This window comes from Simochromis diagramma, unplaced genomic scaffold (assembly GCF_900408965.1).
Source record: "Simochromis diagramma unplaced genomic scaffold, fSimDia1.1 OVJJ01000334.1, whole genome shotgun sequence".
NCBI lineage: Eukaryota > Metazoa > Chordata > Actinopteri > Cichliformes > Cichlidae > Simochromis > Simochromis diagramma.
The window spans coordinates 4781643-5070000 of record NW_024386764.1 but is presented as its reverse complement, the minus strand read 5'-3'; the positions used below and the strand labels follow the sequence as shown (position 1 = coordinate 5070000).

The window sequence follows — 288358 nt, the reverse complement described above, 5'->3', positions numbered from 1 at the left end:
TTAACACTTATTGAGCCTACACAGTGTGTGCAGTCAAAGTCAAACGTAAGCTTTGAACTCTGATTTATATGTAATGTAGTCAGTGGCTGGGTGACCTTTTATGTTGGGCAGATGGCTAATGTTCGTTTTGTTTTCTTTATATTCCCATTGTGCAGTACCTCTTTGTGGCTCTGCGGAATAGAGAGTCGTGTTTTCAGCTGCTGCGTTCAGTCTGTCCTCAGCTAGAGGTGAGTGGCTGAGGTCACAAAAGAAATCTAAATTTCTGCAATGGATCACAATATTGTAAAACTATACCATGTCACTGTTGGCTTCTTGGAAGTCTTGCAACGAATGTGCTTTTCCAGCCATGCTTTTGCATCTACAAGTTTAAATAAACCTTTTCAGAGCGTGCAGAATATAAACTCCATGAATGACAACTTAATAGTTTGTTTGTTTGTTTTAATGCCTCTGTTTCAGGATGTCAGTGCAAACAGTAGCCCTCTCTTCTCCTCAGCTGAAAACAGCTTTGATAAGAACAAACTTGTGGTGAGTAACTCTTTTCTGCATTTTAAAACCATAATTGTTTCTTTTTGTTTTTTCTCCCGCTCTGTTTTTTTTGTACTGATGGTTTTTGTTCTGTGTTCATCTTACTGACAGAACTCCAGCCAGTCAAGTCTGGACGATAGCTTCGACCAATTCAATGGCTCCAAGTCTCAGACTCTACAAGAGGACCGCCCTCTGCATAGACTGCATACAGGTGAAAATTCAGCACCACCTCTAAGCATTGAGCTGTCTTTTGTTTTTGGTTTTTTTTTGTTTTTTAATGCATTATTTTTGTTACTTGTTAGTAACTTGTAGCGTTTCTTAAAAGATAACTTGAAACTGCTGCAAGACCTCAGCTGACAGTGCTACGTGTTGATAGCGTCATCTACTCTTCTCCTATCAGACCTTGAACTTTGCACGTTTACCATCTCGATCAGAAACAAGTCTAACTTTCCCCCTTCTCTTGCTTCTCCTGCTTACAGAGGCAGTGCCTAATATAAATGGTTCCTCTCTGAAGAGCCTACATATGCAGCAGAGTGAAAGTTCATCTACAGAAGAGCTGTCTGTGTCAGGTAACCAACACATGGCCAGTTAGCACTAGTTACTGGCATTAGTTTTGCTTATGCTGGTAGGATATGGAAAACTGTGCATAATTATCGAAGGCCTGAAATTATAATATCACAACTGCTTGCAACGGACCTTAAAACCTTGGTGTTGTTATTGGTGTTAAATTATTATATTATGTTTTAGGTGGATCATGGGTGTGGAATGTGACTGAAAAAGCCAAGTCCTTGGTGGTTCAGAGAGAGGCCAGCAACCTCAACACTCTGCTCTTCATTTACTTGATTTTGTGAGTAGATCCTTCTCCCCCAGCTGTCTTTATCCTTATGACTTTATCTGAACTTGCATTTCACTCCAAAATTCTCAATTTGAGGGGCTAAAAAGTGGTTCTAAAGCAGATAATCTTGTAGAATATACCAACAAAAGTAACTTGTCAACTATTTATGTGATTTATTAGTTTGTTAAATGGGACAATTGTTAAGAAAGAATTTTCAGTCTGTTTTTAATAATATTACATATTTTATAAAAATGCATTAGCTCTAGCATCACTTTGGAATTGGTCTTTAGTTTTTAGATTTAGTCTGTTTTGTTTGAGCAGCTGTTGGTTGAATCTATAGAAAGGTCTGCATTTGATTCTTTGACACCCAGGCAGTGAATCTGACTTATATTATATGTTGTAGGGTGGTGCTGCTGCTGCTGTCTTCGGGCTACATCGGTTTACGTATCGTGGCCCTGGAGGAACAGCTGACGTCCCTGGGCGCTCTGCCTGAATTCAACTTGCAGAGCAGGTAAAATGTCCTTGGTTTTTTTTTTTTTTTTTTTTTTAAATATTGTGTGCTGGCATGTTTGCAGAGAGAAGAGGGCTGCAGCTTGACACAGGAGATGAGAGAGAGAAAAATTTGCATAGTTTTTTCCTGCTCATTTGGCTCCGATCCTGTAGACGAGGGGAAGAAAGGGTGGAAACATGTATTATAATCTAGGAAAATCTGGATTATCCTGGGCCACTGCCTGTTTAGTCAGATGTTGTGAGTGTCTTTATGTATAGAAATTTGTGTGTGATCTTCAGCCAAGCGTTTGCAAAAGTACAGATCATGACTGAAAACCTTAGTACATCAGGTCAGAATAGGTGTTTTATCAGAGGTGATCACTCAGAAGCGCGGTTTCCACTGACTGTTTCTTTTGAGGGGACCAGTGGACCCGAACCCGTATAAAGTAGTTGCATTCAATTACCCTGAAACATGCTGCTGATCTGCTTGAAGGACAATAATGCTCCCATCTTTACATTTATCAATAATTCCAAACTGTTTGCAGAGGGAGTGTTGGGAATTCAGTCATCTACATTTTGATCACGAGTTTGCTCGAAGGAAGACAAAGTTAATATTGCAGCCGAGCAAACAAATGTAATTCCAGGAGTAGGTGTAGCTTAACGCACTGTTTCTCTTTCTTTTCACAGGTACCAACAAGACACATAACAATCAGCAACTTAAGGAGAGATTGGTTGACTCATGATCGGAAGATAATTTCTGCCTCTTCCCAGCAGAACCAGCCAGGGAACTTTAACGTACTCAGACTTTGGTCTCGATGTGGCCTGCGCAAAAGAAGAGTGGCCAACATGTGCAATTTCAGACACAACTTGTTGACTTGAAGGGCTATATTTCCTCCAAGTGCAGTAAACAACACAGCAAAACAAAAGGACATGCTGCGACCCAGTCACATAGAGCCGAGCCAAAAACATGTACACGCACTGCCTGGTTGCAGTGTCTGTTTGAACCAAAGCCAAACGACTCTTAGTGAGGTGCCACATTAGTCAAGTCGATAGGCACGCTTCTGGCACGCAACTGTTCCACATCTGTGAATTTACGTTGTCCTCTTCTTTCTGAGCATGCATTCTTGAGCAGGGCTTAAAGCATTAGCCTGCTGTAGTGCCGATGATTGCACCTCACCTCTCTCGACGTAGTGCTATGCATAGCCAAAGATGCACACGTCTTTTGCATGAGTGATGATGGAATGATGTTTTTGACTGTTATTTAGCCCTCAATCAGCAGTGGTGTCTATCCGCCTTTTAAATCCAGTCACTTTCGGGTACTTCTCTTCAAATGGTTCTTATATTCCGAATCAGCGGTGGGTTGAAATGATGATGGCTAAGATCCAAACTTCAGATCAGCCCGCAGAGGCTCGATACTTTCCTGATGGTCTTGTCCTCTCTCTCTCTCTCTCTCTCTCTGTCTCTCTGTCTCTCTCTCTGTCTCTCTCTCTGTCTCTCTCTCTGTCCAAGCAGAAATGACTGCAGTATTACTTCTTGAGTTTGGCAGGATTTAAACCTGTTTAATGATCTTTGCTCAGAGGTGAGTTTGTTTTTTTTCCCCTCCCAGTCTCTACTGGATGAATGCATCAACAATGCACAAAATACACAAGAATATTAGGAAGCTGTATTAGCTAAAGAAATGTTTTTGAGTACAGCTTTTCGCTGACTTTGGTCTTCAAGAGTAGCAATCAAACCTGTCTTTTTGATGTCAACTGCAAACCTCTCTCTATGACAGGCCTGTTGGGGACCAAGGTGGCATTTCTTCAGGTTATTTAAAGTAGCACCAATAACATATTTCTAATGTAGGTGTCTGGGGGGAAAACGGGCACTTGACTGATTCTGTGTACTCTTTGTCACCTGAAGAGGATTTTTATTTTTTTTTCTTAAATAACCACACTTGCTGCAAGGTCCGAGATTATCATAAGTAAAACAAGTGGTCCCAAAAAGAAATTTCAATATGCAACGAATTGTTTTGCATGACAAAATGTAATTTCTGTGAGCAGTTTGTTTGTTTTGTCTTTTAAATGGAACTTGATGTTCGTGGAAATTGAGTGAAAGAATCGTCTCGAGGGAGCAAGCGCACTTTAAAAACTTGTGGTGTGCCTGTCACAATCCAAGACGCTGTTTGGATTGAGAAGAAATGGCAAAAGCGGTGTTCTGTGGTAACTAAAGGTGCTTAGACCTTATTTTAAACAACAAAAAAGATTTCACTCAGGGGTGGTGGGGCACTACCCACCATGTGGTTTTAGGTTGTCAACTTTTCCGCTCATTTCAAAGTCTTGTTCTCATGGTGGGGTTCACATGCTATACATCCTCTGTGGTTCCTCCAGTGTTCCTTAAAGAAAGAACACTGTTTCATTGAGTTTGCTCAACTTTACCAATTGATAAAACTGTTTGTTTTCTGGTTGTTGGTTGTTTGTTTGTTTGTCCCCCCCCTTTGTACGACCTGTTTAAACTAACAATGCATATCCATCTCAGTGATTTAGCATCACCTTTATGGAAGCTCTCAGGAGAGTCCTTTTGTGATGTTCAGTTAAGGTTATTCTCATAATGCCACATACAGTACTGTCAGTTCTTACACCCCCCCCCCCCCCCCCCCCCCCCCCCCACCTGGGGGCAGCACACACGCAAGTACTGTCCTCAAAAAGACTCCTTTAATTCAGTGAGGAGGGTAGTAGTTGTGAGGTTTTGCACTATTACAAGTGTTGTAAATAATTTTGTATCATTTGTTAACGCCCTTAATTCTATTATTGTCCCATATATTTATTTGCATTCTGTGTAATTCAAAGTAGTCTCTGTGAGATGACTTTGCTATTGTTCAAAATAAATCAAATGTTTCAGTAAATAATATCCTGTGCTCTGTTCTTTATATTTTTCCTTTTTATTTTGATAAATCGGACGTGGTAAACGGATGGAAAACATGAAGTCTGGGAGTGGCAGGTAACTTGGATACCATCCAATCTAAATAACTACACACCTTTTAAACCCATTTCCAATTCATGCCAGTGTTTGCTGAGACATTTCTAAACCCACGGCCGCCTCCTTGGGATTTACTAGCACGCACACACAGGCATTGAAAATCAGGTATGAGTTGTAACTGGAAGTCATGGGAAAAACACATTCTTCAGTGTTGTATGCAGGAAATTCATGGTTGAGTCTTTAGCGTTTAATGTGCACTAAGACTTACAATAATTATTGTCTCTTGGTATTACCTGATCCTGATATAAAGGTATTCCCAGCAGTATCAACAATTAACTCTTACTTTATATGTTGATGACTTGTATCTATATAGTTGGTAAATATTAATAGAGTCAGATGAACAGGCAGAATCAAGACTTAATGAAACCTCATGGATGATTTAAAGCCCGAGTTGCATAACTTAAGGAAAAAGACTCCTCTTGAGCAGAGCGCTTACATACCTCCTGTCTGTGGCATTAGAACACCATCTAGTGGACAATCCGTCACATAACCTTTAAACGACATTCATTTTAAGAGTTTGACTTTCTGGTTAAATAAAGTGTTAAAAACCAACTGGAATATTATTTTTCAATTGGTTTTAAATCAATAATTCACAGTTACAGTTTATGTATCTACATTAAAGTAAAAGCAGTGGTGTACTAGCACGCGGTGTCAAATATGTATTGCAGGGAAACCAGAAAGAAAGGAATCTATATTTATTTATTCCATCCTAGGTACTCAAAAGCAGCAACAGTCTGCAAGCGGAGCAGTGCGTTAGTGCTGTTCAGCTCTCCGGGTTATTGGAGGGAGCAGGTTCTGCAGTGGTCCGCTGGTAGGCACAGAGTTGGAACACGCCTAAAGGGAAATGATATGTAGATAAGGATTAAAATACCTTCTTAAAAACTATGGCTCTCAAACAATGAAAGCTCATTAGAAGGACAGAGTAGCCATGAGTAATTGTTACTAAGGTAGGAAATGCCAAGAAGCTGCTTAGTCCACCTAAATGTGTCCAGAAAATGCCTTTTTGTCATTTTATCATCAAGTTTGATATTTGACAAAAGCCTCATACTGAGGCTCTGGTTTTATTACTTATTAGAAAAATAATAAGTAATAATAAAATATTTAAAAAATAATAAAAAAGCATGTTGCCTGTGATTCACTCACATTAAACATGACTCCTAAAATAAGAAATACAATTCAAACCTGCTGCAAAGGCCAAAATAATGGCAACCCAGCCTATGATGTAGGACCAGGAAAAGCGCCAGTCCAAGAAGCGTTTGCCAAAGAAGGTAACAGTCACACCAGTGTAAATTGCCAAAGCCAGCAGAGCGAGAAAACCTGAGAACAGAGGAGACAGAAAAAATCCACTGGGTAAAACACGAAGACATATTTCTTTGAGACCTGTATGTTGCCCCCAAAATATGAAAAAAAAAAATCAACACAAGACATTTAGTTAATTAGTTTGCATTCAGGACTTGAATCTTTTACATGATGGGAAGAGTTCCAAAAATAAAACCCAAGACAGAGGGCTGGGATCAGGCTATCACCCCCAACTGGTCGTGTGACTGTTGTTGTGATTATTGAGTGTAAATAAAACTGTATTGAAATTTGTATTTTCTGATCTGATCACTCTTGGTTTACCTGACAGGACCAGGGCGATGCCACCTGTGCGCACTCTCCTGTTCTTGGTGCCGTTAGTGAAAGCGCTCAGTCCAAGCACCACGCCAGCAAAACAGCTCAGCACTGCCAGCAGCATGAAGGCCCGTGTGGCATCCCAGAAGGCTGGAAACAAAAAGGTCAGAACCATGTCCACATGCTGAATATACACTTACACATACACTTACATTTGCACTGATTGTGCAGCTCGTGTTGCCTCACCAAGAAGTCACAAAACCTGCCATGAATTTGATTATTTGTGTAAAACACGTAAGAATCATCTGCTTAAAATATTTAACTGTAAATAAGAATTGTAGCCAGTTAACTTTTAGAGAAAGCACACAGTTGCAGTGTAGAGGTAGGTGGACAGAATCGCTAGCAACACTGATATTGATATTATCTTCTAAGTTCAGTATGTAGCCCTTTAAACGTGCTAAACATTATTTTTTGAATAACTGAGGTACTGCAGTCTTTAAGCCTACATATAAACCATGTGCACTTGCTTTAGCTTTCTATGCTGTACTAATTTTTCTACTCACAACATAGTCTGCATGAATTCAGATACTTTTGTTACAGTTAAATTTATGAGTTTGTTACAAAAAATCTTGAGGTGGACCACTCACCTACAGTGATGGTGTGGGCGTGACATTTGTGGTTGATGCAGAATCTCCAAAGCCCCTGATTGGCCGAGCTGCCAGAGTATCGATACTGCATCCAGAAGTCCGTCGCTGTAGAAACTATGAGAAGCACAAGGGCGGCCACGCCGCAGAGGGTGCCTCCTCCTGCTAAAGTATACAGCATTGTGGAGACGCCTGGCAAGAGACTGTCCTCCTAAACATTCAACAGCTGCTCGGGGAAGAGAGGACAGAGTTGGGGAAAAATACAGAATTAAGAGTTTGTGCACAACACTTACATATTCATTTCCTGAAAGATCAGTTGCACACAGTCTTTGGATTTGTTTTTTCTCCTGTCGACCCTCGAGTCTTTTAGATGATCACATAAAAATGCACAAAGCTAAGCTCCTCATTAATTACAGAAATCCATTACCAAATCTACATCTAGTAAGACAGCAAAGAGCAAGTCCCTGCCACACATGCACGTGGCTTAGTTCTTATAACTGCAATAAAGGCAATCCAAAACTTGTTGCGAGTCTGAGGAGCTACCTCTTTCTGCTTAAAGCACGTTTTCCTTTTTAAATCTCGAGACATTATCTTGATGCATTTTGATGGAAAAGTTACATCTCGTATCACCACATCAGATAAATGTGCTTTTAATTTAATTCTAGAATTGGATATAGTCAGAAAAACACTTGACTCAAACTGCTGTATGACAAAAAGCTTGCCTAACAGGCAGTTCAGAGCCATTGTTCATCACTAATTCCTCTCCGTGCTCCACAAACTAATCTTCCATCACTGAGTAACTGAACCGTCAGCACTGCTGCTCTCTGTCAGCCAGCCAGTAAACCAGCAACTTCATGCACTCACTTTTCCCGTACTTCTCGCCAAAAAATTTCCAAACATCCAAAGAAATTTTATACCTGAGTCCCATATGTTTCTATCAAGTAACATGAACCAACACTGGGGTCACAGGTCCAGTTTTTAAGCTGTACAGATCCTTTCTCAGTTAAAATAAATAAATATATAAATAAAAATCACCAATCTTGACACGTCATGTCTTCTATATCTTTGTAGGTTTTCCTCTTCAAAAGCAAATTTGTCCGTTTCCCTTTAAGGCCTCAAAGACTCTAATATTTTCCTGGCAAATACACTCAGTTACGTTCTTTTACACTTGTACATTTTTAAACTGATACCTCTGGTTTTGGCTGGTCGCTCTCCAGGTTTGTTGGCTGTGACAGTGCGCGTATCCTTTTTAAGCCCCCGTACCTCTGGCCCTCATTGTCCACTGCACAAAAGAGGGAATGATCGAGCGCAGCATGTGAGTGATGCTAAATCCCCCTCTTGCTCTCTTCTCTGCAGTTACCTCCATCCTTTTATCACCCCAGTGCATCTCTAAACTCTTGCACTTGATTTTTCTCCATGTCCTGTATGACTTCCTATCACTTTTTTTCAAACTTTTTCCTAGAAAATACTGGCTCAGACTTGGCAAGCTGTGAAAATTTATAAATTGCTTTTCTGTCAAAGGCCAAAAACTGTATTACTGCCATGTAGCAATGGGAGTATGCTGGGATAGGCAGTAGCAGACTTATGTTGGCAATTGCACAGAGGAAAAGGTGAACCTATGTGCGTCCTGCACTTGCACATAACTATGTTTGCTTTGCACCTACCTGTGTGCGCAGGCTCTAAGATCATTTAAATCAGTGATGTACACTCACCAGTCAGTTTATTAGGTATAAGCTGACATGTCTAGACCCAACCCAGTATTAACAAGCTGTGCTAAACGAGCAGCCAATGGGTGTGTGTGTGATTGATACAAAAAAAAAAGATGAAACACATCAATTACTTCACTCGATATCTTTATTTTGTCAGTTTGTTTCAAAGTATTCCTTAAAAGAAGGTGTGTTAGACAGCCACTACTTTATTTTTTTAACAGTTTGAACCCTAATGACCCCTTGGCACTTGTCTTACTTGTGACACATTTGTGCATGTAACTATTACAGGTGGACAGTGACACGGAATATGCCATCAAGAGTCACAGATAAGGTAAAATGTAAAGCACAATACGATAATCCCACAAAGGTCAGTCGTTTTCTCAGCCTGTACCCTCGTCTCTGTCTCACACTTGCACCAGGCTGCTCAAAAAAGTGAAGCTAAAAGTTAAACAAGCCAACGACACTGGTGTTTCACACTGTGCAGTCCTGAAGCATCTCTTTAAAGTGCATCATTACCACTGTTTTGACATTAGCCTGCTGATCCAAAATACAGAGACTCTCATGGTTGTCTGCATTTAGTGGATTCTATTGTAAAGTTCACTATAAATCCCTAAACCTTCACTGGGACACGGGTTCTCGTGAATCCACATCTCTGATTTAAGACTTTTTTTTTTCTTGTCAAATTTATCGACCGACTGCAGGTAAACACTTCCATGCGCTCGAACCAGAGTTCCCAAGAAGAGGTTCCCCAAAGCTTAACTCGACTTGTTCGGGTGCTGCCTGTAACTCACACCCAGTGGTACTCTTTTTTTTGAGCTTTCATGTAAGTGAATAAACTGTTGTATGCATATAAGTGATGCTGATGGGTGCAGTAACCTTGTTTGAACTTGCAGCTGACAAAAGGCATGTGATAAAATACCAAAATAAAGCTGCAAATTAAAAAAACAAATCTATCAATCCAGACATCCAAAAAACTACACAACAGTTACAAAAAAGGCACGTTATGATATGCATAACCAAATGTGGCTTCTCTCCAGAACATTAAATTCTGTCGCTCCTTCCTGCAGAAATTATCAAAAGAGTTGCTGTGTTAAGATGCTAAATGTCACATTACACCAACCCTACTTCTTTGTTTATCTCCATGTTTTGAGTGTACTTGCTTGGGCAGTGTGACAGATGAGCTAAAATATAAGATAAGTATGCTCGCAGTCAAAGTAAAGTAAAGTGCTTTTTAAGATGGGCATTAGCGACCATCTTTATACTCTGTATCACATTTGCCATTTAATCTTTGCTGAAATTATAAAAGTCACAAGCTGAAAGGTATCAAGCGAACACACAGACATGTTCTATGTATATTTAGAAATTCAACCTCACAATTTTCCCTTAAATTTGACTCAAACTGCAAAGCCATATACACTCAGATTTCCAGAAATTCATGGTTGCTTGAGCACACATTGGCACATACCCAAAGACATATATGGACATTCATATACACACATACGTAGAAAGTGTCCTCCTTAAAGTGACTGGCTTTTCTGGCTCAAAAGTGCACCTGTCACCCTACTGTACGCACACGTGCACTTATCTTTAAACATATAAACAACTTGACGTTTACGATATGCATGTTTTGCACACCAATACACCTCGGAGCTGGGGTGTATGTGGAAACTGTGCTCTTGTGCTCTTTCTCTAAATCTCACGGGCCTGGAGCCCAGAGGATGACTGTTCGATCCGCAGACGAGGAGACAAAGGTCCGATCGTGTGGGTGCCACCTACACTGGATCACCTTGTCCCAGTGCTCCCCTGCCACCGTCTGAGGGAGGGGCTTGGTTAGGTCACCTGGGGTCAGAGAAGGGGGAAATATCACACAGGAGGAGCTTACAAACACAATTTTAAGCGCTTCAAAATTTGATTTTTCACTTCAAACAGTGACTTATTTCAAGCTACCTTGAAGGTCGCTGATTATGATCCTGTTGTCATAGGAACCAGTGAGGAGATGATGGGCTCCCGGTGAGAAGCGCACAGAGCGTATGTCACTGCTGTGGGGGCGGTACGTCTGCACTATGCGGCCTCCTCTAATGTCGTACAGCATGCAGGTGCTGTCCTCCTGACCGGTGGCGAGCAGGCGGCCGCTGGGATCCACTGCCACTGAAGCAACTGCACTTCCTGAGTGACGTACAGTGTGAAAAACGTCATGTTGTTAGATGCAGCTTAAAAAGTATTTTGCTGACAGGAGCAGTTTCTGACACTCAAAACCTTAAATGTTATCCAGGCATTTTGCATTTGCAAAGGGAAACTGTGACAAAATGTTTTACAGTTGTCATCAGCGAATACTACACCACAGTGATAAACACTTGTTTTATTATTTCAATTTACTGGAGTGCAGCGCTTGATTATGGTTTCATCAGCTGTCCATGTTAAGAGTTTCATAAGAGACAGGCTGCTGACAAACTACAAACATGCAGGCAGCAGATATGCTCCTACTTTAGGTGTCCTTCATGTCGCTATCAGACAGGTAGGTGTTTGATAATGCGATATCAGTGGATTAATGTTATCACAAATAACCCAGACAGCAAACAAGATTTTATTGAACTGTTAATCATCATTTAAATGATTTTTTGCTGTAACTGGGTAGAACAGATAGCTGAGGTAATGCTAATGCTAGGAGAGCAAACAGGACAAAGAGAGGGCCGCAGCCTGGAAATAACAGCAATAACTGGATTTGCCACATTTAAGAGTAAAGGGCCATCGATAATGCATCTTTGCGGCTAACTTTGTCATCTTTTTGCTTAGACTTTAAACAACAAAATATTACAAAACGAATGCAGACTCAGCTGAAAATACTACAAAGAAGGTAAAATTTAACACTACCTGCAGCTAACATTTTTAAACATTTATTTTTAAATATAAACTGTATATTTTGCTGCAAAACTGGATGCATATTTAAATATATTTTTAAAAGTTACAGCGTTTAAAATATCATCCTAGCTACAGTGGCTGCTGTAGGGGAATGCACATTTATGCATGTTTCCGTGTGTTAGAGCTCTCACTTCAGTTCATGACGAGGCCATAGATGAGGAGGAAGAGGATAAAGTGGAAATAGCAAATATATAGTGTGAAAGAGCTATTTGCGATTAACAAAAAACCAAGACCAGGCAGAGCAACAATGTCCATCTCATCCACTGTGTTCAAGATAGCTGGGCAACATGGCCAACATTTCAAAAAACTGGTGCCTCCTCCCCATATTTCTATTTTATTTACTGGATTAGTTCTAAGTTTCTGAGAATGTAATAAATGTATACTGATGTAATTACATACAAAATCATGTATATCTTAGTATATTATTTTTTTATATTAAATAACCTCAGAAAATAACTAACTGTAGCTTTCAAATATTTTTTGACTTGCCCTGAAGCGTCAGTTGATTTCTGTCTTTAATTTCTCTTTTTTCCTTTCTAATTTATGGAAGTCGTGCTCTTCATAAAAGTGTAAGTGTCTTCCTGTAGCAGTGTGGTAAAAACCATTTCCAATCAAACAAAGTAGCAAGTTTCAGTATGACTCACCTGTGCCATGCAAAGTTGTGCCCACCACCCGAACACAGCTGGGCACCCGCAGGTCCCAGAAGCGGACAGTTTTGTCCTGTGAGCCTGAAGCAATCATCCACCCTCCCCATGTGTACAGAGTCAGAATGTGACCTGTTCACAACAGCTCGGTTTATGTCTTTTCAACAACTTTGCAATAAATGCGATAAATGTTGGTACTCATGCTAAATTTGTGTTTCAAAGAACCTACAGTGGATGAATGACAATACCATAAAACGCTACTGAGGACCACACTTTGAAAACCCCTATCCAGAGTTTGCTTAGACCAATCTGTCAGCTGCAGGTAAACAGGGACATACCGGTGTGTCCGCTCAGGGCATGAAGGCCCTGTCCTCTCTGACAGTCAGTAGTGTAGATGTTGCAGTCCCCGGCTCCAGCACTGATCAAAATAGATCCTCCACTTTCAGGACCTTCCATAAAAGCCAAATCTCTAATAGTGCCGTCATGCATGCTAAACTCCAGGTCTGGGCCTGAATCACAAGAGTACAGATGTTTCCAAGCAGTTTAGCAACAGAAGAAACATGAGTTTCTGCATCAGCTTAAACTTATTTTTCTAATATTTTCCTTATTGTGTGTACCTGTGGCATTGCAGGTGTCTGCATTGAAAGGCAAGACTTTGACATATTTATCATTGGAGCCAGTGGCCAAAAGCTGTCCACAGTGGCTCCAGGCGACGCAGTAGATTGAGCCCTTGTGATGTTTGTTCCGCCTGAAGCGCACAGCCGGCTGCTTCACTCCACCAGAACCACTAAAGAAGCAAACAAACATGGACACAGACAGAAAAAAAAAATGATGAAGGCATGACTTCTACCTTTAAGAAAAAAATTAAAAAGGTTCCTTGAATCCACATATTTTGGATTTTTTCCATGAGTGAATTTTATTTTTCATTTTGATGAAACCGGTTGCAGCAGATGGCTGCTCTTCCCTGAGGTTTCTTCCTCTTAAAAGGGAGTTTTTCCTTCCCACTGTCGCCAAATGCTTGCTCATATTGGGTCGTTGTCTTTTTTCAAAGTAAGAAAAGGAAGTAAGCTGTTCAAGTCATCAAAATTGCTCTAGAGATACAAAAATTACATGTATCTCTGTGGCTTTCAATTACAAATTAAATATCTCACAGTGTGGATTTGTAGGTCCCTGTAAGCCGCTCCCACCTGGCAGTTAGTGTTTCCGGGTAGGCACACACTCTCAGGGTTTTTGAGTTGGAGCCGACGGCATACAGCGCACCGGCGGGATGGAAGGCCACTGCGCGCACTGCCTGTGTGTCCTCGAGCTGGCTCACCTTAACAAACTGTGTTTTGCACTTTGCGGGCTTCACAGGAAGATAAAAAAAAATAAACCAAACATTGTCATGAAGTTTGCAGCTGCGTTTAAGCATTCACAGTGGTATGCAAACGTTTGGGCACCCCTGATAATTTTCATGATTTTCCTTCATAAATTCATTGGTTGTTCGGATCAGCAATTTCATTTAAATATATCATATAGCAGATGAACACAATGATATTTGAGAAGTGAAATGAAGTTTTTAGGATATACAGAAAGTGTGCAATAGTAACTTAAACTAAATTAGGCAGGTGCATAAATTTGGGAACCCTTGTCGTTTTATTGATTTGAATACCTTTAGCACTAATTATTGGAACATAAAATTTGTTTGGTAAGCTCATTGACCCTTGACCTACATACGCAGGTGAATCCAGTCATGAGAAAGGGCATTTAAGGTGGCCAGTTGCATGTTTTTCTCCTCTTTGCATCTTCTTTCAAGAGTGGCTACATGGGAGCCTCAAAACAACTCTCAAATGACCTGAAAACAAAGATTGTTCAACATCATGGTTTAGGGAAGTATACAAAAAGCTATCTCAGATATTTCAGCTGTCAGTTTCCGCTTTGAGCAACATAGTGAGGAAATGGAAGACCACAGGCACAGTTCAAGTTAAGGCTGGAAGTGACAGGTCAAGAAAAATCTTAGATAAGCCGAGGTGAAGGATGCCACAAACACATGCCATAAACAGTGTCTCTTGAGGTTGAAGTTGCGCTGGGGCTGGATACTTCAACAAGACAACGACCGTAAACACTGCTCAAAATCCACTAAGGCATTCATGCAGAGGAACAAGTACAAGGTACTGGATTGGCCATCTCAGTCCCCAGACCTGAATATTATTAAAAATCTATGGTGTGACTTAAAGTGGGCTGTCCATGCTCGGAAACCATCATACCTGACTGAACTGGAGATGTTTTGTAAAGACGAAAGGTCCAAAATACCTTCAACCAGAATCCAGACTCTCATTGGAAGCTATAGGAAGTGTTCAGGTTTGGAGGCTGTTATTCCTGCAAAAGGAGGATCTTCTAAATATTGATGGAAGATTTCTGTTGGGGTGCCCAAATTTATGCACCTGCCCAATTTAGTTTAAGTAACTATTGCACACTTTCTGTAAATCCTATAAACTTCATTTCAAATATCATTGTGTTCATCTGCTATATGATATATTTACATAAAATTGCTGATCCAAACAACCAATGAATTTATGAAGAGAAATCATGAAAATTATCAGCGGTGTCCAAACTTTTGCATACCACTGTATGTGGAATGTATGGAAGTTAAATATCAACAGAGCGTGCTTACATACCTCGTGTGTGCTACGTGTTGCAGAGCTTGTGGAGTCATCCTGGACTGTAGGACCAGAGCCAGTGATTCTTTGAGCACAAAAAAGAACAATGCATAAACAAGTCATAAACATTGGGCTTTTTTTGGTTCCCATCAATAAGAGCTCGGAGTGACATGTTTCAAATATTTGATAATAATTAGCAAATGCTTGCTATGAGGAAAGCTGCATTACAAATAGCAAACATAGCCTTTTGAAATCTGATTCTTCTTTTTGATACATGTTCTATTTCAATTAATTAGCAGCTGAACAGTCACTAGAAGCATTCCCTACACACCAGCAAAATGTGAGCCTAACTTCTAACAAGTTAAGATGTTTCGGTGGAGACCAATAGCAGGAGGCTCTTACCTTTTATTGGGAGGAACTGGGGACTCACTGAGCAACGGCAAGCTGTGGCTCCCGGTGCTTACTGGCGTGCTGCTGCTCACCCCACCTGGCTTGTCCCTCGGCGGTCCTTTATCTGGGGTGTGACGGGTGTCAGGCACCCTGGGGCTAGATGTGCTGTTGTTCCCCGTCAGCCCGTTCCACTGTTGGCCCAGCTGCGCCATCATGTCCTCTCCACGGTGGTCGATGCCCACATTCATCTCTTCCAACTTCTGGATGGATCTAGACAAAGACAATCTCTGTCGTAGCACCCGGCTTGCGTTTCATTCCTCGCTGACATCAAATCCTGTAGGAATGACATCCTCACCTGCTGAGGAAGGTTTCTGTGAGGTTGTGCTGGGCTCCATCCTGGGGCTTCACTCCCCCCTCCAGCAGCATCTGCTGGTAAAGCTGCTTCTGCTGCTGCTTCTGTTCCAGATGTTGCTGCACGCGGAGCCGCTGTCTGTAATACTCCTGGATGTGCTCAGTGGAGTCACGACGCTAGACACAGACAAGGACACAAGCCACCAAAATGAGTCCCCCCCCCAAAAAAAACCAAACAGTTGAATTGTTTCTGCAGAAAATGTAGAAATCCCTGAAACTGTATTTTCTATTTTACCAAAGCAGGCCCTGTAGGCTGAATAATTCATAGTGCCTTTCACTGTTCTGTGCTTCAAAGCTTGGAAGTGTCCAGACACACACAAAACACACACACACACCAGATTATAAAAGGCAAACTCGTTCCCAGAGCCACTGCTGACAACTCTTCAACTCCCAAGGCCTTGTCCTCCATCATCCACCCCATAAAAAAAGTTTTCAAGGAACTCATTGCATTGAGTCAACAGTATATTATCCTTCAGGCCTCTCACCACTTTTCATGCACACACACACACACACACACACACGTGGTGATATAATCTTAAAGTACTATGCTCTTCTAGATGGGACCTGAAATGTATAAAGATGAGTGATGATGAAAGCAGGAGGCCATCTTTGGATGTGGCTGCATATCAAAGCAGATTATGTGTTTCCAGTGTCCATGAGCTCCACCTCGCTACACTGGGACAGGGGGCAGCAAGGTGCAAGTGCCCTATGTGGACGTGTAGTATAGAATTCAGGCAGGATTTATAATGCAATAAAGGCGTTAAGACCACACAGTTCAGGGGGGATTCATTCTGTGTCTTTAACTCCAGACTGAAAATCTTTCACTGACTTTGACTCAAGTGACCAGACAGCTAACTGTTGCTTTTTCTTCATAACAGTCGAGAAACAACTTTGTTCTGAGAACCCGGAGGTGAAGCCTGGCATTCATTCACTTTCACCTTTAAACAACAGATGACACTGGCTGATTTCAGGCTTAAACCATGCACACAAGTCTGCTGCTTACGGCCTGCAGTTCATACCTCATGTGTTTCTGTGCTGCACGGTGGCCCACCATCTTTTCCAGGAGTCAGAGGTGTGCGTGTGGTGTTTGGTCCATCCAGCCCTTGTGGGTGCTTCCTATAGTTAGGAAGACGTATCAATCAGTTTATCTGATTTTATATCTCAAGTCAAAAACATTTTATCTATAAGGGTTATGCAAACAATAATAGCAAAGTCAAATTAAAAAGCTCTTAATTAACCTGTGATTGAAGATTAGTCTAGATTTGTGTCAGCTACAATAATATTTCTGCTGTTTTGCATAAAATCCATTAACTATGATCTCATATATGTGCATATCACATCAACACTGATGCATTTTTGCGCCTAGTTGTACAGCTTGACTACATCCAACAGGTGGGGCCAACATCCTGTCTCAACCTTAGAATTGTGACATTTTATTTGCAGTCACCTTGTAAAACAAACTAGCAACAGTCTGGCAGACATCTATCCTAAATATATAAATATTTTTAAAAAGTATAATAACATACATTAGAGGGATTTTAAATAAAGAAAAGGTTTTACATAATAGCCTGCGTGGTTAGTTGTTTGTAGGCAGGATTTAAATAATGAATCTTTGCATGGACAGGTCAAGCAGCATTTTTATTCTGGGGTTTATAAGTTTGATTCGACTGCATAGTTCTAATTAGAATGCTGAATGAGTGCAATTTGTTTTCCTGACACCAGGGAAAGTTCAGTGTTTATTTTGCAAAATAACATTTATATTTACTCCCAACAAGATGTACGAAATATCCCTTTCCAGTTTCTTTGACTTTACCTCTCAGGTGAATCGTCCTGCTGATGCACGTTATTCTCCACGAGGCTCCGGCTAAGAGCGAACTTCATGTTTGTCTCCAGGCCTCTCTTGTCCTGAGCCGCCAAACCGTGAGACAGGCCGTCCAGAGCTGGGTTGAGGGATCTCGACATGTAGGTGTCGGCCGAATGAGGTCTTTGATGAAAGGGTGAGGTAGGGCACGGGGACAGACGGTTGATTAATGGAGTAAGGAGGTCGGCGTGGCCAGCTTTGCTGGGCTTCACCAGCCGGTCCACGTGGATGTTGAGGGTCTTCTGCTGGAAGGCGCAGGTGAAGGCACCCGGGGAAAGATTCTGCAGCCAGGAGAGCAGCGACAAATCCAGCTCATCACAGCCGTTCCCACACAGCAAATCCACGCCAAGCAGCACCTCGCCCTCTGTGATCTCCTCTCCTGTTGCTTTACTCTACAAAACAGAAAAGCTTCTTAAAACCTATTCTATTTTTTCGGAGACACAAATGTGCGAAAACCAGACAGTTTGTTTTTTTAAACAAAAAAAGTAATAGGTCACTTTGCAATAAAACCCTTTTTTAGTAGTTTTGAACACCTCTGCAGGTTTGAGCCTTTTATCAGCCACTTAACCCTAACTGTAACCCTTTTCACTAATAGCGCATCAGATTACCTGACAGAACTCTACACAGCACTCATAAAGGATCCCTTTGATTAGCAGCTGGAAGAGGCGGTTCCCGCTAGCCCTGAAGCCCGCCTCACTCAGCTTTCTGTCCGCAGGGATGAACTCGGCTACCATCGCGCAGGCCTCTTCGAAGCAATGCACTCGTGCCGTGCTCGGATTCCAGTCTTTGAACTCTGCGTGATGGGTGAGGCGTGGCAGTGTGAGGAGGAGACACAGCTTGCTGTAGTCCTCCTTGGTCGGGCAGAACTCCTCCAGACTGTGCAGGCACTTTACTGCCTCTTGCATGGTGATCTCTAGCTGTAAAAGCAGAAAAATTCAGGCGGGCAAGACAGTGATTATATTTTGGGGTGCTCAATACAGAAGCCCACTGGTGTTTTGACAGATAAAGGATGACATTAGCTGTTCCTTACAAACACAGATTATCACACAATAGGATGGGAGTGAGTAAAGCCTGCTGTGAAACTGGCTTTTTACCAGCTTAAGGAGATACCAACCCACCTGTCAATTTTACTTCTCTGTGCTCAAGTAGAGAGCTTATGTGGCCCGTAACAGACTGTTTTTTTTAACACTGGTTCGCTCTAAAAAAGTAGGCATCATCCAAAAAAAATAATGTGAATCATAGAAAGAAACTGTTGCTAAACTAGTATCTCAGAGATTATACTTGCTATACTTTAACAAGTACTATAATGTGTAATTTCTTTTTAGTCAAGATTAAAATTCTCTTTACTGCAGAGAATTTACATTAACGTAGCTTTATAATCACAGGCTGCTATACTGAGCAACGAGCAGCTGCTAGGAAACATGCATCTAGTTCATAATACATTTCAAAGACATACGTATATATAAAAGTACACATACATTTAGAGGGTCTTCAGCAGCCGACATGGCATTATTAACACACAAGGCTTCCAGAAACTTCTGCTTAAATATGATGTAGCGAAACCTGGAAACACAAGTGCAAACGTGCTTACAAACAAGTACGCTTAAAAATGTTCTTTGTTGTGTGAAGACCGGTACGAAACAGCCACATATAGCTTCTCTCACCTTTTCTTGTCAAACTTGTCCATTCCTTCTAACGGTTGAATGAACTGCATCACCTCCTCCCACTGGCCATCCAGAATGAGTTGCCTGATTAAAAACAACAAATGAACAATTTAAGAATCCTGTGAAAAACTTCTCTCTATCCCGCTTGCGCCATATGAGTGTGTGTACCTGAGGAAAAGCATATCATCAGAGTATAGTCCATTGATAACACCGCTTTCCTTCTCCAGAGCCAGCATGCTAATGTGCAGCTTCCTGGAGTTGAGAAAGTCCAGGATCAGCTTGATCACCTCAGCCTCCTTTATGTTGATCGTCTCCTCTGCTGTCATGTTGCAGATCTTTTGGGGGCAGCTTATAGCTGGCTGCACAAAAAACAAAACAAAACAAAAAAACAGAGAGAGAAGGTAGAAGCCTGTTAATGGAAAGGTCACAGCAAAAGAAGAAAGACTTATCCTGATGTTCCCAATCTTAAGGAAATTATTCTAATTGTAATATTACTACTGTAGTAAGTGAAAAGAAATGGAAAAATAATCTGTCAGCATGACTCTTTGGCCTTAAATTGTAAGAAACAAATGTGTAAAATTACAGAAATTCTGGTGGCTCATAACCCAAACTGTCCTCTAATTATAAAACAAAGTTTTTGTTTATTCATAGAAAATGTCTGTTTTTCCTGTAGATCCATTTAAAGAAAGACATTTCTTTATTCAAGTGTTAACTTATTACTTTATTTGCTTTGCTGTAGTGTAATTTGCTAAGGAGGAGTTCTTTTTCTGTGAGAAAAGCTGTAAAACATATAAAAATACAGTTAAAAGTCCAAAATGTATTCCATCTTTCACATTTTCCAAAACCAATCTAACCTTTGGGCCCTTATATTTGACATTTTGGTTTATGCATTCCCAAATTTTTCACACCTGTTTGCAAAAAATACATGACAAACAAAAACGGAGGTGAATTCCAGTTTTTATAATTTTTTATAATTCTCGATCTGTACACCAACACAACACATTGTTTTCATATCCAATTGAAAATTTAACTGGAAAACAATCACTTAATCATAAACCATGTTTTAAATTATTTCTATTTTCACAAGCTTTACTGCAGCTCTAATCAGCCGTTGTTTGTTCATGTGTCTTTCTCCCTTAGGGTTTGCTTACACCAAGTGAAATTCATACTTGACAGAATACAGACCAGCTGGTTAAACTGGCCACTGCAGAATATTCTACTTCTCTTCGCTTTTCCAGCATAATTTAGGCCACTGTCCGTCAGCACAATGAAACTGTCCCTACATTGCAACTTATCTACACTTCAGAATTCATCTCTCTGCTTACGTCCTCTCTCACATCACTGGACTCTGTGAGACTCATCACACTGTCTGTACTATGGCTAACAGATAATGCTACATGCTTTTCCCTTGTGTCACTCCAATTTCCAGATCAGTATACTGTTCGAGGTTATTAGGTGTTTTCTTTCTTAACGCCTAGAGAACGTTAACCTTCCCATTGATGATTCTGGTGTCTAATTTTGCAAAATGCTAATTTTTGCACTTTAATTAAATTCTTACTCTAGTCTATTATGATGGTTCAAGTAAGTTCATAGTACTCCTTTGCACTTTTAAACTCGGTCACTAAACTGTATTTTTCTGTGATGTCCCTTTTGCTGGAGGCTTGCTTTATGCTTCAAAGGGCATCTGTGGTGTTTCTGCACATATGCATAATGTCCCTAAATGGCTCATAGTTTAAATACTGGAACATATCAAAGATGCAGTTCCAAGGTTGGGTCTTTAAATGGTTAGTCACTGCAACATCACCCAGGCAGCTACAGCAAAGACATGGAGGGGTCTTCATTATGTATGGTGCACTCGCCCTGTATGTTTAAGGAAGCGCATAGAGAGGCTGGGAGAGCAGCTTATGACGCCGCCCTGTTCCCTCCACACACAGACAGAACATCCACCCAGCTCCGGGCCGGGATGTGAGAGCAGGTCTGCGGCCCAAACCTGACAGCCTCAGCACTTTATCTGTCCTCGGACACACCTTGTTTATTCGAGCACGGCAGCCAGTGACGACTATTAACACCACTGGACACAAATGCAGGGCAAAAAATGATAAGCATGCCAATCATTGTCTCCCTTACTGGGGACACACCGTGCTAGACTACAGCGCAGTGCTAAACACCGCCTTGAAACAGTGCCAGCATCTCACCTGTCAGTCAGTCTGCGCCTACAGCCCGCCGCATTAAAGCCCGCGGTCTCCAGATGTAGCGACGTCCACGAAGAAGACGGCAGGGAAGATGTATTTGACTGCTGAAAGGCTTTACTGCGTTGCCAGAAAGCTCCTTTCTCCTGCCTGGTTTCTTGTACACAGCTCGCGGTTGCCATGCGGACGTAGCCGCAAACCACCAATCAACTGTAGCAACGACGCCCAGCGGTCACACCTACAGCACGGACGCGACAACTTTCAAAGGAAATTCAGGGAGATAAAAAAGGATAGGATTTATTTTATTTTATTTTAAGAAATAAGATAAATAACAAAGAAAGACGATAAAAATGCTATTTTCTTTGAACATCTCTAAGACGAGTTGTTAAATTGCTGTCAAGCTAATATAAACATTTTTTTATCAGAAAGTTGGGCATCTAATTAGAATATAGAAAATGGTTTATATATATATTCACTCAAAATGATGAAAAAAGTGTCTGAATCCTTTTAAAATTAGCCTTTGAGTTCCCTTGTTTAATGGCAAATTTTCATTACTGTAGTCATTAACTACATTTTATTGGCCATGGCTAAAATAATTTGTTAAGCAAAACAACAATGTGTGTTCTTTTTAGTCAAATAATCACAGTTTTATTAACAGCCTTAGTAGCGACACTGGACTGATTCATAAACTAAGTTAAAATTATTTTATGCTCCCATTTACAGTGGAGCCTTTGGCCACTGAGGTACTCGGGGTCAGATAAAGTTGCTCCTAGAAATCCAGCCTTGTTACTTTAGCTAAATATATAGCTTTCACTGGAAACAAGTTAATCTAAACACATTAACTTTGCCGTTATCTAAGGTACTCCATCTAATTATAATTGTAGAACATTTTCTGATGAACCACCTCTTGAAAATGTTATGATTTCAAATCTGGACTAGACTACCTATTGATCTATTTGTGTTTACGTGGCACAATTTAGACTATTTGTTCAATGCAGCATGAATTCTTCATTTTTCTGTTAAAAAGTATTTTTCATGTTTCACTTTGCATTTCTGTGAAATGCAACTATAGCATTCCAAAAGTGTCACCAGTTCTGTTTTGCAATGGAAACGTTTGGTATTTATGTCTGCTCAAATATGGAGCCATTTTTTTTAATGTATTTGTCCCAAAAATACAGACATTCATGTTTATGTTAGGGAAGACCAGTGAACATTTCAGTCTTTTATCTTTAATAGGTTTGGAAATATTCATGTTCCAACATTGCCTCAGATTTCAAAGTGTGAAAACACAAACCAAAGAATTTGGACCATAACATTTTATGCAAATGGCCCATAATGATTTCAGATGGAATGACCCTAATTAACCAGGTTGGGCTTTGAAACCCTTCGAAAACACCAATAGTCCAGTGCCATATCTTAGAAATATATATATAAAAAAGAAAGAACCCTACGACTAATATTTCCAAAACTGTTTCATGGTTAAATATTATCCTTCCATGAAAAGAGTTTGCTTCTATTAACAACCCCCTCTTTGCATATCCTTTTAAAAATACCCTCATTTGGAATCAACACCACAGACATGCTGATGTCATGCTTTATTTTATTTGATGCAAAATGAAAAAGAAAAATGACACTACATGTTCAGCCACATGTTGAATGAGGGCACAGCGTCTGACGAAACAAAAACAAAGTCATAGTGAATAAGTTGCTCACATGAACACACTGTACAATATCATTACAGTTTAAATAATAATCTTCTTTTCAACCTTGGCCTTAAAACAGCCAAATGCAGGCAGACCGAGCTTTCTGCTGACACATCCTTCCAGTAAAGAACATTGAAACACTTCTTCCCCCAGTCGTACTAGATTACAATTTCAAAAACACGTACATGTCTCTTTTGGTCATAAATACCCCCCACCCGTCCCACGCCCCAGTTAAAAACAAAGCACCACGTTGGCAGATTTATTTCTGGGGGGGGAATCATACCTGCAAATGGTGTTGGATTTGACATTCAGTGGCAAAAGTAACACAACGCTGACGCCGGTTAAACCAAATGGCGAGACTCTACCCGTATGCAGCAACAAGGATCTACCTGCCCTATTCTGCCTTGCATTATTGTGTGAATCTCATCCTAGTGTTAATAGAAAAAAATAAATCTAGCAAAATAACAATGTTACTATAAATTCACAACGTGCTGCATTTAGATGATGGACAAAAATGCTGCTAACACACACGTTTTAGTTGTTCAGGTTGAACCCGTTTCTGTGGTGAAAAAGACGCATAGACATGTTGAAAATGACACAAACACTTCATAATGTGGCCTTTTTAATAAACTGGGAGAAACTACTTATTTTAATGCATCACTTACCTTGTAAATAACAGAACATATCTTTTGCAACTATGAGAAATCTAGCATGTGCTATATTCTAGCTATTCTTACTTAATTTTGGTGGGCCAAAAGTGGCTTATAGCTGGGTGCAGATATGATAATAAAGAGTCTGAGTGTGCATCTTGAATTTAATGTTAATATTTCATCGTTACATAAAGAGAAATACTTTGTAGGTGTCATTATAGCCTGGATATCAGTCCTGATCCCAGTGGCCAGGAGTGTGATTGTACAATATCTTGGTACACTGCAAAGAACCCTACAAGTTGTAGTCGGCAGCATTTCATAATAAAAAATAAATAATACTGAGGAGTTTCATTTGTTCACAAACCTGCTGTGAACCAGCAGCGAGGTGATCTACAACACTGGTTCCCGATCTTTTGGGCTGAAGCAATGCAAATAAACCAGAAAACTGACATTGTACTCGACAGCACAAACTGTCTGCACGTGTCCTGACCTACAGGTTGAGAACCAGTGATCTACAGTAACGTCCTGCATTCATTAAAATCACTTCCTCAAAAACAGGGGTTCTGAAAAAGCTGGAACCGCTTTGCTTTGTTGAGCTGAACACATGTATCCTGTGTGGCTAACGCTAGCTGTATGCAATCAGGTTTTTTTTGGCCCTTTGGAGTTTACGTACTTTAATGTACAAACTTTTACTCACACAGGTGAGAAAAGAAAAAAGAGGTTTCTTCCAAATACAAAAGAGGCTGTCGCTTTACACTCACTCTTACACTAAAACAAAACGTGCGTAAGGCCACACTTCAACAGGGTAGAGCGAACAAAAGTCAATCTATACATGAATTGAAAACATTCAGAGCTTCAGTGTACGGAGTAAAATGTCCCGGCATTCATACTGTCTCCTTTTTTTTTCTTTTAATGTTTGGCACATAACATCAGTCACACGCGCTCTCACACAATGTCTCAAATCTCTTTTTCAAACACAGACATGATTACGTTTACATCATTCCTCGACAGTGTCGTACATTCCAGCTGTTCGTGATCTTTAAAGTCTTATCACTTCTGGTCCGAATATGAAGGATAAACAAGGACGGGAATGCAATGAGGAGAACAAACAAAACAAAAGATAAATACGCATTCATCTAACTGGCATTGCAGGTGTTTGAATCTTCATGGATATGTACAGTGAAGTGCTAACCGAGACTGGTTATGTTCAAAGAAGGAAAATGAAATGTTCGGGGTATCAAGTCCCATTAGGACTGGGCAGGCACTACTTTTTTAGGGGTGGCTGGCTTCTTGGTTTGCCAGAGGTGGTTGTGGATTGTCACTGCGTCCACGCTGGCTGACATGGTCTTAGCTGGTATCTGGCTGAACTGCTTCTTGTCTGAGTTGTACTTGTAGAGGCCATCGATCATCTTGCGTGTGATGCTCTTGGGGCCGATGCCCGTCAGCTTGTTGATCTCTTCGGTCTCGGGGCAATAAGTGTAGAGAGCGCGAAACTGGCATCCGGCATCTCGGAACAAAACCAAGAAGTTGTTGGCTTCTGATTTCTCCATTTCCTGTCAAGATCAGGGGAGTAAATGTGGTTAGATAAGCAGGTGACATATGCTTAAGGACACTTGATGTGCTATGTAGATATTTTTTTTCCTATTTATAAATCTGTGACTTAAAATATCAACAGGATATACAGCTTACAAAACACTCATGATACATGAATTGTGAAGTGGCTATGATCTCTGCAGAGATTATGCCAAATGCTGCATAACTAATCAGATAGTGCCTTACAGTGCGAATGGATAATGAAACATACTGCAAAGGCAAGCCAAGAGTTACTCAAGGCAAAGAAGTGGGATAGTCTTCAAAAGGTTTGCACTACAATCACATCTTGATTGTTTCAAATCCACTGTGATGGTGTACAGAGGCAAATCTACAAAAACTCGGTGTCTCTGAATTTAAAGACCACTTTATATGAAAATGTACACTAAACATACACCTCAAAGAGAGTCAAAGGTCCCATGTCAGTTTTAGTGCAACTGTAAGTATAGTTATGAAGGACATGTACCTCCAAAATCTTGTTCTTTTGCCCCTCGTTGACCTTCCCTGCAAGGCAGCAGTGTGCCAGAGCATTTTGGATGATGTGCTTGTTAGATTTGGCGCTGGGCTCCTTGTACAGCCTCGGTCCTGAAAGAAAAACGGAGGCAGGGAGATCAGGATGGGACTGTTGCCATAGCAACCACTCCAGTGATGTCAAAGGAAAGACTTGTTTGCTTGGTTTTACTCTTTCTGCTGCTGAATCGTGTATGACGATAGCTAAGGGTAGGGTTACCAGTTAGTCTGACAGAGGAATGTGAGCTATTTGAATCAGAAACAACTGTTTATATCATTACTTTGAACTGCAATCAGTACAAAAGGAAACCCTGCTTCAGACAATGAGATCAAGATAAAAAATTAAAAAAACTAAAAAACAAATCTCCAATGGATAGAACAAAGATCTAATTTAACAACTCTATGTTGTGAATATTTGCCACTTTTGATATGTGTCTATAAACTAAGACGTGTATTGAGTTAACCTACCAGTGTACTCTGTATTTGATGTAACAGAAGAGGTGGTGGATCCATTTTCCCAGTCCTTTTCTCCATTCCTGCTGCTGGAGCGACTGGGGGACAGGAAACCATCAGCAGAGTCAGGCCTAGAAAACACACACACACACACGCACACACACACACACACACACACACACACACACACACACACACACACACACACACACACACACACACACACACAGAGCGTTAGTTTACCTCTCTGGATGTGTGCTGATCCTGAACACTCAGCACAGCATACTGCAGGCACTGCTATTCAGTTCAGTTTGGTCATCAAAAGAAAGGACTTGGTTTGGGTTTTAGCTGTGTGACAAAGTCACGATAACCAGGGCAGCAGCAAAGCTTGCAAGCGCAGGCAGTGAATACAGTTTGGTGCATTAAGCTCAGTAAAAAAGGTCAGATACATTTTTGTGCAGGATTTGGCATTTACTTGCTCTCACTGTAAGACTCTTTGCATTTGGAGTATTTTAACTTCACAATATTAAATCAAATTCTGCTTTTTACATGGACACCACCAAATTACATGATCTGTGCCATGCATTTGTAAATATAAGCAAAGAAAATGCAAAGTAAGAGCAATTAGGCCAACTTGTGCAACTAAACTGACCATATTAACAAGTCATTTCAGCTTTCTTTGAATAAAAAAATGTGTTTATGACTTGATAAGATGGATGCTCTACCTCGGGTGTGCATTGAGTTTGTCAAGCAGTGGTTCTGAATAAATCACCTGGTGTTTTATCAGACGTAAATAACCAAAGCAGGTGTGGACATTGGCGAGAACAGCACAGCAGAAGGGTAAGCAGGAAAGAAAAAAGTGATTGCTTTGTGATGGTGATACTGAAGGAAGCATAGCGGACCTGCTTTGAAGTTAGTTATGAGTGTCTTAACAAAAAAACATTTGCTTTTGCTTAAAGTGCTTACTCAATCCCTAACAAAACCCATTGTGGTCTAAAGGGTTTTCAGTGCAGGATTGGGCTCAGGACAGCATGAATTGCCTTTAAGATTTCACCGTCAACCAGAAAAACTAACCTTCTCCTTCTCAGTTTAGGAGAGCCCAGAAAGTAGAAGAGACCGCTAGAGGCTAAACTAGAACTTCTGACGTGTCAAACAACATGAAAGGAAAGCGTTAAAAGGGAAGACTGAGAGAAAACAGGAAAAATGTTAGATCTGAGAGTTAGAGTTAGTCTGCTGGTCCAATTAAATGCACATCACGGCAGGTGTGAAGGATAAAACTCCTACTGTAACACCGGAGAGCACTTCAGCACGTGCTCTGCCTGAGAAGGCAGTGCGAGTTTACTCTGTACTATATATCCGGCATGGATTTAAGGCTCTTACAGCAAGTAGAAAAGGTTAAACCAGTAAAATTATTTACTGCTGAATGGAACACAAAAATCGAAACCAAGTGTTAAACCTTTGTTTCATTTTGGGGGAAAAAGAACCCAGTAACATCTCACCTTGCTGCTCTCTTCTCAGAGTGAACGCTGTCGTTGTCTCCCAGGTTGAGTGAAGCAAGGGACAAGGTGGAGACTGAAAAGACACGCTGGCGTGAACCTGCATGTGAGATAATCACACGTGGCACGACACAACACGACACGATTACACCACAGCACGAATGAAAACACCACCGGACTGTCCACGGTGTTTTGTGCCACCTGCGACAGCATTAGAGCCTCAGTGCTGCGACTGAAATGTCTCACAACCACAAATACATGCAAAACTGACTAATATGATGCATAATTAAACACATATTCAGTAAAATCAGATCATATAATGCTTTTTTAAAAATATACACATATCACACATGCATACACTGATGCTGCACTGCTTTCTTCAACGTGAGGTTTTAATTTATTTTAGAATAATTTTTCAGTATACTAATTATTATTATTATTGCATTAATATCAATGCCATATATTAGCTTGATATTTTTACTACATAAAACAGCATTTAAGGAAACATCAGGAACAAGGCAGCGCTCAGCTGGTTGCTTAACACAGTCTAAGGTGGCACAATGCACTGCAGCAGCGAGACACTGATGTGACAGACGAGATGGCATTGACCTCTCTAAGAGAGGGGGTCATCTCCATGGTTACCTGTGGCAGCCCTCACGGGGGTTTTGGGTGAGTCCATGCTGTCGCGATGGATAGACTTCGGTCGCCCTCGCCTCTGTTTGGCCCCTGCCGTGGGTCGAGGTTTAATGACGGTGTCCATGTCCTCCATCAGCTTCAGCTGCTTCCTCCGGAGGTACTCCTGCTTGATGAACTCCTTCCTGGCCTTGTCCTCCTCCTTCCTGACACGCTCCTCTTCGGCTTTCAGTCTGAACAGATGCAGGGATGGAAGGAGAGTTAGCAATAAGATACTTTGAAATGCTAAATTCACCATACAAGAGACAGCTGATCGATTGGTAAATATTGTACTGCACTGCTATTAAAAAGAGACTAGTTATTTGGCAAGATGTTGAACGTTAATCAGGTCTATAAGTCTTAGATATATTAAGCAAATATTGGGACATAATGGGCTTTAGAAAGCTGTGACGTTACTATTACTATCTTGTGATGTTTCATAAATGGACAGAATGAAGAAAATACATGGAAGATAATACAAAATGGAAACAAAAAATATGAGGAAAAAGTAGGAAAAAGATTCTAGTAAAGCATCAAATAAAATCTCAACAAACAAGTTAAATTTTTTCTCAGACGGACACACCGAGCTTCCTCTTTCTTCTGCTCCAGCTCAGCTTCCAGCTGCATCTTCTTCTGCTGGGTCTCCTTTTCCCTTCGCATCCTTTTCTCCAGCAGTGCAGCCCTCTTCTGCGCCATGTTCTCCTCTGCTTTTCCATCCTCCTGTAGGAACACAAGGCAGCTGGGTTAAAGTGTGTGTGTGAGGTAATGCAAGCTGCTGTGTCAATTTATGAATATTATACATTTAGCTGTTTATCTGTTTTTCATCAAGCAAAGTTGACCTTCTGTGATTGTGATGCAAATCCAGAGCTGGCAGAACCGAGTGTCATTTTGATACCCAGTAAATCCTTTTTATTGTTGTTTTGTTCAATCTAATCTGATATAATGAAGAGATGACTCTAAACCTGGATTGCGGAAAGGTCAACGTGCTTTTGTAATATTAAATGAAGCATTCAAAAGGGCTTGCAGAAGCCACAGAACAGAGGAATTTCTCAGGGCCAGAAAGAGCACATTCATTTGAAGGCTTTCTAAACACTTTATTATGCAACTTTGTTTCATGTCCCTGTGGTTAACGCTGTAATATCTAGTTCAGACTATAAATATAAACACATGTGATGAAATGAATTTGAATTCAGCTGTTTCTAATGGTAGCACAGCAAACTTCTAATGCAACTCAACTACAAATCTGATTCCTGTAGAGGTTAATTCATGTGACCGCTAATTGCTCATCCCTCTGTATCCACCCTCGTTTTCTAGCCGACCCATCTTCAGCCCCGTGTTTCCACAGCTGCGCCTGAATTATTCACAGCAGCCCCAGTTTTGTGACCCACATTGAAGCCCAGACAGCAGTTAGCAGCAGCCTTAGAAGCTATAAAGGGGAAGATGATACTATCCTCAAACAGCATATATCCTGTGCTACTTATCATCTTCACCTAGGAACAAAAACTGTTTCCCTATGAAAACAATCATTTCTGCCCAATTACAAATATGTCTGTAGGTTTTTTAAATTTGTTTTCAACTCAGCGACATGTTTAAATGCCACTCGGGTTGTGCGTGTGTTAATTTTTGTGATTTAGCCTACCTTGAAAAAGAAACCACGGCACAGCTTCTGTTCATCATCTAGGCTTTCCGCATCCCCCTGCTGCATCTCCAGGCTTTCATCCAGAGTTGGATCCTCTAGCGGTTTCACCACTGACAGAGGAACTTCAATCAAACTGCTTTTGGCTTGGCCAGACAATTCTGACTGGAAAGGGATCTCTGTTGGCATCACCGTGAAGGTCTCTACCACAGGGTGGGCTAGAACTTCAGGGAATGTTGACTCTAAAGTAGGTTTGAGCTCTATATCTGACTTCTGAGCTTTCTGGTAATCTGTTTCCATGTCAGTGGTCTTGGATTGGTGGGGAGTTTCTGTTTCCTGGGTTTGGGCATTAGTACCTACTTCACTTTGCTCTTTTTTGTTCTGCAGTTTTGGGGAGCTACAGGGGGAGCTGGCTATACCCACAAGCTCTCGCTCTGGGGAAAGGAGGGAATGTGTTTCCTTGTTTTTATCTGCAACTGGAGCGACCGTCTCCAAATTGGCGGTTGCGGGTTTCTCCCCCATGTAAACGAAGGAACTTGCCAGGGGCTGGCAGGGTGAAAATCGCCGTAGCCTTGGGATGCTATCGACAGACTGCGGCGCGGTTAGGACGCGACTGTAGGGGGCCAGCTTGAGCTCGCTGGGTCGAGGGGTGCGAGGATTACGTGAGTGGAAGGATGCAGATTTCCGTTTGATGCTGGTTGGAGAGCGATGGGTGGAACGAGGGGAGTCAGCTGGAGAAGAGGGTCCCGAGGATCGAGTGACGGCTCCGGCTCGACCGTGCTTCTGTGGCGAGGGGTTTGTATGTGGAGGAGGGATGACCCACGCCTGCTGCTGTTTTTGCTCCCTCATGGCCATGATTACTTCTTGCTGCTGAGCCAATCGCTGCATCTCAGTTTGGAGGAAGGCCAAAGAGTGGTTGAGTTTCTCAATTGAACGTGTATACTCTGTGAGATCCACTTCTGTCAGCTGAGCGTGGCTTTGTCCGCCTTCCTCACCTGCACCGGGAGATTTTTGCCAACAGGAAGCCGTGCTGCTTTGCTCTGCCCCGTCAGGTGTGTCTGCCTTGTTCCTCCCAAATTTAAAGGTAGGACTTGTACTTGCTGACTTTCCTTCGCCCTCAGTTTTTCCTCCCTCTTCTCCACTTGCTGCACCGTCACCTTTTCTCTTTACCACGTTTAGGAATGCTGAGTGGCCCATCTTTTGCCGATGCCTTGTAAAAGCTGCCTCCACTTTCTTCTTCTGCGCCTCAATAGCTTTCCGTTTCTCCTCGAGCCTCATCCGCAGCTGCACCATCTCTGTAGCCATGACCTGAGCGGGGTCATTGGGTGGAAGCTGGACAGGTGTGGGTGACGGCTGTGAAATAGGGGGCGGTGTGCTTTGTTGGCGGACCGGGCTGTGCTCCGGGGTCGGGGCCCATGAGACAGATAATGGGAGCCCAAATTCAGAGCCCTCCGGAGTGGTCTTCAGCGAGCTGCAGCTGCCCCTTCCTGAGTCTGGTGCTGATGGATTAAGCTTCTTCATCTTCTGCTCAGCAAAGCTAGTCATCTTTACTGCTGAAGGGGATTTGCTTTGACTGCTCGGGCAGGGGCTCGGCGTGTCCATGTCCAGCTCCATGTTCACAGAGCAGTCTTTCAGAGAGGAATCTTCATCCAGCATGTCCTCTGTTTGGATATGGATGCCAGTGTCCACTTCTGTGGTGTCCGTTGTGCTCAAAGGTCCTTTGGAGTCCACCTCTGACACTGGATCTAAAGCACCAACGCCGGCACCATGTTCCTGACTATGCAGAAAGAAACCATTGTTGATGCCCTCCACTGGTGGCCTGGTTGGGCTTTGGATAATCTGGAGGGCTTCCTCCGTGGACGGAGTTGTTTCTGTAACTCCTCTGTGTCCGTTGGAGTACCCTTGTTTGCTCGGCTCCATGCCAGCAAGGCTGTCTGGGCAGCCTTCCTCTTCAATGCCGACACTCTGACCATTCACTGGCTGGAAGGACAGGTTGCGCTTCATTCCACGGGGCATGTGAAGGACCTTGAAACCAGAACCATCATCCGTGCTGACAGACCTGACCATGCCACGTGTGGAGGGAACAGTGGCAGGCGCAGACTCCTCTTTATCAAAGGGGATGTCAAAGGACACACCGTAAGGCCCAGATCTTAACACAAAAAACAAAACAAAAAACAACAAGAAATTGTAATTTAATTTAGCAGATTTGGTTAACAAATGACAAAAGGTTAGACATAAAGAGGGCAATGATAACACTCACCTCTTCTCTTTTGGCCAGGTACCGAGATTGCCATCAACAAAGGACATCGAGGTTGACCTCTTGATCTCTCCTGTAAGACGCATATGATGAGTAACAATCACAACAGAATGCTTTTGTATATACTTTGTATGTATTTCCATAAATAAATATAATCACCTGAGTTTCGGGGCTGGGGCCGCAGGGGTAAACTTGAGAACGAGAGAGACAAACATGATGATGGGAACTGAGAATTTTCTGCCACCTGATTTCTTGTCATTGTAACTTGGTGCTAACATACCTGGGTCTTTCAGGGCTTGGGGGCCTTTCCATAAAACTCTTCTTAGTTGCCTTGGAGATGGAGATTACAGGGAAATTCTTCAAGAAGGATGAGGGCTCTGACGTGATAAGACAAATAAAAATGATCGCACTGTGGTTTTTCAATAGACACAATGTAATATTGCATGATCCTTATCTGATTAATTTGTGTATGATTCAGAGAAAAAACATTACCATACTTAGTTACTGCTGCTTCGCTACAAATCGTGACACTAGCATGACTATAGCTACTTTAAATTTAATTGAAACGACATTACATTTTAGGTTAGCTTTCCCCTTCATCCATAATTTACAATGATTTGTGTTTATTGGAATTGTGTATGTTGGAATGAACGTCTGACCATATGGTTGATTAGGCATTTATGTTCGATCATGTACGCTTTAATGTCTGAATTTTATTCAAAACTGTGAAGCAATTTGTGTCTCTTTGAAAAATGCTATACAAATAAAGTTGCAGGGTTAGAATTTCACACTTGCCTGTGCCTTCGGTATCAAGCTTTCTTGGTTCCACAAATGACGGTTTGACCACCTCAAACCACCAAAACAGCTCTGCCATGAACGCCAGGTAGTTATTCTGGGGAGGAAAACAAGAGCAAGATTGAAACCATTCAAAAACACGTAAATGTTACAGCACAGAGAATAAAATCCGGATGAGTCCAAAACAGCTTCATTCAACTGCATTGTCTGATTTGTCCAGCAGGTGTCTCTGTTAAGCTGAGGTATCATAAACTTGTATTGTACCCTGTGTATATATGACTAATTAGTTGATAGAATATCCTCTTTAAGAGAAACATGCCTCACAGTTCAAACGACTGTAGAGTCATTTACAGGGAAATTATATTTTCTCTGTGTTGGCTCAGGCAATGTAAATGATGCTAAAGCAAATAGTAACAGTGCTAGTCGAGAAGCGATTAAGACATTAACCTCATTTACAAAATAGAGGTCACCTGCATCCAACCTGAATGAGACTGAGAGTCAGAGCTCAAAGGGATTTAACACTGCTGTGCCAGGTCATGTCCACGTTTGAATTGGGTCAACATACACGAGGAGGTGAAACTGCTGGAGGAGAGTGCACTGCGCTGCAAAAAAACATCAATCTTACAAAGTCCCTGACTCAGTATTTCATTCTCCCAAAGCACTGTTGTTTGTTTCCTTATAATAATGGGAAAAAAGCTTATTCTCTAGAAACATTGCCTTTCTTCTGCTCCCTCTTTCTAAATTCTTTCAACCTGTCACTGTCTTGAAACAAAGAAATGACCAAATAACATGTCTCCAATCCAAACAGATGAGATTCATTTACAGTAATCAATTTATGCTGAATGATCAGGCCAAATTGTACAGTTTTTCTTTATTCACTCACAGACACACACAAATGCAAATGAGTGGAGTAAAGCACGACCTTGAGGAATCCCACCCTCTACCAGCTCTCAGTCCACGGTCTCCAGACAAAGACAATGGTGCGTGCTCCAGCTCTAAAGAAGCCTGACTCAAGTCATGAGCAGCATCTTTCTGTACCAGTCAAACACCAGAGCGCACGTGTCAACTGAAGCACAAAAGCACACCAGGAAGGACGGAGGCAATTAACACCAGCACCCTGGTTGGCTGGAGGGGGGGGTGTTACTGCAGCATTTCACATGGTTTTGTTTCCCGTCTAATTCACATGCGAGCGTGCAGGGCTGCAAGAAGACGAAAAGGTGTGTCTGCTGCAGAATGCTGCTCCGCTGGTGTGAGAAGCAGTGGAGCACATGGTTAACAAAGTCGTTAGAGTTGAGTAAGCAAAGAATTACTAATGAACTCCAAATCAAATAGTGCTGGTTACCTTTTAGGTGTGTTCAGCATGTGAAGCACTCCTCAGAAGAAAGAAAAAGCAGGAAAAAAAATGACTGAATGAGAAAGAGACAAAGATCTCCTGTCATCCGCCCTTCCCAGATTGGTGCCACCAGCTTACTTGTTCTCTCCTCCCATCTGTTCGCCCGACTACTACTGACACACCAGGTGTGAGTGTTTTTGCTTAATACCCCCAGCCTCAGCACTCACACACACACACACACTCAGTCTGATCCCTTAAACCAACCACTGCACCACCACCACACCTATCTCCCCAGTGAATGGCATTACTGCCTCGTGGGTTGCCAGGTCTGCAGCATTGCCAAGTTCCCTGTCTGCAGATTTGAGTGTGTGCCGCTCAGAATGAAGTCAGATTGGTGATTACTAGAAGACTAGAAGATCAGAGCTGAGAGTGGTGGGGTGGGGGAAGCTAATCCACTTTGCGGGTATAGGAATAAACACCCTCCCCCTCCTCCCCTGTATGTGCCACACACATACACAACAGTGAAACATTCAAATGCATAGGAAAATATATACCAACAAAGCCCCTAGAAATGATGTTGAAGATGCGGCCTATAGCCACACAGTGAGCATTCAGAGGGAATTAATCTTAACAGTCACTGGGCCAGAGGGTTGATTAAAGGATCTACGTCCAGCAGCCAGCCAGACAGATTCACTCCAATCTGGAAAAACCACCCTTTGGTCTATCGCCAAGTTTATCAGACAGCTGCCAGACGCCTATTGAAAGACGGTAGGAGAAAACATTTGGATTTTTAGAAGCGATTGCTCAGAGACACGTAGTATCGAACAGAGAAATTATACTAGACTGCAATGTGTGTTGACTACAGCCACGGCTATTATATGTAATCCTGTGTGCCACTTTAGGTCAAAGGAGTAAAAGTGCCATCCTTCACTGCTGACAGTCAGACCATAAACAAACGACTAATTGAGAATCACGTTGAAGAGGGAGATTATGAATTATTGTAAGTGTGTTAACTGCCTCCTCAGGGCAACCGCAGCATGTTTGCGAGGAACCTCGTGGTACAAAAGGAGCTGGTGAATTTCATTTATCTTCCTTGAGTCCACAGATAGCCACTATGATGTGTGAGGAATTAATTAAACATAGAGCCAGTAAATGGGAGCGGGTTGGGTGATTTAGTGGTCTGGTGTCCATTAGCAAAGAATGGCCTTAGGTAATGTATGTGATATATGGCTTTTGGGTTCCTTACAGAAAGGAAGAAAGTGTTTTGCTTCTTACTAAGGTATACTGAACAAAATGTCAAGTCAACCTGTCATCACCATACATGCAAATTTTGTGTACCTTGAGAGGAAAGAGTGCAGACTCTTAATCTTGGAGAGGGCTACATATTTACCAGAAAGAGACCTGGTGTCTGACATGAAGATATCAGGCAGACTAGTTTGGGGGTGTGTGGGCAATAAATGTTCCCACTGTAACGCTTCATGCTCTTTTCCAATTTTCTGCATCTGATTTCTTAGGAAGACTGATAACATCTATTAAATGATCTTCTCCACACCAGCTAGAGTTGATCATTTAAGCTAAACTGTGGCATCTTCCAGGTTCTCTCTTTACTGCAATCCTATATTCTGATGCACTTTATTGTCACGTGTTATATCTTATGAATTATGACTATTTTAATGTCAATCAATTGAGAAGTGTGTTTTTAACTGTGTTTGGAAACCACCAGCTCTAATCTCCGCTAACCACATCTGGCAGCAGCATTAGCAGAGGGACACTTTCACAGAGGCGAAGTATGAGTCTATTGTGTGTGTTACTGTAACACGTGTGCCCAATCTTGTCATCACTTTCTCAAAGATACTGTCCCATTTACTCTGTTTCCTCGCTCCTTCTCCTTCCTAATTGTTTCAGACTGTGTTATCACACCTTCTTGTCGCTTCTCTCCCGTTTCCACTTTTTTCCACATCAACACCTCGTGCACCTCCCCTCCCCTCTAAGTGGAGGCTCATTCTCTGTAATATGGTCTCCATCAGCGTGCCGAGCAACAACATACAACCACCGAGGGTGTGACTCCCTGCAATCTGGGTCAAGGTTACTGAATCTAACTAGTTCTGTGTGCACTCGTGTCTGCCGCGCTGCTTCTCTCAGGCAATTACTGTGCCTGCTGAGACTGCTCTACCCCTCCTGAAATCAGTGTCAGCAAAATGCTGCTAATGGCTGGTTCACAAAGCCTGGTGATTATTTTTTTGACACCATGTTGAAAAGAATGCATGTGCTTTGGGCTGAAATTGATATGTTTCTTTTTGCTCTTTTTTTTTTTTTTTTTTTTGAAATTTTGTGCAAAATAAAGCATGTAAAGGGCACTTTCCTCTAAATATGAATACATTTCATTACTTTAAGCATATAATAATACTTTCAATACTTTCTACCTTCATCATTTTGCTGGATTTCAGCTTCAAAACTGCTTTTTTCAGCGTGTTTCCTTTAGATATTAGACATATTTTAGTCAGTTTGGACAGTCCCCTGAGGTTTGTCCTTTCAATGACCTGTATTGTGTGTGTGCTCAGAGCTCTCCTACATCTGAGGACATGCTGAGGTGACAGTCAGGGAAAGTCAAACTTATCCAGACACATCAACTTATTTTTCCCCTGCCCGTGCAGCTCTCGGGCAAAACACACTGAGACCGACACACTAAAAACAAACTCATGAGCATGAGAGAGGGAACGTTAGATCAAACCACTGAGCAAACACAAGTGCACTGTGATTGTGGCAACCACTGGCTATAATGGCAATTTGATGAAAAATTAGTAGGTATGCAACAGAAATATATATATATGTATATGCAGTATGGACACCAGCTGACCAAGTAAACATACTGAAATGTTGTGGATTCAAAGAGAGAGTGGGACATTAGTGAGAGGGTAAAATAAGCTCTTTCCTGTGTGTCTCGAGTGACCTATATATGTTTTTATGGTAACGGCAGAAAAGCAGGGCTGAGCTTAATGTAAAATGCGGACTGTCTCCATGGCACTCCAGCTGCAATACACATTCATACACCAAGAAACCACACACACACAGAGAAACAACAGTGTTATAGACGAGAGAGGACTGAAGGATTTATAAATCAGAAAGGTCTCTGTCAAGAGAAACTAATACTGTCTGAGAAAGGTCAGCAAACATGAGGAGAAACATCATTAGTAAAATTCCTTAAAAGCAGTGGCAACTTTTTAAATGAAATAAACGAGCAAAAGAAAAAGGATGGTTGGAGAAGAAGAAAGAGTAACTAGAGAAGGAAATTAGGAAATGAAGATGAAAAGAAAACAAACAATGGAAAGCAAGTTACAGGGCAGAAAAATGAACGCATGCATAGACTGTTTGGAGGAAAAGGCTGAGTGGAGCTCTCCAAGCTTGTGGCTGGTGAAGACGGATAGTTTGGACTGAAAGTTTCTTTTCCACAGCGTGACTCACCACACCGGCCTACACTGCTGCACACTTCTCTTGTTTCATTTAGCCTGAATCTAACACCGCACAGGGTTCTAATCTGTGTCGGTACAACGCTTACGAATAATTTTAAAGTGTTTTGAAAAAAAGTCATCAAGTCTGACTGGGACTGACATCGCAAACTAGTGTTTTAAATAGAGCAGGCGGCACTGCGGACAGGGTTTGGATTTTCTGCTAACAGACATTTTTTACTGGGTACCATTCTAACGTCTTAGCAGCTAAAATTCTATTTTTACAACACTGTAATGACTGAGAGTGAAGAATCTGTTTACAGTGAGAACCATGAGACCGCCAAGCAACCAGTAAACCAACAAACCAAAATCAGCATCACAATGCAAGCCTCAGATCACACCACAAACGCAAATGCAGTGCCTAAAAATGTATTCTTACAATCTTATATATTAACTTAAGCAAGTATTTCATTAGACAGTAGTACCTTGACGGTGGAGGAGGCGTAGAGCATGTCTTCCAGGCTGAAGTGACAGCAGCTGTTCAGGTTGTCTTTGCAGAAGTCTTGTATTAGCTGCAGGTTGTACAGTCGATCAGCCAGACTCATATTCTCCTTCAGGCAAACATCTGGGAGGGCAGAGAGATCCATCAGGTGTCACTGTGACGGAGTACGAATTTGATGATTGAAGTCGGTCTGGTTATAATGCAGACGTCAGTGTTTTCCTTTTTACTGTGCTGACAGTAATATTTAAGATCAGTGATGGAGCGCGTTCAGAACAATGCTGTGTCTCTTTTTTAGGAACTGCTGAGGCATTTAAAGCGTAAAGTTTTGAGAACGTCTGCCTGACCAATCAAAACACTCCACAGTAGGCATCAACTGGTGGTTGGACGTAAGGTAATTACATCACATTGCTGATGAAGTGTGTGTAATAGCTGACCAAACACACACAAACACACCCCCACACTACATACATACACAGTCATTTATCCAAGCTGAAACAATCACAGGAACAAAAGATCAATCAGGAAACACTGTTCATTTAAACATGGTAAACAACGGTCCCTGATTGATTTTTGTTCCCCTCATTGTTGTCTGTGCGTTTGCATATTTGTCCTGATATTAACTCGGCTCTTTGGCAACATAATGTGATTATCTTGAGTCTATTTTGATGTTTGATCTATTGAATAAACCATTAGCTCTTTCCCTCATAAAGACAACATTTGACGACCTCCCCCTGTACTCTGAATTATGAATTTTGACACCTCAATATGTACCAAAAAGATGCATTTTGGGTTTAGTTGTTTGGTCAAATAAGCAATTAACTGCTGGTAGATACATTACTGTCATGTTGTACTTTATTATCAAGCCTCCTTTAACTGCAAATTCCACTGACCCACCCACGCTCCTCATGCTTGTTTCTTACCATCCAGTGGCAGCAGCTGAGGACAGTAAAAGTGCAGCAGTGCACCCAGGGCCGAGCCATCTGTGCTGTCTTTTAGCAGGTTGTCCACTGGGGGGATCCAAGGAACTGGCTGGGTCGAGGCCTGCTCCTTCCTGTAGCGAGCCTGCAGAATGTAAAGTACTATAAACCCAGGCGCTTGAGCAAAATTACCAAGCCTACACCTACAGCAGGTATTAAGCCAAATTCCTCCTGCTGTTTCTTACCGTTTCACTAATGACAGCAGCAAAATTAGGGAAGTATAATGAAGCTTTAAAGCAGCAACAAGCGCTGAAAGGCCTCATTGAATTCACTCATGTATTAAAGTAAGTGAACGGCTCTGGAGCCTTGTTGGAACTGAAAGGGAAAAAGAACTGGCACGAGAATGAAGAGAGCTGCATGACTGAAGTAAGTATCACTGATTATTATTCCAGATGTCATGACGTGACCTTAATTATTTTCTCCTTGTATTACAATGAGCTCTTGTTTATGTGGACCATCTTCATCTTCATACGGATTGAGGAAGGAAAAACATTGAAATATTGCCATTTCCTTATCAATTTGATATTTATAGTAACTGTGGGAGCTTCTAGATTTCTAAAAGCCAATAATAATCAGTGATTTCCCAAGATTTTATAGTTCAACCTTCCAGTTAGCAATACAAGGAAGCACGTTAGAGACACAAATAATGGCTATATTGACTTTTGTAAACTCAGGCTCATATACAGAACATGGTTAATGATGGACACTCAGATATTAACTGTCATTTACAGCCTACTTTGTCTGCTTTAAATTAAGAAAAGCAATAATCACATGCATACAGCACTTGTAAATCAAAACAGGAGAAGAGAGAAAATATCTGGTTTATATCACAGTGACTGAGTGATGCACACATGACAAAACGATGGCGATCGGACAGAAAGAGCAATGAAAGACAGTCACTCTGGACACAGATGAAAGAGCAGCGCACTGATTAGTTCACTTACAGGCACAAGCTTCATGTACCACTTGGTTGGAGACTGCAGATGCACAGCAAAGGGAAAAGACAAACAGCAACAAAGAAATACCCGTTAGTCAGATTAGTTAGTAATGGGATTAGTATTACAAGCAAAGACATGACAAACCTGCACTTTTTTCAGAGTGTACAAAAAGACTGTATACAGCAGGCTGTTACTGATTACACATATATTACAGCTGCTTTGGGTCACAGAGTTACCGTGTACTTTCCTCACATCAGCTCGGAGGCTCATTCTTTAAAGATACATGGAAACACTACACCACGACTATTTTCCACCAGCTGACAGTCGATGTGTTAAACCTCGAATGGAACTTTAGACTTAAGCATCAAATTCCCCTCAAAAAAGATCACATTGTATCCTGAAACATTTAACTGAAATTTTAATTGCTCACTTTTACCTCACGTTACCTCAGTGGCAAAAAATGTATTACTGTAACCAAACTGTCAGCTATCCAGTGTCACTGTAAGCTGATTCCAAAAAGGAGAGGATTGCCTCAGTTAACAGCTAATTCCCACGCTACGGAGAAGCATCAAAGACCTAAAATGTAAGTGCCACTCAAGAGGTCTGCAAGCCCTCGACTTCAAAGGCACGCAGTGACTCGTGAGAAGATACAGCTGCTTTGTTCTGAAACCCTCAAAAGTAAATATTAATGTCAGCCAGAGGAAAAATAAATATTAAAGACAGCAAAGAGGATGAAAGGATCAATAGTAGCTTTCGAAGATTCTTCTGATTTTATTGGTGCCACAGCTCTCTGAATGATAATTTGATTTGGCTTCTAACCTTCGATAATTCTACTTCCCCTAAGCTCACTGAACCGGAACGATTCTCGACCTCAATAAAAGTATCGTAAACCCTGCAGTCACGTCACCTCTCCAGGCTGAGCGACATCAACAAAAACAACAACAGCAACAAAAAGCTGTACCCAATCCATGACCTCACAGAGTCAGTGCAGGCCAGCAGGCCAACTTCAACATTTGGCTGTCAGTTGGGGAACACAGCAAACACAGAGATCAGGATTTGATCACTTCTCAGGCTCTCATCAACATTCTGTCTCTTTTGGAAAAATTTACTCACAAATCACAAATGTTTGAACTTTTATTTTCTCATTTTAACCCGAGTGTAAGGTTGTGTTTATGAAGAACAAACACAATGACATTTTGCAGCAAGGTAACCAAAACTACTCCAAACCCTGCTGTCCCAGTTTGAGAACAAGACACAGGAAATGGATGCTGTCTGTATCTAATGATGATTTAACCTCCTAGGACCTGGCGTCCACATATGTGGACATCACATTTTGGGTTATTTAGACCAAAATACTCAGTTTTGCTCTACAAGGGCCTGATATCCACTTACGAGGACATTATACTGCTACCGTTCTATCAAAATTTTCAACGAATATCCTCATATGTGGCTCTGATTTTTCATAAAAACAAAAATAAGGTAAAAAAAAAAAATCTGGTAATTCTTTGTTTTTACATTCATTGGGCCCCAATCAGCCCAAATATCAAAGAGAAATTAAAAATGCAGAACATTAAATAGTTCGGATCTTAGGCGGTTAAGGCTGGTTAGAGAGTAAAATCTCCACCAATCAAACCCCTGGGGAGAGGTACAGTAATGCCCTCTTTTATCATCTTACAGCAAAGCACACACATGCAAGCACCCTTTATTTCTGTATTTAAACACACACACACCCCACCCAAATTCACCCCAGTCATTCCCCTACTCTCTCTCTCTGTGTTACTAGCAAAGTTCATCCTCTCATACAGAGGACGATGTCCGGTTGAGCTGCAGCTCAGCTTTGGCAACTTTAAAGGATTAGTCCTTCCTTCTCTGTCCGGACGTGCCTTTGCAGCTCCCTCCTCTTATTCTCCACCCACCATCACCTCTGAACATAATGCAGTAGGTTGAAATAAAAACACCGTTGCCCTGGTGAGCGTCAGTCTGTGTCTCTCTATGCCTGACTGAGACAGAGGCTGTGTGCGTGACTCACACTGCAGTAATACTGCAAAGACTAAAGGGGGGGAAGTATTTGGAGGTGGGGAGTGATGGAGGTACAGGGAGAGAATAGATGAATGTGCTAGACATAGACACCCAAAAAATTAGTAGCTATAAATTTTGCATGTAATTGTATTTTTTTTCCTTTTGCTCTTCTGGGTGTTTTTAACTCTTACTTAAAAATAATAATAATAAAGAAGTAAACAAACAAACACAAAAAACCCAAACACTTTTTTAGGCTGAAGGCTGCAAGTGAGAAATACATAGTGCTAAAATGCTCTAACTTTCTGAGTCTTTGACAATCAAAGAAACATGTTTGTATAGATAAAAGAAAAAAGAGGATGAAGAGAGCTTCATACATGGCTTCATCTGCATTTCATGAAATACTAAGAGGCAGAAAGAAATGGCTGGAATGACAAAGTGAGCTTAAACCTATTCCATCAAGTCTCCTGCTGGCTCAAATTTCACATCTCCTACAATGCAGTTCAATTCAATTCAATTAGTTTTATTTATAAAACTGAATCACAACAACACCAAGACATTTTATATTGTAAGCTGAAGACCGTACAATAATAGAGAGAAAACCCAAACAACCAAATCACTTGGTGACAGTGAGAATGAAAAACTGCCCTTTAACAGGAAGAAACCTCGGGCAGAACCAGGCTCAGAGAGGAGCAGCCATCTGCTGTTACTGGTTGGGCCTGATGTGGGGAAGACAGGACATAAGACATGATATGGAAGAGAGCCAAAGATTAACAATAACTAACAATTAAACACAGAGATGTGTATAACTTTATAGAGAGTGAAAAACAGGAGGGGAAGAAGAACCACAGCCTATTGTGGCATAACTAACAGATGATTCAGGGCCACCTGATCCAGCCCTAAATATATGCTTGTTGTAAGCATAATCCTAAAAGAATCAAAGGTGTCTGACTCCAGAATCCAAACTGGGAGGGCCTTCCTCCCATTCTAATTTTAAATACCCTAGGAACAACAAGTAAGCCAGCACTCTGACAGCAAGTGACTTTGGGCACTATGAGAGATTATGGGAGAAATATGCTCTCTGATACAAGTCCATCAGTACGCTTGCTGCAGTTTCCAGTATTTATCTTTCTCATATCCATATAATAAGTGAAACTTTAACCATAGAAAAACTCTTTTTAAGAAGTTAAATGCAAACATAATGACTGATAAATGTGGACTTCAATTCATCCAAAGGTGTAAAACGGCAGCATCCAATGACTGTGACTTTCTGCGGTGGTTGGACAATGTCATAAGCAGCCATAAGCAAACACAAACACACAACAATCCGCCAAAGCCGCCCAGAGGTGACAAATGATGTTACCAAAAAGCCAGCTCTCCAGCTCGGGGGCCAAACACGCAGACTGTGATGACACTCACATTGACAGAGCAAGTTAAAGCTATTCCGCTTTAAAAAGGGATTTTCTTATACAATAAGCATGACAAAAATCCGATGATGAAATGATGATGTGATGGCACTTTTTCCTTCAACTTCACCAATTAAAGTGTGTGTCATCCTGTGTGTTTGTGGGGGGCTAGCTGAGGCATGCAGTGCTGTGTCTGCATACTGACTGGTCAGATCAGGATCAAACACTGTGGAAGTTTTCCCCAGCCCTGGGACTGGGACAGAAAATGCACACACACACTAAAACACATTGGACAGGGTTACAATTTTTACCCTTAGGTGAACTTTCTCACTCTCTAAACATCTCTAGGAAAAAGCACCACTGACAGTGTTAGTGCATGGAGTTTTTGCCTGATTTAACTCGGGCAGAAAGGCAGTTTGAAAAACCTGGAAGGCCAGAGGAGCAAGGGTCAAGAAAGGTTATTGGGTGGGATGATAGAGAGAGTCTGGAGAGGGAGGAATGGAGTAACTAAAAAGAAAGAAAAGAACAAACTGCTGATAAATGTCAGCTGAAGTTTATTAATTTTTTTATGGTTATTAAGGATGAGTTAACTTTCAGGGGTCAGCGGTACCCTCCGCATCATTAAAAAACTCACAGCAGGGTGACTTCATAGTAAAAAAAGTAAAAATAATGAATGATCTGGAGTCTAGAAACAGGCGCACAGCATGAAGGATAAGGATAAAGGTGAATACACAGATGACATCATGCATCTCCTCCTCCTCTCCCCCCTCCTCTGTTATCATTCTGCTTTGTCAGGTTGACAGAAAGTGGCTGCCATACCAACTTTGCCCCTTGCTGCTGCACCATAATACTAAATGTAGCTTGACTGTTAGCACACAATGAAGTCATAACAACAGTAAATCCACACACGCACAGATGTTTCATCTGAAAAATATATCAGGATTTTATTGCTATTGTTATATGAGTTTCCACAATAATAAAGTCATAAATGACAAAGATGTGATTCCGGAAGTCGGGAGCATTTGCTGCACCCCCTGCTATTACTGGAGCCCAACTTATTCCTCCTTCTCAAATAACCTGTGTGACAAAGAAAGCAAGGCAAAAGGGACAAATATAAGATTTAGGGCAGACTGGAATGTAGGCCATTTCTTTTTGTGCATACTTGATTCGTACAGCTGCTTCATAGGAAAACCCCCGGTTGCTTTAAATCTGATAACACTGTGGCGGTTAACTGAATTAGCCCGAAATGCTAGTAATGCTTGATAAAACAATAGATAAGCAACATCATTACCACAAACTCTTACATCCATATTAACACTATTATATATAATGGACAGACAGTCCTTATGCAGACCCACATAATTTGTGTATCATTTAAAATACAAACATAAAGGTGACAAAATTAATATTACCTATTGACATATTATATCATAACGTAATATGGCATGCCATCGACTATATGACACCAGTATAAATAAAACTTCAGATATTTGTTTATCTCTGGCTCTCTTGTCCTGTCACCCTCCCCTCACCACCCCTCCCTGAGCCTGCTTCTGTTGGAGGTTTCTTCCTGTTAAAAGGGAGTTTTTCCTTCCCACTGTCGCCAAAGTGCTTGCTCATAGGCGGTTGTCTGATTATTGGGGTTTTCTCTCTACTACTCATTACTTGAAGTGACTGTTCTTGTGATTTGGAGCTATACACATAAAATTGAATTGAATTAATGAAATAATTTACATTTCCATATATATATTTAATAGTATTGATGACTAAACAGCACACAAGGTGATGCATATCAGTGGCAAAATGCAGTCAATAAAGCCTATTCTGTCTCACATTATTTGTTAAATAGTACATCACATATGTTATTTACTCTCAGTACTAAGTAGTCCTGTTGTAGGTATACTGTATCTGTGAACATATGCACTGGTATAGACCTGCTTAAGAGATTTATGAGGTATTTGAATTTAAAGAAGGACTTTATGAGATTTCAGTTAATTCATTTCCACCCATGAGAGGCATTATTCAGTGAATCACTAAATTATTTACTGCAAATGCAGTGTCAAACTACAGAATCCAGCATGGATTACTTAAATACAATAAACAGACACACACACAGGCCACACCAGCCTGTCTCATTGCATTCTAAATTACTGCTGATAGTAGAGTCGGTTATATAACTGGTTTGGACTGTGGGCTGGACCCTGAACTTGGGTCACCCCTGATTACCTCATTAGACTGCAGAGGGCTGATGTTCTGGTTAAGACAAAGATGAAGTGATTGAAGCATGCAGAGTTGTCAGAGCAGATAAACTCATTATGGTGTTGAAGAAGTAACCTGGTCTTATCTCTTCCTCTCTCTGTGTGATTTAATTAAGACAGATTGAGCGTAATCTAAAGCTCAGACATCTGTGAGTCAGATTTTCTTTGATGGCATCAGGATTTTAACAGCTTAACTTCTGTCCAGGAAGCTGTTCACAGACATAAAGTGACATAGAGGTCTGGGACAAATATCTGTCAGTCAAAAGGCGAATGTGGCGATAATTCTATTAAGCAGAGCCAAGAGTTTTACTTTGCTTCTGTTTACTGTCCGACAAACATTTGTGTTTTTATGCCTAGTTTGTGAAGGGCTAAAGATGAGAAATTGAAGGGGAAAAAAAATCACCTACCCGAGGACTCCCAGCAGGCTCGGTGCCCTGCGTTTCCTTCTTCCTTTGCTCCTGCGCCACAATCTCTTTCAGGTATTCATTTACCTGAAAGAGAAGAGCACAAACAAGTTTAAAATGACCCGAGCCACAAAAGCATCAAGAAGCAAATGATAAGGAGCAGTGTATGACTCAAATTGCTCTCTTAGAAAGTGTAATAGCCAAATTAGTTTTGTTATTTTAAGTTAGTCTCCATAGTTTATTTTCAAATTGGTAACCTTAATACTGAAATTTTAGTTTCCACATTATTGTCCTGCCAGTAATTAAAGTAACATATATAAAATATTCAAAAACAGTGACACCATGGTCATCTTTTTATTTCTTATTAAGAGCTGATTCAAAGGAAAAAAGCAGTCCTGGTCCATTTTTGTGACTTTGTTCTGATTTCTACCAATGACTGTAGAAAACAGTCATTTCTACAGTCATTGATTTCTACAGTAAACCACAACACCAGTCTGTGGATTATACACATTTTACATTAAATTTACTTTATTAACAATGCATTTAAGTGGAGCTGAATTGATTTTATTTAAATCTAGCATCTAGCATGAGTTAAAAATGAGAAATCAGTAAAACACAAGTGGAACCCAACAGAGAGCCGTATGTCAGATCAGTGGGACACCAAGACCACACCTCCTGTTTGCTGTTGTAAGTGTGTGCATGTGCGTGTGTAGCTGAAAGCTGACAGCAGCTCCTTGTCTCTATTAGAGGAATGCAAACAGACTGTTGTAGATTCTGTAGTACTGTATGGAGGAGCAGCCATATGTGTCTGCAGATGATGACCACAACCACTTACACGCTTAGAAAGTCTGATTTGCTGTGATAGTATAAGTAACACTTTTGTAGGGCATGTTTCAAAGGTCATATATAGCCTGATGTAACATGGTTTAAGCCTATATATTAAATGTGAGTTTGCGGATCTAAGAATGTTTTGTGCCTGAACCAACACACAGACTGAACACTGACTTATCTCCTGCAGATGTGACTGTAAAAAAATGTGTTTATTGTGACACAATAGAGCTAAATTTAGTGAATTTTCTATAGGTATCAGGATAATAAACAATAACAGGATAATAACAAATAACAAACACATTTTGCTTTTCCAACATCAGCTCTACAAATTCTGTTTATTTCTTCATTTCTATTTGTCTTTTTTGAGTTAATACATTATATGTAGTACACAGTATGACAATGTCTAAGGCAGGAGAAAAAAAAGGGGGGGGGGGGAGGATAGAGTACAAATAGACATGCATAATGTATCGCTAACTGCCTCACCTGTAAGGAAGAACAAACATACAACACCTGGAACACAAAAATTAGAAAATTCAAAAGTACATAAATCAGAAATCTTCTTGTGGGGTGTGTTTGTCTTTGTCATAAGCTACAACAACCCCTCCCAGGAGCCCGACGCATTCAGAGATGGATCCAGGAGAACTGGGCCAGCCGCAGCCTCCAAGAGTACTGAAGACTCGAGGCCACACATCTCAGCAATATCTGCCTGCCCATCCTAGCAGGAGAAGTGGGAGGCTCTAAATAGAATACCCACGGCCAAGGGGTGGGAGTCTCAAAGGACCAGAGACGACGGGCAGCTCACCCCGCTAGAGGCTGCCCTAGAGGCTGTGAGCTAAGATCAGGGTCCCAGGGCTCCAGGGGCCACACCAGAACATCCAGCCACGTGCCCCAGAACCAACAAGTACCCCAGCGGGGGGTAGCAGCGCCCAGCGAGGAGCGGTGGGGAGGTGAAGTCTTAGGGTTCACCTGCAGACTGAGTCACAACAGTGTGCAGGTATTTTTTTCTCATTTGTAGTGAATCTACCTGTATGCATCATATGGCAGAACCTCAGGGCATGAAGGCAACATGGTGTATCTAGATCAGATTTCATGGTATTTAGGTCAGTGTTTTCGCTGGACTTCACTGTGCAATGTGAATTTCAGAGGTCAAGCTTCATGAAACCGACGTTGGTGAAACGCCCCTGTGTGAGACTTTTGAAAGAGCTCCTTAAAAAGACACTGAACACAATGAAAGGGGACACTTATGAAATGGCAAAATCTCAAAGGGCATTACTTTTGATCAGTCCTTGATGTTACAAAATATTATTTGTTCTTTAGAAAAAAGATTTTTATAGAGGTTCGCCTGTGAGGAGGACAAATTGACCTGTGCTGCACAGCTGAGAGATGACTGATGAGAAACGTTGTTTTGATGTCAGAATGACCTATGCTTCTGCAGGTTTGGATTTCTTGTGACAAAACAAAATGTTTAATCATACGTCGACTCATGGGATGGCTTACAGAAAGCAATACAACAACACCTGTAATCTTAAGACACTAGTCTTGTGGCCCAAACACTTTTTTTGCCAGGTACAAAATACCAGGCACAAACACAGTCATTTCTATCTCTCTATAACATGTCTTAAGAAAACATCGTGTACCATAACTGACCTTGTTGATCCAGGTGGTCACTGCATCCTCAGTGTCATAAGGTGTTTCCACCTCAGGGTAGCAGGATGGATATTGACAAATGCAGGCCATCACCTTCTCCACGCTCACAGCCTCCACTGTGTATGCCATCATCAGAGTGTCAATCATTGCCAGATGGGCGCTCTGAAAGGGAAAACAGTAACAAGATTAAAGGCTGAAAATTAAAATCTCCCAGCTAGCTCACTGTAGTAAAAGAAAAGCAGTCCATCTTGTTTCTTTGCCATAAAATAACAAAACAGTCCTTGTATTATTTGATCATATGCTTTAAGTAGCGAGCAAAGGGAATGAAAAAGCCGTCATTAGTTTCCTCAGTGCTGTACAAATGAAACTTTTTCTGAGGTTAAATTTTCCCATGTGGCTGTTGCCCTGGAAACAAATGTGTCCAAGACCCAGTTTGCTCACAGTGGCTGCTGGGCTGTGATGGGCCTGAAGAAAACTTCTTCCTGACAACACTACTGGCATCCGTTCTCTGTTGATTGGCTCATGGTTATTGCTGAAAGCAGGGTGTGTGCTTTTAATTAGATAAAGCCATGTCTGGTGACAGCTTGTGTTATCAGACTGTTATCTTGTGAAGAAAAAACCCACCATACTCTGTACTGTATCGCTTGGCTGCATTTTGGCATATCTACTTTTTCGCTTATTCGGCTCCGTTTTATAACAAAAACAAATAAGAATTATAAAAGAAACAATGACTATAACAAGGTGTTAAGTAGCAGCCTGTTCTATTTGGAAACATGCAAATATACACAATAATGTAACGTGCAATGTTAATGTTAAGAGTGGGTTTCAAGTAGTTCTCTTATACATCATCTTGAAATCATCTCATCTGCTGACTCTTAGCATTTCCGCTCAGCCACCTCCAGCTCAGCCTCCTGTCTTTTTCTTAGTGGTACTGTCTCCAAGCATCATAGCAGGGCTCACTACCTTCTTGTAAACTTTCCCTTTCACTCTTGTTGCTATCCTTCTGTCACAAATCACCCCTGACACTTGTCTCCATCCACTTCAGCCTGTCTGCACTCTTTTCTTTTCCTCTCAGGGCACCATCCTTTGCTCTCAGCGGTTGACTCCAGGTATTTAAACTCCTCTACCTTCACTACCCCTGCTCCTTACAGCTTCCTTGTTACACTGGCTCCTTCTCATCACAAACAAATAGGGGCTATGTAACCTGATGTAATCCCACTCCCAACTTGAATCCATTTGTCACTGCTACTGCACACCTCACCACTGCCTTACTGTCCTCATACAGTATCATAATTCCTATCTTCCTAATTCCTATCATATGCTTTCTCTAGATCCACAAAGACACAGTGCCACTCCTTCAGATCTGCTCACTATCCTTTTCCATCAACACTCTCAAAGCAACCCTCACATCTACCGCTGCTCACTGATCGGTAGTTCACTTCTTAATCTAGCTTCAACAAATTTTTCCCACAGCTTCATGTTATGGCTCATTGACTTTATCCCTCTGTTGTTACCAAACATCACCTAGTTCTTGAAAACATGTACCAGTACACTTCTTCTTTATCCCTCAGCCATCCTCTCACTTCCCAAGATTTTGTTAAGCAAAAAAATCTGCTGCCCTCACATCTGCATACCTCCACGGGTATGTCATCTGGACCAACTGTGTTTCCACTCTTCATCCTCTTCACAGCTGCTCTCACTTCCTCCTTACTAATCCTCTGGACTTCCCGAGTCACCAACTTTCCCCAATCCATCCTCCTCTCTCTCATTTTCTTCATTCACAAGCTCCTCAAAATACTTCCTCCATCTTCTAAATACACGCTCTATATTCATTAGCAGACTTCCATCTCTTAACCTCCCTCACCTGCTGCACATCCTTTCAAGCCTGAGCTCTCTGCATAGCCAGACTGCACAACAGAAAGTATTTACAATAATTTGAGACTATACTTGAGAACTACAATAGCTAAAGCCTTTGCTTACTACAGTGTTTTGTTTTTATGATGTTAGCAAACATCTGCATCAATGACCAGTCTGTTTTCTTTCATCATGACTAAAAAATATTAATTTGATTGGTTCTTCTATATTTTTATGTCCACTTTTCTAGTTTCTTTTTGAACAACGCACCATTAGTCATGCTCAATAACCATATCAAGCCAAAGCCAGAGCGATATGACCAAAAATATTTATCACGATATACATTTGAAAATTTGCGATAACGATATAACTGACAAAATACTTTACAACTCCACAACTTTGTTAGTGCTGTTTTTTTATGTGCATTAAAGTTATATAAAAATTTAACAGTGCAAATGCAAATTCCTTGCTGACAGTTTAACCAAAAGGCATTTCCAGTGGAAACTGGCCGACATATCCTCAGCATAACCATGTATAATATCCACAAAACTTAAAAAGGGGTTATACACACACAATACGGTAATATTATGTTGAAGCACAGTACGTATCACTCCGCGAGGCTCCTGCCTACGATAGCCGTAATGCTCCGACAATCCATCAAGCGGTGCGGGTTCGTAGCTTAGCAAAGTCGTACTAAAACATTTGACAGATTTTCGAGCGCCATGTACCACATAAAATTGTTTCGAGGTCAGTAAACGTTTTTCAAAAAACACGGTAATAACGACGGCCCGCTAGCATGCTCTACCAAAAATAGTGCTTTGTTGTGTATCTGACGGACGAAAGCTAAACCAGTTCCACACCATTAAAGTTGCAGCATTTTTACAAACCAATTCTGGTTCATCTGTTTCATTCAACGATCCGCTTTTGCCCTTCTCATTCTCTTCTTTTTCCGTCATGTGCGTATGAAAACAAAGGCACTGCGCATGCGCGTTTTACCCATATTCTATCGTGATATTTCATTTTCTTATCGTTGCCCAACATTATACCGGTATTACCGTGAAAGGTATGATATGGCCCAGCCCTAATTTGTATGATGACATTACTTCTCAAGGACAAAGCAAGGGAATCCTATTCTCTCATGTTTGCAAACTGAGCATATTTTATTGTTTCTTTGCATGCACAGAAATGATATGATCTATGATCTTCTATGATTTTCTACTTTGCAAATGACTTTTTTTTTTTCAGTTCCTTCCTTTAAATCACTCTGTTAGTGAGTGATACCACGTGTGTCCTCCACACATAAAAGGAATCAAACTGCTTTCCATGAGCTAACCAAGTTAATCAGGCTGAAACTTTGAATGTCCTTGTGAAGATTCACAATTATGCAGTGGACCAAAGTTAGACAAAAAGAGCCAACGTTACGAAAGGTATTTCTGGAGGCTTTATTGCGAAAGATATTCGTGAGCCATTTATAAGGTGAAAGAGGGCAGAGCAGTAAGAGTCCACGATTACTTATTTACGTGGAGGAAAAAGGCTGACTTGGTCAACAAAGGTTGGTAACTTGTACTAAAAATGACCTGCTAAGACAGCCAGAACCCCCACACAGTCCAAATGTAAGTGACGATAAATATGACACAAATGTATTATTTGTATCTCTGAAAAGAATTTTCTATCTGCCGTCTCATTATTCCAATGCCTAATTTCCACTATCTGGCAACCAGGCGGCAAAGCGAACCCATTTAATAATACACTGCCGAGATGCTTCCAGTTGGCCTTCATTTAGCCTGTCCAAACAGTGTCCCAAAGACATACAAACAACAGAAAGTGTGCGCACACATATCCATAATCTGCCCTTTATTTCCACAACAAAATAAACAACTCCAGGCAACATCAATTTTAAAGGCCAAGGGACCAGCGTAAATCCTCTGAGGGCTCCTTTTCTCTCTCACATCTCCTCCCCCTCTGCCGAGTAATGTGAGAATATCGATTTGGATCGGCTGCGGTCTGACGAGATAAAATGACAACAGTGAGAGTAAGTGTTGTTTACTCGACCGCAGACCTGAAGCCTCTAATTGGACTGAATGAAAACACACTACTGTGTGGGTGAAAGAGGTTAGCGTAGGACTGCGCGTTCATTCGGCTGTTAGTGGAACTTGAATCAAGCATACTTTAGAAAATGACACCTTCTGTCTGCGCTTAAATGTGAAAAAATGCAGTTTTGATTATTTGTGTAAACATTCGTGACATGAGAATTAAAGATGCCGATTTTTGTGTTGTGTTGCCGTGGAGATGGTTGACCCAATACTGAGACTGTAAAGGACGATGCTGAAGTAGGAGAACGGCTTACGTGAGCTCAGATGAGTCAGTAAGCATTCAGTTATTTTCACCTAAATCCCTAAACAACGTGTTTGAAGTATTATTAATAAAAAGCTTAAAATAAAAAGCTTTAGTACTGTGAATTGCATGAAATCAAGTGGGAAACTGTCAAGAGTTAGGAAGCGAAACAAAAGCACACTGTCAGAGCAACATTTCACAGTATTTGTGCTACACTAAACTTCCCCACTTTGAAAGGATTAGATTATTAGCTTCTGTGTTTCCATGTTTCAAAATAAAAAAAAACAAAACAAATGTAACTGTCTTGTTATATTTGAATAAAGCTGAAAATGCCTCTTTAAAGGTCCTAGCTTTCATCGAGCTAAATGCATGCTTGGGGTGTTCCACTTCTTCGGGAGAGTCGCTGCTCCGTGTAACGGTCAAACAAATGGACTGTGAAGAATCAGCTGACCATGTGTGAATGTCAAATGAAATTTAGGAGACGAGAGAAAGCCTTTGGTGACTGGATGGATGCAAAGGAAAGAGTAAGGAAAGAGGAGAAGAGGCAGATAGGTTGCTGCCAGAGGAAAGGGTCAGCCTTCCTCATTAACTGCAGACCTCCCTGTTGTTTAAAGTAAGGCTTGTTTCCTCTGTTTTATCCCGTGATGTCATGTTTCCTAACCTTTTGGTTTGTGGAACACATATGCTTCCCCTCAACGATGCTCTACCTCATATTCATGCATTTGCACATATTAAACCTTGCAGCAGCTCTGGCTAGAAGTAGCTCCACTGGGGTATTCAGAGATCAAATGCCCTGCTGGAGGGTATCTAAATGGCTGAAAGAGGGGGAAATGTCACTTATCCATGCCCTTTGATGGAGACTTTTTAATCATAAGGCTGCTTCTCTGTCCCTTAATTCGACTTATCCCCAAGATATCACTTTTATCTCATGGCGATTACAAAAACTGTACAAATAATTAAATGCTAAATCATTCTGATTTAATGAATAAACAGGTTACAGACACAAACACACATACACACACACTATTTTGCTTTCTCATCTAAGCTGATTGTGTCTATAAATCTTGTTTAGATTTCTCAGGAGGTGAGAAGATGCTGCTTCACGGTCAATATCCTGTTTTTATTGTGCTGCTGTATTGCTGGCTTTCTGTATTTCCACCCGGGCAAACACAAAGAAGGCAAACACGGCTCATCCTTAATATGGCTTCATGGTTGAAAAAAAAAGGAAGAAGGGGGGAAAATAGCAAAGATGGAAATCCACCACAGAAGCCTGATTTAACACAGCACAAAAGAATTGCAAATATGAACCGCAGTGACCTACAAAAGACAGCGCGTGTGACGATTTTTTTCAACCTCGCAATCTGTTGTAAATAAACCGAAATCTCAATGTCAGAGCTCTGAGCTGCTTGCTGATCCCTGACACAGGTATTCACAGAAAGATGCTTCTATAGACTGAGTTTATTTCGACGGGAAAATGATCTGGACAGAGTTAATGACTAAACAATACTCGCTTACAATAAAAGCTTGTAGGACTGCACTGAGTCATCATGGATAATGATCCGCTTGTGTCTGTTTTTCTGGTTGTTCGAGGCTTCACTGATCCTCCCAAACTTCTGCACAATGGTCTCCTGTGCGACCACATGGCCATGGTAGCACACATACTCAGGGGTGATGTAATATTGAAAAGCAGTCTGCTTTTACAATTAAAGCTCTCCTGACCTGGCACTGAGTCTCGATGCTGGGGCAGATGTCTAAAAACTGAAACTGTCTAGCTTCAGGTAAATTCACGCCAACTCAGCTGGACATGGAAAACCACTCAGCTGTACCTCTCTTTTTGAAGGTCAACACAAGTACCAAAGGAAAGGCAAAAAGCTGGACCGAGAGAGCTTCACTTTCTATTACATGGAGTGAAAATAGGAGAAAAAACACCCAACAAGGTTTAAGATTTTATCTTTTTTTAGAGTTTATTCCACTGTGAAGGAGCTGAAATGAGTAGGATTTGCTATAGTCCCAGTTACCAGGTGCTTTTGTTAGGATGCCTGGGTCGTTGACCCAGGGTTTTTGAGTTTATTATATTATTTATAATTTCTAGTCTTTGGGTTTTTGTTAGAATCATGTCTTATGGTTTGTCTCTGTGTAATCCTTAGTTGCTGTCTTCCCTGTCCGCTATATCCCCGTGTCCAGTCAGTGTCTGTCTGCCCTGGTCCCACGTCTCTGTTCCCTCTGTTGTAGTGCCTGCATGTGAGTCTGTGTCTTTTGTTCAGTCTGTGTTATGTGTTTCCTGTTTTACTTTGAAGGTCTCTGTCTTATCTCAGTGTGTTCAGTTTACGCTTCCTTGTCTCGTCAGTTCTGATTTGCCCCAGCTGTGTTTCCCTCCTGTTGTCCATTCCCTGATTGCTCCCTCTGTGTATTTAAGCCCTGTGTTTCAGTTTGTCATTGTTGTGATCTACCCTTATCTAGCTGTGTGGTTTGTCTGCCTGTGTAAGTTATTTGGAGTCTTACTTTTGTTCTGTTTGAGTTCAGCATTAAAGCTGTTTCAGTTTACGTTTGTCTCTGGAGTCTGCACCTTGGGTCCTTTTCCTGCCTGCACACAGCCGTCACATAACAGCTTTAGACAATCATAGGAAGATTATTTTTTATACAAAGAGCACTACAGGAACTAACTCGACAAGAACAATCTAACAACCACACAGTGAGACTTCAAATGAAAATTAATGAATTGGCACTAAAGGAAACCAATAAAATGCGAAGTTCATCAACAAAGTTATTACAATTAATCCTGCATAGAATAGTCAAAGGAGCTTGCAAAGAAAAGCATCTGGACTTCTTTAAGTTGCTTGAAGACGTTTCACCTCTCATCCGAGAAGCTTCTTCAGTTCTAAGGTCAAATGGCGGGGAGTCCCAGATTTAAACCTAGTGGGAGTAACCCCCCACAGAGGGACAAAAGGACCCCCTGATGATCCTCTAATCGCCTGAGGCAAGGTGTGAAACTGGGTGTGGGTCCCAATCAGCCAGGGTTTCGGGTGAGCTCATTGTGAAACCTGGCCCCACCTTATCATGCGAATTCCTGAGATCAGATGGCCCAGGATGTGAGTGGGCGTTAAGGCGTCTGGGGAGGGATCTCAAAACTGGATTATAGATGGCAGACAGTTGGTGTCGTAAACCACCGCCTCTGTTCAAAGATGGTCGCTCACAGTGGACATAGATGGCTTCTTTCACTCCTCTTTCAAACCATCTGTCCTCTCTGTCCAAAATGTGAACATTGGCATCCTCGAAAGTCTTTAAGTTGCTTGAAGAAATGTCTTCAAGCAACTTAAAGAAGTCCAGCCGCTTTTCTTTGCAAGCTCCAATGACCTGAATGACTGAGAACCTTCACAGACACCTGCATAGAATATTTATATCTTTACTTTTTTCACACCAATGTCAGTCAAGACCAAAATGGTGGCCTGACCAACACAAATACATGACAGTTTAATTAACTTTAAGCCTTTTCCCAGTAATTCTGCCTGATCTGTCACAAGTTAATGTTGCATTTTCCCTGAAAAAGCTTCTGGTGTGACACAGAATTGCAGGTTTAAGAGAATAAATGTTTTTATGAAGATCATTGCTATAAACCTAAAATTTAAAACCTTCCAGTTTTCTGTGCCTTTAATTACCTTTTCTTTACAAAATGCACAAAACACCAACTGAGAACGCTGGCATCAGTTGTGGGAATTCAGCATTTAACCAGCATGCCTTCCATATGCTCCAAACCCGAAGCTAGCAATTATTTAGAAACCTCAAAGCTACCCTTGGAACTTGACTGAGGGACAGTACCATGGCTTCCATCCAGTGTTGACCTACTCTGTTGAAATGCATGCACTCCGAGTCCTCCCATCATCTTTGAAAACTCCCTCTGTGTTGACATATTTTCATGTGTGGATCGTCTCTATTTCACAGGCTAAATGGATCAGCAAAAACAGGAAATACTGCTGCAGATTTTCTGCAGAGCACTGACTGATTTTACCAGTTATCGGGAATTCTGGATTTCTGCTAGCCAAGCACTGTGGCTTGCTCCACATGTTTGACTTTGCAGATTTTTACCCCAGATCTCCACTAGCATAATAGCATTTATTTACTATAGAAAGACGCAGTTCTCAGGCCATCACGTGACATTGTGTAATGTGGTTCGCTGCTTATCCATCCATACTGTACTGCCCTGAGTCACTGCTGGCATTAAGCATAACTTCCTGCCTGTGACTCCGCTGAGGCCAGCAAAGACAGAAAGAACTTGGATGTGCCTCCCTTCAACCCTGCTGCTTCAGCTCGTCTTTGTTCACAAGATCAGTTGCAATACGAGAAGAAAAAGATTCTGAGGAAGCCGGTCTGATGTTGACAAGTGTGTTGTTACATGCTTGGCACATAATTTTCTGAATTCATCTTCTGTGTGTGCCTCTTTGCACACGAAGCAGCGTGACAGCGTTGCCGTGTGCTTCTATCAATCCTGCATTTCGGCGTCTCTCCTGGAGTCCATCTCCTCTACTATAACAGCCACTACACACACAGAGCACACAGCTGCACATACAAGTTCATATCGCAAATAACGACATATGCAGCATAAGCACCCCCACTCTTGCGCCCACCTACACACAAACGCAACACCCGGCCAACTGGTGTGTAACCATGGAAACGGAGTGCCTGCCCAATAGGAGGAGTGATGGAGGCAGCAAAGGAGAGGGAGAATAACAGGAGGAAGTGTACGCTCCTCCATCCATCCATGGTATATATATGTCTTGATGAATCAGTCTGTCACAGTAAAACTAATATTTGGTACACACAGTGTGTATATGGCTGTTGCAATCATTTTTCATCACTCCAAGCTGACGAAAATCCAACTGGGATGGAAATGTACTTAAAATGGTTGATATGGTGTCCATGTGCAGGCCTTTCATCACATTATCAGTAGCAGCTTTATTTAAATAAATAAAGTATTAATGTAGGACAAGTCCTATCATACAGAACAGCAATAAAAACAGTTGTATTATCAGCTGCTAGAGGGAACTGTTGTCCTGCAGAGGTAATGCATGTATGACACAGTTATGTTTCTTGATGCTTCAAAGCTAGCATTTTGCAAGATGACATTCCTCGTCCAGTTTGTTCCAGACCAAATGGGCTCAAATTAAGAAGCTTGAATATAATGTGAAAGTCTAACTTGTGCAATAAATGTGTTATATAATTGGCAGGCAGCTAAACAGAGGGCCAGAACTAGGTTGAATGTAATTAAGTTCGCATACATGTAACGAGCACAGCTGCCAATAAGGTAAACCTCTGAAAGAATATGACTATAGTGACTATAACCCTGTTTTGTTTTATGGTTCGTCTTATATACAGTCACAGAGACACATAAAGCCAGTAAATAACCCAGAAAAAAGGACGTGGTGCTTCTGACTACCAGCAGAAGCACCAGTTCACAAAGCATACAGTTCACAAAATAAACGCATTATCATCTAATATACAATAAAAATCTCATAGCGGCATCATGAACTATTTACTGCTGCTTTATTAAATTAAATAGTTATGACATCCACTGTTCAGTTGTGAGATTTTTTAAAGAAACATACATATTCTTGGAATCTATTGTTTCCAATTACTATACTGTAACTAGGCTGTTCTGCATGTCATCACAAAATTCAGAAGTCAATCTCTTAAATCTGACTTTAATCTTATAAATCTCTCTTAAATCTCACAAGTCTGATTTTAATCTTATTTTGACTTTAATCTCAAAAGTCTGACTTTAATCTCAAAAGTCTGACTTTAATCTTAAAAGTCTAAGCTTCGTAGCTTCATAACATGACTCAAAAAGTCATGACCCCAAATTATAGACTTTTACTGGCTCTAATCCTCTTCCGTAGGTTACACACACACACACACACAGAGTTTGTCCTTTGGCTACATTCTCACCCCAGCCAATATAATTTAATTTCACCATGGCAACAGAGTGACTTTCTCCAGGATTCATTTTTCAAGTGAAGACATTGCTTGATATTTGATAAGGATTATCTGTTGATTATTGTCTCAAACTTCCTTTTTTGTCACATGCCACATGTACAGTGAAACAACACAAACATGATATTCCTGCTGCAGTACACACCTTTGTGTTTTAAATAAATCCTCCATCATTCCAGAGGACTCACTCAAAGAAGGCCACTGCACTTCCACAAATGAGCACAAGCTTAGCAATTAAAGCTTTTCTCAGCAGGTAATTGTGTTCGCTGTAGTGCTGCATGGGAGCGACAATGTTTAACGCTAACAATATTTCAGTATTGCCCACCTTGACATCCCTCTTTATTCTTTGAGAGCACTACAGGTGGGGAGAGTCAGCGATACAGAATGTGTGTAGGCGACCGAGTGGGAGGAAACTGCGATTTGGATTCTGCATCTTCACGTGTAGAAATGTGTCACATGGCAGAAGAGAGAAGGCTGAGTGGGCAGAATAGTGGCAGAAACGAGAGGGACAGAAAAATACGACTATAAAGCAACATCGGGTCGGCAACCTAACGAAATGTCAGCAGTGTGCTCGGTCCTGACACGTGTCAGACGAGACGTCAGCAGCATCTGATTCTGTAGCTGCCTGACCTACTAAAGCTGCCTTCAACATCCTCTAAAGTTGCTTATTCTGAATATTCTTATTCTTCATGCAAACTGCTGAGTCAAAAAAGATGCTAAGCCAAAATGCCACGCAGCATTATTTAACGACACTGCTGGTGCTCTTATCCCGAGCAGCTTACATATACAGCTGCAGGCAGGTGCTCGGTCTCTGCTTCTGGAGTAAAAGCAGTGATGTTTTTCTTTCACTAAAACCTCTCAACACAAAAAACCACCTTGTCTGATTCTTCCAGAAGAAATGCCTTTTTCTCTATCACATGAGTTCACTTCAGACACCTAACAGCCAAGGTAGACACTCAAACAGTCTCTTAATAATTAATAAAGCTCTTCTTGAGCTGCAGTGTGCAGCCAGCTGATCAATATTAATACTGTCTCGCAGTGCTTATCAAACTGCAATCATTCCACTAGTGGAAACACTTGCTAGGTTTGGGTCAGGTTGCTGCCCCAGCAGAGTGTTCATGAAGACAGTGCACTAGCTGTCAGTTCAGTGGATTATTATTTATTCTCACATCAACGTAATTTAGACACTGCACAGATTTTGTACACTTTGTGTGAGTTATATAGAATCTGTCTGCACTGGATGTTTAGTTTGTATGTCGACTTGTTGGGTAACATTTATAAAACTGAGAAAAATCACATCTTCGTGTCTCATTTAATGTCCAGTCTTGGAAATACCAAGGATTTAATGACAACTTTTAACAGACAAAGACCAATGGTGGTGCAGACAAAGAGCCAAGAACAAAGCAACGGGATACAGCAAAACAGGAGGTGGGAGGAATAAGGAGCAAGGAAAAAGACAAGTGAACACAGAGAGGGAAGTGATTGGATTTAATGGGAATGATTAAAAAAGGGGAAAGATTTGGAAATAAAGTAAAAGAGGGGATTTGAAAGTGTCAGGAAGGTAACTAGGGAGTAAGGAAAAAGCACAGAAAGAAAGAAGATAAGAAGAGATGATTAAAGCAGAAGAAAAAGGCCAGGACAGAGCATGGAAAAGGAAAGTAATTTCACACTCTTCTAACAGCTCATTTTCACATTCACAAAAACCTGCTCTGTCACACAAACACAAATGCTGACACCCTCTAGCACAACATTCAGCCATGAACCGCAGTGAATTACAATCAAATAAAGAATCCTTGCATTGGGGCAATTGTGGCTCAAGAGTTGGCAGTTCGTCTTGTAACCGGAAGGTTGCCGGTTTGAGCCCCGGCTCGGACAGTCTCAGTCGTTGTGTCCTTGGGCAAGACACTTCACCTACCGCCCACTGGTGATGGCCAGAGGGGCCGATGGCGCGATATGGCAGCCTCGCTTCTGTCAGTCTGCCCCAGGACAGCTGTGGCTACAACTGTAGCTGCCTCCACCAGTGTGTGAATGTGAGAGTGAATGAATAGTGGAATTGTAAAGCACTTTGGGTGCCTTGAAAAGTGCTATATAAATGCAATCCATTATTATTATTATTATTAGTGAGACTAGCCAAATAACACTCACACGTGCAACATTTCCCTTACCTTTAAAAACCCATTAAAATTTAAACCTGGGAGAAATGGTTGCACTGAAACACTTGTTGTAATCTGGAAACTAAGTGCTTTAAACGTAACCGCAAACAAAACTTAAATAACTTTTACATTAGCATTGGAGGGAAATTAAAACCAGCAAGACTCTACAAGCAGACTGCAGGCATACTGTGTGCTAATTGTGTTGCAATTGCAAATTCACTGAAGCAATAAAGCCTCCTATTGGGATTTTGCCCCAAAATAATGAGGATACCTCAATCTCGCGCAGTATGCTTCCTGCAAAGTCATCTCATCTCTGACACTGACAGACTGAGAGGAGCTGCGAGTGTACAGTAAATCCCACCCTACAGCATGCTTTCATGAAGAAAATACCAACCTGCACAGAGCAGTAAAAGCCTTGAGGTGTGAATCGGCTTGAGAAATGACAAATTCAAGACAAAAATCTGTATGAGAGATGTGTGTAAGTGACACTCTCCATCTTGTTGTATTCTCTTGTTACACTTTGGTCGTCTTGCATTGTTATTCTAATGCAATGTGTAGAAGCTGTTGGTGTCCAGCTATAGTCCATTAAGAGACTATGTGATTTCCACAAAGTAGTTTAATCACAGTTTAGTATGAGCCAAACTGTATATATATGAACATGAATAAGAACTACTGTGGTTTGTCATGTTTACCTGAATTACCATAGAGAAATGTTTTACAAATAATGGGAGGAAAAAAATGTCCTGATCAGTAAGCAATAAAGGTTTGCACATAAGTTTAAATAAGGGAATACATTTAGTACCTTAGCAAACAATATTAAACTTGGCTTGATCAAGCTAATAAGTAAAATGCATTTATTTACTCTAATATTCTAAAGGAACAGCATACTCTATGGAAACCGTGAAATGTGAATATACGATGTAGCTGGGAGAGAAAAAGCTGCAGGGTGATCTTGTATTTGAGTGCATGAAGGCGTAAAAATATGCGTTTCTGCACCTCGACAGACCAGAATGTCTGCTTAAGTAAAGTTTCAGCAACAGCAAGATCAAATAATCGGAAGAGGAAGGAGACTGTATGCGTGATAGATGTCTGAGTTACTGCGAAAGCAAAGCAAAGGTTTACTACCACTGTATTACCACCAACAGCTGGGTGCACGCCCAATACATTACTAAATTCACGCACATAAGAAAGAATCTTTACTGTGTACAGTTTATCAGCTTTCACACAGCTCCCCTACCATTTGCAGAGGCCTCTTTCGCAGGTCTCTCTCAGTCACCAGTCTCTCCTGGTCGGTGACGTACAGACCGCGTTGAGCTAGCGCCTGGATGACAGCATCGTGACCCAGCAGCGGCTTGGCAGCGTCACTCTTTAGGATAAGGCTGCCGGCCCTGCAGTAGAGGTCTGCAGATAGCAGGAGGCTGGCCACAGGAGGCTTCAGGTGCTCCTGCTCATACTGGTCTGTGTAGAAAGGGTCCTTCAAGTCTGCTGGGATGCTGTCTGCGTGATAGAGCAGAGGAAGCAGAATCAGCTGACAAGCAGAGATTAATAGCAACATGGCGCCAAATCATTTAAATAACAATTTATGAATCAATTCATATTAGACATTAAAATGCTGGCAAACATCAGCATGTTTCTAAATTGCTTGCCTTGCCACATCATTGAGGATCATATACGAGAAGGTAAACAAGTATATAATTAAAAGCGCTGATGTAAACAGTGGAAAACAGCTGAAAGCATTCTGGAGCATTAGTTTTCTACCTTTCTAATGAATAGTCATTTAAATTTTCTAATACGATTAAAAAAAAATAGGATAAACTCAGATGAGCTAATATCAAGTTTGGGCCGTGTTATTCTAAATCTGTCTTCACTGAGGATTTTTCCCTCTGTGGACAGATTGTCTAGCAATACTTTGGCACAACTACTTGTTTTCGTTGCCATGCTTTGACAATAACATCACATGGATATGTGTGGATAGACCTTGGCGTTGCTATAGCAACTGCAGGATGAGCGGTAACCTGATCGATTCATCGAGTGTGTATCTCTGCAGCTTCCAGCTCCCTGGGAACACCCTTCTCACTGCCTGCCTCATCAAAGAGAGAGGCTGCACGTGAGCGTGTGTGCATGTGTGTTCATTACCTCAGGCAAGTCCACTGCACGGGGGATAGCGTACAAATAATTTGAGCAATTCTGGCCCACACCTTTCTATCAAGTGTTTTCACAAATCCACGTCTGGGAACATAAAGTATGTTATGCACAGTTTGTTAGTAAAGCTACTGCAAACCCTTCTTTCCCTGGTGCAGATTAAGGAAGCCACGATTAAGCGTTTTCAAATGAGACTATTTGAAAACATTAAATTATGTCTGCAAGCAAAACAGACGCAGGGCTCGTCCCTGTCTCCTTGGCACGGAGAATGGATCTTAATTAGGATAAAAGCCTGTGTGTGTGTGTGCGAGTGGTGATCCACACACTGACAGCTTTATGCTGCCCATCCTCCAGCACATGCACACGGAGGTCAATGAATCACCTGCTTTGACTGACCGCTATCAGCAAGGTCATCTGTACACAGTGTTATTACAGAACAGAATCGCAGGCAGAAGTAGCAACTATCCAGGTTACAGGGTTTCCTGTCAGCACTATATTCATATTAAGGATCCTAACAAACAACAAAAAATACACTGTCTTTATATTAACCCCCCGCACCGCCTTCATCATCCACAGGGAGGGGTCAGAGGTCAGGCTGAGCTCACGGAACACCACCTCTGGAGCTGCTTAGGAGACGATTTTTTATGTTATCTTTCAACATTTTGTGTTCCTGGTTTATATTCTGTAATTCTCCTAATCGTTTTAAGGACAAAGAAAACGTTGAGCATGAAGAAGACGGTTTTATCTTTTAATATTTCATTAGCTTGGTAGTATTTGAGCTTTTACTCATGCAGACTCACAATCTTCCATTCAGTCATTGTTACAACTTAATACTTTAAACAAGGACATCTGGAAAAACGTCTTGTTAAGTGAATACAGAGGGAATTACACTCATTGTCTGTCAGCCTCTGGTTTTTACCTGGTATTAAATGGCGCTGCTGTTCTGAGTTCTGAATCAGGACACTGTAAATGTTGGGGGATAGCATTTGACAGCGACTCCTGACAGCAGATGATCTGCTGTACAGCTCACATCTCGCATGTACTCGACTGCATATTCTTGATGTACTCTCGCCTCAATCTAATGAGGCGGATGCATGTAAAGCTTTCACAGCAGCGTAGGCTGGGATCTGGAGATGATTTCGCTCCCTTTCTCTTTCTTGCCCTTCCCCTCCCTCTCTGGGGGGCTGTATTTTTGGAATCAGCCCATTTCATTCAGTTCTGACTGAAAATACACAAGAGAATCAGCAAGGGATCTCATGTTTGCTGAGATATAAGCAACACAGAAACAAGGAATGACGCTCTCAAATAAACTGAGAGGATGTGTATGAATCAGGAATATAATACAATAACAACAAAAAAAGAGATAAAGATGAACGAGTTGATAAAATGGGAAAAGGATAGCACAGAAGCATCTTGCACTGCATTTATTAAGACACATTTTTATAAAATTGAAAAAACATCTTTTTCCCGCTGTTGTTCATTTTACCTCGTGCATCCAAAAAAGATGTGGATACTCCACCAAAACAGATGTTTGTGCTGTAGTTTTCTATTATAGATGCTCAAATGCAAGCCAGATAATCACACTGATTTGCCACTTTATTATCACTGCATTGCTGGATATGCATCCATGCATCCCCTATATCAGTTAAAGCATTTAATACTAATTCCACTGAAACTGTGGGATTACATCCACTACGTTAGGTGTCACAGGATGTCAGGCCATACTTACTTTGCAGTTCTGACATGGATGCAGCACCCTGGAGGTGACATCATTTGAAACAGGTACTTTAATATCTCTATAAGTATTCTCCATTAAATACCCCCCCCCCCCACCCACCCCATTGATTAGGGACCACAGGAAGTGTTTTTTTTTTTTAACCTTTCTTTCGTTTGGTATAACACGTATTGCTTTCCTCATAAGAAATGAATGCAAACGATGGCAGTTTCCATGTGAACCAGCCCATATGGGAATTGACTGATAATAAATCATAAATCTCCATTACACATTTGTTGCTTTGGGTTTATTTGGATTCTGACAAGCATGCATTAAAAACAAACAATCAAAAGAAAAGCATTAAAATCATAAACAGACTCGTGCTGCGTCCGGTTAACTGTTGCAGTCGGTGCGGTGATGAACCTACCTGTCCCGTATGCTTTGGCCACCAACCATGTGAGGCTGCAACACATTTTGGCTCGGGAGAAGTCATAGTGCTCAAAAGACTTTATTGCAGGAGCAACGAACGTCTTCTTAACATCCCTGACGTCCTGAACTTCACCCATATTTCACCCCTTGATTGTTCCCTCAAACCCTACGAAGCGAAAGCATCCCGGTACTGGAATGTGGTGGAAAACTATAAACAGCTGGAAACTGAAGAGATGGTCTGTCTTTCCGCAGATTATTCACAGATATGTATGTCCTTCCAGTAATAAAATTATCTTGGGGCTAGGTTTGTTTTGTTTTTTTCGGTCTCGTTCACACAATAGGTCGCTACTCCTGGTGTTTTTCATCCATTCTGTTTTCTACCAGTTGAAAGGCTCTCCGTCTGAACAAGCTAGGTTTCCTTGAAAATCAGAGAGGAGGGAAAAATGCTCGTCGACTGGAATGAAAACAACAATATTTCCATTATTTGAGTTGTTTGGCAGCAGACGGCTTCTTCCTTTCATGGCCATGTGTCATTGTATGAATAACCTGTGTGTTTTGCATTCGGTCCTCTATTCGGTGCCGTGATGCGGTTTTCCTGCCGCACTGAGGCTTTCTCTAGCTCTGCACGTTTTGTTGTCCAACGCGCATGTGTGAACGGTGCTTTCAAACTCCACTGGGAATTTTAACACTTTTATCTTAATTCTTTGGAATCAACCGCCCACAAACATATTGTACCGCAATATAGTCGGTAAAACGGCATTAACTTGCTACACTGCAAAATGTCCAACCCGGATTCGTTTTATGGGCTGCATTTTTATTACTTTTACTCATACTCTGTTACCCTGAACGCACCCTTAACGTAAAATATGACATATTAAAAAAAATGAAATGAATAAGAAGAGGTCAGTATACAAAGATACACATTTTTAAAACGTCATGTTTTAAATACAATTTTGCTAAAGACAGCGATGTAAATAACAGGGGGGGAAGCGACTCAGCTCTACGAACTACAATTCCCAACGTGCAAAGGAAGTAATGTTGCGGCATCAGTGTGCGTCGGGAACTGTTTGCGCCTGTCGGAGGATTTGACGCGAAGAGGTAATGTTGTTTTTGTAAGTAACAACCAAATGGTGGCTCAGAAGTGTAATTTCAAAATACTCAAAAACTTGGTTTCTTCGCAGCAGGAGTTATTTAAAACTTTCATTTGGAAAAAGTCAATTTAGCCCTTTTAAAAAAAGTGAGCTATGGAGGTTCTTCATACTCAATTTATTTGCAGCTGCTGCCATAACATGTCACCTAAATCTTTTGGCGTAACTGAGCGTTTACATCTGCTTTGTTGTGGTTACAGGTAGTATTTAAACATGTTTCTGCCACGAGCCCTGAAGGTGAAGAGACCTGCCGAGGGATCGGCTCAAGTTGTGGTTAAGAAAAGCAAAGTTGTTCAAGAGGAGGATAGCAAAAGTAGCTCCGAGACACCTGCTCAGAGCGAGGAAGCATGTGAAGACACCCAAACACGAGATGCGACAACACACGCAGCTGCAGAGAGCTTAGCACCCGAAGATGGACACAGCTCCCTCTCAGATGACAGTGATGTTGATGATGATGATGAGGAGGAGGAGGAACCAGTGAAATCATTTAAAAAGAACCAGAGATGGCCTGGGCCAGGAGAACCTGTCTGTGTGATGTGTGGTCGCTATGGAGAGTACATCTGTGATGCTACAGATAATGATGTTTGCAGTCTCGAATGCAAAGCCAGCCATTTAGTGCAAATGGGCATGGGGACTGGGGCAGATGCATTTATGCAAAAGGACCAAAATAGACATGAAAGTACTGTTCAAAGTCAACAGCCAGCTGCTGACCCTGGTAGGGTGGTTGAAAGTGAACCAGGCTACTCCTACAGGGAAGATCGGTTCATATCAGGCCTAACAGAGGAGCAAGTGCAACGAATTAAACAGGAGCTGGGCATAGAAACCCAGGGGAGAGATGTCGCAAGACCTGTTGTTGAATTTGAGCACTGCAGCTTCCCTCCCACATTAAGTGGTAACCTGAAAAAGGCGGGGTATGACACACCTACCCCAGTCCAGATGCAGATGGTCCCTGTTGGCCTCACAGGCAGGGATGTGATTGCGAGCGCTGACACAGGATCGGGGAAGACTGTAGCCTTTCTGCTGCCAGTGGTCGTGAGGGCACTCGAGGTACAGTATTGAAGCTAATATGTCACATGCAAATGCCATCAAGTTAAATTATATTTGAGGAGGCAGACATTTCTACAGCCTGGATAAATAGCACCACAGCCCAGATCTAAATATGTAAATCTGGACTGAATCTGCTTTTGTATCAAGCATTTGCCCTCCTGAGCTACCCCTTAGGAAGACACTAGACTCCAGTATCTGACAGAAAAGCTGCTCCGTAGCTGCCAGTGACCTCTGCAGATAAAAGAGTCGAATTGAATAAATGTATTCTCAAAAAGACACAAACAATTTTACATTTAAAAATTCACAAATGCTCTCTTGGTGACATGCAGTGTGCAACATTGCTTCTGCTTTCAGAAATCAGCACACAGTGTGGGCAGCCCTGTGGCTTTGATCCTGACCCCCACCAGGGAGTTGGCCATTCAGATAGAGAGACAGGCCAAGGAGCTTGTGATGGGACTCCCCAACATGAGAACTGCCCTGCTGGTCGGAGGCATGCCGCTTCCCCCACAGCTCCACCGCCTGAAGAGCAGCATCAAAGTACAGTCTCTGTTTTGTTTTGTTTTTCTTAAACAATAATTTCCTCCTGCTGCAGTCAAAGCTTGAGGCTGTACATTTGTCCCATGCCATGGTTTTGTTCATTTCTCAATCTCCTTTAGATTGTCATCGCTACTCCTGGGCGGCTCATTGAAATCTTGAAGCAGAAAGAGCTGAAGCTTGACAAAGTGAAGATTGTGGTGGTTGACGAGGTAGGACAAACATATTGAAATTCACAATTGACAAAAACTGTGCACTTTAAGACAAAGTAATTCAGTTCAATTCAATTTATATAGCTTTAAGGATTAGTAATGTAAAAGTTGTGTCTTTTAGAAGAGACAACATAATGACAGCTTTTGAAAGTATTCATCTATGCATTCTGTAGAAATCATTCAAATCAGTTTTGAGAGTCCTGCAACATGAAAGTTGTGCTGCATCCTGTAGGTGGACACTATGTTGAAGATGGGCTTCCAGCAGCAGGTTCTGGAGGTTCTTGAGCAAGTCCCAGAAGAACATCAGACTCTTCTGGCGTCGGCCACCATCCCCACCGGGACGGAGGAGCTGGCTGCCCGGTTGGTCCGTGACCCTGTACGTATCACTATTGGGGAGAAGAACCAGCCGTGCGCCAACGTCCGACAGATCCTGCTTTGGGTAGAGGAACCTTCCAAAAAGAAGAAGCTGTTTGAGATTCTCAACGTAGGTCATAGATGAGATGTTTTTCAATCTTAACTTTGAGTTTTTAGATTAAAAATCATGAAGTCTTAAAAGGTTTATTATAAGTGGAGTATTTCTGGACACACCTCCACTGCCAGCATATGGTTTCTTTTACTGGTCAGTAGATATTTTTAGTTTTTGAATTCAAAAAAGGTCTAATTGGTCATTGCACTCAAAGAAAGTACTTTAGAAGAAAAACACAAAGTTTTTCATTAGATCAGTTTTAGGTTACAGTTTATTTACTGCTCAGTCTTGACACGCACTGATACCAGCTTGGTATTTTAACAGCTGGCTATTGTTGGTGGGAATATTATAAAGTCCAATAAAGAACCAGCCTCCCCTTCTGCCATATTTAGACTGCCACTGTGGACACTCTGGCCTCTATCTGAAGGAAACGGGTGGGCACAGAGCCACGGCACCACTCCAGGAATCCCAGCAATAGTTTGCACTGTTTATATAAAACAGAAATGGTCGACTTTAATTAACTTGAAGTAGAAAAGTGCTCTTAGGTCGTAGTTTGAGTAACATAAGACTCTTTTCTTATAACTCAGTAACTCATAGTGTAAAGCTATTGTCTCACGAGCGGTGAGTGAATTGTGGAATTGCAGAGGTACAAAACTGGGATTTGGACAAGTCACAACAAGAAAACCAACTATCTGGACTATCATGACTCAAAAACTAATCAAAGCAGTTGCTTCATATATTACAGGTCTTACAGCATAGTGCATAATAGTTGGCTCAAGATTACAGAATGTTCTCCTAAAGAACAGTGAAATTAAGAAGGTATGATTGGGAGTATGCATTTCTTCCTTCCTGTCTTGTCAAGTTACAGTTACCTGTTGGAGTGCTGGAACGTATCCAGATATGTAGATGCCTCTACAGGCACATAGTATACATAATGTATTAGTTGTATAGCTTTTTTGGCAATATTTTTGTATAGAAAATATGTAAAATGTTAAAAAAAAAAAAAAATTATTTTGTCACTTTTCAGGATGGTAAGCTGTACCAGCCTCCAGTGGTAGTGTTTGTAGAGAGTAAACTCGGCGCTGATCTGCTCTGCGAGGCGGTCGCCAAGGTGACGGGCCTCACTGCTGTGGCAATCCACTCTGACAAGAGCCAGTGGGAGCGCAACCGCATCCTCCGGGTGAGACCAGTGGGAAAACATGCACAGGGAAGAAAAACCAAACAATGCTTCCATGTTTGGTGTCCTAAAGTGTTTATCTTCAACAGCACAGACAGATACCCACAGCTGAGGCTTGCCCCAAGAATCCAGCTTTAGTCTGCATGTCCAATGCAAAGAGACACAATGCAGAAAAAAAACACTGTTTTTCCATTTACGTGCTTTTCTTCTTAAATACTGACAATTTTTTTCTTTTCCAAGATCACAACTTCTATAGGTGAACAGGTGACTAAAGAGGTGTGACTTTATTGAAACAGTTAGACGAGGCCTGAAATAATCCAGAATAAATCTAAATTATTAGGAGTCAAAATGATTTATGATCCCAGAGTCCCACTTTTAGAGTATGTAATTTTACTGGCTGATTGTATCAGACATAAATATGCTGAATTATTTTATGGACACCTTGCTTTGTTATCTGCTGTGTGTAAAATATAATTATGGGAACAACCTGCTAATAAAAACAGGCTTGCCAGTAAATGCAGTTCATTATTAATGTCTGCTGTATGTGGTACATACAGACTTCTAATTGTGGTTTTCTCTTCAGGGTCTTCTGGATGGTGACTTTGAGGTAGTGATCAGTACAGGTGTTCTGGGCAGAGGGCTGGACCTGGTCAATGTCAGACTGGTGGTTAACTTTGATATGCCAAACACAATGGATGAGTATGTCCACCAGGTTAGTCAGCACTGCTTAGTATCACTTTGATGTAGTTTCATTAGGAAAACCTTTCAATTACAACAGCTAATCTAATATTACCTTTTTTTCCCCATCTAGGTGGGAAGAGCAGGTCGGCTGGGACACAGAGGAACAGCCATCACTCTTCTCAACAACAACAACAAACGGCTGTTCCTGGAGGTGGTGAGTCGAGTCAAACCCACTGGCTCCATTTTGCCCCCTCAGCTCTTAAACTCACCGCACCTCCAGGAACAGCAAAGGAGGGAAAAGCAGAGAAACAAGAAGGACCACGAGGATTCACTGGTTACCACAAATAACCTCCTGGACATCATAAAGAAACATGACCGTCGCAAGAAGTAGCAACTTCTTCCAATCTTTCATGGAATGGTGCTTATTTATTGAGTAACCTGTAAATGTTTAGTTTGTATATTTTGTTTATAAATAAATACATGTGTTTTCTGTATCTGTTTTTTTTTTTTAGATCTGTGTTTTGTATGATTAATGCAAAGTGACTTAATCAAAAAGCTCCACACAATCTTCCACATTTTTCCGGGCTTGGAACTGGCACTAGTGGCACACGGTGATAGAGGAGTATGAAAGGGGCACTGAAAGAAGAATAAGAATCCTCATTAATCCAGACTTGAACTAAGGTCCAGATGCTTTTGAGCAAGGCACTGAACCCACCCTGCCATTTGTACAAACTTTAATCAGTCTGATTTTATTCTCATATATTATTCCAACTAAAAGGTAAGTTTTTCTCAAAGTTTCTCTGGAGGTTTTATTTATCTCACTGTCTTCCACAGTAGATGTTAGGGAGTTTGAGACATTTCGTTTATTTTAACGGTAAAGGACTAAATTTAGATGGGAGCTTATGACTAGCACATTTTTTCCACTGGTACGCAATCTCAGAGATGACTATCGTTCACAGTTTACTTATTGTGGCTCGGTATTGTGCTGCCATCTAGCGGTATCATAAAGTGCCTACAGGTCGCGACCATGACGTGACGTAGCACTTTCTGAGAATCCAGCCAATCAGCTGCCAGTGACGGGGACGATTTGAAATTGAAGCGGGTAGAGGCGGAAGCGAGCAGGAGAACATAAACAAAAGAAGTTTTTTTTCGCAAGTGCAAGTAATAATTTATTCGAATGGATTTTTATTTTCCTTTAACTAACATATGGAGTCATACTTACGTCCAATTTACGTGGTTTTTAAATGTAGTTGTTCGTGTAAAGTGCATCTGCCGTTAACTCGCCTGTCTCGTAATTACACCGTTTAGGTTTCTAACAGTCCACAGCCATGTCGATATTTAGCGTACAAGGGCGGAAACACACCGCTTATTACGACAATCTGCTGTCAACATCAACGTCCAGGACACCCGGCCGAGAGCGAAAGATAGCCGACTCGACACTGGGCAAAAGTGTGACCGCATCAGGGGAGTCTGCATGTGAAGACAGCAGGTCATCAGATAAAAGCCGTCCGGTGAACAGGACGTATGTCGTCTCTGCTCTGTCAAAGAGTGGCAGCGGGCAGCAGACCCCTTACCGAGCCCGGCTCACCCTACAAAGACGGTCAAAGAGGAAGACCGGGGCCGAAACGGCTGAACAAACGATGACAGACAGCAGCCAAAGCACCACAGCAGCTCCGGAGAAGAGACTGACTCTGCAGCGCAGGACCAGGACTCCCTCCATGGACAAGAGCGGACGTGGGCAGCCTGGTGGCCTGCAGTCAACGCCCAAAGTTCTCGGTGAACCAAACGGGAGGACACCTGGTTTATTCAGGTCAATGAGCTTAAGAGAAACTGCGACTCATGTGCAAACACAAGGGAGGTTTGCGCAGAACAAAACCTCCTCCTCCTCTTCTTCATCTTCAAGTAGAAACACAGACGAGACCCATACCTTTAAAACGCCGACCAGAAAGACCCCGTTTGAGAGAATCGCTGCCAAACGAGACGTGTTTGAGAGACTGGCAGGGAAAGAAGCTCCCAAGCCAGTGTTGGTCAAATCTGCCAGTCTGGAAAGGCCCAAACCCCGAGCACAGCAAGCCGAAAACACTAAACCCTTCCCGGCTCCTCGGATCAGCAAGACGACCTCAGGTGTGCGAAGACCTGACACAACGCTGCAGGTGATAAAGACAAAGACCTCGAACCAAAAGGGAGACGTGACCCAGGTCAGGACATCCGATCCTGCTCCTCCTGAACAGATCCTGCCCAGTACCAGTGAGGGTCTGAAGCAGCAGGACTTACTTAAAATGGAAAACAGTGCTGTTACGGTGGCTGTGCGTGTCCGCCCCTTCAGTGCCAGGTTAGTGTTTAACTGCTGGGTGACTGAGAAGCAGGCCCCCCTGTCAGTATATTAAAGTCTGGTTCTGGAAAATCTGTGTATAAAACACTGGCATGCTACTTGTTTAAAGAAAGACAAACAACACATCTCTGAAGTTTTTTTGTTCTGCTCTATTACAGGGAGAAAGCTGAGAAGTCCTCACAGGTCATCTTCATGAATGGCCAGGAGACTGTGGTCCAGCATCCAGAGTCCAGACAGAGCTACTCCTTCACCTACGACTTCTCTTTCTGCTCAGTGGATGCCAGTGACTCCAACTTTGCCTGCCAGCAGACCGTGTATGAGACGCTGGCCAAACCTCTGCTGCTGAGGGCCTTTGAAGGATTTAACACCTGCTTGTTTGCCTATGGCCAGACAGGTTCTGGTAAATCATACACGTGAGTGGACTCACTTTTCATTTACATCAGTGTTCTCACTTATGTGGTCATGTGTTTTGTTTTGTTTTTTACTTTTGTACTGTAATCTGTCACTTTGATGTGTTAAGACTGATTGTTTTGCAGGATGATGGGTTTTGAGGAGGAGGTAGGGGTGATCCCAAAATTCTGCCACGAGCTTTTTTCTAAACTGGCCTCAATAAAAAGTGAAGAGGTAAGCGCTCTCTTTGTTTTTTTTACATTTCTATTCCAACTTCATTTTTATCTGAAAAAGAATTAAATGATCTGTTTTGGTCCCTTTTGAATCTCAGGTCAAATGTCATGTAGAGATGAGCTACTTTGAAGTGTACAATGAGAAGATCCATGACCTGCTGGTGACCAGAGAAGAACCAAACCAGAGGACGATGCCCGTGAGTAGTTTGCTGTTGAGTGACACTCATCCCTGGCACATGTTTTTATCGCTAACTTGCCACTGTGGTTGACTTACCACGGGGGGGAAAATGTAGAAAACCTTTGTTTGGATTTGTTTTCCAGCTGAGGGTGAGAGAGCATCCAGTCCACGGGCCTTATGTCGCTGAGCTCTCAGCGTAAGAAAATCTCGTCTTTCTCTCTTTATTCGCTGAAAGCTTGAACATTCTTGGATGGTACCTTTTTCAGAATTGCTCAGCTTGCTGTTTCTTCACAGGAATGTGGTGCGCTCTTACAATGATGTTCAGGTAAGATGAACCAGTTGTCTTTTTATACTCTCATGTTAGTGGGTGCTTTCAAGAACAAGCTAGGTCTTCAGTGTCAAGCAGACAAAAAGCCTGTTAACCGAATCTGAAAGGCTTGTCATGGAAATGAATATCTTCAAGTGAGATTTCACACAGAGAATCAATAATAATTTAAAGTACTTTTTTCTTCTTCTTTAGGGCTGGCTGGAGCTCGGCAATAAGCAGAGAGCCACAGCGGCCACAGGAATGAATGACAAGAGCTCCAGATCTCACTCTGTCTTCACCTTGGTCATGACCCAGACTAAGGTACTGTCTTCACTGTGTATTTACACCTCTTTTCCCTCTTTGAGTTTTTATGTAAAAAAATACGTTCACACAGGGGAGCGGATGAATCGTGCTTACATTAAGTGCCTGTGAGTCCATTTGTGTTTGTGTGTGCAGACTGAGCTTGTGGAAGGAGAGGAACATGACCACAGTATCACCAGCAGGATCAACTTGATCGATCTGGCAGGCAGCGAACGCTGCCACTCTGCCCAGACCAGTGGAGACCGACTCAGGGTGAGCACATGTTAACTACCATCTGTGGTTAAGTCATTAAGCAGTTAATCATTGCTTGTTGGAGATTGGAGATGGAGACTTTTAGGTGAACCACGGTATATCATTTTATCATTCACAAATCAGAGTACAGTCTCTTGTCTCAGAAGGCTCTGGTTTCTTTGCATTGTTGGCCTGTTCATTAATTTTTCTATGCTTATTTTATTCAAAACGATGTCTTTATAGGAGGGCGCCAGCATCAACAAATCACTGCTGACGCTCGGAAAGGTCATCTCTTCCTTATCAGAACAAGCGCTGACCAAGAAGAAAGTCTTCATACCGTACAGAGACTCTGTCCTTACGTGGTGAGGGAACGGTGTGCTTGTGCACAATTTCTTTATTTGTATTTGTTTGTTTGTCAGCAATCACAGTGACGGTTCTCCTCTAATTGTCACCTGCAGGCTGTTGAAGGAGAGCCTCGGCGGTAACTCTAAGACGGCCATGATCGCTACGCTGAGCCCGGCGGGCAGCAACGTGGAGGAGAGCCTGAGCACTCTACGCTATGCCCAGCAAGCCCGCACAATCATAAATGTGGCCAAGGTCAATGAGGACACCAATGCCAAGCTCATCAGAGGTCAGACATCCATAACGTGCTTAAAAATTTGTATACTGTAGACAAAAGGTATCTATTTATAAGCCTTATGTCTAAAGCAGGGTTTCAGCACACTTACTGTGTTGGTTTGACATGTGAGCCTGGACAAATCCTTGGTCACCTTATAAACTAAAAAAAGAGAGGGAGGGAAAATCATTTTTATATGAGAGATTCTTTTTCCTTTTTTCCCCTGTAGTTCTTTGTAAACCTGAACATCTGCCTTTCAACACACAAAGCCACACCTGTATTTCCTTTTTTACAACCAAAACCACAGAGTAGCTTCACAGGTGTAGTCAGTATTTTTGGACTGGATGAACACTCTCTCTCACACACACACACACACACACACACACATATATATATATATATATATATATATATATATATATATATATATATATATAAATATTTTCATGTCTGTCCTTCAGCTCCTCCTTCATCAGCCTTTTTCCTCTCTCTCTTTTGTTCATCCCTGTGTTTTTCTTTATATGCGAACGTGTTCCTGTTAGGCACTCGCTCCCGATCGCTTTCGCTCTCCTCCTTTACCACTCACCCTCCCGTCTGTCGGCCCGTTTATCCATCACCAGCTCTTGCGCTATCCAGTTGAAATTAAAGCCTGGCCCTAACCTTGCCTCCAGGCCATATTTATGCACTGTCAGTTGCACATGGCGGCTAACTGTCATGCAAGTATTATTTTTCATAAGATGATAGCGCTGCTGTTTGACGTTTTTAGCACTAAGGGGAGCTCTTGCTGTGGATTTCATTCACGATGCCTGTCAGCGGGAGACGCTCAAAGTGAATGTGACTCAGACAGACAAACCAGTCAACTTCAGTGAGGGACAGTATCGAGCAGTTCGCTGACCAAATCTGAATATTCCTCTCTAAAGTGGCATCGTATCTGCACATTTACATAATCTTGCTGCAACAGTTTTCTCAGTAGGAAACAATCTGGATGAATTTTGTGTGTTTCAGAGCTAAAGGCAGAGGTGGAGAAGCTGCGAGCGGCCCAGATGAGCTCCCAGGGCGTCGAACCAGAGAGAGTGAGGCTCTTTCAGCAGGAGATCTCCACCTTGAAGAATAAACTCTGTCAGCAAGAGAGGGAAATGATTGAGGCCAATCGGTCAGCATTACTGCTATAATCCTACTGAATCCTCAAATGAACAGTTCTTTTTGCAGTGGAGGGGGTCAAATGAAAGCTAGTTTCAAAGTTATTCTTCACACTCACACAAAGTAATAGTATATTTACAGTGATCTATATGTTTCTGTGTATTTGCGCAGTCTTGATACGTACAGTTTGTTATTGAGTTCTAATAACAGAAAGATTTACTTCTTTCCAGTGTATATTTTTATTAGGCTAAAACATTCAACATTCTGATATTAGAAATAAAAATCAGACATTTTTAGCATGACAAAGACGTTAAGTAGAGCCCGACTAATACAGAATTTTTAAATAAAATATTTGTTATGTGTGGTTATTTAGATATTATGACAATGCTCTTTCAATATAATCAGGATTTATTACCACAGCAAGTTGTGCGCTACTCATTTATCAGAATCAGAAATACTTTATTAATCCTGAAGGAAATGAGGGAAATGATGCTCTGCTTTGATCAGCTGGTTATTTTTGCTGCTTTCTAAACACTTGTGTTCTCAAGTGGAAAGCTGCAGAGTGCCCTCTGGTGGATGAACTATGCAACGTCAACCCTCTTAACTTGGTTGAAGGGTGTTTCTCCCATCTCTTCTTTAAAACTTTTTATTTATCTGCCATTATAAATGCTGATATCAATATATGACTTGGGGTTTACTTAGCAGTGGGTGATGTTAGTGGTAGAATTTGTTCTTATGTCATTTTTGCTTTTGGTTATAAATTTTTTTTTTTTTTTTTTTCAAATTTTCCGGCAGGGCGTGGAGGGAGAAACTTGAGCAAGCAGAAATTCGCAAGCGTGAAGAGACCAAAGAGTTGCAGGTAATTTCTTTTTTCGGTGTAACCTTCATTTTATTAGTCTACTCTCTCTATCATCCTGCACCCACCATGCTTGTGTTCAAACACTAATGTTGTTAAAGAAGAAGCTGAAAACAAAGGAGATGAACCCCCCCTCTATGAATAATTTTTGGTCTGTGTGATCAGAAAGCAGGAGTGACCTTCAAAGTGGACAACCGTCTTCCCAACCTCGTGAATCTGAATGAGGACCCTCAGCTGTCCGAGATGCTTCTCTACATGATCAAAGAGGGTCGCACCACGGTGGGCAAGCTCAAGTCCAACTCCAGCCACGATATCCAGTTGACTGGAGCCCTCATTGCTGACCAGCACTGGTGAGACCAACTCCTCAGAGGGGGGTGAAAACGGTAGCATATTGTTCAGTCAGGTGGAATAGCTGTATCAAGATGGATATAACCAAGGAATATGTAGCCCTACGAAGCTATTTGGCCACTTTCTTTGCATTTCACTTAAAATAGTTTATATTTTCTTTATATATATTTTTTTTTCAGTGTTATATCCAACATACATGATACTGTCAGCATCATTCCGATGGAAAACGCTAAGACTTTTGTTAATGGGAACCTCATCTCTGAATCCACAGTCCTACACCATGTAAGTAAAGCAGCAAGTCCTAACTTTTTTGTCCGTCTATCGGTTCATTCTGTTACTCGCTGTAAATCAAACGCAATGGTCTGTCCACGCAAGGCCCAAAGCGTTTCATAAATGATTTCTCTCTGGATCTGTGTCTCTTGTCCGGCTTCTAGGGCGACAGGGTGATTCTTGGAGGAGATCACTACTTCCGCTTTAATCACCCAGCAGAGGTGCAGTCTGGGAAGAGAGCGTCATGCTGGACAGGCGAAGGCGACGGTCATAAAGATTTCGAATTTGCTAAAAACGAGCTCCTTGCAGCTCAAAGAGCGCTGTGAGTGGAGGGAAAACCGGCCAGACGGAGGCTTTTCTTATAAAATGTAATTCCATACTATCAAAATCTGAATTCCCATTTTTGTGTTTCTCAGGCTCGAGGCAGAAATTGAAGAAGCCCATCTTAAAGCAAAGCAGGAGATGATGCAAGGAATCCAGATGGCAAAAGAAGTGGCTCAGAAAGAGCTTTCTGACCAGAAGGTGCTCTATGAAGAAAAGATCCGAGCCTTGGAGAGAGAGCTGGTATACGAGACTTTCTCTTCTTCTTTTTTTCTTTTTTTTAAAATCTAGAAATAGGCCAGTTGGATGATATCATCAGTCATTTGTTATTGTAACCCAGTATTAGATTATTGACAGTCTGTAATTTTTATTTACTGTAATATTGTAAACTAAAACCTCAAATTGAAATTGTTAGGTGTATTTTCTTAACACTTGTGCATTTTTAAAGAACCTTTTAAGCATAGTAGAGTTTTGCACACTCTCATACCCTGTCAGATTATGCAAACTACAGATAAATGCCAGCATTTCGTTCCTTCAGAATGAGGAGAATGAGCAAAAGCGCCAACAGGAGTTGGAGAAGCAGAGGGTTGCCAGCCAGATGGCAGAGCTCAAAACTGCCAAGCTGGAGTTGGAGCAGGAGGTGGATGTCCAGAGGAAACGTCTCCGTATCCACATGGAGACCCAGGTTAGGATTTTTGATTAAATTAAGGAAACGGCAAAAAAAGGATGGGCTTGATTATTTTGATTTGTGCACGTTTAAAAAAAAAAAAAAAAAAAAGAATACCCAATTTATATTTGGCCAGTCGGCCTTTATGGGGAGCCTCCTGTGTGAAGGTTTTGTGTGTTTGCAACCCTTTGGATCTCAGGTGCTACATTATGAGGTACAGGTGGAGACGGCCTTGCAGGGGAATTGGGCAAAATTAAACAGGACTTTGAACAATCACTTTTTGAGGGCATTTTTTTTTTATGGATAAAAGTGAAAATAGCTCAGGAATGTGACCGCCGTACCATCAGTTTTTCCAGAAAGAGACTGTTGCCTTTTCTTTTATTTCCCCTATGACTGTAGGCGGGTGGGTAGGTGGGCGAAATGTGTGATATTTTCAAGCAGTCATCTTCTCGCTTTTCTGGAAGTAGGCATACAGGAAATCTATATTCATTAATTATATCACCTCTTTCGTTTGCTCATCCTCATGTTTTCTGATGTTATGAATGAGCATTAGCAAATATGCTGACTCTGGGCTTTATGTTTAACCATTTGGGATGCGTTTCGAGCCACCGTGGAGCTTGGCTTCAGGCGGAATGTTTTACCCTGATGGTTTTTAATGTTGTTTACATTACCATGACTCACTCAAGGCTATGGAAGAACATCGTGTGCGCCAAGCGAGGATTGTCGAGGCCCTGGAGGCGGAAAAGAAAAAGATCGGCAAGGAGCTGGAGGAGATTCAGAAGAAAAGAGCTTTAAGGGAAAACCATACGCCCCAACATGGTAAGAGTTAAGTCAACACTGAACGTGTTTGGGAGTAAGGATCACATCGTGTAAGCAGAGTTGTCCTGAGCAGCAGAAGCATTAGAGAAAAGCTGTTTGCCACTATATCAACGTACACTGAAGGCATATAATCCTTAGTAAATATGTAAAGCACTAATGGGCCTCCATATTATCAGAGATGCAGGCTTTTGAACTAGGCGGCGATGACTAGCCAGATGGTCCGTCTCCTCTTTAGACTGGTTTAGAAATGGTTTCCACATTTATCTAAAAGAACTTCAAATTTCAATTTGTCTAACCACAGAACAGTTTTCCACTTTGCCTCGGACCTTTTTAGAAGAGCTTTGGCCCAGTGCCGTTAGCTTCTTCTTTGACACAGCATACAGTGTTTACAGACAATGATTTCCATGACTGAATCGTGCCTGTTTTTAATGCAGTGCTGCCTGAAGACCTGACGATCACAGGTGTTCAGGATTAATCTTTGGCCTTGTCCCTTGTGCACATATTTCTTCAGGTTCCTGGAGTCTTATAATAATAGTATATTTGTTTGTTTTTCTTTTTTACAAACATTAGACACAGGAGCAGATAGTTGAACCTCTGCCCATCTTATTTTCTGAGAAACCGCCCCTCTAAGATGCTCCTTTTATATCCAATGGTTTTATTTGACTCGAGACAATGTTGCGTTAAAATGACTTTTTGGTAAGGTAAGGAGTGTTGGGGAGTCTGACCATTATGCTGCCCTCTTATTCTGTTCATTTGTTTGTACAAGGATCATATTAGATGAATGGATGCAATGTCAGAGTTTATGAGCCTCTCAACCCTAATCGGTAGAATGTGGAGCACAGCGATCTGCATCTTACTGTAATTCCTTATAAGGTCTTTGAGAATTGTTGGTGGAAATGAGTGCAATAGCCAGTGAGTAGCTTATTTCAACTGTTCCTTTTTACAGTGAATCCCTGCTGTGTACTGTCTTGTACTGCTAAGTAAAGATCATCTGAGCCAAATGATATTTAACTCTGGGCTATTAGTTGAAGGTAGGACTGGGCGATATGACCAAAAATTCATATCTCGATATTCTTTAGCTGGATGGCGATATACGATATATATCTCGATATTTTTTTAAAGCCATAAAGTAACAACAAAAAGAGAGTTCTTAGTCACACTGTGTCCCAGATCTCACACTGGCACTTTTATTAACATACAGCGTAGATGTACATGAAAAAATTACTCAGAAATAAATTATCAGCATTTATTAAATAATAATGCTCCATAAATAAAATAAAACGATGTTGTTTTTGTGCATAACAAAAAGCTCACAATTGTGCAGTCAAAATGTAAACTAACAGACCCTGAGCATAATAACAAGCAGCTGCTCTGTTCCCAAGTTCTACTGCGTGACTGACAGCCTGGAGTTTGAAATCCTTGTTGTAACCACGTCTATGAACAGGTGCCATTTGTGGTCCTTAAACACACACAATACGGTAATATTACGTTGAAGTACAGTACGTAGTACTTCACGAGGCTCCTGACTACGGTAGCCGTAATGTAACACATAAAAGCGGTTCACGATCTGTAAGCACAACCAGAACTCATACATAAGGTGCACTGTCGAGTTTTGAGAAAATGAAAGAATTTTAGGCCGCGCAGCCCCCGTGCATGGGGCTGCACGGCGTCAACGCGTGACAGCTGTTAGCTCGTTAGCTCGTTAACGCGTTGATGCCATGCAGCCCCATGCACGGGGCGATCCGCGGTAACTCATTAACGGAGATTTGCCGCATTAATGCAGTTATGGCGTTAACGTCATTCTAACGAGATTACTGCTACCAGCAGTAAAATAGTAATCTCCAAATGTTTTCTTTTTACCGACCAGCTCCTCTTTGATAGCTGATCTTGTTGTTGCCCGCAGGTGAAGCGATAGGGGAGGGGGAGTTGTGTTCAGTGAAGTAGAGAGAGGCAGAGTAACGTTGCGTGGAGACAAGTGGACGAAAGAGAACCAAACTTGCGGCTCCACAAGTATAATTATAACATAGACTATATCGATATAAACAATATTGTCACATCTCATATATCATATAAAAATATATCAATATATTTAAAAACTCGATATATATCGCCCAGTCCTAGTTGAAGGTAATGCTTCATTTCTCTGTCGCAGTCTCTCCACAGTGGGATGCCATGAAGTTGTCCTTGATGATTGAGGAAGCCAATAAAATCAGTGCTAAACTGAAGAAACACACAGTGTTCAGCAGGTAGGAAAGAAAGGATGGGCAAAAGTCGCATATATTTTTTTTTATTATGCATCATGTAAACACAAAAATGATGAAGAAACCAGTGGCATTAAAAAAAAAAAGTAAAAGCATGTAAACCTATATCTAGTCTTTGTATTTAGCTACTCCCAAAAATACAGCTGTAAATGAACACGTGGCTGCTGTGAACCGCTGACCTTATTAATTTTTATTGACTTTACTCTCCTGTTTTAGACATGAGAGCTCGGAGAATGAGAAGTGCAGTGGTGTGCTACAGGTGCGAGTTCAAAACACAAAGCTGGGAATTGCCACTTTCTGGTGTCTGGAAAAGTTCCAAAATAACATTGCTGCCATGAGGGAGCTCGAACGGGTAAGTCTGGGATCAATTCTGCGTTCAAATTCATAACCTTTTTTGCTATCATGTCTTTCTCACATTAACCTGTGTCCTAGTAAGACAAAGCACACCTGTTCAGCCTGCACGACTCTCTTCCTTGTTTTGCAAATTCAGAGCCTGACATCAGCTCCAGTCACTTGCAAATTTCCTAAGTGTTTGACCTCATTTATAGTCCAGAATGGATTGTTTTATGCCCGACAGAGGGATGCTGCCTCACTTTGCGATGCTTTTCTCATTAAGCTGAGTAAATGAGAGTGGACATGTCATCAGGAGTTTATTCACCACAGGGGGATTCCAGCTCTAAAGATGACAATGTGTTTTACGACCCCGATGATGAGTGGGAGCAAGATATATCAGCCTCTTCTTCCTCCGCCGCCTCCTTTTCTCGACGAAGGTAATTATCCAGCTCCTCCTATCCATAAATCCTTCTTCCTAGCATCTTACATTTACATAAGATTAAATATGGAGGTGGGAAAGTTTTCAAAAACACTGCTTGTCCCTTAGGGAAGTGTGTGTGTGTGTGTGTGTGTGTGTGTGTCCATGTACCTTAAATTTCATCTTCATCAGAGCTTTTAGGAAGGAAAAAATAGAAGTGAGCATTTTTGCACTGATTTGCATTGACCCTCTCTCTGTAAGGGAACAAGTGGACACAAAGCGTGCCACAAAAACAGTTCCCTTTTTTAAAAAAAAATGTTTTACTTTTCGTTTGTGGAAAGTTGAGTGATGGTAAATACTTCAAGTAAATTTGGAATACTTGAGTTATTTTCACAGCCCTCCCAGTTTCCAACATTGTGATTTACAACCTGGCACATATTTCTTGATAGTTAAACAGTCCTGTTTTCTCTCTTTTCCTGAAAACTTTCTGCCCAAAGAATATTCCCCTCTTTGGTGTATTTCTTGTGTTTATTAATTTTCACATGCATGCAGGTCAGGCCAAGGTGTTTGTTTGGGAGCGGTATGGAGGGGACACACACACACACACACACACACACACACACACACACACACACACACACACACACACACACACCACCTGCTGTACATGCAGAACATTTTCCCCCTCACATTGTGGTTATTCTTGTCAAGCAGTCCTGGTGTTCCCAAACTACCACTAGGCACAGCCAAATGAAACACTGCACAGGCTCTGGGGCTCCACCATATTGCTCTTTTACTCCAATAAACCTTTGCCTAAACAATCATCTCTATTTACTGACCTTTCCACCTCTGGGTTTCTCTTACAAGTAAAGTTTATTCTCCTGTGTCTAAAGAAAAAGTCAGTATAAATGTTGAACGTTGGCAGCAGTACCAAGTGGGTTTCTGGTTGGTTTGGCTTTAGAAGCAGGAGTTTGCTGAAGAGCAGAAGGATCTCAGGGCGTCTCTACGAGATCCGGGTGCATCCCATTCAGAGCCTCCACAGTGGCTCCTCACAGTCTGCTGGTAAGAAACACAAGTAAATATGCATAAAATATTAAATGTCGTGTTCTTAAAAGGCAAATGTCGGTGGAATTGAGTGGCGAAAAGCTGCCTCTTGTTGTCTTTCTAAAATGCGACATTGTTACATGAATATAAATTTTCAGACCTGCATGCAGCATTCAGTGCTACAGCTGTTAAACACTCAATTACATTTGCTTTTTGTGACAAATGATCATCACCCACTCTTCTCTGTGTCTGACCCAGGGTTAATGGGTGTGACCAAATCCCCCTCCCTCCATTCCAGCATCTCAGACCCTGGGATGCCTGGCATCTGCAAGGAGCTAGTTGGCCAATCACTGGCCCGTCTGCGTAGTTCTACAGGGTCGGAGGAGAGCATGGCAGATCGGTTAATCTCAGATCTAAACCTGGTCTACATGGCTGTCCAAACTATATCTGACCTATATGACAGTCTGGATGATGACAGCCAGGATAGTGGTGAGTTCCAGTCAACTTCATAGACATTAGTAAATCAATAGCTACTGATGGATAGGTAATGATTAGAAGAATAATTTGTGGATATTCGTCCTCTGCCAAGGTAAAAGCTGAGCCAAAAGGCATGTATGACCAGGCCACATTCATAAAAGTGGCCTGGTGTTTATTGGGCACAAACTTTTATTGTGGTGCTTTTTGGTGGTTTTCTTTTTTGCAGTGTTTGTGGGTAATTTGGTGGCACAAACTGAGTTGGTGAAGGCCACGACAGCCATAGAGAATGCAGTGTTTGTTACCATGCAGTGGTTGGCCAGTGTTAAACCCTCCTCCGGTCTGCTCTACACGATTGCCGAGGAACTTAAAAGCCAAGTCAAGAAGATGGGAGGGTTCTTCCAGATGTTGATTCAGGTGAGGAAAAAAATACCCAAAGGTATCACACGTTAAAGTGACAGTACACAAAGTTTCAAACTGAGGTTTCTGCTTGGTGACGATAAAAGGCTAAGCCAGCCTACATGCAGATTGTATCATTATTCTCTAATCATTACACTCCGCCCATTTTGAGTTCAGGCAAATCAAGCCTTTTTTTTTTTTTTTTTTTTTTTTTTTTTTTGTTAAAGGCTATGCATTGACATGATGTCTGGGTTTTCTGGCATTTGCAGTATATGAATGAGTCAAAAAGAGTGCAAAATCTAAGCTGACAAATGATTTTCAATTTTGCGTAGTTTGGAGACGGGTGGCTAATCAAAATGCAGAGCATTGATTGACGGGTCTTAGCTCTGAGCTGTTTGAGCTCTGTCTATGGAAATGGCAAAGCTGAGGGAATTCTCAACCTTGAAGCCCCAAACAGAACATGAATATATGGAAACTAAATCTAAATTCCTTACCAGTCTCAACACCTAAACACACAATTTTCCCCTCTCGATCCTTACTTTTAATTTTTTCTAGCATTTTAATTTATTTACTGCCCCTTCAGACTTTGTTGGCTGTTGTGCTCTCTTGCTTGCATTGATTCACTATTAAATAAATGTGAACTGAACCTGTGTATCAGTTTGTTTGTGCCGACTCGATGCTGAGTGAAACATTCCTTTCCCGCCCTCACATCCAGGGTTGCGAATCTGAGATCACATCGATGGTGAAAGAAGCCCGAAGGAAAACTAGTCAGTGCCTGGATACAACTTTACTTGCGCTTGGACACATGGCAGTAGTGACAGGCATGTCATTGAATGTCACGGGACTGGGCGCCCAGGCTATGGGCAAGGTAAGACCACCAATAATTGAGCTGGGAGGTCTCTGTTTGGGCACTGTGGTCCACTCTACTCATGCCCCCTCATCACAACTATTAACTGTATGAATGTGAGTGTAAGGTACAGCCATGGTAACACGGTGCACCAATGCTAAGGTTTTATGTATTGGGATGTAATTAATTATCTGGTCCTTAACAGGTCATAAACCTGATATGAATAATAAAACATGATACCACACACTGTCATTATTTATTTAACAAAAATTAAGCCGAAATGTAGAAGCTGTGAGTGGGTAAAACCAAGTCCACCCTTACTGCTTCCACTGGAATTGTTGCTGCCCATTAATCTTGGAAGGGTGAAAGTTTGTTTGAAAATTAATCTGAAATCTGTCATTCTTTGTAGCTCTGGTAACTGACTGGAATAATGTGGTCATAAAAAGTCATTTGTGTCCCTTTGTTTTGTGGTTTTTTTTTTTTTTAATCGTTAGCCTTCAGTGGTCACGTGTCTAATGAAGGGAACTGGTAAGGGTGTCCGATCTCTCTTGGAGGAGAGCCTCACCATCACGAGGGAAATGCTGAGAGAGGCTCAACTGTCCTATCCCAGAAGCTCAGTAAGAGATCACGCACTTATTTAAAATGTCGTGCCTTTTTGTGCTCATTTATATCACAGAAATGCTATATCTGGTGTGTTTTTAAAGTGCTTGTTGAGTTGCTACCCATGATTCCTGTCATCTTTACACACAGGTCCTCCAGAGCCTTAAATCAAAGACTCTTGATTTAGCTCGTGCTCTGGAGAGCTACATGTACTGCCATATTTCGGTAAGTTTCATCAACAGAATCCATTAAAAATCACAATCTGTAGCCTCTAAACCAGGGAAGTCAAACTCCTTTTCATTGCACAGACTGTCCTGTAATTATAAATGTTTATGTTTTTTAATTTACTGCAAGCGCACCAAAAGTGGAAAAACTGTAATTTTCCCGTCATTTAATTGTTTATCTCTTAACTAATGACTTTATGGCAGTAGGAGTGGATAGGAAAAGCTGTAAAACCTAAGAAAATGCTGTTAGAAGTTGAACATTTACATACTCCTTCATATTTTTTTCTAAAGCTCTCTACTGGGCCAGTTTCAGGTCTTCGCTGGGCCGATTCTTGCCCCCAGGCCTTATGTTTGACACCCCTTCTCTAAACCCTTTAGTTTTGTTTTTTCACAATCAGATCTACAACATAATGCAGCTTAATTTCTTTTTTTTAGCCTCTATTGTTTCATTATGTTCATTTTTTTTGTTTTTTTTTTATTAAGAATGTAATCATAGACTTAAAAAAAATATGTTTCAAACTTGGGGGAGGGAATAAATGGCATTAGTTATCTGCTTTAAGGAGCTTCATTACAAAAGTCCTGGCACTTGTTTTGGTTTAACCAGAGCAAAAAGACAACAGTGCACGCTCAGCTGAGCATCCTGTAGGTAAAGGTTAAAAACGATCCTCCGTCTTGACACAGGCTTAAATGTTACAGATTAAGACTCGCTGCCACAACAGCCCCGTTAAAGATGCCACTCAGCCTTTATTGCTCCTGTAAAGCTTAGTGTGCCGTAAGCTTATCTCTCTGCGGTCATCCCTCGGTGATCGTTCACATAATGAATGTGTTGAATGAAGGGGCATAAGTCACAGCTAACAGGCTTGTTTGTCCTTATCTTAGCCACACAAAGTAGCAGGTTTTGTTTTGGCCTTTTTACCTTTTCAAACCAATACATGACACATGTAGGCAGCTGGGCTTTATGCTGTCCAGTGTTATTGTAGTCAAATAAAACTGAGTTATATCCTCCAAAAGCTATTTTCAGGGTGTTTTTCTCACTATTGGTAAATGTAACAGAGGCTTGAACCCAAAATATTTTCAACTTGTAGTGATTCAGACACTGGCTGCAATTCTTTTATTTCACTTTTTGTGTAAAATCTATTCTGCTCACCCGTTAAAATATAACTTAAGCAAAATACAGGAGTCAAAACTGGTTGCGTTTAGTTAATAGTAAATTTATACACATTATAGTAGGATCTTTGTTGTGTTTTGTATGTAATTTAACAGATGAAGTTACAAGCATGTCCTGTTTGTTTGCAGTCTTGTTGTCATTATGTGTAAGTGCTAATGTCTGCAAACAGGAGAGGGAATCGGAACCACAGGAGGCAGAGGAAGGGGAGGAGGACGCTTTGGCTTCACTTTTGCAGAAACTGAGGACGACATCAACCAAACTGTTCCAGCTGAACCAAGCCATTAGACAGTTGCATTCATCTCTGTCTACAGCCTTACGAGGTAAAGCTTTTGATTCACAGTGTCAGACACTTACACTAATGTACTTCCTTGATGGGCAAAGGCCACACTAGCTCTTACAGATTATTTTCTGATAGTTCAGTGGCGGCAGTGTTGGTAGATTTAAGGATGGTTGACCAGTCTGTCCCTGGTGCCCTCCTCCTAGGAAAAGACTTCAAAAGCTGCAGAGATACGATCTCCTCTTCTGCCAAGGCTGTTGACGAGCTGATCACCGGCCTTTCCAAGGATGGAATTGGGGCCCCAACCCTGCAGCTTCCCTGTCTTCAGACCGTAATGTCTGCACGAGATGAGCTCCACTCGACCCTGGAGTCCTTGTCCTCTCTCTGGAACCAGCAGGAGGAGGGAGAGAGCAGAAGTTCAGCTAGTTTTGAAAAGGATACAGAAGAAGAAAGCTCAGCCAAAGAGAGAGCTGCCACTCACAGTACTGTAAGACATCGAGTTGTGAGCAAGATTGTGTACGCCCTCGCTCCAGGTGTGCAGTCTAACAGCAGCCCGCACTGGGTATAGTCTTTATTTGTCGTATCACATGCTGTTTTACAGACTGGTAACAGGAAAACTGCAGTATAGCATCTACAAGCTGTATTTACACAACCATCTGCACACCAGAGCAGTAGTTCCTCTAATTTGTCTTACTTCTAATGTTCTGTAAAGGCAGCTGTTGTTAAAATATTCAAACTGATTTCCCTAGCTTAGTAAAAATGTTGCTTTTCAGCACTTCACATTTATTTTAATAAAAATCAAGTGTTTTGTTAAACATTTAAGCCACCAGAATGTGTATAGCGTTACAATTAGCAGATTAACAGCATTAGGAGTAACTAGCTGTAAAGATGTGCTGTGCCAGGTTTTTGCTCCTTTACTTTATATATTTTTTTTCAGAAGCATTTAATAATTCTACTGCTGGTTTTTCTTATTAATTCCAACATGCAGATTCAATAGTCAGCACCTTAGGTACAACATTTTGTTAAAGGTCTTGATTACCCACATGTTTTCTTTCTTGCATGAAGTCATTTTGTTGTCATGTTTGGATCAATATTGCTTTTGTACATTGAATAACTCGTACTGTAAAATTTGCACTCAGGAGAGACTTGTATATTTGGGGTTTCTTCTCAATACACATACTTTAACAGGGCACAGTTTTTAATCTTGTTGGTTATTTTTGTTTGTTTTTTTTATTTAGTGCTTTATATGACTTGGTTTAAAAAAAAAAAAAAAAAAAATGCTACTTGTACTTCAAAAATATATGCACATGGTTTGATTTTGCAAAGATCCAAACCTTTTATCTTGAAGGATGCTGCTCAATAAACCATGGAGCTGTGGTTAAGACTGCACTCATAATAAAATAAGACTTTGTTGAATTAAAATCAGACCTAGTTTTATTCTTCTGCTGGTCTAACAGCACAGGTATACACGGATGCTTAAAAACTAGTCTTGCCCAGCATCATTGCTCCAGTTCAACATCCAAATCTGCGTGAGATTAATATCCTTTTTTTTTCCATGTTTAAACTGAAATATCATTATGCAACATTATGCCTTTGGACCACTTTTCTAAGGGTAATCATCATACTGTAAAGATTTTATGTATGTGTGTTCCTTATTTCCTCCTGGATGAAAAGAGTGATCTTGATAAAACTTTGCATAAAAGATTAAATATGTAAATCACATATCGAATTTTATACAAATTCCACAGTCATATTTGTACATTTGACAGGTCAGCTGAGTATAGAATGAAATGTCAGATTAGAATGTGGTGTTATAATTTAAACATAAAGATATTTGCATGTTCCATAGCCCAGTGAGGAGAGAGGCCAGGGTTAAAAAAAGCTATAAAAACACTGCTTGAATATATATATGAAGTTGATAATTGTTCAAATGAAAGAGAACATTTTAATCAATTTCTTGTTTGCTCCCAAACCTATGACATGACTATACAGAGAAAAGCTTGACAGGGTGTGTAAGGAAAAAATAAACAAATGCACAAAAAGTTTTATGACTCAGTTTTGGAGAATTTCGAAATTCTCCAAAACTAACATTTTCTTTAATTCACTCATATTAAACTCATTAGGGTCAAATTTAGTGTGAACAATATTACACAAGTGCACATCCACACACATTGGAATGCCTTTGATTCTTTGTGTCATTGTGGTGGATCATAAATTTGATTAGTTTTTGAGTTGCACATCTCTGTTCCTTATATTTCATGTCATGCTTTTATTATTGTTTTATTTGTTGTTTTGCAGCCAGCAGCACATGCGCGCCTCCTCCTTCACTCAATACAGACGCGTGAGAGTGAGAGCTGTCTGTCCGTGCCATTCTTTCACCTCTCCTCACTATTTCCCGTGTTTAAGGTCACAACATCATCACAACCTTGCTTTGATCTTTGATGCCACTAAACACTTAAATAGGAGCTTTAAACTGTTAAACTTTCCTGCTTAACTGACGATGACCTGACAGCAACCAAAACCCTTTTGAAAAGTTTTGCGAGAGTTTTGCAACATAAACCAAAAAATTTTGAAACGTTTCTCACCAATTCACCGAGCAAACAAACACATTTCACCATGTCAGCCAACTCGTCCTTAAACTCAGATGACCTTGAAATATCTAAAGGGACCATTTTGGGAGATTACTATGAGGTAGAGGGTTTCCTCGGAGAAGGGAGCTTTGGTATTGTAACCAAATGTCGCAATACACAACCCAACAAACTTGTTGCTATTAACCTCCTAAGACCCGAACTCTTCCATGGCATGTATTTTTAATTTCTTTTTGATATTTGGGCATATTGGGACCTGATGAATGTAAAAACAAAGAATTACAAGATTTTTTTTTTACCTGATTTTTGTTTCTAAGAAAAATGAGAGCCACATATGAGGTTTAAAATTTTGATAGAAGAGTAGCGGTATAATGTCCTCATAAGTGGATATCAGGCCCTTGCAGAGCAAAATTGAGTATTTTAGTCTAAATAACCCAAAATGTGATGTCCACATATGTGGATGCCAGGTCCTAGGAGGTTAAAGTCAACAAGAGCAACCATGAAATTCTGCAACAGGCAAAAATGGAAACTTTCATCCTGGAGCAGCTGCAAGGCTTGGATGTAGATAGATGCAATATTGTGGAATGGAACGGCTTTTTCCTCGACCACCAGCGGATCTGCTTAGATTTTGAACTCCTCGATCAAAGCCTGCGGGAGTACAGGCGGGACTGGAATAACCAGGGTCTCGCAATAAGTGAATTGAGGCCAGTGTTACATCAGCTCACAAATACTCTGTCCCACCTGGGTTCTTTGGGAATAGTGCATGCTGACCTCAAACTTGGAAACATAATGGTTGTGGACCGCGATGAGTGTCCCATCAAAGTCAAACTTGTTCATGTTTTAGACTCTGGCTTCTACACCAATTACTATTTCATAAAAGACAATGATAATGGACAGTGCTGGACATTTAAGACTGAAAGGCAATTTCAAGATGAGACAGATTATCAATCCAAGGATATTCGATACATAAAACTAGTGTCTTGATGACCTTGAAGAACTAGTACTGGAAGATAGCGAAGAACCTGAAAATAGCCAACATTTATTTGTCAGCCTAATCAAACAGATGTTGGCCCTGGATCCAAACCAGCGGATAACACCCTCGGAGGTTCTCCACCATCCCTTTTTCAACCCAGGCCTGCACTGGCATGGTCTCTCAGCAGCCTTCAAGTTGGAAAAGAGAAAGATCACACTGAATCAATCTCCAGCATTGCTTCAACCCTGGACAAAAGTAACAAAAGAACATATACAGGGATTGGAAAAGGCCATTAACAGCAAATTACACTGCAAGAATTAATTAAGCGGCTCCAATAATTATCACTTTGGCTTTTCTCTTTTTCTTTGAAATTTTCACTCCCCCCACCCCAACCAGTCATGGCAGATGGCTGTCTCTTTCTGAGCCTGGTTCTGTCGAGGTTTCTTCCTTTTAGAAGGGAGTTTTTCCTTCCCACTGTCGCTAATTGCTTGCTCATAGGGAATCACCTGATTGTTAGGGTGGCCAAAACTCTAGGGGAACTACCAATTCTTGTGAAAATTTAAAAGAAAAAAAAAGGCCTAAAAAAATAAAAACAACTGATGAATATGTTCTTAAACTTAGGCACAATTTTGCTTAAAATCCATTAAGTAATCTCTGTGTCAAGTTCTTACCAATATTCAAAGCGGAGCAGCGGACAACTTACCATCATATCAGTCCTTCAATCGGACCTAATTTGATACAAATTGGATGTTAATTAAATGAACCAGCTTTAAGCATCAGCTAATTGTTAGTATTTTTTTTTTTTAAATATAGTGCTACCCTTTAGCCTCCTAGTACAGCGGTCCCCAACCCACGGGCCTCAGACCGGTACCGGTCCGTGAGTCGTTTGGTGCCGGGCCGCGAGAGTTGAGGCTCAGGTGTGAAATGTATAGTTTTCAGGGTTTTTATCGGTTTTCAGCGTTATTTTGTTATCGTTTTTATTGTTTACTCGGTTTTCCTTGGTCTTTTCACGTGTGTTATGAATAAATTTTCTTTTTTTCGGTACCGGTACTAGTTTTATTTTGTTGTATTTATCCGCGACACCTTAAAGGCCGGTCCATGAAAATATTGTCGGGCAAAAACCGGTCCGTGGCGCAAAAAAGGTTGGAGACCGCTGTCCTAGTAGACATGCCTGCGATATAAATGTGAAAATCCTCTTTTCTTTAGAAAAGTTGAGCTCTGAAATTGAAGTCAAGGTCCCTGAGATTTAAGCCTTACAGAGATTTTCAGTAGATACAACCATGGTATTGATTTGAAAATTCTGTGTTACCTCATTTACCTCATTCTTGAGTTATTGCATTCACAAACCTGGGGTCCACAGCAACCCGTCATATAGCAAACTCAAAAGATTAAGAAGTGAAACATGTTGTGGACTACATTTACAGTGGGAAATGTGCACATTCTCTAAGTACCTTGAACTTATTATTTTATTAGAAGAGTCTTATACTGTGTGAGATGTTTGTGCCTATTCTGGGTCAGTTCCAGAGGAGATGCTCGACAAAATCGGGCAGCCAACTGTGACAGCTTGCTTCAAGCATAAACAACCTTTCTTAATCCACATCACAAACTGGCATGGATAATATCTATAAACACACAGTACATTTATAAAAAATTTACAAGTTTCAAGTGCTTTGGAGAGAGCCTCATGAGCTAATAAGTAGCCTACTTCCCAAGGTCTGAACTGCATAGGTCCATTAGTGTTCTCCTCAGTCATGATTCTACAATTGGTCGCGATGCCCAAAGTGTGGGTTGCAAAGGTACTGTGGGTACATCAGAAATCCAGTTTGAAATTACTCACAAGTATGTACTACTGGTAAATATTTAGAAATTAATGTATTTATTTATATGAAAAGTTAATTGAAACATATAAGGTGGCTCGTTTGTGATATAGCAGGTAGGTCACACATTTGTCTTACCTCTTTGCATATAACCGGGTAGCAATGGCAACAGCCAACAGCCTGTGTTGTTTATGGGTTTTAATAACATTTTCAAGTAAATGCATAACTTTCTGATAGATTTTGTTTAGAGTGATAATTTAAGATCTGGTGTGGCCCATGGGATTTTCAGAAAGAAGTTAGCCACAGTACTCCTGACCTGACTTTGGGAATGGGGTGCTTCAAGCTGCTATTGACCAAATAATGACACAGGCTTGGTTGGTCCTATAGTTTGGAACAGAGAAATGTGTGAATTTATAGGATTTTATTTATTTATTTATTTATTTATTGTCAGCAGTGTTGGGCTTAATTACTTTGAAAAAGTAATTAATTATAGTTACTAGTTACTACTTTAAAAAAGTAACTGAATTAGTAACTGAGTTACAAGATTCTAAAAGTAATTAATTACTTGAAAAGTAACTATTGTGTCACTTTAAAAAAAAATGTTTTTAACCTTCTGGGGTCCAGGGTATAATTGGCTATTTTTAACTACTTTTGATTTTACATCTACATTTCACCTTTAAAAACTATTTATTTTGCCTTGTTTGGTATCGTCCTTTTCAGCACAACCTCACTCGTCTGAATTTACAGTTATGTTTTCATTTTGACATACTGTATTAACACAATTGATCTCAAATCAGACAAAAAACTTAAAATCTGAGTAGAAAAAGTTATATTTTTACTGTAACAACCACAAACATGTTTAATGAAACATATTTCATAACTTTAAATGTAAATATAAATAGTCAATTTTAAAAATCATATGCACAAGTTTTGCAAACAACAAAGCTATTTGCAGCCATTTACCTTTTACCCCTCTTTTTTTTTTTTTTTTTTTTACAACTATTTTAAACTATTTACATATCAATCAGGTTTTCTAGATTCAATAAGATGCCACACAAATTATTTGTGCCACTCCAAAAATTTCTGTCCACTATAAAGAAGAACATCACAGCCTGATACCTGCAGGCCTGACAGCAGGTGTATCACTCCTGTTTTCTACCTGGAGACAGCAGTCACAAGACAACACATTAACTACACACTCCAAACACGCTAAACGTCACAAATCTGTCAGATCTCAAAACTCTCTCTCTCTCTTTTTCTCCTGTCTTTCTTTCTCTCTCTCTCTTTCTGTCTCGCCGTCACTCCTAAAACTTCCCCCTCTATCTAAACAACCAAATGTCATGATGCCTTATCATCTTTGATTAGTTGACATGGTGCATTTTTCCACCAACACGAAAGGGCAGGTTTTTGGGGCGGTTTTTTTTTTTTTTTTGGCCATAATCAGAGAGCGCTTGCTAGCGCTGTCCTTAGACAGTAAACGTGACAAAACTATTCAGGAAAAAACATGCGTATATATATTATTTATCATGACTCTGGTTTTACGTGGCCTATCAACACAATTTAAAAACTTGTATATATCACCTTGTTGCTTTGTCACCTTGAAGTGGTCATGTGATTGGCTTACCACAACTACTTTGATCTTCCTCAGTTAAACAGTAGCACTCATGCAATTGTTTTGCCTCCTAGCTACAGGTGTTGTGCCGAAAAGCGATCGTCTGCCAGAAAGTGATTGCCGCCCGCGAGAGTGCGCGCAGCTGCTTAAAGCTGTAGCGCCCAGATTACTTACAGCTACTTCCCTGCCACTGATATAGGATGCGGTAAGCTGAAGACAGCTTCAAAATAGTAAAATAGTAATGCGACCGCACCGCATTTTCTTGTTAGTAATGGTAACGGCGTTGCAACGATAGAAATAGTAATTAGTTAGATTACTCGTTACTGAAAAAAGTAACCCCGTTAGTAATGCGGTTACTTGTAACGCCGTTATTCCCATCACTGATTGTTAGCTCATAATTTTTTTTAAAGATGTCCCTGCACTACACTCACTTCACAGTAATTACAAAGCAGCCAGTCTTCTAGTTTCAGCTCCAACAGCACCAGTTATGCATACAGGGACGTAATTTCCAGGGGGGTTGGGGGGGGTGGTTATGATCCCCCCAATAATCAGACCCAACCAATATAACTCCCACCCCCCCAATAAAATTATGAATTATCTTGCATAAATAGGCTGTTGATTTTCTTTAGTCAATTTCAGGTATTACCAGCAAAACAGTTGCATGTTTAATCATCTGGGAATTTACCCAGATTTATTTATTTATTTAGACAGAGATCTTGACCCCCCAAAGTTCAACACAAAGTTATGCTGATGTATGTATATAAGGTTTTCCTTATCCTCATAATAAATTTTGACAACCTATAGATTGTCCAGTCCAGTTAACTTGGACTGCTAGATAGATTTACATTTGCTGATAAGTGGAAGCCTAATATTTAAACCTTTAAAACCGGTCAGAGCGGGCACGCTCCGTTTTGCGTAACTATTTTTAAATCCCGTTAGCACTGCAACCACGTAAGCTAGCGCAATAATTATTTTTTGCATATGAAACCGGAGGAGTTGTACTTACATCTTATGCCATCAGCTTGTCCTAACTCACAGTTTCCTTCCACATATAGCTTTGCAAAAATTGCATAAAAGCACTTGCAGCAACAAAAACATAATATTCCAGAAACACGCTTTGCCGCTCCAATCAGCTGTTCATAACACTTCCTACGTCCATCAGCACGAACTATCGCATGTCCACCATGACCTGCCCGAAACCGGAAGTGACGTCATTTTCGCAGAAATGTAGTTTTTTTTTTTTTTTTTTTTTTTACCATCAAGGCCTCATGAGCTTATACTGGTGTTTTTAAAAGTTATGTTTGAGTTTATGACTTTCTGTGTCGTTTCTGGGATGCTTAGGACTAATATTGCACTGCTGGAAAAAGTTTATTTTGATGCATATGCTGCTTTTTTGCAAATTTGCATTATAATATTTATTTTCGTTTTTCCTGCAGTGTATAGAAATTGGTGTATTTCAAAAATAAAACTATGAAGACACTCAAAATAAATTTCCTGTGGTGGGAAACTATTTTGTGCAACTTTTTTGGATTTACAGTTTTGAGGGATTACGGCCTCTTAATTTCTCTAACTAGAAATATATGTTAAAAGGCAAAAGGATGTTCAATTTTTTTGTAGGTTTATTCACTTTTTTGCAATTTAGTAATTACTATGCACTTAAGCCATGCATATATTAAAATTTAGGCTGTAATGGTTTTGTCTGATGTATAGCAACTTGAAATGCTCCCAAAAATGGCTCCACAGCAGGTAAAAATATAATATAAGCTCTGGCGGACTTGGTTCTATGCTAGGTCTTAAAGCAGGGGTGTCAAACTCAAAAACACAGTGGGCCAAAATTCAAAACTGGAACAAAGTCGCGGGCTAACATTAATATTTAGTGAAAAAAAATCTTCCTCCAGATATAAGAATGATCTTTTCTTATGGACTCAAAAAAGTTTGCTGGAAAACTGAATATGGAACAAGCAAGCTTAATACTAAACAATATATATATTAGCTGTATAATACCAGTAGGCCATCTCTAATAGTAATTTGGTATGGCTTCGCGGGCCAAATGTAATTAGGCTGCGGGCCAGAGTTTGACACCTATGTCTTAAAGGGTTAAAGAGACCAGTCGGGAAAAGCTGTAAGGCCTCCGGAGGTCCCCGAACCTTACTTTTATAACCCCGCTCTGCCGACTTCAATAACACCCACGCCTCTCTGCTGCTGCCTGCCTCTGCATCCTCCTTGCATACTCTCGGGAGTCTGCTGCGGCTGGTAGTCTTCTTGTACTTTAGTAAGCGGCTGTGAGCACACAGCAGAGAAGAAAACTTGGGTAAACTCTACAACTTGAGATGTGAAGACGCACAAAAAGGAGCGAATAGTTCAGGTAAAAACAGCTGCTTTGCTTAACTGAAACAAGGACTCGTAGGAGCAGGAAATCGAATTGGATTCCCTGCTAATGTGCATATATTTAATTTCAGGATGCAAAGGATATTGTTCTGCAGTCTGGGCCTGCTTGTGAGTAGCTGGCACATGTTTGTGTTTTTATGTTTTTCTCTTATTACATTTTTTGTCATCTTTTAAATGAGCTCATTTCTCCTCAAACAAACTGGCGCAAAAAAGGTTTTATACCTGAAGCGGTTCACTTGTTTCGAGAAGGTAAAGCAAATCAGAAACCTTTTGTTAGTCTATTTTGGTCGCTGTCACTTTTTCTCACTTGTCATTTTTTTGTAAACATGTCTTGTGAACAGTGTGAGTTTTCCCAAGAAACTATCATAATTTTAGAGAAATACAATGAACGGACGTATGTGAAAGTAGCACAGATGGATGGTCAACAGTTTTATTAATGTCTACTTTATATGAAATAGTCTTTTAAAGGAATACTTTACAAAAAACACGAGGAGGCTAGGCTGGCAGTGATATTATGGAGGACCACGAGTGCCATAATTATTTAACCAAACAAGTAGTTAAATTAAAAAAAAGTAAATATAATTAAATAGTTGAAAGATAAATGCATCATTAATTATGGCGAATTAATCAAATGGGACAATCATTAATTGATTAAAATTCAAAGTAAGTAAAATATGCATCAAACATTTTAAATGAAGTGAATTACTACTTAATCATTATTAATGTATTGAATTTATTAATTACTTCAAACTTTAATTAATTCCCAGCCCAATTAATTATTTAATGATGTGTTGTTTAATTCATTTTGGCACTCGCTGCACTCCTTAGTGAACAGGTGCCCAGTTATCTTTATTATTTTATACCTTTAAAAATTAGCTACATAAACACCTGTGCTTGTCTTACAGGTTTGCTTTCACAGCTATAAAGCAGGTGAGGCTCTCTCTCTCTCTTTCTTCACTCATGATTTAACTAAACTAGGAACTGCAGTCATTTATGATACATATGATTAAAATGTGTGTTTGTGTGTGTGTGTTTGTGTGTGGGGGGTTATTTTGTTTTGTTTCACCCCAATGATGAATGATCATGAATCAACTGCTTTGTTTGTCTGAAACTGCTTGCCAGTTAATTTTGAGCCTCTGATAATGTGCAACTGCAAAACCACTTGAATTAAAGGTCTCCATTTGCACTTCAGTCCTAGGTACTATAGTTTTTTTTGTGTTTTTGTTTTCGGGAAAACGAACAACTAAAATAACTAAACTAAATATAAAATAAATATAAGAATAACAAGCCAGAGTGAGATGCAGGACAGTAGTACAGGTGGGTTTTTTGTTTGTATGTTTATACTATTTTCTGGCTGATGGTTAGTTGTAAATAGCATAAAAACCAAAGTTGAGAACTGGCAGGTGCTTTAAACCCTAACCCTCCTCTGCATGAACCGAGAGGTTTGGAAAATGGACTCGTTCAAATGTTGAATGAAAAATTTCATTAGATGTCATTTGTATGATAAACAAGCATGTCTGGCCTGTTCTCACAAATATAATTGGTCGTGTTGGCACTGCTGATATTGTAACCATAATAATAATAATAACAACAAAGCCCTGGTCAGGATATGGGCAGGATTAAAACTTCACTTGAATCTCAGTAAGTTTTCGTCTGTATTTTACCACTTCAGTTTGGCCACACCTCCTTACCTGTCTTCTCACGTTTCTTCTTTTTTTGAGCAGCCTTTCTCCTGGAAACCATCACCCAGGCTTGTGATGTATCCTACTATGCCTATGTTCCTGACAGCCTGCAGTGGAACAGGGCTGGAGAAATGTGTAAGCAGCGCTCTGGGGCGTTAGCTACTGTCTCCAACGCAGAAGAAAACCGGGAGCTTACCAAATTTTTAAAATCCTTGAACATCTCTCAGTCTGTGTGGATTGCCAAGAAAGTCATAACACGCATCACAAGTAGGTTTAGTAGGTTTTTTAAAACTTTGCATTGACATTAGTGCTGGTCCTTTTATAAATTGTTTTCTTTTTGCTTTTCTTGTCCAGACAAATTCCTGCTTACTTAATCATTTAAATGTTTTCCAGCTGTTTACAGTAAAAATAAGATTGCAAAGTGATTTCTTATAATTAGCTCCTATCTTTTCCAATATTTGTGACAGCATTTTTTCTTAATAGTCTTTTTTTCCCTCTCTCTCTCTCTGTGGTGACACCAAAGTGTCCTCCAAGACCCTCATTCTAAATTTCACTGGGCGCTCGAACAGGACGCATGCTCGTCTTCGGTACAGCTTCCCCTCCATGGGATCATTGACTGTTTGCACCCTTCTGCGCTTCAATCCGCACTGCTCTGGCCGTTCCACAGTCTTTTCATATTCCATTCCGTCATATATTAATGAGTTCCAGCTCCGTGCAAACCTGAACCAGGGCAAGCCTGTGCAGTTGGCTCTGCTCGTCCATGGCATTCACGGGCCTTACCATGACGCCTTCAACTATGATGACTCCTGGCACTCTGTCTGCGTTTCTTGGAGCCAGAATGGTGGACGCTGGGCAATATATGCTCATGGTCACGCTGTGTCTGCGGCTGAAGGCCTAAACAGTACGGACAGCATTGGACCTGGTGGCTTTTTCATTATCGGGCAGGAGCAGGACACCTTTGGGGGGTCATTTAAGAGTGACGAATCATTCTCGGGGAGCATAACAGAACTCCACATTTGGAATCGGGTACTGAACAGCAGCGAAATTTCCAGCATGGAAAAGAAGTGCTCACTCGTTTCCTCTGGGCTGGTGTTCAAGTGGAGCGAAGCAGCAATGGAAATAGAGACCTCCCTTACAAAGCAGTGGAGTGACAGCCCATGTCAAGGTACATTAATCAGGATGCAATCAGACGACATGGTCAAAAGCTGAAGGGTTTTTAAAGGCTATGTATTATTATAGCAAATTTATTCACCAACTAGAGGAAAGTATGGTGTTATTTAGACTATAAAAGACAAAAGAGACTCAATCTATCCACAAGCTCCAGCGGTAGAATTACTTATACTTGGTGTTTGCAGTTTAAGTAGGTTGGCACTGGGCCTGGGTGGAGCTGCTGTACAGAAAAACGATTACAGAGAGTCCATTTGAAAGTCATTTTTGACTGCAATCATTTCAGTAACGTCAGACATAACAAAAGATCTAAGCTGGCCTGTTGTAGTTAACTCCACCTATATTACTGATATAACCCTCAGTCTCTGTCCCATCATCTTCTACACCCACATTATTACCCAGTCATAATGTGATCACATCTAAAAAGTCTAAAAATGCTTTGACTTCTAGAACCAAAAGCTGCTGTCAAGTGATGTCATGAAATAGTGAAACTGTTTAACTGCACAGAAGCAGTTTAATCATAAATGACATCTCTTAGTATTAAAAAAAATGTAACTGAAACTGTTAAATGTCATTCATTTTATTTTTATTGGCTCTTTTACAAAATCAGATCATTTACAGATTTAAAAAAAACAACTAGATGTGTAAATATCCTATGATCACATGTTATGTCGTGTTTGCTATAGTGGCAATCAATGACAACCATTTATTAATCAAGTTTTAAACATTAGTAAACAAACACAGGCACACTCTCAGCATCTGTCTCCCTCCCTCCCTCCCTTCCTTCCTCCCTAAAATGAATAAGGGAGCTAGTGACCAAGTTGTAATTGGCAGCTGGTGGGGCTGCTGATGTTTCTGGTAAATGCTTTTTGACTCATATCACCCCGAGTCCCACCCTTCAAAACAGACGTCTCCCCTTCTGACATCATGGTCTCTAATGAGCAGTGAAATTCCAAAAATCTCCCTTTCCCTGCTGGAGCCGAGCGTGTAGAAAGGCAGCGTGTTGGAATTTAATGGATTTAATTGCAGGTCTTTTAAAGATTATCTCTGTGTGTTTGTGTGTATTTAATGTGATCAGTGTAATGTTTGTAGGGTGACTGTTGCCTTCCTTCAGTTACTGGACTTGAAAGATCTTGGCACTGCCTGCTACTCTGTCAGGCGGGTTCATTTTTCCCTCTCTCTCTCTTCCTCATCAAACCATCTCAGACATACACAGTCCAGCATCAACATTAAAAACTCCTGCCAAATACTGGCTAGATCACCATTTGTACATCCAGAGCAATTATGGCTTGGCGTGGACTTCACAAGGCCCTGAAAAGCATTGTGTGTTATCTGGGACAGAGGCGTTAGTGGCCGATCCAGTCCTGTGAGCTGGAAAGCGGAGCCTTCAAGAGTTTACACATGTTTTTCCAGTGCATACCACATATGTTCAGTCATATTGAAACCTGGAGAATATATGGGTCAAGCCAGCACCTTATAAACTCTTGCTTCTAATGTTGTGGCAACAAGGTATAACATGGAAAAGTCCTCTATGGATACAAATTATTATTATTAGAAATAATATCAGCTTTACACTTAGAAGTTGAACATTGTTTCATACTAAATAACATCATCTAGCAGTTTATAACCATGACTGTGCTTTAGCATATATAAAAGCAGTAACTTTGATCTACAGCTCCACTCCTGCTCAGTTTGAATCGAATGCCAGCACATGCCAAGACCAGTTTCATTCAGCTTAGCAGTCAGACTTTTCTTTTACTGGAGAGCTATGCTGAATGCGGTTTGGTATTGTATTGCTGCAACAAACAGGTCGTCCTGGGTGTGATCAATTCACTAAAAAGTCCAAATACATTAGAGCAGCGGTCCCCAACCCCCGGGCCTCGGACCGGTACCGGTCCGTGAGTCGTTTGGTACCGGGCCGCGAGAGTTGAGGCTCAGGTGTGAAATGTATGGTTTTCTGGGTTTTTATCGGTTTTCAGCGTTATTTTGTTATCGTTTTTATCGTTAACTCGGTTTTCCTGGGTCTTTTCACGTGTGTTATGAATAACTCTTCTTTTTTTTCAGTACCGGTACTAGTTTTATTTTGTTGTATTTTTCCACGACACCTTAAAGGCCGGTCCGTGAAAATATTGTCGGGCATAAACCGTGGCGCAAAAAAGGTTGGGGACCGCTGCATTAGAGAATATCGGTGGTCACAGTTACTTTTAATATTAAATCCCAGCAAAAAGATGCTTTTGAGCCGTGATATTCCTTAGTGTACCGTAAGTCATCAGTATGGCTGCCTGTGGTGCTCCAAAACCTCTATTTGTCTTTCATTGTCAATGGGGCTTTTAGTAATCCCCCAAACCATCACAGTTGTTGGCTTTTGAGTTGTATATTAAGTATTAATTGTATACTCTTATCTTTAGCTAGAACAGGACAGTGTCCCACTTTACCCCAGTCTATTTTAAAGGAGCTCAGCCCCAGGAAAGACATGTTTCTGGATTATATTTGTTTCCATAGTATAGTTTTAAATAAAGCAAAGTCTTTGAGCTACAACATAACATGCTGGAGTATCCTCATGTATTAACCAGAAATTTTAAAACGCACCCTCCCAATTTGATGGCCTCCATAATGTTGCTGCTGCCCTACATCATTTCCCGTTATGTTGACCCCTCAGCCACCCCAGCATCCACCTGTAGGCTCCTGGGGATGGTTAACTTTTACTCCCTAGTTTCTACTATGTGTGCCTGTAAGATCATGGATCAAATCATGTTAAGCCTAATCATTTGTAAGATGTCCTTTAGTAAAGCGCTATACAAATACAGACCATTTACCATTTTACCATTTAATTATTAATATTTTTTATTAATTAGTTTAGTTTAGTACACAACTTCCCTAGCCATTTGCTTCCACTGTCTTAGTTTTTTTTTCTTCTGATCCTGGCATCAAATTCATAACAATCATAAATTCTTCCTCAGAAAAACTACATTTGATTAATGTATTTTCTGCTATTTTTAATCAAATATAGGCTTCAAAAGATTTGCTGATCATTGCATTCTGCTTTTATGTACATTTATTTACATTCAATAAAACAGATTTAGTATGATGCGTTGCAGACCAAAATAAAAGCTTACGATATGTGTCCAGATTCTGCTAGCAGTGAATAAAAACTAAGATATACATAAACATATATATATATATGCATACAGTGTTTTAGTATACAAGTAAAATATTTTAATATGAATAAAGCAAAACAGATTTTAAAATGCTACAATGGACAAATAGATGCCTAGAGTGATAGAATAGAATAGAATAGAATTCAACTTTATTGTCATTGCACATGTCACAAGTACAAGGCAGCGAAATGCAGTTTACATCCATAAGTGCTTTAGCCATAATAGATATATTACCAAATATATATTGGCAATAATATAGATATATAGATATATTATAGAAATAGGTTTGTTAGGTATGAGGGTACAAAATATGGGTCTATTATGGGTATGCATGTTGAGTAAAATATCCAGAAGCATTTGCTAACTACAAATGAGTAATTTGAAACCATGTTTAATTTACTATTAGTGCAATATTTATACTTAGCCAAGTTAACAAACTTACTCCATTTCTAACGGGGAGAGCAGGTCAGGTTATGCCTATCTGGGTCAATTTGAATTCACCCAGTTACACCTTATTATATTGTATTTGTAGACTTGTTGATTAGTTTAAGCACTGCTGTGTATTGTTAGTTTCCTGTATGAAATGTCTCACATTTGCAACATTTCTCTATTTTGTATTATCCAAACTACTGTCTATCAGCATAATATCAATATTGATATTTCCCTATGCGATTTTCAACAGCTTAATAATATGTATAAGCCTCACTATTCCCTTCACCATGTTTGCAGAGAGCCAGAGAACCGATGAAGAGTGCGGCATTTTTGACCCCGTCACGGAGCATTCCCGGCTAGCCAAATGCAACTCCTCCAGAGGAGCTGTCTGTCAGTGTAGGCGAGGTACAGATAATAATTATTGTGCATCAACAAATGTGATTGAATTATGCAATTCAGTTTTCTTGCTTTTAAATTATTTTTAAATAGGTTTTTAGGGTGCTGTGTGTGCTTTTGTGTGCTAATGGATTATATTATATTATATTATATTATATTATATTATATTATATTATATTATATTATATTTGTCCGTCTCTGCAGAGAAGCTGGGTGTTTTCAGTTTACCAAAGACACCATTCTTCAGGAGGCTGAACAAGGATCTCATCAATAAACCTGTGAGTCAGCCTGTTGAGCTTTGAGGTGGTTATTAGGTAGTGCAGTGGTGGTACAGTCTGATAAACTACCAAGTATTCATGTTAGTGAGCAGATCACCAAGTTAACACGTGCTAAAAAAATCCCCCAAAAAGAATATTCTTTGATTATTTACGTTTCATTTCACTCGCTGGGCCCACGTCCTCATTTTGGGGTTGACAGTGTTTTAGTAGGTAAAGGTGAATGGCTTGGACATGAATTGAGCTGCGGTTTGGGGAAGGCCTCAAAGGGGACTGGCTCCCAGGCCTGGCAGATCCCCATGTACTAAATAGAAGTGAAGAAGTTAAAGAATTGAAAAGGAGAGGGAGGGTGGGGCACGTAAACGAGAATGACAGCTTGTTGAACTGGGGGCACATATATAGATAAGAACCAGAAGGAGCGTGTCTGGAGGCGTGGTCCCACTCCTGAAATTCCGATACTTTATCTCCAATTAAGCTGTTTTGTGGAAGATGTATCCAAGACAAAATTGACACACTATCTGATCCAATTTTAGGAGAGTCATCATCTCAACTTTGTACATTTGTTAGGATCAAAATCCCAGAGAATCACCTAAGAATGCTTGGTGAATAGAAGTGATTGAAGTATAAAAGGACCAGTGAATCAGCAGTTAAGTGTATGCAGTTAAGTTAATGTTATAACTTTGTTCTATTCTGTTTATTCAGGTAACAGGAGGGGTGGGTGCTAACAGCTCCTGGGACAAATTGACCTTGCTGCAGCAGCTGACCCAAGCTGTCCTACATAAAATAGAGGCAAGTGGCCCGCTCCTCCTGACCGCCAACGATGTTTTCTACCTCTCTCAGATGATGGACGTAACTCCACCAGCTAGATTTCACTCCGCCGGAGATAATGCCACAGAGGTCATGGTGTCCATTGCCACCAACTATCTAAATATTGCGAGTCTGATCCTGGAGCCACGCATGGCTTCACAGTGGATGGGTCTGACGGATGATGGGGTGAGGCGTAATGTTTCTGTGATGATATCTCTGTGAAATCCTCCAATTTTTTTACTTAATTAAAATTGTGTGTTTAATAACATTTTACCTCCTTAAATTATTAAAAGCATTGTAGCAAATTAGTGTACCCTGGGATTTAAGCGCATACGGACTATGAGAACCTTATTTAATCCATCAGAAAAGAATTTAAAGTTGTTTCTTAACTATACATAAGAAACCTGTTTGCATCACTTAACAGTCTGTGTTTCTATCCTTTATTTATAATGCGGATTTAGATTTAATTACTTGCTGGGTACACCCTGGATATGTCACCATCTATATCTATCACAGGGCCAACACACAGAGACAACTATTCATGCTTATGTTGCACAAACAGGCAATTACATAGGACATGCAGGCCCCAGCCAGCTGGTGCATACATAACCCAGGACTCTGTTGCTTTGAGGCGCCCTGCTTACTTACTTAAATATAATCTACTCTCCAAAGATAGCTCTTCACCTCCATTAACCTGTATTTGATCGATTTGTTCAGGTCAACATTGGCCCATTTACGCTTGTCAAGACCATTGATAAGTTCACTGAAGCCTTTGCAGAGATGCTTTGTACTAAGGGAAGAAGCTTGAGTCTTTCTACCAAGAATATAGGTGAAAGGACACACACACACGCGTGCAATGATCGAAACATTTGGTGGCTCTTGGCTTTCTAACTTATGGTTTCTGTTAATATTGTCATTGCATCTGCTTGGCTGTCAGATGTGTACATGAAGTGGCAGAAGCTGTCCCAGGAGAGCTGTAATCAAGTCTACAAGCCATCTGCGTTTGGCTCTCACAAGCCCAGCAGCAGTAGCTACGATGAGTTGCTCATTCCTGAGACCGAGCTCCAGAGGATACACACACTAGGTAGTAAACACACACACACACGGAAATGCACTTGTTCTAGAGGCTAACCGTAACCGTTAGTTTACACTACAAATGCTATAGACACATATTACATTGTTAGATACTCACCTAGATGAACCACTGACCCACACAGTGTTTTTGTCCACTATCTCTAAACAGGATATGAGGAGGTGATATTTATTCATACCCATTACAACCAGTTCAGTGACATTGTATCAGGAACAAAGGAGTCTGCACTGAGTGACCAAGAGAAAGTGAAAAGGTTTCCTGTTGTTTGTTTCTCTGTTTTTAATGAACTGTAATTTCTTATCTTATCTTTGTGGTCTGGTTTCAGCCACTTTTACTCTAAAACATGGGGATTAATCTGATGGTTGTAGTTTGAATTGATTATGTAAGATGTATCTCAGTGATAACCATTGCCTGTTTTCCCAGAACTCTCCCAGGAGATCTAGCATCGGCTATCATATCAGCCACGGTCCGCCATGCCTCGAACCCCGAAACCATACCTGTTGCTGTCAAGTACACCCTTTCATCATCACAGGTGGCGCAGCCTATTGTGCAAAGGATGCCACACAGCATGATATTAGCAGCTATGCAATTTTCGTTTATTAAAAATAAGTTGCAGCATTTTATTTTACAGTAATTTTCATCACTTAGCAAGCAGCACATGGAATAGAAAGAAATAGTCATTTAAAATAAGCCAAAGTTTGATGACCAACCACAGATAAATTAAAACGAGGATAAAGATTAAAACAAATGCAAACATTATTCTGTTTCTAGGTGGAGTATTCAAAGAGAGTTATTCCTGTTTGTGCCTTCTGGAATTTCAGTCTGACGTAAGTTTGACCAACAGCACAGTCACATGAATATGCCTGAAAATTGTATTATTTCAATTAATTCGATAAATGATGTAGGAAGTAGCCTATTGTTTGATGTTTTATAAGACATGTCACTATCCCTGCAGGATGTCTCAGTCCTAAATATGAGTGTGATTCTTTACCAGTGAGTGTGTTTGTGCTTGTGTATAGGCACACGAATACCAGTAGCTGGTCCAGTGAAGGCTGCACAGTGATCCTTGATGGCTCTAGTGTCACGTCCTGTTTGTGTAACCATACAACAAACTTTGCAGTGCTGATGAATTACCTCGAATCACAGGTAACTTGAGCTCGATTGTGATGCCCCCGTTTAAATCACACACATCAAGTTTTAGGTTATTTAAGGTAAACTGTGAACAATCTTGTAAAGGTATGAGTTATGTGGTGCATTTTTTTTACAACATGTATATTATGATACATTTCATATTCATGGTAAAAATGGCGTCGCATATCCGGAATAATAAAAATAATCAGGGTTTAAAATGAGGTACCGTAAGTACAGTCTCAGACGTGTTACATTACACCACATCTTTATTAATTTATCAAATATTAGGCCAAAATGCGAAAGCAGTGTATGATAAACTAAGTGCACTGTTACTTCTTCCATACATATTAAATGGTAAATGGCCTGTATTTATATAGCGCTTTACTAGTCCCTAAGGACCCCAAAGCGCTTTACATATCCAGTCATCCACCCATTCACACACACATTCACACACTGTGATGGTAAGTGGCTGCTAAGCAAATAGAAGTGAATAAATGGTCATTGATAAGTGTGCCCACCTCTATAAAAGCAGATGTTTTAGCAGTTGGCTGGTCTGGAGCATTCAGGTCTGCTTTCAAATTCAGATAATGTTCAGAGAAAACCCCAAAGCTACACTTCAGGCCTCAGTTATGATGCTAAAGTTCATGAAAGTACATTTCATGAACATTTCATGCATTTCATGCAATTTTGCATTTGCAAAATCACAGTTGTGCAAGCCATGAGACCCAAGTGGAGATGTTTGGCCAGAATGCACAGAACCGCCTGTGCATTGCACAGAACCGCCGCTAAACACAGCATGTCGGCACCAACACCTCATACCAACTGTCAAGTACAGTGGTGGAGAGGTGATGATTTGTGCACCTAGCAGCCGTTGGTAAATGACAAATGTAGCACTTTTCTACTCTACCTGAGCACTCAAAGCACTTTGTACAACTTACCTTATTAGCCCATTTGCACCTATTCATAAAGGAACTTTTTTTCTATGCTTTTTCTAGGTAAGGGCTTTCTGTCTATCTCACCTTCATACTCTGATAGATGCAAATGAGAACAACTTGGGCTCAGTAGCTTGCCCAAAATGAGAAAAATGTGAGAAACAATTAAAGTTACTTCAAGTTATTGCAGATCAAGGTGGTTCTACAAGCTGCTGGGCCTTAAGTTGCACTTAGTTTTTCACATACTGCTTCTGCATTTTGCTCTAGTTTGTGTTAAATAAATAGTGATGTGATATAGTAGGTCTTTTATTGTTCATCTAAGACCTGGTAAGGAATACATTTTGAATAAATGTCCTAATATGGTATAGTATTATAGCTGATGGAGGATGTACTTAATTCTTTATTATTGTATGGTTTTTAACTTACAATACAAAGCACTTTAAGGTGACTGTTGTTGTGATTTAATGCTATATAAATAAAACCGAATTAAATGTATTTGAATTACTTTTTACCGTGACTGCTTGTCTAAATCAAGATCCAGTTTAATATTTGATCTTGGGGATAGGATTTGCAGTACATGATGTCTGCCAGCAGGTGTCACTCATACTGCGCCTGTTGTGTTGAAGGATGTAGAATGTAGTACAGCTATTCTCTCTGTTTACCTAAAGAACATAAAAGTTTGTAAGTTCATCAAAGAACAATACCATCAGCAAGATTTTGAGTTTATAAAAATGCAACCATTTATGTATAGCGATGACGTAAGAAATCACTTTCTTTCAGATCAAATGAGGGATTTTTCAGATATGGGACGGCTGCTCGTCAACCTCTAGGACTCTCTGACAACATTCTCCCCTCTTTTGTCTTTCTCCCACAACTTGCCTTTCCTTTTTGTCCCAGTGGAGTCCAGAGGAAGAGCTTATTTTGACCAAGCTGACATTCATTGGCTGTGGCGCATCTCTGTGTGCTCTGGTGGTGACCTTGATGCTGTTCACTGTGCTGGAGTAAGTAACTGATTTTTCCTGACCTGCTTGCCTATGATGCGAAAATAGCTGCCTGTTTTCTGTCTGCCTGAGCCACGAGACGCAAAGCAGCCTCACCTTTTTCTGTGCTGCTAAACACAGCAGTCACTTTTTACACATGGTGTCAAGCAGATGCAGTGGTTCTGCTATACATATTTTATGTTGTATACTGTATTGTGTTGCTCAAATACCTACATAATTTTGAAAACAGGATAATCATTATTTCCAAAGTCAAAATAGCAAAAAACTCTCTTTATTATAGTGGTCTTGAAAATGCTAAAAGCTTATAATTTGGACTCATTATATGGAATTTATGTAGCACAAATATCATTTAAGTATTTTTTTGTGTATTTCTTACACCTATTTGGGCATTGCCATGTTATAAGAAAGACACGCTGAGATAACTGATCAGTAGTATCGTTGCTGCTCTGTTCCTAAAGCTATGATAGTATTGACTTGCGCTAATCCAGTAATTACTGTTGTCTACATGTGAGTCCACCCTGAAGGTTTATGGTGGCATTCTCTAGCTGTTAATTAACATTACGGTCATTGAGGGATCGCGATCAGCTGGAGAGGAGCTGCCTCTGCAATTTACGACTGCCCTAAAAACAGAGAGCGCAGGCTCGCGTTTCACGCACGCTGATGTATGATGTACATGTGTTTGTGCGCTTAAATTCACTCGCAACCAGAGACAAAGCTGAGGCTCACAAAGCCGAGGACGCTTGTATTCATGCGGCGGGGTTACAGTGGTCTCAAGCAGTGATGCAGACATGAAATGAGCCTGATGGGCAGATAATGAGAGGCTCTCTAGCTAATTTACCTCTCAGCCAGTTTCAGCTGTCTCTTGTTTTTCTGTTTTTTGTTTGATATTTCAGTCTGAGATGGAAATATTCAATGTATTGAAGTCATGTAAAGATAATACGAGTAGTTGTTTTGATCTTTTTGGGTGTTTGAAGAAACAGTGACATATATGGTTTCCTTATTGTAGTGCCAGTGACATTTTCAGTTAGTTATGCAAACAGGTGGGGGGGTAGAAGGCACAAAGCACGTTGTCAGTATTTTACGTCACATCTCAGAACCAAGTCAATCTGTGAATTAGTGAGATTCTGCACAATTCTTAGTTCTGCTCCTTTATTCTGTATGAAAAGCATTTCTTTTATCTAATCCCTGCAGCCGCCTGAAGGCAGCATTCCAGTTAACTGTTGATCAATCTGCAGCTATTTTTGAGAAGTGTAGCACCGGAGCATAGTGATATTATGTACCAGCTTCCCTTCTTGTTTACCTTAATATAATCATGTAAAACACGCAAGTGCAAGATCACTACACATACCATAGTGTCTGTTACAGCTATCTGTTTCTTATGACCAGATATTTGGCTCATTTATGACTGGTGGCTCCTCTGTCTTACATTTCAATTGATGTTATTGGTGACATGTGTTAAACAGCAATGTTGCAAAACCAGAGAAATAGGGTAACAGTTTTGTGTAGTGCCGACATGGGATAGCTTCCAATTTTGTTGTACTATTGTACTAGGTATGACTGCACAATGACAATAAAATTTATCTTATCTTATCTTATCTTATCTTATCTTATCTTATCTTAGCAGTATAACTGAGATAGCATTTGATTGGTGCAATGCTGTGTAAGCAGGCTCCATAGCATATATCTTCCTTTGGATGAGGTTTTGTTATCCCCCTCTGTATCCACAGTATCCCCAAATCCGACAGGACGTCCATTCACAAGAACCTGTTCGTTGCCCTTATCTGTGCCCAGGTGATTCTGCTGTGCAGCGGCTCAGCCATTCACAACAAGGTAAATGTTATGTTGATTTTTAAAAGTAGGTTTGCAGATTTCATAACCTTTATAGAGGGTATCATTAAATATTGTTAGAGTTGCACCTATTTGCAGTATTTTTACAGTGAAACAAGCAAGTGATTTAAATCTAGATTTAAGAAAATACAGAGCATTTATAACACCTACATATGAATTGTGCAGTATTTAGCTGAAGCTTAGAAATATTTGAAATGACTGTCTAAATGAAAAAAACATGTCTTTAGTTGGTTTTTAATTCCTATTGCAAATAAATCATAATCATTCATTTACACAAACTAACATTTGCTGAATAGAGGCTACAAAAGCATGCATACAGTTATCTGTGATCGTGGGATTGATAATGATGTCAATGGGATATTTCGTCTTAAACATACAGTTTAAACATTTTTCATTTGTGTGTGTAGTTAAGGCTTGTAGCCATTCTTGACTTTTATTACTTAGTATCACTAATGCAACTTTCATCTCATAATGACAAATCTTATGTTTATGCCTGTGCTTGTGTGTTTTAAGGTGGCTTGTACGCTCGTGGCGGCGCTGCTCCATCTCTTCTTCATGGCGGCATTTAGCTGGATGCTGGTGGAGGGTCTGCTGCTCTGGAGCAAGGTGGTTGCAGTCAACCTAAGCGAAGAGCAACATATGAAATATTACTATCTCATCGGCTGGGGTACAGTTACATGACCAAACCAAATTGTTCCTTATCGTTACACATGCAGACGGGCTGCCAGGTTTTTGTTGTGGAAGTAGTTGATTTGTTGCACTGTGTAATGTGCAGTGCTCTAACTGACTCTCTATATGTGCGATTCAACAAAACATCAGTGCTTTTACCTCCTCTGTGTGTATTTTTTAAAACCTCTCAATCTAACCAGGTCTGCCTGTGCTGATAGTCACCATCACACTAGCGTCAGCCCCGAGCAAGTACTCGGCTGATGACTACTGCTGGCTCAGTCTGCAGAATGGCATTATCTGGGGTTTTGCTGGGCCTGTCATCTTCATCATCATGGTCAGCAAATTGAATTATAATTAGCTGAACTGATGTTGTTAAAATAGAGCATAACAGGGATAATAGTTTTGGACTATAAAACCTAATGTTACTACCTCTCCTTAGATATTTGTATTTACTTTCTTTTATGACGGTCTCTGTGGAATCTTTGCTTCTTCCTCATTTCTGTACTCTCCTGATTTTATTTTGAAGGTGAACATATTGGTATTAACCAGGGTTGTGGTCATCACAATCTCCACAGCCAAGAGAAGGTCCATCATGTTGGCCATGGGAGCCAGTCCGGTGGAGCGAGCGTATGAACAGATCAGGTACCAACCACAAGGAGGCACCATTTGTCCTCTTTTTAATGTGTATTGGCCTCGGCCAGAGGCCTTGAAACGGACAAGCTGTAGTCGTTAAGTGATTTTGTACTGCATTTTGTCATTTTAAATCAGTGGCTTTTGTTTATCAGGCGAGAGAGAGGAATACTTTTGAGTGGATTTTATTAGTGATAGCCATATAAAGGACTTAACTGATTGCAATGTTATACTCTCAGTGTTTAATATCGTTTAAGTCATGCCAAATTGTATATATTGTCTTGCAACAGTATATTTAACTTGTGCTTATGTCATAGAAATAATTCAAACTATGGTGTTGTTTGGAATTGAAAGATTATGTTACTAACTGACAAATTTATATTCTTTCAATTTAAAAGAAAAATATATAAATACATATGATATGTTTGTTAACTTATTTTAGTTTGGATTAATTTAGTGTTAATTTGAAATGTAGCATGCGTGCAAATCACTAACTCAAGTCCCGGAGTTTTGTACAGTTAACTTTTCTTGTTCCATACCATCTACCATTGCTAAACCTGCCTTGGTACGCTGACGTCTCCGTTGCTGTTGCACTGTGATGTCCGTACAAAAGCACCATCCCAGGCTGCGTCCCTGCTGTCTTTTCACTTCAGTGGGATTGGAGTAAAATCCTGCAAGCTTCTATGTAATCCTAGCAGATGAAATCATGATTGTGGGCGTGTTTGAACCTACCTTAGTCCACTGGGGCTCACAGTAGGTGCTTTATGAAGGTTTTCAAAACAGGCCTTGAACTATTTGCCTGGGTGGCAGCCATCTCGGAAACTCAAACACATTCCTCCGCTGAATAAACTAGGGCCCGTCGCATGCCATGTCACACACACGAGAACACACAGACAGCTGTTGCGGTTTGGCGGTCACCTAAGCGGAACGCTAATTCCACTCTAAACAGAATTAAGGTGGATTTAAGGTGGGAAGTTTTCACCCCGTGAGCCTTCCAGCTGTATAGGCTTGTATATGGAACAACTGGCTCACCGGAGCTTCTCAGTTTTGACAAAAAAAAATAAAAAGTTGGGAAAGTTGGAAATTGAATAGATGATCAGAAGGAGAACCTGAAGGAAATAATTAAATACATTTTACATGGTTTGCTCAGCTCAATCAGCTACTTTAGATTGGTGTGATTGGTTGTTGTGTTTGTGGGTACAGGGCTGCAGTGAAAGCAGTGTTGGTGTTGCTGCCCATCCTTGGACTGACGTGGCTGTGCGGTGTTTTGGTTCCTCTATCCATTGTAATGGCCTACGTCTTCATCCTCCTAAACTCCCTACAGGTACACACACACACACACACACACACACTCAGCTCACAGATGTTGTGTTCAGTGTGTGAAAGTCTCGAAACCTAAACAATATTCGGGAAAATAATATCAGTCGTGACTGCAATACGTTTACGCATGCAAAAGCTCGCCTGGCGATCTGTATTGATTATAGCGTATAGAAATAATACGCTTGTTATTTACACTATAATTACAATGAGACGTCTTTTGAAATAAACAAATCCAAGCATGCATAATTCTCTCAGTTGTAATATCTCCAATGAGAGAAGTACCTTCATATCGCACGTATTTTTGAAAAACTTGTCATAAAGAAAAAAAATGGAATAAGGCTGTGGCGAAAACTTTTGAACAACTTGAAAAAAAGTTCAGACTTTTAACAGCTTTTTTTCATCAGTGAGAAACAGAAAGGTTTTCCATTATACATTGTAATTCTGCCCTTCTCACATGGTGAGGGTACACAGACTGTCAAGGTTTTTATTTGTCAGTGACAAGGCTGAGGCAGAAAGGGGGAAAAAAGAGCTCCGGTCTGGCTTGTGTTAAGGAGGTGCTTCATTTTAACAAGGAAAGTGGGTTTGTATTGTTTGTTTGATTATTTGTGTTTTATGTATTCAGAGGTCAGCATTACTCTTGTTTTTTTGTGCCTTATCAACGTTGGTTTTTAGGCTTTTAGTGCTGAAAGTTAGCAGTTTGACTGCCACAAACTTTGAACAAAGATATATATATATATATATTTTTTATTGGCACTGTTTAAAATAATACAGCAAAATTCATGAGGTGTGTCTGTGGCCATTACGGCTCCATTTTAAAATGGTCACAATATGAAACAAAAAAAAAAAAAGAGTATTCTGAAGCCTTACTTTCCTCAGCAGTGATTGCGGGGAAGCCTCGGATATGAAATCATGTAATTCTCTCACTGCAGCGGGCGGCCCCGGGTCAGCCAGCCTCGGCAGCGTCTCCAGATCTGCTGCTGCGATTTGTAGTTGTCTTTTAATCAGCTGTATCTTTAATTGAGTTGTATATTTAAAGGGAAAATCAATAGAGGTTTCAGCTGCGGTCTGATCATTATGTCCGGCTCCTTGGTTACCATAAATAGTTTCTGTTTCTTCCTCATATCTCATTATATTTTTTTCTGTGTCGACAGTAATTAATGAAGAAGGTTTTCTTTCTGGGCTCTTATTATACAAATGCACTGCTTTGCATGCTAATGCATAACATGGATTTCTATTGTTTTCCATGCAGCGGCGTGTCTGCCGCTGTCCAGCCTCTGTTATTCTCTTGGATCTCTGGTTTTCTTTCCAGCAATGTATTGTGGGTATATTGCAAAATGGCAAAGTTTGGGATCAAAATGTAAAATAAGCAGCCTCAGAGACGGCTCGCCTCAGGCCTTAGGTTTAAATAAAGAAATGAAATATTTGCAGTTACACTTTTGACATCACAGATTACAAATACAATTTCTTAATATTAAATACTTTCTTTGTCTTACTACATACTTTCAAAGGTAATGGACAGACCATGCATAGTTCCTTTGTGTGTTTGTGTGTGTGTGTCTTGGTGCTGTTGGGACTTTTGGGCAGCTATAAGAGGCCTGTGGTAATACCCAGCTGCTCTGTGATAAAAGAGCTACATAGTGGCTCTTTGAGGAACCCTACCAGGCTGCACTCTGCTCTTTTGACCCCGCTGTTCTCACTGTGACAATTAAAGATGGAGAATTTTTACTTCACCTATGAAACGAGCTACCAGACAACATGCTAAAAACAACGAAAATGAAATAATTAAAAAGGTTTAAGAGGGTTGTTGGTGTAAATGTGCTCCAACATGCTCATGTTTGTGCTTTAATTTTCTTTACTGACAAAAGTCAGATAACCTGGGGAGGAAGGGGAGTCAGCATGGTATTTTTACTTTTCCTATTCGCTAAAAGTAACTCTAAGTTGTTCTATCAGTGTCTGCTTGTGGGTGTTGGTCAAACTTTTGTCCATACTGAAATATCTTGACAGCTGCCGAATAAACTCTCATGACTCTTTGTACAGAAATTCATTGTCTGCAGAAGATTTTTGATTTTGGCCCCACGTTGTTCAGCCGAGTTTGGATATTTTTCTCTTGCACAACCGTGAAAAATCTGGTACCATGATTCGTTCTCCAGTGACTGAATTGATGAACTGATCCTGTAATCAGGACAGTCATCATTAATAATTCCTCCTCAGCCATCTCTGCTTGCAGGTGCCACTATAAACCATTTAACTGTTATCCCTACACCTTTGAGTGACTTCTGTTCTAGGTTAGGTTCTGTGTGAGCATCTGTTTTAAACAAATTCAACAGATGAGGTCCATATATGTTTGACTAAACAATTTTAACTTGCAGAAAACACTGAAAGATTCATATGATTTTTTTTTGGTCAGCTGCAGTTTATAGAATGTAAAAAAAATAATGACAGAAATAAAATAAAAACATAAAAAAATGAAAGTGCAAAGGCTAAAATGATACAAATTTTCTTTGCAAATTTTTATGATTTGAAGGTTTAGGCTTAAAGATTTCCTTGTGTTTAATTGAGCCTGTTTTTATATTTTAATTTTGTTTAATGACCCTCTTAATATGTTAATTAAACCTTGCGTTATAGTGTCATTACGGTCGTGTAGATGCTATTGCCTTCTATAGTGTCATGGATCCCTTTGGTGTGGGAGAGTCCAGCAAAATATGGTCCCTCTGTAATGATGCTCGTAAAGATGATGAAATGTGTAAAACCTTAACAACGATGCATGCACAACCTGAGCTAGTGAGTGGGCGATGGGAATAAGATTTAAAAAAAAAAAAAGCAAATAAATAAATAAGAACGTTCAGGTTTTTTAGGAAATCGTTTTTTATTTGCAGCTGTTGTATTTTCAATGGGCCAGCCAAAGCAACATAAAGCTTAAGCGGCAAGCCTTTACTGTTAAATCAATAAAACAGATAATGTTGACAAGCCTTTTTCATTGCTCTCCCTCGTGCCCTCCTCGCTCGTCTTCTTCCTGCTCCCTTCTTCCTGAAGTATGTCTACCCTTACTGTTATTTCTCAGTGCAAACCAGCTGCAGCGGGCCATTACGAGCAAACATACTGAAGACCGGGCACACAGATGCACTGTACGTCTGCTTCTCTGTGCAGCGAGGGCTCTGAATCTCAGCCCTCGCTGCTGCTTCGTTTTGGGTGAAAGTATCCGACATGTGCGTGTCATCTGTGCAGAAGTTATTTGAGTTGTTTAATAATTCTGTTTGGCAAAACAAGAAGGCAGAAATGTTGATATTTTTCTTGATTGGTCCGATGGCTCGTGTGTAGTGCTTTCTTGTAAAGCTATAGAGAAATATTTTTATTTTAGGGAGTATTGGTTAATGCGGCACTATTGTAAACACTTCTAATGCTCAGTAGATGTAAAAACCCACAGCAACAGCTGCAAGTCACATTTCATGTCAAACCAAACACATCAGAAATGAAAAACTAATATATGGGATTTTACCGTAGTTTTTAAAGAGAACCATGTGGAGTTTGGAGCAGATATGATGTTCCCCCGACTCAATTCTAACTTCCTGCTCTGAGCCGGTAGTTTTTATGAACATCTTCACCATAAATGCAGACATGCCTCATCTGCCTCCTTATCAAGCTAGAGATAAATAGCAGCGAATAGCGTGTGCGCGCGTGTCAGCGAGAGAGAAAAGGGGAACAGGGGCTCTTTGGGGAGGCCATAAATTGCTCCATCCTCCGTCATCCAATCTCTTGGCAATGTCATTCAAAATCCCCTCACTATCCATTACCTGGGTATAATAGGCTCCTGGCCATGCAGTGTCCATCTTATTATTAGCCCATAACTTTAAACTATCAATAACTTTGAGGTGCCGAGAGAGACATTGGGCGGGCGGGGGGATGAAAAGAGGCAAGGGAGAAAACAAAGTAGAGAGGAAGGAAGTTACGGAGTTGGAAAGAAAATGTTAGGGTAACGATCGTTCTCAGTAAGTCGTGGAGAGCGCAACGAGTCCCTGTGGTTTGTTTTCAGTTTTTTGGGTTTTTTTCAAGAATGCATCCTTTTATTTCTGTTATGGCCATTCGCTTCCTGCGGAGGGCAGCCCTGTGCCTTGTCGTTACACTGCAAATATATAGAGAAATCAATGAGAGAATTTATCTGAGCCGTTTCATTCATATCACATTAAGTTCTTTTATATCATAGGAATTGATGACAACAACATTTTCTTTTTTTTTTAATGACATGAACACGGCGGCGAGTCTACAGGTGTTCTGTCCCTGTGGGATAAAGATGACTTTAGAAGAGATATTTGTACACGCCAAGGAAGAATGAGGCAGTTGTATGCTGGTTTGGTTTTGCCAAAAAGTTGGTCCATGTAACTGTCCCCTCCCCCCGCCTCCGCTCCTTCCCATTGCATTGCACTCCAGTTACTTCACTTTAGATGCTCACAAAGTAAATAAAACACTCCTGATAATCCAAAGGAAGACTGAGGTGTAATTTTAAAGCAGCTAAAGGTTTCAAAAAAATATTGTTTGCATTGTAATGAACTCCTCTACCCAGTCCACTTACATCAACACACATTTACACGTGCTTGGCTGGTGGACGTCAGTATGCATCCATGATACAGATATGATCAATAGAGTCTCGCACCGCTTATTGATTTTTACCATATGGGAGATTTGCTGTATAAGTGAGCCATGCTTTTAGAGCATCTGAAGCGATTGTTTGAGAAGAGGTGATTTCTCCTCTTTGGTCAGTAGGTCAGAGACTACAAAACATCAGAGATTACTTCTGTAAAAAAATTGAGATTAAATTTGATGTTAACAGATTTAGTGTAACTGGATGTTACTGCATTGACCGGACTTTATAATATGCTAATATCTGACCTCTGCTCACTCTAACTGACCAAGTGGAAATGAAAAACCACAGCAAATGCTTTTAAAGATTAAAGTTTTTTTGTTAGCTCAACCTTCCTCGTCACTTAACGAGTTCTCAGCTGAAAAGTACTTAATGTTGCCCCAAAATACAAACCGACAGCTTTAACACAGAATCACCGATCTGTATCCAGTTTTGCCTGCCAACACTTTATCCCTTTCAGGTAAAAATGTCTCAAACCAGCAACATGTATGTATTTAAAAGACCTCAGTTCAGTTTTAATTCCACTTCCTGTCTGAATGTGAGATGAGGTTTTCAGTGGTTCGTCATTTTTAACATCTTTGCACAGTGTATTTTTTTATGCTTTCATTTAAATTTACCAGCTCAGTTAGATATTTGCTGATAGATCAAGCAATGCGCTGCCTGTGCAAAAGTGTAATTTTGCTAATGGTCCTCAGCTTTGCCATGCAAACATCAAGTAAAAAAAAAATCAAAAATTTAAAAAAAGATTTTCATGTTCTTAAATGCAATGCTCTGGCTTGTAAATATTTCAGAGCTCAAATAAATTTTCCGTTTCTCATGTTGCTTGTTTTTTGTGCAAACAAAGCAAATATTGTTATTTATTATATACATTTTACCTCAATTCAAAATAATCTCACAACAAAAATTTAAAAGAAGAAGGAAAGTGTATGCAAAGAACTGGCACATAGTGGTACATGTGTGATCCTGCATTTCGATTTCTTGTGTAAAGTCTGGCTTTTTATTTTTTTATTTTTTGCTGAACATAACAGCCCGTTAAGCATTGTGAATGTCTGTGTGCATGTGTATCTGGACAATGTGTGTGATCGCTTGTCACCGCTACCATCAACGCCCTACAAACCTAGGAGTTAGAAGTTATTTTAATTTCTCATTTGGCAGAAGAAACCAAAACAGCAGGACCTGGATCCAGTTTCACAGTCAGGCATCTCCGGCCCATTCATCTGGACCTGCACAACTGGCCCATTCACAGCCACAGCATTCCCCTCCTGTACTCCTTCTTATATTTTCCTACTGTACCATTTATAACTGCAGCTTGCCACGTTTTTTTTTTATTTTTAGGAATGCTACTTTTAAATGTATATATACACTAAGATTTTTGTAGAAGTTATGCTCGTGGAATTTCCGTTCAATGTAATCAAACAAAGATTCAATGAAACACGTGCAAAATATCAGTCAGCAAACGTTGAAGTGGTCCAAACTGTGTTGTAACACAGTTTTACTGCCTATAAACTCACTCTGCAAACTAATGCAGTGACACAGTCGAGAGTGTCGATGTGCACACATGGCAGAGCTCTCACTGGCCAGATTACAGAGGGAAATGTTTTTCATTTTGGACTGTTTGAGAAAACAGGAACCATATTCCCCTCAATTCCCCTGACATCCTTATTCATTGTCTGCCGTAGCGCTGATCACACGCAATTTAAAGCAGCAGCCATCTCTCCCAGTACAGTGGAATTTACTGGTTGCACAGAGATAGCAAGTGATTGTGAATATTTCATCATTTCTTGTATTAGTTAATATGCTTTCACTAATTATTTTTTTCTAATTATTGAATTTAATTTTAATTCCTTATCTACTGAAATAAACTAAAATACTGCAAATGCAACTTTGTAACATAAATATTTTGCGTACAAATTATTATTATACAGCAGTGGGTGATGAAATGTTTAAATTAATGTAGTCATAGGTAAAATCATGGAGATTTATTTATAAATCCATATTTTAATGAGTCTGTTGGATAATTATGAACAAACAAATAAATACACTTCTTTCATTGTTTGCATTCCCACTGCCTGGGAAAATAACTTTCCCTTTGAAAAAGAGTCCACTGTTTGCGTTGCATTCTCAATTACCAGACGCGGCATTAAAACAATATTCAAACGGGATACCAAGGTCAGCACCGATTCCCACCATGCCCGTCTGAGATGGCACTTATAATGAGGATGTAGCTCAGCTGTTTTTTTTTAAAGTAGTATATTTATAGTGTGTTTTGTCTCAACTTGTACTTTTATTTCTTTCCCCTGTTGCCTCTTTTCATCTTTTTTTTGTTATATTTTTTTAATGTTTATTTTAGTTTAAATAAACAACATTAAAATTAGAGCTGTGCTGCAATATTTCATACAAGCGCTTGTTCACCTGTTTGAAGGGAGGATTTCTTACAGATGGAGAGGCTTATTTCACAACCTTAGCATCAAGGTTTGTGTACAGAAAATACTTTACTAAAATGTTCACCCAAGTACCCTTGAAATTAACTGAAGGGTAGACAAAAAAAATCAGCCTTCATTCTCATAGAATGTAAATATTAAGTCTAGGGAGTAAAGACACAGACCAGCAGAACCAAAGAACCAGCTGCAGTGGTTCAGATGGGGAAGGACTGATTGTTAGGGCGGGGAGTTCTCTTGGAGAGATCAGTTTTAAAAACTAGCCTGGGAAAATAAAGCGGCGAGAATAATAGGCTTCCTGTCAAAAGAGGCCAAAGAATTTCTGTCATTGCTCTTGCCGCCACCCCAAAGACCTCTCCTTGTGTTAAACCTGCTGGCATTTATTTGCCTTAGAATTACCTGCCAGCTCAATTTAGTAATAGACTGTGTCATAAGAAAGCAAACCATCCCCTTTGCCCCCTGCCCAATGATAACTATGTGTGTGTGTGTGTGTGTGTGTGTGTGTGTGTGTGTGTGTGTGTGTGTGTGTGTGTGAGAGAGAGAGAGAGAGGGAAGGCGTAAAAGAGAAAAAAAGAGTGCAATTATGCTCAATGGCCTTAATGCATGTTATAGTTTGTATTTGATTCCATGCTTTGATGCTATTAGTAATATTTATTTCTCTGTTTCTGTGTGTATATGCATGTTATCCCATCAGCTGACTCTAGACTTCATGACCTCACTCATCCATCACCTCTGCCGCCTTCCCCCTCGGCTAAGCCACACAGCTGACAGTGTCAGGAACAATTCCGACACCCGAAATTACCCATGTCGAAACAATGACCGTTCTATTTATAAGTTCACCGTCTTGCCTTTTGTATCGGCTGACACCACTTCGCACGCATGCACAAAAATACAGACAAACTCACGCGGCTGTATCGGTAACAGCTCAGGGTGACTAGGTTGGGGATAGTCCTGTTTTTTCTTACTCTGCCTGGTTGTCGCAGATCTGTAGATTTTCCCGGCTTTGATGTATACTTTGCGGGTAATTAGTGGGAACTGGGTCAGTGCAGGGCAAGAAAGCAAAACCCTGTTGTTCTTTTAGTGGGTGGGTGGTAAGGAGCTGCCGAGGCGGGGGCATGAAGGGTGGACAAAAGTGTCGGAAGGTTAAAAGGCTGTCAAACGTCAGATCCAGTTTGCATGTGATAATTTAAAAAAAAAATCCTCATTTTTAAAAATGTATTTAAAATAGATAAAAAAATATTTGGTAACTTTTGAAGCTGTCAAACGGATAGATAAAATATATGTTAATTATAGTTGAATTTATATTGATTACACCTTAGCGATTACACTGAGTGACAAACCAATGGGTCACACACTTGCCACACAACGTGCTCATCTGGAGCGACTTTGTGTTAAATTATGAGGCAGATAAAATGAAATGATTTGATCTAGGTTACCCAAAGCTGCGCTGTGCTTTTTGCTTGAAAAGTAGCATGTGAATTCTCTCCTCATTTTGGCTAATGTATGTGTGCTGCCACTATTTCTGTTAAGTAGCTGTAATCAAGAATGTGAAGTACAAATTACAAATTAAACCTACAGAATATTCTGTCAAAATTTTTAATATCTGGCAACTCAGTTTCACTGAGTAATACAGTAAATTATAATTTCACAATTTAAACATGACAAGTTCCCATTCTAACTGTACACAAAGGCAGGTCATTAAGAGACCGTTTAGCAGAGATGATTTATGAGCACTATGTGGATGTGTCTGGGAAGAATTGCAGCTACCTGAGTATTTTACTACTAGTACAGTGTAGCATTGTGTAAAAGCAAACAAAACAGTGCGATAGGAGCTGGAGAACAACAGCTCTGGCAGCAGGACACTGATTGGGATGTTGATGTCCCCACTGGCCTCTTGCCCTTCCTGCCGTGGCCCATAGCCAGTCCTCCACAGATACCCCGGGTCATTTCCTATGCATGTCAACGCACATAGATATACACTCTTCCCGTCGAGTGTTTACAGCCACATGCTGATTCATATTAATCTGCTTCTCGTCGGGACGGCGTGTAGGGAGGGTCCTGGAGGGTTTATGTAGGACTGGGGGGCCGCTGAAGGTGGGTAAGGCATTCACACACACAACCTGAAAGCCCTGTCTGACAGATTGCACCAGGCCTGGACTTCTTTTTACACTGAGCAGATGTGCTCTCCCACTTGTTTTCCTTAGTAATTATCCCTCATTAAGTGAAAGCATGTGCCAATCAAACAGCTTAGAGAGCAAGAGCAGAGCCTGGGACAGAGTGCAGAGAGTGAGAGAGGGAGAGGCGAGGAGGTCTATACCAGGATCTTTAGTTTTTTGTTTTTTTTTTAAGCATACTGTCATTTCAGAGTCATTACTAGATTAAAAGCTACCCTTGCCTGCGCTGAAGCAGTTAGAGAGTTGGCATTATTGTGTCTCAGTTGACTTTTTAGCAGTTACAAATCTAACAAGTTTAATACTTGCCATTGTTCACATTAACTTTCAAACTGATATATTGCTGTCATTCTCTGCATTTTCATCAAGGCTTCATTGGGATGGAAGCATGCATGATGCATCTTCTTTGTAAATTTTCTCCCTTTGGATGCTTGTTACATTGAAACGAACAAACAGAGCCCAGTTTTGCAAAAGCAGCATCATTGCTTCAGCTTGTGAGAACTTGTGAGAACTTGTGAGAACGTGAGTTAAAAGCCACGTCCCCCAGTGGCGTGGTCTCTAAAATAACCTCCTCTGGAGTTGCAAAGGTCAAGGGTTTGAATCCCCAGAGTGCAGCAATTCATGCATGGGTTATGTTTTCAAGTGCTCACTGAGGTTAACAAATACTGATAGTTTAAAAGCTGTATCTGTATTTTTATGCTTTGCTTCTCTTGAAACACTGTTTTTACTATTAGTAATCAGTAACTTAGATTACTGTTACCTGATAAATGGTGGCTGCTTGGTTAATAGCCAAACATAAATGATTAAACAAGTCAGGGATGCAGACACTTTCTTTGATGCTCATGTTGGCAAGGTAGGATTATGTTTATCGATATGTCAGCAGGGCTTGATAAAGTAATATTGGTATGTTCACAGGGGAAACACCAAGTGCAGGACATTGGGATCATGTACAGGATCGACTGCAGAGAAGTAAATAAAATTACAAGAGGTGATAACAAAGGAAATCAAGAAGGAGTCCAAGTAGATAACCAAAAAATAAGGAAGCAAAAGTAATGAGGGCACAGGGGAAGGCACACAGCAAGATAAACAACTGGGAAGCACCAGTAATCTGCCAGATACGTGCATTAAGCAGCGTAGGGTAAGGATGGGGTTACCTGCTTGCAAAAATGCAAATGGACAGCAGCCGACACCACTGGTGTAGTTGTTCTTAATGCGTTATTTTCTAGTCTGCTTGTAGTTGGCTTATAGATCCTTGCTTGTAATGTCCATGTGGAAAAATGTCAGTCAAAACAAGTTGGAGGGCATGCTGATCCCAGCAGTCACACTTTGATGGCAAAATGTATTCAACTCAGACCAACACAAAAGAGCAAAGAAGAGTAACAATGGTGTAATGATGATGTCAAAAAGACAAACCAAACCAAAAATTGAATAAAAAAGAAAAAAATCAACACGCAAGACATAAAAGGAAGGTGACATGTTCCTAACAAAACAGGAAATAACACAGAATAAGAAAAAGAAAGAAATAAAAGAACTCGTTAACCCAATTAACATCACGATAAACAGAATGCACTGGTGAGGTACTCTTGGAGCCCCCTGGTGGCCATACAACGCCTATTGCAGCTTTAAGTCTGTTACAGCTTTACTCACACTTTACATGAATGCATTTTGTGGGACAAGCAAACTTTGAATTTATTTCTGAAAATCTGTGTTACTCATTTAGATTCTCTTACAAACTGAGGTGGCAGAATGTATTTTTTTATTATTTATTTTTAACTTGTGTGTCCAGCCATGGACAAAAACGATTAGCCTCACAACGAAGGGGGGCTGGGAGAAAAGATACAAGTCTCTTCCCAAAAATAAAAGACAGAAAAGAGCAAGAAAAAAAAAACGAAGATATATGAAGTCTTCATGTCGATGAGCTATCATTCATTTTCACTTTGAAGTCCTGTGAACCGTAGTGAAGTGTGATTGCATGTGACAGTCGCCGAGTCTCCCGGTTTATCATGATGGATGCACCCTGCCACCGCGGTGGTGTTGTACCGCATGTGTATGCGCGTGCACAAACACAGACAGGCGGATGAATACAGAAAGACACAGAAGTGGGATTATGTTGGGTAGGTGTACGCAGAAACAGAACTACAAACCCAGCGGTTACACTCATGCACTCACATGTAGATACACATTATTTTAGACCCTCTTTCTTATTGTCCTTTTCTCTCTATTTTTTATTTTTTTATTTTTGGGGTGTTACTAACTCTTAGTGGTTTAATAATTAATTTCTATGAGCTTTTTATTTATGTATGTATTAATTTAGGCAAATAAATAAATAAAAAAACACTATAAAACCAATATTTTGCATCCTAAAAAATGAAATTATTTCCACTTTTATCAGATGTGTGACAGATTGACAGCAGATTGATGGAAATGCAGTAGGTATGTGAAGCTCCTGCTGCTTTGTAAGGACACTACATTATAAGTTAGATGTATTACTTTTATTTTATTGCTCTGTTTCTTTATTTACAAAACATGACAGTTAGAGTCTCGGGAATAGAAAACGACTTATTAGTTAAAAATAATTTATAGGTTTTTAGAGCACATTATTTTTTCATATGCTGCTAATGTGTCTTTAGTCACTTACGTCCTTTACAAATACAAGGTCACAGATTCGGCATAATAATAGATAATAAAGCAAGCAAGACACCAATCGGCAATTCACATGTCTAAACGAGTGAAAGAAGGTCCGTCTTTCTGTCTCGCTCCCTCTGATTTCTCTCGACAGACATCACTCACCTACACTTCTCAATCTTAACACGTGCCATTAACCTCGGCTGGGCTCACCTTAGTTGAGAAACAGCATAGCAAACGCATCCCATAATGGTACCCGGAGCAACGTTTTTCCTATTTTGCACCCAAAAGCAACTTGTTCAGACTTTGCATATTGCATCCATTTGTCATTGTTAGTCAAGGGCACTGCAACACGGTCTTGTCAGTGGTGCAATTTGCACAAAGTGTTCTGCTCAAATGTTACTGTGCATGCGTAAGAGTTGTTTGTTTGCAGGTTCCAATGTACCTTTCAGGTGCTTTAAAACTGTTTTCATGCCCGCGAATGTATGCATATGAATAAGTCGAACGCGCACCGGCACAAGAACAATAGACCAAGGGCAAATGTGTCATAGTTCTCTAGGCAAAGCGTACACTCTTTATAGAAAAATAAATAATACAAACAAACAAACAAAAACATAATGGTACGTATTTTGGCCCATTAGGGTTGGCACACTTTTTTGGAAAAATGGTAAGTTGAGGCTCAGGTGGTGTTCAACTTCCAGACACTTGACTTTGATTCTGAGCTTGCTTGTACTTACATAAGAGTGCAATTACTGTTTGGAAGCCACTAAGAGTGCCTGTGCTTGTGGTGGTATATTGGAAGTGTGTGTGTGTTTGTGTGTGTTATGCCTTTCCAGCTCCTCATTGCCACACGAAAATAAGTGGCTGGCAGTACATGATTATGTTGCAGCTGTCTGTTAATGTGAACTCCTTCTGACTTGAAAAATTAAAAAGACATCACATTAAAGACGTCACCTATTTGTCCTTCCCCCAAATATTCTACAATAAAACAGTATATATCATAAATTATATAATTTAACTTGCAAATCTCTGCAAAATATCTGGTACCTTCTATATTCTGAAGGCAGTTTAAATGGAAGAAGCTTACATGTAGTGATCCAACCTCAATTTGGTGGTAATTCTAATGGTATTTTAATACCAGGTGCAACATATTACTGTGTCTAATTCTGTATAAGTATACGGTTTAAGAGTATATACAATAATATGGTATTATGTCTGTTACTGCAACCGAGTGTGCATATATGCAAGTGCATAAAATCAGATTTATATTTGTGAGTGGCCTTTTCTCTAAATTTACCCAGGATCCAGCTGCTGTTTTTAGGAGAACTTGTTCCCATCTGACCCCCCCCCCGTCAGCGGAAAACTGTGAAATTAAAAAAAAGATTGACAGCAGGCTCACATACAATTTGACAAGAGGGCGCCCCAAAAAGGCCTGTTGAATACCTAAGTATTTTTAATTAAACAGCTTTCTGCACTGGCGGCCGGCTTTCCCTCGGCAGTTCAAAGACTCCCGCTTTGACCCATGTGCTAAAAGTTTGTATCAGTTTTCCGTGGCTGTGTTTTTCTTGGCGCCCAAGACACGCAACTCGAAATTGTCTTGTTTAAAAGCTAGTTTGTTTACAGTTCACTCTCGTTCTCGTGCTCTCTGTACCGCTCCTCCATTACATTCCCACATGTGTTCCGTGTGATCAGGTTCAGGGTGTAGTTGCCAACTCCCGCTGATCTCGCGGCAGGCTTGGTTTCCGCAAATGCTTCGAAATTTGGTTTATATTAAAGAAAAATTGTCGGAAAAGCAAAAGGAGAGATCTGCCATGTGACAATTACTGTCTTAATTTGCTGTCATCCTGGTTTATTTAAACGCTAAAAAAACAACTCAAATGGGGCGGTCATCTGTTTTTCTGGAACTTCATCAATAACGTTCGTCTATCTGATGTAAAATCAATATGACACACACTGACACAATGCCAGAGCAATGGCAAATGTGCCGTCATTTGTCATCGAGTGGTAATAAAGATATGTCACAATTGATTTTTGCCCATTTTCTCCCCCTTTCTCTTTATCTCTCGCTCTCCCCATCTCTTCCTTGCTCTTTTTCCCAGTAGCGGTGATGGAAAAAATAAATGAACATTATTAGGATTAAGTGTGGCCAGACTTGCCAAACTCAATTAATACTTGAGCAAAGGCGCTGTAATAATATGAAGACCTGTGTTTTCACTAAGACGCCTTACCAGACGTTCTTAAAAGAAAAGACAAGGGATTCATAGATGGATGGATGGATTGTTGGGTGGGTCTCTTGTCTAGGAAGAAAGATTTTGTTTTGGCCTCTGCTCCATTTTTTCTTGATTTGTTCTCTTTAAATATATTTAAACTGTAGTTGCCAATCTGTAGAAAAGTGATGAAAGAAAAAAGAGAGTATAGACACTAAAAATAAACGTACAAATCGCTCCTCGTTGCTGTCCTTGTAGACATCTGCTGCTGCTGATGTTTTCCTTTGTAAATTTTGTTCCTCCACAGTTTCATGTGGCTCTGTGGTGTAAGCGTGTGCGCTCCACTCTGTGTCCGTTGTGTGTATGTTTGTGTGTCAGTTTTGCCATCGCGGTTTGTTGCCGCTGGGTTGTGTGTACCCAAGTTGCACTGGTGGTAGCGAGCAACATCTGTTTCGGGCTTGTTGTTCCTCTTGGCTGCTTTTCAATTGGATTTCCTCAAGCAGGGCCAAAAGCTGTCACCTCTGCCAGGCTCTGTTAGCGATCACCGCCGGCCCCTATATTAAGTAGGTGGTTCAGGGCTAAGCTAATAACTCTCCCTCCTCTCCTGAGCCATCGCACACCAGCACTGGTGTTGCTGCTGGCTTCAGTGTGTGCCTGTTTGTGTGCGAACACTGACAGTTTTCCTCTGCAGCTACACACCCCGTGGAGGCAGGCTGGCTTGGGGGGTCCCCTCCTCAACGTGACAGCCCGACTGACTGGATGTGTGTATGGGGAAAGAAACAGGGAGTCCTAAGGGCTCTTTTTTTAATAGAATAACTTATCCACTTTCTCTAATAATGTGCAGTGAGAAAGAAACAGGAAGAAAACTTTGGCACATACCCAAATCAAAATTTAGGTTATTCCAGTTGTCAGGACTGGATGTATTTGGTTGCATTTTGCGCCTAACAATCTTTTTCAATTGTACAAATTCTCTATAAATGGTTGATGTCATGCTTTTGTGCACAACAGTGGCCAACTTTAAGATGATTGAGAGTGTGATGATTTATTTTCACAGCCATCTTTACAGTAGGGTGGACTGAGTTTGCACCATAATGAATACAGTGCTCACTTGCTGCAAAGGCGAGCAATTTCAGCTTGAAAGATGTGATGCCACCCAAATCTTAAAAACCTGTTTGGTTTGACTTTTATTTTTCCACTGCAAGCATCTTCTCTCATTCATATCTTGAGCAGTTCTGGGTGCTACAAAGCATTTATTGGGCGGTGTTTACCTCAAACTGACAGAGTGGCAGGCTGCCCGTCTACCTGCCCTGTCTGCCTGCCTTCACTTCTTCTTGCCAGCATCTCTTTCCAGCTGGAGCAGTTGGGTGGAGCTGGATTCAAACCGAGGGCCTGCAAAGTATCAACTCCCTGTTTCACAGCTTTGACAGACACTTTGATTTGACATGCCATGAACAGTTAAAGTGAAAGTTATGTATACATGTTAATTAAACTGTTTATGTGTGGAGGGGTCAGAGACATTAGCAAGTCCCAGCGCAGAAGTGTGAATTTCTTTTCTTTTTCCCCCCATCACGGTGTTTTAACCTCTTCTGTCTCTCATTTCTTTAATGATTACCAGGTGTGAGGGCAGAATTTTTCCTCCCCTTTTTTTGCCAAGTGGAGATGCGGATAGCTCTATTTGTGAAAAGTGTCTCTGTGTGTTTGAATTTAGGCGAGGATATTTGACATCGGGCCCAGCTTGTTCAAAAGGCTCTCCTTTCTGGCAGAGAGTGACTCTGGAATTCACTGAGGGGATGTGGAGGTGGTGGTCTTCAGTTGCTTAAGAAAAGGCTGTTGGTCTGTTTGAAATTGTAATTTATGAAAACTGTATCTATTTTGATTTGTGATTTTCAGTTAGACAGCATAGACAGAGTTAGTATAAATCACTTCTGACATTAAGCAATTTCCGGGCCTAAAGCTCTCCTTTAAACTGTGTGGAGCATGTGCTTCTCGATTTTTCTAAAGCAAGAAACAAAGTGCGGGTAGTTCATGGACTAATTCTACATGTTTGTTTCTAATACTGGGATCGAAACTTTGAACTAGAAGTTTTTTTCTTTATGCATCTCTATTGCAAAAATAGAGATACAGAAATATTCACAAAGGAGAATCAAATGCTTAAAGTAAAAAAAAAACCTGTTACTTGTCTTATAAATTGACATATTCAATTTTGTATACAGTAGTGTGCATAAGACTAAGCTTCTTATTTTTTATAATTTGCTATGAAAATGGGAAATACTGTACAGTTTGCAAGGCAGATACTACAATTGTAACAAGCACATCCTGAATACTCATAGGCAAGCTTTCTTTCCTGTCAAAATGTCACATTTGGCATTTTCTATAGATGCGACACAAGAAATGGGAGCAAGGTTCAAGGTTCAAGGTTCTTTATTTGTCACATGCATAGTTATACAAGTATAACACACAGTGAAATGTAGCCTGACACGCTCCTCGACATGTGCAAAAATTGGGGGGGGAGTGGGGGGGGGTGTAGAGGAAGAACATTATATATATATATACAGACATATAGTATATACACTGGGTGAATGTGCAGTAGTAGCAGCAATCAGGTGAGCAAATGTGTTTTTGTGACATGTTGAGAGTAGCAAAATCCCTAAAGATACAATTTTAAATTGGTTCTTTCCTAAATTGTCTTTATGTCTAGACAGAACATTGGTTCATCCTTTGAGTTAGGTGCCCTTTTTATGCTTTATTAATTCACAGGTCAGTGTTAAGTGGCTTAACTAAAAAGAAAAACTACAGCTGGAAGTTATCAGGTACAATGACTGGATTGAAAATAAGTGAAAAAGCAGCCAATGTCCAAAGAAAAACTGCTATAGAAATCATAGAAACTATTGCTCAAGACCACGGTTATAAAAATATTTTTAAAAAGGGGTTGGCTGAAAATTTACACATCTATTGTATATAGATCTGTTTTACTGCAAGTCATTTGTACCACTAAGTAAAAATAATAAGGAGGATGACAAAATTGCAGCCATACTGGTTCTTTTTTCAATCTAACAAGCAGACAGAACAGCAGACTTCCCTGTCATTATATCTCATGTTAACGTTTAAGCTCCTTCTCATACTACAGGGAGCGTTGGGCTGACTGAGACAATACATTCCAGCGAGAAAGAAAAAGCTGCCCTGCCACTCCCTCTCCCCTTGCCAAGACACTGCCCTTCCACCTTAATCATAGTTTTCATATCTGTACATTGAAAATTTGTTTCCCAAGGACGGTGCCATAAAACTACTGCTTTTTGAGATTTTTACCTGCCAGCTCTCTGCTTCCTTTCTCTACACACGTGGCGAGGTTGATGGAAGTGGGAAATAGGGGCGCTGATAGTAAGTGAGGGGAGAAATGTAGAGGGATTATTCTCTGGGAATTCTTTGAGAGGTTGAAGGGTTCAACATTGCATATGCCATAAACAAATAGTATAATTATTATTATTTTTTGTTATAAGAGAAAGTGGCTTTTTTAAAACACCCTCCCCCTGCAGTAGGCTTACTGTCAAAATGAGGACAGCGTATGTGCTTGGGAAACTTGGAGCTGTTGTAGGGAATTTAAAAGTGGTCAGTGTTTGTATTCAGGTTGGAGATTTGTGTCACTGCTGAACGTATGCAGGGATGAATTCTCAGTGTTAAAGACTGAAAATACCTGAAAATGTGAAAATTGTGTTGAATTGATCATGTTGATCAATTAAACACAATCAAGTTAAAAGAATAGGAGAATTTGTGTGCACAAGTTGTAGCAGCCTTTAGTGGTCAGCCAGTGTGTAAGTTATGTTTTAAATAATTGTCTTGTGTTATCTTGCTGAACTATTGTCGTACCGCACTGTACAATGTCCATCAGCAAACCTTGTATTCTGTAGAAAATATTATTGAGCTAAACGATCAGTTGCTACCAGCTCATTCATTTTGTCTTGTCATAAAATCAAATGACTGTGAAACGTGAAAAAACCTAGAATCAGATCTGTTCTCTGGCACCTGAATCTGTTATCTGAAATTCGAACTGCTTTATTATCTAATGACGCAGGAGTTGCCCGTCTTAATTCATGCAGATAGGCAAAAACGATGTCTGTATTTGTCAAAGATCTGTAGGTTTTTTTTGTTTTTTTTTACATTTGAGGGAGTTAAGCTTCATTTAATATATTCTCTTACAAAGCAGACACTTAAACACAGGAATAAAGCTTTTATTACAAGTATAACCAGCGGTTAATGGCTCACCTTAAATATTTAATGCACTCAGCTGATGCTTTTACGAAGAGTGAGTTGCAAGGACAACAGAGGTAAATTTCCAAAGGAGGTTGTCGACATCACAAACAGCCAGTAGTAAACAATATCAGGGCTAGCCGCTTTAAATGGCTTGACTCAGAGTTCTTGAAAGTAAATCGATGTCTGACTTTCATTTGTTCTTTCTGTTTTCCAGACAAAACTCTCAGTATCTCTGATAAGTAGGAGCGCGCATGCACGTTTACACAAATGCACTTTCCTGCCCGGCACTGCGGCAGAGCGCATCTCTGTGAGGCAATGGTGTTTTTGGTCAAACACAGTAACTTTTTAAACACACAATTGTTCCATAATTAGTGAGATGCTAATTAATTTATGCTCCCCTGTTTGATGTACAGTATGGCAATACTTTGAAAGCAACTGTGTTCGTTCTTTGCATAAATTTGTAGCGTTTTCTGCAGAGTTCAAAAGAAATGCGGCAGAGTTTAGAAAGGCACGCTTGCATTTAAATAATGCGCCCCATTTTCCCGTCTGTTTGTTTTTAGGGATAATATTAATGAATTAACATTTTAAACAATCCGTCATTATTGTTGCGCTGCCACTTATTTTTAACTCAATTAGATTTTAATAGATCATTTTTTCCTAATGTGCACACTATGTTCTCCCCACTTTGTTCACTGCACAACAAAAGATTAATTACAAATGAGAGGAATGATCAAAAACATGATAATCAAATTGCAACAATAAGTTGGGAATTGCAATTCTAATGCAATACAATAGAGTATGTGTTGCAAATTAACCACCCACTGTCTGTTAGTGTGTGTGTGTGCTTGCTAACTTGTGTGCATGTGTCTGTGTGTGCAAACAGTATGGAGCCACGCTGGGTTTACATACATGATAAACACTTTGCTTGTGCTTTTAAATAATTCTCAATGGACATCAGAGATTTTAACATTTTACCTTATAGAGGTCTAATTATTATATATTTATCAGCAGAAGACCAGACACCCCAAATACAGCCCTATAGTAACAATCTATAGTACCACATTGCGAGTGATGTGCATTTAGAGTCAGTCCATCCATCCATCCATTCGCTACCGCTTATCCTTTTCAGGGTCGCGGGGGGTGCTGGAGCCAATCCCAGCTGTCATAGGTCTCCAGTCTGTCGCAGGGCTAACACACAAGGACAGACAACCATTCATACTCACATTCACACCTAGTGGCAATTTGGATTATCCAATTAACCTATCCCCACAAACTGCATGTCTTTGGACGGTGGGAGGAAGCCGGAGTACCCGGAGGGAACCCACGCAAACACGGGGAGAACATGCAAACTCCACACAGAAAGACCCCAGCCTGATGGTGGAATTGAACTCAGGACCTTCTTGCTGTGCGGCAACAGTGCTAACCACCGTGCCACCGTGCTGCCCATATCATTTTTAAAAAAATGACAAAAAAACATATCTCTTTACTTTTCAAAAGCCTTTTACTAGCCGACATTAAATAATAAACCCTCACTTCATCACGCACATCTAAGGTTAAACTGCTTCTTACCACAAACTCTGTGCATTTAGGCATGCAGACACGCTCATGATCCCCTGCTGAAGTTCAGAACGAGCATTTTCCCCAAAGAACTATATCTTTGAGCTGATAGAAAGGAAATGATAACTATATATAAATAACCATTTATTACAACCAAGGTATGCAGAACAGCATCTCTGAGCACCCCATCCCTGAAACAGAGGGGCTAAAGCAGCTTCCACTCATGTCGACCTGAAAACAGGAATTGATACAGTTCACACAGGCTAAACAAAAGACTAGAAGACAGGAAGACTGGTCTGATAAATGGTCATTTCTCCTGCAACATTCAGATTTTAGGGTCAAACTTTGGCATATACAACGCTGAAAGTGTGGATCCATCCTGCCTTGTATCAACAGTTCACACCGGTGGTAGTGTCGAAATGGTGTGTGGGATATTTTCTTGGCACACTTTTGGGTCCCTTTAGTACCTAACAATATGACCAGTAAGTGTATAGATTCAATTGACTGCTAAGAAAAACTGCTGAAAAACGTCCAGGCTTGGCATATATCTAGAGTAGCCTTTCACCTTTGCAGTCCAGTCTCTTTGAGCTCGATGGCTGAGTGTCATCTAATGCTCGTAAATTGGAGCAGAGATGATAACAGATGAAAAGATGATCTTGCCGTCACACTTGGAAAACAACACAGTCTCATCCTTCATTCGTTGATTCATTTATTTATTTAACGTGAAGACAAGGTTTTGTGGGCGCTGGTCTTTTTTTTTAACATTCTTTCATTGAACATTTGAAACTGAATACTCCAATTACTCCTGTGTATCGGGTAGTTAAAGTATAAGCTATGGGATGCACTTTGAAAACCAGAAACCTCAGCTCACCCACTGTTATTAGGTCACCAACCTCACCTATGCTCTCATGGTCACACTGTGCTATGGAAATATTTTTGTTTTTGTTTTTTTTTGTATCTATTTTTTGGCCACTTCACATGCGTATGTAGCAGACGGATCTCGGTGTGCGATTCCTTGTTGCGTCTTCAGAATGGCAGAGACAAGAGAAATTGTCAGTTGTACGCAAGGTGTCACCAGCCTGCGCGACAGACGGGGCAATTCAGTCCCCGGAGGACAATGCGGCCAGGTGAATTTGTAGTAGCTTGGCCTAGAGGTCATCATCGTCAGCCACTGTCGCCCTGTCACTCCGAATGGGCCCCCAAATCATGTTGTCAATGGTGATGCATCGAGATCTTCCTCGGGCAAAAATTGGATGCTCCAAACTCAGCTTGATTGATGCATTGGGCAGGTTGTGCCTGCCTGTCTTCGGGATGTGTCCTTACCCTGGTTTAAAGATGAAGCAACAGAGACGTACTTGGTTGCGGTGAAAGCAGAGAGATGTACTTTTAAAAGTTTTTTTTTTTTTTTGTGCTAGCGGTTTTCTTATCAAAGAATCTACCATATCTATCAGCCTTGAAATTTATAGGATTTTAACTGCCTTTTCATTTTTCTCGGTACATCTTTTGTGGCACGGTTCAATCAGTGTTCTGAGAATGTTGTTCTCACTGTTTTCATTGAGGCATCAGGATTACATTATGGCTCGAAGGCGAATGCACAGCTTGTACATTCAGTGGATGCCACAATGAAACGGAATGAAAAATAGCTGTTTTTCTGTGACCAAAAGTGCAGCCTTTATGCATCCAAGGGCATGGCATTCTTGGGCCCTGGGTACTAGCCGTGGAGTGTTGTGAACATGAAATATCTTCTTTTATGTGCCATTTTTTTCATTATGCTCCCTCTGTCTCTTTCTTTCTCCGCTTTCCTCCAATGGTTTTTCCTTGATGGTCTCGTCTGGCCCGGGTTGCTCTCTTTCTGTGTGTGTGAGTGTGGGGCTGTGTACATGTGAGTGTGTTTTAATAGACGCCACTGTTAATGCTGTCTTTATTGCCTCGTTTCTTGCTATTTGCGTAGATTTATGAGCACAGATTTTCTGTTTCTTTACATAATGCGTGTGCTCTGTGTGTATTTGTTAGTACTCAATCATATAATTGTGTTTTTTTTATGTCAGAGAACACAGTATGAATATAGGCACTTGAGATTTTCTATTTCAATAAAACTGTGTGGAACCTTGGGTTGAAGCCTTTGATGGCTTAGCGCAGCCTGCAACGAGGAAGAAGTCTTGCAGACGAAACAAATGCAAGCTGAGCTTTATACAGAGGTGGCCCACTTTGGAGAAGTTGTCCTACTTCTTTCCTCATTACTTCCGACTAAAGTCTAATTCAGCTCTGTGCGACTAGAATAGACTTCAAATCAACCTTACCTGCATTAGTTTTGATCTTTTTTCTTCTTCTTCTTGTTTTATTTTTATAAAAATATAAGAGAGAAAACAGGTGTAACAACTTTGTCCTCCTCTTCTTTCTTTCTCCCTTTCTCTCTTTCTTTGTCTGTGTTTACAGGGCCTGTTCATCTTTCTGATATATGGGGTGTACAACACAGAGGTAAGTCTGCATTGTGTCTCAAGGCTGTTGGAGTGAATGAGAGAAATGACAAGTTTCTGATGGGCTCCTTGCTTAAAATCAGCGTGGGTGGGGTGCGCCAGAGTGTGTGTGTGTGTGTGGATGGGTAGAGGGATGAGAAGGAGGGGAGGGGACATCGTTTCCATGCGAGCGTCCCACTGCCCTTCATGCTTGGACTAACTTATATGCATCTGAGTCCAACCATTTAACACTGACACGCTGCAGTTCTCAGCCACTCATTCCTCACCCACATTGGCTAATATTTCACTGCCTCTTTAAGTTTTTAAACTCACAGCCCTCCATTTAGCATCCTGACAAAGCTGCTGGCCAGGGCTTTGCAGGGTTCCAAGCAGTACCCGTAATTGAACCGAAAAAAAAAAAAGGTAGTGGTGGTGGTGGGGGGACAATATGCAACAAACAATATAGAGTGAAGGGTGATAAAATGCAATCTTACTGCCTTATTACCATTTACCAAACCATAGCTGTGCGGGGGTGGAGAATGGTTGAGCGTCTAGACGGAGAGTTGTGATTTAATGGATGAGTCGCATGTCACAAAAAATCACTCTTGGTCAACTGTGGCTCTTTGTAAAGTCTGCATAGGTGATGCTGCGTTTAAACTTAGGCCCACCTTCCAAAGTTGCATGTGAAAATTTAAAATTCAAAAGTCTGAAAAATGTGCAAAAATAAAGAAAGCAACAAGCAAATGGAAAAGACTGTAAATCTGAATGTAAATGCAGCATACGAAGCAAAATCTAAGACACCGTTTCTGCGGCTTGCTATTCATTTATGGTGAATACACATATACGCTGTCTTTTTGTTAGGCTTTTCTTTGACTGAATACACAAGGTCATCGGTCATTAGTCCACCCTCCTCCACTGCTCTTTTCTATTTCTCTTTCTTCAGTCTCTTTTATTTCAGCTTTCTGTCATTATCACCTGGCTGCTGACCATCAAAGAAAACATCTCGAGTTTTCTGTCCTTTTCCATTTTGTTTTCTCCCTCCTTTCTTCTCGAGAGCGTCGAGAGCAGCGTCCCTGAGTCATAGGCGACGTACTGACAATGCAGAGCCAGGGAGGGATGACCTTTCGCGCTGTAAAATACATCAATATAGCATTCTTGCTTAAGTGGCTTTTCAGTGCTCGGGAATTTGTTTTCTTACACTCATGCTGTCCTTGACCCTGAGGTCCTCGTGGTTTGTGAGCAGCTCCTCTTCAGGTTTGATTTTCAAGAGGACCTCACTGTTGTGGTAAAATTTGGGGGAAACAAAACAAAACAGAAAACCGAGTAATTATTTCATCTGCTCCCACTGACCCCGCTATCACCTCTCGAAGAGTAGGGAGCTTTTCTTTTGTTTCTACTTTTTCCTCCAGATTGTGACACTTGGCAACGTTGGCTTTAGGTTTCAGCCTTCGTGACCCCTTAAAAGAAAATATTTGCTTGGTAAAAATTTTATTATTTTATTTATTTTTTTGTAAGGATCCTGTGGGCAGGATATACGGTGTCCTGGCATTTTGATTCATTCAAAAGCTGTCTTGGAAGGGACTTTCAGCGACAGCTGGTATAGCACACGGCAGGTACACAAAACACACAGTGAGCACACTGTGTGTAAAAACTTTGCAAAGTTGCTGTTAGTTGTTAACATTTAAAACAGATGAGTCTAACCGCCTCTGTGTCAAGAGATTTCGCTTTGATATTCTTAAGGTGGTGAATTAACTAGTGCCTGAAAGTCAGGACATGCTCCATTTATGAAGCCGGTTTCTAGGCTGAATAATTACAATTGTGTATGGTATGGAAGAGAGACTACATCTGCTGCTATTACCCTCAAAATGTATCGTTTTAATTGCTAATTACCTGACAGTAGCTTTCCATTATTCATTGCAATTAGCTTTTCCTTGGTGGTCACCTTGTAATCCCACGCTTTGATGACCTTTTATTTCCATCAGCTCCAAGGATGTCGGCAGGTGTTGTCGGGCAGACTGCTTTAATATGGTAATCGCTTAGCACCCATTTACATGGGAAACCATGCTTTGCATCCTTTGCATCATTGCGAAACCTTGAGTGTACGCAAACCCCTTAAACGCATAACGATCATCTAAAACAATGCCCTTCCCCTCATTGTCAAATGATTAATTAAGTTGTGTCATGTAATTGCCTCAGCTCACTGGCTGCTTTTGAGATCAGTGAAACCCTCGCGTCTCATTTTGCCCCATTAAAATAATGTTAAGATAGTGTCTATCCAACATCTGCACTGTGTTGACAACCTCCTTAGTATCTTGTCAGAAATAATAGAAGGGTTTTTGAAACGCAATGCTGGCATTGTTGATTTTGCCTTGTCACGAGGCTTAGGCTCTCTTCATTATGTCGCCCTTCAGCAGTGGTACGTATGCAAAACATCTTCTGCATACACATGCTGTCTCTGAGACCGTGTGCATGCGTTCACTGTGGTGTCATAATTTATAACACGGCGTGACTTAATGAAGCCATAAGCCATAATGCATATTCACTAACGTTGTGGGCCGGGCTGGGACGGGCTGTAGTGATAAGTGCCCAGCCGATACAAATTTACAGTTAGTGCTGACAGAGGGCACAAACACAAGAGCGCGCACGCATACGCAAACATACACACGCTCACTCTCACAAGTACCAGAGGATTTTGAAGAAGATAGGAATAACTGAACTACCGGCAATTTTTTAACCTATTTTTATTTACTTATTTATTAGTATTTTGTTAGTAAACAGTTAAAGAAATTTTAATAACAAAATAATAACAGCGCCCCAATAGAAATTAAAGAATAAAGTTGGTTTAATAAAGTATAGGAATAGAAAAAATGTAAGAATTAATTTTTGTATCCTGTAATATTCATTTCACTGTACTGAGAAATTAGCAAAATGTAATCGAAGCAAAGCAGTTCTTGTACAATATATATATAGATATATGTATATATCTATCTATATATCTATATATAGATAGATATATATATATATGTATATATATATGTATATATATATATATATATTGTACAAGAACTGCTTTGCTATATATATATATATATATATCAACTTCTGTCTGGTATTTTATGTGTTAAATGAAGGTGTGCAGTACACTGTTTCATCTGAGTGTAAAAATGTAATCTGTTCTGCTAGGGCAGTCCCTTCTCCTCCAATAGCTCCCATTTGTTGGTCCCGGCGCTCTGTGTTGACAGATGATAGCTTGAAGTCGTCTCCTTAGTTTGCCAGCTCTATGTGTCACTTTCAAGTCCCATTAGCCGCTGGGACATGCTGGAGCACCCTCTCGCACACACATACACTATCCCAACCACTGCGTGTCAGTGTCTGCAAACTAACCCTCAAAATATGTTCCTTCCATTCCACATTTTATTCTCCCTTCTCCATTTTTACACTTTGCATACTCGCAGGTGTTTGCTGTGGAAGATATTTTGTTTTAATTCAGCGTGCGCTGCAGTTATCTCTTTTGCTCCCATTCTCTGTGTCTTTCTTTCAGGTTCGAAGCACGGTCAACAGGATCAAGGAGAGGAGAAAAGCGCTTAATTTTTCAGTATGTAATCTTCCATTTTCCTGTGAACAAGTGTGTGTGCACGTCTTTATTCTGTTGTGTGTGTGTGTGTGATAAACACTGGTGTGACAGACTCAATTTTCCTTACAGGGTTCGCTTCTCATGAAAAAAAGAAAGAAAAAAATTCCTACTACAGCAATGCCACAAAGAGTCTCTGTACATCGGCTCACTAGTCGACAGTCCATGTTAGATGCCCTTATACATCAAACATACACCCATAATAACCCCCCCCCCCTTCCCTGCCCTCCTCACTCTCCCCATTGCAGCACCTTCATCGTAGCAATGTCAAGCTCCACGGTGGGTTACAAGTTTCTAATCCAGGACAAGCCATCCCCTGACATTAAAGTGTCAGGCCAGTATTTATACCTTGGTGGACGCCGTTTGGCTGAAATTGTGGGATGCTGCACGTGTGTCTGTGGTGTGTGTGCGTCTTGGGAGATTATAGCCTAACCAAAGGACATTAAAAGTAGTCACAAGTCTGTAGCACACACAAACATGCACATGTCAGACACGCATACGATTGCAAACCTTAACGCCTTGACAAACTCTCATTAAACTTATACCCAACCTCATCTTCCAATTGCATACACTTTTCATGCATGTGCATGAAAAGCCTCTGCTCCCATTGGAGCACACCACACAGCGCCTTTCTCTGTATTCTAACCCACATATGTGACCCACCTTATAATAAAAAAGGAATGCAATAAATAAGTTGGTTAATTAATGTTTTCTGCATGTCTCCCTGTATGCATGTCTATGCAATGGGGTTGTGTGTTTGGGGGGCTTGGGGGGGACTTGCCTCCTGGTGCAATCTGATATATTGGTTGCTCATGTTATCAGTGAGCCCCCCCCATCTACCATCATTTTTACTGCTTCCTCTCCCCTCTGTGGCGGCAATTTTCCAATCCTGCTGGGTTTCGCTATCAGAATGCGTTTTTTAGCCATCACCGCTGCCTGACAGTTTTTAGCTAATGCTATCTTGTGCCATAAATCCTGCTTGAAATACTGTATCTACCTGTCCTTTGGTTAGATAGGAGACATTTGGCTCTAGATGACCGCACATGCCCCTATATATCCCCTTGTTGTAAAACATAGGATTGGGTATTGTGCCTTGCCGGGTGAGGGATAAAGAGGCTTCAGCGTGTTACTGCATATGGGGTCATTTGAAGACAAATGGCTCTTCAGAGATAGAGGGATTTATATGTTGCATTACTCATGAGTGAAGATTTACCCCGAAAAGGATGATTCACAATAAATTCATTTTAGGAATTGAAAGTGGTTATTTAAATAAAAAAAAACACCATTTTAAGCTTTCATTGTCCTCTTATACCTTTAACGTAAAAATATTAAACGTAGCCAGTACTAAGCCGAGTTATGTCAAAGCCACCGCAGTACTGACTTTTGGAATATGCCTTCATCTCTAGGCTGAATATATGTTAGTACAGTCATGTAGTGTCTCTAAACAGTGCAAAGGGTATAAATGCACACTATTCTGCAAAAGCCTTGATCCACCCATCATTTCTTTATATTTTGCTAGGAAAAGGGGAAATATGTATAGAGATTTCTTGAAATATGCAAAAATAAATGGAAAAAAGTATATAAGGCAAAAACAGAGTTTGAAAGTGGATATTTGGTTTCACTATCTTTACTCTTCAACGCAGCCTGAACTCTCACAAGCAAGCTTGTCATTTCTTATGCTTTTACTGCACTGGCATTGTGTTTCTTATGCTAAACAATGAAGCTGTTGCCAATCACACCTTTCCAGATTATGTAACTGTACTTTTCTGTGTTTAGAATTCCATGAATGGTGGCACAGTCTCTACCACCACCAGTTGAAATTCAGCCTCAAACCATGACAGAGCCTCCACCGTGTTTTATACCTCCCTGTTTATCTCCGCCATACATATTGATGACTATTTGAACCCACAATTTTAAATTTGGATTCATCAGCCAGCTTTATCTTGTGTAATACTTCTTAATAGTGGTTTCGTCACAGTCAATTTTCTATTAAGACCATGTCTGATGAGGCTTCAGCAAACAGGAGAGCAGGAGATAAAGGGCCAGATGTATCTCTTAGAGCCTATGTGAGGGCTTTGCTGGATTTTTTTCTCTATTTCTTAAATAATTTATAGCTTAATGTATCATCCAATCTATTATTTTTTTCAGGGGAGAAAAAACCCACACCAATGATATAGAAGTCTCAAAAACCCACAAAACCCGTATATGATATATTAGGCATTAAGGGGCTAAGGACATAATGTTCATACTTTCATCAGCTGTAGATAGTGTTTTAGGCCTGCCACCCTGTGACCCCCACCAGTCTAGTTTCCTCAAGGACACACTGCATACTGTGCTAAGATATGCTAAGTGTTTGGCTAATAGCTCTCTTAGAATTTGCCATAGTATTTCTTGGTATTTTCCATTTCATTTAGAGAAATTGGAACATTTTTGTTCCTGCTGCCAGTAAGTATTTAATTTATATTTATTTACTAGTATTTTTCTTCCTGTTATGTGTAGACACATCACTGGTTCATCATTTCAGGTGCTTCAGATGCTTTTTTTTGAATACTTTATTGATTCATACGTCAGTGTTCAGTGGAAATGAGTGTTGGCTCAAACCTTTAGACAGTACTGTATGACAGTCTGGCAAAAACACATCATTTTCCCCTGGTGTTGCAATATTTAACTTTAAAAGTCATTGGTCTTGCTATAGTCTGCTATCGTTGAAGAATTTGCAGGTGGCTAGATTTATAACGACCGATTAATCTGCCATACATGGCTGTGAACTGTGGGAGAAAGCTGGAGCACATGGAGAAAAACCACACAAGCACAGGGAGAACCACCTACTTTGACAGCTTCTTGTATAAATTCCACCAAACCTAATCACACACTATCCCCTCTTTAATTCCACACCACTGCTGACCTCTTTAGCCCTTTTCCTCTACTTGGGTGTGGATCTCAAACAGCGTTTTTTTCTTGTTTGACCCCAGGGAGCACAGTTTTATACACACACACATACACACAGCCACTTTGAACAGTGTCGCCTGTCTGTTTGATACCTCGTACCTCTTGACCCACCCTGACCTTCTTGTACACTCACAGCCAGATTGCTTTGTGAAATAAAGCTGTCAGTTGTAGGACCCAAATAAAAAACAACCCCCCCTTAGTGCTCCGTGCCCCTGACATCACTGAAATATAGATATAAATTGGAAGTGGATTAGTTTTTTTGATCTTAATTCAAGTTTTGACAAGACATAGGAAGCTACATGTAGAAGTTACAATTTAAAAGAAAAAACATGAATGGGACTAGAATTTGGTGTTGGTGTTTCCTTTCTTGTCTTTATCTGGTAGCACAAAAATATGTGTTGCTCAAAATACTTTTAATAAAATGCCATTTATTTATGTTGCTGGTTAAAGTGACTGACAATGACATGTCGCAGTGCATGCATTTGCCTTTTTCTATTTGCAGTAAGACAGAAGAGCAGGGTATAAAATACATTCCAGTCTGATATAGTACAGTACAAGACTTAGGAAACCCTGGAACCTTGTCGTTGGCCTCCTTGACCCCACGACTCCGTTTGAGAGCCGTGCAAATAAGTGGGTTTTGTGTGATTGCAGTTTATTTTGGTCTGGATGGAAGATGCATGTGCATGGTGTAAAACAAAGAGCTCTTTCACTTAATTTTCTACATCAGCTGCTCTAGCTTGCTGGCCACACTGTGGGAAGAATAACACAGTACGTAACAATAGCCTATATGATTTTTTGAAATCGTGATTAGGGGTAATCAAGGGAAAAAAGGCATAATTTAACATGAAATATCTACCACTCGTCCATCTGAGTTTAGTACACATTTCCTAATATATGTTTATGTATTTATTTTCCAGTTTTTCTTGAAAGTACTGTTAAAGTACTTTTCTTTAACATTTTAAATGCATAAGAGTGCCAAGTGGAATAGATACAGAAGGCAGCAACATAAGAATGATGATAATTGTATATATAACTAATTTGTATCACTAATGGGCAATTAATAAGCTGCTGATGATACTGCTTTCTTATATCTTATAGAACTGTGCCAGTTCCCGACCATCCAGTTCAGTTACCAACTCTCGTCCTGTCAGTTTCCCACTTGGAACAACTCCAAGCCAGGAAGAGGAAGGCTATGCTTGCAGCACCACGCTAGGCCCGGCAATGCAGGAAGAGAACAGCCAAGGTGAGCTCTGACTCCAGTGTCATGCAACTGTAAGTGGAGTTCACAATCCTGGAAAAGTAAAAAATGAAAGAAGTTGTAATGTCCAAAAATCACAGTGCAGCAGTGATTGATTTCTGTCCAGTGATAAACATTGAAGACCAATCATGGTGCATGTATAGTTGGCAGTCATGAAGGAAACTTTCTATTGTTTCTTCTGATTAACTAGAAAATTCATTTAAAAAAGACTTTTGTCTCAATTTAACCCTTTAAAGCCGGTCGGAGCGGACACGCTCCATTTTGCGTAACTATTTTTAAATCCCGTTAGCACTGCAACCACGTGAGCTAGCGCAATAATTTTTTTTGCATATGAAACCGGAGGAGTTGTACTTACATCTGATGCCATCAGCTTGTCCTAGGTCACAGTTTTCTTCCACATACAGCTTTGCAAAAACTGCATAAAAAGCACTTGCAGCAACAAAAACACAATATTCCAGAAACACGCTTTGCCGATCCGATTAGCTGTTTGTAACACTTCCTACGTCCATCAGCGTGAACTGTCGCATGTCCGCCATGAGCTGCCCGAAACCGGAAGTGACATCATTTTGCGGAAATTTAGTTTTTTACGATTGGGGCCATATGAGCCTATACTTGTGTTTTTAAAAGTTATGTTTGAGTTTATGACTTTCTGTGTCGTTTCTGGGATGCTTAGGACTCATATTGCACTGCTGGAAATAGTTTATTATAATGCATATGCTGCTTTTTTGCAAATTTGCATTATAATATTTATTTTCGTTTTTCCTGCAGTATATAAAAATTGGTGTATTTCAAAAATAAAACTATGAAGACACTTAAAATAAATTTCCTGTGATGGGAAACTAGTTTGTGCAACTTTTTTGTATTTACAGTTTTGAGGGATAAGCCTCTTAAATTTCTCAAACTAGAAATATATGTTAAAAAAACAAAAACTATTTTCCATTTTTTTGTAGTTTATTGCACTTTTTTGCAATTTATGTAATTACTATGCACCTAATGCATACATATTATTAAAGTTTGGGCTATAATGGTTGTATTGATGTATAGCAACTTGAAATGCTCCCAAAAATGGCTCCACAGCATGTAAAAATATAATATAAGCTCTGGCGGACTTGGTTCTATGGTAGGTCTTAAAGGGTTAAACAGTAAAAGGGCCACATTTCCAGCATAATGATTCCACCTAGAGAAATGTAAAGCAGTTACTGTATTGTATTGCTTTAAATAGTAATATTTGTCTTTTCTTGTATCACTTTAAAATGTAATACAGTTGCCCTTTTGTTTGGCAGTTGAAAAAAAGCAAAGCCTTCTCTGATTCAGTTTTCCACACAATCTTTTCTAGTTCTGCTCAAAAGATGTGCAATAGCATGCAGTCTTTGGAGCTAAACATAATAGCAGGTCACAATATTGCTTGCTAATTTGATTATTCTGCTGGCCTTACTTCTCAAAAAGCACAACCAACCCACCATCACTTAAAAAGAACAAGGAAGGTCACCTATTCTGTGATTTCTTTAAAAAAGTATTATTATTTTTGTTATTTGAATGAAATTTTCATTTCTTTAGAATAGCTGAAATATTTTCTTGGTCGCGTGTCTTTGTACTTCATCTTTTTAAGACGGCAGCACCTGTAGCCTTGGTTGTCGAAATTTTCTGCTCAGCAGTAGAAGTTTTCAAGTGAAGGACTTTAATTTTCACTGAACACTTCAGTACAAGAATAGAAGAAGCTTTTTGAAAGATTTTTTTTAAGGAAGCAGTGAGAGTGATTGTTTAGAGGGGGAAGGGTTGCAAAATAGGCAGCCAAAAGATGTGAAGATGGGGTGTTATTGAATACGAGACTAAAGGTTTATTTTCTGTGCACGGATTATAAATTAAAAACAAAACTAATAAAACACCAAATTCGTGGGGTGCAACAGCCATCCAATCAGTTTCGTCTTCATTATGGTATGGAATCTATGCATGCAGTTCAAATTAAAATGCTTTTCCATGGTTTTTTTTAAGGGGCATTGGGAACAACGCTGCACTCTTAACCCATTATTACCAACACCCCTGATCAGTGTCCAGTTGAATTGATTACATATTGCATTGGGTCTGAAAGCCACATGAATTCATTGATGAGTAATTGATGAAAAATTTCAGATTTTACATTTGCAAAGAAACATATGTTTTAAGAGTCTCGCATATCATCATATTGTCTACTACAAGAAAAATAATGCCATCTCTATACTAGTGCGACACCATCCCTGGGAGTGTACCTCATGCCTTTGATTCATATCACATTATTTTGAAGAAGAATACAATGACCTCAGTGCATATATTGAAACTTGGACATCACTATACTTGGACCTGGATTATAGGTCTGAAGGTTTGGTGTTGCAACTTGTGCGATCCCATGCAAGATGATCTGTAGTTCTGATTGCAGCAGTGTAAGTATATTCCCCCACTAGCATATCTGCAAGGCATTACCGCAAAGCGTTCTCAATCTGAGAGTAGCGGCTGGCCCTATTGAGTGAAATCAGACATCTAAAGTATTCTGTTAAACTCTAACACTAACCAGACACCCTGGATTCAATCTAGCTGCCTGACCCATGCTGCACTCAGCAGGGTTGAAACTCCTTTTATTGTTGAAAAGATCGGCGATACCAGTTTCAAAGAAGGGTAAGAAAGCGTTAGAGGTCAATCTCAGGTTTCACTCTGTCATTTTTATTCTTTTTGCTCACTTTCTTTTACTGTTTACTAAAAAGTAAACAGTATTGAAGCCAACAGTTTAAGACCTGTGAATGTACTTATATGGGAATATATTTGTGAATATAATGTAATTATGTATTTGACATGGCATGGACTCTACAAGTTAGAAGCAAAACTGATAACTTGACAATCTTTAGAAGAACATCTACAATCTCTACAAGACAGCCTTCTTTTAAAAGTGCTTTCTTCTATTTGGAGGCTTAGGACAACAAAATCACCAAAACTCCACAGGTCATCGATTTCTACTTATGCCCAAATAAAAAAGTTTAAATTTGTAATAATTTAATTCTGAAAAGTAAACTTTCATATATTCTATATTTATTAGATATAAAGTAAAACATTTCAGAAAGTTCAGACAGATTATAGGTTTTTTATATTCAAAAATCAACTATCATTTTTTATTATGCTTTCTGAAACAGGTCTCTCTTGTAAATTTGTGTCAGCCCCACAAAATCCAGAGCCTTAAGGGACTCAGGTCAAATCTCATCCACCCCAATGACTCAGCCACCAGAGTTTTTTAACTATCTCATTGACCTCAGCCACAGTAATGGGTGAGCCACCCCCCTCATCTCTAGACTTTTAGACTTTACCTCCTTTGCTGGAGCCATACGATTCTTAAGATCCTCCAGGCACCTTCCAGACTAGGTCCTCTGCAAGATGCTCCCAGTGCACCTGTACTACAGTGGGGCAAAAAAGTATTTAGTCAGCCACCGATTGTGCAAGTTCCCCCACTTAAAATGATGACAGAGGTCAGTAATTTGCACCAGAGGTACACTTCAACTGTGAGAGACAGAATGTGAAAAAAAAATCCATGAATTCACATGGTAGGATTTGTAAAGAATTTATTCGTAAATTAGGGTGGAAAATAAGTATTTGGTCACCTCAAACAAGGAAAATCTCTGGCTCTCACAGACCTGTAACGTCTTCTGTAAGAAGCTTTTCTGTCCCCCCACTCGTTACCTGTATGAATGGCACCTGTTTGAACTCATCATCTGTATAAAAGACACCTGTCCACAGCCTCAAACAGTCAGACTCCAAACTCCGCCATGGCCAAGACCAAAGAGCTTTCGAAGGACACCAGGAAAAGTATTGTAGACCTGCACCAGACTGGGAAGAGTGAATCTACAATAGGCAAGCAGCTTGGTGTGAAAAAATCAACTGTGGGAGCAATCATCAGAAAATGGAAGACATACAAGACCACTGATAATCTCCCTCGATCTGGGGCTCCACACAAGATCTCATCCCGTGGGGTCAAAATGATCATGAGAACGGTGAGCAAAGATCCCAGAACCACACGGGGGGACCTGGTGAATGACCTGCAGAGAGCTGGGACCAAAGTAACAAAGGTCACCATCAGTAACACACTACAACGGCAGGGAATCAAATCCCGCAGTGCCAGACGTGTTCCGCTGCTGAAGCCAGTGCATGTCCAGGCCCGTCTGAAGTTTGCCAGAGAGCACATGGATGATACAGCAGAGGATTGGGAGAATGTCATGTGGTCAGATGAAACCAAAGTCGAACTTTTTGGTATAAACTCAACTCGTCGTGTTTGGAGGAAGAAGAATACTGAGTTGCATCCCAAGAACACCATACCTACTGTGAAGCATGGGGGTGGAAACATCATGCTATGGGGCTGTTTTTCTGCCAAGGGGACAGGACGACTGATCCGTGTTAAGGACAGAATGAATGGGGCCATGTATCGTGAGATTTTGAGCCAAAACCTCCTTCCATCAGTGAGAACTTTGAAGATGAAACGAGGCTGGGTCTTCCAACATGACAATGATCCAAAACACACCGCCCGGGCAACAAAGGAGTGGCTCCGTAAGAAGCATTTGAAAGTCCTGGAGTGGCCTAGCCAGTCTCCAGACCTCAACCCCATAGAAAATCTGTGGCGGGAGTTGAAAGTCCGTGTTGCTCGGCGACAGCCCCAAAACATCACTGCTCTCGAGAAGATCTGCATGGAGGAATGGGCCAAAATACCAGCTACTGTGTGCGCAAACCTGGTAAAGACCTATAGTAAACGTTTGACCTCTGTTATTGCCAACAAATGTTATGTTACAAAGTATTGAGTTGTATTTTTGTTATTGACCAAATACTTATTTTCCACCCTGATTTACGAATAAATTCTTTACAAATCCTACCATGTGGATTCATGGATTTTTTTTTCACATTCTGTCTCTCACAGTTGAAGTGTACCTCTGGTGCAAATTACTGACCTCTGTCATCATTTTAAGTGGGGGAACTTGCACAATCGGTGGCTGACTGAATACTTTTTTGCCCCACTGTATACACCAGTCCTGTATAGCATCGTTCCCCGCCACCTGATCCAACTCACCACCAGGTGGTGATCAGTGGAAGCTCTTCGCTTCAGCTGAATGTCCAAGACATAAAACTGTAGAACTGATGATACAATTACAAAATTATTTATTGATCTGTAGTCCAGATTATCCTGTTGCCAGGACTGAGCATTGTATTATAGGCAAACTTTCATGGGACAAAAGCCTAATAACAGAAGGGCTTTCCACTGTTATTTCCCATGTAGTACGTGAACATGACAGTGGAGTCTGCGGATGGGGCCCACCCACCCAAGGACTCATGAAAAGGCCAGTACCTTTGAGTTGTCAGTCAAGGCCCCTTCCCCAACCAAAATGTATCAACTGGGGTTATTTTGTGTATTGGAAATGTCTGAATTAGGCAGATTTTTCCATTTAGAATAGAGCAGAGGTCGGTAACCTTTCTGATGATGAGTGCCATCTAAAATTTCCTCAGAAGTCAACATGCCATATGATTGCATTAGCAATGAATTTAATAACGCTCTATACTAACAGTTACACACTATATAGAACAACTTTATAGAATTATATTTGTTCGCAGATGTTGGCAGCTATCAGGAAATAGTTATAAGCTATATTTGAAACACACAAAAAAGACACTTTTTATCCATAACAAGGACTCCATAACAGCAAATGAACTGTACAACAGAAAATACAAATGCTATTTATGGTCTCCTCACAACAATAATAAGAAAAATAAACTGGGCCAATATGGCATGTTTGTTGATACAGAGATACACATGTTAATGTGATCTCTGGTCTCCCACTCAGAGACACGGGTCTCTGAGTGTCCAGCATTCAGACGGTTACCTGAGGACGCCCTTCGTCTGAGAGAAAATCTGCTCACACAGTTCTGTAGAGCCAAATGTCAATAAGGCTTCTGCAATGTTCTGAAGACAGTTAAACTTTACAGGTAGTGATGTCCAGCAGGTGAAAATGCAAGCTCCATGAACACGCACAGCTATGGATTCCAGCTGCAAACTTTGACCCCCACAGACTCGAGCTTTTCAGTTCAATCAGCTGCATTTCGATGTCCTCTGTGTCCAGCCAGTTAATGCGAGACAAAACCAGCTGCTCATTAAAACATTCTGGTTTGATCAGAAAATAAAAACATTGGTCCATACACCTGAAAGTCCCGAAAACGCACTGTGAATTCTGCCTCAAGTCTACGGATGTATCCGTGTATTTCCGCGGTGCTGATGCTGCGCTGAGCGGACAGCTCATGATGCATTTGAAGTGTCAGAATGTGGAAATTTCAACATTGCTTGAAAAAACTGCCAGCTAGCAACATCCCTCCCACCGGTAGGCTAAGTTATTTTTAGCCAATTACAAGTTGAATCTGGTAGTTGGGGTTGTTAGCTAAGATACTGTCATTAAGAAGCTGCACAACTAATGTGTGTATGCGAGCTAATTTGCGATGTGCACCGCTGGCCCGGCCATTTATTTTTTAATGCACCTTCTCAGATTAATTCACTGCGTGTCGGGCTCGTGCCATCAGTTAACCCTTAGCGTGCCCATGGTTGCCGACCCCTGGAATAGAGTACACTCTTTATATAACCTGTATCCTAATGGATTCTCATATTATTAGGATAGTGGTAGAATATAAGTCTGTACAGATATATTTAGAATAAGTAAACAATGCCTTGTTGATTTACTTGAAGAGGCTCCTTATGATTTTCTTTAATCCGGTGACATCTAAATGTTTGCTTTAGTAGAAAGAAGTGAATTAAAGGAAACTGGTTTTGTTCACAAGTTTTATTGGCAAAAAATGCAAAATTGTGTCAAATTTGATTGCTGACCTAAAAATAGGAAAGAATCTTTCACCTTTATTTACTTATTGTTAATTGTTAGCCTCATGATTTATGATCTGTATTAATGTCCATCAGAGAATTAGTCCTTTTGTCGCTAACCATGTGTCGTTAGAGGACGTAGGACAATCCAGCATCATATTACAGTCTAGGTCTTGAGTAGATAAATATTATGTGGGTAAGAGTTTATGACACTTACAATAATGATATTCACATTTGAAAAGTACATATGCTGTGAGTTATTGCTCCTTGTTGCTGTTCTGTGCACCTCTCAAACTGTGATTTATAGCATTTCCTTTGCAGCTGATCTACATGATCCTCAGCAGTATTGCCGCGTCTCTTATTCAAATGGGGCACAGTATATACAGTCTATATGCCACAGTTACATGACTGAACCTGCCATGCACCAAGACAAATTAAACTGAGCAGGAAAAAATAATGTTTTTGATGTAACACAACTGTAGAAATAATGGAGTGTCAGATATTATTACTTAGCCCATTTGGTGCTCTTCCAATTTGCTGCTGTACTATGAAGTCCACTGCAAATGCAATCACCTGCATGTGATGTAGTGGGACTTGGGTTGTTGGCCAAGAACTCATACACCACTACATTGCTATTATTTTCTAGCTGTAACTTCTATTATTACTGTTCTAACACAGAGCGTGTGATGCTGTGAAAACGCTAATATAGTAGTTGATCCATTTCTCAGAGTGACAAGCAGGCATTTCTAATGCTTGATTGAATCAGTAATAAATTCATAAAATAAAAAAAATCTGGCTTTTTTATAAAGTGACAACTTTTTAATGATTATGTATTCCATTAAAGTACAAATAACAAACAGATAATTTTCTTTTTTCTAACAATAACCATTGGATCTGCTGAGTGATACTGGTATCTTACATATATACGGTCAAGTAGTAATTGTTTCTGAGTGGGTGTAAATTTCTGCATGATTGGGACAAATATTCAAAGCAGACAGTGAGTTATGTTAAGGAGTGATATTCAGTGAGAAATCGGAAAGTAAAGCAAGTATTTGCCACGAGGAAGGACATGCGCGTGATGAAGGAACAAAAGGGGAGTAGGCAGTGAAGTATGGCGACACTGGAACTGAAAGGGATGTGCAGATGTTGGCGTAAGTTTTTGATCAGAAGGCCCCACGTAATAGCTGTGTGGAAGGTTGCGAGGCGAAGTAATGGTAGGTCACTAGGTCACATCATCTCTTTACTTTGTTAAAGAATCTTATTCAGCAAAGACAGACAATTGGTGTTCTTTCATTTGGTGGTTCGTGTTACGAAACTCAGAGGTTATTTAGCTTTTCTGTTGGGTCTCCTTTGCTTCAGTGGACTGTATTATAGAGCTTTCTATGGCTTTGTCACTCTTTTTTGTGTCCAGTTTATATCTAATAATTTCTCAATGTATTTTTATTGCAGTTCTAGTTGTGCACTTTATAGATTTTACTAAAGGTCTGATGTAATTTTAATTTAAAACCTACAGGCTCAGTTATAAACAAAGAGAAACTGATGGGTCACCTGCCCCAAATTCTTTTGCTTTCCAGGTGACTATAATGAAGAAAAGGTGTTGTGAAGTGTTGTGCAGTCTTATAAATTTATAATAGTAAACCATATTTCTGATGTTCCTTACTTGTAGGAACCATATGCCTGCACATTGCTGACATCTGACACCCATTTCTCTTCCTCTTTTAAGAACATGTGTTTCTCAGTATATCTTGCAATTAGGGGCCTTGTTAATAGAAAGTGGTGTGGCGGTATATTGCATGCATCTTCTGCAGATTACACACAGATCACACAGACATTACCAGAGGGTTGTCTCCCCCTTACATCCCTCCACCCGGACACCATCACTTGTCATGCATGTTTAGCCCAGTTCATTGACATGCAACAGGATCCCCTGCTCCAGAAATGCACAAAAAAATTGAAATATTCCCTTGTGGAATGACAGCATGTTTCAATTTCATGTGGGTGATTGCTGTAGTATCGCTTTCTGGTTTTGCATGACCACGTCTATAGGCCAATGACTGCCAATGTCATGATAATTTCACAAATAAAACCCTAATTCACTTGTTGTTAAACAACAATGTTAACATTAGTAGCTGTATCATTAGATTATGAACAGCAGTTTAAATATATGGAAGCTGATTTAACATTTACAAATGTTAAATCCGACACAGCTCAACTAAACAATATCTAAGCTGCTAGTGATGAACACCTGTTTGACCCTTTTATTTCTGCACGTCTTTTGTTTTAGTTAGCTGTGCATATGTAAATCTGTCAAAATGAATTACGATTAAAATTTCCTTGATTGCAGATTGTGTAAAATGAATTGAAATGCCATTACAGCTTTTCATAATGTCAAGTTATGATATCCTTGCACCTTGCATACAGGCCGTTTGTAATTACTGTTTATTTTTCCACTTATAAGACAAACTTAAATAGCTCAAGTGTGTGTCTGGTGTCCCTGTTTTGACTTAGTTTTTCTTTGGGGACACCAAATCTACTTCAGGAAGAAGAAGAAGAAGAAGAATCCATTGATATCAAATTGATAATTGTCACAACCAAATCACAGATCCTGGAGGAGAGGTGTGCATGCATGTGTCTCTGTGACAGAGAGGTATTTGGCCTCTGAACGGCAGCTTGTGTTCAACGTCTCGCTGATGCAAAGTGATGTGTGCTAATTCTACATCTGCTTTAACCAAACAGGGCTCAAAAGTTCAGCCAAGTCCCCCCCCAAAAAATCACTTCCTCACAAGTTACCTTCCCTTCCTCTCTCTCTGTGCATGAATTAAAGTGTATTTCCCTTGTATCAGTTTTGAAGAGATTTGGAAGTGATAGACAAATAACTGGATAAGTCTTTGGGGTTTGGTGTGTGCTTGTGCGTGCACGTGTGTTTGTGCAAACTGAGACTTGGCTTGTTGGTTTGGATGTTTAGAGCATGTGTGGCCCTGAAATGTGTCCTGTCATGTGGGCTTAAGCTTTGAGGAGTTGATTGTAGCCTCGCAGTGTAAATACCCAAACAAACAGCCAGCGGTCAGTTTGCCATGTATTTACATTCCTCTTCCTCTCTCCAACTCGGTTTCTCTCACTCATGCTCTTGCATCTGATTTGTTAACTGGCATTCATCTTTCTTCTGCTCCGCCTCTGTGTGACCTGCTCCGCTTCCGTGGTGTCGCTTTTCTATGTAAAAAATCTCTTAGAAATTCTTAGGCCATTTGAAACACTTAAACAACTGCATTTCCTGAACTTGTATTACATCCTGACATTTTGTTATTTATCACACCCAATAAGAGAAACCCCGAGATGAAATATTGAACCCATTTGGTTGTTCTTAAGTGGCTTTAAGCGCAACTGTTTATGCATATTCGCCCAACCGCTACCGAGCGTTCCAAGCTTTACGAATTTGTTTTCCACAGCTGTTCTGCATAACAGCTCCACGCTATCATGCGCAGGCGAAAGTCTGGTGGAGAGAATCTATTCATAATTCAAAGAAACAACACGGCACAAGCTGTGGCGTTGTCAGATATAACAAATTGAGGAGGAAAAGAGTTGAATTTGTATCTGCTTATGGAGGTTGACTACATTATACATACTGCAGGAGCCGCTGAGTGTGGGGTAATAGGATATATGATGGATGGCCAAGCTGCACGGGCTCCCATTCCTCTGGGTTATTCATCTATTTATCTGCTTATTTATTTATTCCTTCACCCAGAGAGACCCTCACAAACCTAAGATTTGCTTAAGGTGCATAATAGTTCAAAAAAGGAACACTGGTCAGTATGGAAATGGGTTTGAGTTCTTGAAGTCCTCTGTTGGTCTTGTGTCAGCTGCACTGATGTTCACTGGGCCAGCAGTTTGTTGGGTTTTATTGCCTCTTTCGAGTACACTAAACTACAAAGACGTTTCGCAGGAAACTTTTTCCAAACCACAAATTAAACTCATATCGCGCACACTGAAACACCCATGCGAACTTGTCCAGTCAAATTTCAACACAGCCAAGTCTTTGTGTCTTGAAGGATTGCTGCATGCAGATGCTTTAGTTGTTAGCAATGAGTCACGTGTAACTCTTTTGCTGTTGAATCCCCTGAAAGCATTTTCACATCTTTGGCTGCTCAGCAATCCCACGATGTGTAAATGTGTAATATTATATTTTAGTTTATGATGTCAAAGAGTATAATAGTTCAATTAAACCTAAATGAGATCAATCAAACCGAGACACCTGAAAAAAATATTAGATTGATTTAATTCAGTAGCAATCAGCTGTCCAACATGAAACCAAATCTTCAGGGATTCCTGTGACATAGAGTCAGCACCCGCCACATTTAATCGTCAGCTAAATGCCCTTTATGTTTAACCCTGTCACTGCTCCACTATCAACGGTGTCATTCAAGGTCCTGCATTTGGCCAGGCGTAGGTCACCTCCCCTGGGTCAGGCTGTTTTGTAGGTTACCTCTACCCCCTCCCAGCAAAGAGGGTACACTGTGCTCTAGTAAGTGTGCATTTCATAAAGCAGAGCCACAATATGTAGTTTTTTCTATGCAAAATCAACCTAGTGACCTATCCAGGGTATATTCTGCCTCTCACCCAAAGTCAGCTGGGTCCCTGAATTGCAAACATAGTTGAGAAAATCGATGGGTGAATGGATTTCCATACTTTCTCTTTTTACATGCACATTTTAATGTATGTTTACACACATTACACATCACACAAACCAATCTTTTCTGAAAGTATCTTAGCATAGTGCTAAAGCATTTACCACTACTTCCATCGTGCTCCTTCGCCACCTCCCTCAGAACATTTTTCCATCATCCCAATCTAAACCGCCGATGGCAACGACATAGCTGCTAGCTTACGACAAAGCAAAGTGGGGAAAAGGGAGAGAGGAAGGCAGTAAGGAGGTGGGGGTGGGGAGGTTAGGCCGTAGATCAGGGCAGGGAGGATGGCGGCGAGACCAGGAGGTGACAGGGGAATAACATCCCTTTCTCCTCAATCGACAGGGACCATAACTCCTGCCTCTCCAGGGACAGATTGAGAAAGGCAATAGCCCTAGGGGCTGTGAAGCACGGATGCTTAGGAGAATTGAAAGTTAAAAGAAAAACGCAGTTTGCCGAGCCACTGCCACTGATTGAGCCAACAGCAACACTCGTAGCTAGTGGAATTTTGTCTCATTTCTTCTAATTTTAGAGCTACAATAGAAAGGCCCAAGTAGCATACCATTTATACTGATTCTCAAACGACAAGTCCCCGGGGTTATTGTTGAGCATTGCACAATTTTTAGACCATGTTCTTCTTAACTAGCTGGTAGTATGAGCATGTCTTGCTTTTGCAGTGCCGTGAAATGTTTTTGGATCGGAAAGTCAAGAAGATGACATGAAAGTGTCTATATAGAGTTGCACTTCATCCTTTTACTTCTTTACTCCTAGTTTTGCAGTGATCTTGTGAACTTGGTCATTGTTGCGACACACAAAAATAACATTTAAAAGACTAAACCTAACCCTGTAAAATCATTTTCAAGTGTAGCCATATGATAGATATGCTGACATACTTGCTGTACTAATTACATACTAATTATATTAGACATGGACTAAGTCAATGACATGCCAGTTCTAGTGTGCCTTAAACCTGAATTCTTTCTACTGACCTACAGGAGGCATACACACAGACTTTATTCAATCCCACACAGGGGAAATTCACTGGTTATAGCAGCACAAGGGACAGGAAGAAAAAGTGAAGCATAGATACATTAGACAAATTAAAATAGAAAAAATAAATAATACGCATAGTACAAAAGTTTTTAAAACAGCTGAATTTGAACTATAGAGGATCAAATTTTCAGGGCAGCTAAATAAAGGTGCTGACCTAGTGCATTACAGTTTCTTTGTTTGGTTTAACTTTTACACAAAAGCAATAAAAAGCGACAAAAAGAAGACTGGAAATGTGTAAAAACTGTAGGGAAGTGTACTGTATACCTTGCTGTGTTAAACATAGCGACTAGCCAGTTATGCTGCTTAACTCAATCAGCAAATAAATCACATCATCATATAATCTATTATAGATTATAGACTATAGATTATAGACATATATATATATATATATATATATATATATATATATATATATATATATATATATATATATATATATATATATATATATATATATAGTTGTTTTACATACATCTTATCTCCTTTTATAGCTTTCTTCACCTTTAAAAAAAAATCTCTGTCTCAGTTTTGGTGTCTTTCTTTTCTGTGGTCCTTTATCCAACTTCTCTCCTCCACAATCATGCTGCTATCTTTGGGTTTGGAGCAGCTGGACAGCAGAGGGAGGCAAGGACGTAGCAGCTTTTATAGCTTGATCAATTTTACAGTGGCTTACCGAATAGCTTTTAATGCTGTCCTTTATTTTCAGTTGTAAGCTGCAGAGTGTCTGCTGCTCCAGAGGGAGCGAGAGAGAGAGGGGGAGAGAGACAATAAATTTTAATACATTGTCTCTGGAAAATTACACATGTTTAATCATTGATTTTTATTGGCTCATCATGATAACATTATCCCAGTGGGTGAGAGTGGGCTCATAAAAGAAAAGTGACTGAATTAGTTATGACATTTTAAAGACTACATTTGAGAAAATTAACCACAGGCATAACCCTGTTTTTTGGTCTAATACACTGTTTATGGATTGGTGTGGTAACAGTTATATCCATCGACAGTTTGCCATTCAAACCAATTTGTAACCATTTAAATCTTACACTGCTGTGAACTGGAACCTAGCTGCTCTGCTCTTTAATCTGCCCTTACGTCACCTCTTCTGTTTGGGAATTCATCATTGAATGGAAATTAAATCTGTAAAGAAGGACATGAAAATGATTTGGAGCAAAGACCAATGGTGGCACCATCAGTTTGAGATTAAGTCTACAGCAAAGACCGACTGATAAGAGCCATTTGGCCTATTTTTATCCTTTACAGAGACTTGAAAATGTTCCCATTAATAACCGAAATTTAGTTCTATTAAGTTTGTGCAAAGTTTGTATAAATACAAAGACATATAGAGTTTATTTCTTCATTGCATTGCACCTGCTCTTTAGTTGTCCTATATTTTTTTTTAGCACCCTTGTAGGGTGAACCCTTTTTTCTGCTCTTCTTTTCATCTTTTGTGTGTCCTATTTTTGTGTGTATGGTTATTTATCTATTGATAAATTTGACTGTTAACCAGATGAAATTAGAACAAAAAAGCAATGCATGTTATTTATACCTGATGTAATGAAGCTCCTGACGTACCCGCACTATTATTATAATCTTTGCTTTGGTCTGCCTTTAGCGCTGTCACATTCTCTGTGATTTCACCTCAGTGACTACAGTATAGTGCAAGAAAGGTGAAATTTAAGTGTGTGCACCAAGATTTATCGACTGCATATAAAAAAGATATCAGGGTCATTAAGTCCAACTGTACTGCCATCAAGCTGATGAAAACTGGCAAACACATACTCTTCATAATGCCTGTGGTGTGTGCTTGTGTGTGTATAAGAGATGTGATAAGGTAGATTGACTTCTAATATAAATGGTAGAGGTGTCTACTGACACCCGTATAGCAGTGCCCTTTGTGTCCCTGTCTGGCAACCTTATTCTGTGCTTGTGTGTGTAGGGATACTAGTTCTCTTGTGTGTGCAGCCATTAAAGATTTGTATATCCTTGTGTGTCTTTGTTTCTTTCTTTATTATTTACTTGGTGCTTTTAGATACTATTGTTTGAGATGCACAAGAGAGTAACTTTGGATAAGTTAGAGGTGAATTGAGGGAGCAAATGTGTAAACATGTGTATCCACAAATTTCTTCATGCATGTTTGTTTGCTTCGCTGACACACACACGCTCACACATACACACACACCACATAAAACACACAGGTTAGCCCTCCTCTACACCGGCACCTGCTCCGCTGAAGGTGAAAGAAGTGCTCACTTGAGCTCATTGAAAAGTAGATGTGACAGTAAATTTTTCAGGCCCTTGTGAGATGGGAGATCTTGTTATAGCATTCAGGATGGGGGTCAGGGCAGTGGCTGCTTGATGATTGAGGAAAAGAGAAGTAAATTCATTCTGCTTCGGGCACTTTGTCAAGTGCCAGTAGCTTACCGTTGAGAGCCACTCACCCATCACCGTGTTACGGCCCCAGAGGTCACATCCACCACCATAAATCTGCCTCGCCTCCTCGCCTGCTAAACCTATTGCCTTACCCTGGCTGAGCACGAGTAGGGAGAGAGGCTGCAGCTGGTGCTACTGCTGCTCATAGTCACTCAAATGAAAAAAAAGGCAGAAGGGAGCATATAGATTCTTCTTTTGATGCTGCTGATGGTGTAAGAGCAGGACACTGGATGTGCTGTGTAACAGCACACGAGAGATGTGTCCATCGGGACGAACGGTTCTGTTGTGTGCATTCATGTTTGAAAGGATGGAAGTATGACTATAGATGTTTCTAAGGAGGGCTAAGGAGGGCTCGTCATGCCTCTTCTATAGTGGTGCCAACCTCCACTTCCACCACCAGCTCACTCACCTGCTCAGCCCGAAACCGGAGGTCAGGGCACACGAGGGACCTGCTCTGCCTGAGACGGAGGTCGCCACCTTCAAAATAGCTCAAGAACAGTGCATAGAGAGCTTTTTGCATCCGAGCCTTGCATCACCAAGCACAGTGGTGCATTGCATGCAGTGATGTAAAGCACGCTGCCACTGGACTCTAGAGACAGTGGAGACGTGTTCTCTGGAGAGGAATCACACTGGCAATACAATGAACCCATCTGGGTTTGGTGGTTACCAGCTGCATGGTAGTTTTCAGACTACGTTGTGCTAACTGTAAAGTTTGGTGAGGGAGGACTATGGAGTAGGGTTGAACAGGGTTTTTTTTTAGTCCTGTTCCAACATGACTGTGCACCACTTTACAAAGCAAGGTCCATATAGACATGGATGAGTGAGTCTGGTGTGGAATAACTTGACTGGCCTGCCCAGAGCCTTGACCTCAACCTGATGGAACACTGAGTGAGGACTGCGAGTCAGGCCTTCTCATCCAACATCAGTGTCTGACCTCACAAATGTGCTTCTCGAAGAATGGTCAAAAATTCCCATAAACACAGTCCTGAACCTTGTGAAAAGCCTTCCCAGAAGAGCTGAAGCTATTACAGCTGCCAATGGTGGGCTGACATCATATTAAAACCTAAGGATTATGTCACTCAAGTCAGACGAGCAAATACTTTTGGCAGTATACTGTATATGACTTCTTCTCTCCATGAAAGAGCTTTAACCTGCATTTCTGGGTGGCACAGAAAACCTTGCTCACAGTCAATGATTTCTGGAAGTGTTTCTGAGCCCATGCAGTGATTTTCATGGCAGAGTCATGCCTGTTTTTAACATAGTGCTTGATGAGGACCTGAAGACCACAGGCATCCAGCATGGATTTTTGTCGTTGTCTTTTGCGCACAGAGATTTCTTCAAATTCTTAGAATCTTTTGATGATATTATTTACTGAAGATGAAATATTTAAAGTCTTCCCAGCTTAATTTTTTCTGAGATTGTTCCACAATTTGTAGATGCAGTGTTTTTTGCAGAATTGACTCTACCTGTCCAAGACACTATTTTCATAACTAGTCATGTTACTGACCTGTTGCCAGTTAACCTGATTAACCTGAGCTTTCTTTTAGTGCCATTTCCTTTTACAGCCTTCTTTTGTCCCTATTCCAACTGTTCTGAGACATGTTGCTGCCATGAAATTCATTCATTCATTTTGCATTAAATTGTAAAATGCATCAGTTTAAACATTTGATATGTTTTCTGTGTCCTGTTGTTAATGAAATATGGATTTGTGAGACTTGCAAGTCATTGCAGTCTTTTTTAATTTACATTCCACACAGCATCTGTCATTTGGCAGGCTTGGGATTTTTGGTTGTTTTTTTTTATTTTCCAAAAGAGCTTCCTCATACTATAATTGGGAGAGAAGAAGAAATGCATGCCTTGTATGTTCAACATGGTAATAAGTCACTCAACTAAAAAATTCCAAGCACGTGGGTTATAATAGTACCACACATTTATCAAATGACACATTTTTTTCTTTTTGGACAACCTAAGAAATGTCAATAGATGAAACGGCTGAAAACCAAGGTATGTATGTTGTTTGTCCTTTTTTGCTTACTGGCCAGATCCCTAAAGGTTGCATTTCTCCTGCTTCTCCAAAATTGGTTCCAAGTCCACGTATGAAGACTTGATCCTAATGGTTGAAAGCCTTCAGACCTCTCTATTTCGTTTCTGGAAAATATCCCTTGTGAAGCCAGTATTAACTGGTGAAGGTAACTTTAGTTTAAGAATCATGAACCAAGGCTAATTCTTTTTAATATATGCCAACTGTACTTTGAACTACCAAAACTATTACTTTTGTTATATGGACATGCTTGTCCATATATGTACAGAGTGTGTGTGATTGCTTCTTTCTGAACTTTGTCATTGTACACCATAATTACACCTGCCCCAACTCTATGTGTCCGTATGCATTCTTCTGCCCGTGTATATTTGTGTATGTGTGTGCACTCATCTTCCAAGCTTGTTATATGTAACCGACAGCCTGCTTTCAATATAACCTCTTATTAGATGGTGATTATCCTGCCTGCATCTGGCTTTTTTCAGCAGTTGACTGAAAGTTGGAAAGGCCAGGGGCATACTGGGTGGAAAGGAGTGAAAGCTTCCTGTACCTGGTCCTGGTTCACAGCTGTCTTTTGGAATGTAATTTTTTTTTTTTTTTTGTTACAATAGCTTTAATGCAACTTGGTAATAATAATAATTGTAGTTTAGCAACCGTCTTACATAATTGTGCTATCCTGGTTGAATCTTTATATTTATATAATCACAGCAATGTTAGGAAGGTTACATTTGAGAGGTAAGTGAATAGTTAGGGGTGGGTGATATAGCCTCAAGATTATGTCACAATACTTATGTTTTTTGGGATAGTGATAAATAAAAAATGAAGATTTTACCAGGGAGTGCAGCTTGTTGGATGACAGCATTAACAGCATTTTATATATATATCTAGTCATACCGTTTCCTTGGTTTTCTTGTTTAATTAAAAAGAAGACATCTGCTTAACACTTGGTTACTTGGGATGTGTCTTGGGCCGAGCTTCTTAAAATTTTGCTTAAAGCTCTGCTTTTCCACCGTTTGGACTGGTATCATGCCATTAGCAAAACGAACCCCATCAATAATTTCTATCCATCATTTAATCTGCGTATCGTATGGTAGCAACTACAGTAGCTTGTGGGCAGCACATCAACTGCTATTAATATCTTCTCATTGTATGACTTCATACCTTGGCTGTAGTCAACAGTGTATTTTTGCTTCAAGTGTTTGTTGCATTTCCAACTTTAGCGAGAACACTTTTCTTGCATATTTTGCAGCGCTTTGTCGGAGGTGTGGACTCTAGTTGCCAAACCATTTCCTTACTATTGAAATGCCGTTTAAGGCACTAAATCATGATAAGAGGCTTAGACATGTATGGGCTTGTACCAGGAAACATAAATGCATTGCATTGCTATATCACTGATAGCATAAGACCATTTTTTCACACAAAAAATTTATACTGGTATTCTTGCAGATGGGATGATATGACACCACTTAGTAGTAGATCAGAAATTGCTAGCTAATACAAAATTAATAAGTAAATAATAATTGGTAAATGTAAAGCAACTCAGCTTGCTGGATGCACAAATATAGAGGTTGCTCTAACAATGTGGGCAAGAATAAACTATCTTTATATACTAATAGTGATGATGCTGCCCTGTAGGGTTTGAGCATTTCAGTCTTGACATAATTTTCACAGCTGGAAATTAAGCTTTACACATTGATGTAATGTTAGAGCCAATTTTGTGATTTAGCAGCTAAATATTGTAGAATCAGTCAGTTTCCTGACAACATTGCCATTCAAAGAGATGGTTATTCATGTTGGAGCGATCGTCTGAACTCTGGTTGATCATGCAGTATACAGTGGGTTGGTTTGTAGTTGTACAAACACATATAAGACAACCAATAAAAAAATAACTTTTAAATTTAGATTACAAACTGCTGTGTGTTCTTCTTGAAATCAAACTATGGTGTTACCCTGACATCTGTCTCAGTGGCTTTTCTTTTTGTCAGACAGAATTAAAAACCGTTATATTTAGGGGTGCAACGATACACAAAATTCACGGTTCGGTTCGGTTCGATACTTTGGTGTCACGGTTCGATATTTTTTCGATACAAAAAAAAATGTTCATGCCTTTTTAATTTGTCATTTATTAAAATTATAAATATATATTTTAACTCAAAAGTACAGTTTTTAAATTTAACCCTAACCCTTGTGCGTGTTTTTTATTTTGACAGCGAATGCGCACCTGCGGACCACTTATGTGCACCCCTGGTTATATAGCTCATCATATCGCAGCCACAGAAATTATTTTGTCCATGAAACCATAAAGCTGCACTTTCTTTTTGCCTTATAGTCTGATTTGTCATAACTTTTCCGTTTTGTGGTAAGCTTTTCTTTGGCTGTCACTTCTTCACCCTGACCTGTCTTATTCGGCTCAGCAGAACTAAAATATATATCGTGCTGCTTTTACACACGCACTCACATAAGCTCAGCGATTCTCTGCATCCTCTTACATGTTTAAGCTTGCTGCGGGAGATTTCACTTGTCATGTTTGCATAGTAAGCTAACGATTGATAAGACGATGTCAGAGGAATTGGTGCGCAAATTATCATCACTCACAGATCAGTGCTGTCGCTCTCTATACACAGTTCGCGCGATTGCAAAGTGAAAGCAAAAAACAAGCGCAAATTCAAACGCGATTTCAATGACACATATTGACAGTGGCTCACCGATGCCAATGACATAATTACCCAGCTACATTTCTGAAAGAATGCAAAAGCATTGACATATATTTTTCCTTCCTACGATAGCCCGACGGGCAGGGCAGAGATAGATTTTGGTAGCCCGACTGGAAAAATCGCTAGCCCCGGGACGTCGGGCTAGCGATATTGCAAGCCCTGTATCTGATTGAGGAATCACTCATCTTTGTAAAAGAGAGTTTATTACAGAGAAATGTCTCTTTCCAAAATAAAAGCTATACTATACGCTTCTTCTGGGCCATATTCTCAGCAGCATATTAAACATATCAGGTCCCCATAAGGAGAATCATGTGTTAACGGCTGTCTAAATGACTCGGGTAAAGTTTGTAGCATGCATGCTTGTCGTTTTTGTCTGCTTCCACTTGTCTTTGCACTAGGATAATGTAAATGTGCAGTCATATTTGTTGTGTTCCCACTAGTGCTTTCAGGTTAATCTCGTTGAAATGACCTTAACGCCACAACACGGCAAATCTCCGTTAACGAGCTACCGCCTGATCGCCCCGTGCATGGGGCTGGACGGCCAACACGTTAATGAGCTAACTGCGCTAACACACTAGTTCCCACCCATGTAATTAAGCATTGCGTGGCACATCCAACATACTGTTTTACTTTAGTCCATGACGCGCTTACCTTCAGGGTCATACGTCACATGAAAACCAAAATAATTCCAAACGCCAGATCTGAATGAGGGTCCATGTTGCAAGGAGAGCTTAACTTCTGTCTCGCTAGCTTGCCCTGTGCTCTTCCTTCTGATGATGCTGTCTGTGTTGAGCGCTCAGCGGATCTGCGCTCGACAGTGCAGCCTAGGCGGAGTAGTCGAACGCAGATTCACTGAGCGGTCAACACAGACAGCATCGTCAGAAGGAAAGTTGATAAAATAAATTACAAATTTTGTATTGTTCGATACATATGCGTACCGAACCGAAAGCACTGTATCGAACGGTTCAATATCGATACGAATATCGTTGCACCCCTAGTTATATTGTAACTCGGTTAGTGTTTATCACTTTATAGCTGAAAGTATATAGTTGGATTCAACCCTTTTACATCACCAACATTTGGATTAATAACTGAATTTTGATTGAATATTTTTTCCTAATGACAGAGTAATAGATAGGACTTACATTTTATTTGTTTATTTAATTACATAACTTTGTATCTATAGCTTCTATATCTACTGCATCCAAAACCACAGCTAATAAGTGTCACATTTGGATCCCTTCCATAGCCTGTCCTGTGTTTGTGGTGAAATGATAACGGAGATGCTATAACATGCAAATTGCTACATGTCAGTCTGCAAGCTACTTTATAAAGCAAAACACAGCCAAAATAGGAGGGAAAGAAATGGACAGTACACAGTGTAGCAGGATCCCGAGGGCCTGGCTGGGATCTTTGTAAGAGCCCAAACATCAGCTGTTCTCCAATGGGCTTCCAAAGAGCCATAACAGAGGAACACAATAGACTGGACAGATGGTCCCAAACAAACTGCACTGGGTTTGATGCTATTGAAAGCTGTTTACCTCATGCCAGACGCCAGCAAGTGCAGAGGATGCATTGTGTGATCATTTCTGGATGGCTGAATGTGTGCTTCTGTGTGTTTGAGTACCAGCTTCTGCTGCTTCTATAAACCCCCTGGTCTGTTTTAACCACCAAATGACTACTCATAGCTGGTAAGATGTGAGAGTGTGTGCACTTTTGTCATAATTAGGCTACAATCAAAGAAAAGACATGATTATTAAATGCAAACCATGAGTGATTTGCACTCAGTGGCTGCCAGCCAAGTCTCTGGGCCATGACAAACCTTTGGCTGATAACCAATAACCACACAAACGTTAAACAGACCCCCCCCTTAACCTCTTTCTCTGTTTCTCCCTGCCTCCCATGCTCTCCTCCCTCATCTCCCCTTCATCTGCTTTCCTAAAGAGCAGTGCTGACACCTCAGAATGATGAACTCCTTCAGTGCTCTGACCTTTCTCCTTCGGACTAGTCACCCACCCTCCTGCCCTCTACCATGTAGATGAGACAGAGACAGATGAAGATATTTTGTAATGTGTGTGCATGTCTGGGGTTAGTGGGGATGGTGGGCGGGAGTGTCAAGCAGTGACACAGTTAAATTAGTTTTGCTGTTGGTGGATGGTGGCCGTTCCACCTTCAGATCAGCAGTCAACCAGGGAGATTAATCCCGACACTGGGGGCCTGTTGAAGAGCGGTTATGACAGGCCCTGAACCAGAAGAGCGAGGCAGACAGGTAGACAGACAGAAAGGGCAGATGGGTTCATGACTATGATAAAACCGACCAAGATTGTGTCCATATATCTGTGTGTAACATTGCTTAACATACAGATTGTCAGACAGCCGGGGACATAAAAATGTAAAAGCCGAGTTTCTGCACTATGACATGTACAAATAATTAGTAGGTAGCAAAAATCCTACGATTGACTTATTAAAAAATGTCTGCTATGTCTGCTGGTGCTGCTTCAGACAGTTTCCCTAGCAGATTTAACAAAGATTTAATTTTTATTATAGGCTAATCAAAAGAAATCAAGCATGATACCCAGTCGTGATTCTGATTTAAGGCGTGTTTATTAATTTGCAGATTATTAGCTAGCTATTAACTAGCCATGCAGCATTTTATATTGTATTTAAATTAAATTACTAATGTAAATTAACGTAACTTTCGACTTAATTAAAATACAGTGGCTAATTGATCTGGAATAGGGTGACTGATTCTTCAAATTGCTGTTAGCAAATTGTGTATTAGCACAAAAATACACATCTGTAATAAAAAAAAGAGAACAAACCAATTATTGTTCTGCCTCAAAGTAATACATTTGGATGAGCTGTTGCATTTTTATAATTTACATTTTATTAGTTTCATGGTTATTGTAGTGTTATAAGTATATGGTTAGTAAAGATTTGAGACTGGAGCTAAATTCTGGAGCACATTTTACACCCAAAGGATGGCACTGCAAATCTTTTCGATCCATAGTGATATCAAGGTGTCATGTTAATTATTGATACTCCATTGAATTGAGGTATTGTGACCATGTGAACCGTCCTTGAACAGTTACTATATCTTCTCATCACTCTCATCCCACGTAATAAAGGCCAAATGAGGATATCAGATACATAGCATAAATTTAAGTGAATGAGTGACAGAAGTTGGTAAGTATAGTATCATTAGCCTTGTCTACCCATTTTTCTCTTTCTTTCTGTTTTAATTGACTCCAGTTTGTAATCCTGTCCCTTTAGGCCATCCTTTGTATTTCTGTCTTGTTTCCTTCTATAATTGGTTGAGATAAGTGCATCTTACAGGCCACGTAGATGGAAGAAATCCCTGGATTATTCATACTCTGTTTAAGTTAAGGGTTCACATGAACACTAAAACAACTTTGTGTTGCTTATTTTAATAATTTTGCTCAGGTTTTGCCATTTGTTGTAACTGATACCTGCAGATAGTTTGTGAGATAAAAGGCAAAGAAAAATTAAACTTAGTTGCTTAAAGCACATGTGTATTCAGTTACTTTTCAGTAGTGGGAAACACTGTTGGCAGACCTAACTTTATGAGTCTGTTTGTGTCTTTATGTCTTCAGTTGAGGTGTCCATTCCTTGCGTACCAGAGATAGTAGAAAATGGCCAAATGTCCGAAGGCACTCATCTGGATATAGAGGTATGTTACATATACTTTCAGTACAAGTGTGTTTAATCTCTTTAGCTCAAAAATGTTTGGACGACACGTTTTGCAAGTTTTGAAAAAATGTTGTATTAGTTTAACATATTCAGACAGTTCTCTGAGTCCACACAAGTGATATGTGAGCAAATTTTATTTTGCCACAGTTACAATATTTTATATTAGTGAGATTTAAAAATGATAAAATATCAGTGCTATTGAGGTTAGAATAGAGTAACTTTAATAAAAACTACTTATTAGGCATAACAAAGATGCTGTTTTATCTCCCACTCCCTCTTCCACAGCCTCACATGCCTGCCTGACTCTCCAGAATAAAATTAAAACTTCCAGATCAGCTCTCTGCATGTCCTCGTCCCCCTGGTGGCCAGCTCTAGCACCACACCACACATTACAAACCCCCATACACGACTGGCTTTATTGTTTATAAAATTATCATTTTAAATGTTTTATATTGAATAGTAAATCATTGAATATCTACAGTTATTTTGACAGTGAAAAACTAAATGTCAGCTTTTATACATGCTGATTGTTTATAATTAGCTGTGCATGCTTTGTGCTTTCATTCACTGAGAAGTTAAATATCTAACACAAAGGCATCAGTCCGTGCAGGTTTTTCTCCTGGTGTTATCCTACCGTATTCTGCCTCATAAAGTTATACAATTAATCTGATATAATAAAAGGTAACTGTTGGGAAGTGTTGATAACAGTAAAAGTGATAATTGAAAAAAAAGTGATAATTGTCTTATGGTGATTGCTAGCATCGATTCTTATTTAATGTCATAAATCAATTTGTTACCTCCACCAGCCGTTATGGTTTTGGTAATGTTTTTAAGCTTGTGTGCTTGCGTGTTATCATTTTGATAACAAGCACTCGAAAAAATTTGAATGAATATGTATAAAACTTTATAGGGGTGTCAAGTGGGGTCATTTCAATATTTCATTAAAATTTGGTTTAGATCCACAAATGGTCAAGTTAATGAATTATTTGTCAGAAATTGACGAAAAGCCTAGAAACCGTTATAGAAACACTTCTTACAAGTGTGGTGTATGTTGTCACCTGTATAAGGATTAAATATCATTAGCTGTTACACATAACAATTTGAATACATGTACAGTGCATAGTAGCATATATATATATATATATATATATATATATATATATATATATATATATATATATATATAAGTGAAAAGATGTTTTTGAGTTGTGTCATGACTTAACCTCATGTGTAGTTTGCAAAAATTAAGACAGTAATAAAATTGACAAAGTAACATCTGACTACAAGTTTGAATCTACAACAAGATGGCAGACTGTATATTGTCTTTAGGGTAAATACTACCTAAAAATCCCTCCGTCCTTTCTTTTTTTCTTGCACTGTTTGAATTGACAACAACTTTCAAACTGTCCAAAGCTGACTTTGCCGGTGTTGTTTTTCCTCACAGCCACTGGGTGGTCCATGCCCCTCTCTATCGCTTTCTCTCTCTTTGACTTCATGGCAGTTTTGCTCATTGTCAGGATCACAGTGTCTGTTTCTTTTTGAGCCCTCTGGGACCCAGGCCCAGTCTGAAACCTAATACCTGAGTGTACACTGTCAAGTTCACACCACAGGTTATTGTGTGGAAGTGGGGTCTCAAACAGAATGTGTCGGTCAGGACCGGTGGATGTGAGCTGTTTACTGTGTGTGTGTGTGTGTCTGGTTAGTTGGTCAAGGTTAACTAAATGACTTGAGACTGATCATCTGGTTCAGGCACAGGAAAGAGTCAAAGACTGTCCTGGTTGGTGGTTGCAGTTGGAAATTTGTTTTGACTTGAAGTTGGACTATCAAAGAAAACTTGCTAGAAAGTGTTTTGTTTGATGATGTTTTAATGATTTTATATTTATTCTGTTAGGAATTAAACTTCTTGTACAAGGTTATAGTATTCCACCTTGCTGCTGTGTTGGGAAGTGTACTTTTTAAACATATTGGTGTTGTCGGCCTATTAGAACAAAAGTATAATAAACTTCCTTTGAGGAAAAAGAAGGTTGGGATGCATATAAAATGTAATTATAATATGAATATAATCATTTGTGAATCCCTGAAAAATCATAGAATATAACATATTATTAGAAGAACCCATACTCTTTAAATACGCAGCCATGCTGTTGGCATACATGCAGACTGTGACTTGTGCAGTATCTTCTCTGAAAACCATTTATTCTGTGTAAAGCAGCATATGCTTCTCAGAAATCTATACATTATATACATATTGCATTAATGATACCTCCACTAGTGTACAGTACATACCATCACTGGGCAACTTGATCCAAGCCACATAGTCCTGTTTCTCTTTAGCCAAAAAGAATTTCAAGTCTCTCTGAGTATGTTTATTTGGTGCACTTTGACAGACATGTTTATATATTTATCAAATATATAACATGATAAAAAATAAAGTTGCTCTGTGTGTACATCTATTATGTAACGATCTTTATCTAGAAGTGTGACTAAACAGAATCACTGTAAGCCCATCCACTAACTGTAAAAAGTACCTATAAAACAAGAGGCAGCGTTCTCTGTGTCATGGGATTCTTCTCCTCCCTTCAGAGGTCTGTTCAGTTTACTTCTGCTCTGTTTTATCAAAACCTCACTCTTATTGAATGGGTAAAATATGTGAGCCTAGGCTCTAAAAATACAGGAAGAGTTCCAGGAAAGAATCAAAGCATAGGCACTGCGTTAAGCCAGCTTTAAGCCACCTCATTGCACCATTTATGCATGTGTTGTGAGAAAATCTTAAATCTCATTCCAAATAAATGAACAATCAGGGTATAAACTAGAACATGCTTTTTCCCTTCATTAATCAATTCTTTTCAATTGCAAATAAATATATTCTTTTTTAATATACATTTTTATCTTAACTCTTTTGATTCAGTGACACAAAAATCTGTGAACCTACTATGATTTGAAATTAAAGCAAAAACCGACCACAGTAAAAATATTTCTAAATTCATCTTTTCATAGAAAAACTTCAACAGTAAACATCTGCTTTGAGATTAGATTTCAGTCATATTAATTTATTTTGTACTATGTTCGCTACAAAATTTACTCTGTGCTCATTTTAATATATGGTTTCTTTTGGCCCAGTACACAGAACAGAAAAACAGTATTCCTGGTTATGCCCAGCTGGGATCACCCCAGGTGACCTTTTCAGCCTGTTGAGTGTTTCAGTGTTGGACCTGTTAGCCACAGTTCCCTCTGAGTAACATTCACACGCGATGGGGAGTCCCATGACAGGCCAGCTGGAATCTCCAGTCCACCCCTAGAAACACATACAAATACTAATCCTCTGTGGAGCCACCACTGGTCAGCCAGCCTGTCAGTTCATTGGGAGGGTTTTGAACTGTGTGTGTGCGTGTGTGTGTGTGTTGGGGATGTTGTTAGGGTTTCCTGTTTGGCCTGTTTTAGTTCTTCCTGGCAGGGCCCTGCTGGCATCGTAGTTGAGCTTTAGCATTAACAATACAAAAAAAGTGTTGTGTGGTGTAATGGAGATTTTGCAGTGGATATCTAATCCTTAATTCTTTTTCATTTAAAAACATTGCCTTTATGTAAATTTCTTAACAGTAGCATTTAATAGTGATTGCATTTATCTTTCATTGGCTGCATGGCCTGCTAATACGCATTTATGACACTTTTCTTTCTAAGAACTGTAATTAACAGCCTACATAAGCAAAAATCTAATTTCTTTCAATGCAAAATATTATTTTTGTAATATTAATAATAACATATATTAAACTTTACAATTTTTAATTTACATAATCTTCCTTAAACAAGTGAAAATAGAGTGCTCTGCTCCTTGAAATAAGTAATAATTAACTGAAAAAAGGTTGTCGATCTTGCATATTTTACAGATTTATGTAATAGAACAAATTACAGTTACTTACATAATTGTTTATAAATTCACCACATGGCAGGAAATCCACCCCTTTCTCTTTTCACTCACTTCCATAATTTTCCTTGCAACAGCTTTCAACCTTTGACTGTTCTTACTGAGGCTCATGCCTTTACTAGCTTCTTTAAAATGTCCATGTTTAGCTGGTTAATGGGGGTTAAAGTGTACGATGGGGTTTGTAGTTTACTTTGACGAACTTTGTATCTTCACTCACCACAAAGACCTTCCACGCCAACAACATGTCAGCATGTTGCTGTGACTGTGTGTGCAACTATTCGGCTGTGACCTGCGGGTCACTGGCCAGGGCTGAGAATGCCGAAAATTGATGGATTCCATGTTCCTGGTCGCTCGATCTGTACGCCTCTAGCATTTAAGCTGTGTTATGATGTGCTTGTGATGCAAACCCTGCTAAATGTCCGCAGAAATGAATGAAATGACACTCCATCAAACCAAACAGGAGCAATTTCTCCGGACAGACATAAACACACTCCTGTCGCTTATAAGAAGAATTTCTGTTATACTGTATCAGGGTTACCAAAACATGTTTTATATATGTGTATTATTAATAAATACTGCTTACCTGACTATTTATGTTTTACTGTTTTAAGTATGTTTATACCTGTGAGATTTATTCATTTATTTAATTGTTTTTTTTGTCAGATTCTTATATGTCTTGATGACCGTGACAAACCGTTTGTCAAAGTTCAAGGTTACTGTGACTTTATATCTGTCCTTTTCTCACAAAGGTGGTTTCATTTTAGCTCATACTTAGACTGAAGAATGAATTGGTTAGAAGTAACTGTTAGCCCCCAAAACATGTTTTTGGCTATAACTTGGGAATTCATGTGCTAATCATAACAAAATGTCTCACAAATGTCCAAATGAATAAAATGCTGATGTGATGAAACTAACAATGTGAAAAGAAAGAAATATCTGTAGTTTATATACAGAAGAGATTATGAGCATTATTTTTTGAATGAGTGTAACAAACAAACAAACCTTCCATTTCACTCTTATTTAACTGTCAGGTCTTGGATCTACTCTAAAAATGTGTTTGTTTTGTTGCAGAACCATCAGAAATTACACTATTAGGAACATTTTTGATTCAAATTTTCTTTGAATCTTTTTTAGCTCAGGACACATTCTTAAGCAGTCATGATTTTATTATCTCCTCTTTCTTGCCTCAGTGAAGCAATCATATTTATTGTGTTTTGGAATACATATAACCTTATGCATGCTGAATAGCTTTACCTCACAGCGAAACACACATGCAGTTACGCTCTTCATGTGTGGGGGGTGGAGGGGGGCGGGGTGCCAGTCATGTTCCATTAATCTGAATCAACATGTAGTGATTGATCAATTAGCCCTGCTTAAAGCTGGGGCTCAGGCTGATCAATAGCACTGATCACCGGCCAAAGGTTTTTCATTAAGACCTGCTGCTCTGCATGAACAGACTCCATTAGCACAGACCAAATGGACTGTGAGGAATGTAAAACCTGTAGTGGAAAAACATATATACATCCTGCAGTTTTGCCCTTTATTCGATTTATATCCACGTTTGAGGCATATATTTAACGGCGTGTGTAATAATTTTATCTAATTTGCAAAACCATTAGTGGTCGCTAAAACCGATTCCAACATAAAATCTTATTCCTGGTACCAACAATGTAGGTATAGGTGTTTCAAAAACTTCAAAAATAACAAACAATTCATTCAAAATAATGTTGTATCATGTTTTCATGAATCGACTGTGGGTGTGTGGAAAAGTACTGTGATCATGTTGTCCCACATAATACTTGGTGCTTACAGCGAGATTAAAAAAAGTATGTATTTATTTATTTATTTTCACACTACCACACTCTGAGCAGATAGCCGGGGCTAATCAGACCTTATAATGTTGTAGTTTATACAAAGTCTGACAAATGAATGATATAAATTATGGAACTTTTTAATGCCCATAAATATTTTTATAGTATAGTCCTTTGTTTTTAGGCAAAGACTTGCGTGCATATGTTTTACATTTCCCTATTTAATCCCTGTATAATCACTCATATTGCTTCTAAATATTGTTTTCAGTTCCATGGGTGGGCATGTCTGACTGTATTTCCTTTTTCAGCCCAGTCATTGTCAGCTTGTTTGTTAGTTACCTGAAAAAAGAAGCGGATGTCGCTGTGCCACAGTGATATGTCTGATCCACGACCCCATCAAACCCACGGGATCATCCGTAGCCTGAAACACAAAAAACACTGGTCAGCCACCACTGTCAAACTCACCTTTCTCACCCTTTCCTTACCCTCAGTGGGGCCAGGAGCCATTGTTTCACTTAAACAATCCTTATTGAATTAAATCTGGCCACATGCTTTGTTTAGTAAGACCGATGCGTACTGCTGTCATGGGTCCTATCGTTAATGTGCCATCACTACACCTCATATCCTTAGCAGACACGTAGCTCCGTTTCCTCCATCTGTAGGTGAATGTGTGCGCACATGTCCCTCTATGGGTGTGTGGCAGTGACTGAAACCATAAAAGTGTGCTGGTAGATACGGTGAATGAGTAACCAGGAGGATGATGGGTGGGACTGGGTCTGTATGTGTCTGTATGTGTGTGTGTGTGTGTGTGTGTGTGTGTGTGATATTGAGCATTAAATCACTCATCAGAGAGAAAAACAGATAAGCAGTTTTACATTAGTGGCTTTAGTCACTGTTAGAAATGCCACAGAGAAATAGACATATAAACACCCTAGAAAAGGCTTACGAAATCCATATGAAACCCAACTTATTCATCTCTAATGTAATAGCCCTATAGCTCATGGTCATCCCAAAAAGTCTTCAGCAGCTGCTCAATCAAAAAAAACATAAAAGTCAATAAGAAATGTCATCAAAGCAAACTCCAACACCTTTGAGATGTATTTTATATATTTTGATCTGTGATTCACTTGTATTTGGGGCGACTTATTCTCCTGATTGTTTAGACAGTGCTATTTAAGGTCACAGGACTGAATCCTCTCACTATCAAGACCATGTGGCTATCCTCCTTACCCGCTTTGAAGCAAGTTCTCTCTGTGGCATTGTTTTTGAAAACTTTTAATAAAACAATTAAAAGGAATATGAAATATTCAGAATTATAGGAAAAAATAACTAATGTGAAAAAAGTATTGCAATTGTAAAGCTTGTACCTTTTTGCCATTTAAACATTAGGGAAGCAAGATTAACATATGTTTCAGGTTTGAGCAACGGCTAGGGAAGTAGATTGTTTTTTAGGAGGGGTGTCATAATTGTGATAACACTTACACGTGTTTGGGCACATGTGGCTGTATCTCAGTTTAGGCGGGAAGGAAGGGAGTTGGTCATAGAAATACTGCGGCAGACAGGAAGAGATCATCCTCATGTTACCATCGCTGGGGTTAAGCACTCTAACTCCCCAAGCCCAAATGTAGTGTAGATTCAGAATATTGCTAATAGATTTACACACTGGTGCATACAGTGTTACAAACATAAACGTCTTCTCCCTCATGGTCTCTCATCTTTTTCCTTTTTACAAGTGCCACACAACTATTTTGTTACTATGATAAATTGGATTTTTTTTTTTCCCTTTCCTGGGATTGGATGGCAGCACGGACATTTCCGTGAGTGGTCGATGGGATGGATGCACGATGACACAGTATCCACCCCCATTGGGGAAAGGAAGTCCCTATCAGAACAAAACAGGAAAGAGACAAAGCAAAAACAAGTGCATGTCTTTTTGGACATTAAATCACTTCCTTTAGGACTCTGAACTGCTTGCCCCACCATCCTCAGCTTCCACCTATCAGCACACACACACGCACAAAGATGTGTGTGTGCATATAAAATTGCAAGTTATTCGGTTATTCATCTCTAAGCAGTAGCGTTGATAAACTCAGCTAATTAATATCAATAACAAAGAAAAGAGACTAGAGAGCTCATTTGGAATTGTAAATTTGCTTCAGTGGTAGGAGCTGATGCTCTACAGTGTATGTCCAGCCTACCAGTCTTATTGCTTTAAGTTGCAGATGCGATGGGAATCATAGGATGTAAGTGGCATATAAATCCATGTATGCTGACAGATCATAAGCCCTGTCTGGATCCAGCACCTTGATCTAAATCCAAAAACAAAAACAAAGAGACCAAAGTTCTTCTGCGGCTAATGCAGGAAAGGACAGGAAAATGGTTGCAGGAAAAGACAATGACCGGAGTTTTCATCCAGAACAAAAACACTAGTCTCACTCTGTCTTGGTAGTCGCTTTTGTGTGTTTGATGCTCTGTGGCTCATTTCCGATATCTAGTGCAAGTCTTCTACAGATATTAGAAATGCAGCTCTCATATAGTGTTGTGCTCATCTCAGGGCACAGCTGTAAAAAATATGACTTCCTTCCTGAAAGCAATTTCCTGTTTATGTCTGAATGCAGGTCACGAGAGGGGTATAGTTGTTCCTACCTCATCCACCATCATGGTTCAACCCCAGACCTGATGATGCAGGATGTTATGAAGCTCATTGCCATTATCTTGAGCAAAATACCTGTCTAGGGTTGGCTCCTCCTTGAGCAAGACACTGAACTCGACTTCAGTGCATGTGCATGACATACATGTCTGCATCTTGATTTGTAAATTGCAAATTGCTTTGTCCTTTAAGGTATAAAAAGGGCTTCATAAGTACAGTCCACTTACATTTTCCAGTTCTGTCTTTTCTCTCCTTCTTCCTGTATACCAAATCGAAGCTGTCTACTTTAATCCACAAAACACAAATAAGCAGATATTCACTAAGCAAACACACTGTTGTGACATTATTTACGTTTTATTCTCTCCACAAGACTTAAGAGACTTCCTCCACACCCCCAAATTGTCTCAATTGCACACACATGGATCTTCCTGAGGTGCCCTGTTTGTTTCATTTTCTGCTGATTTGCCTAAAACAGGCAGCGGCCGCTGCTGTCAATGTTTAATTTAAGAGCTCATGTTCCCCTCTGCACGGTATCTTGTGGTCGGGAGCATAGATGGGCTTTATGGGGGGGTGCCATGGGGGGGTTAAGGGAAATTGGGTAGGTGTGTGGGGGGATTGATGGAGACCGGTAGGTCTCCGGGCGCCGTCATTAAGATGGCTCCTCGGTGTGGAGATGAGAAAGCATGCTCTGCACTCTGGGCTCATTGAAGATGCTCCCCTGCCTACTTGAAGCATCCATTATTTATAAGTTTTTACAAATTCCAACTGACATTTTTATCAGTTGGGAATGTCTGTTTCTTATTTGCCTACTCTGGGCGTGTCTGTCCTGCACCCAAAAGTTGGAAAAATTATTTGAAATATAACCAGTTGGCATTAAAACGCACTTTGCAGCTGGCTGCATTTATCTTCGACATCTATAATTAGGTTTTCAAGTTTTAGTTTTTAAACAGTATTTTCAGAATCAAAGGGAAATAGGTGATATTGTTTGTAACAAAGTGGCATATTGGGTGGTGGCACACAGAATAAGTTATTAGTCATGTCTCCTTTAAACCTAATCACTTTGATAACATTGTATTTAACTTTACCCCTCAAGATTATTGAACATTACAAGAAGTAGATGTCAGACATGACAATCATATATCCGAATAAAAGCATATGTGCATTACTGACCAACGCAGGTCTATCAGGAAGCATCTCTCTGCTGTCCACCACCCCTTTCTCGCACATCTGTGGCAGAGCCAGTATTGATCTTACCGCTGCCCTGTTTGGTGTTCACAGCCTCGGGCTTCACACAGCCTTACCTCAACTTACATACTCACCTCATATTAGGCTCTCAGCTCGATATGCACTGTAAGGCTCTGAGACACTCCCACTTGTAAAATGTCAGCCAGGATGAACTCCCATAAAACAAGACAGAAAGCCCACTTACACACACATATAGATACATTTGTTAGGAATAATCTTTTGTAATACTGAAAATGTAGAAAGATTCAAATTAGAGGAAAAAAACAAACAAACCTGTGCCCAACAGAGTGGTCTATAGTGGTCAATTGAGGAAGGCAGTAAGGTGATTGAGGGCATTTGTATGATCGGAAATGATGTAAAGCGTATTCCATGGTCTTTGCAGTTACACCTCAGTTGAACACCTATACAGCTTCAACCAAAATAAACTTCTGTCACACATTGCTACAGATCCCACCACATCTCAGAGTTGCTCTGCTGTATTGAGATCTAGTGCCTGTGGAGGTCATTTGAGTATAGTGAACTCATTGGCATACTCAAGAAACCAGTTTGCGCTTTGTGGCATGGCGCGTTACCCTGCTTTAAGCAGCCATGAGAAAATATGCATGCTATGGTTATAAAGGGATGGAGGTGGACATGGTCAGCAACAATACTCAGGCTGTGGCATTTAAATGATGCTCAGTTAAAAACCTAAGCAAATATCCCCCAAACCATCACCACCAGCGTCAGCCATTGATATAAGTCAAGAGGAATCCATGCTTTCATTTTGTTTATACCAAATGCTGATCCTAGCATCCAAATATAACAGCAGACACTGACTTATCAGACCATGTAATTTAAAAAAAATCTTCTGTTGTCTGATTTTGGTGAACCAGTTTCCTGTTGTTAGCTAATAGGAGTGACTCTAGTGTGTAGTCTTCTGCTGCTGTACCCCATCTGGTTCGAGGTTTGGCATAATGATGCTCTTCTGCATAAGCTGGTTGTAATGAGTGGTTATTTGAATTACTGCTGACCAGAGAACTGTTGCTCACTGGATGTTTTCTCTTTTTCAGACCACTCTCTGTAGAAATGATTGTGTGGGAAAATCCCAGTAGTTTCCAAAAAACACATACCAGCCTGTCTGACACCAACAAACAAGTCATGTCCAAAGTCATGTAAATCACATTTTTTCCTCTTTCTGTAGTGCCAAAATACAGCAAGTTGCCTCAAGGCACCTTCTATTGTATAACCCTATGGTAATAGAGAGAAAACCCCAATAATCAGTCAATCCCCAATGACCTAGCATTTAGCGACAGTGGGAAGGAAAAACAATTTTTAAACAGGAAGACGCTTCTGGCAGAATCAGGCTTAGGGAGAGTCAGCCATCTGTCATAACTGGTTGGGAGTGAAGGGACAGAAGACACAAGAATAAACAGTGTTTTCCACAATCGCCAACATAATACACAGTGGGATAATATCTTTTGGACAAACGGTGTTCCATAAATCAAGCCTACTTCCAGAGATTTTAAGAATAAATGTCAAGATGCACTGGAACTGTTCTGACAGCATGCAATGGTCCAACACCTCAAGAAGACATTTTAATTATTTTGTCTTTCTCAGGATTTGTGGCATAGTTTCCATACCACCATGTTTTGTTAAAGTTCATACATATACACACCCTGTCATTTTGACTTCAATACATAAATGGTTTTAAATGCTTTGCCCAAGGGCACCTTTGCTGTGATTGTCTAACCCAGCCAATTTGGTTTGTCTCGTCCATTTATTTTATAGCTTGTAGTAATGTGGTGTTCATGAATGACAAATGCACAGTGCTGACACTATTATCCTGAGTTGGAAGGCTTATATAGCTTAAAATGATTTTAAAGATTTAAAGTGACTTTGTGACATAAGGAGGTGCATATTACTCGACAGTGGTGCAGACTGCCATGTGGTGACTAAAATTAACCACAGACACCCATGATTAGAGTCAAAATTTAAGATGCAATGAAAAAAAAAAAACACCTAAATATACAAGAAGTTGTCTTAAATGTATTTCATTATGCTTTCATGTAAATGTTCAACTTCTAGGGTATAAGCTATTTGCTCACCTTTATTTCTTGTTATCTGTGGTTAAACACTCAATAAATAGCTGGGCAGTCTGTTAGCTTTGCTCATGTATTCTTCCTTGAAAAGCTGTGTTGTGCACACTGCCAAAAAAAGGACACCAACTCACCACTATAGAATGCTGTGTTATTTGTGGTGTAGTACAGTTAGAAGGCTATTTTGGGAATTTTGTCAAATTGATACAGTAACTTGATTGGAAATCTAAGGAGGCGAAACACAGCATTTACAGCTATGTAGGGCTAGGTCATGGTCTGGTGTTTGGGGTAGGCTGTGGTCTGGTGATGAGGGTAGCAGCTGCCTTGATGTCCAGTGCCAAGCATAGTAATGACATCCAACAGTGCTTCAGCCCACGCAAAAACTTTACACTCAAAACTTTTCACTATCCTCACTATCAACCACAAAGCACAGAATCTGTAAAACTACATACTTATGTCATTAACGATGTAATACTTCTGAAATGATAAATTAGTGATTTATTGTAATAGATTGAGCTCAAAATTTGACAGCCTTAGAACTCTAGGTGATGATAGGCAGCCTTTCCTCTATTAACTTGACTTCTGGGCTTTATAAAACTGAGCAAGTGCCGAACAGATGCTGAGGGGATGTTCCCCAAAGATCTGCCATGGGGATTATACTCCTAATTTTACTTAGTAATGTTTAAGGCTGTGGTGTTGCTTCATAGGAGCTTCATTACAGTGTTACTGCTGCCTCTGGCAAAGGACTGAACCTCTTAAGAGTCTTAGTAGCTTAGAGAAACTGCTGCTGTCTCAAGAGAGGGACAGCAGACTAAATAATCAGTTTCCCATCACAGTGACAATGTGAGAGCAGCTGTTTGCATCTGAAGGCCTGCCAGCAATTGTCAGTTGTGCTCTGAGACAGTGAAGGAAAGAAAAGAGGCACGAAGGGAGTGAAAGATGAAAGAAAAGTTTCTTTCTGCTTGATTCAGGCTTCTAAAGGGTTTTGATATTGATTTCACCAACAGACCTGTAGTTGTATGTCTAGAGAAGGGCTAAATCTGTCTGTGAAAACACATGTTAGTAGAGATAGAGACAAACACATGATAAATTTAAGCAGAATCTTGTATTTTTGGTGCTGTATGCTAAAATAAACAGTACTTTTTGAGTTATGGTGCACATTCTTCATTTGTGTTACACCAAGCCTCCGAACTCTCAAGTTGTTTTGATGGAAGAAGAATGCTTTTTTGTCCATTGTTTTGCTGTCCACAGAAATAAATCCTCTGGGATTATAATAAACTATATCTCAAGCATAGTGCATGTTTACATTGTAAAAAGTGTCTGTGCAAATATGACAATGGTCCCCAGCTCAAGGCTATTGCTGGGCTTGAGGGACTAAAATGTCCCTCACATCTTTGGATGTGTGACCACCACCCTGCCCAACTTGAAGATTAATAAATGAGCAAAGAATTTTGAACCTTTCATTCTTATACATTTTGCTGTTTTTAAAGAGTAGATGGTCTGTTCCAGCTTTTTTATTAGGCACTACCTGGTTTCTTATGGTTTCTTGATACTTTGTCTTGTTTAGTGTAGATTCTATATTCTGCCGTTCTGTTTTTTATTCTGTTCCTTTAGCTCTTGCTTGTTTCAGTTACTTTGTGTGTTACAACCCGGCTCAAAAGCTGAAACATAAATATGGAAACTAACACGAGAAGAGGGTTTTATTTTAAATTCTATAACAAATTAGCTAAAATAGCTGGTACCACTAAGACAAAGACTAGTGTGCCTCCATGAAAGCCTGCCTCAGGTATGCCTTTATTCACACCTGACTAGGTGTGGTCAATTAGCAACAGCTGAAAAGTCTTGCACTGCCACTGCAAAGAGATTAGGGCCTGCAGAGGGACTTAACAATGTGTGTGCTTAGAGCTTATTTGTCCCCTCCATGTTTCCTTTGCCTCATCCTCCTGTGTTGAGTTTATTCATGTGTCTATGTTTCCCTATATAGTTATTGTTTATCACTTCCTCTTTTATTTTTGCAATTAATTGTCTCATGGGTATTGTGCTAGTTCTACTTCCATTGTCTTGTCTCGTTGTCTTGATTATCCTCACCTGTGTCTCATTACCGTTTTGTTTCAATGTCACCTCCTGATTAGCCTTTTGTGTGTGTGTGTATATATGTATATGTATATATATATATATAATTTTTTTTTCTTCCCCCCTCTGTCCTTTGTCATTGTTGTGCTAATAAACGAGGGCCCCAGAGCAAACCTATGAATAGAGTGGCCACTCAATCAATCAATTGGCAATCTCCCTCACTGATAAAACAAGGCTTGTCACCACTGAAGCCTCTCAAAGCACAGAGAGCTGGTGATCAGCATGTGAGGACGAGGTGCTGGGCTGTTGTGGCTGTGTATGGTTCTTCCACATGCTATTTTCACAAGCTCCTGTTTGCTGAATGAATAAATTGTTCCATTGCCAATATGTCTTATTTCTTCAGACTTCAGTCATTCAACCCAATAAACAAAACAAGAGTCAGTAGCAGAATAAGCTATTTGGCATTGGCAGAGAAAATTTGGCAACTTTTTATGGGCACAACCCACATACTCAACTCTGCTGCTCAACCCACAGGAAAATAAGCAGTATAAAATCTATTGCCAAGAACCATTGTTAGAACAAAAACCAAAAACATATTTCCTTACCTTTGTGCTAGATTTATAATCCTCTGTTATAAACTGAGCCTACTTCCACGTGGAGGAACGTTCCTGGCCATTAGAGCGGGATCTCAGGCTATGATGAACATTTTTTAATTTAGCAGACGCATGCTTTTTTTCAGCACTCATGCAGACAGTTTTTTAACCTTGATTTTTTTCTCTGGCACAGTCCAGTCATTGGTAATTGTAAGCAGCCTTACTTTTGTTTACTACCTTAGAAAGTGGCGTATTATGCCACAGAAATTTATTATCTTTGTTTGGAAAATTGACTACCATTTCGAAAGCTCTGTTGTTAGATGCAGCATACAGTATGATATGTTAGGTGGCAACCACAATCATGACGCAGTCACAATTACCAGAAGACCATCAGAAAACGGCAGCGGGTAGAAGAAATGTTGAAATATAATGAAACGGCGTAACCACCAGTCAGAAAACAGCTGCACCAGAGCTGGGAGTGCAGAGACAGACTGTAGACTGAGGGACAGATGGGGATTGTTGCTTGAACATGGATAGCCAAACTGCAACGTGTAAGCCACACACAGATTTATAGTTTTACAGTCAGAGCAAAGGCTACTGCACACGTCACACTGACTCAGCTGTGACATGTCAGCATGTTTCCAGGCATATTGTAGGGACCACAACTATCCGAGGGGTGTTCAAAGTAAAAATGTAAATTACAATAACCCGAAATGGCCCAAGAATCCACTGTGCAAAATTATCAGACAGGTTAAAAAAACATCTATGTACAGCAAGTACAATTTTCTTCTCGCTCCTTTTTCAGTTTTTTGGGTTTTTTTTATTTCAGTTTTTATTTGTTATTATTATTATTTTAATCATCTTTTGTCTGTCTCACTAAGAAATGCTAGGAGGTCATAGCAAAAACATACATATTTGTCTGGATTTTTCATAGGAAAACAGTCGCTTTACCCAGAACTCTGCAGAAGAGGAACAGTGTTGTGATATTCAGGTTGTCATGTCATTACAGATGCCACATACCTCTTTTGTAGCTCCCATAGAGGACTCTTTTTGATAATGTTCACGCAAAGGTCAAGATTCCACATGTAGTTCTTCACCAGCATTCACCTTCGCCACTTGGCTCAGGTCTGGCATGATTAATTCTTTGTGTCTTGCCATCTCTCTGTGTGCCAGGTTCATCTTGCTTACAATGGAGCCAAGCAAACACAGGAGAAAAGTGTGTGCCTGAAAGTGTGTGTGTGTTTTTAAAAGACATTGGTGCAACCGTTTTAACAGGGCGACTCTGTTTGAATTAGATGTTCTAACCCCCCGCTTGCTAAATGGATTTCTAAAGTGGCTGTAGTTGGAGGCTTTCAATCGGATGCAACCTTGAGTCCTTTTTTATGTGAGCTCTGTAGGATTTAAGTGCCGGTATAACATGAGCACGACTGAATGCATGCTCCTCATTTTTTGAAATTGAAAAATCTCCAAAGGCTCTCCCCATTGTGCAGGCAATTAATGGAATGCTGGCAGCGAGGTTCAGGTGCTTAAAAGTTGTATTTTTTTCCTCTCTCTCTCCTGATCTCTTTTTAATGACTAATAAAGGATAATCATCGTGGAAAAAACATCATAATGCTGTAGGCTTCCTCTTTATGCACAATGATGTATAATGCATGCTTTGAAATGAAACGGTAGCGGCCTTCGAACCATTCCATCTCCAAACCTTAGTGTATTTGTTTTGCATGCCACAGTGAGGCTTTTGCATAATAATTGTGAGTGTTCCCTTTAACAGTACTTGCCTATTAATTTGATCTTTACATTTTTAAAGTTTGTCCATCAGGCCGCCAAACAATGGCTCCTCCAGTCGCTGTTTGGCGTAAGTGATTGCAACGTAGGCTAATTGCCTCTCTAAAGAGTTGTTTCCTTTTTTATCCTCTTTGTTTTTTATGTTTTAGTGTTGAAGCATATGAATAAATATAAGTGATCAATAAAACCTTTCCCCTTAACTTTTTGAACAGCCTTTAACATGTAAGAACTCCCTTTCTTCTTATATGAGGTGAATATATAAAAAGCTAATATCAGTTTTCATGACCTTTTTTGGGGAGGGTTTTTCTTTTGCTCTTTGGTTCATTTTAAACTTAAAATGTCTTTGTGCTCTGCTTTTGCACCGATAATCAGGCGACCCTGGTTGGATAAAAGGGAAAGGTTAAAAAGGTTAACGTCACACAACGTTGTACTCAGAATTTAAGATGGTACAAATGTGCCAAAAAGTCTTTTTCAATGGTCAAAGTAAGTTGATTTTTATTTCCCTTTGATGTATTGTTACTGCCAGAACTACTTTACAGGGAGTAAATTTGATCACTCGTTAATCGACATTGGGGGAAGAAGCCGAGGGTCTGGAAGGGGGCTTTTTTCCCCTAGTTGCTCCAATAGTAAAATGCAAAGTTTCTGATAAGAAGGTAAACTGCTGCCTACTTTTGGTCTAATGATATACAATGACTGAATCGGTACATGTGGCTGTAGATATTTCATTCAAACTCACAGCTGTCATTATTTGTTTTTAATAAAGACAAATAATTAAGACCGAACAAACAGTAAAAGTTCAGTTCTCTCGTAAATTCACTGATTAATTTTATTTAGTGGTTGTGCTTGTCTCCGGCCTGTCGAGCCTCCGGGCCTGCCTGAAACTGGACTGAATATCAAATTTGCTTATTCCAGCATTCAGTTGCACATTTTCTTGCAATTTTGGAACCCATCCAATAGCTTTCTTTCTCTCTTTCTTTCTTTCTTTCTTTTTTTTTCTCTCCTCGTGCCCTCAATCTCTTTCTCTTTGACTGTGCTTGACAATACAGGGAAACATACAAGCGCATCTCGGTAAATTCGAGTGATGTGGTTCCAGAGTTTAAAAGCTTCACATAACACTAGCAGACACAACTTGGGGCTGTTTGTGTGACGGAAAGGAAAACTTGTTTAGAAACTGACAGCACTGTGTGTGAGAGAGATTTAACAAAAAAAAAAAAAAAAAACTGTATGTGTGTGTTGCTTTTGGCAAGTTATTCATTTGTATTTTTTTTTCTTGCTCTCTGTGTGGTTATCTTTTGAGTTGGTTGGTTTGGAGCTGATGTCCACCTTTGGGGATGCACATAGCATGCATTTCTGAGTATTTTCACCTGAGGCTGCACTTGTTAGAGTCTGTGGATAAATGTATATACATTATTTATACAAATTCAGGGCGAGTGAAAGCAGGTTTAACACGTTTACAGACAGGAGGCCAAGCACTGAAAGCCAAGCTCCAAGTGAGGATTGCAATGCTGTGTGAGGGGAATCGAGCTGGCCGCTTGCTCATCTGTGACCAGCATCCTTAATGCTGCGTGTGAACACAGACCGTATTATCTTTACCGCCTCAGCAATTAAATGATCCCTCGTATCAGTTGCATCGTAGGAAGAAATGAAAACTAATAGCCTGTTAAAAGTTTGGTATTTACAAAAGGCTCTTAAGAAACCTCTTGGCTTTGTTGCTGAATTTTTTATTTTCTAAAAATGTAGAAAAGGACTAGTGACTGTTCAACAACTTCTTCTTCAGTTTAGAAATTATGTATGTGTCTTTAAGAAAACATGAGAAGAGATTAATGAACCTAAGAGAGGGATGGGGAGAGAGAAAGGTTGGCTAGAAGGCAGAAAGAACTGTAAGGTGGATCAAACTCGTGGCAGATCATGTCGTGTGGAGAGTTAAAGGCAAATATAAAAAGGACTTGATGAGTATTTGCACAAAATTACACTTGCTGCCAAAGTACAGCTCTTTAGATCATTTATCAACCTCTTGTCTAGATTCACATTGTAACAGTAAAATCATGCTTTAATGTGAATATTGTGCTGCTGAAGGCTGTTGAGCAGGACAGCTTTTTACAATTTAATCGCTTCTGATATAAAACTCTGTATTTGACTTTGAGACCTCAACTGTAGACCTTAATTAACGTTCTTTCAGTCAGTCACTAAAGGGTTTCATTTTAAAACGTTGTACTGTACACAATAGTTAGAAATGATTGGCGATTGCATCCGTTCGTAATATTGTTAAAAATTGTTGCAAATGTTGTAACAACAGTAATTTAATAGTGGGGCTCTTCCACCAGTTTTGACTGACTTCAGTGACAAAGCACTAGATACTGTACTTCATCCTCCTCCCAGCATGAAACGAGAGTTACCATTTGTGTTGCATTGTTACAGTATAGATAAGTACTGCTTCCCTAAAGTTACTTGAAATTTCCCACTTACCCATCCCTCTCCTTCATTTAGGAGCTGCCTGCTTCAGAAGTGAATGCCTTGCCACCTGGCTGCAGTCTTCATGTTCCCATGGACCTCGAGTTTTCAGCTTCCTGTTTCCCTCGCAGCCCTACACCTCAGAAAAGCTATGATCTTGTCCACATAGACTGATCTGTCATGATGTTTTTGGTGTTTCTGTACTTCTTATTTGACATTTATCTGCGCCCCCCAAATTGTCCTTGATTTGTACTTCCTTTACGATGCCTTGGATAATAACATATCGCCTCATGTATATATGTATGGTTATGATCTAAACTGAACAATTAATGATGTGTACATAATGATTTTAAATATGTTTGTCTTTTTTCTCCAGGAAAACAATGTAATTATTTCTCATTGCTACAGGTACTCACGTTGCAATCATACACATAATTTCCCTAAAATAACAAATGAAGTGGAAGTGGGCAGCATTAGTGTGCAGAGGGAGTGAGAACCTGGTGTTATAAGCATAAGAATTATTTATTGAGATATGAGAAATAACTCAGTTAGCCCCATTGAGAGAAACTCCAGGACCTGGAAGTGATGGAAGCGTTCAAAATGTCAGCAAAAGGGTGAAAAAAGCCAAAGCAGAAAGGAACTAGCATTTAGATTTTTTTGTCTCCATCTGTTGACAGTGCACATGAGCATATAACGCACAAAAGTAGTTGTTGTTTGAATCCTGTGTACAAGTCTGTTTCACAATCACTACGTGTTCTACAAAAATGTGTTGTGAAGCAAACAGGTGGAATTTACACCATTTATGATAACTTCTTACTGTCAAGCTACCAGAAACACTTCCTCAGACCATTTATTTGAATATCTTCAAACATAATTGTCTTAGGTGTTGGAGCAGGACTGCAGTGATGATTCAACAAACATGCAGTAAAAAGCAGGACTTATGCATTGCCACATTAGTGTCTTGTGTTGCCTACATGAGTTGTGGATTTCACTGTATGTTACAATTAGGTCCGTAGGTTTATTGTGGATTTTAAATCGCAGGATAAAGATGTGACTGAAGTGCATGCTTTCAGCTTTAATTCAAGGTCTTTAACAAAAGATTTGCATTTACTGTTTAAGAATTACAACTATTTTTAATAGTCTCCTATTTACAGAGGCTCAAGCTTTAATGACTGACACACAGCTACACAGAGAGGTGACGCCTGTTCCTTTGTTATTTTATGGCAAATGAACCAGACATAATATCTAAAGTTTAAGTGTGCTGAATTTGTGTTTTATAGCTTTTCATTAGAATTTGTTTCAGTGCAGTGAGAGATAGCAACAACTTTAGCAGTGTTCAAACCAACAGTCTGGTTCATTCTTAAAAAGAGTGAATGCACTGACCCACTCAGTGACAGCAAAAGGCCTGAAAGACCAAAGAAGACAACTAACTTGGTTAATGACAGAATTTTTTCCCACATTAAATAATAAAAATAACTTTTCATCTAAAAAAGTCATGAATACTTGTATTATCAAGAGACCCCAGAACGAATGGAAACACGGAGGGTTTACAACAAGGTGCAAACCACTGGTTACAGTCAGGAATGAGAAGGCCGGATGAGACTGTTTCAGAAAACATCTTAAAGACCTGCACACTGTAAAAAATATTTAAAGAGATGAAACCAAGTTTTGCTTGTACCAGACTGATGGGAAGAGATAAGTATGGAGAAGGCGAGAAACAGCTCGTGTTATCTGTTGTTATGGCATGGGTGTGTATGGGTGGCAGTGAAACTGGGTCCATAGCGTTTATTGATGATGTGACTGCTGAGCAGGATGTGGCAGAAGTAGCAGGATGAATTTGGGCTTTAGTCTTTGTTTCGATTCAGAATAATGCCACAAAACTGAAGGTTGATGGAGTAAAAGGCCTTCAGAGCATCACGTAGGTGGAAGGAAGTCCATTGGTTCAAGACTTCAGGCAATCGTTCACTGCAAAAGATTTTCATCCACATATTAAAAACAATCCTTGCATTTGAACTGTTAGCTTGTTCAAATAATTTTGAGCCTCTGAAAATGGGGTTCTTTGTATAAAAATGGCCATAAGTCATAATCTGTTAATGCAAAACTTTTGTTAAACTCCTTGAATTAAAGATGAAAGTCTGCACTTTAATCAGTCCTCGATTGTTTGATTTAAAGTTTATACTGTTGTGTATAGAAATGACAAAAATTGCACCTTTGTCCAACAAATTATGGACCTAACTGTACGTGAAGTCCAAGGCAGCTGCAGAACCTAAACACTGACTTTGAGAACGTGAATGAGAGGTAAGATTGTCTGACCAGAACACAAAAGTAATGATCGGATTCAGAAATAACTTAATGACTGTACATTAAACATGCTGCTGAAAGACTTTAGCTCATTCGATGACTTATTAACAAAATGCTTTAAAGATAAAAAACACACACACCACAGGTTGATGTGGGAGGGACATTGTGATAAACAACTACTATACATATGGGGAAACTTGGCAAGAGAATAATTTAGGCTGCCGTGTTTTTTTTGTTGTTTTTTTAAAGCTGCTTTTCTTAACTTGGGACACAATAATAGAAGTCACAGCTCACAGGGGAAAGATGCAGTCTTTGGTATAAGAGCAAACTGGACAGAACAATGATGCAGGATGTGAATAAGTAAAATTAACGTGGCACAGACGTCTTTCACACCTACTCACTTAAACACAATACTTGTTTCAATGTACAGACTTGCATGAACATTTAAAAGACTGAAAACTTGTGATTTTTCTTTCTTTCTTTTGTCTTATTTTTCTTTTTTTCTTCTTTTCTTTTTCTCTGTTTTTTATTGGAAAGCCTGTTATTTTTGCTCCAGACCTGCATCGTCGAACTACTTATGGAAACGAAACAAGAACATGCTACAGTAAACAAATTTATTTCGGCGTGGACACCTTACGTCATGTAACACATAGATGGAAATATAGCGACGCAATAAATTATCTTCATTATTAAGCGTAACCAGTGACATACTATACATCAAAAATGTCAAAGCACTGTAAATAAAAAACAAACAGAAAAAAGCAAAAGGCTTTTACAAATAAAAAGGTCGGAAGCGAAAAGGAAGTCTTACACAGACATCAATGCTTAAAAAACCCCCCCAAATAAAACAAATGTTTGAATGCCAGCAGACACAGAAATTAATATTTTAAGTGTGATTCCTCCTTGATTTTAGTGTCTCACGACATAATTTAAGTACTGCTCAAAACAAATAAAAAAATAAAACACTATACACACACCAAAGAAAGCAAACCAGAAGGATCTTTTTTTCTCATTAATTTCTTTTTTTCTTTTTTCTTTTTTTTTTTTTTTTTTAGGAAATCATTGCTTTGCAATTTATGCTTCATCACAGTTCTCTCCCATTTGACCACATGAATGTAAACAACTGCTGAATTATTCTTTTTTTTAATTTTTACAACATTAATACTTTTTATATATATATATTTATATATATATATATTTATATATTTGTACATATTTTCATTCACATCTGCACGGTTAGCTAGCATGGTAATGAAATAAGGCAAGACTCACATAACTGTGACATCACAATGTTTTTTTTTCTCTTATAATACTGATTATTAAGGTATTTGTCATTTCCTTCATCTGTTCTGCAGCAGGCTTTGGTCTTTTCGGACAAAGGCAGGATCGTTCCTTCTCCGTCTCCAGAACCACATTTTGTTTTGTTCCAGTTTTAGTGAAATATTTAAAAGGACAGGTTTTTTTTTTGTTTGCTTGTTTGTTTGTTTTTTTTGCGGGAAACAGGGCTATAAATACAATTTAAGATGACATTAATTAATTGAATTTATTTAACACTGGTCTTTCTGAGGTACATAGTCTAACATAACATGGAGAGATGGAATAAGAAAGGAGAACTGCATGGTGACCATGAGGAGCAAATGACTTCAATTACAAGAGAAAAAAAGACGTCTTCTTCTTATTCACCCATTTAGCATTTTGTTCGCTAACAAATTAGAATTTTATTTTTCAACTTTCAGTTCTCCCCTTTCAGTTCGGTCGAGCTGCCACTCGTTTTTTTTGTGAGTTAAAAAAAACAAAACAACAAAAAACAGACGTGATGGTAGCTGAGAGTCTCTTGCCTGGTTGACAGCTTGTCATTTTGCCCTTACAGTACCAAACAGCAACTAAAAGCCAGTTTTATTGATAGAGCGCACAAGAGAATCATTGACCAAAACAAGCCACCGCTGTAGTCACAAAGCTCTTTTAAAGATGGGCAGTGTTATTCAGCTTCCCCTTTTTGTCAGCACAGAAAGCCTCTCAATGGCATTACCAGCACTAAAACATTTGTGGGCTCTTGAATTCTTAAAGTTGCAGTCTGACAGTCTGATAGTCTTGCTTGTGCAGATGATCAGAAATCATCTTGTACAGTCAAATGCAGATTCTGCTTCAAGTGGTTGTCTTTTTTTTCTTTCTTCCTTTCAGCATCGTCTTTTTCTGTCTGTGGTTCAGGAAAAGCAACTCTTTTTTAGAGTTTTTATTGTGTTTTTTTTTCTTTCTACAATAAAGGGATCCAAATGCTGTTTGTCTGTGCACGTTATGAGTCTCTGTGCACGTGTTCGTCCACCTCAAGTTGTAACTTGAACCACACACACACACACAAAAAAGAGCTCGATATAAACTCTGCTCCCCATCCTCTAGGTCACCACATAGTCAAGTGTGAGCTGGAGGTTTGGTTTTGGTGAAAGCATTATTTGGAGTTTCTGGACTGCTGCAAAACTGCACAGCTGCACTGCGGGTAGGAAAGTCGCTTCCTAAGCTCTTTTGGCGTGCAGCATTTCAATAAGCAGGTTGTTGCAGGGCACGTCGCCGTTCAGGTGTTTGTAGTAAAGGTATTCTTCGGCTTGCAGGCTGATGGCTCGTATCTCGGGTAGCCGAAGGAGCAGCTGGCCAAACTTGTCCGTTTGCTGCGGGTAGTTACACATGACGTAGTCCAGCAGCGCTGCGTTGACCTGCTCCTGGACGCTCTCGACCAGGTGAAAATTCTCCAGGTTCTTCACATCTACGGGAAGGAGGAAGAGAAAGGTTAGTTAAAGTCAGGCTCCACAGGAAATGTGGGTCAGCGTGAGAACAGGTGAGGGAACTCGAAACCAAGGTTACCCACACTCAAAGACGCTGTTTCACTTTAAAAAAAAATCCACAGGGTTCATATTACAGACACACAGATTAGTTCTTTGGTTATTGTATATTTTCATGTTGCTCAAAATCTGGCACTCCATGTTGACGTATCCCTCCCTCCTCTTGTTTTTTCCTCTTTATCATCTTCTGGGACTACAGTGCAGAGGGAGTCAGGTAAAGGCAACAAAAAAAGAAGGTTCTTCTCCTGAGACACGAATTCCCCAAGAGCCCATGAATTATGCAGGGGAGAGTTGTAGTCGTATTAGCACCAGAGCTGCTCCTTAACCTAACGCTTTCACCATACTTTTGTTTAAGATCAAAACAATTTGTCCCACTTATTTTATTTTTTTAAATGTGCAGATAAAAGTTTGCAAAAGCATCAATCTCATGAATAATAATGCTAACTTTAAATAAAAGAGTAGACATCATGTGCAGGAATCCATCTCAAAGGAAAACCCCTTTTTTCACCATTAATTCCTTGTGCAAAATACATTTTGCATCTCTCTAAAACCCTACCTTTCTGCGCAGCTATAAGCACTTTTCCTTGACAATAATAAGCTCACTGGGGGTTTAAGCAGATTATTGCAAGACAAGACAAAAAAATTTGCTAAATGGATAATGGTGAACCAGAGCGCTGTGTGTACTTGTCATGATTATGAAGCACAGGGCTGCAGAATATTTAATCAGGTAGCAGCTCTGTGTGTGCGTGTGTGATCTTTTATTAATCTGTTTGACCCCAGGTCGAGTGTGCTCACAGTGGGCTAATGTAGAATGACAGAGTCTGTGTATAGTCGGACCAGCACACACGCACACACTAAAATATACCACCCTTCCGACTTAATCTCTCAAACACACACACACGCACACACACCCGCACTAATCCATGGAAATACACATAATATTTCTTTCTTTCTCACACAGTACCCTCTTCCCACACACGTACAAACTTACTCACGCACACATGTGCCCCATCCACCCACCTAGAGCATTAGGAGGAAGGAGGGGGAGATAAATCAGCAGCTAATGAGGTCTAGAGAATGAGAAGCAGGTCCTTCAAGGCACTTCCATCTATGATGCACTCTACCATGCTATTGCAATCTGTATGTGTATGTGTGTGTCTGCCTGTTCTTGTGTTGCTTGTGTGTGTGCCAGCTTGTACTGTGTTGATGCTCACCCTGACCTCTGAATGACACGGCGGGGGGCTAAATAAGGCCAAGAGGAGGGCAGGAAAAGGGGGAGGGGTGTGGCCTGTGACAAAGGAGCCTCCAAACAAACATGACATGTGCTTTTTCCTGCTGCCACTCAGCTGTCTGACCCCACTCAGACTCCAGCACAGTCTTTCACACCACCAACACCTCAGAGAGGCCTTTATGTAGCCTTACATAAGCCAGCCCAGTAGACTGTCGAGTGCGCTTTAAGCATTTCCACATAGACGTCCTACGCAGGTCAACAAGGAGAAAAGTCTTCTTCTTCTTCTTTAAAAAAAGAATATCTACAAATGAAACAATTTAAACGTTTAAAAGTTTCAGAATCACTCAGAAAGTTTGGAAAAAAATGCAGAAATCACTGAAAGTACTACTGTTTTGGATTTTTGTTGTTTATATCAAGTTGACTGTTAAGTTATGTTTTGAGCATGCACTACAAAAAAAGAATTACATTGAGCATTTTTTTAAAGGACTCAACATCTGTGGCATTGCTGTACGTATCCATGGACAACAGATGGACATAGCTACATCTCTTCAAATAAGAGTCTTTTTTTTGAGAAATCAATAGACAAATACATTTATATTTTATTAAATTAAAGTTTGTCAGCATAAAGGAAACAAAACTGAACCTACAGGAATTTTTTTTATAGAATAGACATATTTGAATTTTAAGTCATATGTCATTATAGTATTAAAAAAATCACTGAAAACTAACTTTTTCCTGAACACACTATGTGTCTAATAACTTCTGTTACAGAATGAGTGTAGCTTTACTGCTAGCCATCCTCTCCAAACACTAAATACCACGCATACATTAAAGAACACAATCAAATTTAAATAGAAAATTCTGTTTAGTATAATCAAGATCTTTTTGGGCCATATAATATAAGAATAAGTGTTTTCTGCAGTGCAAACACTGTAACAACACCACATGCTGGTATGTCAGAGCATCTTCTGAGTCACAGCAGAGGCATGGCAAGTATTACCATGCTTTCTCTGAAAGATTTGTCTCTGTTTTGTGTGCGACTACGTTGTGTGCGTGTGTCGATGTTGGGGGGACAATGGAGCATTAGGATCCAATGTCTCTGTCAAGCTAATTAGGCAAAAGTGAGGCAATACCACAGCATTTTAATTGCTAATTATTAGCAGAGCCTCTTTTGAAAAAATAATGAATCGGGGCTTCTAAAAAAAGGGAAAAAAGGAAAAAGTACAAATGACAATAGCATAATATCGATTCTCTATTGGAAAAAACAGTGAAAAAAAGAAGAAAAAGGTTGAAGAGTTGTTTGTTTGAATTCTGCTGCTAAACACATTAGAAAAGTGAAGAGCTACAAGAGCTACTTTCAGCTGCTCCCTTAGTCACATGAGGCCTCCACAGCAGGTAGCACTGCATATTTGATTTGGCAGACCCTTCCTGACACAACACCAAAGGGAATCTCTTCCTGGGGCTTGAACCAGGGATCTTTGCTGCTTAGGTGATTGTACATGAAGCCACTAAGTCAGAAAGTAAACTCGGAGTAATTTAGTCATTCAACGGCACGAATGTGATGAATTAAAACAAGCAGCAAATAAACAATTGATCAGTGATTCCCAGACAGCGGCAGGTTGGAGTATTAAATGTGCTAAGCACTGGCTCCTCTTCCTTCAGTGCCCCCCTTCATTCCCCCTCCCCTCTCTCTCTCTCCCTCTCTCCATCTCATCCTTCAGTCACTGTGGGACTAATTATCAACTTTTTTTCACATAAAACAGCCACAGTTCGTTGCAGTGCCGCGTCCGAATACTCAAAAGGAAACCCCGAGGTCCCGCAGAATACATTGTTTCATTTGACGGCCGATCATGCTGAAGCCAGCGACCTAATGCAAGAGCACACACACGCACACGCACAGACACAGACACACACAGACACACACACACACACACACACAGATTAATTCTCTCTTTCACAGAACCCCTGAAATCTCCGCTGTGCTTTTTAATTAGACTGGATCTGCTCTGTGCTGTGAGTGTATGTCTTTTACGCTCTTTCACCGACCCTTACAATCAACCTGCTCCAGGGACACACACACAGAAAAACTGCACATTCAGTCGTGCAAACGCTTGCTCCATTATTTCACTCTGATCACAGAGATGCCTCACAGAGTGGACAATGTGTTGGGAAAAATATGACCCGAGAAATAAAAACAACACATATACTTAGTTACACCAAGGGTTTTCTTTTTTGTACATTTTTCTTAATTCTGTATACTTAGACTATTTTAGTGTTGTGTTCTTCGGTAACAGGTCGCTGTAGATGAGATTCATGTCGGTCACAGTTACTCATGTTAGTAACTATGTTACTGTGCAGTATATGGTGCCTACTGCGATTATTTGGGCGTCTAACATCCCTGTCACTGGCCGAACTTCAGTTTAGGTGGAGTTAAAGTCAGTTGTGATTACCTGCTAGCTGAGAGCGTGGCCAGTCATTTAATTCTGCCCAAATTAGACAAAAGTGTTGCTATGTTTGTTATTAAGGTTCAAAAGTTGGGGAAATGTCATGTTTCATAAATGAAAGAAAAGAAAATCTTAAATACTATAAATAGGGAGTTCACTTGATAGGTTTACATTAAGCTAGCACCTGTTTTGTGAAGGCACTGCTAAGTCGCCAGCAGTTATTACAGGGTAAAACAACACCGTGTTCTCTCACGTTACACTTTAAGGGCCTCGATCAATAAACCTCTGAGTCACGTGCTGCCCATACACACAGCCTTTCAAAACTTCACAACATGTGTTTTCTGCCAGGGTCCAAAAACAACACATAAAACTGGTGGGTCATAAATAGTTATTGAGGGAACTGCTGTCAGTAAAACTTGTCCAATTAAATGCAAGTGGAAGACAAACTCGTTACTTCCTGCATAGGCGGGAATTAGGTGGCTCGGCTCTTCCAATAGGTGCTCTCAAAGGCATTTATACAAGGCGATCAAAGCTGGAGGACCTTTTACTACAGCAGCGGTGCGTCAAAGAGTGAGGAGCTGAACGTGCATTCCCGCTAACTCCTCTTTATTGCGCCCTACTGGACCGTTATCAAGTCGACGCTGTCCACAGCTACTTTTTCCACTATTAATCTGCCTTACAACTTGGCTCCAATCAGAGATGGGGGCGTTGACAGACGAGAACCCGGTGACCTTTGACTCTTAGAGAAACATATGAGGACTAATGACTTACTAACTATCACAAGAGAAGTGTTGCATGATCACTGGGAGAACTCTGCTGTGTCTGTGTTTAAAACACAGGGCAGCAAAGGCAATCAAAGCAAATAAGAGCCACAGGGCAAGGAGCAATGGCCGAGCGGTTAACGCTAGCACTTAGGTAGCCTATTATCAGAGTTATGTTGCTTTGCCCTGAAACATAATCTTTGATGAATAACATTTTGTTTTACCCCCATTAGCCTCACAGCACCATAAAGTCGTGGAGTACACAAACATACATGCTACACTTGCATACACTCACCTCAGCTCCTATCAACACTCCACTGACAACATTTTATGTGGACGTGCATGTGTGTGTGTGTTTCTTTTCTTCTACAGGATGCTCTCCTTCCCCATTAGAGTATTACATCTATCTGTGCTTGCCAGAAAACAGGTTCCCCTGCTCCTTGGAGCTCTCAGCTACCTTGTTTTCCTCCAAGTCCCGTTTGGGGAATTCCCTTCTCAATATGAAGCCTCCACCTTAGAGGCGAGTGAAAAAATAATGGAGGTAAACTGCAGATATATGCCTCTTAACATTTAATGGGGGAGTCTTTGAAACCTGATACTCCAAAGGGTAAAAGGATAACGAGTATCACAACAATCTGATCACAGAATGTAGGATGAGGATGTGGAGGAATGTATCTATTGTCTGCTTTAGGAATGGAAATTGATCTCACAAAAAAACATCCAACTATGATGTAAACCATGGTGGTTAAGGCAGGGATATACTAAAAACAGTATAGAAAAAAAATACAAAATGTGGTTGTGACATAGTACACAAATCTTCCAGGAAGTGGGTACACTGTGGACATAAATAGATGAGCCTGATTAGGAACTGTGGTGATGTTCCTGGAGATGATGGTAGCAATGGAGACTCATCAGACCAGGCAACTTTCTTCCAGTCCTCCATTGGCCAGTTTACAGTTAGCACCAGCGAACTGTAGCCTCAGTTTTCTGTTCTTAGCTGCACATCTCGTGGTCTTCTGCTACAGCAGCCCATCTGCTTCACGGTTCCGAGATGCTCTTCTGCATACCTTGATCATTGTTTTATTGTAGGGTAGTGCCTTGTTGTTGTCGTGATTTGTCGCTATATAGATAAAACTGAATTGAACCCAATTGAATTGATGCTCAGTTTGAACTTTGGCAGATTGCCGTGATGTAATTGGCTGTGATTTCCATTAATTAACATTCAAATGGATGTACCTAACAAAGTTGCCTTTGAGTGTCCATATAGGTTTGTGTAGTGTTAGGCTCATATGCAAACAAAAAAACAAACAAACCCTGGACTGGTTAATCCCTGTGTGAGCCAAAATGTCAGTTTCAACAAAATCAGAAGTGAGATGCATCCTTGTATTCTAATGCTGGAAAGGTGTGGAGATTTCAGATGCCATTCGACTATCCAATCACCTTTCAGGCTTGAAAGGTGAATTTGAAACGGACATATACCGACTGGTACAGAACCACGATGAACAAGTTTAATTACCTTTTTCTTTTGTATTTATTCAAATGATAGGATCACTGGATGTATACTTCATACTTAGGTATAAAAAAGGTCTCATTAATCTCTGAGCAGTGACCCTTTATCCTAAGTAGTGACCATTATTTCACCAGCATACATGTAGCTACATACTGTAGCTACATGCCCTTAAGCTAGCATAGAGCCCAATATCCAGAGGCCAAATTTCCTCTGTGTCTGCAATGAATAATAACTGTCTCACAGTTTCTGGCCACCAATGGGAACATGCTGTTGTCAGCTTGTCAGAAGAAAGCATTAAGGCTCAATTTGCCCGCCGACTCATCAAACCCTCACTTTCTCCTCTCCAGGGGCCAAATGCCATGCGGCTGTAAAAGAGAATTAAGCAGCTCCGGTCCAGTTGGGAATATATTAAGTCAGATCTAAACCTCAGCTGACAACAATGCTATTGTTGTTAAGCTAAACAGGTAGCGGCTGCTTGAGTTCTGTCGCCCAAGGATGGGTCGGCGGGCTCGGCGGGGTGATGGACAGAGGTCGAGAGATATTGAAAGGAAGAGAAATGCGCCTAAGGTCTGATAAAATAAATAAGAGAAAAGGTGCTTGGAGCAGGAAGGAGAAAAGCTTCTCTCATTGCCTATGCTGGCTGGAAGGTGCTGGGGATTTATCTTGAGGTGAAGGGGAAAGCAAATTTACACCCTGAATCAGTAGGTCCTGTCTGTGGCTGTATTAGTAAGGGTTCCAACAGATGGGCACAGCCAGGGAGATTAATATCAGTGGGGATACATATTAAAGGGATAGTTAAGACTTCTCTACATAGACTGGCACGGCAATGATATTGTTGTGTGGCTATTACAATAAATCACACATCCCGTATATAAATATGTCCACAAGATGAGTTTGTTGGCCATGCTAACGATCATATGGTTAATCGGATGAAAAAAATAAATAATTTCCAGACGAATCAGCAATGAAAATAATCCTTACTTGCATTTCTAACATGCTTCAGACCTGCTGGGGTAAAAATCATATTGCTGGGGAAGAAAAAAAATCACATTGTCTCAGCATTATGAAAATCCATTTGCCAGAGGGATACTAAGAGACTTGAATCAGCAATGAACCTGGTGCTCAGCCCTCTGTGGTCCCTCTAGTCCTCCCCACCTCTACTCCTTATTGCCCCCCACTTGTTTTTTAACCCCACCCCCTCCCTGGAGGTGGAACCAAAAGCCTTTCAGTGAGTGAGCGATGCACCCACAGGTCCCTGCTCTCCCACCTTCCTGACGCTGCGTGGACTGTGCAGAAAGTTAACACCCCCTCTCCACTCACTAAACAGCTCCCAGTCATGTAGCTATACACAGCTAATGATGCTAACGCTTGACTGACAGGCTGAGCACTAACAGGCAGCAATCCAGATGCAAAGTCCCTTCGTTTGGTGTAATGTGAGGAAATGTCGATGGAGAGGCGAAAAGGAAAAACAAAAAAGGAATCTAATGAATTAGAAATCAATATTGCTGCACCTGTGAGGTGGCTCTTCAGCTTCCCTGTGACTTTACCTTGTATTTCATTTGTACCTGTCAGCAACAGTAGGAGCAGGCACCGTGTGTGCTGTTCCTGTGTCTGTCTGTCTGTCTGTCTCTCTGTGTATCAATGCATGCATGTGAACCTCGTTTAGATTCAGTGCACTTTTGCACCCGTCGGCTAATTACACCCAGGGTTTGTTTGTTGGTGGAGGGGAGGGCATAGAGAGTGGAGGGGCATGTCAACCTTTCTTGTTTATGATAAAGTGACAGAAAATCATTGGGGGGTCAAGTATCGCCCCCCCCTCGCCAACCCTCCGCTGCCCCGAAAACTCCTGCAGCAGTACAGAAGGTGCATGGTGTGGGATGCCTCCCCTTTAATGAGACCATTAAAGGGCCCGTGTCCCCGTCAATAGATTTCTCTCATTCTTTCTCTGACAAATTTGAATTAATAATTCAGCATCAAGCGCCCGGGGATGTATATTTTCAGCATGAAGGACAGTTAATCCATAGTGTCAGTTTCCCACCTCGCTGTCTCTCACTCAGTCTTTCCCTCGTGCGCTCTCTCGTCTTACATCCCACCCATCCCCTCTCCTTCCTCTTCATTCGGCTTCATTCTCTTTTGATGCAGGTAGAGTGCTGACTAAAGAAGAGTGTGCCACATATATTCCACGCCTTCTTTTGATTTCTTTGTTCTCTGTGGGATTTTTTTTGTTCCTCGTTAAGTTGACTGCACTTTTCACATAAGTGCAAATTGGGGTTTCATTTATTTGAAAGTATTGGATGGCAGCAGTTCTCCTCCCCACCCCTCCAACTCAGAGTTAATGGGAGATGGCATGTTTGTAGGCTGCTTTTCAAAGCTGAACTGTAGATTTTACTGCACGCTCCCGCTGCGCCAAATGTTAGGACAGTCGTGCGCACAATTCGAGAAAGTCAGAGGAAATTAGTCATTTTGAAGATAAACCACAAGTATGCTTACTTATGTCCACGCATGCTCAGGTTTGACGGTTTCACTGGTTTTGAGTGAATGAGTTTTAACAAAAAATACAAGGGCTGCTTCACTGTGCGGTCTCGTGTTCGTCATTACACGCTGGAGTGGTGTCTAACTGTGAAAATGAAATTCCAAAAACAACAGACAATAAAAGAGGAACAAAAAAAACAACCAAAACAAAACACCTGCACATTCACTTTCTTGAGGATGTCCAGATGTTACATTTTGTTCCTCTACAGAACAAAATGTAACATCTGGGAAAACAACACCAGTGTGCTTAAAAAAAAATCAGCTGTGTAGCCAGGTAATCACTGTGAAATGAGTTGATTTTTAGGATGGCTGCTCTCTGTTTATATTTGAGATCAGTTTGTTGAGCTATCTAGTATCTAGTAATATTTAAACAGCTTTTTAAAAAGTATAAATATATTATTATTCATTATTCTGTCAGTATTGCATCAGTGACAGTTACCTTTATAAGTTATCTGCAGTTCTATAATAATACTGATCGTTGTACTGAGCATCGTATCCATTTCCAAGCTTGCAGTGTAATGCCAGGGGTAGCTTTTGCTATCAGTGCCAGGTGGCACTAAAGTACAACTTTATGCTCTAAGGCAGCGTGCACAGGCACAAAGAGCTGGAATAGCAAACGCCTGCTACTGCAGAGCATTATTTTACATTACATAGCTTTGTTTTCTTATGATTTACTGTATGAGCGCATTCTGTTGGCATGTCTGTGAGAACAGAAGGTTGATTGATTCATTTTGTTTCATCATGGACTGCTTCTTGGCTTCCTGACCCCTTTCTTTAGCCACAATCACTCCTCTCTTTCTTATTTTTCTCCCAACACAACATAAAGAATCGCTTTCCTTTCTGTGTACCAGCACCACGCTGCTAAAAATAAGTTTCAGCATGAGAACGAAGAGGCACGAAAGGAGCTGTGATGGTTCAAGAGTGAGGGTGTAATGTCACCGGTGGGGGGGGGGGGGGGGGGCTCAGTGAAGAGAAAGAGAGAGAGAGAAAGGGTGAGAGAACAAGAGACGGCAACTGTTGGATCATCTGTGCTTTAAAACATTTAATCACTGTCTCCGGTTGCACACAGACATACACACACACACACGCACACAAAGACTAAAGCATGAACACACATATCATCTTAAAGCTCTGCTGTTCTGTGCTGTGACAGAAGTATCTTGTAACTACATTGTCCACAGACACACACACACTTAAACACACACACGCGCCCACCAGAACAGAAGCTCAAAGAGCAAAGGGTGTATAGACTTATAGCAGCCACCATGACCACCATATAGCTTACCAAAAAGTTTAAAGGCATGCCTCTGCACTATACATATTCACAGAGGGATGCAGAGACTGATAATCCACATGCCAGGCAGTACTGTAATGCCAGCGAGCTCCGTTTGTAATATCAGCCCGGTAGGTGTAGATGTAGGGGATTATTGCTGTTCTTAGTCTACTTAGCATTTTTCATGCAAAGTCACGCACTTGCAAGTTTAGTATCATTTCCATTGCTTAATCCTGACTTTTGATAGAACGCAGTTCAGTTATGGAAACTAGGTTTCATTTAATGGGCTTTCTGAATAACTCAGTGCGTCATCCCTTTTATCTTTTTTCAATCATTACAACTCTGCGCTCACGCCTTTAGCATTTTACATAAAGTAATGATTGTCTAGTGAGTTACACTAATGACACATCATGAGCTATACAAGGATCATAAATGTCTTGTCGTAAAGATTTTTTTTTTTTTTTTTTTTACACAACAACTGCAGCAATAACAGTGTAGCTCCTTCTGAGATATTGATCGAAAGAGTGAATGGCTTTACAACTTTACAAATGATTGACAAGGCTGGTGTGTGTGAAGCTTGGGGCCCAACGGATTACGTTTGTATTACTGAACACTTGACTGGCAATAGACTTAAAGACTTAGAGGCCACTCCTTTGGCCTAGATCTCAATGTGTGTCTTTGTGCACGTTTTCTTGTGTGTGTGTGTGTGTGTGTGCGCGCTACACGTGATGGCTACATGCTCTCTTTATGTAATCAAAAACATGCCAGTTATTGCGAAAGCTCGACATTTAAATAATTTTGCTCTGATCACTATACTTTATGACAGTAGTAGTGAGTCTGGTGTGAACCATCAGTGCACATACACACACACACAGTGACCACAGTCCTCATCTCACAGCACTGTTATACTGTATTATGAGTGAAATATTGATGCTTCTTCGATTCCTAGGACCAGCTCTGTTTTGTTGACTATTTGTCTTTCTTATTGTACGGTGCTCTGGGGGTTATGCTTTGTGACTACAGAAAATTATCGCATTGTTTAAACTCGTTATAACCACATGATAAGTATGAAAGGCTGGTTGCTCTGATAGTCTAAAGTCGGCGTGATAAGGTCCTGCAGAATAAAATCAACAGGTCCTCTAAAGCAGTTATTAGATAGCATAAAATCACTGCCAGGGACTAGATGATGCTTGAATCAAGAGAGGGATTATCTGATGCACTCTGGTGTATGCACAATTTGTTCTCCGAGTCTGTTTTCCTTGACTAATGTGAGCCTGTTCTCCGCAGGGCCCCAGATAGCCCAGGTCTGTCTTCCCTACCCCAAACAGACATCCCTCAGTCTTTAATTGGAGACGAGTAGCAGCCCTGCTAGCACAGCGTTGGGACCTGAGCTGCGGCCACTGAGAATGCATTAGCATTAGCATTGCAGCGGACCGACCTGTACATAATGATAACCTCAAGCTCTGCCCACTGGGAGCAGCTCCTGTTCACACGCACACACACGTACACACGTACACACCAGCACACGCTCCCTTCCCCCTTCTACCCTATACACGCAGCCACGTAAACAAGCAAGTGTAATGCAGCCCCAGTGGTGGGCTGCTCGACGATCAGAGGAAGGTGGGGTGGAGAGAGAAAAAAATCAGTTGCCGCCGTTCGGCTGAAAAGTGTGTGTAATGAACTTGAGTTCCATTGATCGGGACTCAGAGTACAGAACCAGGGGCTGTTTGTCCCAGAAGGGCTGCCATACCGTTGCTCAGTAGCCCCTCATAAATGTTTGAGAGGCCTCAGCCGCTCCAGATCCACCCTACCTGGGTTAAGATTCTCTGTTACAACACACATATCCAATGATGGATGGACGGTGGTTGAGGGGATCATCCAATATTTTAACTTGATGACATTTAGGTGGTGTACTCTACAAGTGAGTCATGCTGATGGTAGTGCTAGAGAGAATTTTTTTCAAGCAGACAAGATTTTAAGACAAAAACGTTGTGCGCAGACCTGCAACTAAGTTGAGCATTGAGGCTAATATTTGCAAGGATGTGCTAATTAGGTTGGCATGCTATACTTTCCAAAGCTCTAAGGCCCTCAACTGGCCCCCGAAAGCCTCCGTATGCTATAGACAGGGTTGATATTACTGCAGATATCACTTAGAAAACACCTGATGTGCTCGGCCGACCATCCATGCCTCCTTTTGACTGCTAAGTATCAGCTGGCGGGAGGTCCTCCGCGTTATGCAGCAGGTAATAAAAGTTGAACATTGATTTTCTGTAGCAGCTTGTAACTGTTAATGTTGAGACATCAATAGCCAAAGCAAAGCGCTGGTGCCTTAATAGGAGGCCGAGAATGTGGAGGGCGCGAGCCAAAGCTGACTCTAAATCACAGAATCTATCCTTGCCGATCGATAGGACAGTAACTGCAAGTGTCCCTCTGCTTTCCTAATGTTTTATAATAAACTGACAGCCTGTAATAAGACCAAGGGAGAGGGAGAATGAGAAGGAGAGAGAAGGCAGGAGGGAGAGATAGAGGGGAACAGTTTCTCCATAGCCTATCTTGCCTTAAATCACCCCACATGGGAGTGCAGGAGAGATACACAGGGTAAGGTAGAAGGGTGAATTTTTTTTCTGGTTAAAGAAAAAAAAAAAACACTTTTACAGGAGCATTTGTCTGGATGTGCTCACTGCTAGAGTAGTTAGTGAGTGTATTGATGGAGGGGAGCAGAAGTTCAGGGGATATGTCCTGAATTGCTTTGGCAGGACAGTGAGTTAAAGTGCATTAAATTCTGCTGCCAACTTGCAACAGTCATCATATTCAGGAAGAAGTGAAGGGCTGGGCTGCACATATTTTGATTTTACATTCAGAGAGATCTAACTACTTTTGAAACACTACTGGTACAGTAGATGATGAGCAAGTTTTCTTTACTATGCCGTTGCAATGAGGCTGCTGGTTTGGAATCATTTATAAAGCTTATTTTTCAAAATAAAAGTGATGCTACAAGGAAGATTTAACATTATACATGATATAAGGATATTTGGATTACATGTGGTGCAAAAACTGTACTGAATAAATAATAAAAAATGTGCTGAAATTACAGTTTTTTACAGACGCTAGGACACATTTCTCAATACTTAGGTCACGTTTGCAAAACTCCTCACACAGTGAGCACAACAGAAGTCTATGTGGGCTAAACTGAGGACCAGTTATCATTGTTTTGGCACAAAATGCATTCAATGACTACATCTCTCAAATTTCATGAATTATCTTCTCACTCAGACACAACAACTGCCAAAAATCTTTGTACGTACAGGACATTTTGCATGTGCTTACATACTGTTTTCAAAACTGTTAAACTTATGGCCAAAACAATAACACAATGCAAAACCTAAAAAGACAGCAAAATGCAACAGCAATATTTTATTGAAACATATTTAAAATCTAAAAATGCAGTTTAACCAGCCACAGCTTATTCTCATTGTGGATGAACATCTACACAGGTGTTACTCCTTCAATTTTTCAACTCCTTCAATTCTGGCATGCCAGAAGATTCTTTCCTAGGTGTGTTTCCCTAGATGACATAAGATGTGATGTGGATGAGAACCTGTGGCCAAATGGAGAAGACCGAGTAGATTAGCATTGCTATTGTATGTGTATCAGTGGATGGTGTGTATACAAATTCTTGTATTTTGGGATTACTTAGTGCAAAAACAATAAAAATACATAAACAAATATTAACGAATTCTGCATGATGTCTGATTCATTCCAGTAACATATATTGAAATTATAAACAGAGATGTGTCCTTGTTTTACACAAGAAAACACTGTGTAATGCTACATGTTGTTAGTGTTTTTTAGGTCATTGTTTTGTGGGTGACAAAGTGTGTTTGTCGGCTGTCAACCTTTGCTAGTGTTCTGGAAGAATGAGTTTATTTGAGACCTGAATGAAGTGTTTTGGTAGTTGTAGTGCATTTTGAATGTGAAATGAACTGCTTTGCCAAGCTGACGGTCAGTTAGGAGAATTGTGTGAAGTGTTTTGCAAAAGTGACCTAAGTATTGGGAAATGTGTCCTAGCGTCTGTAAAAAACTGTAAGTCAATGTTACACTGCATGCAATAACCTTTACATATACTGGATGTGTCCCATAGCTCTATAAACTTTTACACATGCATCTGAATTGTTGCAGTCTCTTTTCTATATGTAATTTATTTTCAAAACAATAGAAGACATCATTCAAAACCAATATTTTGGGGAGTAGTTTTATGCAACAATGTTGTTGCAGCAATCTACTTCTTGTGCCATCTGTCTCTGCTGCCACATTAATTATGATACATCACAGAGATGACTAGGGAGTTGGACCTATTCACATGTGACCAGCTTGTAAAAACTGGGAGGTGCATGAACAGCCAAATAGACACAAAATGACCCCATGCGGGTTTGCTGTGTGCAATAGCACATAATAAGCATAAGCATGGCACGAACTCAAGAACATACTCTGTTTTAGGCCCGAGTTAGAGTTAAGCATTGGACTGTCTGTATTTACTGTCTGATAAATGTCACTGCTTAACAGTGTCAACATAAGTGTTATATAATTTTCTGCAATAATGGAAAAAGATCTATAAAACACAGCCTGAGCTGTAAATTAAGGACTGGTTGGAGATGATCTGGATGGAGATGGTGAAAACTGAAACTGTACCCAGGTGAAGATATAAGGCTGAGCGTGAAGGTGGGGTTAGTGATGAGAGACACTGATTCTCACTCTGTCAACCACCACCACCCAAAACTCACTGCAACTTCTGCCTAATGACAACAGCCTGCAGTATTGCTGGGTAATAGTGGTGAGCTGGAGCTTTTATTGCTTGATAAAGTCTGAAAGCCTTTTAGACTGCCTCATTACATGGAATTCCCTACAAAGTGGCTGCCACCATCAGGAGCTGACTGCTCACCATGTTAGATTTCTTAGGATAAAATTGACAGAAAATATACAGAAGGATTAGGTTCATTGCTTTAGGGCACACTCCCACCTACTCCTAATAAGAAGAAAGAAAATGAAAGAAAAGTCAGGACACTCAAACATGATTAGCTGGATTTGGCTCTGTCGGAAACCAAGTTTGAACAACTTTTTTCCTTTTTTTTGTTTGTTTCCTGCATCAGAATGATGCCTGGAGAAACTAGACGGAGGGTAAAAAGATTTGTTTGAAAGGTAGATGAGAGTCCAATAGTTTTCAATCAGCACATGTTTGCCGAGCACTTCACCAAGATTCAAAACAAAGTGATGAAAAAGGACTAGATGCAGCCGCTCAGTGCGTGGACTGCGCTTTATGAACCTTATACATATATAAGGTTTAATCACCACTATTGCATTTGACATTACTGCTGTCAATGGAGCAATCCAGTGACTGAAACTAATTTATGGGACACAAACATTTGTCAGAGCTGTCTGCACCGCCATGAACTCGTACACTATGAGGCACCAGTCATGCCACATTTCAAACACATGCATCTCATACTATCCGGCTCTTTTCTCATGGAAAAAAACTATCAAATCACATCTGACCTGTAATACTTCACACATGAAACTGCCTGTATGAATTCTCTCATATGACAGCAACAATGCCAGATTTGTTGGTACCCTTCTCTGTTTTTGTCTGTTTTTTATTTTTTGTTTTTTTGGTGGTGGTGGTGGTGGGGGGGGATAAAAAAGAGTGTTTAAGAATATTTAAATGAACGGTTTAAAATAATGATAAAAGTAAACAAGATGAAAGAAAAGTCTGACACTTCATATAAACAAGGTTTCTGCACCAAGAACTACAAACGATTTTCTTCTTTGTTGGAATTCTACCCAATTCATTTATAAGAGTTTACTCTCATCTATTATATTTTGCATTTGTTTTGCTCTTTTTCTAAATGAGACCAGTGCGTTCACTTAATGGTGCATTCCTTAGTAGATGCACATCATGGAGCCAAGAACAAAGACTTGTACACTGGCCTTCAACGCACATATTAAACAAATATGTAAGACTGCTTTCTTACATTTGTGCAACATCTCTAAAATTAGAAATATCCTGTCTCAGAGTGACGCTGAAAAACTAGTTCATGCATTCATTACTTCCAGGCTGGACGACTGTAATTCATTATTATCAGGATGTCCTAAAAACTCACCTATAAGCCTTCAGTTAATCCAAAATGCTGCAGCAAGAGTCCTGACAGGGACTAGAAAGAGAGAGCATATTTCTGCTGTTTTGGCTTCCCTTCATTGGCTTCCTGTTAAATCCAGAATTGAATTCAAAATCCTGCTCCTCACATACAAGGTCTTAAATAATCAGGCCCCATCTTATCTTAATGAACTTGTAGTAAAATATTACCCTATTAGAGCACTTTGCTCTCGCTCTGCAGGCCTACTTGTTGTTCCTAGAGTATTTAAAAGTAGAATGGGAGGGAGAGCCTTCAGTTTTCAGGCCCCTCTTCTGTGGAACCAGCTTCCAGTTTGGATTCGGGAGACAGACACTATCTCTACTTTTAAGATTAGGCTTAAAACTTTCCTTTTTGCTAAAGCATATAGTTAGGGCTGGACCAGGTGACCCTGAATCCTCCCTTAGTTATGCTGCAATAGACATAGGCTGCCGGGGGATTCCCATGATGCATTGAGTTTTTCCTTTCCAGTCACCTTTCTCACTCACTATGTGTTAATAGACCTCTCTGCATTGAATCATATCTGTTATTAACCTCTGTCTCTCTTCCACAGCATGTCTTTATCCTGTCTTCCTTCTCTCACCCCAACCGGTCGCAGCAGATGGCCCTGCCCCTCCCTGAGCCTGGTTCTGCCAGAGGTTTCTTCCTGTTAAAAGGGAGTTTTTCCTTCCCACTGTCACCAAAGTGCTTGCTTATAGGGGGTCATATGATTGTTGGGTTTTCTCTGTATCTATTATTGTGCAATCTACTGTACAATATAAAGTGCCTTGAGGTGACGTTTGTTGTGATTTGGCGCTATATAAATAAAATTGAATTGAATTGGTCCTCTTTCGTCTGGGAAAGCCTGAAGTCACACAGTGCACATTCGGCTGCGAAGCTTGTTCAGGCTATCCCATATGGAAAAGAAATAGAAAAAACTTATAAAAGACTTACATCAGATGTGGCCTACTTCATATAGTGAATCATATAAGGTTTATATGATTTACTCATGAAAGTGGCCACTTTCATATATTGTTTTAGTAAGTATCCAAAACATACAAGTTTCATTTATATAATTTTTCTAAGGATCTTATATCTGTTTTCACTCTTGTATGCTTTTCATACAAGTTTCTCACAAGACAGATACAAACTTTATATGATTTATATATATCTTTTCCATATGGGATTGTAAATGCATGATTTACACATTGCAATGTGCATTATCTAACTAAGGGAAACTCTTCTAACCAGTCATGCCAACAGGTTAATCTCTGACTAACAGTTCTAAATTGACATTGGTGTACATGGTATTTGTGTTTCCACGAGTGCAGCCTCGGAAAAAAACAAGCAACCTAAATGAGGTAAAGTGTACATCTACTGCAGTCCTATTAAATGTCCTAGTTTGCCTAACCCAATTTCAGCATGCAGCAGACCAGCTGTCAGGACGTTTGAGTGATTGTGCAATAGGCTGCCATGTCCTCAAAAGTCTTAACAAATGATTAACCCATTTACTTTCTTAATGACAGCAAATGTATTGCAATGGACAAGAATGCACTGGAAAACAGTGATTAATTTACAGTATGTAATTCTTCCATCAGATTAACAATCCAAGTCCAATCCAGAGGTGTCTGTAGCTCAGGAGGTAGAGCTGGTCACCTACTGATCGGAAGGTTGGGGGTTCGATCCCTGCCTCCTCCAGTCTGCATGCCAAGTATCCTTGGGCAAGATACTAACCCCAAGTTGCTCTCCGATGCATCCATTTGAGTATGAATGTGGTTAGACAGCACTCAGTTTAGAGTCAGTGACTGTGAGAACAGGTGTGATTGGGTGAATGTGGCATGTTGTATAGAGCGCTTTGAGTACTCCAGGAGAGTAGAAAAGTGCTAAATAAGAATCAGTCCATTTACCAAGTCTGGAATAAAAATGGACAAAGCCATGAGTCAAATGTCTCAACTTAGCCTAGGGTATAGAGTTTCACTAGATACATTGCTAAAAAGTCTGAAATCTATTGGATAATGTTCAAATGTTGGAGTTATCAAAATCAGGGCAACACTCCAAGATTGCTGTCATAAAGACGCCTCTTATGTTTATACTCCTTTACTGTAAATAATTGTGTGCTATTCATATTATTAGCAGTCTTAGTAGATACAGTGGGGACTTTGTTTCTTTTCTATTTTTACACTCGTGGGTTCTGTTGTTTCTTTTAAGTTATCAGTTTCAACCTTTTTTTTTCCTACTGTTTGCTTTATGATTGCCACATGCACACAGGGCAAAGTTTTAACAGATTACGCAGATTACATTTTGTTGTTTTACTGTTACTTTTTGGTGTGTTACAGTAAACAATAGTGCTTTTATTCTCATTATTTATTAATTTATTAATTTAATGTATGCACTGGCTCATCCACATGACTCCAGAGAACAGGAAAAGAGAATCATATTTTGTGTTCAGTCAAGACGAGGGCATAAGAACACATGTACACCCTAACTATACTTTATTCACGTATTGATCAGGCCAAAGGTACACATCATGCTCCATTCTGCTGACTTGTAGCCAAGTGCAAGTTTGCCTCCAAAAAGGGAAAAAAAATCTGTTAAACTTTGTTAGAACATTATTAAACACGGATTACTGCGCATGCTCTACTAAATGGCTCAATAGAATAAATGTTGAACTGTCACTGCTTCTCAGTTTTAATCAATTCCTGAATGAATTTTAAATGATTGAATTCTTTTCAGGAAATGAATATTTGCCATGTTTTATGGGCATGTGAGTGTGTGTTTGTGTACGTGTGCGTGCAAGGGGGCTTGCGTTATCCAGCTCCCCTGCTCACTGGCCAGGGATCAGTGCATTGATTCTGAGCAGCCTCGGCTGTTGCTTAATTAGGATGTACCTGTCTGGGAATTATATCTTTTTTTCTCTCTCATTGTGCGAGGAAACAAAAATGATAAAGAAATACAGAGAGGGAGAGAAACTTGTCTGTTTTCATCAAGGTTAATCACGTTTTCTGCTTTGTGTTGCTGTCAGCAGATTGGTGTCTGACCTCGCAGCGCGCAAAAAAAAAAAAAAATTGAAAAAACCGTTTTGTGTGGCACACAAAACATGCTAATGAAAGACGTTTCATTGTATGGGGACGGGGGTGACTGGGTGCTGATGCTGTAAAAAGTGGAATTCAAATGGTGGGAATGGTTAAAAGCAGTATGATCGGATGAAAAAATCTGCTATAATGCTTGTAATCTGAATTAAATTCAAATAATTTTAAATATCTTCAGTATCAAAGCAGTTACTGGATACTATTAGATATTAAACTAACTTAAATGTTATTTTTTAAAGTTGAATCCATCTATACATTTGATTGTTTGTGATGTTGGCCGTGTTTAGGGATAGAAAAAGAGGTGAAGTGAAAGTTGGGTGAGGAAGTAAAGAAATAAATAGTGAATTAAGATGAATGAGGACCAATGGAGGTGGATGTGGCGATAGAGTAGTGATAGATTGAGCTGTACAAAGATGGATGTTAAAAAAAAAACAGAGAGAAAGGACAGAGCAATGAGACAAGAGACAATACAGAGGGCTGGATGGATGGAGAGGGATGAAGGGTGGCAAAGACTTGATGGGTGGGTGTCTCTAAACTCCAATTTCAGTGACTGACTAATCGCTTGACAGACGGCTAATGTGTTGAATTGCTGAGGCAGCTCTTGAATCACTGGCTGCCCTGTCTTGATTTCTTATGAATGGACAACACTGCCCATTTCTGATCACTAAGAGAACCACCAAGTTTACTTTAACAGATGAAACAAAAGCAGCATTGGTCTGCATCACTTATAAAGATTACAAATATGTATATCTGTAGTTACACAATGCCTGAAAGAAAAACAAAAGACATTTTCTATTGTTGTTTTAATGGCAATAACTGGGTCTATTTTAGACACATAATAGCCATCCACATTTAGCTTTTATTTAGCTGTTTTTAAAAATTTGATTTGATTTATTCCATCTCTAAAAAATAGAAACAAGCAAATAATGAGAACAAACCCTAAAACAATCAGCTGTACTCGTGTTTAATAGAGGAATAATATAACCAATAAACGGTTGCATTGCACAGAAAGCATAATTATGCATGATATATTGATCAATAGAAACGATTTTAAGCAACATAATGAATGATGAATAATGAACGATTACAAAGTGAGCACAGTTACACATTTTCAGCACGCTACTGCCTGTGTTCCTGCTAAATGCTGCAGTATGAGGACATTATTTAGGGCTACAGGTATGTCCACAAATGCACTCTCTCCACTGGGACCATTTACCACCCTGCACTGGTCTGGCAATACTCTGGTTCTCCTCTCAGTTCACAAAGATTGGCAGCACATGTCTCACCGAATTACAGCTGATGAGGTCTGACCCACTAAGCTGGGTTAACTGGTTGCTGGGTGAGCACTTTGTGACCTCTGTCTCTGTATCTGCTTTCCAAATTTGGAAACTATACATGATGAACCAGAAACACATCGTGAAGATTTAGGACAAAAGCTGATAATTTTTCCAGGTTTCAAACGTAAAGGAGGGCTTAAAATATAAAGAGAAGATCTTTTATTTTTACTCAGCCTGAATTCAAACTTGTCCCTTCACCTCTGGTAATGCTCTGTAACCCACACAGCCTGTCAGTCTTTCTGTTAGGTCTTTAAGTCTGTTAAAGGAAATCAAAGGCCCATTAACAGTTTCTTGACACTCAATGACTCGTAGTAATCCTTCTCCAAACTCTGATCCAGACAGCCCTCAAACTCTCGCTGCCGTTATGTGTGTCCTTTGCTCAATGCCCAAGACATACAATCATTGCTCACAGTCCTACAAACACTTAGGAGATCAATGATCTCAGAGTGATAATCTCCTCCTTGATAGAGGGTAAAAGCCTTCACCGAAGACAGGGAGTGACAGGGGAAAGTGAGAGACAGTGATAGAAAGAGATAAAATAAAGCAATAAACAAAAAGAAAGCAAACAGGAAGTATAACTCCGAAAACAAGCGCACATACAGATCATGACAAGTGTCTCCTCTCAGCTGGGTTGACATCTATATCTCTGTTTTTATTGACAACTGGCTTAACTAAAAGCTCCTCTGCCAGGGAGTGAATGACTGACTGCCCATGTACAGAAAGAGAGGGGGGATGACTCACATGGGAAATCACCAGCTGTATGTAAGTGAGTGAGTAAGTCAATTTTATTTATAAAACACCTTTCGCAGACATGTAGTCACAGAGCGCTATATACTCAAAATCATAAAAACTAGGAAGAAGTGCAATAATAAATAAAATAGAATAAGAAATTGAGTTGTTGGCACTAATTTGTGATATAATGTCTAATATTTTCTAATTCTTGCTTTCTACTATATATTGTTTGCAATGCCTTTTCGTCTCTGCGTGTTTGCCCTGAGCCCGCTGCTTCAAGCTGACTGCTGGACAAAAGGGGAAGTTTATAGACTGGTACTGCATGCATATACTGTAAATAAACTTCAGTAGAAGTTAAATGAAAGTATATTTAAACAAAGTTCGAGAAAGACTAAATTTACAGTTAAATATGGGTGCTACAAAACCCAGTGTCTCGCTTTTACTTTCCACCATGTTGCACAAGAGGACACTTAAAATACTGCACTGCATGCCATATTGGCATTGGCTGTCAACTGTAAGGTGTGGGGCTCAGATAATAATCATAGCAGTGATGCATTGATAGCAGCTGTAATAGCAGCAGTAGCAATCATGATAGCAGTATCTGTGATAGGAGAAGCAAACAAATCTATAGAAGCCACTTTATTAGTTTTATAAAAGGCTGTCCGGGCATTGAATTACTGGGTATTTCTCAGGGTTTAATCCCGTGATTTAACATGCTTATTTAAATAGATGCAAACGTAGTGTGTGCTAAGTAAGTAGAGCCACAGTGTTAAAGTAGTGCAAACAGTTCCTAGTCTCAAACCTGTCGTAATGAACACATCCCTTTTAAATTAGAGAGTAAAGTGACCAGTATTAGAGATTAAATTAGGCTAATAAACAGAAAGAGTCTAATCTTTTAGTTCAGCAGTCAGTGTACATCTACTTTTATGCCTCATTTCCCTACGACCCTTATTAACTGGCTCTGCCGGTAGGGCACAGATAGCTGTGTCGCAAATTAATTTGACCCTTCTGATAATGTGTTTTGATATTTAAATATACATACCACTACCGATGCTACACACATTATGCACATTAATTCCCCAAAGTAAACATATTTGTAGCTCAGCCTTCTTACAGCCAATTACATACTCAGTTTCAGCTGTATGTGATATTAATCACATAATGTAATCTTCTGGCTCTACGTAGCTCGAGCCTCTCTCCCCCCCTCATCCCACCAACACCACCTCAGCTAACGCTGATCCCCTCAGCCAGCTCTACGACGTCTGTGCCGGGCTTCTTTTGCGGGAGGCCTGGGCAACGCCGGAGAACAGGCACTGCCGGGGGCGATACACATCCCTCAGGTGGGCCTTTCATTATGGATGATGTTTCTGCCAAATTATTTAGACCCTGAGCCCCAGCAACATCCCCACCCTATAAAAAACTGAAACAAACACATGCATGCGCACAGATGTGTACACACACACACACACACACTCCCTGTCTCTTTCTTTACAAATGCGCACAAGCATTAATTCCTCCTGATCGCATATATATGTGTGTATGTACAGTTCATTAGTGCTGTTTTCTTTGTTCAGAGGTGTTAAAGAAGTGAAAGTGTGACTCTTGTGAATTACATGTTGTCAGAAGGGACTGGGAGCTAAGCAGGAGGAAAATATTCATCACATGTAAGCCAGTGTTGCTCTCCATGCCATAGAGGGCCCTATGTTGACACTACTGGCTTCAGTAATGTGGGATGTTAAACAGGTTTGGCTCAGTGTGTGTGTGTGTGTGTGTGTGCGTATTCCTCAGAGGTAATTTGTTGCAGACTCGTTAGGAAAGAGTCAGAGATGACAGTCTCCTGGCAATGTCTGACCTCGGCTTAGAGATTCGAGAGCAGCTTTGGGATACAGACACACACACTGAGGAGAATGCACGCACACACACCACATGCCATCAAAGTTACCCTTCTTTTTGTCCCTTAACTCATCAAGCTTTATATTCCTCCACTTACCTTCCTTCCCAAATCCCATGCACTCTCTAGCCTCAGCTCCCGCCCGTCTGTCTCCAAAATACTTCAGGCTGGTGCCTGCCTTCAAACAGCACGACCAGTTCAATTCCCGCTCGCTCTTCATCTTCCTCCTATTTCCTCCTTCCCTTCCTTCACCCTTCTTTAGCTGAGATCCCTTCCAAATCTGTTCTTTCCTTTCCAAAGCTCTACAGCAAATTCTGAGAGGAAAAGCCCCCCTGTTGACCCCTTGCCCTCTCACCCGTTCCAAACTAACATCTCATTCCTCATGCACAGCTCGCTTCTCAAATACTGGTTATGAGTTACACTGCACTTGGCATAATCCTGCACACACTGTGATTCATGACTTCTAATATTGTTGATCCAGGATCTGATCTTTAATTTGCATTTGTTGCAGCAAGTCTGCGATGCCAAAGACCAACAGCTAAATTTCAGAAAAGAAAAATGTCAATATTTATTTTGTATTTACACTTCATATTGACATACTCTCTTTCTCAAGAAATTTTGTACTTTAGAAACTTGAAGATGTGGTGGAAGATCAGGTGAGAGATTTGCTGCTGGGAATGTCACCGATAGATTTATGTGCAAGAGCTGGCTAATAGAAAAAGTAAACCTGCCTATAGTGGATCTAAACTTCCATCCACCCGTAGTCCTATATCATCTGTATGGTTGCACTGTACTGAACCTAGATTTATTGAGAGTTGTACTCACCAAAAATACATTTAAATTTTAGACCCAGACGTATATACAAGAGCTGCCACATCCATCTAAAGAAGACCAACCACACCTACCTCACATCCATTTGCCCTTTCACTATTTTGTGCGTTTCAGAACCACCCCTTCCTCTCAATTCCCATGTTCCTCCTAGCTGATATAAAATATATCTGACTTACCCAGGCTGAAAAGCACCAGGAACTTCAGGCAGACAAACTCTCGTTGATCCAGCTGCAGAGAGCGTAGTTTGGCCACCAGCTCCTGGGCGTGGCTCAACAGATTGTTGAGAGTTGCTCCCGCCTGTGAGGCAATCACTGCGTAGTCCACCTTTAAAAAAATAGGAAAGAAGAAGGTAAAAATGTGTGCATTTAAGTGACTCTGACTGGAGTTTGAGCAGAAGTTTTGAAAACATAGTTGTAGATACCAAATAGAACACAATGTCACTTAGTCGATCACTGATTTGGGAGTTTTACAGCCCCATAGCAATAATTGGACGGTGGTTTGGTTTGGAAACAGCATGTTTGTGACTGAGTAAATCACCCATTTCTAGTCTGTCACTTCTCTTTCACTTCTTTCACATGGATACAAAAATGGCTAACATGCTTCCTTAGGTCTAACCTATAAACATTAACACCACTTACACACTCCTTTTGCAGGTGTGCTTCAAACCTGCAGCTGCAGCTCATTTGAATGGGAGGCAAGTTCTTAGTTGCCACACCATAAGCAGGACCATATTAAATTTTTATACTTATTGACAATTCATTACCATAATTGACTGTGTGAGGGTTTCCGGGAGAAGATAGATGTTGGTGCGAGTCAGGAAGAGGTTCCCTGTGAGCTTCCATTTGTAATTATAAGCAGCCGTGAGTTTGGATTTTACTTACAGTGTAAATAAGATGACTGGAATACGTTTTTTTTTCCTTTGCAAATAAGAAAAGGGTCAAAGGGACATACATGTTGATAATACACCAATTTTTTCATTTATTTATCTGCCTTCCCCACTTGTTATCCTTCCGTGTGCTTTTACTACACTACACTCTCCCACTTTGTCCCGACGCCTCTGTCCCTGTCTTCCCATCTTAACACCTCCGAGACAGAAAGAGCTATGGCTCTGTGAAAAGCAAACACTGCCCCCCTTCCAAGGTGTCAATCAATTTACATAAAATCAACTGTGCATGAAATAAGTTCATTGAAGGATTGGACTGTTGATGGTGATGCCTTGGGTTATTGCCTCCCAGCCTTAAGTAAAAAGAGAGACCAAATAAAACGCTATAGTGTCACTATAGCAGACTTAGCACTAACTCTGGTGACCTGCGTATCAATCAATCAATCAATACCACTTTATTATCACCCCTGGAGAGACATAGAGGGCGAATATATGATTAAACCTTCAAATCTTAACTTATCATAAATATAGTCTTTGCTGAACATTAGGATTAATATGAAAGGTGAAAATAGGTTGGTGCTGCTATAGATGGAGGATGCAGATGGAAAAAGACCATGTTTGAAACCACAGAAAAGTGTGAGTATATATATATATAGTCATTTGAATTTAATACACACCAGGAGCACTCTTATAGTGTTTTTTTGCAGCCGGCTGACTGCCACACTGTGAGGCCTTGCTAAATCATTCAACAGATCAGTCCAGCCTTTGTCATTTCATGTTTGCTCACATTTGTACAAGTTCCACTGTGTGTTTGATCCTATGACAGGATAAAGAACAAGCACTCATGGCCATTTCTCACTGCTGTTGGTGACATGCAGTAGTAAAGAGAAAGAAAGGCAGAAAAAAAAGAATAAAATTAACAAGCAAGGGACAACAAACATAGGGACATGGGACCGGGCAAGACAGAAGGCAAATGACAGGCTGTAGCAGTTAATCTGCTAGTTCAATGGATTTCTCTTCAAATGTCAGTATGAATGGAGCGTATGACTGGCAAGAGCAAAGAAGCAGCTTGCTTCAAAGCAAGAGGGAAGAAACATCTGTTTAAATTCTCCATATGAGCAAAGCTCTGGTCTTTCAGTCACATTTTTTTAATAAAAGCAGTACAATATCTCCTGGTAAACTTTGCGAATTTATTTCAGAATAAATGTGGTGATTTGCCTCAATGCACTTGAGGACAAAGTGCAATCAGTTTCAGTGCAACAATGGATTAATTACGGCATGAACTAAGGCCTGTCCTCAATGGCTGCTTTGTGTTATGGCATCATTTGGTTAATTCCTCATAATACACTACATATGGGCATTCTGGCAATTCAATAGTATAAAATACCAGCTGTGTTATTTCGTTTGGGCTGCCAAAGGGAAAAAAAAATCCACCTTGTAAAACTGTAATATCTGTTCAAAATTAAGATTTTGCACACTCTGCATTCTTGGACAAATGGCCCTCTGTTTTGCTGTTGGGACTATGCTTCTAATCTGATGCAGCCACTCTGTGTAAAGCTTAGAACTACAAATACGTGGTCCTTTTTAAAAATACTGATATATAGTTTATAGACCAGAGGACTACATGTACTCCATGTACAACACAGATTTGCTTCTTACTGGGCACTAAGGTCAGAGAAGGCTTTTGCCAGACTCGGTGCAGCGCTCTCCCATCAAGTCCTGATTGTGTTTGTGTAGCATTTGCTTTGGGTGGTGTTGCTACTGCGGTTTAAATATCCCTTGTATTATCACTGTGCTGTCACCCCTGGCCAGGTGGAGAATAATAGGAGATAATGAACTGTTTCAGACCCCCCCCCCCCCCCTCCCACACACACACACACACACACACACATGCATACATTTCCAAACACACACACACACCCTCAACACCAGCTGTTCATTAACCAAAGTATGCAAAACGAAAGCGCCATCCAGCACCTCCCCTGACTATCAGCCCCTCCTCCTCCTCCTATTCCTGCACCTCGCTGTTCGGGCCTTTTAAAACAGCCTTATCTGCTTCGCCTCATCATCTTCTCCCCGATCCATCCTCATCTCTTCTACTTTTGGCACATTTCTGCCTTCTTCTACCTCATTCTGCCTCCTTTCTTTTCTTCTCCCTCCTATTATCCAACTCAGTCTCCTTCCATCAGTTTACTCCCTCCGTCCATCTGTTCAACAATCTTGCACTGCTTCTTCTGCCTTTTTATTTCTTTTTTTCTTCAAACTCTCATTTACCTGTTACCACTACCATAGCACTATTTGTTATAGTTTGTAGTTCCCACTAGAGGCAGTACTGGCTGCTTCTTCACCCATGCTCAGAATCGACTGTGACCTTGTCTTCATTCAGAATCGTGGAATTAAAAGGACTCCCCCTGTACACAGTGCACACGCGCTCGCCAGAATCTATTGTTGTAAAACATTTGTCGAAAAGCAATGTTTTTGCAGTGCAAGACAATCAATAATGCATGACTTCTCAACTCACTGACAGCCATCTGATTGGTCAGAGGCATATTCATGATGAGCAGTTTCGCACCTTTGTGACTGCACACACTCTCTCTTTCTCTTTTTAAAATGTGCCTTTGTTTGTGTGCGATTTTGAGAATCACCGAAGACCGAGTGAGTCTTCTATGTTTGCTTTGGGTTTGTGTATTTAAAGACAGCTTGCTTTGTGAGTGCTTGTGTGTGTGTGTGTGTGTGAAGCCGAAACACAAATCAGCACACGGCATTCTGATGCATTGAGATTTCTTGTTAGGGCTTCAGGCACCATCTCCCACCAACTTCCTCAAAGACCCCCAGTAAAAGAAAATAACACATTTAGCTGCATTTTTTATCTGTCCACCCACTCACTATGCTACAGCATGAGTGTCTGAGTGCTTTATTTATTCACTGTTTGAGTCTTCATGCTCTGAGAAAAACTGTAAGAGCCTATAATCTTAGAAAGAAACCCCAACAATCAGGCGACATGTCTGTGAGCAATCACTTGGCAACAGTGGGAAGGAAAAATCCCCTTTTAACAGAAAGAAAGAAAAGTTTTTTTTCAGAGTTTGAGTGATACAAGATTGGACAAAAACAAAAAAGGAGTGGAAAATGCTGGAAGTAGTTCTTACCTGTTGGCCAGTGACCAATAGGATGGAGCCCTCCTTGGCATGCACCACCTGGCGGAAAACGTGGTCGAGAATGAGGAGTTCACTCCAGCAGTTCTGCAGCAGCTTCATCTGGTCATCCACCTGATTAGAGATGCATATACAAAAATCCACATCAGGCCAGGTGTTTATTTTTCCGCTCTTATAAAGCTGTAACAACAGTCTCTGTTGAGACTGAATGCCAGATGTACAATACCGTAACTGTCATCAGTGCAGATTGCATGTCTTTCATTGCACTCCTTTATTACATGTTATTTAGACGGGTTTGCAGTCATCAACACACAGAGTTGTGTGTTCAGGAGGGGCGTAGAAAACATGCAATGTGCAAACTGTACAAAATGTGTTTAATATTCCAAAAATTAAAGTCTTATATCTGTAAGTCACTGAAAACAAATCAAGTTTTAAACAAGAACTTGTAAGCAAAGTCACACTGTTAAAATTTGTGGTTAAGATTGTGTCATAAATACTATAATCATTTTACAGGCTCCACGATCAGTCTATGAGGTCACCTGCTCTAAACATTTTTACTGCACGTTGGGTTTTTTCCAAATGCTAAAAATGCCTGTTAGAAAATCCCGTCTGTCAAATAATCTGAAATGTAGAGCGGTGATAATATTGTATAAAGACCTTGAGAAATAAAGGCTATAGCCAAATAGTATAGAGCCACCCACAGAAAAAAAAGCGCTGAAAAAAGCTGAAGCACTTTGTCAGCCGTAGCGGCTTGTAAATATCACAGGCAGCTGTTTGCCGGGTAAGCTTTCTCACAGGTCAATCACTATTGATCAGTAGCGTACCACGGGCATTTTTTTCCCAACCTTACACAAAGCTCAAAAGTCCCCTGTATGCACTCTAAAGCTTTCTCATGTGAACCTTTCCCCACACAGTTAAGCACTTTGCTGCGTGCCTGATTTAACAATGTTGCCAGGTTTATCTGTTTGCCCATTGCCAGGAGTTTCTGAGTGATTCCACAGATGATAATGATTAAATAGTCCACCCCCCCATTTGTTTTTCCCCCCTCTAATACCAGCCGTCTGCTCCCAGGGACCTGACAGGTAAACTTTGGAAGCTGACACAGGTGAAATAGTGGTTTTGGGAACCAAAACAACCCCCTCCATTGTGACTGCTAGTCTCTTCCCATGCCCGACCGTGTTAATCATTACTCTACATAGCTAGACTCAAAAAAAAAAAAAAAAAAAAAAAAAAATGGAAAACACAGTGAGAGGGATGGAATGAGGAAAATGTATAAGTAGTTCTTTCTTTCTCCTCCCACCTCTTCTATCAGTAAACAGTGTGCACTTTGTGGCTTTGCTGGGAATAATGTGTCTTTCTGAGCACACAGGAGTCTGCTGCTTTGAGTATGTGAGAACTGTCTGTGATGGGCATCCAAAGCTTGCAGTATGAAGAATGTGGATCGATGGTGTATCGCGGAAAGGTTTGAAAGGAATGTCTTTTTCTTTTTGGTGCGCCGTGGAAATCATAAAGGGTTCAGATTGTTTGATATCAAGTGACCTTAGTTACTCATTTCATGTCAACAACTTTCATTCCACCTTTATTACCTTGTATGACACGACACTGGATCTGGCCTAATCTGAAGTCTATCTGTTGTTGATTAGGCCTGTTTTGACTGGTGATCTGAGGCTGGTGGCAAACAGTGTTTGTTTACCTTCCACAAAGACACAACAATAGACAACACACTTGGTTAGACGACACGACTATTCTTTACTTGCACGGCAGTTGTCATTTGGTTGCTGTACTCCTCCTGATTGGAGTTACTATTTATTGTTTACCTTGATATAGAGCAGCTCTTTGTATTTGTATTTGAATTGTCGCTCCCCTAACATAGTTTTTCTTTTCAAAAGTGATTTGGTTTTGTTTTGACCTTAAAAACAAGCATTTAGTGCTGACATTACGCCAAAGTAGGAAGGATTTCCTTTTTTCTGTGAGATTTGTTTGATCACATCTTTTTGTTGTTAACCAAAAAGTGAGATGTGAGTATCTGGCATCTCCTAACATATTTATTACATCATTTTCTCTTACTACAAGGTAAATATCATTAGTTAAAAAAAAATCATATTTGAATTCAGAAAAAGTCCACATGGAGGGGATCGTTATGCTTCTGGCACACTGTGATGGAATAAAATGACGCGTATACGAGAGATATGGCACGGTGAGAAATTTGCCTTGAAACGTTTCATGTCTCCCACTTCTCTTTCATCAGTTTGGCAATGCTGCTGTGACTTTTTCTAGCATTTTTGACAGCATCACAGGGTTTGTCTCTCTCCCGCCTCCTTCCTATATACATCTATTTTTGCGGTTCCACTCTGGTAGTCACTCAAGTGCAAGGGAAATGCCTTCATTAAAACCATCAGAAAGCAAGGAAGACGCTCAAAAGAGGGTGTTTTCTATATTGTGCCCTAATCCAATTCTCTTTATCTCCCCAACCTCAGGATGTTGGAAGTGTGTGCGTGTGCGTGTGTGTACGAATGATTACATGTAAGGCCCAGCTCTTCAAAGGACTCCACTGTATGTCACTGGTGCTGGCAAGTATCGGGATACTCATCAAAGGCCTGTCCTCACTCTGCCCGCCTGGAAGCTCTTCTCTGACAAGAGTCCTGGGTCATCAAAGGGGGGCAGTGGGAGGCTAGACTGGGGCAGGGGACACCCGCTTGGAAGAGGGGGACTGGTGACAGACAGACAGGCGTGTGGGCGGACCAGGGGTACGGGGTTCAGTTCACTGACCTTTTAAGTTCCAGTGACACGAGTCGTTTCCCTGACAAGCTCTTCCTTTGCTCTGTCAAATGAGCAACAGTCACGGTGCCTGATCTTACCAACACTGCTGCCTGTTCGCTCAGATAAAATGAACTTTCTGACACGACATCGACAACCAATTTGTCTTGTGTTTTACACGAGGGCAAAAGGGCCGAATATTATCTCTGTGCAAAGAAAACGCAGTCAGAAAAAAAAAAAAAAACTGGACGACTGCCAGCGGCTGATTATAAACATTGCCTAGTTTAATGTATTCACACCTTCGTATGGTGCTGCAAAGTTCAAATGAGCAGTTTGTGTGCTCCAAAAGAGCAATAAAGCAGATTTATATAGTGGTTTAATTCCTGTCTCACCACATAGTCATGGAGTATTTAGATAAGGCTTCTAATTGCCAACCGTTTCCAGCAATGATGACGCATAGTTGGAAAAAAAAGCTGTTGTTTTTCCTTGATTCTTCTTCTTTATCCCTTCCTCATTTCACCAAGACATAAAAACACTTGCTGCTAGGCTGATGTTCTTTACTGAAATTGGTTGCTTCCTCGAACACTGTAAATATAGATATTGACGTCAAGATAACTGGCACTCTTTTTTCCCGCTACGATGATTTCCTTAAATACATAAAGGCAGCTAGCATGAGTTACAGCCAGGTCATTCAGTGCTAACAGATGAAAAAGGAAACATTGTTTGATTAATAAGTCAAATTGATGTGAACACGTTTTGGTAAGTGTGCGTAGCAACGGTGCTACACAATAAGTTCAAAGTTGAACACATTCTGCAAAATGAATTTTTCTAAACAGAGAAGTTGAAAAAATGTAATACTGCTGGTGAGGCACTGTGAAGGGGAAGGAGAGAAGTATTTTTCAGGTAATAATGGAATTCTCTTTGAGATTTTAATTTCCACTAGCATCAGACTCAAGGTAATAAAATCTGATAATTACAGGCTGGTGAATGGACACAGCAGCAAATACTTTTCATAGCACATGAAAATACTCCACATGCTCACTGTAAGCCTAACCAAAACCACCACAGACGAACAACAGGAAGGTCTTGTTCTTGAAATTCTTACCAAATGCCAAAACCACGCTCTGAAATTGGTCAGATGGTGATTTAACGTTGCTATCATTTTGTGGCTAAAAAAAACATAAATGGATTTGAGCCATATGAACTTAGCCATACTCTATGAATTCAAGAAATAATTTAGGTCAACATGAATGAAAAAACACTTCTTCTCCTCCTTCAACTGTACGCATTTGAACAATCCCAAGTTGCCACCTGTCCTTGGATGAAGCAAAACTCATTACAGGAATTTTGCTTCTTAGCTTGGCGCTCATGCAGAAAACAAGCTCCCCAGAAATCGCTTCAAACTGGCCTCAAAATACACATTTACAGGTGCTTTTCAAGGTGTGATCTAGTTAATATTTCAATATCATCACCAATTTTTTGGTTAAGAAATGAGAGAAATTCCGAGCAGGAACTTGTACTTGCAGCAGCCAGTGATGAAAAATACATATCCTCCAAGAAACCAATTTAACACCTTTATGATCGTTCAGGCGAGTGGGATCAATGCCCTGGATCAATCGCTTAGCCCATAGCTTTTGTTCAAAACCACTGGCTGAGATTAATGGGATTTTCCAGAGAGGGGGAGAGAGAGGTAGAAAAAGGAGAGCCCAGTTGAGAAGGGGGGAATGGAACTGCCAGACAGGGAATGGGAGAATGAGAAAAGACTTGGGGGAAATTGAGAAAATAAAACATAGTGATTAAGAGCAGATATTCCCTCCATTTCTGGGCAAATGTAAATTAATTGGAAATGGAGCATTCAGATGCTCGCTGACAAAAGTAATGTTTATTCATAGCCCCCTGCTAAGAGTAGAGCAATTATCACGCTGCGTCGAGTCAAAACAGGCCAATGTACGAGAATCTTTCTCCCCCTTTCTTGAGGCCGGGTTTTGGTCTAGTGCCACGAGCATTGTTAAGCTTCGTACGGTACGGTGGGCTTTAACGAGAGTACACAGCTGGATCTGATTTTAATAAGTAGTTCCATTTTTGATGTGGCTTAATGAACAGATTAATAGAATCTCCTTCTGTGGAGCCTTAATGAATGGAGAGAATCGTGTTTTTTTTTTTTAACACAGGGGGGAGAACACACACATTCGCAGACCGTGAGTTTATTTGCCTCAAACGACTCGTACATAAACAATAGCTGTGCTTCTATCTTTCCTCTATCTCTGTTGGACAAGAATCAATGCTGTCTCGGAGTACTACAGGTGAGATTTGAAGCTGACATCAATGCCTGCGCGTCTCTAGCAGCCATTCTTTGGTGCAGTCCTGTCTTGGCATCTGTTCGCCTTGAGCCAAACAGGCCGTGTATTCACCTGGGAACGGGCATTAATTTACCTAGAACCGTGCCTGTTGTTCTCAGAGTGTGGCAAACACTTAATTACGCCGAGCTTGACGGTGTACCGAAGCTCGCTTCCAGTTTAGCTCGTTGATTAAATTGAGGCGTGAGTAACATCAGCAGCGACGTGTTTTTGGTGTTTTTCTTTTTGTGATTTGGTCAAATTAGCCAGCAATGTATCAGGAATCATAAAATGGTTTATATTTGTTTTACTTTTAGAGCACACACAACCCCAATGACCTGAGATAAAACCTCACTATCAACCTGTTTATTTCTTTATTGCCATTATAACATCTTAACAAAGACCAAGCTACAATAAAGGCACAAAAAAAAAAAAAAAATCAGGTCACCATTTGATACCATCTAGGCAGCGTCTTGTTTTAGGTCAAACGAAATAGCACATGCCTACTGAATCCTGCTGCAAATCATTTTTGACATCCTTAACTTGCCCAAGACACAAATAGAGTTATATCCATCAGGAAAAACAACAGACTGAGTGACAAAATCCCCTGGATGTTCCAACAATGGTATGTGAACTGGTGGGAAGGCCGAGACGGATGGACAGTGTTCACGATCCAGATGACGTCCCCCTTTCTGTTCATGCTGCAGAGTGAGAATAGAGGACCGGTATTCGCTCGTCTCACTTTAACAACGTCAGCTTATGCTTATCGTGGCCCTCCAGTCCATGTTCGGCCTCGATCCTTCGGCTGGCACAGTGATAAGAATGCTGGGAAAATGAGCAGGTGGCAGGTGCTGCTGCTAGTCAAGCGGGAGGGGGCTACACAGAGAGCAGAGGAATGATAATACTGGTGGTAATGCACCCAGTGAAATTAAATTTGTCAAACTGCAGACAAGCTTAAGGAATAAAGCAACCAGAGTCAATTATTTCCTACTCGGATATGTATTTGTTGCTTTTGAACTGATGCTTTAAGTCCCTTTACAGTCGCAGACACTTAACTGAATGGCTTGAACAGCAAATAAATGAAAACATTTAGCCATTGCTGAATTAAACCCAGGGGTTACCTCAACTATATACAAAATGCTTGTTGTTACACTCTCAACTTCACTGCAGCTGTGTCTATTGAACCTTAGGTTGACACAAAAGTTCAGCACAAAGGTTCACTTGGCCTGGTTGTGCTATATAAGGTATCCAAGCCAGAGTGTCACCTTTATCTATATTTTACTATTTTGTTATGAGAATGCTCCTTCGTCCAGCTTTGAGCTGCCCTGCGACAGTACGTGACACTATATACTGTATATATATACATCGCACGAATGCCCATCAGCATGTCTATAGCACCTGCTTGTTGTATGCATCTATCTTTAATCCAGCAGATCAGGTAATGGAGAATGCCGATGGGTTTATCTCCAACTGAGCACACAGAAATCCTAGACTGTTATTATGTCTCTTAAGAGCCATTGAGATGCCACAGGCCATCTGTGAGCTCAGAAAATATCACACAAGATGCAGCAGGCCTTGCATTTTCTTTCACTACAAAATGAAAGCGCTTCTGGTGGAAAAGAGGTTCTTTATTATATCAGCTTGTGATGCGTGCTTTAAAATTGTACATGCTCTATTCATTTGTTTTGCAATCGGTCGAGCACAGTATTTCTAGTCTCACCATAATATAAATTCACTCACTGCAAGTAGATGTAAAGGTTTTTCAAGAGAAGTGTAGAAAGTAGAAAGCGCAAATCTTCTTTCCTCCAAGATACTATTCAGTACTTAGTCCTCAGCAGTGCAGAAAAAACAAGCCGTTTCTTTTCGAAGTAAGTATTTTTCTTGTAATGCCTTGTAATTATCTACCTACCTAGATGCTTTGAATGAGCATTTGTGTGTCGCTGCATATGCACTTACTGTGTGTTGGACTGAGAGCGAGACTGAGAGGTTTGTGTGAGTGGATGTATGCTGTCCTCTGTGTGTGTGTGTCAGAAAGAATTCTTTGTGTTTCAGCGTGCGTGTGCCCCAATGTCTGATCGATATTGCTGAGGCACTGTGATTGATTGGTTCCCACGGTGACCGCATTAACGGACTCCGGAGGCCGACCTCTGACCTCTACAATACCGCACATTCGATTGGCAGTGCTCTTTCCCTCTTCCCAGCTTCGCATCGTTTCATCTCTACACATTATGGCATTTGTTTTCTTGTCCAGGTCCCGCATTGAAGAAACCCCCCAGCAAAACAAAAACCGAGACAGTGATTGGGCACGGACTCTTTCCCGCCCTGCCCTTGCTCACCCTGTCTTCTTCCATTCCGCTCCGAGTACATGTGTCCTGAGCCTTGTTGAGCTGAGAGGAAACAAGACACGGGCCTGACGAAGCCGTGCACGCTTGCCTGGGCTTTACCTCAACACACACTGATGCCACTAATACAGGAAACCACTGTAAACAGTGTAACAGTGTGCTTAATAAATATGTAATTAATACATTATTAACATAAAAAAGATGCTTTTAACAGCAGAAACTTGATACAACAACTGCGCACGCAGGCTAGGAGAAGTGTGGCACTACATGCTAGAGAAAGAAAAAACAAAGCATGTCTGCGGGTCTGGGTGCTGCAATGGGAAGATTGTCTTGTTTTCTCAAGGTCGCTGATGATGGCAACAAACACTCCTCTCTGTCTGATATCAGCGCAGGGATTTGAGGATGAACCAAGCACGCCCAAACTTTCCTATTCTGTTTTTACTTGATGCATAAGCATATGAAAGATGGAAAAATCAATAAGGCAAGAGGAACAGACCAGTGAGAGGCCAGACCTGAATTTCAATAGATATCTTTTCATGCATGCAATGTTTATTGTTGTCTGAAACAACTAGACTGTTTACTAGACATGCATAAAAAAGTCTTGTAGGTAATGTCAGCCATTTTTATTTTATAAGTATATAGATAATGACTGAAAAAAGTTGTATTTTAAGCTTGCACGTGGTTCAAAAACAGGGAGCTGCAATAAATTTTATTCCGAGAGAGTGTGAGACATGTAGGTAGTTAATGAGAAAGAAATATATGTACTGTTGCTTAATTTCTGAGGAAAGTTAATCCATGAGCGCATGACTTCGAGGCACTATTGTTTCCAAGGTACCTTAGAAATAGATAACTTAGCCCCACCCCAGCCTGCGTGCACACATAAACACATACACACAGACTTGCACAGACACACGTATGCAAGAAATCTCAGGGCTTAGAGCTAAGAAGCTATCAACTAATTATCAAAAACACAGAGAAGCCCTAATCAATTATTCACATGAACATTAGACCGCTAATACACATGCAGCCCAGGGAATGGCATCTCCCAAAAGTAACCCTTCCTTTTACACTCAAACGCACACACAAACACACACACACGCACACGCACACACACACACACACACACAGGCACACACACTTGGATGCAATCACGTTAAGACCTACATAGTTGCAAATGGGTGCCAATAATATCCATACCTACATGAATATTTCTGCCTTCCTGCTTCTCCACTCTCCCACCCCACCTCCTCCATCAAATGCAGTGAGAAAATGCATGCCATAACAAAGTCAAACGAGTAACGCTAGTAGACTCTCTATAAGGTTCCTGGCTGGGAGGCACTGACCACAGAAATCCTATTGATCCATCAGCAACCCCCCAACCCCTCGTAGATTCCCCAAGCACACACAAATACACACCCCGAGCTTAATCTACAAGGCGATTCCAAGGCATTAAGCCCCAGCCATTGGATTTTCACGCTGTGCAATCATTATTTGAGCTAATGCTGCAATTTATGACTAGGTGTTTGTGTGCTGGGTGTGAAAGGCATGTGGAGGGGATGCATGGTACGCTGGGGAGTAAAAGACTGCGAATATATGCAAGTATGGATTTGCGTTTGTTGTGATTGTGGGCTGGCTAAAATTGTGGCTTTGGATTTGGTTTAGTGAAAGGTTATGACAGTCTCTGCGACCTGCTGGAGCGGGGGGGCTAGGAGGAGGAGTTGGCCGTCCAACTGCGGTCTGGAGTGTGGGGCCTCCCTGCTGCTGCGGAGTCGGGGCGGTCTGCCTCTCCCCACCGCAGGGAAAAGGGTAACACCACCTGGGTCTGGGTGCAGTTCCCCCCTCCAGGGGCAAGGGTACCTAGACCCGGGGCGTAGAGTACGCTTGGGGAGTGTGATCGTGTGTACAGGGTCTTTTTATGTCTGTCTCCACGTTGGTTGAGTGTGGAGTAAGTGCATATGAGAGCATGAGGGTGGGAATGGATGTTTGTATATGTGTGTGCCTGTATGTCTGTGTCTATACGTCAGGTTGGGTATCAGACGCCACCTCTCTGGGGACATCTCAGGCCCTCCAAGGTTTGGAGGCCTATCTCCCCCCACCACCACTTCCCCTGCCAGTGGCGGACTCCCTCAGACATCGGTGCGTTGGTGGTTCTTTGTGTCTGGGGATGGGCGTCCAGGTACACACCGGCTCACTCCTTGGCGGCCGCTTATTGGGGCCTGGAGCCTGGGGCCTGGGGCTCGCTCGGGCCACTTCGGAGGTGGGGTGCCCCCGGCCTCTCGGCCTGGGGCTCGGTCACTCAGGCACAGCTGGCTGCCGGCGGAGCTCACGGGCGCGTCACTGCAACCCCCCCTGGCTTCTGCTCTGCGGCTGCTGAGTGAGCCCTCATCTGGGACTCTCCTCAGCTCTTTCTGGGACAGTGGCGCGGCTGCCCCTCTGTTGGTCTTCCTTGGTCTCTTGTGTTCTGGGGGCCTCTAGATGTCTGGAGTTTTGATCTCCTCCATACCTGCTTCATGCCCTGGAGGACGGGGCAGTGCCCCCCCCACACCCTCTAGCAGATCATTACATGAAGGAACCTTTTAAAAAAACAAGCGCGTCCATGCTCACAGGTGTACACACGGGTGATCACACCCACAAACTACACCCTTTTTGGCTCCTACCTCAAAGCACACTGTGTTCTGTTGATCTTATGTGCTGCACAATAATGTTTAATATTTAGTATTTACTGTCATATTCCCATATATCATTGTGATGTTGTTTATTCTATTACTCTTGTTCTCTTCTGCTTGTTTTCTTTTTTCTTTCTCAGCAGGTGATCCAGGTGATCGATAGATGCATTTTTTTTTTCTGCCCATTCTGTTGGTTTTTGTTTTTTGCCCTTCTCCCCGTCCCTCTTCTCAGCTGTTTCTCTTTCCCTCTTTCTTTCTCCCCTTCTTTCCTCCAGTCAAGTCTGTCCCGTATTCAGCAAGTGAAAATAAAATAAACAATAAAAGGTGAATCAAATGGACCATTATGGCAAGGCTGGGATGGTCAATTTGGTAAAGTAAATCCGTTGGGCGTCTTTCTTTGCCTTTAGACAATAATTCTGATGGCAAAAGAGCCAAACGGGACAGGCAAAAAAAAAAAAAAAAGAAAAAAAAAAAAAGGTTATGACAGTCAGATGTAAATGAGAAAGAGGGTTTAGGCACAGGAATCAACAAACAAGTCACAAAGTAAAGGAAAAATCCTTTACCTTTTACCCATAAGTGAAGACATCCTTCGGTCTCGTTATGCTGTGGAGGAGGGCGGGGGATAGCATGGATTTGGCTCGATTTAGCCCCCTCAGAGCCAAGTGTCATTGCAAATCAATGACAGAATGACAAAGCCCTCATCTATAGGGCCTTAGGGGTCAGTTAATAGTTTGATGAGTATGAATATTATGTAAATCATAAGCTATGAATTTTCTAGTCATCTGATCTCATCTGCTTTGGTGGATTTGAGAGCAGGTTAGACTGCCCCCTCCACCAGCATCAAAATCAAAAGCAAAATACAAGAATATCTTTTGGAAGAATGGCATCCCGTTTAGAGAGTACCAGAGACTTGTCGAATCAATGCAACAGTTACTCTGTTGAAAAGTGGTGACCCTTTACATACAAAGTAAAAACCTCTCTGCGTATGTGTAAATGTGCCCTGGTGTAACTGTTTGTGTGTGCGTGTGTGCGACTTCGATTGACAGACGCTGGAAAATTTGCCAATAATCCTTGTCTGGATGTCTGGATGTTAAGAGGAAAGGAAGACACGCAAAAGAGGAGCCAAAGAAGACAGGAGGCTGAAGCCTTCACCCTTTTGTATTATTCAGAACAGCAGAGACATTCCTCTTTAACTTGCTTGTTCTTCCTCTCCCACACGCAGACAGACATATACCCACAGACACACACATATGCAATATACCTTAACCCAGCATAGAAGACCAGAGCTGTTTTAAAATGCACAAACTGACGCTGTGATGCTTTCTGTCTGAGAGGGTGGGAGACACATATTCCCATTAGTGTGTGACGCGCTGGGGGAGGATGGGGTTTTTTTCCCCCTTGTTTTGTTTTTTCCTTGGGGGGTTGTAATGGGGTGGTGGATTTTTAAGAAAACAGCTGTGAATCCACATTTAAATGTGGCGCAGCTCCAGAGATCACTGGGATCAGAGCCCTTGATGCACAAATTAAATATCTGAATTGCTTAATTGAGCCTTTCCAGAGCTCTTGTGATATGTAAACCGCCGAACTCAGAGGAAGACGAGGCATCAGAACCGCAGTGCCGCAGAACAGATGGGGCCCTGCTTCTCCCTGAAGTGCATCTCCAGGCCTTCTCTGACAGAAACTGCCACGAATGCATCTGGATTTGGAAAAAGATATCTCTGTATAGCATGGCTGCTGCGGGCCTGGTGGAGCGGCTGCTCATGATGGGAAGTGCAGTGCAACATGTGGCGTGTAAAGCATTGCCCTGAGGGAAGGTGAGACTATGGCTTGCCACCTGAAAACCTTGCATTTTTTTCAGCTTCACTGGTTAATTTCTAGAGGTTTAATGACGTTGTCGACACCTCTTCCAACAAGTCCCCTTTCGGCATATTTGGTTTATTGCTCGTCATTGTTTCAGCTTTGCCCGAAAAGCCTTTTTTTAATCCCCTTCTGAGAGGGCGCAATCCGAAAAGAACGCAGGGCCTGTAATGGCTATTATTAGTGCCATGCCTTTATTTCACATGTATGGAATCGTTTATCCGTGGCTCGTGCCAGGTTCGCACTTATGGCTTTTGGGGAGAACAGAGAAAGAGACTGACAGATTGTGAGGTGAGCAAGAGGTAATGGTGTGAGAGTCATAAAAAAGTCCTGGTCTAGTGCAAAAGAAATAAGAAAAGCAAGAGCAAAAACCGGCAAAGAAAAGAGCGGCTAAAGTAGGAATAGGGAACAGGTGCTTTTGTCCTACTTTGGCGGGAGGGCTCGGGCCGTTTTCTCGGCTGGGTCGCTGGCTGGCGTGCAGCCTCGTGGAAATTTCTCACCCGTTGTCATAACACAGCCACAGTGTCTAGTGTTACTCCGACGAACTGCACGCATCAGTCATCGGTGTGCAAATTCAATCACCGTTGAATATAAATACCGCTCGAGTCTTTAAGTGTAAAACTAGCCAGCAAGCTGTTGACTGTGGTCCACCACTGTCTTATCTATTGTCTCCTGGACCCCCCAGGCCCCCGAAGCTTCCCCACTCCCTGTCTAGAATAGATGAGCCATAAATAAGCATCAAAAATAGACCTAGGGGCACAACTGTTGACAGCTTTGTGACGAAAGCAGCAGACACGGACCCAACTTGTAGGCAGGCTGGATTACACGCAGATAATAAAGGCCACGTAAAATGGGCACATAGGAACCAAAGGGCACTCTGTGTGTATACTGCTTAGTTATTTATTTTTTATCTTACCTAAAAGCTAGGTGTGTGTTCTGGTAAATGTGTGAAAGACAATCAAGTCATTGTCTAAAGAAGTTACTCACACTTAGATACCTGACCTATAAATATCTCCTTCTATCACTGTAGTAGGGGGAGTTTTCCAACATAAAGAACATATGTAATGTAACATGCTTAAACTGTATGCACTGAATTTAAATCAGGTAGATAATTGTTGAGTTATAATTATGTAAATCTGATATATGTTATACAGCTACTCCAGCAATGAATATTGGATTTTACTTTGTTTATAATATAAATAGATGAAGTAATCAAAAACTGTGCTTTGGTTCTGGCGAGCGCAAGAGAGGAAGATGAATTGGCTGACATGTTTGCATACTTTTGAATGGTGAATTTAGTTTAGAGGTTGGGGGGTTAGCTTAAGGTTGCAGCAGCCACACCTCAGCCCCTGTGACCTCCAGGAAACCCTATAGCAGGGAAGTATTTAGAAGCAAAATGCCAGGACTTGTCTCTGTATATTTCCCAGTCGTCTGACAACATAGTGCCAACCTGTGCGTCTGCAAATCACAATGGGCTGCATTTTTTTTTATTTATCTTTTGGCTTTCAGTGTTTCTAATGGGAAGCTGGGGTGGGGTGGAAAGGTTTCTGGATAAAAGGCAGATTTAACATGGCTCATAATTAGAAGCACAGCACCATATGTGTGTGTGTGTATGTGTGTGGAGGGGGGTGGGGGTGGAAGGAGCGAGAAAGTTGCTTTGTACTTTGGAGTGTGTAAAATGTTTACACTCCCTTGAGTTGATTTGTTAGCAGCCCAGCCAGCTAAATCAAGTTCCAATATCCACTTTGTTTACCCAATTTCTTTGTCTTTTATTCCCACTTCCTTTCCCTTCTATCTCTATCTGCCCGTCTCTCCCGGCTGATTTGACTGACTGTTGCCAACTTGCGAAAGAACAACAGTGTTAGTTAGGGGGCCACAGAGGCTAACAGCACAGCCCAGTCACCTGCGCCACCGTCTTAACAAGCAGCATGACCTGCCAATAAAAAAGGCTTTTACCCTGATCATTCTCAAACAAGACTTAAACACAACCTGCTCTTTCTCCTGCCGGATGCCCAAAGTGCTCACAAATGCGAATCAGCCCGTGTTAACTTGCTTGAAAATGAAAAACTACAAGAGGAGGTGGAGGCAATTTTTTTATTTTATTCAATTTTTTTGCTTTTCTTTGCTGCTAAATGAGCAGTGGGTTGAAGACGAGAGGGGGGAAAACGGCAAAAGGCCGAGACAGACAGAAGTTTACAAAAACAAAAAAACAAATCTCTTTTACAGGTTTAGTTGGGTGGTGAATATCCAGTGATGTCCATCTGTCAACAACTGAATGTCTCATCAGTGCTCTCGCATGCCGAGTTCCAATTTCGGTTAAGAGTCGAAACAGTGGGAAAAAAGAAAGGTCCTTGTGAGAGAAAGAAGTGACGCAAGGAAGAGATAATGCTGAGGACAGTTGAGTCTATCATTGCTCAGAGCTCTGTAAACTTGTACTTCATGACAGCCTTTCATCCCTCATCAAAGCAACAAGTAGATGAGCAGACTTTGCACATGCTTAAAACGACCCAACCCCCGTCGTCTCCTTAAAGCTGCCGCTCCTTTGGGACAGGTGACCTTAAATCTTCTCTTTTAACAAGTTTCCTGTTCTTCCTTCCGGCCTCCCGCCATCCCCCCGGGATGGACCTATGGGACCTGTCCAGTATTTGAAACGGCTGTATTTTGAAGCTCAGTCTAACTATCAGGGGAAGTGAAGAGGACATTGGAAATTTTGCTTTCTGTCAAATCGGTGGTTGCTTGCAGTCAAAGCAGCCTAAGTTGTATAGGCTGTTCAAATATGCAGACTGCTATGTTAGGAAATAAATATTGATTTAGAAGGAAAAAAAACAATATTACACTGTAAAAGCTTCAGACTAAGCAGCCGCTATCTTGTCACACTGGTCACAGAATAGCATGATTTTTATTATTTATTTGTGCTGTTCTCTGAGGCAAATACAATATTTTACATGCATTTCCATGTTTCACTTGCACGTGGGACCTGTGAGAATAGCATTTCACGGCTTCCGTATCTTGCAGCGGGACACTTCAGTGTAAGGCTCATATTCAGGACGTCCAAACTGGAGCCTTCTAGCTAAAGAACTGCCTCAGTCATATATGATTTATGGTTTTTTGACTGCCCATACACTGTCTTTAAAACAGATCCAAAAAAATCGACTTTTCCCATTTTGTATTGCAAAAAAAAAAAATCAGGAGGGCCTTTTTACACTATTTATGAAAAAGACAGAGTGATGTCTGCGTGATGGTCAATAATTTATGAATGAAAAGAGGCCTTTGTGAACCTACACCAACCTCTCCCTCCTATAAGTATCCCCCGAACTGCTGCTGCTCCTACCCAGTACTGCTGATCAAAGAGATATTGTTACAACTAAAATAGCAACTTAAAAAAACACACAGGCGGCCGTAAGACCTGCCGGCAGCCAGGGAGACACATAACAGCAGAAGGGAGACGGTGAAAGAGAGAAGGAAGGAAAGAAAGACAGAACATGTAATAGACAAGTAAACAGGGACAAATAGCTAAAATAAGTGAGGCTGGTCGTCTGCCGACTTCAACAAAAAAAGTCTGTGCAGAATCAAAGGGGTGTGTGTGTGTCACAGGGGGGACAATACTGTACATGCATTTGTGTGTGTTTTAGGGTGGGTTGCGCGCGCGTGTGTGCGTGTATGTCATCTATCACTGGACAAATGCTGGACTGTGGGGGGTGTTGGTGGGGGATCGGGGGGGTGACGGTGGGTGGAGGGGTTGTCGGCCAGAATGCTGCTGCTCCTCAAATGAAATAATATATCTTTGAAAGCCTACGCCCCGCGCCAGGCCCAGGCCCCATATATCAAGCCCAAGAGCGTCTGGTGGATCTGCTCCAGGCCCATTAACCTTCCACCTGTTCCCTCCTTACACCCCGCACCCTACCCCACCAACCTACCGGTTCTCTTTTCACCCTCCCCTGTTGTCCTTCACTGTGCCCCCTCTTTTCCTCTTCCTCCTCCTCCTCTTGCCCTTGGTTGTTACCTCTCACAGTCCCTTGTTCATCTTCCCATGTACCCCCTCCCCTCCTCCTTATTTCCCTCTTTCTGTCCTTCTCTAGCGACCCTTTATTATCTTCTTGTAATATTTTCTTAATTTCTCATCTTATATCTCTATTATTTTCCTTTGGTCAACTTTTTTTGAACCCCTTCTTTCTTTCTCTTACTATTTCTGTAACTAATTTAAACATCCTGTGTGCCATCTTTCCCCACACTTGGCAACATCCCTCTCACTGTCCTTTTCTATAGCTTCTTCCTTTTATCCCCTGTAAAGTAAGGGTGCCGTGGTATGTGTGTGTGTTTCCAGGGTGCGGCACAACCTGCAAAATAATTCAAATTCAATGGAGCAGGGACACAGTTACAAATCTCTGCCAAACGCATGTGTCCGCCAACCCCATCACGCTTGCAGTTTGTCAGGACTGGCGGTGTTGAGAGAGGAGGTTGTTGCATGGTGGGGTAAGGGGTGGAGGGGGTTGACCTCTGTGACAAGACAGACATTGCAGCCTGAGGCTCCGGATCTCTGCGTGTGTGTGTGTGGATGGTGGTATAGATATACCACTTCCCAGGGTTCACAGATCACCCCTAAAACGACTTATTAATTTCCACTCAGTTATGGGGTGTGAAGAAAAAAAAAAAGAAAAGGTGCAATCACCGGTCAACGCAGTGCAGGGGCAATATACCCCCTCCTATTACACACACACACACACACACACACACACACACACACACACACACACACACACACACACACACACTTAAACACACACAGAAACGTGCACATGCACCTTGAAAATAAAAGCTGCTTCTGAATAGATTATAGAAAAACGAGGTGGGGGAGTAGACTACATGTGTGCAGAGGGGAGAGAACCAAGACTGCAGGAAAAAAAAGACCAACCAGTCTGAACGTGTAAATATAATTTTACCAAAGTAAATTAATGTAATATTTATGGATGTAGATGGGAAAGAGGTCGAGGAGGGGGCTGAAATTATGCACCGGGGCAGAGCGGGGGCACATCAGAGGACCTTACATTATTCACTCAGGTAAATCTATTAGTGGAGAATATTCAGGTGTGAGATGTGAACATCAGCTCCCCTCTTGTCCCACCCGAGGGATCTGTCATCTGGTGTGATTGACTGACACGCAGCAGCTGAGAGGAGTCGATTAAACTGGAGGATAAGAGTAAGCGCTGTAAATAATTCTACTGCTTAAAACTACTTGTCTAATTTGTTAGACTGCTGCCCATTTCTGCAGATTTTTGTGTGTTCATGAAACCTTATGAAATGTATTTATTTATAGGAATCAATAAACTAAACTGGAAGTAAAATTTAAGTACAAAATAACACAACACAGTGCTAATTTGGTATCTTAGCGGACTGGTCTGTTATGATAACAACACTTTATTATAAAGCTCTTAAAATTTAAGTTATGATTTGTATTCAATTTGGGGCTTATTAAATTGTTTGCATTCCTGCCTATATTTGAAAGAAAGCTGACATAAAGATGCGAGGTATGACCTGCAACTCTCCTCTCCTCTCCTCCTTTTTCCCTCCTTCTCTCCTCCACCCGCTCCTCTTTGTTATTCCCTCTCCTTCCCTTCCCTCTCCCCCCACTCTCTCCTTGCATTCCTCGTCTACCCATCTCTTCTCTCATCTCCCCTCTTTGTTTCACCTCTGTTCTCCTCGCCTGTCCTTTCCTCTCCCCCGCCATCTGTTTATCCAATATGGCCGTCCCATCTCAGCTGGGAGCTTTCCCAGGGAACGAGACTTCTAATACAGTTCCTCCTCAACATAATGGGCCTCAGTTCTGCTTTTGCCATTGCCGCTACATGCAGAGCAGAGCAAAACAGAAAAACGAGAGAGAGAGAGAAACAGAGAGGCATAAAAACCTAAATGGATCTCCTCCAAACAACTGTCGCTGGACAACTAATAGAAACAGTAATGCCACATTTAAAAAATGTCACCGGTGTTTTAACTCTGTGCCATTTTTTTCAGGTGGGTGGACTGAGTATACATATATAGTTACACAGTTTGGGGTATTTGAATTATCTTTTAAAATGCTACGTCACTTTCAGCAGATAATTGAAGTAACATGCAGTTCTTGCTCACCTTATATGAGACATTTGAGATTTGAAAAAAAAATAGTGCAAATGTCTTTGAAGCTGGGATCTAAAATGTATCTAACGGCTAATAATGTGGAAAAAGAAATGCACCCCCGCCAGTGAGGCAAAATTTCATAGCAATAGTACAGTAATAATTTGGAAATGGTAGTTCACATTACACATTACATCATGGATTATCATATTGTTGCCCCATTTATATTCATTTTAGTCTAGTGTTACTCACAGTTACTACTATGTTATTACAGAGCTGTACCATATTTTCTTTACTGTGCTATTGCTAAAGAGTAGTAGCTTTACGGCACTACATTACCTATGAGCCTTTGTCTGACAGGGTGCTTCCTTTTAGTACATTAACTTCTGTATGCCGTGTGTTGACAAGGCACGCAAAAATGCTTGTTGTCCCACCACCGAACACACATGTTTTTATTAAAGGGTGTAGAGAGGAAAGAGGGTGGGGTAGCTGTGGTGAAAAGGGAGTACAGTTAGGAAGGTAAGATATAAACATATGAATCATCAATAGTCCCTATCGCCCTGCTAAATTCTCCTTCCCATTGTGTTTGTGGTGGGAGTCAGGCTAGCCATCTTTAAGCTGGAACAATGGAGGAGAGGGTAGCACCAGACCACCGTGGTATGAGTCACCCTCACACACATGAACACACACACACATACACACACAAAGTCCAACTACTCATGCAAACACTTGTATTCCAATTTTCAGTAAAAACAGGAACAGAGTGTTTGTTTGTTTTTTTAATGGCTGTCTTCACCGGTTTTACAAAAACACATGACATCGTCTTTTTAGTCAAAGTGTTTAAATGTTGTCAAGGAGCAACTTAAACTATTTGATCCTTTTAAAAGTCTGATATTTTACCTCACGTGTGTACTTTAAAAGCATTTGTAAGACAAACCTTTACTTCTGTTACAAATTCATCTCTTTCAAGGGCGGTTTGATTTATGACAATTTCTTGTTTTTGTTTTTTTTCTGCAGCTTGTTCGGTGAATCACTTCGCTTTACTTGCACTTTCATTTTTGTGTTCTTGCTCTGTCTTGTTTTCAATAGCCCTTTTTTCATTATTATTATAGTGGACATTGATTTATATTCCTGTTTAAAGCAAACTTTAGTTGACAAATTTCTAAATATCATGGGCGGTTACTGGTTTTTTACATTAAGTTGTTTGTTGGGAGGTTTTGTGTTGTATTTCCATCATTCTCCTTCATCTAGATTTGCTTCAGTGAGAGAATTCCTAGAAAGCCCTTCTGAAAAGTGTGCTTGCTAATACTTTAACTATGGGGGTTCATTGATTTGTTCTTTATAGGGGTTACCATCACGTGTAGTACAGCTGTGAAATCCAGTACCACCAAAAAGCAGTCTTTTTGCAAAAAGCCTGTAGCTCCCTTTATGAGCATAATAAAGATTTTTTTCTTTTCTTTACCATGCACAAATGTATCGGAGCAGGCAGTGGGGTTCATGGCAGGACAGGGGATGAGAAGGTTGGGGAGAGATATCACAGCATCCGCCCAGTGCCAGCAAATGTCTCTGAACGACAAACGCATTGTCAAACACCCATCCCCCCAGAGCGAACAAACTCTGGGATACACTACATTTAAGTGTGGAACACAGTGGATTAAGCATGGTTTGTGTATACTTTTGTACACACAAATAAATCCCTTTTTTACCTTATTTACCCTTTGGAAAATAAGACAAATGTATAGTCAGTGGCTTTCTGCACGCAAGAGCAAAAACTAATCTTTCAATGAAAAATCATTAAAACCATTAACTGCATCTTTTGTTGGCAAACGCAGGGTCAAATTCTGATATAAATAACAGAACACGAATCACGAATCCACCTGTTTTCAACTCACGTAAAATTCTATAAAACTCCGAACCCTGCCAAAGCATTCCCTCATCATGCCACTTTTTTTTAAACTGATTTTAAAACCAGTGCACCAGACCTGCCTCGATCTAATTGTCAATGTGTTAAACCAATCAGAACTGAAGTAGTGAAGTAGGTTGGCGGAGAGAGCCCACCCCAACTTCTCAGATCCAAGGTGTAAGAAATGTTCCTCACGTCATGCCTCATTCCCAGAAGTAAAGAGAGGGAGGGCGAGAGGTAGTGCGCCGCACTGGAAAAGAATAGGGAGTGCTCTTTAGAAGGTCCCCCTAATGACTAAATATTTATGAGTCTCGTGACCGAGGCCAACTTATGGAAACTAAATCTTTAAACACTTTTTTGGCAGATGCCTCACACACACCCTTCCAGCTTGGCTCTATGACCAGAGAAATTCTTTTGTTCTTACAGAGCTAATAATAGTGAAAGGGGCTGTGCTTTATGGGTGAGTGGTGTCCGTGTCTTAATGTGGATATCTTTGTGTGTGTGTGTGTGAAAGCGTATTTATAACTTCCTACAGTGCCACACTACTGCAGTGACAAACTTTTAATTCCACTCAGCTTCCTCTCTTTCTGGTCTCAGGCTCAACCTCATGTCTTATAGTCAGATTTAATAGTTAGAGGAGCTGATGAAGGATTTATACATGTCTTATCAAATCAGCAATCAGTATGAAACACTACAACGTGCACCATTAGCTGTATCAACACAGACACACATATAGTCAAAAGGAAACAAAGATTTGTTTACAAGGAGATAAAGGTGGAGAACAAAGGTCGTGGGTGGGTTTTTCTGCTTAATTTGCACAGTAAAAATATGTAAAGGATGGCACCATGCATTGACACACAATTATTAAGCTCATATGGCTGAAAAGCACAAAGCAAATACTTTGTAGATTTTAAAATGCGTTCAATAGCAGCATCAGACAATCCAGAGTGAGCTGATCAGTTTGGCTAGCCCGTGCTTTGCATATTCTCCCCAGCATTAATCTTTCTTCACCAGTCCTCCCTGTAGCTGTTAATTAGAAACAAGCGAGGAGACGAGGACTGTGGGAAAATCTGTCAGCGCCGCAGCTAGCACATTATTCGTCAGGCCCTCTTGTGCTTCAGATGACCCTTCAAAAATAGGGGAAGTGGGGTAAGTTCAATTATCTCTCTTACTTGAGTGAAACGCGGTCCCACCTCCCCAAAAAACACTGGGTCTTGTGCAACACAAGCAGGAGATTATTTTTTGTAACCGTTTGGGGTAGAGCAAGAGGTTTCTCCTGCATAGAGCCCGGGTCATTTTCTACCTTTGTAACAGGCACTCGGCTCAATTACTATCAAGCTTCTGTAATATGGGTAGTCATTAGGCAAACATAATGACAGCCCATTCAGCACCAAATCAGGGAGTGACAAACACAAGTGGGTGAGATAATTGAATTAGGATGAGAGTGAGAAAAATAGAGATGCTTCACAATGGAGCAAAAATGATCATTCAAAGTTAATTGGCAAGCCACACACAATTATTAGCTGTGGCCACACCCTACAAAGGTCCTTTGTGTGTCTGTGTGTGTGTGCTATGCATTTGAGGTAAATGCAAATACAGATCTCAAAAATGTCAATAGTGGGGACACGGCGCGTGCTAAATGTCAACATGTGTTTTTCAAGGACTCTTATCTGTGCTGTAATTGGCTCTGTTTTTAATATTGCATTTTTTCATTTGTTATTTTCCCCTTTGAAAACAAAATAATATTAAATATTTGGAGGGGATTTTGCAACAGGCCCTGGCCCATGAATATGCAGCTGAGCCTTCGGCGATGCGGTGTGAAACAAACAGAAAAAAGAATCAGACAAGGGGAAGAAAAACAGGTGAGGCACAGACTAATCAAATGCCTTTCATGTCGCTCTGAACATTAACCTTCATTCAGAGCAAATAAAGTGCAAGTGTGCAAACACACACCAGAAAATCTCCCTTGTGCTCTGTGATGAATTGGAGAAAGAATGATCACGTGTTACAGTGAAGCATTTGTGGATGGTATCCAGTGGTCAGTTGTAATTGTGATCGGGACAAAGGATACAATGTTGCCATTTTAATAGGCTTGTCAGATTACATAAACCTTAAAAAGCTGGGTTAGGAGGAGCAGAGTCTTAGGTTTAAGTCGGGAACTGTTATTTAATTAGAATTCAGTTTAAAACAATTTTAAAACGCAAAAGACTTTTTTATTTTTGCTTTTATAGTCATAGTATCGCATGTCATCACACAGTGCATGTCTGTGTAGATCTGAGAAGTATTTAAAAGGGATGGTATTCTGTTCACATAAAACCCTCAGACTAGGGCCTTGTTAATATGAAATGTGCCTGAAGCTCACAGTCAAAGTTTTCAAAACCCATAGCAAAAATGTGTCATGCACGGGGTAAATACAACTGGCTGCTGAATTTTGATCAGGCAATGGGACATGCAGCAGTGGCAGCAATGGACAGACCTGCCACTGCCCCCCACAGCCTTGTGCACTCAGTGTTAGCGTGCAGCGGTGGCATTAAAAGGGAGATTAAAGGTCTGCTGAAGATAAAGGATTAAGCACATGTTTGTGAACTGGGTAAAGTACTGTCAATTATGAATGGCAACATGGTGAAAGATTTAGCAGTGGAAAGAAATGCAGGATAATTTATTAAAGGCATGAAGACTTACTGCAGATGGAATTAAAGCTTAAACAGTGTGCTGTCATAACTGATCAAAATGATGGGCCAAACTATGAAAACAAGTTTTAGCCAATTATTAGCCAACAACAAGTCTTGGCTAATAATTCAATTTATGTAGAGTAAACAGCTTCTCACATTCAAATGTAAACATATTTTAAAGACTTGTGCGCACATACCTTGAGTTCTCGGAAGAAAATGCTGCTGCGTGCCCACTCCACGATGGAGAAGAGTGTTTGGTCGGCCATCTTGCACATCAGGCCAAAGGTATTGAGCTTCTCGTGTTTGCCCCGGCTCGCCTGCTCCTGCTGTAGATAGGCTAGGATCTTGGCCTGAACCTGCGGCTCATCTGGCTCACATTTAAGCAACTCTACAATCAGGTGTGGGAAGCTGGGTGGTGAGCCCGACTGGTAGGCGTCAACGTAGGCATAGCCCATGATGGATTCTGGTGAGCTGGTGTATGGGTCTGGGTACTCAGACTTGATGGTGCGAGTGCCCTGGAAGTGTCCGTAGGCTGCCTGGTAGCCCTGCAGGCTGCCGGCATGTGGTGGCATTGCCATGCTTACTGGCGAAGTGACAAATGGGCTGCGGTCGTAGTCTGTTGGGGGAAGGGCTGTGCCGTGGTGGTGGTGGTGGTGGTGGTGGTGACTGGTGTGGTGGCCAGCGTGGTGGCTCAGTGGAAGGCCCTTGGAGGCTGCAGAGTGGATGTTCTGGATGGCTGAAGAGATAGTGAGGTCAGTGGGTACGGCCTGCATCACCTGGCTCATGGCCTCAATCTTTAGGCCGTTGGCTCGAATCAGCGCCTTCTTTTGCTGCTTGAGGGCTCGGTCACGTTTGTACATTGGGCCGAACTTGTTGCGACCGCCCCGCATGCGATCCGCTCGCACAGCTGACGGGCAGAGAGATGAAAAAGAAGACAAAAAAGGAACATACAGTCAGCTGCATTTAAAGTTTACAGTTATAGTTCTTAAAGAGGTTTCATAGAATAAGCAGTTAGTATATGCAATCCTAAATATTTTTCACATGTTCATCCAAAAGTTATTTCGTCCAGAATGATAAATCCATTCAACAAAGAGATTCATAATCCAAAGAGACAATAGTCTGCTAAAGATTACATGCCTGATAACCTCACATGTGCTTGTAAGTAGAAAAAGCCTTTAGAGTACCGTTCCAGACTGTAAAAGTAATCATGATGTTTGGATATGAACTTTTCATATGTAACTTGTATGTAGGGCAAAAGTTTTCCTGTGGTGATTGCACTTGACATTTACCCGTTGACTCTTAAACCCCACAGAGCTCACAGATAGCAATGTTACTCATTGACTAGAAACTCTATGAAACACTCTGCAGAATTATCGCTGTGCAGCTGGCTGTCTCGGTCTGCCATTCAGAAACTATTCACCTCAACAACTAGATGTGGGTATAATCTCACAGGATACGCCAGCTCTCTTTCCAAAATACATGTTTTAAAAATGTATCTGAATATGAAGTTCCAAAAACCATTAAAATACCACTGTCAATTACCAGAATCTTTTTTCTTTTTAACAAAACTCCCACAAAAAAACAAAAGCTTAAAAGCCTGACAATAAGTACATTGTGTCTCTTTATTCTGGTGAAACAAACATACCCATGATGCCCCCTGTCTCCCCCCTCGGTGCAGCATCCTGTGGCGAGGATCACAACGAGTCTGTGCTGTGGGTATTTATAATGAACGAACTGGGCACACAGTGGACTGCTACGAGGGCCATGTGTGATCTGTCGAACTGCTGCCATGGGGAAGCCGCTCTGCTGTCTCTCAGTTGGGGGGCGCTGGTGTTAATTATTCATACTTAATTACCTCTTACTCTGACGAGGCTCGCGTAGCCCAGTGTGCAACCAGCTAACGGACTTCTGGGACACTATGCAGCAGAAAAACACTCACTAACACCAATATTTCAGAATACCAACTTGGATTTTATTGTAGACTTAAAGGTCTTCTTTCTTTTAAAGAATTTCACATATACAAAAAGAATATGCTAATGAATGCACATATATTTGACCTGCTCATACACACTGAGTAATCAGCTATCTTAGCCAGTCAGCCTCGATCCACTCTGACTCTCGATGTCTTGACGGATGAATGAAAGAACAGAAGAAGAAAATTGAAGAGGGGGTGTTGAGAGGGTGTGGTGGGGGATTGAAGTTCGGGGTTAAGATGGGCAGATACCCGCACAAAGGCATACATGAATAGACACGCACTCACACGGACACCGAGCTGCCTTGGGAGTGATTTTAATGACCTCCGTCACGAAAAGTGCCTGTCACTGATCTGAGCGAGAGGAGCTGAAAGGCCAGACGCACACACTCACACAACCACATGCCGCTTGTGTGTATCACCGTTTCGTACGCTCACACGCAGAAAACACGTGCAAACACAGAGTCCTGAACATAGAAAACATCAGACACAGAATCGCATAAAGAGACGGGGGCACGCTAGACAGTCAACTTGGCGACTGTCATCTCGGCGACTTGATTTTACATGCAAACGTTCACACAATCATGTCTTAACACGCTTGAGGTCAACCCCATGCAGTGCCCACTCAGCCAGGCTCAGGGATTATCATGACCCTTCAAAAATTGATTATACATCAAAAGAAAAAAAAAAAAGAAGAACTCAGGAGCCATGTCAAATGTATCCATTATACATTATTTTGGAGCAACTTTAACTATTAATGATTCTCCACAACAGCGTAATTAATGAGCTGAGAAACTAATAGTTGGCCCTACTGGGAAAACAAAATTAAGCCCCGACTGCCTTTCTTGCCTGCTCACACCCAGGGACCCACATCACATCATGAATATCAGGTTTGGGGGGTGTTGGTCTTGCCACCACACACACATACACACACACTCACACACAGACTCTTTGTGTCTAATTAAACAAGGTGATTTGCATTCATGTAACACAGATTAATATACAAGGGGGAGGGAAAGGAGGGAGGAGGATGGTACATGCCTGTGTATTGGGGTAGAGGATGAATGGGTGTGAGTGAGGTGGAGAAATGTCAAAGGGTTGGATGCTGCACAGACTCAGCCTATGATGAAAAACAAATCTTATGATGCTGTAAGTTTAAAGGATGAAAAGCATGAAAAAAAAGTCACTCCATTAAAAACTGAAATTTCCAACAGTAACTGAATTTCCTTTTAACAAAACTTTGCAGACTGTTGCAGACTGAAACTTAAACTTATTGGCAGCGGTGTCAGGTATGGGATGTTTGTGTTGTTTCTGATTTTAGAGGCATAGACTTGTGTAACTGAATATTACATAAGACAATGACAATTGCCTACAAAAAAGCAAGCAAGAACAAAAAATACAATAACAAAAATAACAAGGTGCGTGTACTGCACACATAGCTTGATTGACAGAGGTTGACAGGAGTTGTATGGAAATGTGACAAATATTTGGGTGATATAAAGGCGGAGGCAAAAATAAAGAGAATTTCACAAACCTGAGATTGTAAATGAAAAAGATGTGAGTAACGCAAGAGGACAATGCATATATGGAGACAAAACATTAAAAGTTCAATTCAGGTTGATTTATATTGCACCAATGCACTAATTATATTCAAGAATCACTTCAAGGGGCTTCAAAGACTCTGCAGTATTCTGTAAAAAAATCCCCTAAAAATCAAGGGACCCTCTATAAATAAGCACTTGGCAACAGTGGGAAGGAAAATCTCCCATTTAGCAGGAAGAAACCTGTAGCAGCAATCTGAGCCTAGAGCAGCATAACTAAGAGATGGCTCAGCATCTCTTGCTCCAGCCTTAACTATAAACTTTGTCCTGAATCTAAACTGGAACTCTGCCTCCCATTCTACTTTTAGAAATTCTAGGAACCACAAGTAACCCTGAAGTCTGAAATGCTCAATTAGAATAATACGGTACTATCAGGTTTTTAAGATATGGCGGGGCGAGATCATTTACTACTTTGAGTCTGAGGAGAAGGATTTTAATTTCAAATTTAACAAGGAGCCAATGAAGAGAAGCAAGAGAAATATAGTCTCTTCTTCTTGTTCCTGTTCATACTATCACTGCAGCATTTTTGATTAAAAGTTTTTAAAGAGTTTTTACAACAATCTGATAATAAGGAGATAGTCCAACACCCTGAATGACATGTCTTAGTCAAAAATGACTCCAAGATTTCTCACAGTGTTACTGGTGGTGAAAGTGGCCATCCAGAGTAAGTATCCGGTCAGATGCCATACTTGTAAGGATTTTTGGGACATTATTTGGGACATATATAATAACCTCAATTTTGTCTGAATTTAGGAGGAGAAAATTAAAGGGGATCCAGGTTTTATATCTTTAAAACATTCCTGTAATGTAACTTTTTGATTTTTGTCATATGGCTTCACAGCTAGATATAGCTGGGTATTATCTGCATAGCAATGAAAATGTTTGCAGTGTTTTCTAATAATATTGCCTAACTGAAGCATGTATAATGTCAAAAGTATTAGTCTTAGCACAGAATTAGAGTCTATTAGACAGATTCAAACCATTGCACCCCAATTTATTTAATACCCACAGTGCAATCTTTGTCATTTCTGGAGTAAAATATTGTAATCAGTGGTTTGAAAGCTGCACAGGACAACCACAGAGATGAGTCCACACAACTCTTAGTAGTGCTGTTACTGTGCTGTGATGAACTCTAAATCATTATTGAAACTCTTTAAATAGACCTTCCTCTGAAAATGATCAGTTAGCTATTTTATAACTGCTCCAACAGTAGTTATAAGAGGAAGGTAAGAAAATTGGTTTACAATAAGCTGAGTTAGCTGGATCAAGTAAAGGATTTTTTTTAATTTATACCTGTGATGAAATTCAAAGTCATTACTAGTACAAGTTAAAGGAATACTAGGTTCAACAGAGTCTGACTCTATGACAGCCTGGCTACAATGATGAAAACAAACCTGGGTTTTCCACTATCCGTGATGAACAGTTACATGTCATAGCTTTATGGAGGGCTTTTTTTATAGAGTAAAAAACTAGTTTTCTATGCCAAACGAAGGTCTTCTGAATCACTGAAATGCCATTTTCTCCCCAGCGTACGGGTTATCTGCTTTAGTATGTGCATTTGTGAGTTATAACCGGGCATCAAGAGTATGGATTTGTTGCCTCCTTTTTCAGAAGAGCCAGTATCCAGTCATGTACAATGCAACATTATTAACGTAATTAAATAATTATCCCATAAATTTTAATCATGGTTGTAAAGTTTAAGTAGCGGCTTTGCATTGTGTTGTGACATGTCATTGAAGAAGATAAAGCTTCATTAAATCTATTTTATCCATTTAAATCTATTAGACTTTAAGTCTAATCTTTGAGTTGATGTTGAGTGAACCCATTTACATTTTGAAAAAAGCCAGTTGAGCCTAATAATAAATTAGCTGCAGTGTGAGCGCTGATATTTTCAACATATAAACGAATGTTAAAATCAGCCACTATAATTATTTTACCAGAACTGAGCATCAAATCAGATTAAAAGTGAGAAATTGGATAACAATGCTAAAAGGGAGGTTTTTCAATCAATTATAACTCGGCCTAGGTCTTTGCTTTATTATTAAAATACAGTGAAAGATTGCTGCCACTCCTCCTCTTCAGCCTGTGCTACCTGCATTCTGACAGCTCATAACTCGGGGAAGCTGATTCATTTAAACAAATGTATTCATCCTTACAAGATTTGAAGAGAGTGACCCATTGTTTAATATTCCATATTTAGTTGTTTTGCTATTTTGTACAGTTAAAATACTTCTAAGTTTCATTTTGTTTTTTAATAATTAAAATATTTTTGCTGGTATTTCATTTTTTTAAGGAAGGAAAATTCCTTTTTTGTCTTCATGTACTAAGACTCAACTTTATTTTATCACTGTGTCTGAGCGAGGGGATATCCTGGGTTAGCTATGAGGCTTTGGGGCCAAAACTAGGCTAAAAGGCTAATGCGACCTTACATTCTGAGTTCACCTTTTTTAAATATTTGAGAGCACAACAAATGCATAAACCCAGGCACACATTATCCATAAATTCCAAAACTGACCAAACCATCATCTCCCAAGTGTCCAATGCCCCCTGTACCTCTCAAACATGTACAAACACAAGCACATGCACACACTGAATTTTTATAGCAAGTACAATATCTCAGCAGACACCTACACATAGCCACTAAAACTCTCGAAGACATCACACATACAGCCCTCGCTGCTTATATCCTCTGATTTATGGTTGTTTAATATACAGGAATATTAAGCGTGCGTAGGTGAGGATCCCTGTCGGCTGCCGGCATATTAATGGGTCCCGCGGAGACTTGCTGACACCCTGTTTGTCATGTCGGGGCCCCGGCCCCTGCTCTGGATGCGCCCTATCCCATGCACACACATGAATACCTATGATACCTATGCATAAGTAATGGGACAGCTCCCCGGCTTCCACTGCGGGTACTAGGAGGCTGATGGAAGACAAATCAGAGCGAGGAAGATGGAGACAGGGAGGAAATAAAAAATTGGAACAAGAGGGATACAAGGAGGAATATACAAACACTCAGCCGGTGCTGCTAATTTCAGCAGACGGGCTCTTAACAAATTTACATGTTACAGAGGACTGCAATGTAAAAAATAATTGTAGTTCAAAAACCTAATTTATATTTACTAGTTCAAAAACATTCTGTCCGCTTTAATATGTGCAGGAAACTGTCAGTAACTTGTATTACATCATTAAGCTTTGCATTCTTTGTGTCTGTTGAAATACATCAAGACGACAACAAAACATTATGCATCTTCTCTTTCCTTACACGGCACACAGTGGAACCAATGCTGATTTAAACTCTTAGTATCGCAAATACAACTGTTATGCCCTGTCTTTGATGTATTCTTGAAGGAAATATTAAGCAGTTCAGTGAAGCATATGATGCAAGGCAACTACTGTATTACTGAGCAAAAAAGAAAATTGCGCCAGTGGGAGCTGTTTGGAAAGGGCACGCTTCATCAGCTTTAGTGAATGACGTTCTAATGGATCAAATCTTTTTTTTGATATCTTATTGAGTTACCACAGCTAGACATGCTATACAGCAGACCAAGAAGCATGTGCCCGACCCATCGTCACCATGTTTGCTTGTGTGTTTTTCTTTCATTTTTTTGTTCTTTAATAGTAAAAATCCTCCAAAAATGAAAGAAAACGATACACTGACTGAATGACCACAAAATAGACATTATTTACTGTACTTTTAATAAATGAGAAGAAGAGAAACACAGCTTAAATATTGGGGTTAAGATCACTCTCATCCAAATTAGTCTGATGGTTAATTGTTGGGATTAAATTTGGGGTTAATTTAATAATTTAAATGTAATCTCTGCAAGCGTTATTCTAACTGTAAGTTAGGCAGTGTTTGTTTCAGTAAACATCTTGAATTTGAACAAACTGGGTCAGAGGTAAATCACTTATCCTGCAGCAAAAGCATGCAGAGGAGAATGTGATGTGTTGCAGCAATGTTTAAATTATTTCCGTCTGACGTCATTGAAATGTAAAGGTTTTTTTTGTTGTTGTGTCAGAACAGTCAGGACTGATCTCTTAGTCCTGGGATAAAGTGAAACACAAGCAGTTGCATATTGTTAACTATAAAGGGCATTGCAGTAACATAGAGCAGAGTTACATTCAAATTTCTAAAAACTATTCTAACCTTGACAGTAACTACATACCATAAATGTGACTGTGTAAACAGATTAGGGTTCCCACACACAGACACACAAACCTCTTTAGTGCCACCTCCATTACACTAGTCTTAAACGCTGCACGGCCTAAAGTAAGGGCCCAAAAATGCAATTTAAGTCAACTTTCAAGTTTTCCTCACATTTGGTTTCCACTTGATGCCCTGAAATCACATGTTGCTGCAAGCTGCTGTGTAATGGAATGAAAAGATTGCAATAACAAAGCACATGACCCCAAACCTCCTTTTGCTATTTGTACACATTCTTTCAGATGAAATGACAGCTTCTCCCTCTTGCCTGTGGCCTTCTGAACACCTTTCTTGGGCTTCTCATGAATATATGCATGTGTTTACCGGTGAGAGCTCTATGTGTGTGCAAAGTTTGTGTGTGTGTGGTGAGTGGTGTCAGCCGTTCTGCATGGGAGGTCTTTACCAGCTGTGGCAGGAGTCACCCATTGCAGCTTCTGGCCCCTGACAAAGTGCTGCAGGGCCCGTCTTGCCCCCGAGCTGAAAGTTACCGCCAGCAAAACAAATCAAACGCTACCCCCTCCCCACCCTTGTCAGCTGGAAAATGACAGGCCGGGACATTCTGCCCAGCGGCCATTCACTATTAACGGCAATTAATTAAACCACACATGGCAGGTAAAGGGAGAAGCCTCCGGAAAGATTTTAGTTAGGCTGTCTTTGCTATACTTTCATCCTCTAAGGGTCTTATTTCTTTAACATATTAACTTTGCTTAGTTGCATGTGATCATTTCAGGGATCTTGGGATTTTTAATTTAGTTTGAATTTCAAATGGGTGAAGAATTTTGTCTTAATATCAAACTGAAATGAGATGAATAGCAGAACGGCTGCTTTTATTAAAAATACTGAAGTAATTTTGTAGGACCAAATCAGCTGCAACCATTAGCTTTAATGTAGTTTTTCTTTCAAAGCGTTAATTGAAAGATGACCTTCAGACCCCTTTATTCACTCCAAATGTAATGATTTCAGAATAGAATGCATCATCAATGTATGTGAGGGAAAACTGGCAGTTTTAAATATTATTTTTGAAAAAGCTGAACCCTCCCCTTCTTTTTGCCTGCAGTCCTGTCAGTTCTGAATGGGCATGTTTGACCAGGGTTCTGAGCCGTGTTCAAATTAAACAAAGAGGCCTCAAAACGGCCAGCCAAAAGTATCATCATTACCATTCTCAGTCTGCTGCCAAGTCTAATATTTTATCTATTACTTTGTCTGGCAACTCTAAGTGCACAACGGCTACCAGATACCCCCAGCACCCCCTGACCCCGTGACAAACACTAATAAGCCATACTAGATTTCAAGGCACTGGTTTGAAATGAAAGGCTTCACTTTACAAGGTTCTCTGTATAGAGTGGCTATTACTGAGATGTTCACCGTTAAATGTTTAAATAAATATATTCCTCTCCTTTCGTACGAGCAATCATTTTGTCAGAGCACATATTAACCATCTTCTAAATAGTGGATATCTCAATGGGAGGAAATTATTCACATGCATATTGATCATGGACGAATACTTTCCACCAAAAGCTAATGTGCAGCTCAGCTGTGAATTAATGGAAAAAAGACTGGCTGTGTCATTTCACCAGAACTTGGGTAGAGGTTTTTTAAAACACCTCTGTGCAAGTCCAGAAGCACTCAACCTCCAATTTTAACTGCTCGATGTTATAATTTTTTCCTCCACAACTTTCAGAAACAGTAATTGCAAACAGGCATCATATCTCGAAAAATATATGATGCAGCACACACAATGTAAAAAAAAAGAAAGAAAGAAAAACCCCCAGCCTGTATCTGCTTTTCCACTTCTGCAGATGTGTACTGTAACATCGAGATCATATTTTAGTGAGTAGTGTTTACTATAAAACCCCAGAATAGACTAAATATGTGGTAAACTATTCATGAAGTTGTAAAAAAAACAGTACTGTGTAAGTGCTATAAAAAACATCGATATTCTGAGTAAAATGTAATTTTGAAGGACTTCTGGTCAAAGCAAACCTGGAGGCTGTGTAGTGCATTCAAGTGGCTTAGATGCTGACTTGTTATAGGCAGCAGTGGAATGTAATTGCGAGTACTTAACTACAGGAATTTTGAGGTATCTTAGCTGAGTATCTCCTGTTTTACTCCTCATACAGTCCAGAAAACACAAGACAGATTATTTCTTTTTTCTCCACCACATTCATTCTATAGTTACTGGTTACTTTAAGGAGTGAGACTTTACAAGCAACACATATGATTAATGCAGAAAAGACTATTAACCACTACACATAATGCACCGCTGCTGATGCACGCTGAACACATTGCTTCCCGACAGTTTCCCATGTTTAAGCCAAAATTAAATCAAATTACAGAAGCCAAACATCAGCAAAGCTTGTAATTTCTAGTTGAGTCGATAAGCTAAACTGCGTAACACAAATATGTTTTTGTACCTTCTAGCTTCATGCCGACGGTGAGGCACTTTTGGAAGCGGCAGTATGGGCAGCGCTTTCTCTGGGTCTTGTCAATCTGGCAGCTCTGGTTCTCTATACATGTGTAACGCTTGTTGTTCTGGACGGTGCGCTTGAAGAAGCCCTGTGGAGAGAACCAATTAAGACGTCAACCCGCTTGACCCCTGCAATGCAATGGTAATTGGCCCATTCACACTCCCAGACAGATGGAGAGGGACAGACTTAATGGATACACACACACACACACACGCACGCACATGCAAGTTTTAAAAGCTATATGCCCATTGATGTGGTGCTTTATAGACATGTGTAGATGCGATATATATGAAGCAGACACACTTTGAACTCTTAATGAAAACTGAGTATTTACAATTCATTTATATTCATTTAATAATTTATTTTGCTTTAAACAAAAAAATGCTGCAGATATGCCCGTTTCACATACTTTTACTTGACAGCTAATCTTTTCATTGCATTGCAAACTACTTCATAAAAGTCAGGAATTATAATTTGTTTCCTGTCAAAATTGCATTCATATTTTCAATATTCTCTGTTCAAGTAAAAGACTCTGGGAATTACAGAGTAAGCATCTTTTCAACTCTGCACTTAATTATTGAAAAATATGAGTGCAGGAGCCCAAAAAATCCAATAAATTATATCCATAATTCACAGTTCCGGGATTACAGAGATTCATACCTGCAACATGGAATTTATTATCAGCAGCAGCAGTGAAAATCAAACGAAGGGAAGATGGTATTAACGTATTCTAGATCCATAACCTAGGAGGAGAATCCGTAAACCTGGTCTTTAAAATAAAATAAAAATAAAAAAGAACCGGTGGCTATCAATATTTCACCAGACACAAATTTAATTGACAATCTGCATTGCCTGACCTGTCAAAAAAAAAAAAGAAAAAAAAAGGCAGTGCACGCGGTTTTTGGATTATCGACTTCTCAGTGCCAAGAAATCCATGCTTCAGAGAGAACTTTCTCTCCAATTTTCCATTTAGCACACAGTGTGTGTTATAAATATCTGGACCAAAGTGGATTCAAACGTGCTATAAAAGACACACAGTACATCGTCAGGAGAAGCCGACGACACCTCACTGAAAAGCTCCAAGTTGAGGTTCATTTGCACAGCTACAAGCAACATTTGTTGCCTTGACAAATTTACAAAATAACCAACGAAATAAATTGCGTACTAATTGACATGAAATCAAAAAAATCATCCTTCCTAGCGTGAAAGTGTATGCTGCAAAAGTATCTAAAATTCACAAAATTCATGTTAACTTGGTGTCAACTTGGTATTTCTCACACACACACACACACACACACCAGGAAATGCAATTTACTCTTTTTCAATACAAACAGCAACTCAGAAAGAAAAACAAAATGAATTTCACTGTATTTCACTGCTTGATGTCCTCTGACCTTTTCTCCTGCTACACCATTTTTCTTTCTTGTGTCTTTCTGTCTCACTTGATAAATTAAAAAAAAAACATCCCTTTGAATGTTTGATATGAGCGCCGTGCATCTAAGCACTGACCTCTAATTTGTTGTTTGTAGTTTCAGCATTTTCAGGTCATTCCTCTGTGCTCACACAGCTACCCCCCCCACCCCCAAATAAAAAAAACACAAAAAGAGCTGTTGACTAATGTAGCCCATTTCATTGTTCACTTATTTTTACTTCAACAAGAAGGTACCATTTTTACTTTATGCATGCTGGTGTGTATGAACTGAAAGTGTCTGTGTGCATGGATAAAGGGGGATGTGTGTCTGTGTTTGCATGTACACTTGTTGAGTGCAAAGGTGGGTTTAGGGATGTGGTAAATCAATTGGGGATAAGAATCTGTATGTGTGTGTGTGTGTGTGTGTGTGTTGGGGAATCTTTCTTTTTCTGTGTGTGTGTGTGTATGTGTTGTGTATTTGTGTATCTGTGTGTGTCAGCTCAAATATGGAAGCCAAAGCAAAGCTCAAAAAAAAATGTGACCCTGATAACGAGCGTTATTCACAACTTTGTTCCTGGGGCTCAAAGGGTGGAAGAGGAGAGCGGTGCAGGCTCGAGAAAAATTATGACATTACTTCAAAATTACAAAAATTACAAAAATAAAAGGAAATATTTTATTCTGATAGTGCATAAGAAAAAAAGAATGTCGTATACGTAAGGCCGAGACTACAATGTAGCTGCTCTGTTTATCCAGCTTTGTTCAGGAGACACAATGGATATGGATTGCTCTGCCTATCTAACAGAGTGTGTTTAATGTCAAAATGAATCTGTCGAGCACCGGTGATTATACTTTTAACGGGACAGGCTGCCTTCATTTTAGAGATAATCAATGACAAGCTTCAGGTGAGTATCAATATTATTAATGTTTCAGCAAGCATACACAGCACTTTATCAAAGACCTCTTCATCTGCATCGTGCGTGCTTCCATACATGCACGGCAGAGTGTTTCAGCCAAACTGGAAAATGTGTGGACTGGCTGTCCTGCGTGAGCCTTCACTGAGCCTGAAAAGCAGCAGAGATGCCACTGACTGCTCCCTTCAAGCAAATGCTTAGCATTTCAAGGTCATAATATGGGATAAAATCTATAACATCTGCTTTGAATAATGACCACATAGGCAAGAAATGTGCACTAGCACATCATTACTGAGGAGCTGCAATTTTACACTGAATAGTGTTAACACAGAGACATTTGTCTTAGCTTAATTTTGTGCTGACAGCTTTACTGGTTGAGGGGGAAAAAACTTGGGAAATGCCTGTTTGCTCTGCTGAGGGGAACACTGGAAAGATGCAGAAGGAGACAAATAGGTTGTTGATAGATCTCAAATTAAGCTTTAACAGTTTGATTTGCGTGGCTTCATTATTAGCCTGCACATGGAAACGTCGTGCTGTTGAGGTCTTAATGAACTTGTGATGAGAGTTTTAGACAGCAGGGTGCAAGCCTGTGCAAACAGAAACTCTGCTATTGTACGCTTTCCTTCGTGGGTTAAAGCCCCCCCACCACACACACGCACACCTCCTGTGGTTGGTGGTTGCAAAAAAAAAAAAACAACAACATAATAATTTGCGAACACTCTTTGCCTGCTTTTGAACTCCAGTGTCTTTTCCAAGCCGTTCCACACTTTACAAAAATCCTCTGACACTCGCAGGAAGAGTTTGTTAGATCAACTGTCACAACAATATTTGACCCCTGGCCTCTTTACTGTTGGTTTTCCTGCAGTGTTAATGGTGAGGAGCTGAAATGTTACTCTAATATTACACTTGTTGCAAATCATTCTTTAAAAAAAATCTGCTTAAATGCTTGGCATGCAAAAAAAGAGAGAGAAGGACAGAAATGACACCATCCAGATAAGCAGTTTTCTTCACAGTGGGTAGCCCATAGTATTTAGGAAAATGGCTGACACAAGAGGAAGTATAATATCAGAGAGCGCATTAAACTCATGAAGACCACAGTTTAGTCTGTGTAAGCCTCATAGTGACACATGTTGATGCCCTACAGGGACTTCAGAGGCTAATACAAATAACTGGACATATATAATTGCATGACACTGCACAACGATAGACAAGAGTGCACTTGAATATTTTATACATCGAAGCAGTTAATCAGAGGTCACCACAGGCACACAGTACCATGCACACTTTATGTTAATAGGCAACTTCTTGCTTAAATCGTGCGGCATTTGTTTTCTATTTAGGGAATTGGGGGCACCAACCTTGCAGCTTTCGCAGGTCAAAAGTCCGTAGTGATACCCTGAAACCTTGTCTCCGCACACGGGACACATCTCGTCCAGGTCTTCGTCATATGAGTAGTCCATCATTTTTAACTGAGGGGCTGGAGGAGGACACACGGAGACACATACACAGAGAGAAGTCTATTTCAGTGCCGGGGAATCTCTTTTCCAAAAAAGCCCTCTTTCATCCATCCATCGTGATGGATGAAAGAGGGTGCGGAATCGCGCGGGGCAAATTAATGAGATTTTTCAAAGTTCTCGAAGACTTTTTTAAAGGTTAAATTTGAGGAGCAAAAAACGACGAATAGTAGCTTTTGGATAGAGCTGAGAGGACGCGATCATTTATTACTCCCTCTTCCTCTGCTCTTCTACATCCGTCTCAGACAGGAGCCAAAATAATAATAATGATAATAAAAAGAAGCTCATGAAAGTGAGCCTCATACATATGCAATATGTATCCGAGTCGTGAAATCGCTGGGGGAAATCGAGAGATATTAGACTTAAGGATTGGAGGAGAAAATGTTACCGCCCACAGACAAATGAAGACACACAGAGAAGCCCTTATCTCTGCAGGCGAGGGAGAAAAAACCCCATCCAAACCCAACTTGAACCAACATTATTTTTCTCTATTTAAGAATCAGCCACAGTACTACAGGCCGTTTAATTTTATTTGCCTTATAGTGGTACAAACATTTTATGTGGAGCTGTGCGCTGCATTTTAAAAGTTCTCAATTCATAATTTTCCTGGTTACCGAGTTTTAGCCATTATTTATACTGAAGAGAAAATAATGACAAACGCTGGAAATAACTAACTATGTAATTTTAAATAAGGGAGGAAAAGCATAAAAATTCCCTCACCTTCCTTGCAGATTTTCCTCCTTTTCTCTCCCCCCCTCTCTTTTTTTTTAATGTTTAGGTCTTAATAGTCTACATACAAATACGACTATTTCTGAGGTGTCTAGCCCTCTTTGCCCTGTTAGAAATACCCACCTGCATAAGTCTCTGTGTGTGACAGCGCTACAAGCAAACGGGCATGCTGACTTTTACAACAGTTACAAAAGTCTTTATGGCACTAATCATAAAAAGCAGGCAGGATCAAAAAGGAAACCACAGTGGATATAGCTGTAAAAGTGGAAATATTTTGTCAACTACGCCTTCCAATGCCTTTACATGGGCTATTAGTACTGCTCGACTTCAAAATCCACTCATCTGCTCTCTCCGAGACCTATTAATTAGACATGATTTCTAGTTTGTTAGCGCGTTGCCCTGCTGGGATCAGCGTATCCCAGCTGAAGCAACAAGTTCCACCAAGCTCCGTTTTTTCCCTTTTCTTTTATTTCCTTCCACAGAAGCTCAAAGCAAGCTCGATTTTCGAACTTTCTTCTGCGTTAAAGCGCAAGAAGGACACGATTTTAAAGGCCTGTTCTTACGACGTACCGCAGGTGCATTTTGGACGCCTTTTCAAAAAGAAAATAAACGCTATCCGAGCCCTGGTTGCAGTTCTGAAGTGATGACGCAGTGGAAAGGAAATAATAAATTAAGATATCCGAGGGGTGTCCGTCCTGAGGCCGACAATAATGAATATTTATTTTACAGGATCCTATCCAAATATTTTCTTTCTTTCAATTGTCATTGCTATGGTGTTTCCGTTATTTTGTACAGTGAATTTCGCCTTTTAAGGAGCTCTAACAGCACATGACGCGACGTTATGCCTGTAATTATAGTCCAAATAGTGTTTTTTATGCACAGACAAATTGAATATATTTCAGCACCTCGTTGTATAACTGACAGACGCAGGTGAATGCATACAACGTCTGCGCAGATTACCTCCAGAAACACATCGGCCCGACCGTCAATCATTTACTGTCCACTTGCTCATAAAATAACAAAAGACAAAACAAAACAAAACAAAAAACCCAACGTCCTCCAATTGTCAAAAAAACAAAACAAAACAAAAAACCTCGTGATTCTAAAAGAAATTCATTTCAGTCGGAGCTTCCTTGTTTTAGCTGCCTGTAAAAAAAACAGTTGGGGTAAAATAAGAAAAAAGGTAAAAGGGCTGGCAAACAAGCCACTCCTTGTTTAAAGTGAGAATACGTTATCAATGTCTTATAAACCGAGAGCGGGCTAATTGATTGTCCGGTTATACTGCCGTGGAAAGACATGCTGGAAATGATCAGGGTTATATGAGTTTTAACTTGCCATTGAGGTCAGAATTTCTTCAAAAATGTAGCTGTTTAATGTGCAGCCTGCTGTGAAGATCAAGAAAATAGATTTTTACGGCATGCCATTGGGAATTTAAATAATTATGCTCATTCTGAAAAAAAATGGAGGGATCCTAAAATTTGCTCTTAATTTTTTTTTAAATGACACAGATTTCGAACATCTGAAGGCCTTACGCAGTTCTCCTCGAATGTGAGATAAAAACCTCCAACAACAACAGTTTAAAGCTTACAAAAAAGATTTCACACTACAGCATTAAAGCAACATCTAAAACGTAGTGATTTAGTTTAACTTTATTTTGCAGCTGTATTTCATTTGAGAGTAGAATCAACTTGGCTGTACTACGAGAGAAAGCTATTGCGAAACTACGTGTTGGCACACATTACCAAGCTCTTCTTTACCGTTTGTAAAATCAATAAACTAGCTCATAATTATTTTCTTCTTGGGTAAAAGTTTGCTGTCCTTAGTCAAATATTTTAATCTTAATCAGACACTCCAGTTTTGCTTCGACATCAACAACTCTTCCACAGCAGTTTTCTTTAGAAACAAAACCACGAGCAGGTTTGAGATATTTCTTACTCCGCTAAGAGAAAGTCATCTGTTTCATTCTAAAATCAGAGAAATAAAAAAAAAGAAACAAACAAGAAAAAGTTACATTGACAGAATATCTCTGCTCTGTTTCTTGCTTTTTACGCGCTGCTGCCGCTCGCTCTAAGCGTGAATGACAGGTAGGTACCTGTTTGACCGCGGGCCAAACTTTAAAAAAAAGTGCTTCCAAGTTGAAGTGGAAGAACATTATCGAAGCCTTTTGGAGATCATGTTGAATAATAATAATAATAATAAAACCCCCTAGTAATTACCTGCTAAGTTCGTGGAATCAACGCGTTCGTGTATTGGCGTATGACAGATCGGTAACTGTTCCTCATTATAAGAAAAAATGTAACGAATACAAGCATGTACATTTTAGTGAGTACACTCTCAGCCGGAAAACGCTCCACGAAGACAGCGAAGTGGAAGCTTCGGGCAGGCTACCGAGATTCAAATGAATGACAGCTCTTACCCTGCATGTTCCTTGGCATGTGCCCCTGTTCGCCATACGATCGAGAGAGTCCCAGGGATTCAGTCTCGAATTTGGGCAGCATGACAGCACTGCCGGCCTGAGATAGAGACTCCGCACCGCACGGCGGGACACCTGGACGTCAGAGGCAGGCGTTCGCACAAACACCCCCCGAAAGACTGTCCCGAGCGACTTCTACCGTCCTATTTCTTACTTTATAATTCTCTTTCACTTCCAATTATCAGGCAATGCTCCAACGATAAAGCCAGATTAAGACTTTTTTCTAAACAACGGGCTTGCATAGCCTGTGTGTAACGCTGCTTTGACTTAGCTACACTGATTTAAAAAAATATTAAAACGCATTTACGCAAAAAAGAAAGGAAAAATCTCAGAAATAACGCAGGAGAAAACGGAGTGATTCCTTCTAAACTAAGTAAGAAGCACTTTCGCGAAGAGTTAGGGAATCACTCTGCACTTAAGAAAACAGCACAAGGTCCGGATTAGAATGCGATGGTAAGTTTCCCTTTATCTTTTCCAAAGTCTTTAAAGCGCGTCAGCCATTAATGTGAGACTGTCAGTGTAACTTTCAGCCTTGAGCAGACAAGCACGAGCCGCCGGGGCCGCCCTCTCCTGTGCGTAAAGTCGGATTCGGTGAGTCGGTCGGACTGTCTGGAGATGTGGAGATCTCTCCTCCTCCTCCTCGCGGCTTTGTTTACTCCGCTCTCTCCAATCCGAGACGCATGCGGTCGTCTGACATCATCTTCCTCCGATCCAATCAGGAAAGAAGACCGGGAAACATCGCCTCAAACTCTCCAGGTCCATCTCTCCAAAATCTCATCTATTCAATCCCGTTAATGACGGACTTTAAAAGCGGAGGGAGAACAAGGAAATCAAGAGAAGTGATGCAACTGTAGTGAGATCACCGACTGCGTCTGGGCGCACGGAATGCAAATACAAAGCGCAAGGTATGTGGATCAGAGCGCTTTAGCACACGCACGCACAGGGAGCGTGAGAGCGAGCGTTGCTATATGCTAAGTAATTTTTTCATATATATACAAACTTTAAAAGATGAACTATTGTGACAAAATTATACTCTTTCCTTCTGCTTTTCTTTCTTCTCTGTGTGTGTGTCTGCGCCCGTGTGTGCGGGTGTGACCACTCCATCTTAAAATACAGGTGAGGACATTGTAAATTCTCCATAAGGCCATATAAATTTCATGGAAAACTCGAGCATCACCGGCCTCAGGCTTGAAATGACCTCACTGTCTAATCAAATCGCCCCCTTTATGCAATAAATTATACCTTTGCTTCTGAATCATTAACAGTAATTGGCTGAGCAGGGATCAATTAGTGATCTGACGTCACTGCCTTTCAAATTAAATACACGCAAAAAAGAATTACACTACAGCATCCCCGTAATGCCCCACGACCACAATCACAAAAAGCTTGTGTAACTTATTTTAGTTCGCAGACCACAGAGAAATATCCAACTTTTGAATCAGGTAGAAGTCTAAACTATTTTCTGTCACGTTAAGGAAACGATCTGGATTCCTGTTGTCTGCGCATGTCTTTTAGTGAGTTACTAAACTCGGAAAACGTTATTGTTTTAAAGCACCGTTATAAAGGATCGCCACAAAACCTTTACTTCCCGCAGGTGCGTATATACTACTCCAAAATCTGTTTGGGGCTTTCCTAATCACTGCTGTGGGTAATTTAGTCATGAGGAAAATTGACATAAAAGTGATCCACATCGTTGAATGGCAGAATACCGTCACTTCAAAACATTCATGAAGCCAAAAGTGTTTGTGTGGAAATGGCGGCGGTGTGTTTTTATGAGTGACGGAGACACGGAAAATCACCAGACAAATCTGACGAACATAAAAGGGTTACAGAGGACACACACACACACACACACACACGTTTCAGTACCCACAGCTAATGGTAATGTTAAGACTTTGTCATCTCTGAAAGAAAAATATTTTTTATAGCAATATAGGGCAAAAACCCTGCTCATTATCATAAAATGCAAGGAGCACAGAAAGGTGAGGTCCCCCTGATGACAATTATTCCTCTTGTTTTAATATATAAATATATAACTAATAACATATTTTACTTGGAACAACAATTTCCAAGTAAAATACTTAGAAATTCAATTAAATAGATTTCACAGTAAAGCCAGAAACACAGTCAGAGCGCAGCCACAGCTGTTGTAGTCTTCCTTTTTTTTTTTACAGAGTTGAGTAGCTAAAGTCTGGGTGATTTATAGACAACCATTTTGCCATTATATATATATGTATATATATATATATGTATATATCACCTGTGTCGCCGCATACACACACACACACACACACACACGCACACAAAACAGGCTCATATGTACTGATCAGGTCCTCTTTGGAGCATTGCCCGTTTCTCCCAAAATGCTCTCATAAGTGAGTTGTCCTGTCTTTGTGAGGATGCTCTATGTAATGTATTTGTGTGGTTGTTATCATTATCCTAACTCAAACTTAAATTTTACAATAAACTTTAATGAAGTCATCACACTAAAATAAAAGCTATGGGGACTTGTTTTTCTGTACCTGCAATGTTAATCTGTAAACAGACTGATGCTCCTACTTCATCAGTACACTGTTCACTTGTACTTCATCTGTTCACAGGTTCTCTATGTGTGCTCACATACACACATAAACACACAAACACAGGCATACAGTAAGTTTCTATTATACTTCCAACTGAAATGTTTTCCTTACACAGTGATCTGGAGTCGTCTTTGGAAAACAAGTGAGATGTAATATATTCAAATACACAAAAATATAAAAAATCGAAAACTGTGAACTTTGGCTTTGAAATGAAAGTAGTTACCCTGCAAAGTAATCTCTGTATCCACACACAGACAAACACAAACAGGTCTTTTTATTTGTTTTGTTTTTAATTTTAGACAATGAGTTGGTGGCCAGGTTTAGGTTCTTAGGTTTGTCAGGATCCTGGGTGGTGGTGGTGATGGGGGTCCACCAATCAGCAATACACACTCAGTACTGAGTTGGGATTGGTTGAAACTGTGTTACTTGAGGGCAGTGGTGGGTGGAGTCAGAGGTTGACAAGCAAGAGAGGACAAGTAGGGGCTGAAGGGTGAGGGGGGAGCAGGGTAGGTTATAAAATGACACAGAGACTGATAAGACCTGTGGCAAGATAGCTTTACAGGAATGATTAACTTATTCAGAGAGAGAGAGAGAGAGAGGCCCAGTGAGTGATGGTGAAAGGTAATAAGAAACGTAGAGGCACAAAGGAAGTAAGGGAGGAAAAAGAGTAGGTCCAAACTTTGAAGATGAAGCATGAAGAAAATATTGTTCGATCATAACAGTCACAGAAACTGTTATGTGAACTTAATTAGATAGATAGATAGATACATAAGTAGTAGTACTTTATTGACACTGAGACTTTACAGTTTACAGCCTGAGGTTATAAAATGACACATTAAATGATGTACAAGAGTACAAATCAAACTCTGGACTATTCACCTCCCATGTTATGGTTCCAAGTTTGGATTTATCTGATTGGCACAGACACAAGCACACACAGTGACAATTTGAGCAGCAACACTGCAGGCTGTAAAAATGATCTTTTGCATGCATGCATGATAATTAAAAGTGCAAAAGAATTTAAAACTTCATGCAGTCTGTCTTTCACTTGTGTGTCATATTTTTTGCATGCGTGTTTTCATTTGTAGGGCTGACACCTTGTATGGTCTCAGCTTGCGTGTGAGTTTTATGAGGGAGTGCATGTTTGTGTGCGCGCTGTGTTCATGAATGAGTGTATTCCTGCGTGTACAAGTGTTCTGATCAAATAACAATAGCCTTGGAAATGTACAGCAACACACACTAACATCATTAAATTATAATCAACACACATATGCTATTCATAAGCAGGAAATCACCCCCTCCACCACTCACTGCCAGACACGGACACCCACATACACACCTCTCTCCCCTACCTGCTACTGTTTTCTGTATCGAAGATGTAATGTAAACAGTCATTTGTTCTAAAAATACAGCAGGACTCAAAGTACAGAGCAACAACTCACAAACAGAACTTCACTGAGGTAAACAAAACACGAGAGAATGATTTAAGGAAGTAGCTGTCAGTAGCTTTGAGGTTTTTGCGCTGTTCTTAGGATGGCAGTCTGCAGGAAAGAGACCTGTGATGTTGTGCCTGGAATCTGCTGGAATCTATCAGTTTGGTGGTTATGGCTCCTAATGTTCCCATTACCACTGGGACCACTTTGTTTTCCTGTGCTCCTTCTTTCAGATGTTGCTGTCCGCTGGGATTGCCACATCTATCACAACTGTGGTCTTGTGCTCCTTGTCAACCACCACTATGTCTGTTTGGGTTGCCAGCAGCTGCTTGTCTATCAAGAACCTGGAGTCCCACAGGACCTCAGCCCTGTTGTTCTTAACCACCTTTGGGGTTGTCTACCATCAGGACTTGGGTCCTTCTAATCCACAGACAGCACAGTAATGTTTCTGTACACTATTCCAGCCGCTTGATTGTGCCTCTCATTGTATGCTGTCCCAGCTTGCGTCTCTCATTCTGCTACAGTGTGCTGGACAGTACTCTGGGGAACCTTTGCACACTTTGCAGCTCAAGCTCTGTTTGCTGTGGTAGAGTTTTGCATTTATGGATCTGAAGTTTGGGCTTAATCTTGCGCTGCAATAATCAAAGCCTTGGTGCTGTCCTTTAGGTCAGCCTTTTGTGGCCACCTGCAGTTTTTCTCAGTGTCAGGTACTTTCTTTAACTCCACATCCCATTGCAGGTGCTTAGTCTTCCACAACTGTTTCCTGCCGTTCTCCTCACTGTTTTTCTTCAGCTGCCATCTCAGGAAGTATTCACAGATGCTCCGTGTTTCATCCTGAATTGTCGCTGTGACACTCATTAATCCTCGCCTTCCCTCTTTCTGTTGTTTGTTGAGGCTCAGGGTATCAACTTTGGGTGAAGATCACTGTGCACTGGGAAGAGTTTTTGTTTCTTTACACCGGTGGTAGCTGTCTCCACCTGTGGCCAGCGTATTATTCCAGCTGGGTATTTGATGACCAGTGGGACATATGTATTGTTTGCCTGGATTTTATTCCCACTATTAAGCTACCCTCTGAGCACCAGCCTTACCTTCTTTAGGTATTTGGCAGTAGCTGACCTTCTTGCATCTTCTTCATGGCTCCCGTTGGCCTGTGGGATACCCTTGTAACTGCCATGTATGTCCACTATTTTGCCTTCAGACAACTCCACCTCTTCAGTCCAGATCACCTTCCCTCTTTTTGCCACCATCTACCATTCAGCCACAGAGTCCACATCACAGTGTTCTTGCTGTAGATATGGAGAGATGGGCAGTAACGCGTTACATGTAATGCCTTACTGTAATCGGATTACTTTTTTCAAGTAACAAGTAAAGTAAGGGATTACTATTGCAAAAACGGTAATTAGATTACCGTTACTTTCCCGTAAGCACGCTGCATTACTGCGTTACTAAAACCGTGATTTTTTTGCGAGAATGTGTCATGACAGTGACGTAAACGAGTGTGACGTTCGTGACAACAGCTGTGTGCAGATCAACAATGGATAATAAGAAGGTAGAATGGAGATAACCATTTAATTCTACTCGCACTGAGTTGTAGGCTTTCTTGTAGTCCTAGTGTACTGCTCTATCAAGCAGTGGCTGGTGTTTTCATCCTCTGGTGTTGTTTCCAATGTCTTTCTGAGCTGTACTCATGTTTAGACTCATGGACTTTCTCAGTCTGGTTGCTATGATGCTTTCATGATTGAGCTTTCATGTTGTGTAGAGGCCACTAAACATCCTCATTCACGATCAGGATTGTTCTGCCCTGTATTAGCCAATCTGCTGTTAGCAGACCACTTATTTGTGCTGCGAGGTATTCATGGAGTGCTATAACCTTCTTCACTTAATATGGGTGGATAACATCAGGTTCTGGTGCTGCCCAGGTCTTTATGTTTTGCCTGAGACAGGTAGTTGGATAACTGCATTTGTGGCCTTGATTAGTTTTTGTGTGGTGTGCCAACCTCAGTTCATTGAATTCACCTATTGTATCAGGATGGGAATCATTCTGTTGTGTCCATCCTGCTTAGTTTAGGTTGATATTTACTCTTCGTCTAATTCCTGAAGGTAAAACTTTGACTCCTAATCTCCTACATGCTCCTTTTAATTCACCAGCAAGTCTCAAATCTTGTCTGCATAAGAGGTTGCAAGAAATAAACAAAGAAAATGAGAGATTATTAAAGATTTGTGGAAAATGAGGTGTTGTGAGTCTTTTTTCCTTTTTTTGGATTGAAGACGATGGGTTTTATCCACCAACCAAAAGAGAGAAACACTTCTACAGTTCAGTTTGGATATGATACCGTATCATAACTTAACTGATTTATTCTATGGTGAGTATTTCTGTAAAGCCTTCCATGTGGACAGTTTTGGAGCATTGAAGTCATGCTGAGAGGCTGAAGGTTAATTCTACTCCTTTTTCTAGACACTCTCTATGGGAACATACACTTCTGACTCTCTCTCAGCTTTCAGTAACCATTTAAAGCATCTGGTATCAAACATCTAGAAAAAGTAGCAACTACATTTTGATTGTGGTTCTTGTGTGAATTCTATCGCTCTTACACTAAAAATCACAAATCAAATCAAATAGTTATTAAACTTATAATAGTACAAGTACAGATTAATGATTAAAGTGGTATTACATGTCTTGTACTCCTTTGACTTTCTATTGTGCCCCCAGGTCAGCTGCTGTTACCTGCTGGTCCCCAGTTCTTTGGATGAAGGCAGTCAATGGAGGAAACAAAGTGTGTCAACAGCAAGTGTTGACATTTGGCTTAGGAGATAAACCTCACAGGGGATCAAACAAAGACTGGCTCTTTTGAGTGGAGAAAGGAGTGTGTGTGAGTGTGCGTGCGCGCATATGTTTGTGTAAAGATGTTTCAATGTCGCAAGATTTCTGCTGACGTCCTGAAGCCGAAGGACGCTGATAATTGTCTGAGGGCTTTGGTTATCTCCATGTCAAAAGGCTGAGTGAACTTAAAAGTGAGATGAGGTGCACAACACACATGCAAAGATGTTTTAATTATTCATAGCTTCACAAAAAAGAAAAAAAATATAAGAGATATAAATATAAAAAAGCAAAGAGAATATTTTCTGACACGACTGGCATCTATGTGCTCAAACACAAAGTCCCACAGAAACACACGGTGTAACAAGTGTGCCGATGCGAAAGAATTTTTGACTCTTTCACAGCAGAATGAGAAAAATGTAAAGATCATAGAAAGGTTCATTTCTAAATGACACTTAAAAGGAGGAAGACTCTTCCAATGGTTGAATAAAGAATGGGCAGCATTATTTCTCCCCTACAGAAAAGCTGCCGTGTCAATAAACCTGTCTAGAGACCAGCATTAGTACAGATACATATCAATATGCTCGTTGCTACAGGGAATGCAGTGTTACAGGTTATTCACATGATTCCAGGATGTCTTTCAAATTTCATCTAAAAAGTGCATCACAGATCCTTCATTCATGCCTCTATATTTCTAATTTTAACCCTGTTTAAATTAGCCTGTAGGTTTAAATGCTCAAAACCAAAAACTTTTGTCTTTTTCCTGCTGAAAAAAAAAGCCAGGGGTCTGACTAAGGAGCTTGGCTCTTCTTACACAATATATAATGTTTTTAATGCGATGGCAGTTTATTTTTCACACATGCACTGTGTGGAGATGCTACCAAAATAGGCAACTGATGTTAGGTTGCACTAAAGACCAAGGGAGGACATGAAAACACAGTAATCCAAACCCAGTCGTTTATTGGTTTTGAATTGGCCTTAGAGCTTCAACAATTTCTAATGGTCGTTTAGACATAGCTGTGGTCTGTGGGCATACATTCAAAACTAGTGGTAACGCTGGCCATACCCTACCTTAAATGGTTGCACAAACATATAGGCATTTTCCTATTGTGTTCACATGGGAAATAAGAATTTAGTCCACTGGGTCTCAGTTCCTCTGAGTTCATGAATAGCCACGTGCCCACTCTTGCTGCCAGCAAAAGAAAACTGGCCATACTTTGCTCTTTAGCTTTATAAAGTTAGGTTGAGCAGCAGCGATGGAAGTTCTGTATAAGGCTAAATGCCCTGCTATCATCCCTAACATAAAGGACAGTCAAAGTGTCTGTTTTTGTGTACTATTGAAACATCACAATTATCGAAAATCCATTAAATTTGGTACAGGTTGTTCTTGAAGGTCAGTCAATAAATAAACTGACTTAAGCACTATAGTAAACACTTTATCGAAGAGGATTATGGCCACTGTAAAAGGAAAAAGGTGGGGACGTCAAAATTCAAAACAAAAAAGACATCCCCACTTTTTTTCCCGCTGTGGCCCTAATCCTCTTCTGTAGCGCTTCCATATACAACACAAGGTGACTAAATGGCAACCATCCATGGATCCAGTTTCCTAAGCCTTTATTCAGCTGAGGTTGCAGGGGAGCTGGAGGGTATATCTGAGCACTAGGTGAGTGAAAATCTACACTGTGGTGAAAACAAAATGTATCTCAATCATATGTTTTGTCCATCACAGTAGATTCAAGACTAGACATTACATTTCACCACCAGCATTAAGACAAAAATCTTGTGGAAGGATGCTGTTTATCCATCGTTACACAACACTTTACAAAGATGTTGTATTTATCTATTTATTTTGTCACTCTTCTTTACGTTACACTTGTGGCGCTTGTTTATACCGCTCATATATGAAAACACAGACTTGGATGCTAATTTATCATGCTATTCTTTTAACCTTCAGTACATCACTGTGTATAGTGAAATGGAAAAAATGGCTGTTCATAAATAATAATATATTATTCAACAAATTAATAATCTCAACATATTTGTATCACTCTTCTGTAATGTACACGTAATGTCAAAAACGTACATGTAGCTCATTTTGAGATCAGCCACTATGCACATCTAATATATACAAAATTTGTAAAGGTTGGAATGTTATAATAATAATTCCCAAAAGCTATATAGATAATCCTGATAATCCTGATACCTTAAATAATTTATAAAGTAAGTTTCTTGGAGTTAATAGATTAAATAAATTATTTAATCAAATTAATAATCTAATATTCTGATAACCAGAATGTACTGTGCAGTGAACACACATCATTTGCATAATTTTTTAATGTGTAACTATTGAGCAGATAGGAGACATATATAGTGTAATAGTCACAGAGTAACACAGGCAATAGTACAGTCAGCTTTGTGTTGTGGCTTCAAAGTCTGCTCTAAACCCCAAGAGAGAGAAGTTGGTGGTATGCTGTCATTCTGTGTTAGTTTCACTTACTGAATGTTATCCAGAAGACAAACTGTAGCCCACTTATTACACATAACCGAGGATGACTGGAGAACGTTAGCCACGAAGTAATTGGGTTTATGTTGATGAAAATGCTTTTGTCATGGGACACGCGTCATTTACATTGCTGACAACAGACTACAGCAGATAAGTGCAGGAGGGAATAAGACAGTTGAGGTCGTCGATGTTATATATGGAAGATTCAAAAGAATTCAAGTGGAGAGTGTGAGAAAGTGAGCGCACACACACACACACACACACACACACACACACACACACACACACACACACACACACACACACACACACACACACATACAGTTTTCTCTGGGATAGCATAACATTATGTCCAGAGAATGTCTAGGAATGCTGTGGGAACTGTGACTCATACAACCTAGCCACTTCTCCCAAAACACACACATATGTCACATACGTCCACACGTCCAAGATAATAGTTAATCTGGCATCTTGTTGGTTCTTGTCCAGGCTCTTCTTTAGAAACAGATGTTTAATTGTCATATCCACATTTAGACTGCTCCAACTTGACCATCGACTTTCCTTTTACTCATTTCTTTAATGTGGGCTGCGATTGTGAGACAGACGGCAGATTAATTTGTACATAAGAGTTAGTTTAATATTAGCAACTGTGGCCATTCACAATACAAATTCCAGGCACCCTTAGTCAGTTTTGCCTTACGTCCTCCTGCATGAACAATGCATACTGAGACCCGAGAGCTGTTGTAATCTTTGTCCTGGCACTCTCAGTAGTGCACATACACATATTTATTGTGTATTGACCCTACAAAAACACATACATAAACTCATTCATCCTCTCTGTTGTGCTTGTCACTTTTTTTGTCTGTCTCTAGTGCTCTGTTAACACACATGCGTTTATTCACACACATAAAAAAAAACGCAGCGGCTGCTGGATCCATTAGCAGGTCATGCAACAGTCATTGTTCATTGCTTCCTATAGGCTTCTATTTTCTAGCGCCAACCGGAGGAACAACAGTCCAGGCACATGGTTGGGTTGAAACTAAATAAACAAAGCAAAGCCAAACGGTTTATTTTGCTGCAAAGCGAATACAGCATTGATAGTATGTGTGTTAGTATACTGTGTTTATTCTGTCACAGAAACATAAACTAATAACTTTATGAGTGTATATCAAACCTTTGTGGCTTCTTATCTATTTGCATTTGTTTACAGCTGCTACTATTAGCATCATCAGGTGAAATTCCAAGCTGAGGCCCCGTAGGAGCGTACAAGTGCCAAAAACAGCTGCCGAGGGAACATCAGCTCATAGCATTGTTCTCCTTAGACAGTTCCTATCAAGTTTTTTCTATACTGCGGATGTCTATCCAGGACACAACTAAGAAAATCGGAGAACATCTGCTGATGATGAATATCATGACTTCCATCACATATTCATTCAAGGAAATCCAGTTAAGATTCTGAAAATTAAGGCATGAGAAACAAACCTTTTCTGTGGCTTCTTATACATCTGACATCCAAGAAATCCAAAATAATTTTAATCAGCCTTAAGTTACCAGATGGGAAAATATTAGTCTGCGATTTAAATATCTTTTTCTACAACATCTTGCCGGCTGTGTTCACATGAATATGAGCAGAAACCTAAGAGTCTAATAAATTATATCCTATTAAATCACCAAACGCATGTGTTGAATCATGTGTTACTTATGCAGTTTTTAAAATTGCTGTTCTTAGTCACTGCTAGATATCACTGCTGTTTAATGAGATAATCTCTCTGCTTGTCAGTCAGTGACATGCGGCGTGTGTTTCACCTTAATCCCAAAGGTTTCAGTAAGCTAGTAAGTGCCTTAGTAAGTCAAGGAGTGGTGAGTGGGTTGAGGCAGAATGGCAACAGACAGGGGAAAACTGCACAAAGTTGCCACTATATATAATACAATAGGAAAGAAGCAAAGAGTCATTGAAAAATACTATGTAAGGTTGATTATTTGAGAACAAAAGCAACAAAGAATCAGTAATTAGGGCAGTGTTAGCCACAAGGTGAATGTGTGGTCATTCATGGCAGAGGTGCATTTACACATGCAAACACACACCTGACTATAAATGCTCGTGTCTGTTCGTACTGATGTTTACCCAGGTGAATCCTGGGATATTGTGTGGGTTGTTGACTTTCTTTTAAATTCTTCTACCTGAGACAGACACACACATTCATACACACACACACACACACACACACTGACGTTGACTCAGGGGTCAGTGTGCGGTTGGCTGTAACAGTCTGGACAGTGAAAAAGAAAAAGTGGATGAGATGGACTGCTCTTACTCAACCTCCCTGTAGCACTCTCACACACACACAGACACAAATACTCGTAGCTTCTTGACTGGTGTCTGTGGTTGTGGAGCGGTCAGTTGTAACAGACACATAGTATCCCCTCTGGATGACCCTTTGCAATTAACACAATTACACACTCACACAGACATGCACAGATCCATGCCCAATGGACCAGTCCTCTGCAGAGCTGCTTTGCCATTCAACACTACGCTAATGACACAGAACACCTAACAGGCCATCAAAGAAATACACACCTCCCTCTCTTCCACCTCGCATAACATTAAGATGTCCACTGCAATCAATTTAAATTTACATTTTACACATTAGGCAGAAAATCTGAGTGAGTCCAATCAATGAAATCAAATGATTGCAACATCTTTTTTATGTATGGAAATATTCTGCATTTTATGACTTGTGCAAAATATTTTTTTTCAGATGCACATGCGTTATTGAAATAAAAAAAAGAAACATTTAAAGCAAACCGACATCCAGGGAGCGCATTTACACCGGAAACATTTTCTATTTCTGGCTTAACTATGTAGTTAGTATAAATAATTATGAATGCCAGGACAAGGACACATTTTTTGTTCCTGTGAACATTTCTGATCTTATCTGATTGCTGTCAGGTTTGCAGAGTTTACATCTCAGTGTGTCGCGATTCAATTAAGGAAACTATTGTGCTGGGTCTTTAAGGATAATGGCTAATAAAGCTTAATTGTAGCACAGAGGCTCATAAAATCCAGCAAGTAAAGATACTGATAGAGCTGCTTTATGGGTTAGCCAAGCTGAGGGGAATGGGCATTGTTCTCCCATGATAAAGTCCTGCACCAGTCCAGTGTATGTTTACTTACCTCCCTGTGACGGTATAATTTTTGGTGGCATGTTCTTCTGTGTGTTTGCTTACCTCTAAGTGACAGGCAGAAGTGGGTGATGTGCAGGTCACTTGTTAATTATGGCAGCTTTTGCGTCTCCGTGTTGCTAGGACTTAATGGAGAGTAAATACAGAGATCCTAACCATTAACTACAGCAAAATGTTTGGTCATGGAGACACTTAGAAACATTATCTATAGCCAGTTCCTGTTTCTGACTGAAGGAATTTGATCCTAGCATTTATTTTCCTTTCTTTTTTTCTTTGATTTTTTTTAATCTCTTAATTATATCCATGTGAGCGCACAGTGTGAAAGGAAGACAGCTATTGCATTTCACATAACCAAACCTGGTGGATTTTTTATTTGTTCAGAGTAAAAGGTTGTCCCGTGCAAGTGTAATTTTATTCTCCAATAAAAAGTAGTGACATCTAATTTTGCTTCAAAATTCAAATATCTGATATCCAAGAAGAGAATGTAGATTGTTTATTTCTTAGAGCATTGTTAGATGTTTATAGGGGTCATGCCTCTTCCCAGCACTGGAGGCTTGTCAGATAAGCTGCTCTTCCTTTCCTGTAGCCTCTCAACAGCTCTGCAAACACCCAGCGGACTGGATGAACCAACCAAAACCAACATGGCTTCCCATATGCAAATTATTGTTATATTATGAAAATCTATTCCATCCATCGTTTCTTTAGTAATTTTTAGCATCGCAGGGTAGCTGGAGCTATGATAGGGTGAAAGGTGGGGTGCACGCTGGATAGATCGCCAGGCCATTGCAGGGTCAACATAGAACGGCAGACAGCTATTCACACTCACATTCATATCTAAAGGCAATTTAAAATCACCAGTTCATGTATTTTTTGTCTTATAGCCTGTGGTGAGATCACAGAAATTAAAATTAACCAATCTTTTTATCTACATTTAAAAACTCAACTAGAACATTGGGAAGAGATCTCAAAATAAATTATGGCTAACAGTAGAATTAAATTTGCAAATGGCGATTAAAAGATTGATCGTATTCACAGAGTTTGAGTTGAGTTTGAAATAAATGTATTAGATTCTGATGTATTTGGATCTGAAATTGTGATTGTAAAACAGTTCTTACACTAAAGATGGCACAGATTTCAAAATATTTCACTTTTAAGAAAAGAAAGAAAGAAAAACAAGGAAATGACAAGTGGCAAAAGTAAAGATCACAGAAAGTCAGTGGCCTGTGTAGGACTAAACATTTACACTGAAATGTAAATGTTTAGTCCTACACAAAAAAAAATGATTTTTATATACTGAAGCATAAAATAGACACAAAGTATCGTGTTCCTTCCCAACACATAACAGTGTCACAAACACACGTCTGTCTGAGACTGAATTAATCGATGTTAAGCTGTCTGCTTGCAGGTGTCAAACGAAAAACAACATGGCTTCTCATTTCTCTCTCTCGAATCCACTGTGGTGACCCTAAACAACCCTAAAGTGCATCATTTTTTATATATATAAATACTGATTTTGTGATTTCTTTTGAAACTTCTAAATCATTTTTTTGTCCTCACAAAAACCTAAATCAATTCCACAATACATTTTAAGCAATGCATTGCAAAAAAGGCTGGATATACGGAATATTATACAAAATTAAAATGTATATATGTAAATTAATATTTGATTCTTTGTCAGAAGGTTCAATAGAAGCTCTATTTGAAGAAATGTAATAATTTTCTGGCAACTAATTCATGGTTCTGACTTTAAAGGGTTAAAAGGAGCTGCAGATAGAAAAAGAAGAAGAACTTTTACAAAATATAATTTAAAAAAAGTCTATCAGACAGAACTATCAATCATATAAATAATAAGCTGTCACACTAATAAACCCAGTCTGGATTGAATTTCTTGATTTAAAGATGCTACATGAAATCTATAATTTTCCCTGTAGTTCTGCTTTTTGGTCTGGCAGTATTTGATTTCAGCAGCAGAAGAAGCTCCTATACTGTAAAGATCACCGATGCACTAATACTGTATCCCATATTGTGTTTAATCATCTATCGAAGACCTCACCTGCTTACTCTTAATTAAAGACCATAAGCTAAGTGTCAGACATGAAAAGCGTAACATTCCTCACTGAAACCGAAGCAATCATTCTGCAGTCTTAGTTGACATGAGGAATGGAGAAAAGAGGTTGGCCAGCGAGTTTTCTGACAGAAGTTTGGACAGGAGGAGAGTCGAGTTCATTTTAGCTGGACAGAATCCCTTCAGCAATGAATTATTCATTCGGCCAAACAGCCAGTCTGCCAATTGGTGAGGCAGACTTTGGGCTCTGTCTGTCAGTTGATTAGCTACATCTGCCACCAAGAGTCATTCATACAGTCAAGAGGGCTGTGAGGTGGAAAGATGATCATTTACCATCAGTGTTGGTGCTTACATTTAGATCTACCAACTAGCTGTTGACTTAATTTGCTATCTTTGTATTAGTGGCAATCAGAGCTAGAAAGCTAGCAGATGTACAAAGTCAGATTTGCTAGTAGTGCTGTGTCTCGGAGAGGCAGAAGGACCGGAAGCATGGAGTACGTTTGATGTATATCCTTCTGAGCGTATATGTAGAGTTGGCGTAAGTGTGCATCTGTGTGAGCTGTGTTATGGACCACCCATAGGCCTCGAGCATCTGGGTGAGGCTTGGACCTCGATGAATTATAGTCCCCCCCCTACGAGATGGTTTTGTGGCAAGTTGGTGGGGGATGGAGTGGGCTTGGGTTTGTTACACCTGCGAGCTCTGTCATTGCAAACCTCAAGCCAGTTCCCTGAAATGGGGAGGTACATGTGTTGGCCAGGGTGCAAATGACTCCCAGCTTTCCCCCCCTGTAGGCTCGAGGGGAAATCTCACACATATGGTTCATATACTCGTTTGTTTAAAAAGTGAAGAAACTTCAAGAAGGAGCATGTTTTAAGGAATGAGAAAATTCTGGCTTTCCAGCTGGATGTGGGATGTGAGAGCAATTTTCTGAGACATGCAGACAGAGTCCCCTGTTGTGGAGATATATGTGAGCTGCCCTTTACTGGAACCCCAGCAGATATAAATGACACTTCTCATCTCTCCGGCAGTGCATGGGCCTGCGACTGTTACCAAGTGTTTGAGGTGTTTTACCTCGTGCTGATGCAGATAAATCTGTCACCTGGTGGAATCCGTCTCCGGGCCCACAGTCCGGGGGAACAAATTGTGGCTTTTTGTTGGTGAGGGGAGAGAGGGGCAGAAGGAAGGAAGGAAGGAAGGAGGAAAGGATGGAAGGAAAAAAGTGGATAAAACAGCAAGTGAGAGAAGTGACCTGTCAGCTGAACCCATTTATCATCTAGACAAAATGGTTGCCTTCATGTTTTCCTGCTGACCAGCCGAAACATCCTGTGGTAAGCAAGTTTTGAGGTGTGAGCGTTGCTGGGTTTCTCCGTTTCTTGTTTGTTTTCTTTTTCTTTTTCATTAATTTATAAGCTTATCAGTATGACTAACATTTTCTTTTATTCTATCCCAATGCTTCCTCTGTTTTCTTTGCACATGGTGCATAAAGACTGTCTTCTGCGTCTTCTCCCTTGGCATCAGTATTTAAAAACGCTCCATGGGCTTCAAATAAGATTAGGTCACTGAAGTCTGGCATAAGTACAGAGTCAAAAAAAGGAAACTTGTGTGTGGTATTTATAGAATGTGGTGAGACAGCTTCTTTGGTCACTCTTAATTATTTTTTCCATACAGCAGCAGGACCGGTGATCCGATGTTGTACAGTTGTGCGTAGCTATTAAAAGTTGGTATGCTGCGGACCACATTAATGAGGACCTCCAGTTGGAGTGGTCAGGTGGAGCTGGGCCTTTAGTGGCCAAAAAACTGACAGATTCATCCTCTGGAGAAAATGGTGAGCCAGTTTTGGTTTGGCAACACTGTGTGTGTGCGCATGTGTGTTGACGAACATGTCTGGGAATTGTGCTATATGTTCGAATATATGCACAACTACACATCAGTACAAACTCGGATATGATTCACAAGTTTTAATGCTACCTTAAAATTAAAACTGATATGTGTGGCTCTTACACATACAGAGATGCATGTTTAGAAAAATGCAAAACCCTGCCCTGCCCTGGCCCAAAAAGATCAGTTAAACTGTTCTACACCAAAGTCCAGATCTTGAAAATGTGATCAAATAGAAGCCAATAGAGACTAAGCTAAGCAGTCTAAGTAATATTAAAATCAAGGTATTAGATTATGATATTTCCTTTGACTTACACTTTATTTTAACATGCATTTAACAAAGAAAAAACATACTGTAAATCATAACTGAATGACACATAGTGATCTCACATTTGAAGGGGAGAGGGGATTGCTGATAATTACTAGTTCAATTGGTGACAATGATGGATGAGTTTATGTGAGCTCACTTTAAAAATGTCTTCATAGAAATATGTCTGTAAATTCACCTAAATGTAAGTATTAGCATACACTATAAACCTGTGATTGAGCTAAATATTGTGAAGCAACTTTGTTTTCCATTTGTTCTTCACCTGCAAGTAGTTTGATGTTCAGTGTCTGCTGTACAAATCTTTTCCCCTTACCTTTTGAGCATAATGCAAAGAAATACATTTTTAAGAAATTACATTAACATTTAGAGTGTGAACGGCTCTCTCTGTGATAGGCTGGCGACTCTTCATGTCCTTCTTCGTGAACTTGATTTGGATAAGTTGTTAAGAATAGGTGGAATGATATTATGCTTACGCATTTCCATTTTTTAATGAAAAATAAATTAGTTGGGATTCTGTTGATCTTAATTTTTGGTTTTTTTGTTTCACTAGAAAATAACCTCATCAGTTTTACAAAAAAAACCTTTTACTTATGCTGTCTTACTTCATATAATCAATACTCTCTGATCTGCTATTCAAAATGCACGCTAAAACATCTGAAATGCAGAAGCTTTGTCAACCTTAAGCAAACCATCAAAATCGCATACATTTCCAAACAGTGAACCATATATCTCAACATTCATGTACAGTGTGCAGTGAATGATGGCCATTAGTGATGGCCTGTCAATAAGCAGCATGGGCAGGAAATAAAGAGATCCCCTCTTTCCCCAATAGGCAGCAACATAAAGAGAGGTGGGGTGGTGGTGAGAGTGGGGTGAGCAGATAGATCATAGTAACAGCCAATAATAAATGGATCATGCTTCTATGTTTTTAAAGCCCGTGGCAGCTGTATTGAATGGGAAACCTTGTGTGGGGGAGAAAATAGAGGTTTATTGATCAGAGAGAGCATGTAGGGTGGAGTGCAGTTGGGGCGTGGGGGCTTTGAGGCCTGTCGTCCTCCAGGAAAATGATGTTCTCACTGAGTTTTCTATTTCATATACATCCAAACCCCCACACCTCCGCACAACGCTTTGAGTCACTCACCCTCATGTCACGTGCATTCCCACAGCACATACGCACACATATAAACATCAGGCCACGGCCACACAGAGGAGCAGTAGCCCGCGTTCGTGTGTTTGTTTGTGTTAAAGGTCAGGTCAGATGGGATATTTCTGTACCCACCTTTGTTGTTTTTCTCGTGGTCATAAGGAGTACTGCGAAATAGGCTGCAGCAGTAAGTGAAAACATTCACAGTGTGAGTGAAAAGCAAATTGTTATTTGGCTGCAAAAAGGCCCACCACCTTCGACCACTGCTCCGATGTGCTGTGCTGCAGGAAGCACCCTTTGCTTTGGAAGTGACTGCAGTGTTTTCACATAAATATTGTTTAAATGTCACAGTTCTACTGGCTGAATCAAAACTTCTATGATTTCATTCAATGCAGACAAACTACATCTGGGTGCCAAAGGGAAAAAAAAAAGCGTTTTTGTTTTTTTCTAGAAGTTTTTAGAGATCTTCTTTGTATCTTGTTATCGAGTCTACAAGCTTCAGGCGCTCTGTTGGAGGGTGGATCACTTCTTTCCAAAGATATCATTTGATGTTTTGATGATACTAACACATCAGCCCAGAATCTCCTAAAGGTGTGTAATTGGGTTGAGATCTGGTGACTTTGAAGGCCAAAGCATGTGACACATCATTCTGATACTGATCAATGAGCTGGATGGAGGCGTTGCCATCCTGGATTAGACCATAACAGAAATATATCATTAAGAGGTAAAGGTGATCACTCAGAACAAGTTGTTATTGATTTATATCGATCCTTCCAAATAAAGGGACAAGCTGGCCCAAATCATGCAGGCAAAATCACCTTTGCAGGATTGAAGAGCCACCAGATCCTCTATGGGTCAAGGGTTAACATTTTTCCTTTAATTTGTCACATGTGTTTCTCTTTTTTAATAATAATAAAAAAAAAAAAAAAAAAAGTACTTTCCAACATGATTTGGTTTAAAAATGTTAGGCGCCGCTCTCTCCATAAAACATTTAACACACTCATGCTGTGGTGGCGATTTCATTTGGAGTAACGTTCATATTTATTTTCTCAGTTGCCCTCGCCAAGCTCAAATTCCGAAAAGGATTTTCTCTCATTTGTTTCTTCTCTTTTTTCCCTGGTATTATTTTTCGTTCTTTTTGTCTCTCTCGCTGCCTCCAAAACCCCAGTCGCATGCAGACTGGGTTGCCGACCAATTTAAACAGCAAGGTTTTCGGCAGCTAAACGCCGGCTAGCAGCAGTTCTGTGGTCTGTGCAGTACTTTCTCTGTGGCCACACAATTAAGGATTTAGGTGTGGCGATAGGAAGAATGTGGAAATTGGATCCTGGCAGCACACACCCTACTAACTCTCTGTTTCTCTCTTGCCCTTTTTCTTTGACTTCACCACTTTACTCCTGTTGTTTCCTGTCTTTGTAAGTCCTTGTGTCTCAATTGCCTTTTCTCTCTGTCTCTTTCCTCCATTTCTTCCACTCTGTCACTCACCCATTCCTCTCCAAACACTCCTGTTGCCCTCATTATTTCCTTTTTCTTCATAAATGTATTTTTGCTGTCCCTTTCTTTTTCTGCAATCTTCTTTCTCTTTATTTTCTTCCCTCCACCACCACCATACTTCCTCTGTTTTACTCTTGTACCCTCATTCCATCTCAGCTGCACACTGAACCCACGAACAAGCATTTGGGTTTTCCTCTTTCCTTCCCCACAGTAACTGAACCCGGAGAGAGAGAAATCTGAGAGTGTCTGTGAAAAGGGGAAGTAAATGTTGGGTGCATACATTTCATAGTGAAAAAGGGAAAAATTTGGAAGTAGGACTGCAGAACATAACTTATGTGGGATCCTTTTGCATCCTAAGATTAACGGGTTTAAGCACTTTGAGCTTAATAATTTTATTGTACTTGCAGTTATATAAATATAGCAGAGGACTGATTGCACCTTATGTGCAATTTCTCAGATATGAAGGTCTGCGTTTTTAAACGTGTTTCTGAGTCCACATTTTAATTTTTATATGACGAAGTGAGGCGGCCAAATTGTGTGCTGTCATTCTTTTGGAACGGAGGGTATATTAACCTTTACATGCCTTATCAAATTCACAGATACTTTAACATGCCATACGTAATGTGTGAAAGCAATGGGAACCCATCCATCAAACAGGATCACACTGGGCTCTTCCTGTTACGGGATCTCTGTGTGTTTTTCTTATGCATTGTGTTCAGTACAAAGTCACTTAAAAAAAGACAAAGCAAAAGAAAATAAACACACAAAAAATATGTAGACAAAGATCGTCACGGTAACATGAACTGGTCAAACAGGAAAAAAAAGTATTGGAGAAGCTACAGAATTTTAATGCTTATTAAACCACAGTGACCCCCTTCTGTTCTATATAGCAGTATTTTTTTATATTCATTGTAATTTTCCACTCAGTCATTAATGAAATATACAAAAAATGTGCAGCAACATATACTCAGATGACACGAACACCTGCCTTTTCACCTGATCTCTTAAAAATCCACTTGAATAACATTTAGTGGACTCTGAATAACACTTAGTGGATGCTCTCTTGTAAAGAAGAAAGCAATTTTCTTAGAAGAAGTTTCCTGTTTTTCTCTTTAACTGCGCTTCAATGAAGTACTCGTCTTCCTTTATTCACATACAGGGAGTGCAGAATTATTAGGCAAATGAGTATTTTGTCCACATCATCCTCTTCATGCATGTTGTCTTACTCCAAGCTGTATAGGCTCGAAAGCCTACTACCAATTAAGCATATTAGGTGATGTGCATCTCTGTAATGAGAAGGGGTGTGGTCTAATGACATCAACACCCTATATCAGGTGTGCATAATTATTAGGCAACGTCCTTTCCTTTGGCAAAATGGGTCAAAAGAAGGACTTGACAGGCTCAGAAAAGTCAAAAATAGTGAGATATCTTGCAGAGGGATGCAGCAGTCTCAAAATTGCAAAGCTTCTGAAGCGTGATCATCGAACAATCAAGCGTTTCATTCAAAATAGTCAACAGGGTCGCAAGAAGCGTGTGGAAAAACCAAGGCGCCAAATAACTGCCCATGAACTGAGAAAAGTCAAGCGTGCAGCTGCCAAGATGCCACTTGCCACCAGTTTGGCCATATTTCAGAGCTGCAACATCACTGGAGTGCCCAAAAGCACAAGGTGTGCAATACTCAGAGACATGGCCAAGGTAAGAAAGGCTGAAAGACGACCACCACTGAACAAGACACACAAGCTGAAACGTCAAGACTGGGCCAAGAAATATCTCAAGACTGGTTTTTCTAAGGTTTTATGGACTGATGAAATGAGAGTGAGTCTTGATGGGCCAGATGGATGGCCCGTGGCTGGATTGGTAAAGGGCAGAGAGCTCCAGTCCGACTCAGACGCCAGCAAGGTGGAGGTGGAGTACTGGTTTGGGCTGGTATCATCAAAGATGAGCTTGTGGGGCCTTTTCGGGTTGAGGATGGAGTCAAGCTCAACTCCCAGTCCTACCTGCCAGTTTCTGGAAGACACCTTCTTCAAGCAGTGGTACAGGAAGAAGTCTGCATCCTTCAAGAAAAACATGATTTTCATGCAGGACAATGCTCCATCACACGCGTCCAAGTACTCCACAGCGTGGCTGGCAAGAAAGGGTATAAAAGAAGAAAAACTAATGACATGGCCTCCTTGTTCACCTGATCTGAACCCCATTGAGAACCTGTGGTCCATCATCAAATGTGAGATTTACAAGGAGGGAAAACAGTACACCTCTCTGAACAGTGTCTGGGAGGCTGTGGTTGCTGCTGCACGCAATGTTGATGGTGAACAGATCAAAACACTGACAGAATCCATGGATGGCAGGCTTTTGAGTGTCCTTGCAAAGAAAGGTGGCTATATTGGTCGCTGATTTGTTTTTGTTTTGTTTTTGAATGTCAGAAATGTGTATTTGTGAATGTGGAGATGTTATATTGGTTTCACTGGTAAAAATAAATCATTGAAATGGGTATATATTTGATTTTTGTTGAATTGCCTAATAATTATGCACAGTAATAGTCACCTGCACACACAGATATCCCCCTAAAATAGCTAAAACTAAAAACAAACTAAAAACTACTCCCAAAAACATTCAGCTTTGATAGTTTTTTGGGTTCATTGAGAACATGGTTGTTGTTCAATAATAAAATTATTCCTCAAAAATACAACTTGCTTAATAATTCTGCACTCCCTGTATAATTTCACAGGGTTTAATACAATTCCGTTCTTATTAAAAATGAATTCTTTTGGCAGTTATACTGAAAACTAAAAGTAAAGTTAGCAGCATTGCTAACGTCAAATTCGGGTACATCATTAACTCAACCTAGGCCTGATAAAGCTGTCTTCAGCTAAGACTTTGCTGAAGATTTTTTTTCCTTACTGCCAAAGCAGAAGCTGCAGAGCACCTTTTGGTAGTCCAATGCCAGTGGACAAGCTTTTGTAGTTGTGAGTATAAGCTAAAGTTAATTTTAGTACTGATTCAAAAAGGAAAGATTTCGAATCAGTACTAAGTATTACTACTAAGTATTAAGGATGCTGGAGAAACTCAGCTTGTAGTCCTGAAGAAGAATGTGGACTACATTACAGAGATCGTTTGACCATCCATCCATCCATCCATCCATTTTGAAGGGTGTGGAGACTGCAAAACCTTGGCATAGCATTAGCTGCTTTTATGAGTACAATGCTCATCATGCAGATACAGAGCGTGTTGGTTAAACCAGCGGATCAGCTCACAGGTCAGCAAGTCATCTACTTCAAAAAACTTGGCTCCTGTCAGTTGTATGTACCAACCAATGATTTGCATCACACTCTTGTAATGTAGTATTCCTCCTCTGAGGCAGGGTTGTGGAAACCATTCGTTTAAAGAAAATCCAGAATTATTTCATTAGTTCCTGTAACCTGTTCTTTTACATACTTCCCCATTCAGATGATCCCATCTAATGTTTGGCAGACAGCAATTATTTTATCACACTGTTCTGATTATCCAGCAAGTGGAGCAAAAAGTTTGAGGCAAATGACATGAGAAGAGAAGGATGGCTGATGCTTTTAAAAATGGCAAATTGTTTTGGCCATTTTTTTGTTTGAAGAAAGCATTTTCAGATTTGGTTTCAGCTGCAGTCAGGGGAGGTGCCCCAATATATTTAAAACAGCATATTGTACATATATTCTAAGGTTGAGATTCTGCTTCAGTTATGAAAGTTCCCCTCTGCTCCAGGCATTTCACTGAAGATCACTGTCCCTTGTCATTGATTTTAAATATTATTTATTATTAATGTTCATTTTTTTTTGTTCAGTGTTATATCAGCAGTCCCCACATAATGTTTATAGATTGTGCAATATTGATCCATTGGTACACAGCAAACAATTGGACAGTTAATTTAGCCAATCTGATCAAATTCCACAATGTTAACAAATATGGTTTATAACTGTGCTAGATAGATAGATAGATAGATAGATAGATAGATAGATAGATAGATAGAGAACTTGAATATGAACAATAATATGAACTTCAAATGCGAACTTTTACAATTTATTGCTTGTTTACAAATTTATCAGATTCACAAGACCATCCTGCCTTTTGACCCATAAACTTTCTTCATTATTCCCTATGCTGTCATCAACTTATGATCCATGCTCCATAAAACCCCTTCATTCATCACTTCCAATTAAATCAATTATCATTCCTGGAATTGGATCTCGACAAATCACGGCGGGCAATGGGCAGGTAGGCATAGGCCAGTGGGGGCATTTGGACAAGCAAAATGAGACAGCGGACAGATAGAGTCATCCTTCATGCTAAGTGGGATTGTCCTGACGCAGGCTGAGATAGACCCTGAGGTGTAATGGACCCCTTTGCCTTGACTTCCTCTGGCCTCAGTGACTGTCTGAGGTGGAAAGTAGACCTGTGTCAGACAGCTGCTGACTAGTTTGACTCCAAAGTGAAATAACTGCCATTTAAAATATTACAAAGTGATTGATGCTATAAATCTTCAAACGCGCCTACATTTTAAAATGACAGTATGTTTTATTGGTAATAACAAAATAAACAGAAAGTACTCAGTCTCTTAAGTGTTTGTTATTTTTATACACACTATATTAACCGTATCGTGTTCAGTGTAAACTATTGTTTATTAAAAGTAAAGGAGGAAGTCGTTGTTATAGCACTCCAAAATAGGGGAAAGCCTTTATAATACAATCAAGATAGCTATTACTGTAATACTGTTGTTCACTTGGCCATGGTGTTGATATTCTTGCTGTGTAAGAACAGAACTTAAGAAATGTATTCAATGTCTTCTTAAATATCTTCTCACATAACTTTGGATCATCTGCTTCAGATAGCTTCACCTGCTCTAAGCTTTGTGTGAACTTGCATGAACTCTCTCTTGCTGTGCTAATATGTTAATAATGTATAAATGATATAACAAGAGCTCAGGGCCAGTATCCTTCGAATGATTTGGAATTCCTTCAGTACAATATTTGTTACAACATTTTAAACATACTTTGGCCCATTATTTCCTTCCAGCCTCAATCCTTTTACTCTCACTACTGGTGATCCATTTCAAAAGTTTTGTTTCTACCCAGATTGTCTATACATGTAATTTACATCCAATGCCTCATTTAAACACATGCAGATGAAATATCAACCAGATTTGGCGTTGTCTATATATAAGTAACATTCTTTGTCTGGCACGCAAGATGTGAATTCTCTTAACACCTTCCTGTTATTATTATCTATTAATTAATTGAATTAAACCCTTTCAGAACATGTTAATAACCTGTCAAAGATTTTCATGCTCCTTTTTTTGTCCATCAAAATGTATTTGTTTTGTAAAAATAATTAGCCTTATTGATTTGCAATTATTTCTCACCCGCTGGCACACAGGCAGCATGAAAAAAATGAAAACAATTTAAAAAAACGTACAGAAATGTGGGAAGAGGGAAGCATTTGAAAGACTTGGTGAGAGAAAGCGGCAAAGAACAAGAGAAACTGAAGAAGAGAGCAGAGAGAAAGTAAAGGAAGGGAGAGTGAGGTTGAGGCCTGTGGTGGATTGTGGGCTAGGGCTGCTGCTGCCTCAGCATAGTCAGCCGACGGGTCCAGCCTGAGGTGATATGTTTTCGTCAGGAAATATCTGCGGAGGCTAGTGGGTCTAGTGCTGGGAGCTGTGCCGGCCCTGAGCAGCCAGGGATGATGGGGGGGGGGGGGGTACCAGCATGAAGGCTTATAGCAACCCCAGGAAAATCCTCCCTTCCTGGGATAGAGATATGAGTGAGGCAGACCTAAACAGACATCCAATGTGATAGGATTTTTATTTCAGTGGTATGAATACATTTGAGACAAACGGTCGAAAAAAATCATAACACAGGTTTTTTGATTACATTTTTGGCCACTTGGACATTGCCTACGCTTCTTTCAGTCAAAGGTACAGTACATGCATTGGCAACAGCTATGTTTTTCCAGAATGCAACAAAAGAGGGAGTCCTGACTTCTATATATTTGACATCGAACACTAGTGTTTTTACATGTCCTGCAGTCATAAAACTCTCTCAGCACATAATCAGTCCTTCAAAGGCTATTTAAACTAAAAATATACAGTTGTATTCTCTTGAACAAGTTATTTACATTTTTTAAGCTTCTACCAAATGCCATGCACCATATTCACGTGCAGACAGATCACAAGCATAGTAGAGACTTTTCAGATCAGAAAAGAGCAGTGTTTGGTATGCTTGGCTAATTCTCAGTTAAAACAAATAAACCGTAAAGCTCAACATAAAGAAATTTAAGATTGAGATGAAGTTTTTATAATGGCATGTGACTAGGAAGCTATATTTTAAACGTTTTAAAGTTAAATTCTAAAAGGCAAATCTTCTTCTTCTTTTTTTAAACCACTGGGAAATGGTAAAAAGAATCCACTTCTAAAGTGGGTCTAGAGGTAGAGACACTGACCAATAAATCTTTGACAATGATTTGTTTTCCTTTCAAATGGCGTGAAACGCACTGCTCCCAGTGAAATTAAAATGATTTATTTCCATCTGATGAGTCTGAATGTCTAGACAATTCCACATTGTCTGTTCTTTTTGCTTTGCATGTGTGAAGTGGTGTCAGTGTTTTCCAGGAAGTACGGTATATAAATGGCTTATTAATAGAGACCAAATAATTGACATGTGAAGGATACAAAGGAGAGAGAGCTGAGGTTGGGTAAGAGTGCTCATGTTCACCTCTGCAGCCTCCAAATGTCCCCCACAGCTAGCCCATCTGCTGTCTGTGTGTTTATATAGATACAGGTGTGTATGGATGGTTGTATGTATATTTGTCTACATTAGACAATGTTGTGCGAGACTGTGTATTTTAATTTGTATGTTTTGCTTTGAGTGCAGTGGGAACATATGGGGGCTTTTGTCAGGTAAAATCCTGTGTGTATGAGTAAAATGATCACGTGTACATATGTTCCTGTGTGAGTGTATTTCCTGTAATTCCTCCTTTGTGTGGAATTCAACAAAGTCAACCAGGACTCACATTTGTTGATCGCTGAGGGATAGGGCTGAGATTATGCCTGGATTTCCATGTTTCAAACTTCATCAACCAGTCAGTAGAGGAGCAAAACAAGATGCCTGTGGAAACTAACTCATTCATAGAGATATAGTCCCAAATGCACAAATATGCATGCTGTGTTTTTCATTTTTAGCTATGAGTTAGATTTTAGTCGTGCTCCCAGTCATGCTCACTGCATGCATATAAAACTTGCATTGTGTGTGTGTCTGCCATGTTGGAGGGCGACTTAGCAGGGTGCTACATAGAGAATTTCTGTTCTGCACAAACTCTGCACAAACTCTGCACAAAATATGATTCAGTATTAAAGTTAGTTTGTCTACTGTTTTGTCCACAGGTGTGAGAAAATCCCATGTTTGCATGTGCACTTCTGTGTGTGTCTGTCTATGTGTAAATGTGACACACTGGAATCAAAGCACGTTTTGTAGAATGCCATAATTTTCCAGGAAGACTTGAACATGAATTAAACAGCACAAATAAACTCAAAATGAAGTTTATCAACTTAGCATCTTTCCCAAAAAAAACAAAACAAAAAACAAAGCATCAAAATACTGGTTACATTAACCAATATGTTTTAAGTAGACCTAAAGCTACTGTTACATGGTAAGTTCTTCTTCTCTCATGCCCTAGACTAATTAAACCAAGTAGTGTTTCCTATACAGTTTCTGTTTCTGGTGTTTTTGTCCAGGAAAATAAATAATGATGATTTCTTTTTCATGTGATACAAATCTTAAAACCAAAGCAGGTGAAAAACTAAGTAGTTTGAGAGTCTTCTTGCAGTACTGAAACAATGCAACAAGCTAGTAAATAGGAAACTCCTCAAAGCACAGCAAGAGGAAAAGGTGTTACGTAAGAGTTCAAGAAAGTATGATTCAGTGCATTAGTCTATTTGCTGCATTTGTGTGTATGGTTGGTTGGTTGCAAATAGGTGCTTTTTAACAGCTTGCATAAACGTATGAGTTTATCCATTATTTGCCTGAGTGTAGTAACAGGTAGGACCTTTGTGCATGTGTTTGTACCTGCTGTTTGTCCAGTTACTCTTTGCTCTCTCAGGAAGCGATAGAAAGTTCAAGCCCGGTCTTGATCGATGTGCTCCAGTGTTGAGAGGAAGCAACAAGTTTGCCAGTGAGTGTGTGAATGTGCAGGGTGTGTGGAGGGAAAGGGGGCAGTTATTTTGGAACTGTCCAGACGGAAATGGGACCGAACCCAAAGAGGATGCAGATAGGACTGTCAACTCGTATACACACACATGCACACTCACACTCACTTTTAAAAATGCTCCCAAACGTGACAAAAAGAACTTCTGAAGTAGTTAGGCTGACATTTCACCACAACAATGGCCACAAACACATACGCATGCACAAACGCTTGAAGAGATAATAAAAGAGTTAGTCTGCTTTTTAAGTTTTATATTCTATGTCAAAGCCCCTCTAAACACACACGCACACAAACACACACACTGGGGACTAACTTTTTATTCATCACATGTGGTGACCACCCCTTTCTAAGGGCACTAGAGGCATGAAGGTACTTTAACCACGGTTGTATTAGCTTATACATGCTTATACATGAAACATGAAACATTTGAATTGATGAGGTTATGTCTGTACCGTGCTTAATGGGATCTTATGAAAAGGTACACAAATTACCTTTTGATGTGTAGGGACCTTGGAAATCAACGAGAGTATTACTAACAGCAAATAATATTCACCAATATGAAGTCAGTCTGGGGATTAATGCATTTGTTAACAACACGGTTTAATGTATAACCAAGTAGAAATAAAACATACTGTAGTAGGACATCGACAGCTATTCAAATTCTGAACTTAAGCATTGCTTGGTTCTTCATAGCAAATGTTGAAATGTAATTTTAGACTCGTTTAGAACTAGTTTTCTATCTTCACAATGTACCTTAATTTATGTTCCACCACAAAAATGTCACTTTGTTGTAAAAATCCTCCCTAATAAGGACCAGGAAGTGGGTGCTATCCTGCCATATTTGTTATTAGTGTGTGTCTGAGCAGCCTTAGTTCAGTTTTAGCCAGAATGTATCAGGGGGCAGTACTGTGCAATCCACACACACACAGGGAGAGAGAGCGAAAATGCGTTATGGGCCAAAAATAAAAACCACTAAGTCGCCTTAAGAACAACTCCTGTATTCGTTTAATAACGTTTTCCTTGTGGTTTACCTAATTTGTTCCGTCCCCATAACACAACAAGTCCCCATGATGTGACCGTGTTAAGAGTTTCTGTCCCCACAAAATCATAATTACCAGAAAAGACACACACAGCACTGCCTCTCTCTCTCTCTCTCACACACACACACACACACACACACACACACACACACACACACACACACACACACACACACACGCACACACGCACATAGAAATCATAGTTTTGTGTTTCATCAAACAGGAAAGATACAAATATCTTCCAGTATCATTTTCTACGTAGGTGGCTGGTATTCTTAGTTCATTCATTTAGAGAGGGGGTAATAAATCTCTACAAGAAAAGTCAAACTGCTGGAGAGTTTTTCTCTAAAAATAATTTCTGTTTCCTTACTCAGAGGTGAGAGGGCTTCACGTGTGGTCTCACCTTTAAGAAAACGTTAATATCACAGCTGGAAAGTGGCAAACCTTGTGGTTAGGACTCAGAATAATAAAAAAAAAAGTCTCACCTCTATTTTCTCATCCACCTTTTTACACTTCCCTTTAACTGTCTCTTAGAGATTTAGGACATTTAATATTTTTGTTAACAGCCT

The 288358-nt window shown here is 40.4% G+C and overlaps 8 protein-coding genes and 2 long non-coding RNA genes across 22 annotated transcripts in view; 6 read left to right on the top strand and 4 right to left on the bottom strand.

Moving 5' to 3' along the window:
• Positions 1–3047, top strand: part of si:zfos-943e10.1 (GRAM domain-containing protein 2B) — a 15990-nt gene extending 12943 nt beyond the window's left edge. For both annotated transcript variants that reach the window (XM_040032698.1, XM_040032707.1), the window contains exons 7-13: positions 156–227; positions 457–525; positions 637–736; positions 1005–1094; positions 1273–1372; positions 1764–1871; positions 2537–3047. In XM_040032698.1, coding sequence (XP_039888632.1) covers positions 156–227; positions 457–525; positions 637–736; positions 1005–1094; positions 1273–1372; positions 1764–1871; positions 2537–2555 — 558 coding nt within the window. In that variant the 3' untranslated portion in view covers positions 2556–3047. The remainder of the gene's footprint in view (positions 1–155; positions 228–456; positions 526–636; positions 737–1004; positions 1095–1272; positions 1373–1763; positions 1872–2536) is intronic.
• Positions 3048–3340: 293 nt separating this feature from the next.
• LOC120734141 lies at positions 3341–8943 on the top strand. Its single transcript, XR_005695974.1, has 2 exons — positions 3341–4828; positions 6495–8943. It is a non-coding gene; the product is annotated as an uncharacterized LOC120734141 (long non-coding RNA).
• On the bottom strand, positions 5587–7320 carry lim2.2 (lens intrinsic membrane protein 2.2). Its single transcript, XM_040032719.1, has 4 exons — positions 7126–7320; positions 6488–6628; positions 6050–6184; positions 5587–5701 (listed from the first exon to the last, which is right to left on the bottom strand). Exons 1-4 carry the CDS (start codon positions 7301–7303, stop codon positions 5631–5633), a joined length of 525 nt encoding a protein of 174 aa, XP_039888653.1. The 5' UTR covers positions 7304–7320; the 3' UTR covers positions 5587–5630.
• A 237-nt stretch (positions 8944–9180) lies between the features above and the next one.
• On the bottom strand, positions 9181–21777 carry LOC120734106 (WD repeat-containing protein 47-like). 2 transcript variants are annotated; one of them, XM_040032680.1, is made up of 16 exons: positions 21555–21777; positions 19528–19718; positions 19360–19443; positions 19174–19258; positions 18304–18612; positions 17648–18087; positions 16854–16950; positions 15779–15951; positions 15436–15693; positions 15052–15118; positions 13546–13739; positions 13012–13181; positions 12733–12903; positions 12395–12526; positions 10779–10997; positions 9181–10670 (listed from the first exon to the last, which is right to left on the bottom strand). In XM_040032680.1, exons 2-16 carry the CDS (start codon positions 19683–19685, stop codon positions 10528–10530), a joined length of 2700 nt encoding a protein of 899 aa, XP_039888614.1. In that variant the 5' UTR covers positions 19686–19718; positions 21555–21777; the 3' UTR covers positions 9181–10527. The 2 variants fall into 2 exon arrangements, with proteins under 2 accessions (XP_039888614.1, XP_039888619.1); XM_040032685.1 differs by having other exon boundaries at positions 13582–13739; positions 21555–21776.
• Positions 21778–24545: 2768 nt separating this feature from the next.
• On the bottom strand, positions 24546–66306 carry camsap2a (calmodulin regulated spectrin-associated protein family, member 2a). Of its 7 annotated transcripts, none has more exons than XM_040032628.1 (19): positions 65678–66306; positions 62632–62891; positions 49069–49230; positions 46594–46677; positions 40513–40545; positions 39512–39653; positions 38575–38714; positions 33311–33407; positions 32796–32892; positions 32675–32706; positions 32519–32588; positions 30262–32407; positions 29206–29342; positions 28593–28816; positions 27954–28050; positions 27529–27594; positions 26470–26585; positions 25958–26076; positions 24546–25454 (listed from the first exon to the last, which is right to left on the bottom strand). In XM_040032628.1, exons 1-19 carry the CDS (start codon positions 65814–65816, stop codon positions 25149–25151), a joined length of 4467 nt encoding a protein of 1488 aa, XP_039888562.1. In that variant the 5' UTR covers positions 65817–66306; the 3' UTR covers positions 24546–25148. The 7 variants fall into 7 exon arrangements, with proteins under 7 accessions (XP_039888562.1, XP_039888569.1, XP_039888587.1 ...); XM_040032635.1 differs by having other exon boundaries at positions 27954–28026; XM_040032653.1 differs by lacking the exon at positions 27529–27594.
• Positions 66307–66668: 362 nt separating this feature from the next.
• Positions 66669–71582, top strand: ddx59 (DEAD (Asp-Glu-Ala-Asp) box polypeptide 59). Of its 4 annotated transcripts, XM_040032618.1 has the most exons (9): positions 66669–66777; positions 67028–67874; positions 68229–68411; positions 68531–68620; positions 68853–69104; positions 70114–70266; positions 70847–70975; positions 71075–71362; positions 71457–71582. In XM_040032618.1, exons 2-8 carry the CDS (start codon positions 67041–67043, stop codon positions 71333–71335), a joined length of 1902 nt encoding a protein of 633 aa, XP_039888552.1. In that variant the 5' UTR covers positions 66669–66777; positions 67028–67040; the 3' UTR covers positions 71336–71362; positions 71457–71582. The 4 variants fall into 4 exon arrangements, with proteins under 4 accessions (XP_039888552.1, XP_039888538.1, XP_039888548.1 ...); XM_040032604.1 differs by lacking the exon at positions 71457–71582 and having other exon boundaries at positions 71075–71438; XM_040032614.1 differs by lacking the exon at positions 71457–71582 and having other exon boundaries at positions 66686–66791; positions 71075–71438.
• Positions 71583–72123: 541 nt separating this feature from the next.
• Positions 72124–89640, top strand: kif14 (kinesin family member 14). Its single transcript, XM_040032593.1, has 29 exons — positions 72124–73276; positions 73435–73689; positions 73813–73900; positions 73998–74096; positions 74221–74273; positions 74372–74402; positions 74598–74705; positions 74841–74957; positions 75180–75298; positions 75395–75567; positions 76558–76705; positions 77488–77551; positions 77714–77898; positions 78076–78178; positions 78331–78488; positions 78583–78730; positions 79026–79172; positions 79841–79973; positions 82126–82219; positions 82451–82586; positions 82898–83004; positions 83947–84047; positions 84288–84518; positions 84733–84920; positions 85618–85770; positions 86244–86366; positions 86500–86574; positions 87911–88061; positions 88225–89640. Exons 1-29 carry the CDS (start codon positions 72273–72275, stop codon positions 88584–88586), a joined length of 4854 nt encoding a protein of 1617 aa, XP_039888527.1. The 5' UTR covers positions 72124–72272; the 3' UTR covers positions 88587–89640.
• A 7573-nt stretch (positions 89641–97213) lies between these two features.
• Positions 97214–188972, top strand: LOC120734006 (adhesion G-protein coupled receptor D2). 2 transcript variants are annotated; one of them, XM_040032554.1, is made up of 25 exons: positions 97214–97373; positions 97468–97504; positions 98302–98326; positions 99121–99345; positions 99602–100243; positions 104133–104240; positions 104436–104509; positions 105209–105499; positions 106031–106142; positions 106251–106397; positions 106557–106659; positions 106830–106938; positions 107178–107233; positions 107426–107552; positions 109367–109470; positions 111198–111300; positions 111832–111985; positions 112188–112321; positions 112514–112629; positions 113821–113941; positions 136256–136297; positions 139817–139870; positions 143954–144098; positions 167507–167583; positions 186245–188972. In XM_040032554.1, exons 2-25 carry the CDS (start codon positions 97469–97471, stop codon positions 186380–186382), a joined length of 3243 nt encoding a protein of 1080 aa, XP_039888488.1. In that variant the 5' UTR covers positions 97214–97373; position 97468; the 3' UTR covers positions 186383–188972. The 2 variants fall into 2 exon arrangements, with proteins under 2 accessions (XP_039888488.1, XP_039888494.1); XM_040032560.1 differs by lacking the exon at positions 186245–188972 and adding an exon at positions 167889–168724.
• Positions 188973–189109: 137 nt separating this feature from the next.
• On the bottom strand, positions 189110–259742 carry nr5a2 (nuclear receptor subfamily 5, group A, member 2). Its single transcript, XM_040032573.1, has 7 exons — positions 259044–259742; positions 255743–255861; positions 252009–252150; positions 242012–242721; positions 219168–219287; positions 215315–215462; positions 189110–191267 (listed from the first exon to the last, which is right to left on the bottom strand). The coding sequence occupies exons 1-7, from the start codon at positions 259123–259125 to the stop codon at positions 191020–191022; spliced, it is 1569 nt and encodes a 522-aa protein (XP_039888507.1). The 5' UTR covers positions 259126–259742; the 3' UTR covers positions 189110–191019.
• Positions 259743–259900: 158 nt separating this feature from the next.
• LOC120734027 lies at positions 259901–266244 on the top strand. Its single transcript, XR_005695952.1, has 2 exons — positions 259901–260005; positions 265826–266244. It is a non-coding gene; the product is annotated as an uncharacterized LOC120734027 (long non-coding RNA).
• The last annotated feature ends 22114 nt before the right edge of the window (positions 266245–288358 follow it).

Bases quoted from the DNA above. Each gene is read 5' to 3' on its own strand.
- lim2.2 (XM_040032719.1), bottom strand. From the start codon at position 7,303: ATGCTGTATACTTTAGCAGGAGGAGGCACCCTCTGCGGCGTGGCCGCC. The intron at 6,629-7,125 runs GTGAGTGGTCCA...TTTTGTTTCCAG, and splicing joins CGCCCACACCATCACTGTAG to CCTTCTGGGATGCCACACGG. The intron at 6,185-6,487 runs GTAAACCAAGAG...CTCTGTTCTCAG, and splicing joins CATCGCCCTGGTCCTGTCAG to GTTTTCTCGCTCTGCTGGCT.
- LOC120734106 (XM_040032680.1), bottom strand. From the start codon at position 19,685: ATGACAGCAGAGGAGACGATCAACATAAAGGAGGCTGAGGTGATCAAG. The intron at 13,182-13,545 runs GTGAGATATTTA...TTGCTTCTTTAG, and splicing joins GGGACCTACAAATCCACACT to TGGTTCTGGTGGAGTGAAGC. The intron at 10,998-12,394 runs GTGAGTCATACT...TACGTCACTCAG, and splicing joins CACAACTTTGCATGGCACAG to GAAGTGCAGTTGCTTCAGTG.
- camsap2a (XM_040032628.1), bottom strand. From the start codon at position 65,816: ATGGGTGAAGTTCAGGACGTCAGGGATGTTAAGAAGACGTTCGTTGCT. The intron at 49,231-62,631 runs GTAGGGGAGCTG...TTTCCCTTTCAG, and splicing joins GAAAGAGGCCTCTGCAAATG to AGCGCCCATCTGGCAATGAT. The intron at 46,678-49,068 runs GTCAGTTATGGT...CTTCTCTTTCAG, and splicing joins TGACCACCTGGATCAACAAG to GTAAATGAATACCTGAAAGA.
- ddx59 (XM_040032618.1), top strand. From the start codon at position 67,041: ATGTTTCTGCCACGAGCCCTGAAGGTGAAGAGACCTGCCGAGGGATCG. The intron at 69,105-70,113 runs GTAGGTCATAGA...GTCACTTTTCAG, and splicing joins AGCTGTTTGAGATTCTCAAC to GATGGTAAGCTGTACCAGCC. The intron at 70,976-71,074 runs GTTAGTCAGCAC...TTCCCCATCTAG, and splicing joins TGGATGAGTATGTCCACCAG to GTGGGAAGAGCAGGTCGGCT.
- kif14 (XM_040032593.1), top strand. From the start codon at position 72,273: ATGTCGATATTTAGCGTACAAGGGCGGAAACACACCGCTTATTACGAC. The intron at 75,299-75,394 runs GTGAGGGAACGG...TGTCACCTGCAG, and splicing joins AGAGACTCTGTCCTTACGTG to GCTGTTGAAGGAGAGCCTCG. The intron at 79,173-79,840 runs GTTAGGATTTTT...GACTCACTCAAG, and splicing joins GTATCCACATGGAGACCCAG to GCTATGGAAGAACATCGTGT.
- LOC120734006 (XM_040032554.1), top strand. From the start codon at position 97,469: ATGCAAAGGATATTGTTCTGCAGTCTGGGCCTGCTT. The intron at 99,346-99,601 runs GTAGGTTTAGTA...GTGACACCAAAG, and splicing joins AGTCATAACACGCATCACAA to TGTCCTCCAAGACCCTCATT. The intron at 113,942-136,255 runs GTACACACACAC...CTGTGTTTACAG, and splicing joins TCCTCCTAAACTCCCTACAG to GGCCTGTTCATCTTTCTGAT.
- nr5a2 (XM_040032573.1), bottom strand. From the start codon at position 259,125: ATGCTGCCCAAATTCGAGACTGAATCCCTGGGACTCTCTCGATCGTAT. The intron at 252,151-255,742 runs GTTGGTGCCCCC...TTCTCTCCACAG, and splicing joins TGACCTGCGAAAGCTGCAAG to GGCTTCTTCAAGCGCACCGT. The intron at 215,463-219,167 runs GTAAGAACTACT...ATTTTTTTAAAG, and splicing joins TATTGGTCACTGGCCAACAG to GTGGACTACGCAGTGATTGC.